The sequence below is a fragment of the Urtica dioica genome, chromosome 9 (genome assembly GCF_054948205.1).
Source record: "Urtica dioica subsp. dioica isolate 48M chromosome 9, U.dioica_male_clone48M_v1_H2, whole genome shotgun sequence".
NCBI classification, from domain to species: domain Eukaryota; kingdom Viridiplantae; phylum Streptophyta; class Magnoliopsida; order Rosales; family Urticaceae; genus Urtica; species Urtica dioica.
The window spans coordinates 22,189,341-22,477,698 of record NC_142764.1 but is presented as its reverse complement, the minus strand read 5'-3'; the positions used below and the strand labels follow the sequence as shown (position 1 = coordinate 22,477,698).

At 37.5% G+C, this 288,358-nt stretch overlaps 18 protein-coding genes, 2 long non-coding RNA genes and 1 pseudogene across 22 annotated transcripts; 16 read left to right on the top strand and 5 right to left on the bottom strand.

The window, feature by feature from the left end:
- Positions 1-41,624: 41,624 nt before the first annotated feature.
- LOC149385860 (putative LRR receptor-like serine/threonine-protein kinase At1g05700) lies at positions 41,625-45,250 on the top strand. Its single transcript, XM_089626429.1, has 9 exons — positions 41,625-41,724; positions 41,823-42,363; positions 43,018-43,490; positions 43,589-43,727; positions 43,821-43,892; positions 43,995-44,066; positions 44,181-44,261; positions 44,685-44,778; positions 45,041-45,250. Exons 1-9 carry the CDS (start codon positions 41,625-41,627, stop codon positions 45,248-45,250), a joined length of 1,782 nt encoding a protein of 593 aa, XP_089482555.1.
- A 1,356-nt stretch (positions 45,251-46,606) lies between these two features.
- Positions 46,607-48,406, bottom strand: LOC149385859 (homoserine dehydrogenase-like; annotated as a pseudogene). The gene is made up of 4 exons (XR_016301348.1): positions 48,332-48,406; positions 48,067-48,231; positions 47,786-47,855; positions 46,607-46,732 (listed from the first exon to the last, which is right to left on the bottom strand). The product of XR_016301348.1 is annotated as a homoserine dehydrogenase-like (transcript).
- A 2,979-nt stretch (positions 48,407-51,385) lies between these two features.
- Positions 51,386-56,704, top strand: LOC149385858 (uncharacterized). Its single transcript, XM_089626428.1, has 3 exons — positions 51,386-53,108; positions 54,012-55,592; positions 56,097-56,704. Exons 1-3 carry the CDS (start codon positions 51,386-51,388, stop codon positions 56,702-56,704), a joined length of 3,912 nt encoding a protein of 1,303 aa, XP_089482554.1.
- Positions 56,705-68,090: 11,386 nt separating this feature from the next.
- Positions 68,091-69,050, bottom strand: LOC149385857 (uncharacterized). The gene is made up of 3 exons (XM_089626427.1): positions 68,844-69,050; positions 68,448-68,770; positions 68,091-68,100 (listed from the first exon to the last, which is right to left on the bottom strand). Exons 1-3 carry the CDS (start codon positions 69,048-69,050, stop codon positions 68,091-68,093), a joined length of 540 nt encoding a protein of 179 aa, XP_089482553.1.
- A 7,494-nt stretch (positions 69,051-76,544) lies between these two features.
- Positions 76,545-82,841, top strand: LOC149385856 (LRR receptor-like serine/threonine-protein kinase IOS1). Its single transcript, XM_089626426.1, has 13 exons — positions 76,545-76,647; positions 76,720-77,266; positions 79,574-80,043; positions 80,126-80,264; positions 80,343-80,414; positions 80,510-80,581; positions 80,668-80,748; positions 80,885-81,069; positions 81,146-81,399; positions 81,486-81,612; positions 81,716-81,781; positions 81,851-82,043; positions 82,327-82,841. Exons 1-13 carry the CDS (start codon positions 76,545-76,547, stop codon positions 82,748-82,750), a joined length of 2,733 nt encoding a protein of 910 aa, XP_089482552.1. The 3' UTR covers positions 82,751-82,841.
- Positions 82,842-88,457: 5,616 nt separating this feature from the next.
- Positions 88,458-88,774, bottom strand: LOC149385855 (uncharacterized). The gene is made up of 3 exons (XR_016301138.1): positions 88,711-88,774; positions 88,562-88,613; positions 88,458-88,493 (listed from the first exon to the last, which is right to left on the bottom strand). It is a non-coding gene; the product is annotated as an uncharacterized LOC149385855 (long non-coding RNA).
- A 1-nt stretch (position 88,775) lies between these two features.
- On the bottom strand, positions 88,776-89,226 carry LOC149385854 (uncharacterized). Its single transcript, XR_016301137.1, has 3 exons — positions 89,161-89,226; positions 88,895-89,074; positions 88,776-88,818 (listed from the first exon to the last, which is right to left on the bottom strand). It is a non-coding gene; the product is annotated as an uncharacterized LOC149385854 (long non-coding RNA).
- Positions 89,227-93,182: 3,956 nt separating this feature from the next.
- On the top strand, positions 93,183-98,938 carry LOC149385853 (putative LRR receptor-like serine/threonine-protein kinase At1g05700). The gene is made up of 13 exons (XM_089626425.1): positions 93,183-93,279; positions 93,374-93,914; positions 94,158-94,660; positions 94,743-94,881; positions 95,026-95,097; positions 96,011-96,082; positions 96,217-96,297; positions 96,630-96,811; positions 96,916-97,166; positions 97,578-97,704; positions 97,790-97,855; positions 97,945-98,134; positions 98,407-98,938. Exons 1-13 carry the CDS (start codon positions 93,183-93,185, stop codon positions 98,822-98,824), a joined length of 2,739 nt encoding a protein of 912 aa, XP_089482551.1. The 3' UTR covers positions 98,825-98,938.
- A 13,104-nt stretch (positions 98,939-112,042) lies between these two features.
- LOC149385852 (LRR receptor-like serine/threonine-protein kinase IOS1) lies at positions 112,043-123,381 on the top strand. The gene is made up of 13 exons (XM_089625928.1): positions 112,043-112,198; positions 112,271-112,817; positions 119,772-120,241; positions 120,322-120,460; positions 120,539-120,610; positions 120,700-120,771; positions 121,104-121,184; positions 121,318-121,496; positions 121,580-121,833; positions 121,920-122,046; positions 122,152-122,217; positions 122,287-122,479; positions 122,760-123,381. The coding sequence occupies exons 1-13, from the start codon at positions 112,096-112,098 to the stop codon at positions 123,181-123,183; spliced, it is 2,727 nt and encodes a 908-aa protein (XP_089482054.1). The 5' UTR covers positions 112,043-112,095; the 3' UTR covers positions 123,184-123,381.
- Positions 123,382-125,281: 1,900 nt separating this feature from the next.
- LOC149385851 (putative LRR receptor-like serine/threonine-protein kinase PAM74) lies at positions 125,282-127,601 on the top strand. The gene is made up of 7 exons (XM_089626424.1): positions 125,282-125,378; positions 125,474-126,020; positions 126,308-126,810; positions 126,901-127,045; positions 127,145-127,216; positions 127,334-127,405; positions 127,517-127,601. The coding sequence occupies exons 1-7, from the start codon at positions 125,282-125,284 to the stop codon at positions 127,599-127,601; spliced, it is 1,521 nt and encodes a 506-aa protein (XP_089482550.1).
- Positions 127,602-127,784: 183 nt separating this feature from the next.
- Positions 127,785-130,007, top strand: LOC149385850 (putative leucine-rich repeat receptor-like serine/threonine-protein kinase At2g04300). The gene is made up of 7 exons (XM_089626423.1): positions 127,785-127,842; positions 127,920-128,179; positions 128,266-128,392; positions 128,493-128,558; positions 128,629-128,821; positions 129,471-129,890; positions 129,992-130,007. Exons 1-7 carry the CDS (start codon positions 127,785-127,787, stop codon positions 130,005-130,007), a joined length of 1,140 nt encoding a protein of 379 aa, XP_089482549.1.
- A 26,744-nt stretch (positions 130,008-156,751) lies between these two features.
- Positions 156,752-164,819, top strand: LOC149385849 (LRR receptor-like serine/threonine-protein kinase IOS1). Its single transcript, XM_089626422.1, has 13 exons — positions 156,752-156,845; positions 156,938-157,475; positions 157,573-158,069; positions 158,181-158,319; positions 158,449-158,520; positions 158,604-158,675; positions 158,769-158,849; positions 161,123-161,310; positions 161,786-162,009; positions 162,088-162,214; positions 163,496-163,561; positions 163,644-163,833; positions 164,216-164,819. The coding sequence occupies exons 1-13, from the start codon at positions 156,752-156,754 to the stop codon at positions 164,631-164,633; spliced, it is 2,706 nt and encodes a 901-aa protein (XP_089482548.1). The 3' UTR covers positions 164,634-164,819.
- Positions 164,820-168,389: 3,570 nt separating this feature from the next.
- Positions 168,390-175,297, top strand: LOC149385848 (putative LRR receptor-like serine/threonine-protein kinase At1g51880). Its single transcript, XM_089626421.1, has 13 exons — positions 168,390-168,474; positions 169,019-169,556; positions 169,892-170,373; positions 170,697-170,835; positions 170,956-171,027; positions 171,128-171,196; positions 171,291-171,359; positions 171,452-171,639; positions 173,411-173,673; positions 173,766-173,892; positions 173,979-174,041; positions 174,431-174,638; positions 174,716-175,297. The coding sequence occupies exons 1-13, from the start codon at positions 168,390-168,392 to the stop codon at positions 175,131-175,133; spliced, it is 2,721 nt and encodes a 906-aa protein (XP_089482547.1). The 3' UTR covers positions 175,134-175,297.
- Positions 175,298-176,216: 919 nt separating this feature from the next.
- LOC149385847 (uncharacterized) lies at positions 176,217-177,267 on the top strand. The gene is made up of 2 exons (XM_089626420.1): positions 176,217-176,552; positions 177,127-177,267. The coding sequence occupies exons 1-2, from the start codon at positions 176,217-176,219 to the stop codon at positions 177,265-177,267; spliced, it is 477 nt and encodes a 158-aa protein (XP_089482546.1).
- An 8,036-nt stretch (positions 177,268-185,303) lies between these two features.
- LOC149385846 (putative leucine-rich repeat receptor-like protein kinase At2g19210) lies at positions 185,304-189,531 on the top strand. The gene is made up of 9 exons (XM_089626418.1): positions 185,304-185,415; positions 185,522-186,080; positions 186,546-186,566; positions 186,670-187,154; positions 187,858-188,063; positions 188,176-188,302; positions 188,420-188,482; positions 188,622-188,838; positions 189,135-189,531. The coding sequence occupies exons 1-9, from the start codon at positions 185,304-185,306 to the stop codon at positions 189,529-189,531; spliced, it is 2,187 nt and encodes a 728-aa protein (XP_089482544.1).
- A 40,329-nt stretch (positions 189,532-229,860) lies between these two features.
- Positions 229,861-232,649, top strand: LOC149385845 (putative leucine-rich repeat receptor-like protein kinase At2g19210). Its single transcript, XM_089626417.1, has 8 exons — positions 229,861-229,936; positions 230,223-230,772; positions 231,057-231,544; positions 231,734-231,875; positions 231,963-232,034; positions 232,155-232,226; positions 232,319-232,399; positions 232,517-232,649. Exons 1-8 carry the CDS (start codon positions 229,861-229,863, stop codon positions 232,647-232,649), a joined length of 1,614 nt encoding a protein of 537 aa, XP_089482543.1.
- A 6,646-nt stretch (positions 232,650-239,295) lies between these two features.
- LOC149385844 (putative LRR receptor-like serine/threonine-protein kinase At1g07550) lies at positions 239,296-243,220 on the top strand. Its single transcript, XM_089626416.1, has 9 exons — positions 239,296-239,386; positions 239,485-240,031; positions 241,249-241,595; positions 242,123-242,260; positions 242,350-242,491; positions 242,573-242,644; positions 242,749-242,820; positions 242,907-242,984; positions 243,073-243,220. Exons 1-9 carry the CDS (start codon positions 239,296-239,298, stop codon positions 243,218-243,220), a joined length of 1,635 nt encoding a protein of 544 aa, XP_089482542.1.
- A 2,776-nt stretch (positions 243,221-245,996) lies between these two features.
- LOC149385843 (putative leucine-rich repeat receptor-like serine/threonine-protein kinase At2g19230) lies at positions 245,997-248,897 on the top strand. The gene is made up of 8 exons (XM_089627033.1): positions 245,997-246,118; positions 246,191-246,740; positions 246,976-247,460; positions 247,683-247,824; positions 247,925-247,996; positions 248,125-248,196; positions 248,292-248,372; positions 248,625-248,897. The coding sequence occupies exons 1-8, from the start codon at positions 246,043-246,045 to the stop codon at positions 248,755-248,757; spliced, it is 1,611 nt and encodes a 536-aa protein (XP_089483159.1). The 5' UTR covers positions 245,997-246,042; the 3' UTR covers positions 248,758-248,897.
- A 6,722-nt stretch (positions 248,898-255,619) lies between these two features.
- On the top strand, positions 255,620-260,176 carry LOC149385842 (putative LRR receptor-like serine/threonine-protein kinase At1g05700). Its single transcript, XM_089627032.1, has 13 exons — positions 255,620-255,738; positions 255,829-256,375; positions 256,519-257,006; positions 257,097-257,235; positions 257,320-257,391; positions 257,488-257,559; positions 257,643-257,723; positions 257,818-257,990; positions 258,079-258,323; positions 258,407-258,533; positions 258,615-258,677; positions 259,318-259,507; positions 259,602-260,176. The coding sequence occupies exons 1-13, from the start codon at positions 255,654-255,656 to the stop codon at positions 259,999-260,001; spliced, it is 2,682 nt and encodes an 893-aa protein (XP_089483158.1). The 5' UTR covers positions 255,620-255,653; the 3' UTR covers positions 260,002-260,176.
- A 1,046-nt stretch (positions 260,177-261,222) lies between these two features.
- Positions 261,223-267,856, top strand: LOC149385841 (putative LRR receptor-like serine/threonine-protein kinase At1g05700). The gene is made up of 15 exons (XM_089626415.1): positions 261,223-261,304; positions 261,388-261,940; positions 262,227-262,714; positions 262,806-262,968; positions 263,072-263,143; positions 263,232-263,303; positions 263,407-263,487; positions 263,718-263,917; positions 264,009-264,232; positions 264,747-264,873; positions 264,997-265,059; positions 265,124-265,313; positions 266,055-266,471; positions 267,174-267,193; positions 267,783-267,856. The coding sequence occupies exons 1-15, from the start codon at positions 261,223-261,225 to the stop codon at positions 267,854-267,856; spliced, it is 2,826 nt and encodes a 941-aa protein (XP_089482541.1).
- Positions 267,857-271,384: 3,528 nt separating this feature from the next.
- LOC149385840 (basic helix-loop-helix (bHLH) DNA-binding superfamily protein) lies at positions 271,385-273,576 on the bottom strand. Of its 2 annotated transcripts, XM_089626652.1 has the most exons (3): positions 273,531-273,576; positions 272,931-273,189; positions 271,385-272,738 (listed from the first exon to the last, which is right to left on the bottom strand). In XM_089626652.1, the coding sequence occupies exon 3, from the start codon at positions 272,684-272,686 to the stop codon at positions 271,574-271,576; it is 1,113 nt and encodes a 370-aa protein (XP_089482778.1). In that variant the 5' UTR covers positions 272,687-272,738; positions 272,931-273,189; positions 273,531-273,576; the 3' UTR covers positions 271,385-271,573. The 2 variants fall into 2 exon arrangements, with proteins under 2 accessions (XP_089482778.1, XP_089482779.1); XM_089626653.1 differs by lacking the exon at positions 273,531-273,576 and having other exon boundaries at positions 272,931-273,221.
- Between the last annotated feature and the right edge of the window lie 14,782 nt (positions 273,577-288,358).

Genomic DNA, 288,358 nt, shown 5'->3' with positions numbered 1-288,358 from the left:
TATTATGATCTATTGTTAGAGTTGATCGGTCGCGGCTCGTGGGCGAGTTGTTGCTCGCAGGTCGTGACAATTTATTTATCATTATAAGAGATACTATTCTATAAATAGTATAGTATAGAATATCTCCATGATACTCTAAATAAATAACACAATTAATATATTATTTGTTTCTCACAATATGATATACTATTCCATAAAAGGAAAAGATAGAATATCTTCATGATACTCTCATAAATAACTATTACAATAAATACTTAGCAAATCGGATCATATTTTATATATAATATTTATTTCATATTTAAGAAAAACCATATTCATATTTGGCTTTGATTAAACAAATTCAATGCCCATGTACCTCTATGTACACGCCTACCATAAGCCACTTTTTGAGCTGATTTAAATTGCTCTTTTACAAGTCCATTTAAATATAAGTGATATTCCAAACTTACTTAAACAATTAATAACTTATTCATAAAATACTTTATTACGAATGCGAAAGAAATTTGCAACAAAGTTGCAGTAGTGATAGTGTAATCAATTATGTAATTATTACGAGCATCTCTATTCATCTTATCAGAACCACCTTGGGGATTATGGACCTAGTAACTGAAGCTCCTACGAATTCGAACAAAGTAGACGAAATCTATGTTTTCTCTTATTCATTTGATTTGTTAATCTCGGCATCAATAACCAAAGTCTGTCTAGGTCGTACACATACTGAATGTGCAGAATGCTCTCCCCAAGTGATCAACCTTTCATTTGTGTTCCACATATGTGATTTTAGATCCAGCTATCTAGGCATGGATCAATCACCGACCATATTTTAACTCATAGTCCGAACATAGATGCCCAACATGTAATTCAGTTTAATGATAGTTGTCATTGATTTTAACTAGAAAACAACCCACTAATCAATAATGCTAATAAAGTAAAGTTCGTATTATATTTAGTAATCATTCATGTTTATTTTATAATCTTCTAGTGGACAATATTCTTAACAAGACTCGCATTTCGTTGGAGATATTGTTCTCTGTCGTGACCTTGAAATACATTAATCAGACTGCGGATATTGTGCTTACCAAGAGCTTGTCCGTCACTCGCTTCCTGAAACTCAAGTCCAAGCTTGTCGTTGGCATCATCACCGCCTACGTTGAGGGGGTTAATAGAGTAGTTGAAGCCACGTCAGCAGCATCATCATCGAATATAAGAAATGGAAAGACTTATTGTGGAGTTAATGTAATCAAAGAGTGTTAGTTAAGTTAACTATTTTGAGGTTAGATCTTAGTTGTACTAACTGATGTAGCATATATTACAATAGTGTAACCAATATTACGATTAATGAATCTTTTCGGAAGAAAAAGTGACTTTATCTCTCCAAATTTGAATACTTCATTTTAAAAATCTTTCAAAATACTATATTATTTTACTTCGGCGTAGTGAAAATTGTGTTTACCATTTAGGCATTGATCATCCTTCTATTCGAACACACGAAATAGTTTGAGTGCTCTAGTTTAAATAAGAATGGACAGTCGATTCTATTTAGGGGAATTTTGAATACTTAAAATGGCGAATATTTCAGCTCTTTGATTTGGTCTAACAAAAAAAGTCTTCGCAAGCACATAACGTTGGCACTTGGAAGTTGACTTGTAAAGATGATATAAGATCTGAAAGCTATTGCGAAGACTTCTTCAAAGATTATCTAAGCGCCGATAATGCTTTGAAAATAACTACATGCATCGGTTATTCTGCTCCTTTTCTCTAACTTCGTAATTTATGCACGAAAATACGTACCCACTAAGGGGATTCATAAATGTTAAAATTTTAGTTAATATTTTAATTTTCCACTTGTAAATATTAAACCATCTGTCAAGTTGCATGTACACTAAAAAATTGCTCCACGTCACATTTTTGTGTGACTTTTTTTGCTGAGATTTCGCAACATCTTCATTATTTACCTTTGTTTAATCTTTGCGGTTTTCTTTGCCCAAAAGAACAAGCTTTTTGCGCGGTAATTTTCTTCTATTTTTCTCATTATCCCGAATTTTCAAGAGCAAGTTGGCAAGTTGTTGGCGTACAAAATTGTCGTCAATGATAAACCATATATCATCATATGTCAATAAGTACAGCCCGTTCAAAAAGCAACATAACAACAAAGTAAATATACGTAAATACATTAGTAAACTTGGAGAAACCTCTCCTACGATTTCAAAAATTAAAAAATTATACCACCTGATTCAATAAGAGAAAATCCAGACATGTTGTGGATGAGTGATATCCCAGCGTTTGAAATTACATGAGCGGTGAAAAAAAAAAAAAATTAAATATGATAAACGAGTCAAGAAAAATCAAGCAGTAAATACAGAATAATATATATAAGGATACAAATAACTTTACAATGCCACGTACAAAATAGTTCATACATATAAGGAATAATTAAGTACACTTTATCCTGTTCACACTTGAAATCAGGAAATTTAAGTTCAAAAATTCGGGTTAGTTATATAATTCGAATTTCAAAAAAATTCGAAATTCAAAACTCAAATAGGGGCAATTTTTGGAGATGAAAAAATTTATAATTGGGCCACGTCATCCGAGTGGCTATTTACTTAATATTTACAAATCATTGGCTATATAGCAAATCATAACGTTTGAGTTGGCTATTTTGCTAATTTTTTGTTATATTATTAGTTCTTTGGATTAATTTAATTGATTTATTTAATTAGTGGAAGCAATTTCGATGATAAAGTCAACATACAAGGTGAAGAGAAACTGGGATGGAGACCCATGTGCTCCAATATAATATTTATGGACAGCTCTTACTTGTAGCTACGATGGTTATGATCCCCCAAGAATTACAAAGTTGTAAGCTTTGTCATGTTATGAATTTTTTTTTTCTCCATTGTTTCAACTATAGATGATTATTTTTTAATGACTTGATTTAATAATCTTTCTAATTTCTTAATTCCATGAAAAATCTGTTGGAAGGAAGTTTTGGGTAGGTGGTGAAAATGTTTAAATATTTTGGGTGTTTAGAGAAGAGGTTTGAAAATTTAAAGGCTTGGATAAAAAACTAGAGAGATAGAGAATTTCTTTGTAGAAATGAGAACTTTTTATTTGGCTTGATTCAAAAGTGTAGGATTACATCTCTATTCATACTAATCTATGGAAATCTCTAGATACAACATTTTCTAAAGAATTCTCCTAATTAATTACTATCTTAGAAATTACAATATTATTCTAGAACTTATTCTCTCTAAGCATCCTAGACATATCATGAATATTCTAGATAATATGACAACTAAAATAATCCCAAAATACTAAAGGCCCTAACTACAATTAGAAATATCTAGGCCCAAAATACCATAACCCAAATCAAGTTTAATTATTCAACACTCCCCTTAAACTTGATTTTGTTACTCCAAGTAAAGTTCTTAACTTGACAAAGTCTTCTCGCTTGTGGGGCTTGGTGAATATATCAGCTACTTGGTCATTTGTCTTCACGTGCTCCAATTGCACCTCCTTGTTGGTAACACACTATCTAATGTAGTGATAGCGTGTGATATGATCCTTACCAAAAAATGTGATAAGACCCAATAACAATGATTGGAAAAAAAAATCTCAAGATCTGCAAAGGACTAGAATGTTGAGACTTGACCCAATATCTAGAGAGATAAGAACCAAGCCTACAATATATATGACGCCACACCAAGATACTGAAGATGAACACTTAAGAATCAAGATGATAAGTCAAGTTGCTGAACGTCACAAGAAAACTTGATAAGTTCAAAAAGTCTTTTCAAGAACAAGAAAGACACAAACTCAAATATATTTCATTCAAAGGGGGTTGTATATCCTGATTACATTCACCTAAACACTTATTTATAGCCTTGGAGAGGCTTTACAATCAGTCAAAAACGTTTTGCTCCAACAGCTCTAAAAACAACATTTAAGACACTAGTAATAAAAGTTGAAATCTGAATGCAAATAACTCTCAACCCTTATAACTTTGAAACTGAAAGTTTTTGACATAAAAACACATAAAACAACACACTAAATGGGTATAAACACCCCAAATTCGTCCAACTATTCTGAGTGGTTACAAAAGTAACTCCCAAAAGAGTGAACAACCTTATTTATTGTTAAAAATGTGGATCCAATGCCTAAAAACGACCTAGGCATTATGATTACTCTTGTAGAACCTTAATAATTGTAATTAGGCTCTCTTGCTTTAGAGTTGCTTCAACTTTGGGCCCAAATGAGCTAACTTGTTGAATCAGCTCATTTAGAGCCTCTTTGAATTGTTTGGCCTTAAACCTTGTGAGAGGCCCACTATTAGGCAAACTTAATGGACCACTTAAAAGTTTTCTTCTAGTCATATCAGGTTCACTTGCATCCATTTGAGCTCCTTGATCACTTGCATCCACTTTAACTATTCGATTCTCATATTCTCCCACTCTTGAAAGTGATTTGTCCTCAAATCATCACCTACATCAAAATATGATAGATCAGAAACATTAAAGCTTGCACTAACACCATACTCACCAGGTAAGTCTTTCTCACTCCTTTTCACTCTCTCTCACTCCCTCACTCTCTGGTTCTCTAGGCTTCTCTCTGAGGCCACCGTTATTAGTATCTGGTCCGCTGTCGGGTCTGCCACCGGAGTCTCTCGCTCTGTCTCCTAAGGTATGCTCTCTATTTTGCTCCTACATTTTATTATATGATTCTCTCTCTCTCTCTCTCTCTCTCTCTCTCTCTATGAATCTCAGTCTCTCCCGCTATCTCACTCTCTAAGCTTTCTCGAGGTTAGCTCTCTCTCTCTCTCTCTCTCTCTCTCTCTCTTAGGTATGTGTTTTTTCTTTGATAGGCTTGTTGAATTAGTTATTGGTTGGCGTTGAGGTTTCTAGTTTTTTTTTTTTTTTTTTTCCTGATATGCGGTTATTTCTCTGACCCGCTTGTTGAATGGATTTCCAGTTTTTTTTTTCGATATTTGTGAATAAATTCTTAAAAAACAATATGCTTGATTTAATATGATATATTTATATAAATGACTTAATCTGATATATTCATATTTAAAATGAAGGATCAATTTATACTTGAATAGTTATAAAGGACAATAGCTATCCAAATGACTTAATGTGCAAGCATTATATGATTAAAAAACACAAGTAAATTAGTATTATTTAAGTAAAAACACAAGTAATTATTGTATAATAATTTTGTTTTTGTTTTTGTTTTTGTATTATTAGGTTTCCATTGCCACATATAGTTGTCACGAGACACTTGTCATTGTCATTGACTCGAGATACTCGATAACGTTTCGAGATACTCGATCTTCCTATTTGTTAGGAAGTTACAAGTTGATATCAAACACGAACAATCACTCTAATACTAATTGATGGGAAGACAATATGGTATCAGACACGAACTATCGCTCTGATACCAATTGTTGAGAAATAAGGTGGTATCAGACACGAACAATCGCTCTGACACAAATTGTTTGGAAGTCACAAAGGTTGTTAGTATCGGACACGAACGATCGCTCTGTTGCCATTTGATGGGTAAATTACTTCCCTAGGGTTAATTATGGTTCTCATTTATTGAACACAAACAATCATTTCAATACTTCTTATTGGATAACCAATCTCTTAACCCTTACAATATGTTTACTATTGCGGAATAAAAGAATACACGAACAATCCCTAATCTTTAACGTAAACAATAATTATAAGGATACTCAAAATTATTCAATAACAACATATTTAATATTGGGCAAACATTATCAACATAATACCATAAGATTATTTATGTTTACATACCTTTCGGCTCAGATACAGATCATCTACGCTCCTAGCTTTTGGATCTCCTTGCTTCTTGCGTCATGGCTCCAGGAACCTTCAGATGCCGGCTGCTCCTTGCTCCTTTGATATTCGGATCTCCAAGCTCTCGGACTCCTCGGCGGCTCCTTACTTCTTGGATCTTCGGATCTTGAAGCCTTCAGATTCTTCGAGGACTCCTTTGCTCCTTGGATCTTCGGGTCTTCAAGATCGGGTTGATAGATACCGTAGTCTTCCAAGATGCAATCTCCGGAAGGAAAGAGACCGAGGTGTGGGCCAACTCTTTTCTCACTAATTACTCCAATAAGGTGTTGAAATAATTATTTCTTTGTTTGAGAGTTGGCATGAACAAATTTTTCAACTCCGGGAGAGAGGAAAAACGTCCAAGACCAGGGGAAGGGCTGCCAAAAATTCCAAGGTGGAATTGTGATGTGTTGGCCGATTGTTGCCTTATCCTAAACCTCATATTTATAGCATTCTAACTTACCCAAATTATAATATGCATAGGACATTTCATTTGATCTTATTCCAATTAATGTGAGATATTTATTTTATGAATAGAACAAATCTGATATCTTCAAGATACTTTAATAAATAAAATATTCTATTCAATATGATATATATTTACTTCTTACTTTAGAATATATTAATCAGGTAACTGATTAATATAGAATATCTCAATGATATTCTCAATAAATAACATCATTAATATATTATTTATTTATCACAATAAGAGATACTATTCTATAAATAGTATAGTATAGAATATCTCCATGATACTCTAAATAAATAACACAATTAATATATTATTTGTTTCTCACAATATGATATACTATTCCATAAAAGGAAAAGATAGAATATCTCCATGATACTCTCATAAATAACTATTACAATAAATACTTAGCAAATCGGATCATATTTTATATATAATATTTATTTCATATTTAAGAAAAACCATATTCATATTTGGCTTTGATTAAACAAATTCAATGCCCATGTACCTCTATGTACACGCCTACCATAAGCCACTTTTTGAGCTGATTTAAATTGCTCTTTTACAAGTCCATTTAAATATAAGTGATATTCCAAACTTACTTAAACAATTAATAACTTATTCATAAAATACTTTATTACGAATGCGAAAGAAATTTGCAACAAAGTTGCAGTAGTGATAGTGTAATCAATTATGTAATTATTACGAGCATCTCTATTCATCTTATCAGAACCACCTTGGGGATTATGGACCTAGTAACTGAAGCTCCTACGAATTCGAACAAAGTAGACGAAATCTATGTTTTCTCTTATTCATTTGATTTGTTAATCTCGGCATCAATAACCAAAGTCTGTCTAGGTCGTACACATACTGAATGTGCAGAATGCTCTCCCCAAGTGATCAACCTTTCATTTGTGTTCCACATATGTGATTTTAGATCCAGCTATCTAGGCATGGATCAATCACCGACCATATTTTAACTCATAGTCCGAACATAGATGCCCAACATGTAATTCAGTTTAATGATAGTTGTCATTGATTTTAACTAGAAAACAACCCACTAATCAATAATGCTAATAAAGTAAAGTTCGTATTATATTTAGTAATCATTCATGTTTATTTTATAATCTTCTAGTGGACAATATTCTTAACAAGACTCGCATTTCGTTGGAGATATTGTTCTCTGTCGTGACCTTGAAATACATTAATCAGACTGCGGATATTGTGCTTACCAAGAGCTTGTCCGTCACTCGCTTCCTGAAACTCAAGTCCAAGCTTGTCGTTGGCATCATCACCGCCTACGTTGAGGGGGTTAATAGAGTAGTTGAAGCCACGTCAGCAGCATCATCATCGAATATAAGAAATGGAAAGACTTATTGTGGAGTTAATGTAATCAAAGAGTGTTAGTTAAGTTAACTATTTTGAGGTTAGATCTTAGTTGTACTAACTGATGTAGCATATATTACAATAGTGTAACCAATATTACGATTAATGAATCTTTTCGGAATAAAAAGTGACTTTATCCACTACTACAAAACAAGGATTCTACAACGCTTAAAAACCGTTGTGGAATGATTCTACAACGCTTGTCAAGCGTTGTAGAATCCTGCGTTGTAGAAGCTTCTACAACGCTTAAATATCCGTTGTAGAATCCAAGGGGCTTCTACAACGCTTTAACATCCGTTGTAGAATCCAAGAGGTTTCTACAACGCTTAAATATCCGTTGTAGAATCCAACTTTCTACAACGGATATCTAAGCGTTGTGGAACCTCCTACAACGGTATACATCCATTGTGAAATTTATAAATAATTAAAAAATCCCCGCCGCGGCGACATAAAATTTTCGCCGCGGCGAGATTTTTATACAACGGATATTATATCCGTTGTTGAATCAACTCGCCGCGGCGAATATTACACGTCGCCGCGGCGGGAATTTCGCCGCGGCGACGTCAAATCTTAGCCGCGGCGACATGATTCTACAACGGATAATTATGCGTTGTAGGAAGGTGGTGAATTTTTTTTAAAAAACTCGCCGCGGCGAAGAAAAAATCTCGCTGCGGCGAGACTAAGATTTCTAATTTGCGTGCTCTCGGTATCTTTTCTCGCCGCGGCTCGAATTACTTGCCGCGGCGAGAAGTATAGTTCGCCGCGGCGAGAGTATTTTTTTTTCAATCCAAAATCTGTTTTTACACGATATACCAGCACCTAAAAATAATCTTCAATACCAAAAATAATATCCTCATCTTCAAAACATTCAAAATCTAATATATACATCTACAACCAATCCATAATTCAATAAAAAAAAACTAGCTAATCATCACAGTTAATAAATGTTTGTACATAACTTACCCATTCTTTCCTAACTCTCTCTAAATCCTCCTTTGTATAGGATTTCTTATTTTCTAATTTTCCTACACCTCCTACGACTATATCACGCATATAAGAAATCACAAAATACCCGCATTCCGTGTTTCCCGTTTGTCTCGGAGCGTCCCAAGCCTTGATGTACGTTGATTGCCCGTTACTATGGGCGTTTTGATGCTCGAGCTTGAAATCAACAAGAACCCTATATAACACGGAGATTATAAGAGAAAAAACATCTAGAACGATTTATAATAAAAATTATTTAAAAAATCAAAATATTACCTTTTTATCAATCGATTTAAATCGATTGGGATTTTATTTCTCAACGGGTCAAAGAACATAGCGCTATTTCTCCAAAGGTCGAGGACAACGAGCATCCAATGCGCACCTTTGTTATACGGCATCAAAACTAGTTCACCAAATTTGCAATGTCGTACCACGTTTCCAACGTCCTTGACTCGTTTTGACAAATAAGCCTCCTCGTCGTCATTTTCGATGTACGTACTTAAGCTCGGATTTATAAAACAATAATTTCGAGTCTTCTTCGCCTTTTCTAGCCTCGAGCGTAGATAGCTATGACAAACAAATATTTAGTTGATCAAAACACTAAATATTGAATATTGATATTAAAAAACGCATATAAAGAAAACTCTTACTCCATATAAACCGTTATGCTCCCCGCGCCAATTTCCAAGCACTACTACAAACAGTGGATTCCACAACGGTACAGTACCGTTGTGGAATGATTCCACAACGGTTCTGTACCGTTGTGGAATCCTCCGCTGTGTAATGATTCCACAACGGTACTCGTACCGTTGTGGAAACCTCCACGTTTCCACAACGGGACGGTCCCGTTGTGAAAAATGAATCAATTTTTTTTAAAACTCGCCGCGGCCACGTATTGATTTCGCCGCGGCGTGATCTTCCACAACGGTACACCGTACCGTTGTGCAATAGTTCGCCACGGCCAATGACATACATGGCCGCGGCGAACAAGAATTATGTTGATTTCCGAAACGCGCCGCGGCAACGTTACGTACTCGCCGCGGCGTGATCTTCCACAACGGTACAGACGTACCGTTGTGGAATAGTTCGCCGTGGCCAATGACATACATGGCCGCGGCGAACAAGAATTATGTTGATTTCCGTTTCTCGCCGCGGCAACGTTACGTACTCGCCGCGGCGTGATCTTCCACAACGGTACAGACATACCGTTGTGGAATAGTTCGCCGCGGCCAATGACATACATGGCCGCGGCAAACAAGAATTATGTTTTTTTAAAAATTCTCGCCGCGGCAAGGAATACCTTTGGCTGCGGCGAGATGAATTCCCAGGAAACTTTGCCGCGGCGTAATGATTACACGCCGCGGCCAAATTGTACCTGAGAGCTATTTTTTTGTTTTCCAATTAAAAACCTGAAAATTAAATATATCCAAAACCAAATATATATCCAAAAAATCCAAATACATCCATAACATCCAAAATATATACATAACATCCAAAACCAAATATATATCCAAAAAATCCAAAAATAAATATCTATATCCAAAATCAAACTAATATTCACATTCTATAAAAGTTTGTACGTATAACACCCACTCTTCTCGAACTCTCTCTAAGTTATCCGGTGTATATGACTTCTTCATTTGTAATTTATCTATACCAACTCCAACAATATCACGCATATAACTTAAAACATTATACCCGCATTCCGTGTTTCCGATTTGTTTGGGAGCCGAGGCATTTGTGATTAAGGTTGATTGACCGTTACTTCGGGCTTCTTGATTGTGAAGCTTGAAATCCGAAAAAATCCTTATACGCCAAAAAAAAAAAATTAGAAAAGAAGCATTAGTGGAAATGAAATATTTCAAATAACATGTAATTAATTTACCTTTTTATCAACATCCTTAAATCCAATGAGATTTTATTTTTCAACGGATCGAAGAACATCGCTTGATCTTTCCAAAGATCGAAGACAACAAGCATCCAATGTTCATTTAAATTGTGCGGCATCAAAACTAGTTGTTTTGGTTTGCAATTTCGTACTATTTTCCCGATTTGCTTGACGCGTTCGGATAAATGGGCCTCATCGTTGTTGGTTTGGAGGTAGCAACTCAAACCCGCTTCAACAAAACACATTACTTCACTCCGCTTATTTTTGTCTAATATGGATTGTAGATAACTACGAAAAACAATTATTGGATTAGTTAATAAAATGAAATATTGTATATTGATATAAGAAAAAGAATATAAAAGAAATATTTACCCCATGTAAACCGTTATGCATGACGCGCCTATTTCCTCGTATGTAAGGAATTCTTTAACATCGTCAAACATCACCGGAATACGCTCTACGGCGATACTTGCACAAACTTTGACATTGATTGCATCCCCTTTCGGTAACATTACTCGGTTGGCATGTTGGGCGAGCAATCGAAACTTTGGATTAATCAACGTATATGAAATCTTCTTATCGTCATCGGCGCTAGGTTCACTACCACCACCGACCTTCAACACTTGTGTGACCACCGGGCCGCGACTCTCTTTTGCAATTTCAGTTTCTATTAATCTCTTTGGCCACTTAACGAAGCCCCCTACGGCTTCTTCAATAGTCTTGGCTTCATCGGTGGGAATCGGCAAAAAAGCTTTCTTAATCAAAGCCGTCGCAATGCTCACTCGAACGTTTACATCCTTCAAAGATGAAAAATGAACGTGTTCGGCTTTCATGTACGCTCGCCCGTTTGCTACATGAATCGTGCCTCCATTCATGAAATCATCAAGGAGGAGAATGCATTCTATGCTTTCATCCGAACACGGTGTCACCGGCGTGGTTGGATTCATTGAGCAACTTGCTCGAACACTATCGGGTTTGTCGGCAACTTCATGTTGAGATTGTTTATCTAATAAATTCACTAATGTTATTAAAAAATATATATAAAAATATTTGACTTTTTTACTTGTATTAAAAAATTAAAAATTACCTAAAGACGTTACTTCATTAGCCTTGTCTTCATCACCATCTTTAGCCATGTCTTCATCACCGCCCTTAGCCATCTCTACATCATCACCCTTAGGCATCTCTTCATCAACACCAATATTTTCCTCTTCATTTGTGGGACGTAGGACACTAGGCAACTCGTCATTAGCATCTTTGAGACTCAAACCATTTTGAGTTAAGGCTTTCATAATGAAAGATTTTAACTCACACATTTCTCGACGTAACTTAGTTACCTCGTCACTCGAGTTTGACCGACGAGATACGGAATTGCAACTTGACGAGTATTTAGATTGCCCACGAACACGACCGGGATGTTCCTTAGATTGCAAGACACTTTCCATAGACTCATCCGTAACTTCTTGAGATGATTTTCCCTTCATTCTCGACTCAACCCATAATACCTCTTTTGTAGGCCATTCACCCGTTTCCTCGTACTATTATCAAGCAATACCACAAATTAATTAATAAATATTATGAAACATGGACAACAAAATAAAACATGTAAATCTAACCTTTTGTTGATCAAGTTTTCGATATCCATTGCGGCCGGTTCTAGATTTGTACACGTTCTTCCTCGCTATTTCTTTCCCATTGTCCGATGATTTTTTGAACATATCGGAACGTCTATACTCAACAAATTTTATCCAATCTTCTTCGGTGATATTTCCATAGCGTTTTAAAACGTATTCCGGCCTCTTCAAGACGCTTGGATCATTGAGGTTGTCTTTGACTAGATCGTTGTATAGCTCGTGACGGAATAACCTCGTCGCTTCTCCAACTCTCATAAGACAATTATTCTTAAGTTCGATAGGGACCGTAAATGCTTCACATATTTCGTTCCAAATCCTTTCTTTTAGCTGTTTATGCTCTTTTAGTCTCCAATTGATCATCGAAATTGGAACGTGTTCTCTAGCTAACACGCCAAAATAACTCGATAACTTATCACCCTCCTCATCCAATGGTTCATCTCTATCATTAAATTTGACGTTTATCTTTTTACCAAGAGTTTTAACCTTATTAATCTTGGGCATAAGAGTATTTCTTCTTTTCCCAGGACCATCGATATTGGTGGATCTCCGTTTACCGCTAACGGTACTAGTGGAAGTATTAGACATAATCTATGAAAAAACAAAATTCAACATAAACTCAATTCAAACCAATTCCAACACAAACTCAAACTTAAATTCAATTTCAATTCAAACCAATTTCAATATAAACTCAAATCGAAATTCGATTCCACACTAATTTTCTACATAAATATCAAATTCCATATTCAATTTCTATATAACTTAAACACAAATACACAATTCTAACCTAATTTCAACATAAAAATACAAATTACATAAAAAAAAACACTTACCCATAACCTAATTTCAACATAAATATACAAATTACATAGAAAAAACACTTACCCGGAGTGAAGATGACGAGCACGGAGGCGTGGTGGAGAGATAAAACGTCAATGACGTTGTCGGGACTTGTGGTCGGAGGGTTGTGGTCGGAGGCAAGGTTTTGTGGACTTAGAAATTTGTGGAGAGTGAGTTTGGTGAGCTTGTGGAGAGGGGTTTGTGAAGAAGAAGAAGAAGAAGCGGGGAAGAAGGAGATGAGGGGCGGAGGAAGAAGAGAGGAGAGAGAAGGACGGCGGCCGAGGAAGAAGAGAGGAGAGAGAGGGACGGCGGCCGAGGAAGAAGAGAGGAGAGAGAGGGACGGCGGACGAGGAAGAAGAGGAGAGAGAGAGACGACGGCGACGGAGTGGGTGTGGGTCGGAGAGAAAGAGAGAAGAAGAGGGTGGGTCGGAGAGAAAGAGAGAAGAAGAAGAAAAATGAAATTTCTGAAAATTTTGAAAAAAATCGAGTGGGAAAACTGTTTTAGGGTCTGACCGCGATATTTCGCCGCGGCCAAAGTCCAACGTCGCCGCGGCGAGTTCATTCCACAACGGTATGACCGTCCCGTTGTGGATGTTTCGCCGCGGCCACGTATCTAATTGGCCGCGGCGAAACATTCTGGCCGCGGCGATCTTCATACGTGGCCGCGGCGAAATAGTTCACAGATTTACATAGCCCCTGGAACTCATTTCGCCGCGGCCATGTAGCTACTTCGCCGCGGCGAAACATTCTGGCCGCGGCGATCTTCATACGTGGCCGCGGCGAAATAGTTCACAGATTTACATAGCCCCTGGAACTCATTTCGCCGCGGCCACGTATTGATTTCGCCGCGGCGTGATATACCTGGCCGCAGCCAAAGTATAGTATAGCCGCGGCGAAACAGTTCTCAGATTTTTGCCGCGGCAATGTATATCTTTCGCCGCGGCGAGTGTATTCCACAACGGGACGCTTGTCCCGTTGTGGAATCTATTCGCCGCGGCTAGGTATAGTGTTAGCCGCGGCGAAACATCGCGCACTGGATCTATAAATTAAAATTTCTCGTCATTTTCACTTTCTAATCTCAAAACCTCATTCGGAAACCCACTCCAAACCTAATTCCGACCTGTTCTGCGCCATTCTCGGTTATCACTCTCAACTATACGTCAAAATCTTGTAAGTTATTCTCCTACTTGCTTTGAATATACTTGTTTTTTATAACTTGGTAATTAGAATGGGTATTTGTTGTAAAATCTAGGATTTTCTATCATTGAAGATGAAAAAATGGATGTGGGAGAATAGATTAACTGAGATATATCAAGAAGGTGTAGATGAGTTTTGTAAATTCGCTAGAGATAATATGGACGACGTGAAATCTATTTGTTGCCCTTGTGTTCGATGTGGAAATCATAGGCATTTTTCGCTTGATGTTGTTCGAACCCATTTGTTTGCTTATGGAATAATGACCTCCTATCAAAGATGGTACTATCATGGTGAGGTTTTTCGTTCGACGATAAACAATAGCGTTGATGATATTGAAAATGATGTTGATGATATGCCCGGAATGATGAATGATTTGGAGGACGATTTTGTTGACCGGCCGGAGTTGTTTGAGTCGATGATGATTGATGCGGAGACACCATTATACGAAGGGTGTACAAGCTTTTCGAAGTTGTCATTTTTAGTTACGTTGTTTCATTTGAAGGCGTCGGGTGGTTGGACAAACACTAGCTTTACAAAATTGTTGGAAACACTTAAAGAAGCCTTTCCGAAAGACAATAAAGTTCCTTTAAGTATGTATGAGGCGAAGAAGACTTTGGGCACATTAGGTATGAAGTACGAGAAGTTCCATGCGTGCCCGCATGATTGTATTTTATACAGACACGAGCATGAAAATCTAGATGAATGTCCGATCTGCAAAGAGTCGAGGTGGAAGAAGGGTAAAATGCCACGTGACGGAGTCAAAGGAGTTCCAGTTAAGGTATGTTTTCACTACTCGATTATCAAATACATGTATAGCCTATAATGGTATGCTTCTTATTGTTTTTTTATGATTACAGTCGTTATGGTACATTCCTCCAATGCCACGCTTCCGACGAATGTTTAATAGTGCCAAACACGCGAAGAACATAGTTTGGCACTCCGAAAAACGTGTCAATGATGGTGTTCTCAGACATCCTGCCGATGCTGCCCAATGGAAATCCTTTGATTTTGAGTATAAGGATTTCAGTGCTGATCCCCGAAATCTTCATCTTGGTTTAGCAACTGATGGTATGAACCCGTTTAGCATGATGAGCAGTAAATACAGTGTTTGGCCGGTTATATTGGTGAACTACAATCTCCCTCCAAAACTCTGTATGAAGAGAAAGTTCTTGATGTTAACGCTTCTGATATCAGGACCGAGTCAACCAGGTAATGATATCGATGTTTATTTGGCACCGCTTGTTGATGATTTGAAGGTGTTATGGGATAAGGGCTATGAGGTTAAAGACGCTTATCGTGGAGATTCTTTCAACTTACGGGTAATGTTATTGTGGACTATTAACGACTTTCCGGCCTATGGAAATTTGTCAGGATATTCTGTGAAATGCTCGATTGGTTGTCCTATTTGTATGAAAGACACATCTTCCATTCGGTTGAAGCATAGTAAGAAGACTGTTTTTCTCGGGCATAGAAGATTTTTACCAAGAGACCATCCATTTAGAAGGTTAAAACAAGCATTTGATGGCAACACAGAAGAACGGCTCCCTCCTCGAATTTTGTCTGGTGAAGATGTCTACGAGATGGTAAAAAACGTCAATGAAGTCCTTGGAAAAAGAAAGCGTCGTGCTAGTACTAAAGAGTCGTTTCAAGAGAATCCTTGGAAGAAGAAATCGATATTTTATGACCTTCCGTATTGGAAGACGCACTACGTTCGGAATTGTCTGGATGTTATGCATATCGAGAAAAATGTTTGCGAATCCGTTATCGGTACTCTTCTTGATGATCCACATAAATCGAAAGACGGAATAAAATCTAGAAGGGATCTCAAGGAGCTGAATATAAGAAGTATTTTGCATGCCGATGAGGAGGTCGGACAAAAAACAAAATTTCCAGCGGCTAAGTATACTCTAGATCGGAAGGAGAAGAAGAAGTTGTGTAAATGGTTTGCGTCTATCAAAGTTCCCGATGGTCATTCTTCAAACTATACGAGATTTGTATCTATGAAAGATTTGAGACTTATTGTAATGAAGACTCACGATTGTCATGTGCTTCTACAACAAATGTTACCTCTCGCCTTGCGTGGAATTTTGTCACCCGATGTGAGATTTGCAATATCCAAGATATGTGTATTCTTCAACTCGATTTGCTCGAAGGTTATTGATCCTACTCGGTTGGATTTCATGCAATCGAAGTTGGTAAAAACTCTATGCATGCTAGAGAAGTTTTTCCCACCTTCGTTTTTTGACATCATGATTCACTTAACTGTTCACTTGGTACGTGAAGTGAAATTATGTGGGCCCGTATTTTTACGTTGGATGTATCCAATCGAACGTTACATGAAAGTGTTGAAGAGTTATGTGAAGAACTACAATAGACCGGAAGGGATCATAGTAGAAAACTATATAGCTGAGGAGTCCGTTGAATTTTGTTCGGAGTATTTAACTAATGCAGACGCGATTGGGTTGCCAAAGAACACAAGTCATGAATCAAAAGCTTTATCTACAGGTATGTTTTCTGACACTTTCTTTTGTGTATTTAACTTATTCATGAGAGGACCACTACTTATATGAGTGGTTATGTATAGGTACTTATTCTATCGTCAACCGGAAAGAGTGGGAGCAAGCCAGTCTCCATGTCTTGCATAACGTTTCCGAGGTCACGCCGTTTTTGGATATTCATTTGAAAGAATTGAGGGCAAATGATCCAAAAAGAGCTAAAAATGAAAAATGGTTACAAGAAGAGCACAATCGTTTGTTTCAGAAGTGGCTTGGAAAACGATTATTTCAAGAATCAGGACATTCAGAAACGTTGAGCAAAATATCTGGCGGTCCTTCGTCAATGGTTACAAGGTACACTGCTTGGTCTGTTAATGGTTTTACTTTTTACACCAAAGAAAGAGACAACAAGCATCCCGTTCAAAATAGTGGTGTTACATTACTTGCTGAAGCATTACACGTTTCTTCGACAAAGGATAAAAATCCAAAAAAGCTTTTATGAACTATTATGGGTACATTGAAGACATTTGGGAACTTGATTATTGTGGGCTACGAATAGCTTTGTTTAAGTGCAAATGGGCAGACAACAATCATGTTAAAGTTGATAAAGACGGAGTTACGATTGTCGACTTTCGACGTACAAGTTACGAGAATGATTCATTTATTTTGGCCTCACAAACAACTCAAGTGTTTTACGTACCAGAACCCGTCAATCCAGATTTGTCATTAGTGGTTCACATGAAAGCGAGAAATATTGAAGAAGATGAAGACGACAACATGTCTAATATCCCCCCATTCACATCCGGCTTGCCACTTGTTGATGAAGAGATCGAAGATTTTGATGATGATGATGTTCTCATTTACATCGTTCGGATATCAATGTCACGACCCGCGTGCTTCAGCTCGCCCACGAGCCGCGACCGATCAACTCCAATATCATACATATTAAACAATAGATCATAATACTTTTATATATATTAAAATAGTTTGCGAAAATCCGGGGAAATTTTTCGCTTTTATAACTTAAGAGTCTTATAGCGACTCCTATACAAATACATTCCGGAATGTTTTAACAAAAGATACTAACCCCCGGTTAAGAAACCCCATAGCCCATAGGTCAAGGCAATACGCGCTCGGTCTCGGTCTTCGATCTCGTTTTCCGCTTACAAGCTTTTCCCTTATCTACATTACCAAGGGTCATAAAGCTATGAGTCGATTGACTCAGTAAGCGGGAGTCTAACCTATGAAAGAAAACATCTAATGCAGAGCCATGTGACGTGCAAATAATCACATAAGAATGCAGGATGCCATTTCCGCTAATTCTCTAGCATGCATAATGTGTGATCACATCCTAGCTAACACTTGTCACTCCGCAAGGTCATACATTTCTATGTTCTAACCTCCGGAATGGCAAGAGACCAACTTCAGACTTCGAGCAGCCGTCTTCCGCTGGCCTAGAGTTTTCGTTTTGTCTGGGATCCACTAGTGGTACCATTTCCATCTCATTAGGACGTCCGCGCCTACTGGGCTCTTGACGGCAATGAGCTCGCGAATCGCGACCTTCACCCATTCCGCCGTACGGTGCCTGCATCAGCTACCGTCGAGTCTCCAGTCCCACAATGAGCTTGCGAATCGCGACCTTCACCCATTGCGTAAAGAGTACTCAGCGCACGGATTTCTAAATCCGCTTCATACAAGTCAGTGACTTGTAGGTACCACTGACAACGTTTTTAATCTTTGGGTACTCTAGCGTATAGAGTACACAACTAAGCATATACAGGAGAGCGTCTCGGGTTAAATCCCGAAAGAATTATTGTTTCCCTTTCATGCTCGTTAAGTGTTTTAGGTTGAAGACTCAGGACGTGACTCCTGGTACTTCTACCCTCGGCTCGAATCCGAGAGTCCAACTTGCTCTCCTGTCACCTCAGATCTAGCCAAAGCCTATGGTTAGCAGAGGGATCTAACTACAACAAAGTAGCAACGTGGTTGGTTCAAGTTAGCGTTTGAACCTATGGGTAAAAACCCGACTAAAATTTTCCATAAAGAGTGGCCGAAGCCTTAATCTTCAATGTTTGTGTCTTTTAAGGCTTTTCCTACTCTTTATTATTATTAACACGAAAATGCACGTAAACAGGATTATTCCCTTGGTAAGTAGTTGACTTATGTCTCAACGCTTACCTGGAACAGCTCGACAGAAAGTTCGACAACTTCCAGCGATGTCTTGCTTTTCACATTCTCCGGAATTCTTGACACTTGTCGAAACGTCAAAGGAAGAGTTAATCGAGTTTTAACATCGATAACACTTTCCTCGAAACTGCAAATTCCTGCTTCGTTGCCTTTGACTCTGTCGGTTCCCGCTCGTTCGTCTAATTCTGTAATCCCTTTCGCGGAATCCGATAACTAGTCAAATTCATGATTCCAAGCTCACATAAATTTCCGAAATCAAAACTAAATTCCTCGAGACAATTCAACGAGCCCGGAAACATACTCTATTCAAAATCCGGACCTAAGTAAGTCACACAACCAAACAAATTCCGGAGACACAACGAGCAATCCTACAACCAAACGAGCACAAACACTCGTATCCATATTCAAACACAAGGCACATCATATCCTCATCGATACCAAACATACACAACCAATTGCACAATCTCACTCAAGTCCCCGATTCAAACCCATAATCAAAATTTGCACATAATCGGACTGGTTTGAACAGCGACTAAAAAATGCATCATAACTCGATCTATACAACTCGAAATCCAACGATTCCAGTTTCAGAACGTAACTAACTTCCGTACCTTTCTAACGATATATTATAAGCCTATATATGACCAGAATAGCTATCTCAAAAACAGCCCGCAATATTGGGTCGCTGTTCTGGAATTCAGCAGTTCACAGCTTTGAATACCAGATTTCAAAAATTCATAACTCTTTCAATACTCCACGGATTATTACGTTCTTGGTCATTTTAGAAAGCTCATAACGTCTACTATCCAGAAAAAATATCAACAAAAATAAACTCATAATACATCGGACTGCCCACGTCCGTTTTATCACCTTATCTGAAACATATTCATTTTCGTCCAAAATCAAACCCAATCCAAGAATTTCATGCTCAATCATCAAATTCATCTCATAATCAACAACAACCAAGCTCTTTTGAACAAACAAAACTAACCAAAATCTCAGATTCAACTCGGATTCAAAAACCCCCAAAAATGGATCTATGAACCCTAATCATGAATCAAACCAAGGAGAAGAAATTCCTTACTTTCAATCACGAAATAAGCTTCTCCGGTCCTTAATCAACCCTTCTCCGGTGGTCACGCTCGCTCCGGTGTCCCACAACTCACGGCGACCTCGTTCTTCCTCAGCTGGAGCGCGCGGCGATGGAGAGCTCGGCCGACAGCGCACGAAGAGGAGAAAGGAAGGAGAAGAGAGTGAGAAGATGGCGGTGAAGGTAAGGCTTGGTGAAGCTTGAAGATGGCCGAAGCTTGTGTTGCTTGAAATTTTTTTTTTCTTCTTTGTTATCCTTTGCAGGTGATCGCGCGGGTGAAGAAGAAGGAGAAGAGAAGATATAGTGCACGTGAAGAAGAAAAGAGAAGGAGGGGATAAGAACGCCACGTGGCAGCTCAAACTTATCCTATTATTCACAAACCAATCTATTTTTCTTGTTTTCTTTCAAATGGGTCCCTTAAAAATCATTCCAACCAAGTCCTCTTCATATAATTATTTAATTAAACCCATAACCGAAGGGATTATAATTATATGATTCGAACCGAGAATTTCCTTGTTCGTTCTAAATTAATTAAAATATAATTAAGGTTTCTCGGAATTAATTCTCGTTCTTGAGAATTTATTTCTTAAATTAATTTCCGGAATATTTCCTCGGAAATAATTTATTAGTCGAGATATACTCGATAATTCCTTTATTTATTCCGAGATTTTTCCTTACCTTAATATATTTTAAATTAATTCAACATGTTCGAAACACAATTTCGTTCACAATTCTAATTGTAACAAAGGAAGCTCTTTTATTTCATCCGAATCTACAAAGAGACCGATGTAAAAGTCCATACTTTACAATCAATCATATTTTAGTGTGAAAACAAAAAAAATATGTATTTTAGTTTATTTTATGATATATACTTTATATAATTATTGTTAATATCCTGTTGATAAATACTAATATGGCCGCTTCCAAGACTATAAAACGTCAAGGCTTAATATTCCGCCGCGGCCATGATAACTCGCCGCGGCCATGATGAAAACACGCTGCGGCCATGTATAAAACACGCCGCGGCCATGATGATATCTCGCCGCGGCCAAAAGACCACCTGGCCGCGGCGAAATAAGTTCCAGATACTTTGTTTTTTTAGGAAGCCACTTCGCCGCGGTCATGTACAAAACACGCTGCGGCCAAGATGTCTCGCCGCGGCCAATAGAACACTTGGCCGCGGCGAAATAAGTTCCAGAGTCTATGTTTTTTTAGGAACCCAATTCGCCGCGGCCATGTACACAACACGCCGCGGCGAAGATGTCTCGCCGCGGCCAAGAGACGACCTGGCCGCGGCGAAATAAGTTCCAGATACTTTGTTTTTTAGGAACCCACTTCGCCGCGGCCATGTACAAAACACGCCGCGGCCAATAGAACACCTGGCCGCGGCGAAATAAGTTCCAGAGTCTTTGTTTTTTTAGGAACCCACTTCGCCGCGGCCATGTACAAAACACGCCGCGGCCAAGATGTCTCGCCGCGGCCAATAGAACACCTGGCCGCGGCGAAATAAGTTCCAGAGTCTATGTTTTTTTAGGAACCCAATTCGCCGCGGCCATTTATAAACACGCCGCGGCGAAGATGACTCGCCGCAGCCAAAACAACATGTGGCCGCGGCTAATGTCTTCTTCATCGGGGAGAATCTATAGTTATTACTTTTTAATCTGAAGTAATATCAAACACAATCAATACATAAATTTTAAATACTCAAATCATCCATTCAATACCATAACAATAACATAACAAGTCTCAAACAGAAATTCATACAATACCATAACGAATCTCAAACACAAATTAAAATCTGAAACAAGTATCAAACACACATAAAGACATAAATATTTAAGTCTCACACACATTAAGAAAAGATGAAAACAATTATTAAACTTAGAAGGTTTCAAAAAACACATAAAAAAATTTACTCGTTGTCGTCGTTGTCATTCGTAGGTGGTTGTGGTTGTGGTGGTGGTGGTGGTGGCCCCGGGTACTGAGGAGGTGCCATATGCGGTGGCCATTGCGGTGCTTGCGCCTGATAGTATGTGTATTGAGGATATGGAGGAAACCAGTATTGATTCTCCTGATTGATGTCCCATCGACCAATCAGCTCGTTCAATCCTTCGAAAGCCGCGGCGCCATATTGTCCTTGTTGGTACATGTAATCTTGGGTGTGTTGATACCCGCCAACGAGATAGTGGCTACACCGAGCAATGTACTCTTGGGTGGCGGGATCATACCCCGGAGGTGGTTGTAAACACAACAGTGGCTCGTTGAGTGACGGTTCATCCTCATCTTCTTCATCCTCTTCCTCCTCTTCCGGCTCTTTGACAATGTATCTCTCGATCGTCTTGTCATTAATAGGCGCCCCACACTTCTTGGTTGTGTCGTGTTTTGCGCCTCCAACACCGGCATTCAGACACAAGCCGTAGATGATTGACGGATACGGCAACCCATTTTTGATATTCTTGTAGTCGATTCTCTTCATCCAATTGTAGATGAATCGACCGACGTTGATGGTGTTACCACGAATGATACAAAACAAAAGATGGACATGTTCCTCATCGAGACGGGTGAAGTGCTTTATCGGAAAGAGACGGGAGCAAATGAAATAAATCCACGTTTTTGCGAGCCTGTAAATTAAACACCGTTATATTTAAAACATGCAATTAATAGAAAAAATAAACACCGTTCTATTTAAAACATACAATAGATAAAATAATACACGCAAAAAAGAAGAAAAGTCTAACCTCGTCAGTGATTTACGGAAAAGCTTTCTAACTCCTTTGTCCATGACCCAATTCTCTCATGGAGTAGTCAACAAACTCAACATTTCATCGAGATTAGGATTTCTCAACCATTGTCGATAACCCTCATTCTCGAATTCGATGTCCGGGGTTCCTAGCAATGCGTTGATGGCTCCGACACTACAATCAACGTCTACACCACGAACCTTCACCACATCATCCTCGTGATCTGGTAAGTTCGCGTAGAATTCGTACATGAGCGTAACGTTTGCTTTGTGCTCGGGTGTGGCACAAAATTTTCTCCAAGAGAAACCTTCGATGGTATTGTTGATTTGAGACCCTATAGGCGTGGTTGAGCTCACCTTCAACCCTCGTTCAAAGATCGGAGTTCGTTGAACGAGGATGTCGTAGCGTTCTTCTGCGGCCTTGCTAGTGAATACCCGACTATTATAATCCACTACGGGTTCGGGTTCGGCTTGACGAGACCTCTTATTTTTTTTTGTGGAGGGCCTAGAAGAGCTAGGGGCGGCTTCTTTGTGACCGGCGGTTGTCTTTGAACGGCCCGTTTTCACCTAATTGAACAAATCATTTCAAACTCAAATTCAACAACATTTTCAAACAATAAATCATCTTCAACACAAAATTAAACTCAATTCAACAATAAATACATATAAAAACACATTATATTCAAATAAATAAAACATAAAACTCATCACAAACACAAATTCAAACTCAAATCCGACCTCAATTTAACTACAATATCAAAATACAACTCATTTTAAATCTAAAATAACATTATACCCAAAATCATAAATTAGAACAAAAAACCCAAAATAAAAAACCCTAATTTCGGCCAAATCTACACCCCCAATATCATAAATTACAACCAAAATCAACCAAAATCATAAATTAGTTTATAAATCACACAAAGTATTCATAAAAATTAGGATTTTGATATGAAATTGAGATAAAAACATACCTTGATAAAAGAATTTGGTGGGAGAGAGAGCAAGGGAGGCGACACCGAGAGAAAGAAAGAAGAGCACGGCGAGATTTTGCTTCGGCGAGGAGGGCGGCGAGATTTGGCGGCGGCGAAATGGCGGCGAAGTTTCAAGGTTGGTTTGGGAGGAGAAATGGCACAGAATCGGCCGAAATGAAGGTCTGAGGCGAGAGAAAGTGTAAAAAATGAAAAAAGAAATCGAAATGAGGCTTTTATAGTGAAGCCCTAAAATTTTTTACGACATTTCGCCGCGGCGAGTTTAAGCCTTCGCCGCGGCGAAATATCGTAAAAAATTTCCACAACGGGTTATTGTCCCGTTGTGGAATCGATTCGCCGCGGCGACGCATAAGTTTCGCCGCGGCGAGATGTCTGACTTCATACCTTTCCCACAACGGTACACTGTACCGTTGTGGAAAAGTTTGGCCGCGGCGAGTTTGAGCCTTGGCCGCGGCGAGATCCAACAACGGGTCACTGTACCGTTGTGGAATGTCCAGAATTCCACAACGGTACTACAGTACCGTTGTGGAATCATAAAGATTCCACAACGGTACTGTGGTACCGTTGTGGAATCCTGGATATTCCACAACGGTACGGTGTCCCGTTGTTGAATCTTGGACATTCCACAACGGTACGACTGTACCGTTGTGGAAGCATATAGATTCCACAACGGTACTGTGTTCCGTTGTGGAATTTCCGTTGTGTAATCCAACATTTGTAGTAGTGAAGTATTGCAAAAAATCGGAAACGTCTTCAAATGACACCGGAATCGGGATAGCCGCGAGACTTGGACTAACATTGACCATAATCACATCCCCTTCCGGTAACATTACTTTGTTGGCATGTTGAGCGAGCAATCGATACTTGGGATTAATCACCTTGTACGAAATCTTCTTAGCATCATCGATGCTAGCTTCACTCTCAAAACCGAGCTTTGAGAGTTGTTTGACAACCGGACCGCGACTCTCTATTCCCGTGTCCATTTCTATGAGTCTCTTCGGCCACGAGACAAACCCGCCTATAGCATCTTCAATGGTTTGAGCTTCTTCGGTGGGAATTGGCAATTTTGCTTTTTTAATCAAAACCCCCAAAACAGCCACGCGTAAATTTCCTTCCTCCAAAGGTGAGAAATGAACTACGCCTCCATTCATGTACGCTCGCCCATTTGCAACATGAATTGTGCCTCCTTTCACAACATCATCAATGAAAAGAAGACACTCGACGCTTTCATCCGAACTCGGTGTCACCGGCGTGGTTGGATTCAAAGAGCAACTAGCACGAACACTATTGGGTTTTTCCACAACGACATGATCGATCTTCGGACAATCATCAACGATGTTAGGATCGATCTTCGGACGATCGCCAACATCGTCGTGTTCTAAGCAAATCACGAATATATATCAATATCTTAATACCAAAATATTTAGCTTTATAGATAAAAAAAAATAATGAACATACCTAAAGAGACCGCGTCATTAACTTGTTCTTCAACGTTTGCCATCTCTTCATCATCAACAACCTTGTCCTTGAGATTCTCTTCCACACGCTCGACACTAGGCGACTCGATATTAGCATCTCCGACATTAATGCTACCATTTCTACCGAAGGCTTTCATCACCAAAGATTTCAACTCGCTCATCTCCCGACGCATCCTAATTAATTCTTCGTTCGGCATTGGAGGAACAAAGTACTTGAAACGCGAAGTGTGTTTGGATTGACCGCAAACTCGCGACGTTCCCAAAGCTTCTTGCAAAATGCTCTTTCCCGATTCCGGCACCCATGTCCCTTGCGTTGCTTGTTGTGATAACGTTTTCTACACAAAATTATTTTCAAATAAAATTACAAGATTAATTGTTATAACAAATGTTAAGTACTTACGATTTTTTCTGCCATTAGTTTGTCTTTCTCATCCTTGTAGTTATCTACGTCTTTCATTCGCGAGTCAATCCAAAGTTTCCTCTTTCGTAGGCCATTCCCCCGTTTCTTCGTGCTAGTAAGAAGTAATTATACAATAATTAATAAACAATGGTAAATTTGGAATAACTAAAAAAAATAAATGAACCTAACCTTTTCTTGATCAAGCTTTCGATATCCATTTCGGCCCGTTCGAGATTTGTACACACTTTTTCCGGTATTTGCTTTCCCATGTTCCGATGTTTGTTTGAACACTTCGGATCGTCTATACTCAACAAATGCTATCCAATCTTCTTCGGTGACACTTGTGTAGAATTTCAAAACACAAGCCGGTCTCTTTAAGGCGATTGGATCGTTGATGTTATCTTTGAGTAGATCGTTGTATAGCTCATGACGAAATAACCTTGCCGCTTCTCCGACTCTCATAAGGCAGTCGTGCTTTTGTTCAATAGGAATCGTAAATTCTTCTAACATTTCGTTCCAAATCCGTTCTTTAATTTGATTATTCTCTTTAGATCTCCAATCGCGCATCGAAAGTGGAACGTATTCTCTAGCTAGCATGCCAAAGTAACTCGACAACTCATCACCCTCCTTACCAATTGGTTGTCCCTTTTCATCAAATTGTACCGGAATTTTTTTACCTAGAGTTTTGGCCTTATTAACCCGACTCATAAGAGTGTTTCTTCTTTTTCCTTTTTCATCGGAATTTAGTGCTAGTTGTCTTCTAATTTTTCTTTTACCACTATCGCTAGAAGTAGTAGTAGTGGACGACATTGAATCTAATAAACAAAATTCAAAACATAATTCAATTTTCAACTCAAATGTAATCAAAATTTCAACTAAAATGTAATAAAAATCCAATATAAACTCAACTCCAATCACAATATAAACTCGAATCCAATCCGATTCTAAACAAAAACACAATTTCAATCTCAATTCACTCTCATATCAAATATATTTCTCAAATCAAATCAATATCAAACTTAAATTCAATAAACTCAAATCCAATACAACATCTTCCTAATTTCAAATCAATATCGAATTCACACTAAATAAGTCCATGTAAAAATGTTCAAAAACATTACCCGGAGTTGGACGAGCACAAGGGCGGCGAAGGTGAGGGCGCGCGGCGAGGGTGGGCGCGAGCGAGGTGAGACCGGAGGGCGCGCGGCAATGTGAGTGCCGGAGGGCGGCGTGGGCACGCGGTGAGTTGAGGGAGGGTGCGGGGCAGGGGCGAGGTGGAGGCGGGGCTGGGCGAGGTGGAGGCGGGGGCAGGGGCGAGGTGGAGGCGGGGCTGGGCGAGGTGGAGGCCGGGCTGGGCGATGTGGAGGCGGGGCAGGGGCGAGGTGGAGGCTGGGCGGGGTCAAGGCGGAGGCAATGAGTGAGGGTGAGGACCGGAGAGAGAGGGGCGGGGAAAAGAGAGTATGAGGGCGCGGGCGCGGGGACTCAGCGAGGTGAGGGACGGGGGCGCCGAGAGAGATGAGTGAGGTGAGGGTCGGAGAGAGGGAGAGAGAGAGGGCCTGAGAGAGAGAGAGAGTGGTGGCGAGAGAGGGGCGGGGCGGCAAGAGAGTGGCGGAGAGAGAGAGGGACGAGAGAGATGAGTAGTGGAGAGAGAGATGAGAAGAAATGAAGTAGAATAAGGAATGAGAATGAGGGAAAATTGAAAAAAAAAAACGCTAAGTATAGAATATGAAATGGGCGGGTAGTTAAAACAATTTGAAATTTTCAGATTTTAAAACGCTCCTACAACGCTTATTCTAAGCGTTGTAGGAGCTCGCCGCGGCAATGTATATTTCTCGCCGCGGCGAGCTGCTTCTACAATGCTTATAATAAGCGTTGTAGGAGCCTCGTTGTAGGAGCCTCGCCGTGGCGAAACCAAATTCTCGCTGCAGCGAGAGTTACCCAGAAAATTCTCGCCGCGGCGGTAACCCTAGATGTCCTCGCCATGGCAGTATACAATTTTCTCCGCGGAAACACCTTTCTACAACGCTTAAACAAGCGTTGTAGAATCCTCGCCGCGGCGAAAGAGAATTGTCGCCGCGGCGAGGAATACATTCGCCGCGGCGTAAAATGTATGATGCCGCGGCGAGACTATATTTCTGGAACATGGTGCTCTCGGTATGATTTTCGCCACGGCGACGACGTGTTCCCGCCGCGGCGTAGGACTCCTGCCGCGGCTAGATTTGTACTTCGCCGCGGCAAAGTAAACTCGCCGCGACAGTATACTAATTCTGCCGCGGTGAGAACCTTTCTACAACGCTTAAACAAATGTTGTACAATCCTCGCTGTGGCGAAAGAGAATTGTCGCCGCGGCGAGGAATACATTCGCCGCGGCGTAAAATGTATGATGCCGCGGCGAGACTATATGTCTGAAACATGGTGCTCTCGGTAAGATTTTCGCCGCGGCGAAATTGTACCTCGCCGTGGCGAACGCATATTTTTGCCGCGGCGAGGACATTCTACAACGCTTATGGAAGCGTTGTAGAATGTTCTCGCCGCGGCGAAGTAGAAATGTCGCCGCAGTGAGTAACACGAGACTTTTGATATAAATTCTCATTTCTCGTCTTTTTCACTTTGAACTCTCTCATAACCTCACTCGAAAAAATATTTCCAGTACCTTTCCTACTCATTCTAGAGCGTCCTCGTTTACTAGTTTCATCTACACATTCAAATCTTGTAAGTTCTTCTTTAACTTGTTCTAATTGTTGTTTTCTTGATAGTTTACTAATTAGAATGGGTAATTTTTTTTGTATAATTAGGGTTTTTCTATGAAGATGAGAAAGTGGATGCGGGAGAATAGATTGAATGAGATATATAGGAAAGGTGTAGATGAGTTTTGTGATTTTGCTAGAGAGAACATGGTAGATGTGAAATCTATTCGTTGTCCTTGTATTAAATGTGGAAATCATAGACATTTTTCGATTGATGTCGTTCGGACCCATTTGTTTGCATATGGAATAATGACCTCGTATCAAAGATGGTTCTACCATGGTGAGGTTTTTCGTTCTACGGTAAATGAGGATGATGTTGAAGATGATATGTGCGGAATGATGAATGATTTGGAGGACGATTTTGTTGAGCGACCGGAATTGTTTGAGTCCATGATGAATGATGCGGAGACACCATTATATGAAGGGTGTACAAGCTATTCGAAGTTGTCATTTTTACTTACATTATTTCATTTGAAGGCGTCGGGGGGTTGGACAAACACTAGTTTTACTCTATTGTTGGAAACACTGAAAGAAGCATTTCCGAAAGACAATAAAGTACCTTTAAGTATGTATGAAGCAAAGAAGACTTTGGGTACATTAGGCATGAAGTACGAGAAATTCCATGCGTGCCCAAATGGTTGTGTTTTATATAGACACGAGTATGAAGATCTAGATGAATGTCCGACGTGCAAAGAGTCACGGTGGAAGAAGGGTAAAATTCCATGTAACGGGGTTAAAGGAGTTCCAGTTAAGGTACGTACATTTTCATCACTTGATTAGGAAATACATGTAGCTCATATTCATTATTTAATACTGATTTTCGTTAAATATATTTCAGTCGTTATGGTACATTCCTCCAATGCCGCGCTTTCGTCGAATGTTTAATAGTGTCAAACACGCGACCTTCAATTCCGGCATTGTCTGGATGTTATGCACATCGAGAAAAATGTTTGCGAATCGCTTATTGGTACACTTCTTGATGATCCAAATAAATCGAAAGACGGAATAAAATCTCGATTGGATCTCAAAGAGATGAATATAAGAAGCATTTTGCATCCCGAGGAGGGGGGTGGGAAAAAAACAAAATTACCACCGACAAAGTACACTATAGATCGAAAGGAGAAAAAGAAATTGTGTAACAGGTTTGCTTCTATTAAAGTCCCCGAAGGTCATTCGTCAAACTAAAAGAGGTTCGTGTCTTTGAAAGATTTGAGACTTATTGGAATGAAGACGCACGACTGTCATGTGCTGCTACAACAAATGTTGCCTCTTGCTTTGCGAGGAATTGTGCCAAAAGATGTGAGGTTTGCAATATCAAAGATATGTGTATTCTTTAACTCGATTTGCTCGAAGGTCATCGATCCAACTCGATTGGATTTAATGCAGTCAGAATTGGTGAAAACTCTGTGCTTGCTCGAAAAGATCTTTCCACCTTCGTTTTTCGACATAATGATCCACTTAACCGTCCACTTGGTACGTGAAGTGAAATTAGGAGGGCCCGTGTTTTTACGGTGGATGTATCCAATCGAACGTTATATGAAAGTGTTGAAAAGCTACGTGAAGAACTACAATAGTCCGGAAGGAAGCATAGTTGAAAATTACATAGCAGAAGAGTCGGTTGAGTTTTGTTCTGAGTATTTAGCTAAAACAGATGAAATTGGGTTACCCAAGAATACCAATTTTGATTCAAAAGCTCTATCTACAGGTATTTTTTTTAACACTTTATTTGTTTATTTAAATTATATATGAACATTATTTTTAAGTATTTGTTTCATTATAGGTACTTATTCGATCGTCAACCGAAAAGAATGGGAGCAAGCAAGTCTCCATGTGCTACACAACGTTTCCGAGGTCACGCCATTTGTGGATATTCATTTGAATGAGTTGAGAGTGAATAATCCAAAGAAGGGTAGAAATGAAAAATGGTTGCAAGAAGAGCACAACCGTTTGTTTCAAAACTGGCTTGGAAAACGCTTATTTAAAGAGGCAGGACATTCATCTACGTTGAGTAAACTATCTGGCGGGCCTTCCTCAATGGTTACAAGGTACACTGCTTAGTCTGTTAATGGTTTTACATTTTACACAAGAGAACGAGACAACAAGCATCCCGTACAAAATAGTGGTGTTACATTGTTTGCCGAAGCTTTACATGTTTCGTCGGCAAAAGATAAGAATCCAAAACATGCTTTTATGAAGTATTACGGATACATTGAAGATATTTGGGAACTTGATTATTGCGGGTTGCGAGTCGCATTATTCAAGTGCAAATGGGCAGACAATAATCACGTTAAAGTTGATAATGAAGGAGTTACAATTGTCGACTTTAGACGGATTGGCTACGAGAATGATTCATTTATTTTGGCTTCGCAAGCAAGTCAAGTCTTTTATGTTTCGGATCCAGCAAATCCTGAGTTATCGTTAGTGGTTCATATGAAAGCGAGAAACGGTAACGAAGAAGAAGACGAAGACATGTCTAGCATTCCTCCGTTCACATCAGGATTACCGCCAATTGATCAAGAGATGGATGATTTTGATTATGACGATGTTTCACATCTACTTCGTAAGGATATAGATCCTATTTTTGTTTGATATTGAACATTTAGATAATGTATTTTCATTTTGGATTTTATGTTATTCTCCTGTGGACAACGTTATTTTTCATTCAAATTTCTCTATATAATGTCATTTACATTAAAATTACATTTCTCCGACTTCTCCGCGGCTGAGTACAACTCTCGCCGCGGCAGGATAATCTCGCCGCGGCAGTATACAAATCCTGCCGCGGCGAGACCTTTCTACAACGCTTAAACAAGCGTTGTAGAAACCTCGCCGCGGCAAAGTATATTCCATGCCGTGGCGAGGGTAGTTCGCCACGGCGGGAATATCACATCGCCACGGCGAGACAAGTTCTTAAAAAACACAGACTCTCGGTATTAAAAAAATCAAAATCTCGCCGCGGTAGTATACAAATCCTGCCGCAGCGAGAACCTTTCTACAACGCTTAAACAAGCGTTGTAGAAACCTCGCCGCGGCAACGTATATTCCTTGCCGTGGCGAGGGTAGTTCGCCGCGGCGGGAATATCACCTCGCCGCGGCGAGACAAGTTCTTAAAAATCACAGACTCTCGGTATTAAAAAATTCAAAATCTCGCCGTGGCAGTATATAAATCTTGCCGCGGCGAGAACCTTTCTACAACGCTTAAACAAGCATTGTAGAAACCTCGCCGCGGCAAAGTATATTCCATGCCGCGGCGAGGGTAGTTCGCCGTGGCGGGAATATCACCTCGCCGCGGCGAGACAAGTTCTTAAAAAACACAGACTCTCGGTATTAAAAAATCAAAATCTCGCCGCGGCGAAGTAATATTTTAGCCGCGGCGTAGAGCACTCGCCGCGGCGGGGACTATACGGTGCCGCGGCGAGAATAGTCACGCCGCGGCGAGAAAGGTACCTAGCCGTGGCGAAGAAGCACTCTACCACCTAATCATTCACTTTTTTTTTCCAATATTTAACCTGTTCTCCAACTAAAAATGATCATTCAATTAAAATTTCTACAATCAATAAAACAAACCAAACTAGTCTTAAACATATAACATCAAGTTTCAAACATATATGAAATAAAACACACCAAACGAGTCTCAAACAAAGACTAAAGTCTCAAACACACAAATAAAACACAGTAATCTAGTCATAAACATAAACAAACCAAGCGAGTCTTAAACTGAAACTTAAATTTAAAAAGAGTTTGAAATTTTTATGGAAGAGTTGGTGTTGTTGGTTCTTGAAATTTACTTGTCATTCGGTGGTGGTGGTGGTGGGTTCGCCGGATATTGAGGAGGTGCCATACGCGGTGGCCACTGTGGTGGTGCGTACGGATAGTCGAAGTACTGAGGATATGGAGGAAATAACACCTGATTCTCTTGGTTGATGTCCCACCGAGAGTAGAGATCGTTCAATTGATTGATGTGAGAGGCGCCATACTCCGCTTGTTGGTGCATGTACTGTTGCGTGTGTTGGAACCCCCCGACGAGATAGTTGGAGCAATGAGCAATGTAGTCGATGGTGGCGGGGTCGATTACCGGAGGTGCTGGTAAGCGTAATAGGGGCTCCGCTTCCCCCTCTTCCTCCGCTTCCTCCGCTTGTGGATCCTCCCTAATCTTGTACCGCTCGATAATGGAATCCGTAATAGGCCCCAATTGGACTGTTGATCGTATCCCTTTTCGAGCGTGGTACCCCCGCATTTGTACAAAGGCCGGTAATGATCGACGGATATGGCAAACCGTGTCGTTCATTAGTATAGTCGAGTTTCTTCATCCAAGTATAGATGAATCGACCGACGTTAATGGAAAGGCCTTTAACAATGCAGGACAACACCTGGATACGATCCTCGTCGAGAGTGGTGAAGTGCTTGATCGGATAGAGACGAGCGCAAACAAAGTAAATCCACGCTTTAGCGATCCTGGTGAGTTGGTCACGCTTGAGTACCCTTTTTCCTTTTTCAGTGACCCAATCCTCTCCCGGAATGCACAACACCTGCGACATCTCCTGATGGCTGCAACTTCTTAGCCATTCTCGATAGCCCTCGTTCTCGAAAGGCACATCTGGGGTCCCAAGAAGATCGTTGATAGCTTCGACACTCATATCAACCGGTTTCCCACGGACCGTCACAACATCACCTTGGGAGTCCGGCAAGTTTGCGTAGAATTCGTACACGAAGTTGACGTTCGAATCGAACTCGGGTACAGCACAGTACCTCCCCCAATCATGACCAACTATGCTGTTGCGGATTTGCTTTCCTATATCCGACGTATTGCTTACATTGAATCCTCTGTCATGGATAATGTAACACGGCAAGATTTTGTCGTAGCGTTCCTCCGCGACCTTGCTAGTAAAGATACTCGAGTTGTATTCCTCTTCGGGAGACTGTTGACGAGGTCGCTTGCTTTTTCCTTTACTCTGACCTCTGGAAGAGCTCGGAGCCTTGGAGCCCGCCGTGTTTTTAGTTCGACGCATTTTCAAGCTCCTACAAAACATAATCATAAACAATTCTACAATTAACATATAACAAATTATATATCAATTCCAAGAATATATATTTAAACATGACAAATTAAAACAATTCCAACAATCACAAATAATTCATAAACAATTCGACCAATCACAAATTCATGAACAATTCGATCAATCACAAATTCATAAACAATTCAATCTCAACATTAATATACATAACAATTTTAACCACTAACCTATGTAACAATATGTCAAACACAATCCGGATATTTCAATTTAACTCAAATTCTCATTCAAATTCATTCATATCAACAAAACCCTAATTTCACTAAATTCACTCATTTAAATTCCACTAACCTAAACCCTAATTTCTTGTTCTAAAAAGAGAAAATCAAACAAAACCCTAAATTTGTGAATTAAAAAATCAAACTATATGCAATTCGGGTAAACAACAAGAAATCCATATCAACAACACGAAATTAAATCAATAACTACCATAAAAAACTTTTAAATCATACCTTACAATGAGGCGGCAAGAGAGAGAGAGAGAGAGAGAGAGAGAGAGAGAGAGAGAGAGAGAGAGAAAGGCGCGAGAGGAAGCACGGCGAGGACTCGGCGAGAGAAAAATGGCGGCGAGGACAAGGCGAGAGAGAGTTGGCGGCGAGGACAAGGTGGCGGCGAGATTTTGGGGCGGCGAGGACGTGGCGAGGGATTTTGGAAGAAAAAAACTGGAGAGATGCGGCCGAAAATGGTTGTCTCATGTGTGGGTATTGGAAAAAATGAGAAAAAAAACTGAAAACGGCCTTTTATAGTGAAAACCTAAAAAGCCTCGCCGCGGCGAGACGTTCCTACAACGGTTATACTATCCGTTGTAGGAACACCTCGCCGCGGCGAGATTCCTCACTCGCCGCGGCGAGACAGGGCTGGGCTGGGCTGGGCGAGGTGGAGGCGGGGCTGGGCGATGTGGAGGCGGGGCTGGGCGAGGACGTGGCGAGCGAGAGGCGAGGTGGAGGCGAGGACGTGGCGACCGAGAGGCGAGGTGGAGGCGGGGCAGGGGCGAGGTGGAGGCGGGGCTGGGCGAGGTAGAGGCCGGGCTGGGCGATGTGGAGGCGGGACAGGGTTGCGAGGTGGAGGCGGGGCTGGGCGACGTGGAGGCGGGGCTGGGCGATGTGGAGGCGGGGCTGGGCGAGGACGTGGCGAGCGAGAGGCGAGGTGGAGGCGGGGCTGGGGCGAGGTGGAGGCGGGGCTGGGCGAGGTGGAGGCCGGGCTGGGAGATGTGGAGGCGGGGCAGGGGGGCGAGGTGGAGGCGGGGCTGGGCGACGTGGAGGCGGGGCTGGGCGAGGTGGAGGCGGGGCTGGGCGAGGTGGAGGCGGGGCTGGGCGACGTGGAGGCCGGGCTGGACGAGGTGGAGGCGGGGCTGGGCGAGGTGGAGGCGGGGCAGGGGCGAGATGTTCCTACAACGGATATTATAACCGTTGTAGGAACAACTCGCCGCGGCGAGATAGTTTCTTAAAAAACTGCTTGGCCACGGTATTCACCTCGCCGCGGCGGAGAATATTTCTAGCCGCGGCGAGATATATACCTCGCCGCGGTGACGAGTTTCTACGACGCTTTTGTTTTGTGTTGTAGAAACCACCCGCCGCGGCGAGGTATGAATTTCGCCGCGGCGGATTACATTTTTCTACAACGCTTTCACTGTGCGTTGTAGTAAGTTCTCGCCGCGGCATAAAACACATGACGCCGCGGCGTGGATTCTACAACGGATTTTTAAAGCGTTGTGGGAAATCTGAAACACCAGGTTTCTACAACGTTTAACTATATGCGTTGTAGAATCTCCAAGTTTCTACAACGCTTAACCATATGCGTTGTAGAAACACCAAGTTTCTACAACGCTTATCCATAAGCGTTGTAGAAACACCAAGTTTCTACAACGCTTGTCATAAGCGTTGTAGAATCACTAGTTTCTACAACGCTTGTCATAAGCATTGTAGAAAGTGAGTTGTATAATCCAACATTTGTAGTAGTGATCTCTCCAAATTTGAATACTTCATTTTAAAAATCTTTCAAAATACTATATTATTTTACTTCGGCGTAGTGAAAATTGTGTTTACCATTTAGGCATTGATCATCCTTCTATTCGAACACACGAAATAGTTTGAGTGCTCTAGTTTAAATAAGAATGGACAGTCGATTCTATTTAGGGGAATTTTGAATACTTAAAATGGCGAATATTTCAGCTCTTTGATTTGGTCTAACTAAAAAAGTCTTCGCAAGCACATAACGTTGGCACTTGGAAGTTGACTTGTAAAGAGGATATAAGATCTGAAAGCTATTGCGAAGACTTCTTCAAAGATTATCTAAGCGCCGATAATGCTTTGAAAATAACTACATGCATCGGCTATTCTGCTCCTTTTCTCTAACTTCGTAATTTATGCACGAAAATACGTACCCACTAAGGGGATTCATAAATGTTAAAATTTTAGTTAATATTTTAATTTTCCACTTGTAAATATTAAACCATCTGTCAAGTTGCATGTACACTAAAAAATTGCTCCACGTCACATTTTTGTGTGACTTTTTTTTGCTGAGATTTCGCAACATCTTCATTATTTACCTTTGTTTAATCTTTGCGGTTTTCTTTGCCCAAAAGAACAAGCTTTGCGCGGTAATTTTCTTCTATTTTTCTCATTATCCCGAATTTTCAAGAGCAAGTTGGCAAGTTGTTGGCGTACAAAATTGTCGGTCAATGATAAACCATATATCATCATATGTCAATAAGTACAGCCCGTTCAAAAAGCAACATAACAACAAAATAAATATACGTAAATACATTAGTAAACCTGGAGGAACCTCTCCTACGATTTCAAAAAATAAAAAATTACACCACCTGATTCAATAAGAGAAAATCCAGACATGGTGTGGATGAGTGATATCCCAGCGTTTGAAATTACATGAGCGGTGAAAAATAAAAAAATTTAAATATGATAAACGAGTCAAGAAAAATCAAGCAATAAATACAGAATAATATATATAAGGATACAAATAACTTTACAATGCCACGTACAAAACAGTTCATACATATAAGGAATAATTATGTACACTTTATCATGTTCACACTTGAAATCAGGAAATTTAAATTCAAAAATTCGGGTTAGTTATATAATTCGAAATTCAAAACTCAAATAGGGGCAATTTTTGGAGATGAAAAAATTTATAATTGGGCCACGTCATCCGAGTGGCTATTTACTTAATATTTACAAATCCTTGGCTATATAGCAAATCATAACGTTTGAGTTGACTATTTTGCTAATTTTTTGTTATATTATTAGCTCTTTGGATTAATTTAATTGATTTATTTAATTAGTGGAAGCAATTTCGATGATAAAGTCAACATACAAGGTGAAGAGAAACTGGGATGGAGACCCATGTGCTCCAATAAAATATTTATGGACAGCTCTTACTTGTAGCTACGATGGTTATGATCCCCCAATAATTACAAAGTTGTAAGCTTTGTCATGTTATGAATTTTTTTTTTCTCCATTGTTTCAACTATAGATGATTATTTTTTAATGACTTGATTTAATAATCTTTCTAATTTCTTAATTCCATGAAAAATCTGTTGGAAGGAAGTTTTGGGTAGGTGGTGAAAATGTTTAAATATTTTGGGTGTTTAGAGAAGAGGTTTGGAAATTTAAAGGCTTGGATAAAAAACTAGAGAGATAGAGAATTTCTTTGTAGAAATGAGAACTTTTTATTTGGCTTGATTCAAAAGTGTAGGATTACATCTCTATTCATACTAATCTATGGAAATCTCTAGATACAACATTTTCTAAAGAATTCTCCTAATTAATTACTATCTTAGAAATTACAATATTATTCTAGAACTTATTCTCTCTAAGCATCCTAGACATATCATGAATATTCTAGATAATATGACAACTAAAATAATCCCAAAATACTAAAGGCCCTAACTACAATTAGAAATATCTAGGCCCAAAATACCATAACCCAAATCAAGTTTAATTATTCAACACTCCCCTTAAACTTGATTTTGTTACTCCAAGTAAAGTTCTTAACTTGACAAAGTCTTCTCGCTTGAGGGGCTTGGTGAATATATCAGCTACTTGGTCATTTGTCTTCACGTGCTCCAATTGCACCTCCTTTTTGGTAACACACTATCTAATGTAGTGATAGCGTGTGATATGATCCTTACCAAAAAATGTGATAAGACCCAATAACAATGATTGGAAAAAAAATCTCAAGATCTGCAAAGGACTAGAATGTTGAGACTTGACCCAATATCTAGAGAGATAAGAACCAAGCCTACAATATATATGACGCCACACCAAGATACTGAAGATGAACACTTAAGAATCAAGATGATAAGTCAAGTTGCTGAACGCCACAAGAAAACTTGATAAGTTCAAAAAGTCTTTTCAAGAACAAGAAAGACACAAACTCACATATATTTCATTCAAAGGGGATTGTATATCCTGATTACATTCACCTAAACACTTATTTATAGCCTTGGAGAGGCTTTATAATCAGTCAAAAACGTTTTGCTCCAATAGCTCTAAAAACAACATTTAAGACACTAGTAATAAAAGTTGAAATCTGAATGCAAATAACTCTCAACCCTTATAACTTTGAAACTGAAAGTTTTTGACATAAAAACACATAAAACAACACACTAAATGGGTATAAACACCCCAAATTCGTCCAACTATTCTGAGTGGTTACAAAAGTAACTCCCAAAAGAGTGAACAACCTTATTTATTGTTAAAAATGTGGATCCAATGCCTAAAAACGACCTAGGCATTATGATTACTCTTGTAGAACCTTAATAATCGTAATTAGGCTCTCTTGCTTTAGAGTTGCTTCAATTTTGGGCCCAAATGAGCTAACTTGTTGAATCAGCTCACTTAGAGCCTCTTTGAATTGTTTGGCCTTAAACCTTGTGAGAGGCCCACTAGGCAAACTTAATGGACCACTTAAAAGTTTTCTTCTAGTCATATCAGGTTCACTTGCATCCATTTGAGCTCCTTGATCACTTGCATCCACTTTAGCTCCTCGATTCTCATCATTCTCCCACTCTTGAAAGCGATTTGTCCTCAAATCATCACCTACATCAAAAGATGATAGATCAGAAACATTAAAGCTTGCACTAACACCATACTCACCAGGTAAGTCAAGCTTGTAGTCATTGTCATTGATGCGCTCCAGAACTTGGAATGGTCCGTCACCACTTGGAAGTAATTTGGAACACCTTTGTTCAGGGAATCGCTCCTTCCTCATGTGCAACCAAACCCAATCCCCTGGCTCAAAAATCTCTTTCTTGTGGCTCTTGTTGGCATTCTTTGGGTATTGCTCAGTTCGTCGCTCTATGTTTTGCCTTGTCTTCTCATGAATCTGTTTCACAAAATCTGCTTTCTTTTTCGCATCCAGGTTAACTTGATCACCAATAGGTAAAAGAATCAAATCCAAAGGTGTTATTGGATTAAAACCATAAACGATTTCAAAAGGAAAGAACTTAGTTGCAGAGTGAACAATACGATTATATGCAAATTCAACATGTGGCAAACAATCTTCCCAAGATTTCAAGTTCTTTTGAATGATAGCATGCAACAAAGTAGACAATGATCTATTTACCACTTCAGTTTGCCCATCGGTTTGTGGATGACAAGTAGTAGAAAACAATAGTTTTGTTCTAAACTTTCCTCACAACGTTTTCCAAAAATAGCTCAAGAATTTCGCATCTCTATCTGAAACAATTGTGCGAGGCATGTCATGCAACCTAACAATCTCTTTGAAAAGCAAGTCAGCCATGTTGGATGCGTTATCAGTTTTGTGACTATGAAATATTGAATATACCCTTGTGTGATTTAAATGAGTGAAAATAAAATAGTAGCCAACGTTTAAGTCCTACTAATAAAAAAGTCAACCCCATCAGGTTTAGTACACGCTTGAATTCAAATTTGAATATTTAAAAGGAAAATCATTAATGAATATAATATAATAAATAAATTAAATATTGATTAAAATAAGTAACTTGTGAATCGTCAATAAATTTTCGTTAATTTTTATTTATGCACGTAATAAATAAACGAAAATAAATAGGTGAGATATTCAGTCGACTTTTAAACAAAGGATAAACATGTAAATTGTTAAATGACTAATAAAAGTCACGTCATCAATTGTGGCTATGTTTGAAACTTAGCTGAAACGTTGACTAGATTGCAATTTTCACGTTTCAAGTGGCTTAGTCTATATAATTTTTCTTAATTTATTCAACACCAAGTACAAACCAATGATTCAAGTATCTTTTGTGCTACCAGCCTGACATATCTACTACCAAAGAGATAAATCACAAAATAAGAAATAAATTAGTTTGAGCCGGTATTCACGAAAATATACAAAATCTAAGTATTAAATATAAAATTAAATTGAATAATTTTTGTTATATTATATTATAATTTTATTACTAATAAAAATAAATATTCGAATAATTATATTATATTTAAAAATTATTTTAAATTAGAGTTGTGATGAATATAAAATATTGGTAAGTTAAAAATAATTATGATGAATTATATTATATTTAAAAATTATTCTAAATTAGAATTATGTGAGTGTAAAATATTGGTAAGTTGAAAAAACGATAACTAAATTTTTATAAAGGGTTGTATACGAAAATCGAAATGAAAAAAAGACTATAAAATAATTAAACAGTTACCATCAATCAAAATTATAGTCTAATTATTATAAGATTAAATATAAATCAATTAGGTATATAGCCTTATTTACATATCTGATTTGCTATTAAACCAGCATTTAGTAAGTTTTTGTAAATAGCTATAAACCATTATTATACGTTCAAAAAGCTTAACAGCAACAATAAAAGGAAAAATAAACATTTGTAAATACGTCTACATACATCAAGTTTGTGGCTATTTACCTAATATCTATCAAGACTTGGCTAGCAATTTCAAAGTGTAAGTGGATTAGTTTCCTATTTTTTGTATATTATATATAGCCTTACTCGTACATGTGTTCACCTTGTACGACATATGCACCTGATCTTTTGAGATATTTTGTTAAGTATTAGATTATTAAATTCAAATTTTAACGAAAGAGATCGAAAATAGTCATATGCCTCCCTATAAATTATGTTACAAAAAGTTAAGGACGGATTAGGTATCTAACCCAAACAGCCCATTTATTTTAAAATGATAGTCAAACTATTAACCTTATTTAGTAAAATAATCAATTTGTTATAATAACATTCCAATATTCCAATAATACCCTTAAAAGTTGTTATTATTAACTGTGAGAGTAAATAATATTAACCGCCATCTCCACCGTCTCCGGCGCCGGAATCGGAGTTTTCATCAAAGTTTCAAACGGCGAAATCTCAACCCTAGCTTCATACCGAACGCCGCCGTTAACTAGATTGCCTCCAATGTTGCTCCATTTTCCGGAGAAATCTCGTTCGTCTATGTCGAAAATGAGGTCTTGACATTCGGCGACGAAGCTCTCAAATCTTAGCTTTTCCCTGCGATTTCAAGAGTGGACTTGCGACCTTCAAACGGTCGGATCGGTGCAGCCGCATGACTCACTGATGTTCGAGATCGTTTCCGGAGGAGGATCATCACGGTTAATCGAATTAACCTTCACAATTAATCCGATTAACTATCACAGTTAATATGCAGACTGGACTTGCGTCTTTCGAACGGCCGGATCGGTGTAACAGCGAGACACGCTGATGTTCGAAATCTTTTTCGGAAGAGGTCTGTCACAGTTAATAAGATTAATCGTGACAGTTAATCGGGATTAACAATCAAACGAAAATTATTTTACATTTTTTTACCTATTTTTAAGAAAATTTACATTTTTTTACCCTAAAAATTTACACTTTTGGCTCATTTTCTAAAAAATTTATATTTTTTACCTTGAAAATTTAAATTTTTATTAGTATTATAGGGCACCAAAATATTGAATCGCCTAGAGTCCCCGGTGAGTTTGGGCCGGCCCTGAATACGAAGACATCTATTAATATCGTATCATGATCATTACTTCAGAATCATGCCTCTCTGCACTGACGTAGTTTTGACCTCTTCCAAGCACTGACACTTTCAACAATTGATTGAAATAAAAAATTTGGTAAACCTCTGCCGAGTTATATATGTTCGTCATTAACAAAAAAATTTATGCTTAACGTCTGCTCCTGGGAATGTAAATGAGGATTATGGAGATGCCAAGACGTCATTTCATCTTCAAGTCACTCGTAGCTCTTGCTCTTCTCTGTCTCGTAAATGCACAGAATCCAGACCAATCAGGCAAAAATTAACTATCCGATCTATAGTCAATTGATAGTTTTACTTTTTTTTTTTTTTTTTTTTTTTTTAAATAAGATTTCATATTTTCCGTGCCACAGGCTTCATAAGCTTGGACTGCGGTCTCCCTGAAGGCACTAGCTACACCGAGGAATCGACGCTACTGAATTACATATCGGACGCTTCGTTCATCAGCACTGGGGTGAGCAAAAGCATATCGCCGCAATACAGAATCAATTATCAGCGACAGATCACATTTCTCAGAAGCTTCCCCGAAGGAATCCGAAACTGTTACAAAATAAGCGTAGAGAAGGGCACAAAGTATTTGATCGCCACTTCCTTCTTTTATGGAGACTATGACAGCCTGAACAAGACGCCGAAGTTTGACTTACACATGGGAGGCAATTTCTGGGCAACGATTGAATTCGCGTTGGCCACAAAATCGATGAGCAGCGAGATCATTTACACCCCTCTGCGGGACTATTTCAGTCTATGCCTCGTCAACACCGGAAACGGGACACCTTTTATTAATGCAATAGAGATGAGGCCGCTATTGAACACGACGTACCAGATCGCCAACTCTAGTGCATTGGTCAACGCTGAGCGTTGGGACATGGGTTCAACCAACAATGTAACATACAGGTCCGTTCATTAATTCACTATAATACTACTTGACCCTCCTTTATTTTTGGAAACCTTTGATTGATCTTTAATTAGTTTTCGGCACAAGTAGTCCATGAACTAGTGTAAAAATAAACTTTTGCTCCTTGCAAATATATATGAGTAGAATATATCGAGTAAGAAACATAAATAATATATGCATCACAATTGTTAGCTTTATAAAATGCAAATTACTTACAACTTAGCCTTCAAAATTCTAGGTGTGAACAATTTCGGATTGCTTAGGTGTTACGTTTTAATAGTTTTTTTTTTTAAATTATAGATTAATTTTAACACGCTATAACTTGTTTAGGTGTCGGATTTTAATAAAGAAAGTTTAATATTTACGAGAATAAACCAAAAGGCTTGGACACAATTTTACACGTAGAATCAGTATACTGATTTTCAAAATTCTATATCAAGAGTTTATTAAGGTTATGAGTTACGCTTCTCAATGTCAATTGGTTCTGAAATAGAACCTCTTGATCCATACCGACGGGCAAAGTGGCACACGCTGATAGTTCACATATTATTTGCACAAAAACGCTTTCAAATTTCTTTTGAGATTGGCCGGTGAACTTAACGATTGACAGACCATTAACTTGCACGGGAACTTATTTTCATTTTGTGTATTAGGTATCCATATGACGTTTATGATCGAGCATGGTACCCTTTTAATAGCGATGAGTTGACGGCATTAAGCACAAAGCTGACAGTGGACAAAAATACTTACGACCAGCCAGATATGGTGATTCAGACCGCAGCGGTCCCCAGGAACAATCTCACCGGAGCGATAGAGTTTTATATGGAAGCACCTGATGAAATAACGAGATATTACATGTACGCCCATTTTATGGAGGTTCAAGTGCTCCAACCAGATGAGTTTAGGGCTATGAACATCAAATTGAACGGAGAACTTCGTTATGGCCCGGTGGTGCCGGATTACTTGTTCTCAACCACCATCTACAGCGTTTCTGGCATGACTGGAAAAACTAACTACAACTTTTCCATTGAAAGATATGAAAATTCAACTCTCCCGCCTATCCTCAACGCCTTCGAAATCTACTCGGAGCTTGATTTTTCGCAGTCGGAAACTGATGATGGAGATGGTAAACTTCTTATTTCCAACTAGTTCATTTAAGGTTTTATAATTTTTATATATATTATCTAAGCTTAATGTACTTTTATTGGCATCCTATTACTCTAGTTGACGCCATCAACAACATAAAGTCAACTTACGGGGTAAAGAGAAATTGGGACGGAGATCCATGTGTTCCTTCAAAATACTTGTGGACTGGCCTTAATTGCTCCTCCAATGTGTTTGAGTCTCCTAAAATTATATCCTTGTATGTCAAGTCTACCTTGATTTTTTTTTTTTTTTTTTAATTATCATCCGAGAATAATTACTAATAGGTGATTTGATTGACAATCCTGATCAGGGATTTGTCATCCAGCGAACTGACCGGCAATATAACTGAAAGTTTCTCAAACCTCACTATGATTGAATCACTGTAAGATAGTTTCATTTCAATCGACCGGTTTTAACTTAATTATTACAGTTGATATCATACAAATAGTTCGGTAACCTTCGTCTATTTACGACACATTTATAGGGACTTGTCCAACAATAGCTTGAGTGGTCCAGTACCCCAGTTCTTGGCTTCGTTACCAAAGCTAAAAGTCCTGTAAGTCCTGAGTCATTGAAGAAGTCTTATAATCTCTTTTCTTTGTTTAATTTCGCATAATCCACTGTATATAATTGGAATAATAATTTTGTTATATTTTTTTTACATTGGCAGGAACCTAAGTGGAAACAATTTTTCTGGGCCTCTTCCAGATAAGCTTATTGAAAGATCCAATAATGGCACACTTTTACTAAGGTACACTTGTATTTTTAGTCAATTAAAAATTATTTGTAGTTATTTTAGGGTTCTCAAGATATTTATCTAGTAATATGAAAACTCAAATTTTGCTGCATAATCAACTTTTGATAAATTTTAAATAAATAATTACGAGATTTTATTAACAAAATAAAAAAGACATTAATAGTTGTTAATAATTGTAAAAAATCATCAGAGTCCAAGGGAAGAAATGGAGTGCTGAAAACGTCCAAACATTAACACATTAACATCATGACTATTTACTTAAAATATACAGAAAGTTGATTATTTAGCAAATTTCTAAATGTTGATGGTTTAATTACTCAATTAATTGATTATTTTATAGTGCGCTGCATTCAAACCATAATATAAGTTTTTTAATCTAAAAAGTATTCATCCTCAATTTTCTGATTTGTCAATTAGTTTTGGAGAAAACAAAAATAGTTCGGATGGTCGTAAAAAGAAGAGCAACATTGCGATCCCAATAGCAGCATCAATAGGTGGATTGGTCGTCCTGGTAATAATAGTAGCAACGATTTTCTTATTTCGTAGAAAGAAGATGAATCAAGGTACTTTACTTAAACTATTAAACTTCTCTTATTTTCGTTTCTTACATTTACCTTGAGAGATATTAGCTCTCTACATTATTACTAATTCCAAAAACTAAAAAAATATTTGGTTCACCAGGTGTAACTGCAGCGAACGGAGGCTTCGCCACGTGGCGGATGAGCGACTCGACGGAGGCGACGTAGGCAGATCTGACGGAGGCGTTGAAGTAGAATCAATATGTATTGGTGTTCACGGACGTCGGGGTCAACGTGCTGGTGGTGATCGGTGTTTGCTTGGTCGGATTTCACGCGGCGTTTAGGGAGACGGAGGATCTGATCCTCGACGAGGAGAGCGCCGGCGCCGGAGGATTGATGTCTGTGGTCGGAGGGAGGTCAGCCGGTGAGATCGGGTTACGCTCCGATCTGATAAGATTTTGTTGATTGGGGATTTGATTGTTTTTTTGCTGTTGTGGGGTTTGTTGTAAAACGGTATTCTCGAGTCTTGTTTTGTGGAGACCAATATATGAGTCCAGTTTTGAAAGCAAAAAGTAATACAGAGCTATTTCTATTCAAGATACCAAAATAAACCCAAATACACAAAATACAATGATTTTGATTAACTATATGAAATATTTACTCAATGATTAATATGATTTACCGTTAATATGAAATAATTAGTAAATCGTATTTACTGTTAGATTAACTAGTCATCGTCTCTGATACTTTTCTTGTTAGATTAACTAAAAAATTTTATGGTTAATATGCAAATGTACTTAATAAGATTTACTTTCGTTCTAGTTATAGTTAATAAGATTTACTGTTCTTGTTACGATAAATTAGATTTACTATTGTTCTTGTTACGGTAAATAAGATTTACTGTTGTTCTTGTTAGGGTAAATAAGATTTACTGTTGTTCTTGTTAGGGTAAATAAGATTTACTGTTGTTCTTGTTAGGGTAAATAAGATTTACTGTTGTTCTTGTTAAGGTAAATAAGATTTACTTTTGCTATTGTTAGGGTAAATAAGATTTACTGTTGTTCTTGTTAGGGTAAATAAGATTTACTGTTGTTCTTGTTAGGGTAAATAAGATTTACTGTTGTTCTTGTTAGGGTAAATAAGATTTATTTTTGATATTGTTACGGTAAATAAGATTTATTGTTGTTCTTGTTACGGTAAATAAAATTTAATGTTGTTATTGTTACGGTAAATAAGATTTATTGTTTTCATGTTACGGTAAATAAAATTTACTGTTGTTATTGTTACGGTAAATAAGATTTACTATTGTTCTTGTTACGGTAAATAATATTTACTGTTATTCTTGTTACGACAAATAAGATTTACTGTAGTTTTTGTTATTGTTAATTAGATTTACTAATTTTTTTGTTATGGATGATATTATTTACTATTATAGTTAATAATATTAACCTAAGGGTATTATTGGAATATTGGAATGTTGACATGATAAATTGGCTATTTTTCTAAATATGTTAATAGTTGGGCTATAATTTTAAAGTAGGGGTGTTATTTTGGCTAGTTGTTTAACCGGCCCTAATTTTAATTTCATTAACTAATTACAATTCCTAATTGATAAATTACAATATATAAAAACTAATTAAAACAAAAACAAATTTAAACTAAACACTAACCTGCAGACTCGGGACGAGGCGAGCGCACGGCGGAGAGTGAGCAGGGGCTGAGCGCACAGCGAGAAAAATCAAAATCGGACCACGCGAATCAACGCACGGCGAGAAAAATCAAAATATGAACCGAACAAGCGAGTCCAGTTTCGTTCACGTTCTAGGGAAACAAGTCCTGAAGATCAAGGATATCGGCAAGGACGCCACAAGCCGTGGTATCGTTGTCGGCCCCGGCACCTTGAATAACCAGCGGTTGTTCATTATAGCATCGGCTGTAGATCTCCAACTGTTTCAAAAAGTTACACGCTCGCGTCATTAATCATTGAGATGATCTGACAGGTTGAATCATAAATCACTAAGGCTCCGTTTGGAACCCGGAAAATAAGAGAGAAAGTGAAAATAATAGAGAAAATGAAAATGTGAGAGAAAATAATAGAAAAAGTCAAAATTCTAATTGTGTTTGGAAGTCATGGAAAATATGAGAGATAATTGACGGGAAAGCAACGAAGAGACTAGTTTATTTACATTTTTTGCCCATTTTAGAAAATTACATTTTTAACCTAAAAAATTTACACTTTTAACCATTTTTAAAAAAAAAATTCATTTTTACCCTGAATTTTTTTCATTTAGACCCCCTAAACTTTTTTTATTTACATTTTTTGCCCATTTTTAAAAAGTTTTACATTATTACCCTAAAAAATTTTCACTTTTGACCCATCTTTTTAAAAAAAAATTCATTTTTACCCCTGAATTTTTTTTAATTAGACCCCCTAATTTTTTTTTTTTTTTACATTTTTTTCCCATTTTAAAAAAGTTTTACATTTTTACCCTAGACAAATGTGATCCTCTCATAGACAAATGTGGAGAGATTCTCATTTTCCATTTGATTTTCGAAGGAAAATGAAATCCTCATTTTAGTTATACATTTTCCCTCGCATTTTTCATCATATTTTTTTTCTACCATATTTTCATCAATCCAAACAACCTAAGTAAAATAGGAGGGATTTTCATTTTCCTTTCCCTCCTATTTTCCGGGTTCCAAACGGAGCCTAAAACTAAAGACCTGTGTTTTGATAATTGTGAACGTTTTATTCTAGATAGCAAAGAATGAAAAGAAACGGAAATATATATATTTGAGCAAGCCTCCTCAATCGTCCCTTGATTCGTTTAATTAACTTGGTCAATATTTTTAAGCTGTCTTGGGGAAGAAACTCAAATGCCCGTGTACCTTTTTTAACTTTCAGAAACTAATTAATTATTTTGTTTTGGAGAGGTATTATTTGAATCTACTTATTAGTTGTGTAGATAAAAGTTATAAAAAAAAAATAGAAAGGTTTACCACATTGTCACTTCCTTTAAGTCTTCCTAAAGCAGAAGTCTTGGGAAGCTCTTGAATGCCAACTTCACACCTAGTAAGAGAAAACATATATTATCAAATATAAAAAAATGGTTTACAATGATTTGGTAAAGGAGTGTTACAAAGCCTACATCGTGGAAAAATGTTATCTTGGAAAACTTGTACTTAAAAGTACACAAACAGTGATAGGAAAGGAAAGGCCTTCATTTCAAGTTGTACGCAGAATAAAAATAAATAAAAAAAACCATAATGAATGATTTTACCTTGAGCCCTCGATAACACAGACATAGCGCAGAACCTTTCCGTTCAAGGCAGCCATGCGAACTCTTTCTTGAATATCCGAGTCGAGCAATGGAACTCCACTGTGCAGAAACTCTTGAACAGACATCACACCGGGGCCCCATTTCTTCAGGATACAAGCTCTCAATCTAGATCATAAAGAAAACAATTACTAAAACATCTGTAGGCTTAGCTAAGATTTACATACAGACAAAAAAAGGAACAGGAAATAGGAAAAACAATGTCAACCTTAATGCTATCCATGTTAATGCGCTGGCCAAGAAGTCGAGCTAGTATCAATGCCTGCTTAGAAACAATCCAGAAATGTTGTTAGAAACAAGTGTGTGAGCTCTTTGTATGGAAACATGAAGCACAACAAGTTCACTAAATCTATGGAAAGCCTCAACTACCCCTTCTTTCCATGTACGGGTAAAATACGAATCAGTATGTTTAAAGAATACAATAAGACAAGGATTAAAAAGTAAACAGATTAAAAAAAGTAAAAAAAAAAAGTTGATTTATCGTAATTGATCTAAGAGAGCTTGAGAAAAAGAAGAAAACATATTAAAAAAAGTAAAAGAATATATAACCTTATGAGTCTTTTTCCGGGGATCACCTTTGCAGGCAAACACACAATCTTGCTATAGTGAAGATTCTGGATACTGAGAGAGAGAGAGAGAGAGAGAGAGAGAGAGAGAGAGAGAGAGAGAGAGAGAGAGAGAGAGAGAGAGAGAGAGATTCCCGACAGCCTGACCCACTAGCGCTTAAGCCATCATAATTCGAGCTACAAAACTTGAAATCGATTGATTCTAGCGGCAAATGAAATTAGACTCATGTAGCTTTCTAACGAGATATTACAAGCATATATACGACAAGAATAGCTATCTAAAAACCAGCCCGTAATTCACTGTTACAATTCTGGAAATCTCGTTTTACTGCTGCGAAACACAAACTTTGGAAATTCATAACTCATTCAATACTCAATGGATTTACATGTTCTTGGTCATTTTAGAAAGCTCATACAGTCTACTATCCATGAAAAATATCCAAAAATAAGAACTCAGATCATATCGGTCTGTCCACGTCGATTTACAGAGACAGTTCAAACACTAATCCGGATCCAAATCACACGGCCAAGATCCAAATCAAAGGCAAACTCAGTTTAAATCAAGAACAAACATCATTGAATCGATTCCTAAACTATTAAATCCGGAACAAATACTAATCCACGCCCAAAATCACCCTAAGACAATCAGAGAGAAAAACCCCAATCCAAACCCTAGAATCGAATCTCAAAATTGGGGAAAAGAAATTCGCACTTGAATATCTCCGATTGGCTCTCCTCTCCTCTGATTCCGGCGTCCTCGACGTGCTCGCGGCGGCGCTGGTTCCTTCTCGGCCGCGCGCTGATAAGTGAGATTCATTCACACTTATCTATGACTCTTAGATAAGAATCGAAGCTTGTTCTTAATGTTTTTGATATTATTTTGTAGTTTTCATTGCATTTTCAGGTTTGAGAGAGTATGAGAAGGTGGTGGTACGAAAACGGGCTGAATCGGAGTTAAATCGAGCAAGTTATGGTCATTTGAAGTCAAGTCAACAAAAGTCAACGGAGGTCAACAAGAAGTCAGCTTCTCAAGGCTGGCGCGCCGCGCCTATTGAATGGCGCGCCGCGCCCCTGGTGACCAAATTTACACCCGAGAGCTCGAGCGGCCAACGCGCAAGAGAGGCGCGGCGCGCCTTCAGAAATTCAAGAGTGGCGCGGCGCGCCTGTTATGTGGCGCGCCGCGCCATGTGCTTTTTCAGAATTCTTGGAGCTCGTCTTTTAAATCATTTTTGGCCCTTGGATCTCATCCAAGGGTCCATATTTGCTCCGAAAACCTCTTCTAAACCCTCATATACACTTATTCAAAGAAGAAAAAAAAAGGCTTTGACATAGAACACTTTTACTTTTGTTTTGAAACCTTGAGAGAGAAAGTGAGAGAGAGAAAGCTAGGGTTGACACTCATTTTTGTTCTTGAGCTTGGAAGTGAAGAAGAAGAGGGAGAAGTGACAACCTCCATCATCCTCATCATCTCCATTTGTTCATCCTTAACTCTATCTCTTTTATTTATTGTTATTTACTTATTTACTCCACTTAATGCTTTGTTGAACATATTTTAAGCTTTCAAGAATTCTATTAAGTTTTGTTGATTATTTTTATCTATTGAGCATCGAGTATTGTGATTACTTTATTGTTTTATCTTAGTGGAATATTGAAGTAGTGCTTGAGTTAATGAAAGCTTTGTTTGGTTGTTGAGATTAGCATTCAATGTCTTGTTTCTTTATTGTTTTGTTTCTTTTACTTATTTCAATTTTACTTTGTTTATTCTTAATTATGAGTAGCTAAATAGATTTGGGGTGCGATGTAGTTGAGTAGTTGAGTTGGTTGGTCAAACCTTTGGATTAGATTGGTGCTTCATGGTTGGGTTGAGAGTGAAATTCTATGGGTATGGGGCGTGTGTTAGCGCTAATTAGAGTAGCTACCTAGTTAGTGAATCTTAGACGAGTTTAGACACCGAGAGGTAATAAACGAGTGAGCTCTACCCATCCCATCGTTAACCTTCCTAGAGCTATAGAAAGACTAGGGGGTAGATGTAGTTGATTGAAATCCCGGGCTAAATGCGGTTTTGTGTTTTAGTAGGATCCAAACCGAGAGGTGTAAGTTCGACACATAGCTAGGTTCCTAAAGACTTGAGAGAGATTAGTGAATGTTTTAAGAGGGATTGAGACTAAGTTTTACAACTCTAAACCCGAGCTTAGAATCGTACCAAGACCGACCGACTCGATGAAATAACAAAATCGCGCCCCTTCCTTTTAACTTGTGTTTAAATAGTGTTTTCACTTTTGTTTACATTTCATCTTGTTCTCAAAACAATCAAAAAACCCCCCATTTTTCATTTTCCATAACTCGAAAAAGAAAGCTAGTGAGTTCGCTTCGAAAATAGTCTAGAGTCCTTGTGGGATCGATATCCGTGCTTTTGCACTCTATTACTTGACGACACGTTCGCTTGCGTCGTGTAGAATTTTTCTTTAGTTAAGAAAATTCCCATCAAGTTTTTGGCGCCGTTGCCGGGGACTTCGGTTCTATTTTCGATTGAATTATCTAGTTTAATTTTTGAGTTTGTTTGTTATTATTGTGCTTATTGTGGGCCTCTTATGTTTTAAAGGTGCATGCGACGACGTAACCCTCCGCTCATTCCTATCAATCACGAGATCGAACGGACTTGCCGACGAAACCGAGCGGAGGCAAGGCGAGCCGCCATGGAAGGAGGCAATGAAGCACAACATCATGCTCGTCGAAACGCGGAACATGGAGAAGAACGAAGGACCATACTCGACTATGGTCAACCTACTTTCGACGAGCACCAATCGGCAATACGAATTCCGGAGATGGAAGGGAACCCAAACTTCGAGATTAAAACCTCGATCATCCACATGGTGCAAAACAACCAATTTGCCGGTTCCCCCTCCGAAGATCCGCAAGACCACATCAACAACTTCTTGCGGATTTGCAACACGTTCAATCTCCCTCACTTATCCAAGGAGGCCGTGTGTCTACGACTCTTCCCGTTCTCCATCCGAGACCGCGCACATGGGTGGTTATCCTCTCTTGCTCCGGGTTCGATCACCACATGGGATGACTTATGCTCGAAGTTCATCTCACGATTCTTCACTTTTGAGAAGATGACCCGGAGGAGAAACGAAATCCATAACTTTGGACAATACGACGGAGAGTCCCTTTACGAAGCGTGGGCTCGTTTCAAGGATATGATTCGGAAGTGTCCGGGCCACGGTATTGCGGAGTGGGTGCAACTCCAAATCTTCTATAGCGGGCTTATGGCCTCGACGCAAGACCGAGTCAACACCGCATCGGGAGGCTCACTTCTCGACAACACCACCACCGATGCATTTGCACTACTCGAGAAGATGGCCCAAGTGAACGATCAATGCCCGGTCGAGAGGAGAATTGCCGCGAGAGAGCCGATAACTCCGGAGATGGAGCTCCTCAAATCGTTGACAATTGAGGTAGCCAAACTCGCGAAGACCGTCCACGGAAAAGAAGCGGTGAAGGCGGTGGGGACATCTCACCACAAGTGTGGTTTGTGTGCGGGTCCTCATCCGACGGACGAATGTGGCGAGATAGAGGAGTCCAAGTTTGTGGGAAACCACAACAATCGTCCCACGTACCAAAACTCGGGGAATTATTACACGGGAGCGAGGAACAATCATCCAAACTTCTCATGGAGAAATCCTCAAGACCAAGTGGCAATGCAACCGGCTCCACCTCAACACCAACAACCATACCTTCCACCACATCATCAACAACATCAACACCCACCGCCTCAACAACACCATGGGAGCTCACAATACCGGAATAATCCTCCTCCTCAAGACAAGAGACCAAATCTTGAAGATTTAATTGCCCAAATGGCAATTGAAAACACCAAGTTCATGACGAACACCACGGCCGCACTCGAACGCCAAGAAGCGGTCCTCAAAAGCAACTCGGCCCAAATAAGAACTCTTGAAGTTCAAATGGGTCACTTCGCTAAAGCCATGAGCGAGAGACCGCAAGGGTCCCTTCCAAGCAATACCGATGTCAACCCCCGATCACAATGTAACGCCATCACTTTGAGAAGTGGTAATGTGGTTGACAACTCGACCGAGAGCCAAGAGAAAAAGAAAGGAAAGGCGCATGTAGACGAGTCTTCACCGACGGATCAAGCTTCACCGACGCGACTTCCGATTGCTCCACCAACCACCAAGGTTCCCGTTCAAGTCCCGTTCCCTCAACGCCTCAAGAAAAACAACATCGACAAGCAATTTGGTAAGTTTCTTGACATCTTCAAGAAACTAGAGATCAATATACCATTTGCCGATGCGATAGAGCAAATGCCGAAATACGCGAAATTCCTAAAGGAGATCATTTCCCACAAGAGACGGATAAGCGAAGAGTGCGATACTATCGCTCTCACCGAGGAGTGTAGTGCGATTATCCAACGGAGGCTACCCACGAAGTTGAAAGATCCGGGGAGCTTCACCGTTCCTTGTGATATTGGAGGCTCGAATCTTGGGAGGGCGTTATGTGACTTGGGAGCTAGCATCAACTTGATGCCGTACTCAATCTTCCTCAAGCTTGGAATCGGAGAAATCAAACCGACTCGCATCACGCTTCAAATGGCGGACCGGTCAATCAAGTATCCTCGTGGAGTGATTGAAGATGTACTCGTCAAGGTTGATAAGTTCATCCTCCCCGCGGATTTTGTTGTGCTCGACATGGAGGAAGATCGGAACATTCCGATCATTTTGGGGAGACCTTTCTTAGCGACCGCCGGTGCGCTCATCGATGTGCAAAAAGGAGAATTGAAGTTGCGGGTCAATGGCGAAGAAGCTCATTTCAACGTCTTCGACTCGGTGAAGTATTCGAGAGCTAGCGATGACGTGTTCCGAGTCGATATGTGCAACGCCATCATCAACGATTATGCTCACCAATCCACCGACTCACTCGAGGTATGTCTTCTAAACTCAATGGATTTTGCTAATGAGTTGTTGAGATGTGAAGCTTTAGGTGAAGCAAATTACATGGATAGCTTTGAGCCAAACCGAAAGAAGTATTTTGAAAGTTTGGGAGAGAGACCACCACGAGTCCTTCCAACCATCGAGAAGCCACCCGAGCTAGAGCTCAAGGAGTTGCCATCGCACCTCCGATATTCCTACTTAGGAGATGAGTCTACACTCCCGGTGATCATTTCCGCGCACTTGAGCAAGACGGAGGAAAATAAACTTTTGGAGGTGTTGCGAAGCCACAAGACCGCTATAGGATGGACTTTGTCCGACATCAAGGGCATTAGTTCATCCTATTGCACGCACCGAATCCACATGGAAGACGGCCACCGCCCCTCGATCGAGCATCAAAGACGACTCAACCCGGCGATGAAGGAAGTGGTGAGAAAGGAGATTTTGAAGTGGCTCGACGCCGGAGTCATTTACGCCATCTCCGATAGCCCTTGGGTGAGCCCGGTTCAATGTGTGCCGAAGAAAGGAGGCATAACGGTGGTGAAGAACGCCAACAACGAGCTCATTCCGACTCGAACGGTGACCGGTCACCGCATTTGCATGGATTATCGAAAGCTCAACAATGCTACCCGGAAAGACCATTTTCCGTTGCCATTCATTGATCAAATGCTCGATCGTCTCGCCGGCCACAACTACTATTGCTTCCTCGACGGCTACTCCGGATACAATCAAATCGCCATCGACCCCGAAGATCAAGAGAAGACCACTTTCACGTGTCCCTATGGCACATTTGCTTTCCGGAGAATGCCATTTGGACTATGCAATGCACCGGCGACTTTCCAACGGTGCATGATGGCGATCTTCTCCGACATGGTGGAGCGTACCATCGAGGTATTCATGGACGATTTCTCGGTGTTTGGTTCCGACTTTGACCAATGCCTTGAACATTTGTCCATGGTGCTTGCGAGGTGCGTTGAGACTAATCTTGTGCTAAATTGGGAGAAGTGTCACTTTATGGTGAAAGAAGACATTGTGTTGGGTCATCGAATCTCGGCGCAAGGATTGGAGGTTGACCGAGCCAAGATAGAGACGATTTCTAAGTTACCTCCTCCAATATCGGTGAAGGGAGTTCGAAGCTTTCTCGGCCATGCGGGTTTCTATAGGCGCTTCATCAAAGATTTTTCAAAGATCACTAAGCCTCTTTGTGGCTTGCTCGAGAAGGACGCGAAGTTTGTCTTCACTTTGGAGTGTTTAGAAGCTTTCAACACTCTAAAGAAGATGTTAAGTACGGCCCCGATCATCACCGCCCCGGATTGGGACTTGCCCTTTGAGTTGATGTGTGACGCGAGTGATTTCGCGGTTGGAGCGGTTCTCGGTCAAAGGAAGGACAAGGTCTTCCACACCATCTACTACGCAAGCCGAACTCTCAACGAAGCTCAACTCAACTACACCACCACCGAAAAGGAGCTCTTAGCCGTGGTGTTTGCCTTCGACAAGTTCCGGCCGTACGTCATCGGAAACAAGGTGGTAGTCTTCACCGACCACGCCGCGATACGATATTTAATTACGAAGAAAGATGCCAAACCTCGGCTTATTCGGTGGGTTCTCTTGCTTCAAGAATTTGATGTGGAGATCAAGGACAAGAAAGGAACGGAGAATTTGGTAGCCGACCATCTCTCTCGTCTCGAGACCTTTGAGCACGTCCACGATCGTGCCAAGCCCATTGATGACTTATTCCCCGACGAGAAACTCATGGCGGTTCAAGGAGTCACACTACCATGGTATGCCGATTATGTCAACTATTTAGTCGGCGAGGTAATTCCGGAAGACCTCAAGTCGTACCAAAAGAAGAAGTTTCTCTCGGATGTACGAAGATACTATTGGGAAGAGCCGATTCTCTATCGGCAATGTGCGGACCAAATCATTCGGCGGTGTGTCCCGGAAGACGAAATGGACTCGGTTATGAGGCATTGCCACAAGTTGGAGTGTGGAGGGCACTTCGGCCCGACACGTACCGCGGCTAAGATTCTCCAAAGCGGCTTTTATTGGCCATCGATCTTCAAGGATTGCCGAGAATTCATAATGTCATGCGATCGTTGTCAACGGACGGGAAACATCTCTAACCGGAACGAGATGCCGTTGACGAATGTCCAAGAGATTGAGCCATTTGACGTGTGGGGGATCGACTTCATGGGCCCATTTCCATCGTCCTACAACAACAAGTATATCCTCCTCGCGGTGGATTATGTAACGAAGTGGGTCGAAGCTAAAGCGACACCGATGAGTGACGGGAAAGCGGTCCTAAACTTCCTCAAGAAGAACATCTTCTCTCGATTCGGTACCCCTCGAGCCATCATAAGCGACGGTGGGTCTCACTTTTGCAACCGCCAATTTGAAGCGCTTCTCACCAAGTATAGCGTTACCCATCGGAAAGCGTTGGCTTATCATCCTCAAGCCAATGGCCAAGCGGAAGTGTCGAATCGAGAAATCAAGCAAATTCTCGAAAAGACGGTGGGTAGTTCGTTGAAAGATTGGTCTAACAAGCTCGACGACGCTCTTTGGGCTTACCGAACCGCATTCAAAACGCCCTTAGGTATGTCTCCGTATCGACTTGTTTATGGAAAAGCTTGTCACTTACCGGTTGAGCTTGAGCACAAGGCCTTGTGGGCGATGAAAAAGCTAAACTTCGACTACCAAGCGGCGGGACAACAACGACTCCTTCACCTCAACGCCCTTGACGAGCTAAGAACCGATGCGTATGAGAACGCAAAGATCTACAAAGAAAAGACCAAGGCGTGGCATGACAAACATATCGTGCGCAAGGAGTTCGTAGTGGGTCAACGAGTTCTTCTCTTCAACTCTAGGTTGAAACTCTTTCCCGGGAAGCTGAAATCTCGATGGTCCGGACCGTTCGAAGTCACTCAAGTGTTCCCGTACGGCTCGGTGGAACTCAAGGCCGAAAATGGATCGGTATTCAAAGTGAACGGACAACGTGTGAAGCATTACTACGGTGGAGTATTCGAGAGTGAGCGGGTAGTCACTCTCCTCGATCCCGAACAATGAACGTCAAAACGGTACCCCGTCGAGCTCTAGACGTTAAATTAAGCGCTTATGGGAGGCAACCCACAAATTTCTTTCATTGAATTTCCATTTGATTTTCTTCAATTTTATTTTTTTTGTGTTTTTTTTTTTCTTTAAATATTCTGTTTGAAGTTTTTCTTTCTTAGTTCTTATTTTGTTCTGTTTATATATATATTAAAAAAAAAAAAAAAAAAAAACTGCTACAGGGCGCGACGCGCTTGACAAGTGGCGCGCCGCGCCTAAAGGGAAAAAAAACTTACCGAGAGCAGGCGCGTTGAGGCGCGCTCAAGGGCGCGGTGCGCCTTTGTTTTTCTGGACATTGGCGCGGCGCGCCTGCGCGTTTTAATAACCCCGAATTGGCTCAAAACACCTCATTTTCAAATTTTCACAAACTCCCTCCTCTTCTCTCCGACCCATACTCATTTTTACTCGAAAATTTCTCATTCCAAACACAAAATTTCTTCAAAATCTTGCATCCAACATCATCATTTGTGCGTTTACTCCGGATTTCATCGTCGATTTTGAATCCTTTTGGCATTTTTTTACCTGAATTTCAACTTTTGAAGTGAGTTTGATTTCGAATTTTTATGAGTTGTTTGCGCATTTTGAGCTTGGATAGTGATATAATAATGTGTTTAGGATGTTTTTAGATGTGTTTGGGTGATCAAAAGTCTAGTTTAGTTTGGTGTTCTTAGGAAAATCTCATGCACGCTAGGTGTTCGTAAAAATGCCCGAGAGAGAGTTTGTTGACGTTTTTGTGTGTTTTAGGCCGAATTTGAACTTGTTGTTGACTTTATATAAGGTGGTAGTGTGGTGCGTAAGTGTTGATTTGACAATTTTGAGCATAGGGTCGATTTTTAAATTTTTCCATATTGTGACCCGTTTTCCCGGACGCCGTGGTCCGTTGTGAAACTAATGTCGTGCCGAGTTGTGATTTTCAGGAATGGCACCAAAGCGAGCGAGAGCGGCGTCATCCCGTGGAACTCCGTTGTCGAGGCTCATCGTCGGAGCCGACGCAAAATGGGCAAAAATCGTAGACAAGAACTTCATCCCGGAGAGGAAATTCGTGCCGAGCCCCGACAACGGGAACCTAAAAGCTCAAATCGAGGAGCGCGGTTGGGAAAACTTAGCGACCATCGAGACCCGTGCTATCATGGACCTTGTTCGCGAATTCTACGCGAACCTTGGGGCCACCGAAGAAACAAGCCCTTCGGTAACGGTTCGGGGGGTTTTCGTGAGCATAACGTCGAGGGCAATCAACGAGCATCTCGGCCTCCCTAGCATACCCGACGACGACTACCACAACTTAGCCCTCAACCCTCAATTCGACGATATTTTGACCACGTTGTGCGGCCTCGGAGCGTCGTGGAAGCGCAATCAAGCGGGAGAACCGCTCGAGCTCAAGACGACGCACATGAGCAAGTACGCAAAGACTTGGGCTCATTTCATAAGCTCGAACATCATGCCGAGCACGCACGCCCACGGCCTCCCGATCTCCAAAGCGGTGCTCTTGTATTGCATCGTCACCGGGCGTAGTGTCAACGTCGGGAAAATAATTCGAGCAAAGATGTTCGATGCGGCAAAGTGTTCTACAACCGGCGGTCTCGGTTTTGGCGGGCTTATCACGGAGATGTGTGAGACGGCCAATGTGAAGACGTATGACGACGAAGAGAGGGCGCCGAAAGGGAAGAAGATCGACTCCGCCTTCATCAACGGTCTTCCTCAAATGGCCGGGCTAGCGGAGGCGAATGGAAGAGGCTTCCTCAACATGGCTCCCGACCTCGAGGAACCCACCCGCTACCGACACGCGGCTCCGGAAGCGCCTATGCCCGAGCCCGACATCAATGAGCCACAATACGCTCAAGTGCTCGCAATGATGGGGAACCTCGGTGTCGCCTCTCAAGAGCGGTACCAAGTCGAGGACCGAAGGTGGGATGACTTCATGCGTCAAGAAGCCGAGCGGCGCCAACAAGACGATCAAAGATGAGAGTACACCTCTCAGTTCATGCGCGAGGAGACGGAACGACGCCGTGTAGAAGACCAAAGGTGGGAGCAATCGGAGGCTCGACTTGGGCAACTCGAGCGGAGCATCGATCAACTCGGTGCGGCGCACAACTCGCTCGCTTCCTATGTCGAGAATCAACACTCGTGGTTCTTGACCACGGCGGAGTTCGGCTACAACGCCTACACCCAATGGACTCCCGGAGGCGCCTCGGCAAGCTACCCCGACGCAAGTGGATCCGGTGCATCGTCAAGCCTCCCCGACGGCTTCTTCGACCCATTCCCGCCATGTTACCGATACCAAAGCTACTACGACGCACCTCCACCACCGCCGGACAATGATGGCGACACCGCCATGTGATCTCCTAGCTCCGCCCCCCTCCAATGCGCGCCATCGAGGACAATGTCGAGTTCAAGTTTGGGGGGGTGTTTCCACAAATTGCGGGGGCTTGTCGGTACTCCATTTTCTCTCTTTTCTCATTTTTCATGGATAATTTAAGTTTTATTGCTTTATTTTCGTTTTCGTAGCATATTTTGTTTTGGATAATTTAAGTTTGTTGGTTGTGTTATGTGTGTCTTTGGTTTAATCTAGTTTTTTTTTTTCTTTTTAGGTTTTCCATAATTTGTGTGACTTGATCTTAAGTAGCTTAATTTCATAATTTATTTTCTTTCCTTTTTTTTGTCGTGTTTGGATGTGTGAAATGCCTTGGTTTTGCTTGTGGAATATGAATGTTGATGACCCGTAGAGTCTTGAGACTTAGGAGTAATAGCAATGCATCTTTCTTGCGCTACAAGTCTTGTGCTTGGCCGAAACTCTATGGTGGCTTTGCTTAGCTTTTAGTGACCCGATGAATCTTCATCCCACGTTGCACGTTTCGAGTCCATAGAGAGTATTTAGGAGTTTTGAAAATCTAATCTTAGCAAGAATGCATCTCGGAACACTAGAACCGTTTGATCCTTCCTCGAGGCTCAATGGTAATAGGAGAGAAGCGTTAGGATGAAAAAGGCATAGGAATAGCCAATCGAGCCAAAAGCCAACCCGTTCTACTTCCATTTAGAACCCTATTCACATAAAGCCGAACGTAAATCAACTCGTGCTACATAGTCACAAAGAAGCCTAGCCAATGAATTGAAATTCCCACAAAGAACCCCGTGATCTAGCGACTCTTGAGTGACTCTTTGAGCGTGTGTGCGATATCTTGTAGATTGTGTGCTCTCTTTACTTGTCGAAATTTGTGCCGCGCCGGCTTTTGTTTATATCCATGTAAATTATTATTTTCCTTTATTTCTTCTAGTTAAAAAAAAAAAAATGAAACAAAAAAAAAGAAAAAAGAAAAAAAAAGGAGCACAATCTTGCTTAGTAAAGAGATGTACATATTCATATATCCTTTTACATTTTATTTTATGTTGTTTGTATTTGGCGTGGTGCAACATTTCTTGTTAGACAAGCAATCACATAATCTAGACTAGAGTTTGAAAAGTCTAAGTTTGGGGGTATTGGTGAAGCTTAGTGTTAACGAAGAAAAGAATGTAAAAGAAAGTTGTGAATATTGCTCTTTTGGTGAGTATGAGTCGCTAGGGTAGCGTGTTTAGTCACTTAAAAACTCCATATCCTACCCTTGACCCAAGCCTAACGTTACAAGCCTTGAAAGACCTTTGGACTAGCGCTTACTCTCCTAAACCGAGTGGAGAGTGTTTGGTGAAAGCCTAATGGTGTTCCTAATTCATCATTGAATATCCATTTTGAGTTTGCATGCTAGGAAAAGGTAGAAAGAACTCCGAAGATACTTGACTTGGACTCGATGAAAACTTTTACACGGGAAGCCTCAAGCTAGGTAAAGCCACACGAGAATTGGTTGAACACTTGTATTAATTGAGCTTTACATGTGATTGTTCTTACTCTTGAGTCGTTTTTGTCTAGGAGAGATGTTCATGCGAAACCAAGGCCATAGCACTTTCAACACTCATTTTTTTTAGTTTAGCGTAGCATAACTTCTTTCATTCTTCGGTATAGCTTTGTGACTTTGTTAAGTTTTGAGTGGTTGTGTTGTATATATTTTTGTTTTGTTACTTGAGGACAAGTAACGGTTCAAGTTTGGGGGTTTGATAAGTGAGATTCATTCACACTTATCTATGACTCTTAGATAAGAATCGAAGCTTGTTCTTAATGTTTTTGATATTATTTTGTAGTTTTCATTGCATTTTCAGGTTTGAGAGAATGAGAAGGTGGTGGTGAGAAAACGGGCTGAATCGGAGTTAAATCGAGCAAGTTATGGTCATTTGAAGTCAAGTCAACAAAAGTCAACGGAGGTCAACAAGAAGTCAGCTTCTCAAGGCTGGCGCGCCGCGCCTATTGAATGGCGCGCCGCGCCCCTGGTGACCAAATTTACACCCGAGAGCTCGAGCGGCCAACGCGCAAGAGAGGCGCGGCGCGCCTTCAGAAATTCAAGAGTGGCGCGGCGCGCCTGTTATGTGGCGCGCCGCGCCATGTGCTTTTTCAGAATTCTTGGAGCTCGTCTTTTAAATCATTTTTGGCCCTTGGATCTCATCCAAGGGTCCATATTTGCTCCGAAAACCTCTTCTAAACCCTCATATACACTTATTCAAAGAAGAAAAAAAAAGGCTTTGACATAGAACACTTTTACTTTTGTTTTGAAACCTTGAGAGAGAAAGTGAGAGAGAGAAAGCTAGGGTTGACACTCATTTTTGTTCTTGAGCTTGGAAGTGAAGAAGAAGAGGGAGAAGTGACAACCTCCATCATCCTCATCATCTCCATTTGTTCATCCTTAACTCTATCTCTTTTATTTATTGTTATTTACTTATTTACTCCACTTAATGCTTTGTTGAACATATTTTAAGCTTTCAAGAATTCTATTGAGTTTTGTTGATTATTTTTATCTATTGAGCATTGAGTATTGTGATTACTTTATTGTTTTATCTTAGTGGAATATTGAAGTAGTGCTTGAGTTAATGAAAGCTTTGTTTGGTTGTTGAGATTAGCATTCAATGTCTTGTTTCTTTATTGTTTTGTTTCTTTTACTTATTTCAATTTTACTTTGTTTATTCTTAATTATGAGTAGCTAAATAGATTTGGGGTGCGATGTAGTTGAGTTGGTTGGTCAAACCTTTGGATTAGATTGGTGCTTCATGGTTGGGTTGAGAGTGAAATTCTATGGGTATGGGGCGTGTGTTAGCGCTAATTAGAGTAGCTACCTAGTTAGTGAATCTTAGACGAGTTTAGACACCGAGAGGTAATAAACGAGTGAGCTCTACCCATCCCATCGTTAACCTTCCTAGAGCTATAGAAAGACTAGGGGGTAGATGTAGTTGATTGAAATCCCGGGCTAAATGCGGTTTTATGTTTTAGTAGGACCCAAACCGAGAGGTGTAAGTTCGACACATAGCTAGGTTCCTAAAGACTCGAGAGAGATTAGTGAATGTTTTAAGAGGGATTGAGACTAAGTTTTACAACTCTAAACCCGAGCTTAGAATCGTACCAAGACCGACCGACTCGATGAAATAACGAAATCGCGCCCCTTCCTTTTAACTTGTGTTTAAATAGTGTTTTCACTTTTGTTTACATTTCATCTTGTTCTCAAAACAATCAAAAAACCCCCCATTTTTCATTTTCCATAACTCGAAAAAGAAAGCTAGTGAGTTCGCTTCGAAAATAGTCTAGAGTCCTTGTGGGATCGATATCCGTGCTTTTGCACTCTATTACTTGACGACACGTTCGCTTGCGTCGTGTAGAATTTTTCTTTAGTTAAGAAAATTCCCATCACGTGCGGGTGGCGCTCGGGCTCGGTGGCTGGCTGGATGGCGCGCGCACATGGCTGGGGTCTCGGGCGGGTGCTGGTGGTCGTGCGTCCTCTCCCTCGGTCTCTCCCCTTCTCAGTCTCGCTCTCTCACTCTCTTATCATCTCTCTCTCGCTCGATCTCTCTTTCCCTCCCTCTCGGTTTTTTCATTCAGTTTTTAAAACTGAATGAAAAAATGAGGGGGATAATTGGCCCGGTTAAAATTTTAAACAATCAGGTGCGACTTAGTCGCACCTGATACTCAAAAGCAAAAAAACAATTTAGCGAATTTTTTTATACTTCGGGTTGACAATCTGGTGCGACTAGTCGCACCTGAAAGTCATTTAGATGCGACTAGTCGCACCTGATAGTTATGCGCATCAGAAAATCAAATTTGTAGTAGTGGATGGTCAACGAACTGAAAGAATGCTTGGCTGTCGAACAAAATCGAAGGACCGCTAGTCGTGTCACGGATTCGACCACTTCTATTGAAGTATTATCTATGACTATGCATACGTACCTTAATCCACTGGCAAGGTAGATAATTGATGTCAACTAGACTTCTTGAACCTACCGAGTATGTTAATATACCCTTCTTGGAGTCATGTTATTTGTTTTTTTTTTTTTAATTACTTTTCACCTCTTGTAACTTTTTTATTTGTTTATTAAGAAACATCTGTAAATTATAATGTGAGAAAATATGGTTTTTACGTGATAAATGTATCGTTGTTGATGATAATTTTAAGTTTGTTATGTTTGCTAATTATTTGTTTGAATAATCTTCTAACTGACTATATGTTATAAAACCTGATTTTCGCTAATTAGTCAAAGTTCAAAAGGGAGACCAAACTACGTAACTTACCAATACTAAAACTGTAAATATTGATAATTAATATTACTACTATGTGAATGTTGTAAATAATGATCAATTTACTTTTTGGACATAAGGTTTGCCTAATACAAATTATATATAAATATCATGTCTCTGCTATTTATATTATTATTTAGGGGTGTGCAAAAATAAAAACCCGTAAAAATATAAACCTGACCAGGTGATTGGTTTTGTAAACCGATGATCTGGTTTAAAATTTAATTCAATTCGGTCCGGTCTAATTTTTTAACTGGTTTAAAATGGTCAAGTCCGATTTTAAAAAGGGTAATTTAGCAAAATAGCCAAATCAAACCTTTAAAATTGCTAATTGGCCAAGGTTTTGTAAATACTAAGTAAATAGCCAGATAGCATTTAAGACATATCAGAATTTACTAAAAAACCCAACCTTTCCCGCCCATGCACACGAATTACTTAAAAAAAAAATTAAATGAGGTAGCGTGTAACGAAAAACGAGGAACATTAACCGCAATTGATTTCCGAATATCTCTCCACCATTTTCATACGCCATTAAGAAAAAAAATCTCCCAAAAATATTTCAAATCCTCTCCTCTCTGCGACGAACAGGGTTCTCCATTTGGGCGACCGACGAACAAGAAAAAATTTCCAGACCACCTCCTCTAGACGGCTCCAACGGGTATGCATGTGTGATTATTCTGCAATTGAAACTCTTATTTACCAATATTCATCCTCGATTTACTTATTAAACTATGAAAATTTTTATTTACAGCCTCGATTTACTTCCTAAACAAAGAAAAAATTTTCTTTTTTGGATTCGATTATGAAATATACGGTATAGAACATTCATCTCCCTATATATTGTGAGTCCGTGTATTAATTGGCTATAATCCCAACATTTACACATAACCCTGTTCATGACCTCGAAATTTTGGGGAACCGACTATTGTGAACGAGTTTGACGAATTAATCTTGATTTGTTTGTCAATATATTGATGCGTGGTTAAATGAAATCAGGTTTCGGTGTAAAATGTATGGGATAAAATATTGTGAATGCGTTTAAAATGGTTGTGTGTTTACTGTTAGAATGGAAGAGGTTTTGAACTTTTTTGCAGTAAATCTGAGTAAATCCGAGGTTGTAAACCTTGGTTTTGACAACAGTACCGGTTGTTAATATGTGTAGTAAATGTATGTAAATATTAAGAACTTTTATTTTTGGATTCGTGTAAGTGTTTATTTACGCATATTTACTGCATAATTTGTCGTATCCTGAACTTATTTTCATAGACAGATTGAAATATGATTAAACAAGATTGAATTTATTTCAGGCCAGAACCACTTAACTCACCATGGCAAGAACAAAAACTCCAGTTGTCAAAAACAAAGAGCTAACAATTACACCCTCTTCTGAAGTAGAGGTAAATTTAACGTTTTATGATATGTTTCAATAAATATTTTGGCCTGAGAATATTTACAACAAACCTATTTACAATGATGTTGCGTAATGATATTGTAGGTCCCGGCAAAACCTCCAAGAAAAATAGTTAGATCCCGTAGAGAGAAAACAGGGAAAGGATCACAAACTACCCACACTGACCACAAGGTAAATTTCAAGATAAACGTTGACATCATATGTATTTATGAGTAGTTTGAAACTAACTTGAATTTACAGTTTGGCGATCTCATAATCCCAAAAACATTCTGGGATACACAGCAGCGAATAATAGCTCACTCTCAGTTTGATATAATGTATTTACTCAAAAGAAGCCTAACAACTGATTTCCAGAAGAATTTATTCAACCAAGGACCATTTGGAAAGTTCCGACACTTACAGGGGACCACATACCCTAAAAAGTTAATACATCTACTGGTCTTATCACAAGTACATTCCGAGGACCCTACTGAACTCCTTTTCAACATAGGGGGTAATGTTTTGGCATTCAATGTCTATGATTTCGAGCTCTTTTCAGGTACCCACAATTTTCACCTTTTATTTACATAACTTTATAGATTATGATAACTGAGAACATGAGAATTTTTCAGGATTGAAATGCGGGCCAATTCCTGACATTGACAACGACTTGCGCCCTGACAACCCTCTCAAAGATGAGTACTTTATGGTGAGTGGTACTCAAAAAGCAAGGTATTTACTTGGAATGTTGTCCGGAAGCTTTGGCGGGAGTGATGAAGATAGGATTGCCCTGATGAATGTGTGCATCCTAGAGCTTATGGTGTTACCAAGGGAACTAAAGGTCGAAATCAATGATAAACACCTTCGTATGGCGGCTGGCCCTCAACTGTTTTCTTCATATCCATGGGGCCAAGTCAGCTACAATGCACTATGTGCATCAATGAGGAAATTGCAAACTGGCTGTGTTGGTACCAAAGGATTCAACATTGAGGGTTTTCTTCAACCCTTAGTTGCATGGGCATTCGAAGTAATTCCAGAGTTTGCAGCTCAAACCTTCACAACCCGCCAACCATAACATAACATTCCAGGAATGTTAAAGTGGGCGTTTGATTGCACCCCAACCTACGATGAGCTTAAGGTGGCCGTATTCGAAAATACCAAGGTATTTACTATAACATAACATTTATGTAAATATTTTAGTGTAAATACTAACAAAAATTTGATTTGTAATACTACAAACAGATTAGGATAATCCCCGTGATACCTACGGAAGAAGAGTTTGCATTGGGATTCGAACCACGTGATGAATCAAAACCCACTCTACGACATCCTCCTAGGGACAATGACATAAGTCCGGCATCCAAAAAAGGGAAATCAAAGGTCACCAACAACGCGACCTCCTCAAACAATTCAGCTCCAAAAGATGTGAACGAGGAAATCCAATTTCTCAAAGACGACTTAGATTTTACACATCGCAGAATGTATAAAATGCAAAAAGAAATAGAGGACGTTAACGAAAAGTACAACAAGTTGGTGGAAATCGTAAACAAGTTTATTCATAGAGATGATAATTCCCCTCATGCACCTCACAATATAGTAATCTCCTAAACATTTACTAATTACTGTATTTATTGTATTTACACTAATTAATGTATTTCTAGTATTTACAACAAACTTTTAAACAGGTTGAAGGGACACCCAACAATAAAACCGAAGACGTTATCGCGCACGATAGTGATGAAGAAGACATGAACGAGGTAAATAATAGTACCTGAATACGTTAATATACTTAATATTAACATTGATTAACGTTGTGAATTTTCAGGTTGAAGTAAACCTTGACAAGAATACCGAACCTACTGCTCAGATTGAAAAAGAAATTACACAAGTAAATTCGGCCCAATCAACTATATTAATATATATTAACATTGTATATCTAAATTCATTTGTATTTTCATATGCACACAGTCTGAAGACGCCACCGTTGTACAAACCAAAGTGACAACAAACATCGCGGCACAACCTAATGCACAGCTTGAACAAGAAGTATTGGAAGAGGCAATCAATTCATATCAATTGACATTGACAAAATTGGTATGGAAAATGCTACCTTTTCAATAACATCAACCAATGGTTTACTTATTTCTGCATGAAACACCTATAAGAATTATATTCTATAATATTTACAACTTTACAGATGAAAATGAGGTCAAAGAATGATAAAAATGACAATCAAAGAGAGGAAGGACAATCTTCAATTCAGCCGGTTGAGTACGTAGACGTAAACATCCAAAAAGAGGGCACGGTAATGTTTGTAAATAATAAAACTTCAATAAAATTAAATCTTCACATATGACTAGTAATTCCAATATTTATATGAACCAGGACAATGTGGAGCATGACATATCGCCTCTGTTGGGACCAGACAAACTAGTGAATTACAACCCAGTATGTTAAATAGTTTATATTTACAACTAAAAGATTTTTGTAAATAAATGATTAAAATATTTCCAGGACTCTCTGAAGAGATTACAAGATGATTGGCGATATATGCTAGATAACGTTGACATCGTTGCTGCGACACAGGTCCCCCAGGTTAGTGACAATAAAGCTCCAACCGAGAAGGACGAAACAAGAGTGAAAAAGCGTCTCAAGAAGAACGGCGAACCAGTTGCAATGAAGCTTGCAGTCAATGAGAGACCTAAACACGTTATAAAGAAACCAGCAACGCTACATTCCCCATATGTCACGAAGAAGAAAGGAACCAAGCAAGTTGATGAGAATCCAAGCAGCCAGCCTAGTTTCTCACTCAACATCGACGATGTCTAACCATTTATCTTGCTTTTTAATTCAACATCGGGATTTTCAAGTTAATTCTAGTACTAATTACGTGTATTTTGGGTTTTATGTTTAGAAACTCTTTTGGTATTTTGGATTGTATGTTAATCCAAAGAAACATACATATCACTAAACTTTGTCATTTCTAAGACCTATATATTATGATGTTAAACTCTTTTTTTGCAATCATGACGTATGTAAATATAGGTAAATAATTTGTATACGCATTGTAAATGAACATTCAACCATCATTATTTACATAAGTTTGCATATCCCTACATAAATCAACCAAACTTTACAAGAGTTATTTACAACTTATATATATTAACAAATCACTAAACTTTGTCATTTCTAAACAAAACTTTGTCATTTCTAAGACCTATATATTAAGATGTTAAACTCTTTTTTTGCAATCAAGACGAATGTAAATCTAAACTCTTGTAAATGCACATTCAAACATCATTAATTACATACGTTTACTGAACCCTACATAAAACAACCAAACTTTACAAGAGTTATTTACAACGTATATATATTAACAAACCAGCTGTTTGATCATATTTACAAAGGTGTACTTAACCCTATAGATATCTATTTACTGTTGTTATATGTACAGAGTAATTTATTATTTTAAAATTGTAAATAAATTTCAAACAAAAGACTTCAACAGCTTTATTAGTAAAAAACAATAGTTCAACAATAAATAGCATCTTAAAAAAACAGCAGCTAAAAAACAACATGATTACACACATCCTCTTTTATTGTGACCTAGTTGTCCACATTTGCTACATCTTTGACGATATGGCTGAACTCTTTCCGACTTGGAACGAAACCTTTTCTCTCTAGGTCTCCCAGCTAAACGTTTCTGAACTGGTGGTGGTATTGTCACAGCATCTGCTGGCAGATCCCAAACTCCATCATGGCAAACAGGAACTACATCTATGGCATACGTTGCACAATAATTTTGTTGAGAATAATATGCAGGTACATAATCAATGGGCCTCAAATTCCTACGATATAAAGCAGCTACAACATGAGCACAAGGAAAGTCTTCTAGTTGCCAATAATTGCAACTGCAATATCTAGTATTGGTCTCAACAATCAAACGTCTAGCACCGTCAACAACTTCAAACTGACACTCATTAATAGCATAAACCTGTAAAAAGTTGAACGTTAGTAAATATCACCTATATTTACAATGATTTACACAACATTCATTATAAACTTACGTTCATAGTCCTTGCAGCTTCTTGAGACTCAAATAGCATCTTGAGACCAGTATTTGTAAGGCCGGATTGCATTTTAGGAATGAGAAGTCTTTTCTTATTGAACCAATCTTGAATAAGGCTACGATAACACAAAACCAACATGGCCACAGGCCAACCCCTTGCTTCTCTCAAAACTGCATTCAAGCACTCCGAAATATTGGTAGTCATCACATTAAACCTCTTTCCTGGAAAATGACTTCTGTGACCACAGTTCTGGATTGGCCCGCGGCAAATATTTTTTGATCTTTTTATTAGAGCACGAGATAATGTTAAAAAAAATCAAACTCTTTCGGCGTGTAAGCCTTAGCACACCTATAAAACAGAGGCTGAATGAAAGACTTCCCAAATTTTGTTTTCACGTTAGCCCATAAGTGTTGCATGCATATAGCAAATTTGGCCTCAGGAAATACATCATGAATTGCCTTAGGGATTGACAAATTTCTATCCGATACAAATACCAAGTCCTCCTTGACCCCATAAACATGCCTCAATTGCACCATGAACCAATTCCAAGATTTGTCATTTTCAGAATCAACAATACTAAAAGCCAGTGGGAACAAATGATTATCCCCATCCTGAGCAGTCGCCAAAAGTAACGTACCATGTGATTTCCCTTTCAAAAATGTGCCATCCACCGAAATAACTGGCCTACAATACTGGAATCCATGCACCGACGCCCCAAGAGCCAAGAAAAAATATTTGAATGACTTATCAGGATTAACTTCTGTAACACAATATGAACCTGTGTAAATATAAAACAGTAAATCGGTTATGATATATTAACTGCCAATGTTGTAAATAAATGTAAATACAAATGCAACTCAACATATATTTCCATAAAAAATCAATGCAGAGAGTGATACTTAAAACGTTATTCGAAAATACCTGGATTCTTTTCAACAATCAAATCACCAATTATAGGTAAATGACTGTATGATTTTTCGTAGTCACCACGCAACTCTTTTAGCACCTCTGCACGTCCCTTCCACGCCTTGAAATAACTAGTATCAACTTTATATCGAGACTTCATTATTTCAACAACACCAACTGCTGAAATTTTGTCAGCCATTGAGCCCCTAAAATCATCTTTAATACACTTGCTTATCAACGACGACGACGCCTGCTTATGCTTATGAACAATAGAAGATCCGTAACAATTATGTTCTTTTACAAACGTCCTAATAACCCACATATTTGATGAAGAACATACAAACGCTCTCATAATCCAGCAACATCCAACATTCAAACATACAATAGTATATCGGGTTTTGCTAGATCTCTGAACCCGGAATTCAAAGTTACCACGAAGTGCAATCATGCTCATAGCAGCCACAAGAACATCCTTTCGCGTAAATACGTTATTGACATTAACGTCAAAATTCATTGGGAAGTTTTTCAAATCAAGATCATCGTAAATAACAGTTTGTAAATCATTTAAATTACATCCTGTATTTACATCACCTGAATTGTGAATCCCCCTCCATTGGCGTTCAAAAAGCTTAACTGCATTATAACACCAACGTAAATATTCGTAAATAAACTGTGATAAACCTCAAGAATTAAATCAAAATTAAAAAACTTTCATCACCTGACTCAAGCAGCGAAAAACCAGACATGGCGAGAAGAAACTGTAACAACGTTTGAAAAATTCTGGGCTTTATGAACAAGAATTTAAATAATAAACGAGGGAATACATATCTAGCCGATAATATCAAAAAAAATATATAAAGAGAAACAAATAAAATAAAACTTCCACGCAAATTTATTCCCTAAAATAAAGGAAACGTAATTGACCAGATCACGTTCTATTATATTGGGAAACAATTCAAATAAATTCGGGAAAACATTTATACCGAAAATTCAAAAATTGTAATTCAAAATTCAAACACACATGGGCAATTTTCGGAAATAAAAAAACCTATTATTGGGCCACGTCATCAGCCTGGCTATTTACTTAGTATTTACAAAACCTTGGCTAAATAGCAAATCATAAGGTTTGATTTGGCTATTTTGCTAATTTTTTGTTTTAAAAATTCAAACCACACCAGACTGATCTTAAGTTTTTAAGGATTTTTAGTAATTAAGTCCAAGACAATAAAACCTACTAATTTGGTAATTTTCTAATTTTTTTTACGTTCCAAAAAAAAAGACATCTTCTCTCCAAGCTCATCCACAAACCGCGTCCTCTACTTATTGCCGACACCCACTAAAATCTTCTAATAAACCTTTTAAATTTCCCAACTACATCTCTCTCAAACACTACGACAAACTGTAACTTCAGACACGGAATGATTTAGATGCGATTAGTCGCGTCTATATGAACACAACTTTTAGTATTACAGTCGCATCTGAAACAAAAATTCATCAAAATTTTGACCGTAACTTTTGTCCCGCTTTTTATTAATTTCGTTTGGTAATAGACACGACTTATCATGTCTGATAGAAAAAGTCGCTTATGTAAGAATTTGGCCAAAAAAAGAGAAATTTGCCTCCATATTTTTTTGCGTAAAGATTATAGATGTGAGTAGTTGCATAAAAAAAGTGTAGTCGCGTCTGAAGGTTAAACAAGAAATAGACTAACACTTAATCAATTTCTCGCTATATCAATTAAAATTCAATTAACCCCAATTTCAACCTCTCTCTCCACTTTCGCCACTTTGTGCGACTTATCATGTCTGGTAATTCATCCTCTTCTCCACCTCCGCTCCGTCCTGGTTTGTGGTGAGTGTCTCCCTCGTTCATTCTCTCTACATATGTCACTCTCATTCCCTCGTTCTGAACCCAAGTTTCACTCTAAACCAAGGTCCGATGATTCCCTAAATTGTCTTCTCTGCACGATTCCGGCTGCCGCTCCGCCGCTAGTCGAGGTGAATTGATCTCTCTCTTTCTATCTGTTTTGCTATCTATTAACTCTCTCTCTCACTCATTCTTACTCGCTCTCTCGTTTGGGGTTTGTCTCAACCAGGTATCAACCGTCGTGCGATTCCCAAAAGTTGGTCGCCGCTCCGCCGGTCGTTCAGGTTTTTCCACTAGCTGATTCCCTCAGACTCGCTCTCTCTCATAATCTATATTTTACTCTCTCTGAATTTCTCACTCTCTCGTTCTTTGTCATTCTCTCTCAGTCTCGAATTATGGGAAGTTCGCTTAAATCTTTTAAGTGATAGGTTAGATTCTTCAGATTATGTACCCTTAATTCATTGATTATTATAGTATTTTATGAGCAAAATAGTTTAGCTTAATATGCTTTGTCTTCTCATTACAAAATAGTATGACTTTCATACATTTTTTAGCAGCTTCAAACTCGCCATTCTCTGTCGTTCGTTCTCTATAATTTCTACCACCGGCTCAGGCGTCGTTATAAGATCTTCTCGCATTCAGAACGTTCTTGGTATAATTCAATTACGCTTTACAAACATGCCCTCCACAAACCTAACATGTTTGCATTGTTGCTTTTTTCTTTTTTTGGTTACATTGTAGTGTTTATGCTGATATTGGTTTGTTTAATATTTTTTATTAAAAAAAAAATTAAATTTTGAAGCTGGAATAAATTTATTTGAGAACTGTGGATCTTTATAGTGGTTTGGATTGATTTAAATAGGTGAGAATGGAAGAAGAATCAGAGAGCTAATTTCAGTTGTTCAGAAGCGTTTCTATTTCTCGCATGTCCCCGCCTCAGGTATCGCTCTCTATCTCTGGTAATCTCTCATTCCATCTCTCTCTCTCTCTCAATTTATCTACCTCAGGTCTCTCTCCGAGCGAGTTGGAGAAATCCTCCGCCGTTCCGAGCGCATCGCCGCTCCAATGCTCTTCCGGTAAGTCTCTCTCACTCCTTCGGACTCGCTCTCTCTGATTTTGTCTATTTTACTCTCTCTCACTCCCTCGTTCTCTAACCATTACAATATGTTTATTAGTGCAGAACAGAAGAATTCACGAAAAATCATTAATATTTAACGTACATAATAATTACCAGGATACTCAACATTATTCAATAGCAACAAATTTAATATTGGGCAAACATTATCAACACAGTACCATAAGATGATTTATGTTTGCATACCTTTCGACTCAGCTAAAGATCCTCCATGCTCATAGTTTTTGGATCTCCTTGCTTCTTGCGTCAGGGCTCCAGGAATCTTCAGATCTCGGCTGATCCTTGCTCCTTTGATATTCGGATCTCCAAGCTCTCAGATTCCTCGTGGCTCCTTGCTTCTTGGATCCTTGGAACTTCAAGCCTTTCGATTCTTCGGAGACTCCTTTGCTCTTGGATCTTCGGGTCTTCAAGCTCGGGTTGATCGATACCGTAGTCTTTCAAGGTGTAATCTCCGGAAGGAAAGAGACCAAGGTGTGTGCCAACTTTTTTTCTTATTAATTACTCCAACAAGATGTCGAAATAATTCTTTATTTCTTTGGGAGATGGTATGAACGAATTGTCCAACTCCAGGAGAGAGGAAAAATGTCCAACTCCAAGGGGAGGGGCTGCCGAAAATTCCAAGGTGGAATTGTGATGTGTTGGCCGACTTTTCCCTTAGCCTAAGCTCCTTATTTAAAGCATTCTAGCTTACTCAAAATAGAATATACACATACTTGATTTCCTTTGATCTTATTCTAATTAATGTGAGATATTTATTCTAGGAATAGAACAAATCAAACATCTTCAAGATACTTTAATAAATAAAATATCATATTCATATATGATATTTATTTACTTCTCACTTTAGAATATATTAATAAGGTAACTAATTAATATGGAATATCTCAATGATATTCTCAATAAATAACATAATTAATATATTATTTGTTTCTCACAAAATAGTATACTATTCCATAAAAGGAAAAAACATAGAGTATCTCCAGGATACTCTCATTAATAATTACTACATTAAATATTCACAAAATCGGATCATATTAATATATAATATTTATTTCATATTTAAGAAAATCACCATTCCTATTGGGCTTTGTTCAAACAAATCCAAGACCCATGTACCTCTATGTAGATGCCTACTACAAGTTTTTTTTGGGCTGATTTAAATTGCTCTTTCACAAGCCCATTTAAATCTAAGTGCTATTCCAAAGTTACTTAAACAATTAATAACTTCTTCGTAAAATACTTTATTACGAATGCGAAAAAAATTGCAACCAAGCTGCAGTAGTAAAAGTATAATCAATTATCTAATTATTACGAGAATCTCTATCCATCTTATCATAACCACCTTGGGGACAATGGACTTAGTAACAGAAGCTCCTACGAATCCGAAAAAATAGACAAAATCTACGTTTTCTCTTATTCATTTGTTTCGTCAATCTCGGCATCACCCCACAAGATGAGCCGAGACTGCACTCTTCTTATTACTAGAATTATATTGTACACAATGTATATGAGCATTCATTGATATAATCAGTACATGAGCTCAATCATCCAAGTTCAACTCATATCGAGAAATGTCAATTATTATGTAATACCTTTCTTGATACATATGAGCCCTAAGCATCCTTGCTTCCCTAGCAAAAGATTCTTTCGTACGTACTTACTTCAAAAGTTTGCGCAATTAATCGGTTTTGGAATAAACCCTTAAGTGAATGAATATTGACCTTCTTTCAAGGTTAGATTCCGTATCTTTGAATCATTTTCCGCTCAGATCTTATCCCAAATTCTCGAGGCATAAGTATTTAGACATCTATCTGTGAACATTGACCTAGAAGTCCGTGACCACTTCAGGATTTATATTAAGTCTCACCGTGACCATCTTAGCGACCCCGATTAGTGTGTTGTAACGGTGCTTAATCGATACATCAACAACCAAAGTCTGTCCGGGTCGTACACATACCAAATGTGCAGAATGCTCCCCCTAAGTGATCAACATTTCACTTGTGTTCCACATATGTGATTTTAGATCCAGCTATCCAGGCATGGTTCAATCACTGACCATGTTTTAGCTCACCGCCCGAATTTAGAAGCCCAACATGTAATTCAGTTTAATACGGAGGCCATGGATTCTAACTAGAAAATAATTCACTATTCAATAATGCTAATAAAGTAAAGTTCTTATTGTATCCGATAATCATTCATGTTTATTTTATTATCTTCAGTGAGGAATATTCCTAACAAGACCCACATTTCGTTGGAAATATTGTTCTCTGTTGTGACCTTAATATGCAGATGTGCTCACCAAGAGCTTGTCCGTGACTCGCTTCCTGAAACTCAAGTCCAAGCCTCTCGTTGGCATCATCACCGCCGAGGTTGAGGGGGTTAATAGAGAACTTGAAGCCACATCAGCAGCAACATCGAAGACTAGCTTTGGAGAGACTTATTGTGGGGTTAATGTAATCAAAGAGTGTTAGTTAAGTTAACTATTTCGAGATTAGATGTTAGTTGTACTAACTGATGTAACAAATAATACAACAGTGTAACCAATATTACGGGGAAGAAAAAGAGACTTTATCTCTCCAAATTTGAACACTTCATTTTAAGAATATTTCAAAATGCAATATATATATACAAAAAATTAAAAAAATAGTCAATTTAAATACTTGATATTGCTAAATAACCAACGTTTGGTAAATCTTAGATAAATAGTCGTAAATAATGACGTGACTTAATATATGGAGATGATTATTTATCTAAGATTTACATCTGTAAATACATGAATATGATTATTTATCTAAGATTTACCAAACGTTGGTTATTTAGCAATGTCAAATGTTTAAATTGATTATTTTCTCAATGAATACATATATATATATATATATATATATATATATATATATATATTATTTTACTTCGGCGTAGTGAAAATTGTGCTTACCATTTAGGCATTGAGCATCCTTCTTTTCGATCACAAGATAAAGTTCGAGTGCTCTAGTTTAAATAAGAATGGACAGTAGATTCTATATAAGGGAATTTTGAATACTTAAAATAGCGAATTTCAGCTCTTTGATTTGGTCTAACTAAAAAAGTCTTCGCAAGCACATAACGTTGGCACTTAGGAAGTTGACTTTTAAAGATGATATCAGATCTGAAAGCTATTGCGAAGAATTCTTCAAAGATTATCTAAGCGCCAATAATGCTTTGAAAATGACTAGATGCATTGGTTATTCTGCTCCTTTTCTCTAACTTCGTAATATATGTACGAAAATACGTAGCAGTAAGGGGATTCATAAATATCAAAATTTTAGTTAATATTTTAAATTTCGACTTGTAAATATTAAACCATCTAAGTTGCATGTACACTAAAAAAATTGCTCCATTTTTGCTGCGATTTCACAACATCTTCATTATTTACCTTTGTTTAATCTTTGCGGTTTTCTTTGCCCAAAAGAACAAGCTTTGCGCGGTGGATTTCTTACTATTTTTTTCATTATCCCGAATTTTCAAGAGCAAGTTGGCAAGTTGTTGGCGTACAAAATTGTCGTCAATGATAAAATATATATCATCATATGTCAATACGTACAGCCCGTATATACATAGAATTGACTACGTACTACAATATTTTATATAATCCCTACATTGAAAAATGTAGCCATGTAAAAGTTTTTTAATTAGAAAGATCTTTCATAATATAATTAGCTAATATAGATATTAAATCTAATTTTACGTTTTTCTTCAATCTTCAGTCTTCACAGCGCACACAAGCAATGCTAATCTAAACTAACAAAACAAAAATGAAGCAAAACGAGACTGAGTACAAACTTCACCTGATTTTCTTCCAACTTCTGATCATAGTTCTTTTTCTTCTCTTTCCCGTTGACGCACAGAACCAAACAGGTACATGAACACATATTCAATTTCCATAATCAATAGCAAACCTAATACTAAAGGTATATGGACACGTGTCAGGATTCATCAGCCTAGACTGTGGTCGGTTACCGATAAACCACTCCTACGCAGAGCCGTCCACGGGCATAATCTACGTCTCCGATGCCGCCTACGTGGCAAGCGGAGAGAGCAAGAGCATCGAGCCGCGGTACAGCGAGGTGTCCCAAGAACAAGCCGCGTTCGTCCGAACCTTCCCGGATGGCGGGCCCCGCCACTGCTACTCCATCGGAGTAGCGCGGGACGCGCGGTACCTGATCCGCGCCAGCTTCCTCTACGGAAACTACGACGGCCTCAACAGCCTCCCTCAGTTCGACATCCACGTCGGAGTCTCTCTGTGGGAGACTATTACGATCGAGGCCGTCGGGCTCAACGTCATAAAAGATGTTGTACACGTGGCAACACGTGAGGTGCTCAGCGTTTGCCTAGTGGACACTGGATCTGGAACGCCGTTCATTTCTGCGTTGGAGCTGAGGCCTCTGAAGAACGATACTTACGTAACTCCATCTGGATCTTTGTCGCTCCACCTCCGGGGTGATGTTGGGTCTACCCTCAATGGCTCCATTTACAGGTATGAACTTAATTATGTTTAAAATGATTTGTTTTTCTTAGTTCCATTTTTATTTTCCCTTGTATTATGTACAACACATCTGCGCGCGTTAATATTTTACTATAGAGATGATATAATTATTATTAGAGGTACTAATTTATTAAAATAAAAATTCCCTTATCCTAGTTAAATAGCTAATTTATGTTTTTACTGTAATATTTCAAACTTCACAGTCAGTAGAGTGGAGGAGCAAGGATTTGCATGCTTGCAGATTTGATTAAAAATATTATTCTAAATTTTGTAAGGAGTGTGTAGGAAAATAAATCACTGAGAATATATTAAAAAATTATATAATTATTATAAGTTATTTACCAACAAATACACATATACCCTAACTAGGAGTATAACTTCGGCTAGTGCTACCGATCTGGCCGTCTTTGGAAAAGGGTCGGGCCGAACGGGATTTCATGAAGGATCTGGGATGGGCTTATGGTATAGGCCATCAAGCCTGGTCCGACCCGGGCCCTCAATAACGTCCAACCCGAGCTCGATCTGGACTCTAATTAGGCTCAGTTCAGGCTAACCATTTTTAAATAAAATAATATTATATTTTTATGTTTAAAAAAGTACTTATGACATATAATTTAGTTTCTATTAATGAAATTAATGTTTTTTTAATAATATGTTTGTTGTTTTAATTAAAACTGTATTTATATAAATTTTATAAATATATTTTATTTTTTATTTTTTTATGATTATAATTTGAGCTTTTTGAAGCCCAATTTAAGGCCCTTTCAAGATCGGATCCGGACCCAGTCCTCGGCTCCGAGGGTTGAGAGCTTAATCCTGATTTGAGCCTAACATCTTATTCATTAGGTCTGACCTGGACCTCCAATAAATATGTTTGGTTCGGACCTGGACCCAGGTTTGGTTTGGACATAAAGAAGAAGGGCCGGCCTGGCCCGACCCGACCCGACCCTTTTGACACGTTTATCTCAGGCGCCTGAAAGATAAAATTGGCAGAAACTATATTACATTACTAATAAGGTCATTTACTATTATATCAAAGTTGTGACTCCTATATAAGGATAAAAATGGGAAATCTATCAAACCATCTCACATGGTTTAAAATATTAATTTATTAGCTGGTTTAAATACCTTATTATTATCATTTTATATCTAAGGTGTGACTTTTATATAAGGACAGAATAGGAAATCTGTTAAACCATCTCACATGTCTCAAAAATAATATTTTATATGCTGATTTGGATACTATCATTGTTATTAGCACCTTCTTGAACAAGGCTCGGAGTTATTAACGTGGTAGATTCAAAGTATTTACTGCTGGCTATAAAATCCATTCTTACGCCGTAAGATGACCTACGTGACGTAAAATATCATAAATATGACAAAAATAATTACAAATGCTACGACTTTTGAAATCTACATATATGCTGCATATGGATCTTCAAAGAACAGTTAAGTCATATGCTGCACACGGTAATGATTCAACCCCTTAATATAATACGCAGTCATTACTTCGGTCTTTAATTCCGTTTATACTTTTATTTCTTATTTTTTTAAATTATAAAAGAAATAGAGGTACGTTCAACATATTTGATTTAAGAATATATATCTCAATTTTACTATGTTACAAAAAAAAAAAAAAAACCTTTTGATTGTGGCTCTTAAATAGTTAAACTTTCAAGTAAGAAGTGTTTTTTTTTAGATATCGATGTAGTTCATTATTTCAATTCATATCATATAAACACTTTGCATGTCTCGAGCACTTGACTAAGTTCTAATGTCTTTCTAAATAAAATCATTTATAATATTTTTCTGATATATGAACTAAAATTACTCACACGCGATTAAGAAAAAGATGTTAAAAATGTAATTAAAACAGACATAATATATGTCAAAATATGATTAAAGTGATTAGGCTCAAAATAAGTTGACTTTAAATTATTCAATATAACAGCGTAAATAAATAAATTAACATATAAAACTTTAAAAATAATATATAAAAAAATGAAATAGTATATTTTTGGATCAAATGAAATTATTGTTATTTGTTTGGATAATTATGTAATTTAGAAGCTTTTAAAGGACCAAACTGAAAATACACAAAATAAATGTAGTAATGAACGGTAACGGGCTACAAGCAAAACTGTGCATCAATCCCTGAAAACGCTAATTTAGGGTGTGTTTGAGAGTTTGGGTGAGACTAAAAGTTTTATTGTAGAATGTGTTTTAGAATTTGATCGGCCATATGGTACCAAAACCTGAATTACTTAAAAAAAAACCTCTATACATAAAAAATTTCAGGTACCCTTTTGACGTGCACGACCGGCTTTGGTTCCCGTACGTCTTCAACAAGTGGACCCAATTGGCGACAAATGAGACGTTTGAAACCGGCTCGAAGTATGAGCCGGCACGGCTGGTCGTGGCCACAGCTGGCACTCCCATAGACGACGACGCACCAATGCAATTCGCATGGAGCGACCCCGACCCGGCTGCCATGTACTTTGTCTACCTATACTTTGTTGAGGTCATAGACACCAAAGGCAACGACTCAAGGGTCTTCAACGTCATGCTCAACGACGAGCTTTTCTACGGTCCCATCAGCTTAGAATACTTGAACCTCTTCACGGTAAGCACTCCCTCGGGACTCAACGGAGGCAACTTTACCTTCTCCATCGAAAGGGTTCAGAACTCGACTCGTCCGCCGGTTCTCAACGGCATCGAGATATACAAGTGGTTGGATTTGACGCGGCCTGAAACCGATCTGAAAGACGGTAAGATAATACAAATTTGCGCGTGTTATAATGAAGTTATTTTCTAGTATTTTGTAGTAAAGTTATTTTTTTTTATTATTAGTGGACGCAATTTCGATGATAAAATCTGGGTATGGAGTAAAGAAGAATTGGGAAGGGGATCCTTGCCTTCCTATGGAATATGCATGGACGGGTTTGAATTGTAGCTTTGAGGGTTCTGGTCCTCCTAGAGTAACATCATTGTAAGTAAAAAGAAAAATATTAATCGGATTTTGTTTTGCATATATGTTAGTTAATTTTCAGTTTTTGTTGATGTTCAGGAATTTATCATCTAGTGGACTGACTGGGGAGATATCGTCTTATATTTCAAACCTAACTTTGATAGAATCTTTGTAAGCGGTGATGCATGGTCTCATATATTATAATATATTGTTTAATCCATTGATTTTTTGTTTTATATTTTTCTTTATTTTTGTAATTTTATTAGGGACTTGTCAAATAATAGCTTGACTGGATCAGTGCCGAGTTTTCTATCCCAGCTGCCGAAATTGAAATTCCTGTAAGTGACATGAAGATATATGACCTAAAAATTTTAGTTATTCCCTCTAATTGTAATTTCAAAATTTTTACTTTGTTTATTTTCAGAAACTTAGAAAGAAACAACCTCACAGGCTCTGTTCCGGCTGAACTCATTCAAAAATCAGAAAGTGGTTTTCTATTACTAAGGTAAAAATTATATGTTAAAAACAGAATGCAAAAAATTTGTTCCAATATTTTCGTTGAATTTCTTCCTAATTAACCATGTAAAATATTATTCTTGGCTTTTAAAAGCTGGCTTATATTTATGACTTTATGAATGCAGCGTGGGAGAGAATCCTGATCTTGATCAATGCACATCACTTTCGTGCGAAAAAACAGCGGAGACACAGAAGAAGAGCAATGTTCTAATTCCAATTGTAGCTTCGGTTTCTGGATCGATTGTGCTCATGATAATAGTAGCTGTAATCGTATTCAGCGTTCTTAAGAGGAAGAAGAGATTAGGTAAGAGTTTTTTATAATGGAAATTAGTTATATAATACAATAACACTTACACCTGATTAACCCTGCGTTTATATCAAACTAGCACAATCAAAGGAAACAGATCTTATAGGCTTCAAGAAACGAAGTTTCACCTACTCTGAGATTGTGAAGATGACAAACAACTTTGAGAAGACTCTTGGAAAAGGTGGATTTGGAACTGTTTTCTTCGGAACCGCTGCAGAAAATATTCAAGTGGCGGTTAAATTGCTTTCTCCTCCGAAATCTGCACGGGGAAATCGACATGAACAAACTGAGGATAGTATGCAGAGCTTTCACCATCAACAGTTTCAAGCAGAGGTAAGATATTTTGGTGTATACAATATTGAAGATCATATAATTTTTAGCTAGATTATAAGAAAGACTATGCCACTCTTGACTTGCAGGTTAAGCTTCTTATGAGAGTTCATCACGGAAATTTGACGAGCCTTATTGGATACTGCGACGAAGGAGACAAAAAGGGTCTCGTCTACGAGTTCATGTCTAACGGAGATTTATCGTCGCATATTTTAGGTATGGTTATTTTTAAAATATACATTAATACGCTACATTAGGACTTGCAATTTGATTTACTCTTTCTTCTGTGACACTGTTTTATGATTTTTTTCCTGTGTAGGTGGTAGTAACACGATTTTTTTGAGTTGGAAAACGAGAGTTCAAATTGCGATTGATTCAGCTCAAGGTTAGTGCATTTTGAAATTATACACAGTTTCATTCTCTCTATCTAAAAATATATGAAAAATTTATGTAGGATTGGAGTACTTGCACTCGGGGTGTAAGCCACCGATAGTCCATAGAGACGTAAAAACCACAAACATTTTATTAAACGATCGCTTACAAGCAAAGATTGCCGATTTTGGACTCTCCAAAGCCTTCCCGACTGAGGACAATGCCACACACGTCTCAACTAGAGTCGCCGGAACACGCGGATACCTTGATCCTGAGTAAGTTTACTCTGATTAAAGCACTAGAAACAGAGCATAATCGGTAAAGAGGGCGTCAAATGTAATTATATTAATAATTAAAAAAAAAACAGCTGATCACAGAATATAACCCTTAGTATTTAGCTTGTACACCATCACCTCTCAATATGATTTTTAAGGAATTGTTACTTCGTACGGCTTTCTATCAAATCGATCATTATACTATTAAGGATGCCATCATTAAATGTTGATTCAAAGCACGAGTATTTCAAATCAACTACGATTAGTGACACCGTATTTTCAGGTATTTTCAAACGGGGTGGCTAAACGAGAAAAGCGACGTTTACAGCTTTGGAGTCGTTCTCTTGGAGATAATCACAGGACGCCCTGCTCTATTTAGGATCCCGGAAGAGACTACCGTCATTCAGTGGGTCAATTCGGTGCTTTCCACAGGTGACATCAACACCATCGTCGAGCCAAGCCTAGATGGAGATTTTGAGACAAACTCAGTTTGGAAAGCAGTTGAATTGGCGATGACTTGTGTCTCTCGATCTCCGAATAAAAGGCCGACCATGAGTCAAGTTGTTGCCGAATTAAAGGAAAGTTTGGCAGCAGAATTAGCTCGAATAGACAATAATGGTGTTGGGTTTGAAACAGCAAGGGTCTCGGTTGATAATGTAGTAGCTTCCAATGTGAGTCCTAGTGAAATAAGTCCCTTGGCAAGGTAGGTTTTGAAAAGTGCACCAAATTGCTGATCATGTAAAACAGAGCTGGATACAAACTGGAGTACGAATAATTCTGTAGAACATACTCGTTATATACAGGTTCTCGTTTCCTTGAAACTATATATGAGTAATAGTCAAAATATACATAATGTGTGGCAGCCGAATTACTCAAAAAAAAAAAAAAAAAAAAAACTTAAGTGGTTTGGGTCAACAAACATTTTCTGTACTTCTAGTATATTCATCGTAAGAAATGAGTTTAAGATGTTTGGAGATTGTTTGAAACTAGGAGAGACTGATATAAAACTAGAGGGATAGCAGAGCTTTTTATAGAAAAAGAGAACTAGGTGTGTTCTTTACTTGATAAAAAGCGCCAAGCTTATACCTATTATTATAGATTATTTCTCAACTACGAACCGCCTAATTAGAACACTCTGGCAAATAAAATAGTAGTTCAAAATTTCTAACTCTTCAAATTTTCGAACACATCAAAATATCAATGTTACAAATCTTATGTGGAAAAGCGCATCTCAACACAAATAAGAGTGTAAAATTAGATCAAACGTTATCTTTGTACATAACTAGCGCATGAAGTAATTTTATGGTTTGAGCACCAAGAAATAAAATCCAAAGAAGATCAGTGAATAGACGCATACAATCAATATATCATCGTTTTGAATTTTGATATGGAGTACATGCCCATATGGACACTTGATGAAGCCTCTTCCTTTGAAGTACTTATCGGTTCGAGCATTCCAAGCTCTTGGGGCTTGCTTTAGCCCATAGAACGCCTTCTTCAGCCTCAAGATTTTGTCTTCTTCTCCTTTAACTTCATAGCCTCGTGGTTTCTCGATGTAGACTTCTTCTTCAAGATATCCATTTAAGAATGCCGACTTGACATCCATCTGATGTATCCTATTAAATCACCGCATTAATTTAAATTGCGTTAAAGAAATCTCGGAATAAATAAAAGACTTGTCGAGTCCATCTCGATTAAGAAATATTTTCTCGAAGTCTGAGGTTGGCTTCTTGTCATTCCAAGCGTTATAGCAGGGGATGTTATATAAACTTGTGGAATGACAAGTGATATTGTAGAGCGAGGCCCCACGATAGGCAGGCTCTAAAATCATATGCATCTGTATTTTGCATCACTATGTGTTTGTTTTCACGTCACATGGCATTAGTTGTTTTTCTTTTCCTAAGTTAGGCTCCCACTCACTGAGTCAATCGACTCATAGCTTTATGACCCTCGGTAATGTAGATAGTGGAAAGGCTCGTAAGCGGGAAACGAGATTGAAGACCGAGACCAAGCGTGTATTGCCTTGACCTATGGACTATAGAATTTCTTAACCGGGGGTTAGTGTCTTTTGTTAAAACGTTCTGGAACGTATTTGTATAGGAGTCGCTATAAGACTCTAAGTTATAAAAGCGAAAAATTTCCCTGGAATTTCGCAAACTATTTTTATTATATAATCTTATGTGATATTTTGTTTAATTTATGTGTTTATTTTATGAGTTATGTACAGTTGGGTTGATCGGTCACGGTTTGTGGGCGAGCTGTTGCTCGCGGGTCGTGACATTAGAGATATGAGTAGTCTAACAGTCTCTAATCGATCAAAGGAGCAAATACATCGTCGTAGTCGATGCCAGCTCTTTGGTTATAGCCTTTTGCCACCAATCTTGCCTTGTATATTTCAACTTCTCCTTTCGAGTTTTTCTTTGCCTGGTACACCCACTTCACACCAATCGCCTTGTGTCCTTTTGGAAGTGAAGCTAACTCCCAGGTATCATTCTACTTTGTCACCTTGATCTCTTCATCCATGGCGTTTCTCCAAGTTTTCTCTTCTAAAGCTTCTTGAAAGTTCATAGGCTCGCAGTCCGCAAATGGACAAAAGAGAGTAAGGTTGTCTTGATTTTCTGTTACCTCTATAACTCTTGCAAACTTCTAAAGTGGGGAGTCATTTCACTTGAACTTTCGCCTTCTTGAGAACTCGGAATTGGCGAAGTCGGTGGGGTAGCCACATCTTCTTTTAGTTGCTCTGGCTGCTCCACATTATTTTCTTCAAATTGTGGAAAGAAGTTAAAATTTTCATTGCTCGGTCTCCAATCCAATTATCCTTCTTCGTCGAATATGAAATTTCGACTAATGTTTGTTTTTCCCGTATCTGGACTGTAGAGCTTGTAACCTTTGGAATTGGTGTCGTAGCCGATGAAGATGTACTTCTCGCTCTTGTCATCTAGTTTGCTTCGCTTCTCGTCTGGTATATAAACGTGAGATATGCTTCCAAAAACTCTTAGATGAGAAATTCCAGGCTTTCTTCCATTCCCTTGTATGAAGTTCGAAGTTTCTCCCAAGCTTCTTTGACCGACTTTTCTCCCGAGATCTTCTCAAACGTGTCTTCGTCTAACCGTTGATAGATGAGACAGAGAGCCTTCTTGTCTCTCTTCCTTGAGTCTCTCAAACTATTCGTTTAAGTTTGAGATAGACTACCTTCATTCTCCGGGTCGGCATGGCCTTTCTCAACTATCTCTCACACGTCATGTGAACCAAGGAGAGCCATCATTCTAAGACACAAGTTGTCATAGTTTCTATTTGTGAGCATAGGGACTTGGAAGGGAACACCGGTATTTGCCATCTTTAGGAGGATTTTATAGCTCTGATACAACTTTGTTGGAAGAAAGTTTTTGGTAGGTAGAGAAAGTGTTTAAATATTTTGGGTGTTTAGGGAAGAGGTTTAGAAATTTGGAGGTTGGGGTAAAAAACTAGAGAAATAGAGAATTTCTTTGTAGAAAAGAGAACTTTTTATTTGGCTTGATTTAAAAGTGTAGGATGACATCTCTATTTATACTAGTCTATGGAAATCTCTAGATACAACTTTCTAAAAAATTCTCCTAACTAATTACTATCTTAGAAATTACAAGATTATTCTAAAATTTATTCTATCTAAGCACCCTAGACATATTATGAATATTCTACTTAATATGACAACTAAAATAAGCCCAAAATACTAAAGGCCCAAATTACAATTAGAAATATCTAAGCCCAAATATTATAGCTCAAATCAATTTTAATTATTCAACAAAATCAACTATATGAATTTGTCCTCAAGTGGTCTAACCGGCGAGTTAACTTCGTACATATCGAAGCTACTATGCTAGAGTTTTTGTAAGCACACTTGATCTCACTGTAAAGTACGAAATTAATGTATCTCGAACTTCTGAATAATTATTGTTAATGGTACTTGTCAAACAATGTGTTAACATGATCAGTACCCTGAATTTCTAGCTGAATTGCAATACCTAACAGTCATGTTAGTTATTTATTGGCTTAAAATTCTTTATGTACACTGAAATTACGTGATCTGTGCGTATGTCACAGAATATCTTGTGACGGAATCTGTGACAAACACTAAAATTCGAGTGATCAAAACAAAAAAAGCTGTAAGTGCGAAAATATAAAGAACACAGAGATTGGTAACCCAGTTCGGCAATCCGTGCCTACGTCTGGAGGGTCTTTGCCCGGTGGAAAGCAATCTATTATGATAATGTGGTACAATAAGGTTTTACACTAAACGACTCCCTCGCTAGCTACCCAACCCATGTCTATCCTCTTCAACAGCAACTTAGGCCCCCCCTAAGCACGAGATCCCCTCGATTCCCACAGAAGATCTCTCCCGAGACTTCTAAACGTGTTTCCCAACAAGAACAATGAAAAAACCTAACCTCTAGCTTCTAATACAATCACCCGTATATAGGCAACAAAGCAGAGGTAACAGACACCTTAAGAGCTTGAACAAGGTCGTTCTAAGCTCAGCTAAAACACTCAAAAAATGAATCTCTCAAACAAGTGTTTCCAAAAAGGTCTTGCATGAACTATGAAAGGAGGACGTCACTTATAGTCTTCGAGGCGAATTAGGGCGCACCAATTCAGTTGCTGGCATCAGGGATATCATATCTTCTGATCCCTAGGAAATCTCGCGGATATTTGATGACTCCGAGAATATCGCAGAATACGTCGCAACAAAATCTGCTACAAATTAAATATTCTCTGCCGCGTGAATACTCCACATCAGCAATAGATATCCTCATTTTATGAGCAATTTTGCCAATTAAACATCGCCAATAAATGCACAATATTTGCATCAACATACACTGTTCAAAGTTGTGATTTTATTTTGATATCTGTTTTATCTCATTGCAGAAGTTGGATAACAACAGCTCTACAGGTCCAATTCCGGCTACACCTTTTGAAAGATCGAAGAATGGCTCCCTAGATTTAAGGTCAGAAATCTTACTTCGGCCACTTTTGTTTTGATTTGTGCGTGTATGCATGAAGTATTTTTCCAGTGATATTTTGCTTCCATAGTAGTCTTTAGCACGTACATTATTGTCACATATTCTAAATAATCTTTCTAATGACATCTACTCGGGATTACCGTAAGGCATGAAATTTATAATACAATTGATCTTCCCTGATTTTAGTTATTGAGAAAATTGTCTAAGATATCTTGAAAAATGGAGGGCAACATGTTGGGACATCTTGGTGGTCGTTGGCCCAGAACAGTTTTTGCAAAATTCCACCAATTGTTTTGAAAGTTTTTTATTCACTCGAAGATATATTTTTGGGTGCTTCTACATAGAATATTATTTTTGCGTTTTTCTAGAAAACCTATAGAAGGTATCCAACTCTTTGGCCACTAAAAATGGTATATTTCAACTCTTAGTCGTCTATGCGTTATGAGCTTTCGAGCTTTAATGATTGCGTGAGTGTAAAAAAATGTTCTATGTCTAGCATTAGAGAGAGAGAGAGAGAGAGAGAGAGAGAGAGAGAGAGAGAGAGAGAGAGAGAGAGAGAGAGAGAGAGAGAGAGACTACTACAAAAACATTGATTAACAGCGTTTTTTAAACGCTGTGAAATATGATTGAAGGCGTTTTTTGCACGCTGTTGTATCGCATGAGGTTAAAAGTATTCCATGGCGCCTAAAATAAACGCTGTCTATAGTGGTGCCACGTAGGAGCCACGTAAGAATTTGGGCGAAAAAGTTTTCACGGCGTTTGTATATAAGCGCTGTCTAATGTTTTTCACAGCGTTTGTATATAAGCGCTGTCTATTCTTTTCCAACGTGGCATCCACGTGTCTTCATGGCAGGTAAGAAGTTTTCACAGCGCTTATATACAAACGCTGCCTATTCTTTTCGAATTTTTTTTTAAATACATAAAAATTTGAATATTACGAAAAATTCATGGACACAATTTCAATATATATTCCAAAATCCGAACCTAAACATACCAATACGAATTTTTAATAATCCATTCAATAATTTCAAAATCAAATTCTATTATTCGTACTTTGTACCATATATTTAAACCGAAACATATCAAACCATGTAAACGAATGTTCATGCACCGAAAACACACTCACTTTACATTCACATTTGACGATTTGACTTCCGTGTCCATAAAGTTTAACACCATTTTGTACCATTCTTCTCGATACGCATCTATTGCCTCATCCGTATAACTCTTCAACTTTTCAAACTAATAATATATAAAAACGAGTTGTTTGTGAGTGAAACAATATATATATATATATATATATATATATATATATATATACGTATTGACTATGTGTATTTAAATGTGTACATACCTCTTGCAAACATTTATGAAAATCTCGAGTTTCAACAATGTTTTTCATCATCATTGAAACAATATAGCCACATTCAATTGTCGAAGGTTGTTTCGGTACCTGTAAAAAATATGTTAGATTGAAATATATAGTAATGGATATACTAGTTTAATTGTGCATATATATACCTTTGGAATTTTCCATGAAAACTTCTTGTTACCGACAAAGCTATCGAATGCTCTACACATGTATATAAAAGTTATAACAAAATAATCATAACTATTAATTTTAAATATATATATATATATTTTTTATATTTATGTTTTAATATACTCACAAGTCCACTATCGAATTCAAATGAGGCGGAACTCTTTTAGAATTCATGGGATCAAGAAAGTATGACGTGCGCTTGCTAACATCCACCACCAGAAGAACCCAATGAAAACTATAAAAAAAATAATGTAAGTTAACATAAATTTAACCCGGTTAAATAAAAAGATATTTCTAGTGTAATTACTTACTCGTAATTATAAGGCGTGAGTAACAATTGACCAGGGAACAACTCTTTCATTCCCTTAAAAAGGTGTTCTGATCGCCCTATAGGCTCGTCTAATTGAGTTACAGACGGAGAAACGTCAATGGGATTGCTAAAGGCGAATTTTCGCAATTCTCCGCCAACCCGCATATGGTAACGTAAGTGTCTACAAAAGGAAAAGAAAAACACAGAAGCTATAATAAAATCAATGTTATTATACTTAAAAAAGTTTTAAAGTTAGTATAAGAATACCGTATATGAACTAGAATACAGTTTACTCCGATCTCCTTCATGTACATGAATTGCTCGACATCTTCCTTCATTAACTTTAATGTGACTTCGCCGTTGAACACACACTCGGAAAACTTATAATCGATCACAATATCATCATTTATTATTGAAATTCGATCTACCAATGTCGGTAATAATGATTCTTGATCGTGGAATGCTTGAGGAGGAGTTGCTTGACTTGAACCTTTTTTATGCACGCGATGAGTTGTAGATTTAGATTTTTTGTTTTTTAGCGATTTGGCAACCTTTTTACTCTTCTTTTGTGGTGGCTGTAACTCCTCCTGTGAATAGTAATTAAGATTATTAAAATACAAATCAACTAATAGTAAAATACATTTAAAAAAAAATTACTTACATCATCTTCGTAGATGACTAGAGATTTTGGCCATGCAACCATCGACTTAACAGCGTGAGTGACTAAATACATTTCATCATTGACCGGTATCGGTAATTCGTCTTCTAGATGATCAGGTTCAATGTCGCTCACATGCACGCACACATTCTCGCTCCCAAGTAGAATTCCATGAATGCGATCACTTCCCGTATCTATCACATAACCATTTGCAACAATGTTCTCCAAATTTCCGATGGCAAGGAGACACTTTCTAGCGGGTATCTGAGGTATCGTCGTCGATATCACCGACAATTCGTTCTCTTTCGGAGGTATCGTCGTTGATGTCATCGGCACTTCGTTCTCTTTCGGAGGTATCGTCGTCGATGCCAAGGGAAAAGAGAGTGAGAATTAGAGACAAACTGTTGAGTTTACAGGCACAGAAGATACAAATGTTGTATCTTCTTGTATACTAACTGACATAATATAGAACAACGTTTATCACTTGGGTAATCTAAAATTTTTTGGATAATACTAAAATAACAATTCACAAACATATTACTATTATTGCAATAAACTACTTTATATAATAAGAACAAATAAACATATACCATATCTGTAGTACATATATACTTGCTACAAAATTATCAAAACGCACGATAACAATACTACAAGTAATAGTGATCAAGTTCTGAAGCACGACAAGAATAGTTGCACCAAATGTTACAAGCCCAACATATAGATCTCTGTACTCTCAGCTTCAATTCATGATGCACTAAAGCAAAAGCACTCACACAGCCTTTTTTTTTTTTCTTCTTCTTCTTATTCAGGAACGGCAAGTTGAAATAGCAATATATCAGGATGACTATACACAAATTACCTCAAGTACATCTCAGGACTCGCATATTAAGTAAAACATGAAATCCATATACAAAGCACTTGCATAAAGAACATTTTCATAGGCTTAAATCATATGGATATGTAACATGAAGCAAGAGCTAGCCTTTCCTAAATTTAAAAAGAAATTAGGGACATTAAACTTTAATTCGTGTCTAAATCTATAACACTTTCAGCAAGTATTTGGACGTGGTGCAAGACTCTGGCTATGATGATGCATCAGTGGTAGAAGTTGAGGTAATAATTTATTTATTTTTTGATAAAAGTAATCATACTTTTTCATGACTAATGCAAGTATGGTGACCTGTTATCTTTGATGGTCTGCCCCTTTGTGATTTATTTTGATGTTGAAATGTCTACTTATGCAGAACAAGTGATTTATTTTGTGAAGACACTCGATTGTTTTTGGAGAGACCATCTGATAAACATGAACAGGCTGAATTCAGCGGTAATCGCACATTATTAATATTACTATTACTATTATCATAGAATTAACTGTGCAAGTGAATGTAAGAAGTTTTGGGCACCGAAATCCCCTGGAGGAATATAAAATTGATGGATGCCGATTCTTCATATCAATGCTTAGCACAACTCGGCGCTTGACCGTCGAATCACTTCTACAGTATTGGTCATCCCCAATGGAGTCCCAAGATTTATTTGTATATTAAGACTTGTAAGTTAGTGCTTCAATAGTTGAATTACCATTACCATTTTCAACTGCGTTGCGAGAGAGAGAGAGAGAGAGAGAGAGAGAGAGAGAGAGAGAGAGAGAGAGAGAGACCTGAGAGAGAGGCGGTTGAGATAGGTCTCGCAGAGGCCGTAGGCGTCGGTGACCTTTCTCGTACCTGTGGAAGCAGAGGCAGACGATGACGACACGGAGGAGGATGACCTTTCTCCTACCTGTGGAAGTAGCAGAGTCAGATGGAAGGGAAGGGGAAAGAGAGAGAGAGAGATACAGACCGGAGCCGGAGGGGAGGCGGCAGCGGCCGGCGGCGGCGGAGGAGCTGGAGAGGACGCGGCAGAAGCCGGCGGCGGCGGAGAGGAGGCCTTAGCCTTGGCCTTGGCCTTGGCTTGAGCGACCTCTTCTTGGGTCTCGGCGAGGAGGCCGATGGGGGCGCCGACGGGGGCGGTGTGGCCGATGGGGGCGCCGACGGGGGCGGTGTGGCCGATGGGTCTCGCGGACGATGGGGCTTTGGTCGTAGGTTGTCAGGGTGGAGGATTCGGTTGTCAATGGCTTGACATTACTCGGAGTGAGCAAAGAGGCTAGGGTGCGTCCGTGGAAAACGTGGAGAACGTGAGTATTTGGAGATTGGAGAAGAAGTTATTATATTCAGAGAATTAGGGGTTTTTTATTCTGCCATATTTTTTTGGAAAAACGCTGTGAAACAATAACAAATAAATTAAATTCTGAAACTTACACGTGTCAAGTTATAATTGTACATTAACTTTTGACAGCGTTTGTATATAAACGCTGTCAAAACTTTTTTTTTCAAACCGCTTCTTCTCCACATGGCTTCTTGTAATTCGAGGGAATAAAATGAAAGCGTTTATATATAAGCGTTGTCTTATGTTTTCCACAGCGTTTCTCTTCACAGGCCACGTGTCTTCTGTCTATTCGACAATAAAAAAAATGATGTTTTGACAGCGTTTTTTTGCCAAACGCCGTGAAAACATGTGCTGTGAAAAGCATGATTTCTAGTAGTGAGAGAGGTTTTGGAAATTTTCATTCAAATAATCTCAAAGTTTATAACACCTGAGTTCAAGCTTTATACACAGAAGGTTAGTTGCAAATCTAACTAACTCTATGCCAATTCAATAGTCTATTAGTGCACATACACGTAAATAATACACGTCAGCATATCTAACAAGTGCTATTTCACTTATTTGTGACAGAGATTTGGTTTTTGTAATTTCTTTTTCATGATTCATGGATCTTCGCTATAGGTCAAACATTTAAAGCTAGAATGTGAAATAAGGGATCTCAGATTCAGAAAGAGCTTGATTTGAAATAAATAGTGACACAACATACGCTTGTCCATTTTTTTTTATTTGTTAAGACATTCATTCTTATTTGGAGAGTAATGATATAATAATATATAGTTTATGAATGACAATAAATTTGCTAGTCGTTACTTTTGTATTTTTGTATTGGTAGGGTGTACTAAGTAAATCGAATCAACACTATGTTGGCGCTCGAAAAAAAGAGAGTTAAATATATAAGAACTATATATATATATAAAGAAATACACGATAAAGCCTAAATTATAAAAATTAATCGGCTTGTTTGAAATCAAAAGGAATATGTAGGAACAAATAAAAGAGGAGTTACATTTAGAAATTAGCATCTTGCACCGTGAGAGATCAAAGGACAACTCATTCTTGACGACATTTTATGACATATAAAATAATCTCATGTAGTTGCATGCGGAGACATTCTAAAAAAATATATAAATTTAATTTTCGAGTACATAGTGGGATGCATTAATTATTATAAAACTCTTTGCAAATGAATTTTTTAGAATTTGAATGTTAAAATTCTTAATGGTTCTAAATTATATTTATATCGTAACTTTGATTAGACTTATTGGAACAATGGTAATGGAACAAGACTAATTCGATAAAGGATAACCTGGATGTAAACAAACAAATATATTTAGGACATATTCAATTGTTGACATGAATTTGTTTCTGTATGATCACCACGTCTAAAAGTTGAGATATTAAGCAGTTGTTCTCAGCTGAAATGCAAACGACAATGAGGGAGGGATCAGAGATTTGGAGACCTTCCCTCTTTTCCTTTTTTATTAGTTTCTCTTCGATACTTATCGTTCATGCTCAAAATGATCAATCAGGTAATACAAAACTAAAATCAAATACTAAAAAACGTTAAAATGGGTTTTCATTTTCTGCAGTAATCTTAAATATCTATTTGTTCTTGTGTCTCAGGATTCATCAGTATAGATTGTGGTCTACCTGAAAGTATAGGTGGATATACGGAAGCAACGACAGGCATAAACTATGTCCCCGACAAGCCATTCGTTAAAACCGGTGTGAGTCAAACCTTGCCTTTGAAATCAAGCGACCCGTATCAGAGACAATTAGCCCGTCTCCGAGCCTTCCCAGAAGGAACTAGGAATTGCTACACAATAGATGGGACGAAAGGCACTAGATACTTGATCAAAGCCTGGTTCTACTATGGCAATTATGACGGAAAAAATAAGCTCCCAGAATTCGACATTCACGTCGGGGCTAACTTTTGGGATTCGATCAAGTTCCAGTTCGATTCGCCCACCAGGAGAGAGATCATACATGTTCCGCGGCAGAACTATCTCAGAATTTGTATAGTGGATGTTGGTAAGGGAACACCTATCATTTCGTCTCTGGAATTGAGGCCGTTGTTGAACACAACCTATGTTACTGAAGATCGGACGTCTTTGAAATATAACACGCGAGTTGATCTTGGTTCAGTCACCAACGTGAGCCACAGGTTTGCTATCTCTTTTTCTTTGAGATTTTACATCTATTCTTGCCAACAACAAAAAAATTATACGTAAATTTAAGCAACGAAAGAATAATTGATTTATGTTTCTTTTTTACTATTATCATGAACTGGGTAGGCATTCTTCTGGACTGAAATAGTCTCACTGAGAATGATGATTGAAGGCCATATTTGATTGGTTAGATTTCAATTCAGGAAAAATTATGAAGATATTAACTATGTTTATGGTAGGTGGCCAGAAGATGCTTTGGATCGCATTTGGTCCTATTCTGACGTCAATGACTTATTTTTTAAACAAAAGTGGGCTACAGTGAACACATCAAGCATTGTAAACCCTGACGTGAACTACAAGGTACCTCCACAGATAATGAACACAGCGATCACCCCAACAAATCCCAGCGATCCCTTGACTTACATCTGGTACAGCTTCGGTGAAACCAACGCGTATTATATCTATCTGCACTTTGCCGAAATCGAAAATCTCAAACCCAACGAGTCGAGATCGTTTGATATGTTTGTAAATGGAGAGTTTTTTTATGGACCAATTGTCCCCAAATATTTGAATGTCGGCACAGTGTACAGCAAACGGAATTTGTTTATTGTAACTGAGATCATGGGAAACTATACTATTTCTCTTGTGAAGAGCCCTAATTCGACTCTACCTCCAATCCTCAATGCTATTGAGATCTACACTGCGCTGGATTTATCACAGTGGGAGACAGATCAAGTCGATGGTATATATTCTTAATTACTTTTTATTTATATTTGTTGTTTATCTTCAGAGTGTTTATCAAATTTAGTTTGCCCCAAAACTAGTGGAAGCGATCGAAAAAATCAAATCAACTTACGGAATAAAGAGAAACTGGGATGGAGATCCATGTGCTCCCACAAATTACAAATGGATTGGTCTAAGCTGTAGCTTTGAAGTTTCTGATCAACCAAGAATAACCGCTCTGTAAGATTCTAATATAAGAATTACCGCTTTATTATATTATAGTAAAAGTCTTGACATATTATTTGTTGTTATTAGTTTTTATATTTAATTTAGTCAACGAAAGTTAAGACATTTTTTTTTTTGGTGAAAAAAAACTACTTACAGGAACTTGTCATCTAGTATGTTGACTGGAGAGATATCTTCTCATATTTTCAACCTATCCAAGTTGGAATCTTTGTAAGTTAATCGTGGTCACCATGTTTCTTATTGCATACAGGGGCGGACCTACGTTATGTACGGGGTGGCCCAATTTTGAGAAATTAGCAATTTTTCGACGATTTTGGAAATTTTCCGGCGTAAACAAAACCCTATAAAAGTCGCTGGAGATATTTAAGTTGAGTTTTTTAGTCTGTTAAAGTTTGAACTAACCGAGAGACTAAAGAGAAAAGAGAAAAGAGAGGAGAGAAGAAACCGTACAAAAAAAGCATCTGACAACATACCTTTTTATATTAATTTTCAATTTATTTTTATATCTTCATATATATATATATATATATATATAAATAAAACTCAATATATTTGTATATATATATTTTATATTTTCATAATATATTCGTCGCAATTTCATTAACTACCGAAATTACGGATTTTTTGAAGGATGGATATAAAATTAGCAACTACCATTTCAGTCAGTTGATGTCACTACAAGAAATAAGATTGACAGTCTTTTTTTTCAGTAATTGATTATTCCTTGGTTAATCTAAGGATAGATTTGATATTTACTTATGAATTTGCTTCAATTTTTTTTTATAAGAAATCAAGGTATTTTATATATAGATTTGATAAAGCACTCACATAATCTTCAATATTGGAGACATATTAAAAAAATAATTTCTTGATGAATTTAATTTATATTTTTATTATGATATTTTATATAATATTTTTATTGATTATTTCGCAAAAAAAAAAAAAAAAAAAAGTATTGTCGGCCTCTCTCATCTCTAATTTTTGGGTTCACTCCTGAGTACGTATTACATAATGTACATATATGGAATCACTAACATGACTCAATCATAAGGAAAAATTAACGAATTTCCATATCTAACTTCTTGTATATTTATAAACTGTATTGAAATATTAATGCATGCAGGGACATATCAAATAATGGTTTAAGTGGACCAGTTCCAAATTTTCTATCTCAGATGCCAAATTTGAAAGTCCTGTGAGTTCTTTCACATACATTTAAACATAGAAAAATAAGTTTAGAGATAGAGTTTCCATTTAAACATAGATAAAGAAAATACATTAATAAGTTTTATTTTATATGATAATTTGAATAACTTTGTTTTACTGCAGAAAATTAGAGCGAAACAACTTTATCGGCTCACTTCCTGTAGAACTCGTTGCGAAATCGAAGAATGGTTCTCTCACATTAAGGTTATTCGCTTCAATTATTTTACATATATGAAATCAAAGTGAAAACATGAAAATGGTATATATTATGCGAATAATAAGAAAACTTTGGAAAGTTGAGAACAATTTGGAACATTAGAAATTGGTGCTTTATTCAATTTGGAGTATCAGTTCGAAGTTAAAGTCTAAACAGGTAAATTCTTACTTTTAGTTGGTATAGAAATCAGTATAACTACCAAAAAAAAAAAAATTGTCTTGAGACTAGATTAAAACATACATTTCCACATTCTCTAAAATAAAAAAGAAACATACATTTCCACACACTATAACTTTCTTTTAAATATCTTTAAATGTAGTGCTGACAACCTATCTGGAGGAGAAACTACAAATAAATGTACGTTGAGTCCGTGCAATAATAACAGAGGAACAAAGAAGAACGTCGTAATTCCGATATTAGCCTCGGTTGGTGGGCTGGTTGCTATATTGGCCGTGGCCGCAATTGTGATAGTTGTTAAAAAAAGATCAAATAAAACTAGCAGTAAGTATATTCTTAATGGCTAATATTAGAATTTAAATAATTTGTTCGTTATGAATAATAGAATTGGAACAGTTTAGCTTATGACAAATGATTGTCATTTGTAGATGACCGACATTCAGAGACATTCAGAGAACCGCCATCGGCATTCAGAGCACCAGAAGAGCCCATTCTCCAAGATGGCTCTAAAAGGCAATTTACATACAATGAGGTTGAAAGTATGACAAACGATTTTGAAAAAGTTCTGGGAAAAGGTGGATTCGGAACCGTTTATCATGGATTCATCGGAGACATTCAAGTGGCTGTAAAGAAGCTCTCTGCTTCATCTACTCAAGGCTACCGCCACTTTCATGCAGAGGTACACATTCTTCATTCTTGCAAAAAAAAAAAAAAAAAAAAGCAATGAAGAATTATTTCGTATAGGACTAAAGTTTCAAAATTTTGTTTCAGAAAATTAGGAAAATAGTCAATTTAGACGTTTAACATTGTTAAATAGTCAACGTTTGATAAATCTTAGGTAAATAGTCGTAAATAATGACGTGGTCTAATATATGGAGGTAGCTATTTATCTAAGATTTATGTCTGTAAATACATTAAAATGTTTATTTAGCTAAGATTTACCAAACGTTATCTATTTAGCAATATCAAACGTTTAAATTGATTATTTTCCTAATGCACTCATTTTGTTTGCCTAAATAAAAATGCAAAGACCAATATGTTTTATAGAAACCAGCAGCTTTGTTTTTTATTACTACTACCATTTTTTCAGGTTAAGCTTCTCATGACGGTTCACCATAGAAACTTGACCAACCTTGTTGGATACTGCATTGAAGGAACCAACATGGCTCTTATTTACGAGTACATGACCAATGGAGATTTACACTCCCATCTTTTAGGTTTTTTTTAATTCACTTTTTTTTTTTTTCTTTTCTTTTTCTTTCTAAAAAACAGGAAATAAATTTACCTTTAATTATCTATTAGGTGACTCCAACACAGATGTCATTAGTTGGGAACAGAGGCTTAAAATATCACTTGATTCAGCACAAGGTTGAAAATATATTTATTCCCGAGTGTCTCCTTTGCCTTATTTATTTATTTATTTTGTAATGAGAGAAATTTTGGATCTTGACATGTAGGACTGGAGTACTTGCACAGTGGCTGTAAGCCACCCATAGTTCACAGAGATATCAAAACCACAAATATTTTGTTGACCGAAAAATTCCAAGCGAAGCTTGCCGATTTTGGCTTATCCAGAAACTTCCCTGTTGAGGATTCTTCATATGTGTCTACAGTCATATCTGGTACCCCCGGTTACATTGATCCCGAGTAAGCCTTTACGATTTCTAATACTCTTCTTTCGTACGAAAAAATTGTGAATAGGGTAGACTTGAGACATAAATAATTATCTGTTTATTTAGGGTATGAAATTGAAAGATATCTCCTATTTAACTCTTCTGCACGCTCCCTTCCTTCGGAAATTTACAGTGAAAAAGTTTGCGACAAGATTGTACAGACGTGAGAGGATTTCATGCCTCTACTGAATACCTGCATATCTTATATTTCTAATACAATTTTATCTATGGATATGTGTCTTATAGATACTCAACAACAAACAGACTAACTGAGAAGAGCGATGTCTTTAGCTTCGGCGTGGTTCTCCTTCAAATAATCACAGGGCGATCTGCCATCTTAACCAGAGGCCCGGAGAGGATTCACATAAGCCAGTTGGTGAGTTCGATGCTTTCCAATGGAGACATAAGGACTTTCGTCGATAGTAGGTTGAGAGGAGATTTCGAAGAAAATTCGGTTTGGAAAGTGGTTGAATTAGCGATGGCTTGTGTATCTCCACATTCTAAGAAAAGGCCGCTTATGAGCCGTGTCGTATCAGAACTTAAGGAATGCCTGGAAGTAGAGGTATCGGCTCAGAGAAACCATAGCCGTTTCACCGATTCAACGGTTTCTAGTGAAATTTCATCTTTGCATATGACATCCGAATTCTATCCAGTAGCAAGGTAGTTTATTTGTGCCGACCATCATCAATCTGAGTAATGATTTTGTCATCTACCTGGTCACCATTTTTTTACCAATGTATATCTATTTAGTTTCTTCTTGTAATGAAGCTCGTTCATCCACTGTGTTGTTCGTTTGGATAAGAATCCATCTACTTTTGATTTTTCTATGATATCACATGCTAAAAAGATTGTTTTCCTCTGTATGACCTGACTCGAATATTTAAGTATATTTTTCACCTTTGGACGAGTTTACGGATACTCTTTGTATATCAAACTAGGTTACTTATTCCTCTGTAAAATTAATCCAATTTGTCGCGAAACATGTTGCAGAATCTTGGTTCACTGATCAGCTCATGATCGTGAAGTTTTCCTTTTTTTTTTGAAGATTTATTTCTAAAATGATATTTGTGCCTAATATCTTAGCGACCGTTGTCTTCTAAGCGCATAATACTTCTCCAAATAAGAACCAAAGCATGGGAACATAAACACATAAATTTAGGAAATGAGAATAATGACACTAAGAAAGAATAAAAAAATGCCGAAAAATGGATTAACACTTGAAACAGACCATAGTTCGATCAAAGGCCGGACCCTATGATCGCGTGGTGGTCGAATGATGAAGTCTTTAAACTCGCCGCTTCCGACGTCTTGGAGAGAGGTTTCCGTCGACTCGCTACCTGAAAGGAGAGAGAGAGAGAGAGAGAGGTGAGCTAGAAGGGGTACGGAGAATTTTCCTCAGCATATTCTCCGACGCTCAACATTAGTCCAATGCTAAGTCAGATGCCGGGAGAGGGGGTTGATCTCCCTTGAGAATTCTTGAGATAGAATGTGTGAGGTGAGAGAGAGGCAGAGTTATATTAAGTTGAAAGAAACTTCACTTTAAATGGTGACATGAAATGTATTTATAATGAAGTGAAGAGGGTCGGGATAGGCCCATCATTTCACTGTCATTGGGGGGGAGCCCTGTCACTGGGAGGTCCTGTCAAGGAGATACCGTGTCAAAAATGTTGGGGTAGCAACTCAAGTCCCACATCAGAAGAGTAGGCAAGAGTTTTTTTTTTTTTTTTTTTGAGCAAAGATAGGCAAGAGTTATCTTGGATATAAGAGTCTCATCAACTCAATTAGTATGTGGCCTTTTGGAAAAGTGTCCAAAAACAAAATCGTGCGGGGGCGGACCCACAGCGGAAAATATCATACTAATGTGGAGTTATGGTGAGTTGGAAGCTCAACGAGGTGGAACAATGGGGGTCGTACAAATGATACTAGATCCAAGGATTATGGAGCACTTGGAGAGCTGCGTTTGCGATGTGGAAGGAGAAGTCCTAAATGTGATGGACGACGTCGCGATGGGAGTGCCTTGTGTCAAAAGTCTTTTTGCCAATGATGATGGTCAGACGGCGTGTCCCGTTGACGGATACAACGATACAAGATGATTTCGCTGGAGGGGAGGACACCTATGTGATCCTTGATTTGAGGAGAGGATTGTTGGAGTAGCAACCCAAGTCCCACATATGAAAAGTATGAAAGAATTATCTTGGAAATAAGAGTCCCACCAACTCAAGTAGTATGAGATCTTTTGGGAAGGTGCCCAAAAAAATCGTACGGGCTTGGGCACAAAGCGAACAATGTCATATTAATGTGGAATTATGGTAAGGTGGCAGCCCAACGAAGTAGAACAATGGGGACCTGCAAAAAAGAGGTCATGTCATGAGGATCGAGGTTTTATCAAGGGGAAGCGTTATCACGAGGAGACCCTATTGCTTGACTTTGGACGGCCCTGCCGACTTAGGATGACCATGTTACAAGGACTAAAGACAGCCTTGTCACATGTATTTAGAATGGATATGTTAGGACGACCCTGTCACAATATCAAACATTATCTATTCTTCTAGTATATTCATCGAAGGAAATGAATTTAAGATGTTTGGAGATTGTTTGAAACTAGGAGAGACTATGATATAAAACTAGAGGGATAGCAGAGGTTTTTATAGAAAAAGAGAACTAGGTATGTTCTTTACTTGATAGAAAGCGCCAAGTTTATACTTATATTGTAGATTATTTCTCAACTACGAACTGCCTGATTAGGACTCTCTGTCAAACAAAATAGTAATTCAATATTTATAAACTCTTTAACTTTCGAACACACCGAATTATCAATGTTAGATTTTTTTTTTTGTGGAAAAGCGCATCTCAACACAAATAAGAATGTAAAATTAGGTCAAACGTTATTTTTGTACATAACTAGCGCATGAAGTAATTTTATGGTTTGAGCCCAAAAAAATAAAATCCGAAGAAGATCCGCGAATAGACGCGTTATCCAGGCTCAAGTTAATGTAAATTCTAATCCAATTAGGGCTCAATAGAGTCCTATTTATCAATCTACTATATTCAAGCACTATACAAACACTCTTTAGGATTAATTATTCTCCATCAGCAATTTTCCACATTCTTGTTGCTTGTTGTTGTAAAGGCAGTCAAGTGATCTGTCAGTCATGTGGAAAGAGCATCATGAATCCATGCTCAATTGATCTTTAAGGTCTTCACTTGACACAGCCAGGACTTTTTCTTCATTAAGGCAACTTGAGAGATTAGCCGAGTCTCTTGAGTGTTGTCTTTGATTCCTCCTCTCTAAATTCATCTCCAATGCTCAATTCTATGTTGGAGTGCCAACAAAATGCGGGTTTCTTTTGAATCTCTAGTCGTTGACTTTGACCCAGACTCTTCTTTCCCTTTTCCCTTTTTGTGGCCTTCATCTCATGTTTATGCCTTCATACATTGAAGTCTTTCATGTTCTCATAATAAGCTACGTATATAACTTTGTTACAAACTATCTGCATATTTCAATGTGTCAAACAATTGTTCACAAGGTTAGGGAGAGATTATTGAAGGAAGATGACATTATCCTCCACTTCAATTTCCATCAAGACTGTCTAGATCATATATGAGTTACAAAACTCATCAATACTCTTATGATCGTTTTGCTTATGATCACGTGAATTGATTAGGATGGCCATATGGCATGGACTTAGGACGGCCCTACCGCTTGTACTTAAGACATCTCTGTCGCTTAGACTTAGGAAGACCATGTCGCTTGGACTTAGAACGGTCATGGCACTTCGACTTATAATGGCCTGTTGCATAGACTTAGGACGGCCATGTCACAAGAGCTTAGAACGGCCATCTCGCTCTCCGTCTCACCTTCCCCAGTATCTAATCATGTCCAGCCTCTAGGTTCTACGTATCATTGCTGTCTCTTCATGTCAAACATCTATTCACGTCCCACGCCCGACATATCATCTTGCCCGACCCCTCTTATTTTGGTCACTGACCATCCTCCATGTCTCCCAACCTCTTATTGGATCAGGCTAGTTGAGTCTTTTCTCATTTGTTTTGGGCTTGCCCGTAATATTTTATCAAGAAAAATGACCTAATAAGGGTTTTCACAAAATTTATGAGTTTTAGAGATAAATTAGAGCCAACAATGAAGCCACTCGTGACGACTCCACACAACAAGCTAATGAGCTCAAGTGAGCCAAACCGTGTAAAGTAGTTAGAAGGTGGTATGATTAGTTCAGAACTCACGCAATGCAACAATATATTTATATTGTATGATGATATGATTAAACAATATGAGAAATCCAAATAGAGTGTTTCTCAATGGCGTTTGAAAAATTTACTTCCTTGCATCTGAAGTCAGATCAATCAACATGATCAAGTATGAACTCTCAGTTCACACCAATGCTAAACGTTGCATCCTCTTTCAAACTAGACAGAGACAACTATTCAGATTATAGATCTCAGGTACTTCAGGCGATCAGTATCCACAATCTCAAGGCATATCAATAGAGTCAATACGTCCATCAAAGTTAACTAAAGTGATAACCACTAACGGAGTCAATACAATGCGTTATAAATGTGAGCTATATCGTTGGATCAAAGAGAATCAACTGCAGCTCAACAAGCTTTCACGGGAATAATTATATCCATCACTTAAATCACCACCCTTACGGAATCATAGTTCACTGGAGAGTAATTTTGTCGTCCAATTCGAGAGCTGGAGCCATATTGCTCAATAATTAACTTGCAAGATAGAGAAAATTGCAGATTTTCTATTTTTGGCAGCGTGTGAACTAGATTTCTGAAAATGATATCATCATGTCAATTCTCATGAGACTACCACCGAAGACTACCATCGGAGCAATGTCATAGTGACGATTATCAGCAATTGACTTAATAATTGCAATGAAAATTCTACTATTTAACAGTACAAGAAGATTTTTTCTATATGGCTCTTTCTAAAAAAATCAAGTTTTAGCAGCACACTGATTGAAATCAGTGTTCAAGGCTCATATGTCAACTACTCAAAGGCTTATGAAAGAGGATAATGACGAAGAGTAAGAACCAGCATAAGACATGGCTATAGTGCTCGAGGGAATTCTAGGTCTGTGTCTGATCTGCAACAAATAAGCCCACAATACCTCTACTTGTTGGCACAAACTTGACGAGACATACCAAATCTCTTCCATGCACGAAATCTTATTCTCAGACCTCAACTCAATCTAAGGCTTCCTTCTTTGTGGAAGTGAGACAGTCATTGATCAATCATGGTATATGGACTCGAGTGCAACGAGATCATGTCAATGCAGGGTTTGATAATCTTCATATCAACTGAACTTACAACGGAAAGGAAAAACTATTAAACTTAGTGATGTTAACTTGCCATACCCATCCCATCTGTGAAGTCCAAACTCACATGGGGTTGTGAGTATATAGTCTTTAAACCTTTTTTTTCAATAACTGGAATTAATTTTCGTTACCCTTCTCCTCACGTACATGCTCAGAATAGAAGTGTTGAAAGAAAGGATATGCATGTATTTGAACTTTGTCCTACTATGTTTGCTCAAGCAAATTTGCCTTCAGGTTTCTGGTATAATGTCCATTCTCTTCTGCTTGTTTTGTAATAATCACTTTGCCAATGTCATTGGAAACAAGTCGACGTCTGCAATGAATGATGATCTTAAAGAATTTCAAGCCAATGATACATGGACACTTGACCACTATACAACATTTCATTAGGAACAAGTTGTGTCTAAACTAAAATATAACCAAATGGGTCAGCATTATAAGGCATATATTAGTATATTTCAAAACAACAATTTCCCCAATGGCGAAAGGTGATAGTAATGGTTGGGTGATGTAGTATAATGACTTTTAATTATAAAATTATCTTCTTACTTGTAGGTCATATTATTCGACGAAGATGAAGTTTGATATTGAAGAGATTGAGATTGAGAGAAAAACTCTTCTTTGATATTTTCTCATTGTATATATATACTGTTACATTTCCTAACAAACTCTCTAATAAGATTTTGTACGCTTGGGACATGCCTAACAGATTGGCACACGCTGGTGTGCTAACATCACATTACAGGTGTATGGTTGACCGATGACGCCTTTGTTGAGTTGTCAATCTCCATAGCTGTCGTGGTTGTGCATTCTGTAGTCACTCCTTCAAACTTGATGGAGATTCACTGATGTGGAGTTTGTCGCGAAGCTTCACGAACCTGGAAATTGAGATGTTATTTGTGAGAACATCGGCTATCTGGTCAGCAGTGGGCACATACCGAATCTCCAAGTCACGGCAGAGGACCATGTCACAAACAAAGTAGAGATCGATTTCATAATGCTTAGTGCGAGCATGGAAAACTGGGTTAGCCGCCATTGCTGCCGCATCGATACTGTCACACCACACAATCGGGGTTTGAGGAAGAGAGATGAATAGTTCTCTAAGGAGAGGGCGAACCCACGCAATCTCAGCTGCAACGTGAGTGAGGGCTCTATATTCCGCCTTCGTACTCGAGTGTGCTACAACGCCCTGTTTGCGTGAGCTCATATTAGAGTCAATACGTTAGTTATCAGTCAAGTTGGTTAAACCTTGACTACAGCTCAACCGTAGGATGAGAATCAGTTGAAGTTGTTAGTAACCAACGGTTGAGATGTAGTCAAGTCTGATTGTATTTATATCAAACAGTTGAGAGGCGTTATTCAGTTAATGAGAATCAGAGCTCATTTCAGCCAAACACACACTCTCTCTCTCATCTCTCTCAGTCTCTCTCTACTCCAGTTTATTGCTTCGTTCATGGTATCAGAGCGAGTTTGATCCAAACTCGATTCCGCTCAACAATGGCGTCCTCAGGAAACACACAGGCATCTCCGACGGCGTTTCAGTCTTCTCTGAATAGTCAATTGCAAACTTATCAAAGTTTTGCATCTCACATCAATCCGCTGAGTCTCAAACTGGATCGCAACAATTTTCAGTTTTGGAGCACGCAAGTCCTCTCAACTACACGAGCACACGGACTGGAAGGATTTCTTCAAGGCACAATTCCAGTTCCATCTCAATCGCTCAACACAGTCAACACCGATGGATCGACGATCCAATCGCCAAATCCAGAGTATATGCTCTATGTGAATGTTGTAAATAATAATCAATTTACTTTTTCGACATAAGGTTTGCCTAATTCAAATTATATGTAAATATCATGTCTCTGCTGTTTATATTATTATTTAAAAAAATTAGAAAAATAGCTAACTTAAACGTTTGATATTGTTAAATAATCAATGTTTGGTAAATATTAGGTAAATAGCCATAAATAATGATGTGGCTTAATATGGCAGTGACTATTTACTTAATATTTACGTTTGTAAATATATAAAATTGGCTATTTACCTAATATTTACCAAACCTTGGCTATTTAGCAATTCTCAACGTTTAAGTTGACTATTTTGCTAAACTACCCTTATTATTTTGGGTTGTGCAAAAATAAAAACCCGTAAAAATATAAATGTCACGACCCGCGAGCTTCAGCTCGCCCACGAGCCGCGACCGATCATCTCCAATATCATACATATTAAACAATAGATCATAATACTTTTATATATATTAAAATAGTTTGCGAAAATCCGGGGAAATTTTTCGCTTTTATAACTTAGAGTCTTATAGCGACTCCTATACAAATACATTCCGGAATGTTTTAACAAAAGATACTAACCCCCAGTTAAGAAACCCCATAGCCCATAGGTCAAGGCAATAGGCTCGGTCTCGGTCTTCGATCTCGTTTTCCGCTTACAAGCTTTTCCCTTATCTACATTACCAAGGGTCATAAAGCTATGAGTCGATTGACTCAGTAAGCGGGAGTCTAACCTATGAAAGAAAACATCTAATGCAGAGCCATGTGACGTGCAAATAATCACATAAGAATGCAGGATGCCATTTCCGCTAATTCTCTAGCATGCATAATGTGTGATCACATCCTAGCTAATACTTGTCACTCCGCAAGGTCATACATTTCTATGTTCTAACCTCCGGAATGGCAAGAGACCAACTTCAGACTTCGAGCAGCCATCTTCCGCTGGCCTAGAGTTTTCGTTTTGTCTGGGATCCACTAGTGGTACCATTTCCTTTTCATTATGACGTCAGCGCACTGGGCTCTTGACGGCAATGAGCTCGCGAATCGCGACCTTCACCCAGTCCGCCGTACGATGCCTGCATCAGCTACCGTCGAGTCTCCAGTCCCGCAATGAGCTCGCGAATCGCGACCTTCACCCATTGCGTAAAGAGTACTCCGCACACAGATTTCTAAATCCGCTTCATACAAGTCAGTGACTTGTAGGTACCACCGACAACGTTTTTTTTTTTTTAATCTTTGGGTACTCTAGCGTATAGAGTACACAACTAAGCATATACAGGAGAGCGTCTCGGGTTAAATCCCGAAAGAGTTATTGTTTCCCTTTCATGCTCGTTAAGTGTTTTAGGTTGAAGACTCAAGACGTGACTCCTGGTACTTCTACCCTCGGCTCGAATCCGAGAGTCCAACCTGCTCTCCTGTCACCTCAGATCTAGCCAAAGCCTATGGTTAGCAGAGGGATCTAACTACAACAAAGTAGCAACGTGGCTGGTTCAAGTTAGCGTTTGAACCTATGGGTAAAAACCCGACTAAAATTTTCCATAAAGAGTGGCCGAAGCCTTAATCTTCATTGTTTGTGTCTTTTAAGGCTTTTCCTACTCTTCATTATTATTAACACGTAAATGCACGTAAACAGGATTATTCCCTTGGTAAGTAGTTGACTTATGTCTCCACGCTTACCTGGAACAGCTCGACAGAAAGTTCGACAACTTCCAGCGATGTCTTGCTTTTCACGTTCTCCGGAATACTTGACACTTGTCGAAACGTCAAAGGAAGAGTTAATCAAGTTTTAACATCGATAACACTTTCCTCGAAACTTCAAATTCTTGCTTCGTTGCCTGACTCTGTCGGTTCCCGCTCGTCCGTCTAATTCTGTAATCTCTTTCGTGGAATCCGATAACTAGTCAAATTCATGATTCCAAGCTCCCATAAATTTCCGAAATCAAAACTAAATTCCTCGAGACAATTCAACGAGCCCGGAAACATACTCTATTCAAAATCCGGACCCAAGCAAGTCACACAACCAAACAATTCCGGAGACACAACGAGCAATCCTACAACCAAACGAGCGCAAACACTCGTATCCATATTCAAACACAAGGCACATCATATTCTCATCGATACCAAACATACACAAACAATTGCACAATCTCGACTCAAGTCCCCGATTCAAACCCATAATCAAAATTTGCACATAATCGGACTGGTTTGAACAGCGACTAAAAACTGCATCATAACTCGAGCTATACAACTCGAAATCCAACGATTCCAGTTTCAGGACGTAACTAACTTCCGTACCTTTCTAACGATATATTATAAGCCTACATATGACCAGAATAGCTATCTCAAAAACAGCCCGCAAAATCGGGTCGCTGATCTGGAAATTTTAAGTTCACAGCTTAAAACCAACAACTTCAAAAATTCATAACTAGATCAATACTCAATGGATTTTAACGTTCTTGGTCATTTTAGAAATCCCATAACGTCTACTATCCAGGAAAAATATCAACAAATCTAAATTAAATCGGTACCAAACTGTCCACGTCAATTTACAGAGGATGTTCACAGCGAACTCAAAAATTCTCAAATCATTCGAAATCGACTCAAAAACACCAAATCCGAGCTAGGAACATCATTAAACAAGTCCAACAACCAAATAAAACCCATCAATTCCACTGATTTTAGCTCGGATCAAAAACCCCCAAATTGAGCTATGAACCCTAGATTTCGAAATCTTCACTTTAGCCCAAGAAATCCATACCTCACTTGAAGAGTCGGACCATTTGGACCGTCCTCACCCTCTTTTCCCCAGCCGGAGGTGCTCGCCGGAGCTCCTAGGACGCACGGCGACCTTCTCCTCTCGGCTGGTGGTGTGCGCGCGACTCGGAGATGGGCGGCTGGTCTAGCGCAAGCACGGAGGATAAGAGATGAGGAGAGGGTGGTGATGTGGTTGGTCGGCCGGAGAGAGAGACTCGGTGGTGGTTGTTGTCAATCAATTTTTTTTTTCTTTGTTACTCTTTGCAGGTGGAGCTCGCGCGAGACTTGGAGAAGAAGAAGAGAAGAACGCAGAAGAAAAAGGAAAGAAGAAAGAGAAAAAAGGGGGTACGTGGCCGAATGGGAGAGGAGAAAAGAAGAGGATAAGATCGTCACGTGGCAGCACTCCATTGGGCCACCTATCTCCTGAAATAACCCCTCTTAAATCTTTTTCTTTCACTCTCGTCCTTCACTTTGTTGCACTTAAGTCCTTTGCAATTAAATCCTCTCAAACTCGTCCTTAAAAATAAATCTTGAAAAATAACCGAGAATTTCTTATTAATTCTCGTCATCTTAAATATATTTAAGGGACTTCGGAATTTATTTTCACTCTTGAGATTTCAAATCTCCGACTGTGTTCCGAATAATTTTATTCGGAAAATAATATCGAGTTTACTCGAATATCCTTATTCCGAAATTCCATCATCCTTAAATATATTTATTATTATTATTTTTCTTTCAAGATATTTAAAAATTAAGGACGCCTCATGTGCAACAAGAATTTGATTCAAAATAAACTCGTTTATTTTATTCAAATTCTTAACTCGAGCGTTACAAAAGTTCGTATATTACAATAAACCTGGCCAGGTGATTGGTTTTGTAAACCTGATCTTGTTTAAAATTTTATCCAATTCGGTCCGATCTGATTTTTTTAACTGTTTTAAAATGGTCAAGTCCGATTTTAAAAATTCAGACTGCATTTAGACCACACCAGACTGATCTTAAGGTTTAAGAATTTTGAGTAAGTCTAAGACAATAAAACCTACTAATTTGGTAATTTTCTATTTTTTTTAAGTTCCAAAAAAAGACATATGTTGTTACGTTATGTATTGTCTTATTTTTTTATTGCAAGTTGTTAAGGAAAGATGCCGGTCAACGTGCTTCAGGATTAGTAGAGACATCTTTCTCTTTATGCGCAAATTGTATTTCTGGCAAGTTTCTTGTTTTGCCAGATCGTATAGCTAAAGACTTTCCTTGATGTTCACACATTTATGAGTAAGAAAACCCTAGTTCGACTTCCAGACTTGTATGGCTGCTATAAAAGTCGAGTGCTTCCCCTTAACAGCTCTTGACGCTTTATCAAATATTTTAGGGTTCCGGGAGAGAGGAAAAACGTCCAAGACCAAGGGAAGGGTTGCCAAAAATTCCAAGGTGGAATTGTGATGTGTTGGCCGATTTTTGCCTTAGCCTAAACCCCCTATTTATAGCATTCTAACTTACCCAAAATATAATATGCATAAGACATTTCATTTGATCTTATTCTAATTAATGTGAGATATTTATTTTATAAATAGAACAAATAATCTGATATCTTCAAGATACTTTAATAAATAAAATATTCTATTCAATATGATATATATTTTCTTACTTTAGAATGTATTAATCAGGTAATTGATTAATATAGAATATCTCCATGATATTCTCAATAAATAACATCATTAATATATTATTTATTTATCACAATAAGAGATACTATTTTATAAATAGTATAGTATAGAATATCTCAATGATACTCTCAATAAATAACACAATTATTATATTATTTGTTTCTCACAATATGTTATACTATTCCATAAAAGGAAAAGATAGAATATCTCCATGATACTCTCAATAAATAACACAATTAATATATTATTTGTTTCTCATAATATGTTATACTATTCCATAAAATGAAAAGATAGAATATCTCCATGATACTCTCATAAATAACTACTACATTAAATACATACCAAATCAGATCATATTTTAAATATAATATTTATTTCATATTTAAGAAAAACCATATTCATATTTGGCTTTGATTAGACAAATTCAAGGCCCATGTACCTCTATGCACATACCTACCATAAGCCATTTTTGAGCTGATTTAAATTGCTCTTTTACAAGCCCATTTAAATCTAAGTGATATTCTAAACTTACTTAAACAATTAATAATTTATTCATAAAATACTTTATTACGAATGCGAAAGAAATTTGCAACAAAGTTGCAGTAGTGGTAGTGTAATCAATTATGTAATTATTACGAGCATCTCTATTCATCTTACCAGAACCACCTTGGGGATTATGGACCTAGTAACTGAAGCTCCTACGAATTCGAACAAAGTAGACGAAATCTATGTTTTCTCTTATTCATTCGTTAATCTCGGCATCAACAACCAAAGTTTGTCTAGATCGTACACATGCTGAATGTGCAGAATGTTTTCCCCAAGTGATCAACCTTTCATTTGTGTTCCACATATGTGATTTTAGATCCAGCTATCTAGGCATGGATCAATCACCGACCATGTTTTAACTCATAGTCCGAACATAGATGCCCAATATGTAATTCAGTTTAATGATAGTTGTCATTGATTTTAACTAGAAAACAACTCACTAATCAATAATGCTAATAAAGTGAAGTTAGTATTATATTCAGTAATCATTCATGTTTATTTTATAATCTTCAGTGGACAATATTCTTAACAAGACTCGCATTTTGTTGGAGATATTGTTCTCTGTCGTGACCTTGAAATACATTAATCAGATTGCGGATGTGCTCACCAAGAGCTTGTCCGTCACTCGCATCCTGAAGCTCAAGTCCAAGCTTGTCGTTGGCATCATCACCGCCTAGGTTGAGGGGGTTAATAGAGTAGTTGAAGCCACGTCAGCACGTCATCGAAGATAAGAAATGGAAAGACTTATTGTGGAGTTAATGTAATCAAAGAGTGTTAGTTAAGTTAACTATTTTGAGGTTAGATCTTAGTTGTACTAACTGATGTAGGATATATTACAATAGTGTAACCAATATTACGATTAATGAATCTTTTCGGAAGAAAAAGTGACTTTATCTCTCCAAATTTGAATACTTCATTTTAAAAATCTTTCAAAATGCTATATTATTTTACTTCGGCGTAGTGAAAATTGTGTTTACCATTTAGGCATTGATCATCCTTCTTTTCGAACACACGAAATAGTTTGAGTGCTCTAGTTTAAATAAGAATGGACAGTCGATTCTATTTAGGGGAATTTCGACTACTTAAAATAGCGAATATTTCAGCTCTTTGATTTCGTCTAACTAAAAAAGTCTTCGCAAGCACATATAACGTTGGCACTTGGAAGTTATCTTGTAAAGATGATATAAGATCTGAAAGCTATTGCGAAGACTTCTTCAAAGATTATCTAAGCGCCGATAATGCTTTGAAAATGACTACATGCATTGGTTATTCTGCTCCTTTTCTCTAACATCGTAATTTATGCACGAAAATACGTACCCAGTAAGGGGATTCATAAATGTCAAAATTTTAGTTAATATTTAATTTTCCACTTGTAAATATTAAACCATCTGTCAAGTTGCATGTACATTTTTGTGTGTGACTTTTTTTTGCTGAGATTTCGCAACATCTTCATTATCTACCTTTGTTTAATCTTTGCGGTTTTCTTTGCCCAAAAGAACAAGCTTTGCGCGGTAATTTTCTTACTATTTTTCTCTTTATCCCGAATTTTCAAGAGCAAGTTGGCAAGTTGTTGGCGTACAAAATTGTCGTCAATGATAAACTATATATCATCATATGTCAATACGTACAGCCCGTATATACATAGAATTGACTACGTACTACAATATTTTATATAATCCCTACATTGAAAAATGTAGCCATGTAAAAGTTTTTTTTAATTAGAAAGATCTTTCATAAAATAATTAGCTAATATAGATATTAAATCTAATTTTAAGTTTTTCTTCAATCTTCAGTCTTCACAGCGCACACAAGCAATGCTAATCTAAAATAACAAAACAAAAATGAAGCAAAACGAGACTGAGTACAAACTTCACCGGATTTTCTTCCAACTTCTGATCATAGATCTTTTACTTCTCTTTCCCGTTGACGCACAGAACCAAACAGGTACATGAACATATATTCTATTTCCATAATCAATAGTAAACCTAACACTAAAGGTATGGGGACACGTGTCAGGATTCATCAGCCTAGACTGTGGTCGGTTGCCGATAAACCACTCCTACGCAGAGCCGTCCACGGGCATAATCTACGTCTCCGACGCCGCCTACGTGGCAAGCGGAGAGAGCAAGAGCGTTGAGCCGCGGTACAGCGAAGTCTCCCAAGAACAAGCCGCGTTCGTCAGAACCTTCCCAGACGGTGGGCCCCGCCACTGCTACTCCATCGGAGTAGCGCGGGACGCGCGGTACCTGATCCGCGCCAGCTTCCTCTACGGAAACTACGACGGCCTCAACAGCCTCCCTCAGTTCGACATCCACGTCGGAGTCTCTCTGTGGCAGACTATTACGATCGAGGCCGTCGGGCTCAACGTCATAAAAGATGTTGTACACGTGGCAACACGTGAGGTGCTCAGCGTTTGCCTAGTGGACACTGGATCTGGAACGCCGTTCATTTCGGCGTTGGAGCTGAGGCCTCTGAAGAACGATACTTACGTAACTCCGTCTGGATCTTTGTCGCTCCACCTCCGGGGTGATGTTGGGTCTACCCTCAATGGCTCTATTTACAGGTATGGACTTAATTATGTTTAAAATGATCTTTGTCGCGTACTAATTTATTGAAATAAAAATTCCCTTATCCTAGTTTAATAGCTAATTTATGTTTTTACTGTAATATTTCAAACTTCACAGTCAGTAGAGTGGAGGAGCCAGGATTTGCATGCTTGCAGATTTGATTAAAAATATTATTCTAAATTTTGTAAGGAGTGTGTAAGAAAATAAATAACTGAGGATATATTTAAAAATTATATAATTATAACTTAAAAATTTTCAAATCGATCAAATTCATATGACTATATTTTTTTTAAGGAGTTTCAGATATATAGCTCCTATATAAGATAAAAATGGAAAATCTATCAAATCATCTCTCAGGAATCCCACGTTTAAAGTAAATAAAAATTAACAAAAGCTTATAAAGGTCATGAGTTACTCTTCTCGTTACTAATTAGTAATTTTGATATGGAACCTCATGATACTTTCACATGGTATCAGAACTCATTAAGCCAAAACGAATATCTGATCCAATCGTTGGGATTCGGTCAGAGATAAACGAACGCAAAGAGCCGTAATTTTAAGAGGACGTGTTAGGAATCTCACATTGAAAATAAATGAAAACTAACAAGAACTTATAAATGTCATAAGTTACTACTCTCATTACCAATAGATTTTGAGATGGAACCCATGATACTTTCACACAATCTCACATAATTTAAAATGTTAATTTATTTTCTGGTTTAAATACCTTATTATTATTATCATTTTATATCTAAGGTGTGACTTCTATACAAGGACAGAATAGGAAAGCTGTTAAACTATCTCACGCGTCTCAAAAATAATATTTTATATGCTGATTTGGATACTATCATTGTTATTAGCACTCTTCTTGAACAAGGCTCGGAGTTATTAACGTGGTAGATTCAAAGTATTTACTGATGGCCATATATCCATTCTTACACCATAAGATGACCTACGTTACGTAAAAGATCATAAATATGACAAAAATAATTACAAATGCTACGACTTTTGACATCTACATATATACTGCATAGGGATCTTCAAAGAACAGTTAAGTCATATGCTGCACATGGTAATGATTCCACGCCTTAATATAATACGCAGTCATTACTTCGGTCTTTAATTCCGGTAATACTTTTTATTTCTTATTTTTTTTTTTAAGTAATAAAAGAAATATATAGAGGTACGTTCAACATATTTGATTTAAGATTATATATCTCAATTTTATTATGTTAAAAAAAAACTTTTGGTTGTGTCTCTTTACAATAGTTAAACTTTCAACTTAGACATTAGAGAATACTGTTTTTTTTTTTTTTTTTTTTTTTTTTTTTTTTTTTTTTTTTTTTTTTTTTTATCGATATAGCTCATTATTTCAATTCATATTATATAGCCACTTTGCATGTCTCGAGCACTTGACTAAGTTCTAATGTCTTTCTATATAAAATTATTTATAATATTTTTCTGATATATGAACTAAAATCACTCACACGCGATTAAGAAAAAGATGTAAAAATGTAATTAAAACAGACATAATATATGTCAAAATATGATTAAAGTGATTAGGCTCAAAATAAGTTGACTTTAAATTATTCAAAATAACAGCGTAAATAAATCAAACACATAAAATAAATTAACATATAAAACTTTAAAAAATAATATAAAAAATAGTTAAATAGTGTATTTTTGGATCAAATGAAATTATTGTTATTTGTTTGGATAATTATGTAATTTAGAAGCTTTTAAAGGACCAAACTGAAAATACACAAAATAAATGTAGTAATGAACGGTAACGTGCTACATGCAAACTGTGCATCAATCCCTCAAAACGCTAATTTAGGGTGTGTTTTAGAGTTTGGGCGTGAAAGAAAAGAATATGTGGTGTTTGTCGAATTGTGACAGAGAATGAAGATGATAGTAAACGATTACCTTCATTAGATTGCAATGAACAATTACAATGTGCATTTATAGAGATCCAACAATCCTAACTAACTCTAACTAACTTTAGCTTCCTTAGCTTGATTTGTACGCAAGGCTAAGCTGCCTGAGTTGTCTTGATTTTGCTGAGCTGACAGTGTAGCTCCAATACCCCCCTTCAAACTCAACGTGCTTGCATCAAGAACTTTGAGTTTGGATCGCATGAACTCGAATGCATTGCTTGAGATGGCCTTTGTTAGGATGTCAGCTGTTTGATCAACAAATGGAATGTGTTGAACCTTTATCTGCTTGGCTTGAACTTTTTCCCGCACGAACTACGGGTCAAGTTCAAGGTGCTTTGTTCTTGCGTGAAGGACTGGATTTGCTACCAACTAGTGTGCACTGAGATTGTCGCACCATATAATTGGCTCTCTTGAAGACTTGACTTGAAGTTCAGACATGAGATGTTGAGTCAAATGATGTACATCAAACTTTTGTAACAAGTGATGTACGTCAAACTTTTGTATTCAGCTTCAGCAGATGAACAAGAGACGGTGCTTTGTTTCTTGGACTGCCAAGAGATTGGAGAGTCCCCAAGAAATAAACAGAATCCTGATGTTGATCGTCTATCTATGACATCAGAGGCCCAGTCTGCATCACATAATCCAGTGAAATTTAGTGGTCCTTTGATGAGATGGCGAGATAGATGAATGCCACATATGACTGTACCATTTAGATACCTCATAATCCTCTTCACTGCTTTCCAATGATCTTCAAGCGGCTCATGCATGAATTGACAGACTTTGTTGACACTAAAAGCTAGTTCTGGCCTTGTTATTGTCAGATATTATAGTGCACCAACTATGCTCATGTACTGTTGAGGATCTTCAAAGGGCTGGCTTCCATAGTTGAGAAACTTCTGACCGGTTGTAAGTGGAGCTCGTGTTGATTTGTCATTTTGCATATGTGCTTTACAGAGCAAATCTTTGATGTACTTAGACTGGCTGAGGAATAGACCTGTTTCAGTCTTTTTGACTTCAACCCTAAGGAAGTAGTTGACTTATCCCAAGTCCTTGAGAGAGAATTTTGCATCAAGCTGCTCTATTAGTCGCTGGACTTCTTTTTCATCACTACCTGTTATCAGAATATCATCTACATATACTAAGACCAGAATAGTCAGTGAAGTTGTATTCAAGATAAACATGGAAGTATCTGACTTTGAAGGACTAAAACCGAGTGATTGGAGAGTTGTTTGTAGTTTTCAAACCAGGCTCTTGGAGCTTGTTTTAGTCCATACACTGACTTGATTAGTCTGCACACTGCCTTTGGTTTTGTGTTGTCTTCAAACCCATACGGCGGTGCCATGTAGACTTCTTCATGTAGGTCTCCATCAAGGAAGGCATTGTTTACATCAACTTGATGTACTAGCCACTTCATGTTGACTGCAAGAGTAAGAATGATCCTTATTGTAGAAGGCTTTGTTACATTATTGAAAGTCTCACTGTAATCAAATCCAGCAACTTGATTGAAGCCTTTTGCTACAAGTCTGGCTTTGTGTTTGAGTATAGAGCCATCAGGATTCTCTTTTAGTATGAAAACCCACTTGCAGCCAATTAGTTTTTTGTTGGTAGGGAGTTCCACTAGTTTCCAGGTATTGTTTTGTATTAGTGCTTTGTATTCCTGGACTATAGCAGCTTTCCACTCTGACTGTTGTAGAGCATCTTTTGCAGTGTCTGGCTCTCTTGTGCTGATGAAGGCTCTGGGTTTGAATACTCCATTCTTTGATCTTGTGACCATCCCATGTCTGTTTGTTTGTTGTTGGTGGAGCTGGACTGGAAGGTAAGGCTTGATCACTGTCATTGATGTTGAAATTTTCAAAGGGCAGCGTGATCTTTATCCTCCCAGACTGTATTGAGTTGCTATCTTCTGAAGGTTGTGCATCAGGTTCATTGTTGTTTGATGATGCCTGAGGTGGAATGACTGCTTGAACCTATACTTCAGCAACTTCAGGAAATGGATTAGCTTCACATTGGTTACTAGATTCAGTCTCATTTTGTCCTGTATTTTGAATCAGATTCAGGCTGGGTTGGATGACTTTGAGAGCTTGGCTAGACTGGACAAAGTGAGGTGATTGGGTGGATTTTGGTTTGTGTTTGGAAAAGGGAAATTGAGATTCATCATAGATGACATTTCTGCTTATGTAAACTCTTCCACACTTACTTAGACACTTGTAACCTTTGTGGCTTAGACTGTAACCAATGAAAGTACATGGTTTAGATTTGAAATCAAATTTGTGGGTGTTATAGGGTCTCATATCAGGATAGCACAAATAACCAAAGGTTTTGAGATTAAAGTATTGAGGATTTCTTTTGAACAGAACAATTAAAGGGACTTGAAATTGAATTGTGGAATAAGGTAATCTGTTTGTTATGAACACTACAGTTCTAATTGCCTCATTCCATAATTTAAAGGGCATGGATGCACTAGCTAATAGAGCAAGATCGTTTCAACTATCTTTCTGTGTTTTCTTTCAGCCAATCCATTTTGCTCATGGACATGAAGACAATAAATTCTATGAATGATTCCTAGGGAGCTGAGTGTTTTGGTAAAGGCTTTGAATTCTCCCCCTCCATCACTCTGAATGGCCTTGATTTTGTGTCCTAGCTGTAGTTCTACTTGTGTTTTGAGATGATTGAAGGACTGTAGTGCTTCTGATTTGGCTCTTAGAAGATATACCTAGGTATATTTAGAGTATGCATCTGTTAAATGAATATAGTATTTATACACATTTGTTGAGACTGTGGGAGAGGGGCCCCAAATATCTGTATAGATGAGTTCTAGTGGTTCAGTGAAAACAGTTGTGGAATTTTGAAAAAGGGCTTTGTGCAGTTTACCAAGACAACAAGAGGAACATATAGAATTTGTAGCTTTATTGCAGACATTTGAATTACAAGATCTTAGTACAAAGTTTGATGACCTGCTCTGAGGCATGGCCAAGTCTGTTGTGCCATGTACTAAAATCTGGTTTAGTTGAAGCTACATTACAACTAGGAAATAAATTGTGTGTAGTACTTTGACACTTTGCTGATTTGAGAGGCTCTTTGTGGTTGCCAGGCTTGACTTGGCTCTGACTTTGTGTGTTGATTGAGACTTGGCTTTTGTCGAAGACATATAACCCTCCCTTGAGTTGACCTCTCATCAGAACAGTGTTATTGATTATATCTTTCACATAACAAGTGTATGGCATGAACTCAAAAAAGACATTATTGTCACCAACAAATTTTGACACACTACGCAGATTTTTGGTTATTTTAGGCACATGAAGCAGATCATTCAGGGACAAAGATCTATCAGGACAAAATTGAGACTGCAATGTAGAATTACCAATATGAGCTATAGAGAGTCCCTTACCATCTCCCATATGGACCTGATCTGTGCCATAGAATTCTGACCATATCGTTAGATTCCCCATCTTTGACGTGATGTGATTTGTTTCTCCTGAGTCTGGAAACCATTATGTGTCGTTAGAGGATTGAAACCATGCAGGATCGTTGATGTTGTCTGTTGTGGCTATCATGGAGTAGAGGCCTTGGCTTGATGAGTTGGTGTCTATTGTCTGATCTGGTGCGGCTTGGAGATGAGCCACGTTGCCCTGGATTTGAGCCCCAGATTGCAGTTGACTTGGGCCTGTGAATGTCTAATCAAATCTGTAGTAGCATTGAGTGACTATGTGTCCAAGTTTTCCATAGAGTTGACACTAGACCTTGTTGTTTCTGTGCCAAGAACCTCGGCCATTGATGACTCCATGTCCACGTCCTCGTGCTTGTGGGTGACCTCTTCCACTGCCTTGCCCTAGACTGAAGGAATTAGTGGTATGATTGTTGGAGTAGCCTTGACGTTGATGTTGCTGTGAGAATTATTGAGGCCCGTAATTGTTGTTGAAAGGACGATTAAAGCTTGATCTTGCGTAGTTGGCCATGATCTGATTTGAACTTTGATCAAACTCATTAGTCTTTTTCTCCAGCAATACTTCACGGGACAGCAGCAAGGCTTCAAGATCTGTGACTGTCTATGGCTCTACTCTCGGATTAATCGAAGTTACAAACATCTCATAATCTGAGGGCAAACAATTCAAGATTGCATCAATGTGTTCTCTTTCCTCGACTTTGTGACCAACCAGAGTGAGCAGATCTACACAATTACGAATCTTTAGCAGAAATTCGTTAATTGATAGATCGCCTTTCTTTGTGTGTTGCAGAGCCGTTTTGTATTGTGAGATCTTGGCTCTGACTTAAGATCCAAAATAGGACTCAAGAGTCGACCATAATTGCGATGTGGACTCACAGTTGATCGTTTGAGAAACTAGATTATCAGTCATTGAAGAGAAAATCTAGGACAAAATGAGACTATCCTATTGATCAAAAATCAAGGAATTCTGGATTGAACCTGGAGGCAAGTTCATCTTGACGGCTGAGAAATTTCGGCGGTGGTTCGCGATTCGCTTGGATGAACTCCTAGAGACGATGACCTTTGATCGCGACGAGGACTTGTTTTCGCCAGGAAATGAAGTTGTTCTAATCTAATTTCGACGCAATTAGATGAGTGAATGAGATCGGTGAAGCACGATTGATCGTTGGAGTAGAGGTCTGACTGTGAGACGCCATTTGAGAATTATTCCGATACCAGGTTGTGAAGCTCTGGTACCATGAAAGAAAAGAATATGTGGTGTTTGTTGAATTGTGACAGAGAATGAAGATGATAGTAAACGATTTCCTTCATTATATTGCAATGAACAATTACATTATGTATTTATAGAGATCTTACAGTCCTAACTAACTCTAACCAACTTTAGCTTCCTTAGCTTGATTTGTACGCAAGGCTGAGCTAGCTGAGTTGTCTTGATTTTGCTGAGCTGGCAGTGTAGCTCAATAGGGTGAGACTAAAAGTTTATTGTAGAATATGTTTTAGAATTTGATCCGCGATATGGTACCAAAACCTGAATTATTGAAAAAAAAATCTATACATTAAATTTTCAGGTACCCTTTTGACGTGCACGACCGGCTTTGGTTCCCGTACGTCTACAACAAGTGGACCCAATTGGCGACAAATGAGACGTTTGAAACCGGCTCTATGTATGAGCCGGCACGACTGGTCGTGGCAACAGCTGGCACTCCCATAGACGATGACGCACCAATGCAATTCGCATGGAGCGACCCCGATCCGGCTGCCAAGTACTTTGTCTACCTATACTTTGTTGAGGTCATAGACACCAAAGGCAACGACTCAAGAGCCTTCAACGTCATGCTCAACGACGAGCTTTTCTATGGTCCCATCACCTTAGAATACTTGAACCTCTTCACGGTAAGCACTCCCTCAGGACACAACGGAGGCAACTTTACCTTCTCCATTGAAAGGGTTCAGAACTCGACTCGTCCGCCGGTTCTCAACGGCATTGAGATATACAAGTGGTTGGATTTGACGCGGCCTGAAACCGATCTGAAAGACGGTAAGATAATACGAATTTGCGCATGTTATAATGAAGTTATTTTCTAGTATTTTGTAGTAAAGTTATTTTTTAATTATTAGTGGACGCAATTTCGATGATAAAATCTGGGTATGGAGTAAAGAAGAATTGGGAAGGGGATCCTTGCCTTCCCCTGGAATATGCATGGACGGGTTTGAATTGTAGCTTTGAGGGTTCTGGTCCTCCTAGAGTAACATCATTGTAAGTAAAAAGAAAAATATTAATCGGATTTTGTTTTGCATATATGTTAGTTAATTTTCAGTTTTTGTTGATGTTCAGGAATTTATCATCTAGTGGACTGACTGGGGAGATATCGTCTTATATTTCAAACCTAACTTTGATAGAATCTTTGTAAGTGGTGATACATGGTCTCATATCTTATAATATATTGTTTAATCCATTGATTTTTTGTTTTATATTTTTTTTTGTTATTTTATCAGGGACTTGTCGAATAATAGCTTGACTGGATCAGTGCCGAGTTTTCTATCCCAGTTGCCGAAATTAAAATTCCTGTAAGTGACTTGAAGATATATGAGCTAATAATTTTAGTTATTTCACTCTAATTGTAATTTCAAAAATTTTACTATTAAGTTATATAGGCACACGGATATAGTAGATTGAGATATAGCCCACCTTTGGTTAATTTCTTGTAAATAGCCAAGTAAACTTATTAACAGATTAATAAAAACATTATTTAACACAACCAAACATATATTTTAGGTAGTTAATAGGCTGCCACGTATGCAAGTTGGCTATTTACAAAGTATTTACCAAATGTTGGCTAATTTACAATTCCTATAGTTTAGGTGGCTTACGTAGCCAATGTTTTGTTGTTTATTTTCAGAAACTTAGAAAGAAACAACCTCACAGGCTCTGTTCCGGCTGAACTCATTCAAAAATCAGAAAGTGGTTTTCTATTACTAAGGTAAAAATTATATGTTAAAAACAGAATGCAAAAACTTTGTCCAATATTTTCGTTGAATTTCTTCCTATAGCCATGTAAAATATTATTCTTGACTTCTAAAAGCTGGCTTATATTCATCACTTCATGAATGCAGCGTGGGAGAGAATCCTGATCTTGATCAATGCACATCACTTTCGTGCAAAAAAACAGAGGAGACACAGAAGAAGAGCAATGTTCTAATTCCAATTGTAGCTTCGGTTTTTGGATCGATTGTGCTCATGATAATAGTAGCTGTAATCGTGTTCAGCGTTCTTAAGAGGAAGAAGAGATTAGGTAAGTTTTTTTTATAATGGAAATTAGTTAGATAATACAATAAAACGTAACACCTGATTAACCCTGTGTTTATATCAAACTAGCACAATCAAAGGAAACAGATCTTATAGGCTTCAAGAAACGAAGTTTCACCTACTCTGAGATTGTGAAGATGACAAACAACTTAAAGAGGACTCTTGGAAAAGGTGGATTTGGTACTGTTTTCTTCGGAACCGCTGCAGAAAATATTCAAGTGGCGGTTAAATTGCTTTCTCCTCCGAAATCTGCACGGGGAAATCGACACGAACAAACTGAGGATAGTATGCAGAGCTTTTACCATCAACAGTTTCAAGCAGAGGTAAGATATTTTGGTGTATACAATATTGAAGATCATATATTTTTTAGCTAGATTATAAGAAAGACTACGTCACTCTTTACTTGCAGGTTAAGCTTCTTATGAGAGTTCATCACGGAAATTTGACGAGCCTTATTGGATACTGCGACGAAGGAGACAAAAAGGCTCTCGTCTACGAGTTCATGTCTAACGGAGATTTATCGTCGCATATTTTAGGTATGGTTATTTTTAAAATGTACATTAATACGCTAGGTTAGGACTTGCGATTTGATTTACTTTTTCTTCTGTGACACTGTTTTATGATCTTTTTCCTCTGTGTAGGTGGTAGTAACACGATTTTTTTGAGTTGGAAAACGAGAGTTCAAATTGCGATAGATTCAGCTCAAGGTTAGTGCATTTTGAAATTATACACAGTTTCATTCTCTCTATAAAAAAATATATGAAAAATTGATGTAGGATTGGAGTACTTGCACACGGGGTGTAAGCCACCGATAGTCCATAGAGACGTAAAAACCACAAACATTTTATTAAACGATCGCTTACAAGCAAAGATTGCCGATTTTGGACTCTCCAAAGCCTTCCCGACTGAGGATAATGCCACACACGTCTCTACTAGAGTCGCCGGAACACGCGGATACCTCGATCCCGAGTAAGTTTACTCTGATTAAAGCAATAGAAACAGAGCATAATCGGTAAAGAGGGCGTCAAATGTAATTACATTAATAATTATAAAAAAAGCTGATCACAGAATATAACCCCTAGTATTTAGCTTGTACACTATCACCTCGCAATATGATTTTTAAGGAATTGTTACTTCGTACGGCTTTCTATCAAATCGATCATTATATTTTTAGGGATGCCATCATTAAATGTTGATTCAAAGCACGAGTAATTAAAATCAATTATGATTAGTGACACCGTATTTTCAGGTATTTTCAAACGGGGTGGCTAAACGAGAAAAGCGACGTTTACAGCTTTGGAGTCGTTCTCTTGGAGATAATCACAGGACGCCCTGCCCTAATTAGGATCCCAGAAGAGACTACCGTCATTGAGTGGGTCAATTCGGTGCTTTCCACAGGCGACATCAACACCATCGTCGAGTCAAGCCTAGATGGAGATTTTGAGACAAACTCAGTTTGGAAAGCAGTTGAATTGGCGATGACTTGTGTCTCTCGATCTCCGAATAAAAGGCCGACCATGAGTCAAGTTGTTGCCGAATTAAAGGAAAGTTTGGCAGCAGAAACAGCTCGAATAGACAATAATGGTGTTGGGTTTGAAACAGCAAGGGTTTCGGTTGATAATATAGTATCTTCCAATGTGAGTCCTAGTGAAATAAGTCCCTTGGCAAGGTAGTTTTTTATTTTCTTCGTTTCCGTTTTTTACGTCTTCAATGAAGCTTGTAATATTTGCTGATCATGAAAAACAGTGCTTGGTACAAACACGCGCACGAATAATTCTGTAGAACGCACATGCCCTCTTGCCCTTGAAATTGTATATAGGGAATATGTAAAATTAATATCTTATGTGGCAGCACAACTAGATCAAAGAACAAAATACTATCTCTATCTAAAATCAAGTAATAAATTCAGATCTGTTTGCAAGATATTTTTCCCGATATTATATGGACCCTTACAAATTCAATCAATATACCCACTTTTTTTTTAGTATATATATTTATTATATGAAATAAGTTCGGGGTTTTTTTTTGGAGATTGTTTGAAAATCAGAGACTATGATATAATAATAAAAGTACTGAAGAAGTTTTTATTTATTTATTTATTTTTATTTTTTTAAGCAAGGGAAGTTTGTGTTATTTACTTCCATAGAAATGTCTTTAATTAGTTTATCTCTATTTATAGTTCTCAATCGACATTCTAGATATGATTTTAAAAGTGAGGCTTTGTCCTTTGTGTCCTTTTTTCTCTCGAGGCGGTGTGGCTGTGGGTCTTTTGCCTTGTCCATATGAGGGTTTTAGGTGGGTTTGATGATACATTTTTTTGCTTTCGCTTCTTCTAACCTCAGCCGCAAGATCTCTAACGACTTCTAATAATCTGATCTGAAGGCGCAAGGTGTATATATGGCTAATATCATGGATCTTATTAAACAAAATCCCTAGAACTCTTCAAAATAAGGTAGTTCGAGTCCCTTTTTTTATCTCTTCAATAAGTTCTTCATAGTTGCTCCACACACAAGCCACGTCTTGAATTGTATCTTTGATCCTAATTACAAATTATACCGCTGATATCAACCCCTAGAAGTTGCCTCTCAACTCAGAGATACAAACTGATTTGTAAATAGTACTTACAAATACGTAAAGTCTAAGTTAAATAGTACTCTTACCAACTTACTTTAAGTAACTCCTGGTTACACTTTACTTCACTTTGTACCGTTGAAGTCCATGCTACCACTAGATGCTTATCATGTAAGTCAATAAAACTTTTAGCCGCTTTGAAGCTGACACTCTTCACACTCATTGCTATATTTAATTCTTATATGGAAATTCAAGGCATATCTTATATATACGTTTATGCACATAAGATATATTAGTAGTGAATATTCTTTTAGTTAGAATAGACTACGTAAATTGAATCTTAATTATATTGGCACTCGAAAGAAAGCCAAATACGTAGAACACCATATTTATTTATTTTTTCCATCCTAAAAAAAATATGAATTCCTTTTTAAGCATAGATGTATTCAAAATTGGTTTAACGGATCTAATGATTCGATTTGTGTTAGATCAAAAGAAATATATAAGAACCAGTTATTTATTTAGAGTTACAGCGAGAAATAATCATTGTACTCCTTGAAAGATTAAAGGAGAGAAGTCATTCTTGACTTGACATTTCAACAAAAATAAAACAAACTCTGTAGTTGCATTCCCTCGGAGATATAATCATTACTATAGAATCTTTATATTCATGTACATACAGATGACGTGCGCTATTAAAATGGGCTAAGCCTTAAAAAATAATTTTTTTCTACACAGATGTGCATTATCATGGGTTCGAAAAATATATTTATATCGGAACGTAGAAGAAGTCAACAATGACTACTACCAAAATTCGGGATCTCTCCGCTATTAAAATAGTCAAAATTAGCAGACACAAACACAGCGATACGGCAAACACTGACTAGGAAATCACGAATGATTTTATGGTCCCACCAAAGATGATTTTAATAATATCATACAGAATTAGTACTTGGTCAACTTGATAACATAATACTATCAAATCATTGGTAAATAATTCCAATTATATTCGAATCCTGATCAACTTGGCAATGAAAAACTAGTAGGCATTGACCAAGACTAATTTATCAAATAATTAGCTGGAATAAGAAGAATAAGCATATACATATACAATGACATCATAAAATTATCTCTGCATGATTGCCATCTTGAAAAGCTGACATAGTAAGCAGAGCTACTCCCAGGTAGTGCAACACGACAATGAGGGAACGATCGGAGATTCGGAGACACTCTATCATCTCCTTGTTTATCCTTTTTTCCTTTGTACTCCTAGTTCATGCCCAAAATGATCAATCAGGTAACTAACTAAGAAACTAAATAAACTTATAAATGGAATCTAAAAAAATGATAATCGGTTTTCCGGTTTTGCACTAACCCTTTTTTTTGTCGCAGGGTTCATTAGCATTGATTGTGGTCTTCCCGAAAGTCTAGGCGGCTATACGGACCAAAGTACAGGCATAAATTTCGTGCCAGACGAACCCTTTGTTAAAAACGGCGTGAGTCAAACCTTGCCTCTAAAATCACAAGGCCAGTATCTGAAACAGCTCATACGTCTCCGATTCTTTCCAGAAGGAATCTGGAATTGTTATACAATAGGTGTGTCGAAAGGCACTAGATACTTAATAAAAGCGAGGTTCTACTATGGGAATTATGATGGTAAAAACAGCACCCCGGTGTTTCATCTCCACCTCGGTTCTAATTTTTGGGATACGATCACATTCATCAACAACATGGATTTTCCCACCCAGACCGAGATCATACATGTTGCGCAGCAGAACTATGTGCGTGTTTGTGTTGCGGATATTGGTAAAGGAACACCATTTATTTCAGCTCTGGAATTAAGGCCGTTGACAAACATCACCTACGTTACCAAAGTTGGAATGTCTTTGAAATTTGTCAAACGTGTTGATCTTGGATCGATGACCAACAAGACCTACAGGTTTGCCACTCCCTTTTTATTTGATATATTTACATCGATAGAGCAGCTAAATTATGTTATAATGTATGAATTAGCTAAAGAAAGAATATTCAGATTTGATTTGTGTGCTTTTTAAAAAAATTAATTAAATGAACTGTCTAGATGCAGACCTCTGAACTGGCGCAATGTTACTAAGAATGATAATAAGTAGCAGGCCATAACCCATAGTTAATAAGATTTAGGAACATTTAGTACTTTTATTAAATGGAACATTTTAAGAATACATATCAACTCCTTGTTTTGGATAGGTGGCCACAAGATGCTTTGGATCGAAGTTGGTCTGTTAATGATATCAATGAGATTCTGTTTAAGAAAAACTGGACCACAGTGTACACATCTAGCGTTGTGAATTCTGATGTGAACTACAAGTTACCTCCACAAATAATGAACACAGCCATCACCCCAAAAAATTATAGTGATCCCTTGACATACAGTTGGTACACCTTTGACCCGTCCAATGCGTATTATATGTATCTTCACTTTGGTGAAATAAAAAAGCTCAAACAGAACGAGTCAAGATCATTTGACATCTTTGTTAACGGCAAGTTTCAGGATGGACCTATAGTCCCCAAATATTTGAATGTCAGCACTGTATATAGTGTAACACATTTACCTATTGTAACCGAGATCATGGGAAACTATACCATTTCTTTTGTGAAGAGCCCAAATTCGACTCAACCACCGATCCTCAATGCTATTGAGATCTACACTGCGCTGGATTTATCGCAGTCAGAGACAGAGCAAGGCGATGGTATGATCAGTCGTAATTATTGCTTGTTATCGATTGATTAATTTCATTGTATGATTTTTTGTAATAATTGTATTTTTTTGCTAACACTAGTTGAAGCTATCACTCAAATTAAATCAACCTATAGTGTGAAGAGAAACTGGGATGGAGATCCATGTGCTCCGATAGAATACAAATGGAATGGTCTAAACTGTAGTTTTGCAGGTTCTAAATCTGATCCTCCGAGAATTATCGCTTTGTAAGATATACTATATCAGCCTTGACATATTTTTGTTTTAATTTCAAAATCTTTGTATGTTAAGCTCTTGCTTGATTTAACCGATGAAAATTAATTCAGGAACTTGTCATCTAGTATGATGACCGGAGAGATATCTTCTCATATTTTTAACGTATCCAGGCTGGAGTCGCTGTAAGCACTTGATGACCACAATGTTTTCTTTTATAATTCAATTATATGGAATGAATTAATATGAAATTTTGGCATCAAACGAATTTGCAAACAATGTATTGATATCTTATAATGCAGGGACTTATCGTATAATCGCCTAAGCGGACCAATTCCAGAATTTCTAGCTCAGTTGCCACACCTGAAATTCCTGTAAGATATTTAACTACAAGTTTTAATTTATGTATATGGAAACAGAAAATATATAAAATTATCTTTATTGCTTTGCGGATCAAATAATGTGTAACCCTTGTTTTATTTCAGAAACTTAGATGCAAATAACTTTACTGGCTCAATACCTGTTGAACTCTTTGCGAAATCATCAAATGGTTCCCTGACATTGAGGTGATTTACTTTATATTTATTATTTTATTCCCACGACGAAGCTGACTTGAATTTATAACTTTATGCAAGCGTGCGAGAGAATCCTAATCTCTGCACAGCACTTTCGTGTGAAAAAGTAGAGGAGGCACATAAGAGAGGCAATGTTCTAGTTCCAATACTTGCCTCAGTTTCTGGATCCATTGTCCTTATGATTTTAATAGGCGTTGTATTATTTGGTATCCTTAACAAGAGGAAGAAGAGATTCGGTAAGTTTGATTTTGAGCGAGTAAATTCTCTATAAGAACACTTCCACATGCTTAATATTGTGCTTATTGTAAACCAGCGCAATCGAGGGAATCAGATCTTGTCGGCTTCAGAAAACGAAGCTTCACCAACTCTGAGATTGCTAAGATGACAAACAACTTTGAGAAGACTCTGGGGAAAGGTGGCTTTGGAACTGTTTTCTTTGGGACTGTGAGTGAAAATATTCAAGTGGCAGTAAAAATGATTTCTCCCCCTGAAGCTACCCAGGGAAATCGAAACACTCAAACAGAGGATCAGGATAGTATGCAGCGCTTTTACGAGCAACAGTTTCAAGCAGAGGTAATATATTTAGATATATGTAATATAGCGGATCTTATTTTTTTCTGCTACACTACACGAAAGACTATGTTACTCTTAATTTGCAGGTTAAACTTCTAATGAGAGTTCATCACGGAAATTTGACAAGCCTTATTGGATACTGTGACGAAGGAGATAAGAAGGCACTCGTCTACGAGTTCATGTCGAATGGAGATCTATCGTCGCATATTTTAGGTATGACTATGTTTGAGTTTTCTTTTTAGTTTTCCACAATAGCCCTTATCAATTTGAATTTTTTTGTTCCATTATTTTCTAACGTTTTCCCTCTGTACAGGTGGTAGCAACACAAATTTTCTGAGTTGGAAAACAAGAGTTCAAATTTCGATAGATTCAGCAAGAGGTCGGTGAATTTTAAAATTCTTCCAGATCAATTTAGTAGTATGCTAAAAAAGTATGAAACATTATGGTAGGATTGGAATACTTGCACACGGGGTGTAAGCCACCGATAGTCCACAGAGATGTAAAAACTACGAACATTTTATTAAACGATCGCTTCCAAGCAAAGATTGCCGATTTTGGTCTCTCTAAAGCCTTCCCGACCGATGAAAATGCCACACATGTGTCCACTAAAGTTGCCGGAACACGTGGATATCTTGATCCCGAGTAAGTTTATAGTTATTATAGCAACAGAAACAGGGGATAATCCATAAATTGAACTTATTGGCGTGAAGAGTAGGAATCAAAACAGGGGAATAAATATTATAAAGGGATTAATTTAGCAAATTTAAATAATGAAACGTAAAAAAAAGTCTTCATAAAATCATTTCCCGAAGCTTATTGATAGCGATATTTAAGAGGACAATGGAATTTATAATAGATAATATAGCTTATCCGCACTAGAGACCTCTGGTTTTTACCTGTTTCATAAATCGGCCTCTATTATTATATTTTTTTCTTGCGTACAAAGTCTGAAATTTTCAGCTTTATTTATCACATATCCGTTTTAACTAACTTAAGACAGTTTTCAAGTGTATGACCCCCTGATCAACCTAATATATTATAGTAAAATTTCCATTTCGTGATGTTTTATATCAAATCAAACTATTTTTTCATCGTGTATCCACATCCAAATAATCAGACAGAAATGGTCAATTCTTAATTTATAGATAGCTTAAAACAGGCAACTTAAAACAACATTTACTTTAATGTATATAAAGGATTGTATGGAAAAATAACCGCTGGGGGATAAACAACAACGTTGATTCCGAGGACTAATTCAAAACCATTGCGAACAATGACACACTATTTTTAGGTATCATCAAACGGGATGGCTAAACGAGAAAAGCGACGTTTACAGCTTTGGAGTCGTTCTCTTGGAGATAATCACAGGACGCCCTGCTCTAATTAGGATCCCGGAAGAGACTACAGTCATTCAGTGGGTCAATTCGGTGCTTTCCACAGGTGACATCAACACCATCGTCGAGCCAAGGCTAGGTGGGGATTTTGAGACAAACTCAGTGTGGAAAGCCGTTGAATTAGCGATGGCTTGTGTCTCTCGGGCTCCGAATCAAAGGCCAACCATGAGTCAAGTTGTTGCAGAATTAAAGGAATGTTTGGCAGCAGAATTAAGTCGAATAGACAATAACGGTGTTGGGGTTGAGTCAACAAGGGACTCGGTGAATAATATTTTAGCTGCCAACGTGACTCCTAGTGAAATAAGTCCCTTGGCAAGGTAGGTTTTGAAAAGTGCACCAAATTGCTGATCATGTGAAACAGAGCTGGATACAAACTGGAGTACGAATAATTCTGTTGAAACATACTCGTTATATACAGGTTCTCGTTTCCTTGAAACTATATGGGTAATAGTTAAAATATACATAATGTGTGGCAGCGGAATTACCCAAAAAAAAAAAAAAAAAAAAAACTTGAGAGGTTTGGGTCACCAAACATTTTCTGTTCTTCTAGTATATTCATCGTAAGAAATGAGTTTAAGATGTTTGGAGATTGTTTGAAACTAGGAGAGACTGATATAAAACTAGAGGGATAGCAGAGCTTTTTATAGAAAAAGAGAACTAGGTGTGTTCTTTACTTGATAAAAAGCGCCAAGCTTATACCTATATTATAGATTATTTCTCAACTACGAACCGCCTAATTAGAACACTCTGGCAAATAAAATAGTAGTTCAAAATTTCAAACTCTTCAAATTTTCGAACACATCAAAATATCAATGTTAGAAATCTTATGTGGAAAAGCGCATCTCAACACAAATAAGAATGTAAAATTAGATCAAACGTTATCTTTGTACATAACTAGCGCATGAAGTAATTTTATGGTTTGAGCCCCAAGAAATAAAATCCGAAGAAGATCAGTGAATAGACGCGTTATCCTTGTTAAAGTTAATGTGAATTCTAATCTAGTTAGGGCTCGAGAGAGTCATATTTATCAATCTACTATATTCAAGCACTATACAAACACTCTTTAGGATTAATTATTCCGCATCAGCAATTTTCCACATTCTTGTTGCTTGTAGTTGTAATGCCAGTCAAGTGATCTGTCAGTCATGCGGAAAGAGCATCATGAATTCATGATCAATTGATCTTTAGGGTCTTCATTTGACAAAGCCAAGAATTTTGCTTCATCTAGGCAACTTGAGAGATTAGCCGAGTCTCTTGAGTGTTGTCCTTGATTCATCCTCTCTAATTCCATCTCCAATGTTCAATCCTATGTTGGAGTGCCAACAAAAATGTGGGATTCTTTTGAATCTCTAGTCGTTGGCTTTGACACGGACTCTTCTTTCCCTTTTTTCTTTTCCTGGCCTTCCCCTCATGTTTTGGCCTTCAGACCATGTTCTCAGAATAAGCTACATAGATAACTTCATTACAAACTCTCTGCCATATTTCAATGTGTCAAACAGTTCTTCACAAGGTTAGGAAGAGATTATTGAAGGAAGATGGCATTATCCTCCTCTTCAATTTCCATCAAGACTGTCTAGATCATATATGAGTTTTGTAAATTCATCAATACTCTTATGATCGCTTTTCTTATAGTTTTAGAACTTTTGCTTAAAGTAGACTCTTATAGATATAGACTTTGTCATCATATAGACTCGAGCTTTAGCCACATTCTAGATGGTGAGTCTTCCTTCACCTCATTTGTCATGATTTGATCCCCGACACTTGAGGTAATTGAATTAGTGTCCTTCTTCAAGATTTCTGTTGAAAGAAAGAGAGAATCGGAGAAGAGAGAGAGTGTTCCGAGACTTTGAATATTTCTTATATTTGATATGAACTTGTATCACCTATTTATACATATGGTGGATACAAGAGAGAGTGTAATAAATACATGTAATAATTCTATCTATGAAATAGAACGTAATAAATATTACACAGAAAATAAGACATAGGAAATAGATGACAAATAAATTAACACAATTTCCCATGTGATGAGTTCTGAGGAGAGAGGACTTCCGAGGCACGCTTGTCAGGAGGAAGGGCGAACTGACGAGCTAGCGAGCTGACGAAGTGGCGAGCTGGTGAACTGACGAAGTGACGAGCTGGCGAAGTGACGAGCTCGATTTCAACACTCCCCCTCAACCTTGACTGTATATGTTGAGGAGGTCAAGCTTGCTACATAGCTCGGAGAAGGTTGCTCGAGGAAGGGCTTTAGTGAGAATGTCGGCGAGCTGACGACCTGATGGAACGTATTCCATATCGATTATTTTTTCTTCAATCTTTTCACTGATGAAGTATCGGTCGATCTCGATATGTTTTGTTCTGTCATGATGGACTGGATTTTTGGCTATGCTGAGAGCAGCTTGATTATCGCAAAAGAGCTTGATTGGACCTTCGATGATGATCTTGAAGTCGTCGAGAACTCTCTTCAGCCAGATGCCCTCACATACTCCGCTTGCTAAAGACCTGAGCTTGGCTTCAGAACTACTTCTTGAGACAACGGACTGCTTCTTGCTTCGCCAGGTAACAAGATTTCCCCAGACGTATGTGCACATGCCTGATGTTGATCGTCTGTCTGGAACATATCCGGCCCAGTTCGCATCTGTGAACACTTCGACACCTCGACTTCGCCTTTTCTTGAAGGAGAGACCAGTCCCTGGGGCAGCTTTGAGGTATTGGAGAATCCTCATGACTGCGTCCATGTGAGTTTCCGAGGGATTACTCATGAATCGACTTAACATACTCACTGCGAATCCAATATCTGGTCTCGTGTGAGTTAGGTAGATGAGTTTTCCTACGAGCTGCTGAAATCTTTCTTTGTCGGTGGTGGCCTCGGTGGTGCGAGCTAGAAGTTTCACATTGGAATCCATCGGAGTGTCAACTGGTTTACAGCCAAGCATGCCAGTTTCTTTGAGGAGATCCAACGTGTACTTGCGCTGGGAAACAGAGATGCCCTTTTCTGATCGAGCTACCTCCATGCCGAGGAAGTATCGTAGGCTGCCGAGGTCCTTGACTTCGAACTCAGATGACAAAGTTTGCTTCAGTCTCCTGATCTCTTCTAGGTCGTTTCCGGTGATGACTATGTCGTCCACATACACACTCAGGATGGTGTGCTTGCCTTGTGTTGAGATCTTTGAGAAGAGTGTTGGATCGGCTTGACTCTGCTCGTAGTCGCAACGCTTGAGCACATTGGTGAATTTTCCGAACCATGCTCGAGGGGACTGTTTTAGACCGTATAGAGACTTCTTGAGTTTGCAGACTTTGTTGGCTCCTTGATCATTGTCAAATCTCGGTGGGAGTTGCATGTAGACTTCCTCTTCCAGTTCGCCATTTAGAAACGCATTCTTCACATCGAGCTGAATGAGAGGCCAATCTAAGTTGGCTGCTAGTGAAAGGAGGATTCTGATGGTATTGAACTTCGCAACTGGAGCGAACGTCTCTTGATAATCAATGCCATATGCTTGAGTGTACCCTTTCGCGACAAGGCGGGCTTTATATCTCTCCACTGTCCCATCTGGATTGTGTTTGATGGTAAAGAGCCATCTACATCCAACAGTTCGCTTGCCTGGTGGTAGCTCGACTATATCCCACGTATCATTCTGTTCGAGGGCTTGGAGCTCGGCATGACTCGCATCTCGCCACTCAGGACTTCGAAGGGCTTCCTCGATGGATTATGGCACTTTACCTTCATCTAACTTTGCCACATAGGCTTGGTAGCCCGTAGATAGGTTCCCATAATACACGTAATCCTCTATTCTGTATTGACCACACGACCGAGTAGGTTTTTTCAATGCAATTGGTAAGTCTGGAGATGAGATGTTACCTTGTTCAATAGTGTCGTGGTTCAGGTTCGGAGAGACATTTTGTTCGCGATCTTGTACCGGACTCTGGGTGATGTTCTGTTCGCATGGAGAGGGTTCAGAGGCTTGCGAGCTGGGGATCAGAGTCGGACTGGGCGAGCTGGGAATTTCTTGAACAGGTGAGGTCGGACTGTGGGGCGAGCTGGGAATTTCTTGAACAGGTGAGGTCGGATTTGGGAGTGAACTAGGTGGACTAAGTGGCGAGGTGAATTCTGGGTTTATGATGAGCCAATTTGGGAAGTCATCTCCATTATTCTCCCCCTGACGAGCTGAATTGGCGAAGTAAGGACTTAACTCATGAAATGATACATCCATGGAGACTATGAATTTACGGGACCGGGGTTCATAGCATTTGTAGCCTTTCTGAGTTGCTGAATAGCCAAGGAAGATGCACTTGAGAGATTTTGGATCAAGTTTACCTTGGTCATAAGAATGGGTGAAGACTGAACAGCCGAATACTTTCGCAGGTAGAGTTGAGATGAGTCGAGAGTAAGGGTATGACTCTAGAAGGACTTGGGATGGGATTTTATAGCCAAGGACATTAGACGACATTCTGTTTATGAGGTAGGTGGCTGTGAGGACTGCTTCTCCCAAAAAATGAGATGGGACGTTTGAGGAGAACATGATGGCTCGGGCAACCTCGAGTATATGTCGATTTTTCCTTTCGGCTACCCCATTTTGTTGCGGGGTGTAGACGCATGAGCTGTAGTGAATTATGCCATGTGTTTTGAAGAAATCGCCGAGCTCGGAATTAAAGTAATCTCGAGCGTTGTCTGTGTGGACAATTTGGATGGATGTGTCGAACTGTGTTTGGATCATTTTGTGAAAGATTTTGAAGAGGTTGGATGTTTCGGATTTTTGTTTCATCATGTATATCCAACTGAGTCTAGTGTGGTCGTCAACAAAGTGAAGAAACCATCGCACCCCAGTGATATTGGGAACTTTTGAGGGTCCCCATATATCACTGTGAATTGTGGCAAATGGGCGAGATGGTTTATACGAGGTGGGGTGATATGAACTTCGAGAATGTTTGGCGAACTCACACATGTCACACTGAATGGAATTGATATTTTTATTGATAAACAAAGAAGGAAACATTCGTTTGAGATACATGAAATTTAGATGCCCTAGTCATGTGATCAGTGGCACCGGAGTCGACAATCCATGCTGTGGGATTCTCTGAGCTTACATTGAGGGCACTAGGAGAGTTACCTAGAGGACCAATGCTGGAGGTTTCTCCACTGAGTTGGACTTGTTGGACAAGCTTTTGGAGAATAGCGATCTGGTCGTTGCTGAAGGGAGAGTCCGAGGTCGAGGTCGAGGTCGAGGCAGCGGACGAAGTGGATATTAAGTTTCCGACTGAGTTCGGATCCTTAGTGTCTCGGGTTGACTTCGAGCTCGGTGGTTTCCCATGCAGCTTCCAGCAGGTTTCTCGGAGGTGTCCAAGTCGTCTGCAATGATCGCAGTAGGGGCGAGGTTTGCGAGGTCTCTCTGTTGAGACGCGGGCTGCAAGAACTTCGTCTCCATGCGTGGTGAGGGTGGACGAGTCTGAGGATGAGCCCTGAATTGAGCTCGATTGGATAACTCCCAGCACGAGTTTCCTCCTGCTTTCCTCGTGTCTGACCGCGGAGAAGGCTTCACGGAGAGATGGTAGTGGTTTTGTACTAAGTATTCGACCTCTGACCTCATCAAGGTCTTGGTTGAGACCGGATAGTAGTTTAAACACACGTTTGGTCTCCACTATCCTGCGGTAGAGTTTTGAGTCTTCGGGGCAGGTCCACTGGTGCTGTTCGTAGAGGTCGATCTTCTGCCACAGGTGTGTGAGCGAGCTGAAGAACTGAGTAACAGACATCTCTCCTTGACGTAGGTCGTGGAGAGTGTTCTCATTCTCAAACAGCTCGGACACATCTTCGGAGTTGGAGAAGATTTCTCTAGCTGCTTGCCAGATTTCTGCTGCCGTTGGGTAAAGGAGGAAGGTTTCCCCGATTTCGGACTGCATAGAGTTTATGAGCCAGGACATCACCATGTTGTTATCTGCCTTCTAACTCTTGAAAACCGGATCTTCGATCTTTGGAGATTTCGCCGCGCCTGTGAGGTAGTCATTTTTACCTCGTCCCGATATGAACATGAGCATGGATTGTGACCACTGTAGGAAGTTGTGACCATTGAGTTTGTGGCTCGTGATATGTTGGGAGAAGGATTCAGATTGAGACTGAGTAGTGTTCATGGTGATTGATTTTCCCTGCTCTGATACCGTGTTGAAAGAAAGAGAGAATAGGAGAAGAGAGAGAGTGTTCCGAGACTTTGAATATTTCTTATATTTGATATGAACTTGTATCACCTATTTATACATATGGTGGATACAAGAGAGAGTGTAATAAATACATTTAATAATTCTATCTAGGAAATAGAACGTAATAAATGTTACACAGAAAATAAGACATAGGAAATAGATGACAAATAAATTAACACAATTTCCCATGTGATGAGTTCCAAGGAGAGAGGACTTCCGAGGCACGCTTGTCAGGAGGAAGGGCGAACTGACGAGCTAGCGAGGTGACGAGCTAGCGAACTGACGAGCTAGCGAGCTGACGAAGTGGCGAGCTGGCGAACTAACGAAGTGACGAGCTGGCGAACTGACGAGCTCGATTTCAACAATTTCTTATTTTCTTTTTGTAGATAGAGACTCGAACATCGTGGATTCTCTCTTCAGTGCTTCATCAAACCCTAGGCTTCTGAGATGATCATCGATCTTGATTTTCCATAGTCCAAAGTAATTCTTTCCATCAAACTTCTCAAAATGTAATATTTGAAATGTTCAATTTTAGATTCTGTTAAGCCATTTTTTGGTGTTAACATTTGAGGACACGTGGTGTGCCTGAAATAGTCACGTGCCTAGTATTGGATCGGCCCAAATTACTTTCCGAGAGTCCAAAGGGCTCAAGGAAGTACGGGACGAAGCCCAAAGCATCCAAGAGCTTCAGAGGATCTTAGGATCGCAAAGAGGGAAATAATGCTTTGCCTTCTTCTTCGTCGGGAATGCGTTCTTCGTCTTTGATTTCTGGGCGGGAGGTTGAGCCTGCCTGGAGGTCGAATCCTGCCTGGAGGTCGAGCCTGGCTGGAGATCGAGCCTGCCTGGAGGTTGAGCTCGCCTGGGGGGGGGGGTCGAGCTCGCCTGGAGGTCGAGCCTGGCCTAGAGGTCGACCCTGGCTGGAGGTCGATTTCGCCTGGAGGTCGAGCTCGCCTGGAGGTCGAGCTCACATGGAGGTCGACCCTGGCTGGAGGTCGAGCTCGCTTGGAGGTCGAGCCTGGCCGGGAGGTCGACCCTGGCTGGAGGTCGAGCTCGCCTGGAGGTCGAGCTCGCCTAGAGGTCGAGCCTGGCCTGGAGGTCGACCATGGCTGGAGGTCGAGCTCGCCTGGGGGGTCGAACTCGCCTGGAGGTCGAGCTCGCCTGGAGGTCGAGCCTGCCTGGAGGTTGAGCTCGCCTGGGGTGTTGAGCTCGCCTGGAGGTCGAGCCTGGCTGGAGGTCGACCCTGCCTGGGGGTTGAGCTCGCCTGGGGGGTCGAGCTCGCCTGGAGGTCGGGCCTGCCTGGAGGTTGAGCTCGCCTGGGGGGTCGAGCTCGCCTGCAGGTCAAACCTGGATGGAGGTCGATCATGGGGGGTGTGACCGTGCTCTTCGAGAGCTGCCTACGTACCCGTTTTGCGGGATCAGGTCATGACGTTGTTCAGGGCGAGTGTGTTTGCTATGTGAATGGATTCTTGGATTTTTGTTTTTCTTCCTCCCGCCGAGAGGTGGCTCTCGGTTTTTGTTTATGATCCGGGATAATTTTGAAGTTTGGAGAGTATTTGGCTGAGAAAATTCTGGGGTTGAGAGTCTCTAGGGTTGAGAGAATTTTGAGTTAAAAGGATTCTCTGTTCGGAGTGAATTCTGAGTTCAGAGGATTCTGAGTTGTCCATTGAATTTTGATTTGTGTGAGTGAGCTATTTATAGGGAAAACATGCCGCTTGTTGAAAATTCGCTTGTCGCTTGTCGTTTGTTGAAAATTCGCTTATCGCTTGTTGAAAATTCGCTTGTCGCTTGTTGAAAATTCGCTTGTCGCTTGTTGAAAATTCGCTTGTCACTTGTCGCTTGTTGAAAATTCGCTTGTCGCTTGTCGCTTGTTGAAAATTCGCTTGTCGCCTGTCGCTTGTTGAAAATTCGCTTGCCGCTTGTTGAAAATTCGTTTGTCGCTTGTTTTTAGTCATGCGTATTTTTAGCATTTGACTAAATTGTCCTTCTATATTGTAACGTCGTTTATGCAATTGAGGCGTCGTTTTTCCCATAAGAAAAAGACGGCATAACATTAACCTCTCAGTTTCGCGTGCGACTTGTCGTGTGGGAAACTTCGTAGTCCTGTAGCCTTTTTTTTTTCCTTTTTTTTTGTTGAGGTCTCGACTCCGCGAGCTCTCCATATTTTTGTGAGAGGTCTCGACTCCGCGAGTTCTCCATATTTCTTTGTGAGATTTCTCGACTCCGCGAGCTCTCCATATTTTTTGTCGAGCTCTTTTTTTTTTCTTTTTTTTTTGTAAGGAAATGCTCTGAGCTTGTGCGGGGCTCTTGCTGCCTTTTCCCTTCTTGCGCCTTGAGCAGGCTTCGAGGTGGGTTGGGTTCTCGATGGCGCGAGTTCCATTACCTTGGGCTTCACAGGAATCTTTGAATTGTGTTTCTGGTCTCGGAGCAATGAGTCCATTTTCTCCTCGGATCCTGTAAAGGCTTTAAGATTGGTCGGGTACTCGATGGCGCGAGTCCCCTCATCTCGGGTCGCACAGAACTCTTTGAGATACGTTCGGGGTTCCATGGGCGCTTTGAGGTTGGTCGGGGACTTGATGGCGCAAGTCCCCTCATCTCGGGTCGCACGGAGTTCTTCGTGATACGTTCGGGGTTTCAACGTTGCGAAACCCCATTTCTCGGATTCCGTGGACACTTTGAGGTCGGTCGGGGACTTGATGGCGCAAGCCCCCTCATCTCGGGTCGCACAGAGTTCTTCGCGATATGTTCGGGGTTTCAACGTTGCGAAACTCCATTTCTCGGACTCCGTGGACGCTTTGAGGTCGGTCGGGGACTTGGTGGTGCAAGCCCCCTCATCTCGGGTCGCACGGAGTTCTTTGCGATACGTTCGGGGTTTCAACGTTACGAAACCCCATTTCTCGGACTCCGTGGACGTTTTGAGGTCGGTCGGGGACTTGGTGGCGCAAACCCCTTCATCTCGGGTCGCACGGAGTTCTTTGCGATACGTTCGGGGTTTCAACGTTGCGAAACCACATTTCTCGGACTCCGTGGACGCTTTGAGGTCGGTCGGGGACTTGGTGGCGCAAGCCCCCTCATCTCGAGTCGCACGGAGTTCTTTGCGATACGTTCGGGGTTTCAACGTTGCGAAATCCCATTTCTCGGACTCCGTGGACGCTTTGAGGTCGGTCGGGGACTTGGTGGCGCAAGCCCCCTCATCTCGGGTCGCACGGAGTTCTTCGCGATACGTTCGGGGTTTCAACGTTGCGAAACCCCATTTCTCGGACTCCGTGGACGCTTTGAGGTCGGTCGGGGACTTGGTGGCGCAAGCCCCCTCATCTCGGGTCGCACGGAGTTCTTTGCGATACGTTCGGGGTTTCAACGTTGCGAAACCCCATTTCTCTGACTCCGTCGACGATTTGAGGTCGGTCGGGGACTTGGTGGCGCAAGCCCCCTTATCTCGGGTCGCACAGAGTTCTTTGCGATACGTTCGGGGTTTCAACGCTGCGAAACCCCATTTCTCGGACTCCGTGGACGCTTTGAGGTCGGTCAGGGAATTGGTGGCGCAAGCCCCCTCACCTCGGTTCGCACAGAGTTCTTCGCGATACGTTCTTGGTTTCAATGTTGCGAAACCCCATTTCTCAGACTCCGTGGATGCTTTGAGGTCGGTCGGGGACTTAGTGGCGCAAGCCCCCTCATCTCGGGTCGCACAGAGTTCTTCGCGATACGTTCGGGGTTTCAACGTTGCGAAACCCCATTTCTCGGACTCCGTGGACGCTTTGAGGTCGGTCGGGGACTTGGTGGTGAAAGCCCCCTCATCACGGGTTGCACGGAGTTCTTTGCAATACGTTCGGGGTTTCAACATTGCGAAACCCCATTTCTCGAACTCCGTGGACGCTTTGAGGTCGGTCGGGGACTTCATGGCGCAAGCCCCCTCATCTCGGGTCGCACAGAGTTCTTCGCGATACGTTCGGGGTTTCAACGTTGCGAAACCCCATTTCTCGGACTCCGTGGACGCTTTGAGGTCGGTCGGGGACTTGGTGGCGCAAGCCCCCGTGCAAGGCCAGAATTCGATCCGGCGTAGCTTTGAGTGGCGTGAAGTCGGCGTTCCTCTGGAACTTCTCGACTGTAGGGGTCTCTGTCTTGGCGGGGGTCAGACGTTCGAAGCCGCGGCGTTGGCGCCCCGGCTCTTCTTTCTTCGTTGGTCGTCGTCGACCTCGTCCTCGTCCCTACGCCGGTTTCCCCTCTCGCGGATCCTCTGACTCTCGTAGTACTCCTCGACGGAGATGTGCTGGGTAGCTTGGGAGATGAGCTCCGTTATCGTAGCGGGTCGCTGCTTCACCAGCGACGTCAGAAGGTCGCCAGCCCGTAGGCCATCGATGAAGGCGTAGACAGCGTCGCCGTCCTCGTAATTGTCCACCTTGTTGGACTCCTCGATGAACCGGTTGAGGTAGTGTTGGAGCGTCTCGGAGCCACCCTGTTTGATCGTCAGGAGGTATGATTTTTCCTTTCTCTGGACCCGTGAGGCGGAGAAGCGAGTAAGGAACCTCTCCTGGAGGTCTTCGAACGATTGCACGGACCCTCGCCCGAGCCTTTGGAACCACTCGAACGCAGTACTGGTGAGGGTGAGACAGAATGTCTGGCACATCGTTGACGGGGATTGTCCCGCCATCCTCATGTTGGTCTGGTACTGGTGGATGTGGTAAAAAGGGTATGTGCTTCCGTCATAGAGCGGCATGGTGGGCGGACGGAAGCTCCCCCCGGTGTCGTTAGCGAGCACGTGTGCCGCGAATGGCGAAGCCACGCCCTCGATCATGCTTCTCACCAAGGGGGTTCTTGTCTGTGCTGCCTGCAACTCTCGGATTTCCTCTCTCAACACGCGGAACATGTTAGTTACTTCATCATTTCCGGCATGTATGGTGGTAGGCGCAAATCTGGTGGTACGTTCTCTTTCGTTCGATGCTTGATCGATCAGAGTGATATATATGTGCTGCAGGCGGCGTTGCCGTAATTGGAGGGGCGACTTCTTGTGGTTCGCCTGTTTCGGGGACGGCTTGGCGCCCCGGGATCTCCCACCGAGCGTTGAGGTGACGTCGTAGATCCACGTTGGGCCCTAAGCGTCCTGGCGACCTCGTACGCCGCGGCGGAGAAGATCTTCTAACATCTCCGCTATCTGCTACCTCTTCTCCTTGGCCCAATCTATCGAGAGCAGACCTTCGTGATTCGGCTCCGGTTCCTGCGACGGAGCGGGCAGCCTGAGGGATACTGACGCGTTGTGGGTCGGTGCCTAAGTTCTGCGGTCCATGTTGATCTAGCCCCCGAGCGGTTCTTCGTTCTGCCTGGTGGTGGCGGTCGATGTCTCGAATACTTGGGTCAGGGTCGTCGTCTTGTCTGCCTTTGATGTTCGCATTTAGTGTTTGCCCTTGTTCGCGCCTTTGACCCCCGGAGTTAGCGTTTTGCGGGCGTCCTTCTCTTGCATGGGTGTGTAAAGTCATGACCCTCTCCTCTCGATCTCTAGCGAACTCGCTTGCTAGCAGGAAAAGACTGTTCTCGAGGCGCTCCATGCGACTGTCTCGTTCGACGAAGACATTGTCGAGGGCGGGATTTCTAACGTCGGTCGTATTTGGGTGTGGCAGAGGCGCGGTGCCTGCTGCCGGGACGACGCTTGGTGGCGAGGTTTCTTGACCGTGCCTAGCCTGAGTTCGGGCCCGAGTGTGAAGTGCTACGCTCTCCGCCTGTTGAGGGGCGTTGCTCCCAGAAGCGGCGACGCGGTTGGACATCTTGCAGGAGATTTTTGCCGGAGGAATCTTCTGGTTATGATGATTTGGCGGATTAGTCCTCCGGTCTTGAGACTTTCGGTGGAGGATTCTTCTGGTTTTGAAAAGAGAAGGTCTACCAGGGAGGCTTGTGATGGTCCCGTAGAGGGAGGTGGATTTGCCGGTGGAGAACTCGTGGTTGTTTTAGAATCCCCATCCTTCTAGCACCAAAATGTTAAGCCATTTTTTGGTTTTAACATTTGAGGACACGTGGTGTGCCTGGAATAGTCACGTGCCTAGTCTTGAATCGGCCCAAATTACTTTTCGAGAGTCCAAAGGGCTCAAGGAAGTTCGGGACGAAGCCCAAAACGTCCAAGAGCTTCAGAGGATCTTAGGATCGCAAAGAGGGAAATAATGCTTTGCCTTCTTCTTCGTCGGGAATGCGTTCTTCGTCTTTGATTCCTGGCCGGGAGGTTGAGCCTGCCTGGAGGTCGAATCCTGCCTGGAGGTCGAGCCTGGCCTGGAGGTCGACCCTGGCTGGAGGTCGAGCCTGCCTGGAGGTTGAGCTCGCCTGGGGGGGTCGAGCTCGCCTGGAGGTCGAGCCTGGCCTGGAGGTCGACCCTGGCTGGTGGTCGAGCTCGCCTGGAGGTCGAGCTCGCCTGGAGGTCGAGTCTGGCCTGGAGGTCGACCCTGGCTGGAGGTCGACCCTGGCTGGGGGTCGAGCTCGCCTGGAGGTCGAGCTCGCCTGGAGGTCGAGCCTGGCCTGGAGGTCGACCTTGGCTGGAGGTCGAGCTCGCCTGGTGCAGAGGCGCGGTGCCTGCTGCCGGGACGACGCTTGGTGGCGAGGTTTCTTGACCGTGCCTAGCCTGAGTTCGGGCCCGAGTGTGAAGTGCTACGCTCTCCGCCTGTTGAGGGGCGTTGCTCCCAGAAGCGGCGACGCGGTTGGACATCTTGCAGGAGATTTTTGCCGGAGGAATCTTCTGGTTATGATGATTTGGCGGATTAGTCCTCCGGTCTTGAGACTTTCGGTGGAGGATTCTTCTGGTTTTGAAAAGAGAAGGTCTACCAGGGAGGCTTGTGATGGTCCCGTAGAGGGAGGTGGATTTGCCGGTGGAGAACTCGTGGTTGTTTTAGAATCCCCATCCTTCTAGCACCAAAATGTTAAGCCATTTTTTGGTTTTAACATTTGAGGACACGTGGTGTGCCTGGAATAGTCACGTGCCTAGTCTTGAATCGGCCCAAATTACTTTTCGAGAGTCCAAAGGGCTCAAGGAAGTTCGGGACGAAGCCCAAAACGTCCAAGAGCTTCAGAGGATCTTAGGATCGCAAAGAGGGAAATAATGCTTTGCCTTCTTCTTCGTCGGGAATGCGTTCTTCGTCTTTGATTCCTGGCCGGGAGGTTGAGCCTGCCTGGAGGTCGAATCCTGCCTGGAGGTCGAGCCTGGCCTGGAGGTCGACCCTGGCTGGAGGTCGAGCCTGCCTGGAGGTTGAGCTCGCCTGGGGGGGTCGAGCTCGCCTGGAGGTCGAGCCTGGCCTGGAGGTCGACCCTGGCTGGTGGTCGAGCTCGCCTGGAGGTCGAGCTCGCCTGGAGGTCGAGTCTGGCCTGGAGGTCGACCCTGGCTGGAGGTCGACCCTGGCTGGGGGTCGAGCTCGCCTGGAGGTCGAGCTCGCCTGGAGGTCGAGCCTGGCCTGGAGGTCGACCTTGGCTGGAGGTCGAGCTCGCCTGGGGGGTCGAACTCGCCTGGAGGTCGAGCTCGCCTGGAGGTCGACCCTGGCTGGAGGTCGAGCCTGCCTGGAGGTTGAGCTCGCCTGAGGGGTCGAGCTCGCCTGGAGGTCGAGCCTGGCCTAGAGGTCAACCCTGGCTGGAGGTCGAGCCTGCCTGGAGGTTGAGCTCGCCTGGAGGTCGACCCTGGCTGGAGGTCGGGCCTGCCTGGAGGTTGAGCTCGCCTGGAGGTCGAACCTGGCTGGAGGTCGATCCTGGGGGGTGTGACCGTGCTCTTCGTGAGCTGCCTACGTACCCGCTTTGCGGGATCAGGTCATGACGTAGTTCAGGGCGAGTGTGTTTGCTATGTGAATGGATTCTTGGATTTTTGTTTTTCTTCCTCCCGCCGAGAGGTGGCTCTCGATTTTTGTTTATGATCCGGGATAATTTTGAAGTTGGGAGAGTATTTGGCTGAGAGAATTCTGGGGTTGAGAGTCTCTAGGGTTGAGAGAATTTTGAGTTAAAAGGATTCTCTGTTCGGAGTGAATTCTGAGTTCAGAGGATTCTGAGTTGTCCATTGAATTTTGATTTGTGTGAGTGAGCTATTTATAGGGAAAACATGCCGCTTGTTGAAAATTCGCTTGTCGCTTGTCGTTTGTTGAAAATTCGCTTATCGCTTGTTGAAAATTCGCTTGTCGCTTGTTGAAAATTGGCTTGTCGCTTGTTGAAAATTCGCTTGTCGCTTGTTGAAAATTCGCTTGTCGCTTGTTTTTAGTCATGCGTATTTTTAGCATTTGACTAAATTGTTCTTCTATATTGTAACGTCGTTTTTGCAATTGAGGCGTCGTTTTTACCATAAGAAAAAGACGGCATAACAGATTCTTGATGTGACGACCCGGCTTTTCGGACCGTCATACTAAGCTTAGTTCTATTACTTAGAAAAAATAAAGTGGATAATTTTTTTTTAAAACATCATTTCATTTATTTATAAAGTATAGATTTTAAAATAAAACAACTTTGAAAATAACCAACATTTGAAATCTTACAAAACATTTGATGAAAATAAGAGAAATACTTAATTCTGAATTCCAAACTGAAGTAAATGGTTGGAATATTCAACGAAAATAAAACCATAAAAATTCAACTTCAGTTTTGTAAAACTAATTAAACTTGGGAAATATTTTAAGCATAAAAATCTCAAACCGAGTGTTAGAAAATTGTGTAGCGGAAATCTTTTGAATAAACGAGCGGAACCACAATCCAACCCCTTCGCCATCGAACGCCGCTGATCCACCCTCCTCACTATTTAATTTGTTGCTTATCTACAACACAGACGAAAACACATAATATGAGCTAACGCTTAGTGAGAATAACTATGACTCACAAAACGATGAGTAGTGCAATGCAGGACCGATTAATTAGTGTTTTATTTTTAACGCTGTCGTGGTCTTTCATATCATGAATCTTATCATATTTTATTCGGGGTGCCCCTAAAGTAGTCGTACCAATTTCAGTGTACACGTTGAAAACGAACTACGGGGCTGCGAACTTCCATAGTTCGCACCATCTAATTAACATATCATATGAGGAAACTCCCTTTTTTAGCCCGTACGTCGGCTCGAGAGAATTTCTTAATACCTCCGTAGCTCGAGGTGGTACGACTCTCTTATTTATCTTATCACTTGATTATTAGCGTTGCATACAAAGATGACATATGACATAAACATAAATAAAACATGCTAATAATTAGAACACGTTATACCAAAGTTGTACTAAACTCATACACAATAAGCTCATCATAACAAGACATAACATAATAATCAAAATTCACTCAATAACACATAGAAGCATATAAAAATATCACACAATCAATCATATAACACATATAAACCAATTCAGATCACACACTCATCATAATTAATTTTAAACTAATCAGTATCGTAGTGAGATTATTCTCATTGTTTCGGAAACGTGCGACTTTAAACTATCGAACGATCGGAAAAAGTATTTGGCTCAGGACCTAAATGAAAGAAAGAAAATCAGATTCTAATAAATAATTTTTGGCGTAGTACGATTTTTGGAAAAACGCAGAGACGAAACTCGGAAGTAAAAGACAAGAAAGCCCTTCGCCTGAAGATTTCGGCAAGAAAAGTAATTTCTGAGAAAAATTCTGGAAAAAATTCTACAGAATAGAAAATAAAATTTTAAACATTTTATTCTTAAGTGAAAGTTCCAAAATCGGATTCCAACATAACGAAATCTAATTTAAACGTATATTGTCTAAAAAATGAGTTTTAGAGAAAATGGGACAGATCAGCGCATATGTCGGAAAAGCACTCAAACACATAATTTATTTCATCTACAAGCCACCAAATTTTTATCATATAACAATAGCGCATGAAATAATCGTTTATAAAAATTTCATTCGAAAATACCTTTTTTAGCTATTTTTAAAAAATAAATTACTACGCTGTTTCAAAACTAGATACAATGTTTGCGCACTGATCGTAAAATAGTTTTAGAATAAAACTCGTTCATCTAAAATCATAAAATTTTAAGCACGTCTCAAAAACACATTAAATATTCTTTTAGAAAAATATTAGATTAAAATAATATTGGTAGCTAATTCAAACGAGACGTTTTCTTACTGCCCATAAGTTTATAGAATCAAAACATGTTCAAATCAATATTTTTCATAAATAAAATATATATAACATTAATATGAACATCAAAAGAGTGATAAATGAAATTATTCTTGGAAATAAAGTACCTTAGGGATGCTGAAATTTTTTTTGGAAAAATAATCTTAAAGCCTTCAAAGAATATTCAAGATGAAAATTATTTTTGGTGGCTAAAGAGTTTGTCTCGGTGATGAACAAAAGAGAAGAAAACTTATAAAAAAAAAAGATTAAAGTGATAGAGAGGTTGTGTGGGTGAGGAGAGATTTAAAGAGACGTGAGAAAAATAAACTCGTGTAACAAGAAAATAGGTTTTCATAAAGTGCAATACAGGCTCTCTAACATTAATGCACATAAATTCTATACATAAATTTCATACATTCAAAGAAGTAAAGTATCTATTACTTTCCTTCTTTCTAAATGTCTAAACGTATTACTGTTAAAAAAAAGCTGTATTCATATATATTTACAGATATATATATATATATATATATATATATATATATATATACATATTTACGTTTTTACTTCTACGTGTAATAATATTTGCACATATATATATATATATATATATATATATATATATATATATACACATGTAGTACACGTGATAAGATTTACTAATTTTCTTATATATATATATATATACATATATATTTCCTTATATATATGTGTATATATATTTTCAGGCAAAACCGAATGGGAGGGTTAAGTTTTTAAAATTTCAACCCCATTTAAAAATTGAGAAAATTAAGCAATTGCAATTATGCATATATCTATATACGTATATATACAACTTACTATGATAAGAAGAGTTAAAACAAACATATTTTATTTTCTCTCTGAAAATATTCATTTAAATGACTGAAAAAAAACTACAAGAATACAACACACAACTATTAAAAAAATTAATTGACAAAAAAATTATTTTAGAATTATCTTATCTAGTATTGAAGGAAAGTAATTGTCATAACTTGAAAATAGACGATACATGCGTAGCACATAACAAATAATTAAAATTTGTAAAATTACATCATGAAATTTCTAATTCTTTGATGATTAAGTTTCGGGGTTTCACACTTGATTAGGGAATCCGAGATTTGGTGTTCTTCAACATCGATAAATTAAGGTTGTTTGGCTCCTTCAATTTATATATATATATATATATATATATATATATATATATGTATAAATATATATATATATATATGCATGTCACAACAAGCAAGTTGGCTTTGATTCTAATTTGTTAGAGATATTAAGCGAAAAAACACGTTCCACACAAAACAAAACATGAAATTAGATCAAATGTGAATTTCAGACAAATCTTGGGACAAAGAGTAATCTTCTTACTTGAGCGCCAAGAAGAAAAGAGAATAGACAGACAATTTAATCATGGGTCACATTCAATGTTAATACTAATCCAGTCGAGACTCGAGAGATCCATATTTATCGATACACTTATCTTCAATTAATGTGCAAACACTGCGATTACAACATCAATACAATTGTACAAACTATTGCTTCTTCTACACATCTGATCTTGTTCTTTAGGCTTTTGTCGTGCATTCTTGATATATCCTCTTGATCTCTTACACTCTCAGAGCCATTAATCTTTCTCTAATGGAGTTGAGAAGTCTCATAATGAATGAACGAATGGTACTAGCTATGAACTAATCCTTTGTCGATACCGTGTTTATATGCACACAGGACTCGGTTTAAAAGCTTTAACCAACATAAGTAACTCATCCTACGTGGCATATGACGATGAAGATATTCCACAACCATTGAAGACAATTTGAATATCGTGAAGCACTTAAGGCGCAAATACTAATTAGACATATAGATGACAAACCTAAACTAAAACTTAGAAATTGTATGTTATTTATATATACTATTGAGGATGGAGCCACATCACCAACGTCCACGTCAGCAGCATTGGATACCATTGAGGTTGATGAGTCAGCAAGCTACTAGGCCTTGGCCGTTAGAGTTAGTTAGGCAGATACATTGAACATAGCCGTCATGTTGTACACATATTTATACACAACTACATTGTACTGAATTATTATCAATGAAGAATCATCAGATCAATCAGATCTGAATCTCCAAATTCTCTCTCGTTTTGTGAGTATGATTGGGAATATCTCAAATCTCAACTTGGTATCAGAGCGTTCCAATGGCGTTCGAACACACAGCTGAGATCTCATCTCCTTCATCTGGATCGCAAGGAAGTCTTCTCTCTCACCGCAACACGTCTCCTTTCTCACCGTCGCTGAGCACGGCGATTTCCGTGAAGCTAGATCGAGAAAACTACTATTTTTGGCGTTCACAAGTTCTGCCGGCGATCAAAGGACACAATCTGCAAGGTTTCATCACTGGAGCCAAGGCATGTCCACCGGAAAGAATAGAGAAGGTCGATGATACAGGAAAAGTCACAACGGAGCTCAATCCAAAGCGAGAGCTGTGGAATCGAGAAGATCAGCTACTCCTGAGTTGACTTCTGTCATCTCTCTCCACAACAATTCTCAGGTCCGTAACTCATGTTCAAACTTCGTTTGGATTGTGGAACGGATTGGAAAAGCTGTTTGCTGTGAGATCGAGAGCATGTATCTTGCCGCTGAAGACACAACTACAGATGACAAAGAAAGGAGCCATGACGATCTCAGATTACTTTTCTAAAATGGAAGGAATTGCAGATGCGTTGTTTCTTGCAGGCCACAAAGTCTCAGAAGAAGAGCTTGTGATGGCAATCTTGGCTGGGCTACCAGTTGAGTACGATGTGATTGTTGCTCTTGTTAGCAACAAATTGCAAGATGCAGGGACTAACTTCACTGATCAGGAGCTAGTTGGACCTGTGATCTCAGTCCAAGAAGTGCAAGCAATGGCACTGTCACAAGAAACAAGAATTGAACAACAGAACTCTTCATCAGTGATTGAAGCACATAATGCCATGGAAAACTTCACTGAAGGCTATGGTGGACGTGGTCGATCAAGAGGAAGAGGAGGTCACCGTGGACGAAGTGGCGGCCGTTCAAATGGACGTGGTTCGAACTCCAAGCCGGTCTGTCAGATCTGTGGAAAGCAAGGCCATATTGCCTTAGCTTGTTGGCATATGATGGATGAATCCTTCCAGGCAGACAATCATCGCCAAAATTCCACACCAACTGCAGAGAAGCCAGCCTCTGCATTCTTTGCCGGCCTTGAAACGGTCAGTGACCCAAGTTGGTATGCTGATTCTGGAGCTACAAATCATGTAACTGCAGAAATTCAGGGACTTCAAGTAAGCTCAGACTACAAAGGCAAAGGGAAGCTGATGATTGGTAATGGTAAGACTCTTGAGATTACACACGTTGGATCCACTAGGTTGTACAATAACAGGAAAAACAAACGACCTTTAACTCTGAAAAATGTACTCAGAGTACCAGACATTAAAAAGAGCCTAGTTAGCATATCAAAATTGACCAAAGATAATAATGTTTTTGTGGAATTTTATCCTACTTTTTGTGCTGTGAAGGACTTGAGAACAGGGAAGGAAATTCTTCGAGGTGAGCTTGAACAAGGACTCTATCTCATGTCACCAGTGTCAAGACAAATCAGCACAACTTCTCTCCAAAACTCAAGTCCTCCCTCAAACGTGTACATTGTTGAGAGTCAGTCACAAAATAAGGTCAAGTGTAGTTCCTGTTTCAACACCACAGTAGAGTCTAGAGTCAGTCTAAATAGAGATGTTTGCAACAATGTCAACACAGTAGAAGGAACATGGCATTTATGGCATAGAAGACTAAGACATGCATCAACAAAAACTGTCACTAGTGTTCTTAAGCATTGTAATATCCATTGTTCCATGAATAAAATGTCTGATTTTTGTGATTCTTGTCAACTTGGAAAAAGTCTTGTTTTACCTTTTACAAATGTTGAAACAAAAACAACTCATCCTTTGCAATTAATTCATACTAATTTATGGGGTCCTGCACCAGTTGCATCATCTCATGGTTATAGGTATTACATTCATTTCGTTGATGACTTTACAAGATTCACCTGGATTTATCCTCTTAGACTAAAATCTGGAGCTTTTACAACCTTTAAACAGTTCAAAATCTTTGTAGAAAAAGCAATTAAACATCAAATTTGCACTGTCCAAAGTGACTGGGGTGGTGAGTATAGATCTTTTGTCCCCTTCTTAAGGGAACATGGGATTCATATGCAACACCCCTGTCCCCATGTCCATGGTCAAAATGGCAGGGCAGAGAGGAAACACAGACATATAGTAGAACTAGGAATTACAATGCTTGCACAGGCTAAAATGCCACTTTCATTCTGGTGGGATGCTTTTAGTACTGCCACATATGTCATAAATACCTTGCCTACTGGTGTGTTGCAAAATCAGAGTCCTTATCAAAAACTGTTCTTCAGACAACCAAATTACAGTTTCTTAAGAGTCTTTGGTAGTTCAGTGTTTCCAAATCTCAGGCCTTACAACAAGAACAAATTGATGTTTAGATCAGAAAAGTGTGCATTCTTAGGGTACAGTCCCAGTCACAAAGGGTACAAGTGTCTGAGTGTCTCAGGAAGAGTGTACATCACCAGAAATGTTGTCTTCAATGAGTCTGAATTTCCTTATATAGGTTTGTTTGGGTAAAAAATGTGTCCAGCTGTAGAGTCTAGGCTACAGTTCTACCAAGTGTGAGTTTTACTCCTCAGTAAGTTCCAAATGTGACAATACTAGAGTTCAAGTTCAAGCAGCTCTGAAGGAGGTACAACACCAAACTCTAGTCCTTTACAGCCTCTCATTCCCATGACTTCATGTGACTCAGCCACATCCCCAATGAGCCAAGACCAGCAGCATGAACCTGAACACACTCAAATTGACCAGCAGCCTAAACCTGAACACACTCAAATTTCTCCAAACCAAACAACCAGCCCAGGAAACAGTCTTGTCTCAAACACTCAAATCACTTCATCCCCTAGGGACATCTCTAGACACCTCACTGTTGTCCTACCTTTTGACAAACCAAGTACCTCTCAACCACCAAATAACCACACCATGATCACTAGAGCCAAATCCGGAATATACAAACCTAAGGTCCTACTAGCCACAAAACACCCATTTCTTGTTGAGTTTGACCCAGTGGAACCAGCTAGTGTAACTCAAGCTCTTGTAAATCCAAATTGGAAAAATGCCATGATAGAAGAAATTCAAGCCCTGAACCACAATGACACTTGGGATCTGGTGCCATATCATCCGAAGCAGAACATAGTTGTCAACAAATGGGTGTTCAAACTCAAGTTCAAGCCAGATGGGTCTATTCCCAGGTACAAAGCCCGTTTAGTAGCCAAGGATATGCTCAAACTCCAGGTGTGGACTTCACAGAGACCTTTAGTCCAGTGGTTAAGGCAGGCACAGTCAGAGTGGTGCTTACACTAGCTGTTCACAAAGGCTGGGATGTTCAGCAGCTGGATGTGAGCAATGCATTCCTCAATGGTGTGCTTGAGGAGGATGTCTACATGGCTCAGCCAGAAGGGTTTGTGTGTAAGGATAAGCCACATCACATCTGCAAGCTAAAGAAGGCCTTGTATGGGCTTAAACAAGCTCCAAGGGCTTGGTTTGAGAGGCTCAGACAGGATCTTATTGGTTGGGGGTTCAGGAATGCAGTCTCAGAAATTTCACTGTTTGTGTTTGAAAAAGGGTCAGTGTTCATCATACTTTTAGTCTACGTGGACGATATTCTGGTCACTGGGAACACTCCTACAGTGGTGTCCAATCTCATAGCTGATCTCAACACTCAGTTTGAACTCAAAAGACTTGGATCAGTCCATTACTTTCTTAGGATAGAAGCAATGAGAGATGAGACTGGGTTACATATGTCTCAGGCCAAGTACATTTCAGATCTTCTAGTCAAGACTAAGATGACTGGTGTCAAGCCTTGTTCTACTCCTTGTGCCCCTGGCTTAACTCTGTCCAAAGACTCTGGTGTGCCTTTGTCAGACATCACTGCATACAGAAGTGTGATAGGGGCTCTCCAATATCTTGTGCTCACAAGGCCAGAGATCACATATATTGTGAATAAGCTGAGTCAGTTTTTACAAGCCCCAACTGAAGATCATTGGTTTGCATGCAAACGAGTCCTCAGGTACCTCAAGGGCACTGCAACTCATGGTATCACCTTTGATCCAGGCCAGAGTCTTTCACTTGTGGCCTTTGCCGATGCTGACTGGGCGAGTTGTCCAGACAATCGCAGGTCAACAAGTTCCTGCTGTGTGTATCTAGGTGGCTGCTTGGTGTCGTGGAGCTCACGCAAGCAGCACGTGGTGGCGCGGTTGAGCACTGAAGCCGAGTATCGTACTTTGGCTCATGCCAGCTGTGAAATTCTATGGCTGAAATCACTTCTACATGAGCTCAGAGTAACCTTGCCGTGCACGCCAGTCATCTGGTGTGACAACATTGGTGCTGCAGCGATGGCGGCAAACCCAGTTCATCACGCACGCACAAAACACATTGAGATCGACACTCATTTCGTACGTGACATGGTCATACGCAAGGAACTGGAGATCAGGTATGTGCCTACTGAAGATCAGACGGCTATTCTGCTCACCAAAAGCCTTTCAGTGGCTCGCTTTCTCAAGCTCAAGTCCAAGCTCAACATGAAGCCTTCCCCGTTCAGCTTGAGGGGGGATATTGAGGATGGAGCCACATCACCAACGTCCACGTCAGCATCATTGGATACCATTGAGGCTGATGAGTCAGCAAGCCACTAGGCCTTGGCCGCTAGAGTTAGTTAGGCAGATACATTGAACATAGCCGTCATGTTGTACACATATTTATACACAACTACATTGTACTGAATTATTATCAATGAAGAATCATCAGATCTGAATCTCCAAATTCTCTCTCGTTTTGTGAGTGTGATTGGGAATATCTCAAATCTCAACTTAAACTAATAGCAATAATAACGTTTACAAAGTTTTTATCATAAAAATAGTTGTTTCAAATTGAAAATAATATTTTCTTAATGTTTACGTTTTCATTTATAACGAAAATAATTGTTTATAATTAAAATAAAAATACTATTCTTCAAACGATTTAAAACACCAACTAGTTTGAAAATTCTGCACTTTAAAAAGAAAAAATTTATATCTGAATTTTTCCTTTTTTAAGAAAGAAAAATTTATAACAGCTATGACCCTATAATATTTTAAAAATCAAGTTTATGTGTGAACTATCCCTTAGACTGTTTGCGCCTATTGTTTTGCTGTGCTGTGTTTATCTATTACTTTTAGAGAAATGTCACATAACGTTATCTCCATCACCATGCGATGAGCTTGAAAATTAAGTAAAAAGAAAACTCAAGATTGTCATACTAACCTTTGTGACCGCTAACAAATAATATAATAATTGAAAAAACATATAATAAAAAACAGAAGGATTAAGAATAAATCACGAAAAATGGTTGTCCTTTAGTCGATGCACGTTCTGTTCTTCTTCTCATATTAAAATATTCTGAAATAACTATTATGATATACTTTAAACAGACTTTGGCAGTCGTGCTTGAAACTCTTACATATAGTCTTTGACTCGTACAACTTAGCAACTTAAGACTTATAACTATGATAAGAAGCCTTTCACGATGTATATATAAATGAATATTTGTACATTACTATCCTGTTTGCATAGCGTTACTTATGTCCCACACTTTTTTTTTTTTTTTTTTTTTATTTAAATCAGAAATTGTTTCCTTCAGGAGTATTATCAACCTTAAACTACGGCTACATACACGCGGGACTCGAAACCAGTATGAAAGACCGCATAAAATATTTGAAGTATTGAAAAGACAAAGAAAAAAAGAAAAAAAAAAAAAAAAGGTCCTGCCAACCGAATTATTGGCTAACCTTTCTTAATAAACTGTCAAACTAATTATTGGAATCTTAAAATACGGCTCTATACACGCCGGAACTAAATCCGCATATAATAATTCAAATATTTCAAAAGACAGAAAAAACATTTGCCAACCAATTCTACGCCAACCTTTCTTAAAAACCTTCCAAGCTAATTAGAATTTTGTAACTAACTAGGTCACCTTAAATTCAAGGTTTGAGATTTAACCAACGTTTAAAAAGTTATGGGAAAATAGTCAAATGTATGAGGTGGCAGTTGGGTTAATGAGTTAAAATTCCAAAAGTATCCTTAAATCAATTTAGATGTTTTTTTCTTCTAAATTCGTCACTTTCTCTCTTGTTTTTTAATTCATCACTTTCGCTCTCATACTTTTAATCAAACAGTTTTTTCATCCAAATTTCAAAAATCCGTATATATCTCATATGAACTCGAAAATTGAGTGATTTCGAATCTTACGGATTCATAGTGCCGAGATCTTCAAAAATAGACCTATTGTGTTGATGAAAAATAATTTTTGATGCCATAAATGTAGAAAAATCACGTTATTGTCTTAGATATATAAATAACTGAAAATTTTTAGAAATCATCTGGAAATAAATGGAAATTTATTGAATATTTCTGGAAAAGTCATTAATACACACATAAACATGACGCATTAAATATGATTTTTCATCAAACACAATAGATCTATTTTTGAAGATCTCGGTACCACGAATCCGTAAGATTTGGAATCAATTAATTTTGAGTTCATATGAGATAGATGTGGATTTCTGAAGTTTTTATGAAAAAAAAATGTAGGAAAGAAAGTAGGAGAGAGAAAGTGACGAATTCAAAACTATGAGAGAGAAAGTGACGAATTTAAAAAGTTAATGTCATAAAAGTAATTTTTATTAGCTATTACTTATGCCACTTAGACTGTTTGACTATTTTTCCAAAAGTTTGCAAACGTTGGCTATTTCCAAAACATAAATATATTTGTTGGCTATTAAACTAAAGTTTGTAACTAACTAGGTCACCTTAAACTCAAGGTTTGTGATTTAGCCCACGTTTGGAGAGTTTTAGAAAAAATAGTCAATTATAATAAGTGGCACTTGAGGTAATGAGTTAAAATTTCATATTTTTCCTTAAATAAATATATGGATTTTTTTCTAGATTCATCAATTTCTCTCTCTTATTTTTTTAATTCGTCACTTTCTCTCTCCTACTTTTTTTTTCAAACAGTTTTTTTTTGCATCAAAACTTCAAAAATCCATATCTATCTCATACGAACTCAAAATTGAGTGATTCCAAATCCTTCAGATTCGTGGCGCCGAGATCTTCAAAAATTGACCCATTATGTTTGATGAAAAATCATGTTTAATGCATCATGTTTACGTTTCCATTTATTCAGATGATTTCCGAAAATATTCAGTTATTTTCATGTCTAAGGCAGTAACGTGATTTTTCTACATCTATGACATTAAACATTTTCATCAAACACAATAGATCTATTTTTGAAGATCTCAGTGTCATTAATCCGTAGGATTTGATATCACTCAATTTCGAGTTCATATGAGATAGATATGGTTTTTTGAAGTTTTTATGGAAAAAAAAGTGTAGGAAAAAAGTAGGAGAAAGAAATGGACGAATTTGGTAATAAATAAGGGTAAATCAGATTTTTTTTTTTTTTTTTTGTTTATCAATCCGTTTTACTATATTTCTAAAGTTTGACAAACATGGGCTAAAACTAAAAAAATAGGTTTGCTTTTAACCATATTTCTAGAACGTACGCCCAGCTAATTATTGGAGTATTTTAAGATCTACCAAAGAATAAATTATGTTGGATAACTAAGCAATGTAAATAATTTAAAAAAAAATTATAGCATCATTACTAGGAAAGAGAAGCGGCCCCCGACATTTAGTACTTTAGTCACCGTTTTTTTTTTTATTTTTTTTTATTTTTATTTTATGTTTTGTATTAATGAAGGAAATCACTACACGTAGGGGCAGTCAACAAATTAAAGATGGTTAAGCATGTTATCTCAATTAATTCATTAATATATTATATATCACTATAAATTAAATTAATTAATTCCTATAAAACTTACAATTACTTATTGTCCTTTGTATTTAATCAACATTTCTTACATCGGTAGAAAACGGCAGGGTAATGTAAAAAAAAACAAAATCTTATAAGAAATATAACTATTTTTCAAGTTCTTAAGACATTTGCTATTCTACAATTTTGAAGTTTCAAATGGCATAGTTTATCTAATTTTTAAAATAAATAACAGAAAAATAACGTAAATGTTATATAGATTTAATAATAAGGGTATTTTTGTTATAACATGAATCTGCTGATTACAATTCAAGACTATGTGTGGTAAAATCTCTTGAACCAATATTCATTTCACTAAAACATGGAGAGGTTGGTATGGAAATTTTAGCTCCAAACTTAAATTTATTTGAACCTCCCATCTTCAATCGGAGGTATTGGATTAAATCTAAAAAAAATGTCATCTTGTTTTCTTCAAAAATATAAATATTTAGTTTTATCGCCCGTTTTCGGGATCATGCAGTGCCAAGACCCTTGGTTCGGCCAATGCTGAGACCCATGGCTGATGGCCGAAACTCAGGGGTCAGATCTGTTGGGGGCGCCACCGAGGTCCAGTTAGTGTTTTTTTTTTTTTTTTTTTTTGGTGTGTTTTAGGTGTTTTTTAGTGTGGTCCCATTTTCTCTTGTTAAAAATGGACACGTATAATCTAGTACTTAGTATATTATCCGCTTATCCTGTTTCACACGTCTGATTTTTTAACTCAAATTTAATCTAAAGACATACTTTAAAATTTTATCAAACTTCATGTCAACATGTTGTACCTTTTTGAGTTTCAGGGATCCAATAATAATATACACAAAAGCTCGTAATGAGATTTCAGTTTCCTCCCTATTTATTGCTTAAAGAGATCGTGGTAAATGCTGGCATTTCTAGAAGCATAGTAGCACAATGAGTACTTTGGAGATTGTCAAACATTTTCTATTTGCCTTTTTTGTAATTTTGGCATCTATAAATATTGTTCATGCACAAGATGATCAATCAGGTTTGTAGCTATTGCAATCTCAAATCTTCTTCGTTTATTTTTATTCTTATACTTCTCATCTAATTAAGATTTTTTTTTATACATGTGGATAGGATACATTAGCATTGACTGTGGGCTCACCGAAAGCTCAGGAAACTACACTGAACCAACAACCGGAATAAAGTACATCCCCGATGAGCCATTTGTCAACGGCGGTGAAAGTAGGCTCGTACCTCTGGAATATCGATTTCGGTATCAAAAACAGTGCGAAACTCTGAGAGTCTTTCCCGAAGGAATCAGAAATTGCTACACGGTGAATGTCACACGGGAAACCCCTTACATCATCAGAACCGGGTTCTTCTATGGCAACTATGACAACAAAAGTTACCCGCCGAGTTTCTTCATCCATATTGGGGTTAATTACTGGGACACAATCGAATTCTTTATTGACGTACCTATCACAAGGGAGATCATCCATGTTCCCTTGGATGATCATGTCAGCGTTTGCTTAGTCAATAACGGAACTGGGTCGCCGATTATTTATGCTCTGGAATTGCGACCTTTGATCAACAAAACATATCCCACTCAGTCCGGATCGTTGCGTCTCAACACAAGGACTGATCTTGGCACAATCACCAACCGCTCATATGCGTAATATTTTCTAAATTTATTATTATAGTTATCTTTCAAGTTACTTATTCAGTTTTACTTGTTTCCGTGGCTAAGAGATTAAAAGTTTTATTTTCAGTTACCCGTACGATGCTTTTGATCGCGATTGGTATTATCAAGATCTAAACAACTACAAACCAAACTGGACCGCGGTAAGCACTCCACTTGATGTTAATCCCGGTTCATCTTATAAACCACCGTCAGTGGTCATGAAAACAGCTGTCACGCCGACGAATCCGAAAGAGCCTCTGATTTATTCTTGGATAGACTACGAGGTCACCGATGTACAATATGTCTATCTTCATTTTTCCGAGATTAAGAAACTTAAAGCAAACGAGTCAAGATCGTTTGACATCTATGTCGATGGAGAGCTTTATCCTGAGCCGGTCGTACCTAATTACTTGAATGTTACCACGGTTGCGTTTACCATGTCACGTTCTCCGAGTGAAAATATAGTGGCAAACTATAACATAACGCTAGTGCAGCGCAAAACATCGACACTGCCACCGATCCTCAACGCTATTGAGATCTACAATCTGTTGGATTTATCGCAATCGGAAACAAAAAAAGACGACGGTATGTTATAAATCATATTATTATCTCTAACATTAAAAAAACTTCAAAAAGAAAATATATATATATATGTTATTAGCTCTTTGGCTTAATTTGATTGTTTTATTTAATTAGTGGACGCAATGTCGATGATAAAGTCAACATACAAAGTGAAGAGAAACTGGGATGGGGACCCTTGTGCTCCAATTAAATATGTATGGATAGGTCTTAGGTGTAGCTACGACGGTTCTGATCCCCCAAGGATTACAGAGTTGTAAGCTTTACCATGTTATAAATAAATTAATTTTTTTCTCCATCGTTTCAACTTATTATTTATTATATTTTTAATGACTCGATTTGACAATATCTATAACTTCTTAATGTCATGAAAAATCAACTACAGGAATCTGTCTTCAACTGGTCTAACTGGCGAGTTAACTTCGTATATTTCGAAGCTACCTATGCTAGAGATTTTGTAAGCACACTTCATCTCTCTGTAAAGTACAAAATTAATGTGTCTCGAACTTCTGAATAGTTATGGTTAAATCTTCGTCTCAGGGACTTGTCAAACAATGAATTAACAGGATCAGTGCCCGAATTTCTAGCTGAATTGCAATACCTAACAGTCATGTGAGTTGTATATTGGCTTAAAATTTTACTAGATTTTCCTTTTATACTGTTCATAGTTGTGATTTTATTTTGATATTCTGTATCTCGTTGCAGAAAGTTGGATAACAATAGCTTTACAGGTCCGATTCCGGCTACACTTACTGAAAGATCGAAGAATGACTCCCTAGATTTAAGGTCAGAAATCTTGCTTCAACCACTTTTCTCTTGATATGATGGACTATGGAGTATTTTCTTAGTGGTATATACATTGCTTCCATAGTAGTTTCGAGCAGGTACAATTGTCAAGTATTCTAAGCAATCTTTCTAATGACATGCTCTCAGGGACGTTACATAATAAGCATGATATATAATTGATAATGGCTGATGTAAGTTGGCAAGAAAATTGTACAAGATATCTTGAACAATGTCTAGCAACATGTTGGGACATCTTGGTTGGCCTAGATAGATTTCACTACCACCGATCTTTTTGAAAATTTTCGAATCTGTTTAAGATATATTTTTGTTGACTCTACGTACATAGAATATAATCTTTGCATTCTGCAAGAAATACTAGAGAGGACATCCAACTATTTGACTACTAAAAATGGTATAGTTCAACTCTTTGACTACTCAAAATGGTATAGTTAAACTCTTAAAGGTCTCTATACGCATTGTGAGTGTTTGATCTTTAGAGATTGTTTGAGAATAAAAATTGGTCTCTGTCTAGAACTATAAAGGCAGAGAGAGAGAGAGAGAGAGAGAGAGAGAGAGAGAGAGAGAGAGAGAGAGAGAGAGAGAGAGGTTTTGGAGAATTATATTCAAATAATCTCAAAGTTGATGACCCACGAGTTCAAGCTTTATACACAAAAGGTTAGCTACAAATCTAACTACCTCTATGCCAATCAAGCAGTCTATAGATACACTCATATACGAGTAAGTAAAACACGTTAGCAGCAATAACAAGCAACATTTTACTGATTTGTGAGTGGCAGAGATTTGGATTGCCTTATCGATGATTCATGCATCGTCATCTCAAACATTTATAAGTATGTGAAAGTGAGGGATCTTAGATTTAGGAGAAGCCTTGTTGTTACATTAATTGACGATTTAATGTTGGAAAAATACTTAAAGAATCGTGGAATAGAATTGAGCCTCGTTACAATTATTTTTTTTAGAAGCATTACAGCTTCTGTTGTAACAGATTGTACAACAGTTACGGTCCATTCACTTTTGGGTTTTTTTATTCCGAATTGAAGTAAGATTCCAATGTGGATTGATGATGTAATGGGTGGTGCTGCTAATCCGACTTCAAGATATGTTTTGACCTAGCTTTCTCCATAAATAGGTCAAAACCATACCGTCTACACTTATACTTTTTGAGAGATTTATTCGAGTGATTAATTGAGCTTAGAACGACATGTGTTGAAGCTTGGTGTCTTTAATCTCTGCTTTATTGCCTATATTCGGGTGATTATATTAGAAGCACAAGGTTAGATTTTTCCCATGTTTAGAATTCTCGAAAGAGATATTTTGTGAGAATTGAGGGAATCTTGAGCTTAAAGGGAGTCTAAGTTGCAGTTGAACAGGATAGACGTAGTTTGGGTAGCTAGCGAGGGAGTCGTTGAGTACAAATCCTTATTGTACCACGTTATCATAATAAATTGCTTTCCACTAGGCATAAACCCTCCACATGTAGGCACGACTTGCCGAACTGAATTACCAATTCGTATGTTAGATTATTATTCCATACTTATTCCGTTTTTGTTTCTATCTCGTAATATTTATAACTGACTTACTAACTGTTGCGTTGCTGAGACCATTGCACAAATTCAGTAATTTCATGTCTGATTTGAGATTCATGAGCAATAGAAAATAGAAAAATTGTCTCATTTGCCACCAATTTCATAACATTTTCTCATTTTCCACCAAAACACTAATTTTTTCCAATATGCCACCATCTATGTCAACAATGTTGACATTTATTTTTTCCCTTTACTATGAGATGTCAACATTGTTGACATAGATGTCAACAATGTTGACATCTCGGTGGTATTTTGGGAAAAATTAGTCTTTTAGTGGAAAGTTGGAAAATGTTATGAAATTAGTGACAAATGGGGTAATTTCTCTAGAAAATATAGTTATGTGTTTTGAATAACATTTGATTTTTGAATTTTCTTTCTACGTATTGCCATAATACAAATATAGGTCATTTGCTCTTACCTCTGGATTAAAAATTCCTTTAAAATATTTTTGAGGCTTTGTTTGTATGTCATCTAAGTATTATCTAGTGCATCTCATCACATATCTTATTACAACCTCAAGTGTGTCATCTTTCGTCAAACTACCCACTTATATACAGGATAACTGACAGATAGTTGTAGCACTATGTAGAATAACCCATGTACAGAGCTTAGTGATTAACTCATGCTTCACCATTTTTACACAATTTGCGATTTTTTTCTCCACAGCTTTATTAATTTCGACAATCGTTCTACTCCATCGGAGAATAATACAAATCAATGCGGTTCACCTCCATGTAAAGAAAAGAAGAAAAATATACTTGTTAAAATCGTAGCCCCAGCTGCTGTCTTGGTCATACTGATTTGTGCAGCAGTCCCTCTTCTGATAGCTTATAAAAGGCAAAAGATTCAATCCGGTAACCATATATTTTATTTTTCATTTTTACAATAGTGTAGAATGTAGGTCACTTTTGGCATCATGACTAAAAAATTGTTTATTATTTTTCTTTTAAGATAAAGGACTTCAACAAATATTATGCATTTTTGCCTATTAATAGCATAAAAAATGGTGTATAAATTTTTTTTTTTATTATTTTATAAAAATGAACATTATGATGTCTACACTTGTTCTCTAACAACTGGATAAAGAAAGTTACTAAACAGTTTCAATAAACAATCAAGATTATAAGTTTTTTAAATTTATATTCAAGGATGCTTGCTGATTATTTGGAACGATTTGAAGATGTTTTGAAATGTGAAAACTATTTTAAGAAGACACTGGCTGCTAAACTCACATTGTTCTGAAAGCAATTTAATCGAATTTTTTTTTTTTTTCCATTTTGAAAACATCCTCTTTAAAATAATGAATTGTTTATTAATAACGTTCTGCAGGCATAAAAAAATCAAAGGATCCCGTGTTTCATAATGGTTTATTTGAGGCCAAAAACCGGCAATTCACCAATTTAGAGGTCGTAAATATGACAAATGATTTCAAGACAGTGCTCGGGCATGGTGGGTTTGGAACAGTTTACCATGGCTTTATCGGTGAAACTCAAGTGGCTGTCAAGAAGCTTTCTGCTTCGTCGACTCAAGGGTACCAGCAGTTTCAAGCAGAGGTATATAATTATGCATACTCGGTTACTAACGGAGATTGTATACATATAAACCAAAGGAATATTTTTTTTCTTGCACAGGTTAAACTTCTTCTTACAGTTCATCATAGAAATTTAACAAGCCTGGTTGGTTATTGTATCGAAGGAAACGACATGGCTTTGATATACGAATACATGGCGAATGGAGACTTACACTCTCATCTTTTCGGTATGGTCATTTGCGTGAAAACATTATCTCTTTCATTCAGATATTTGTACCATATACATTTTAAATTCTACTTCAAATTTACCAAATTTTTATCTATTTTTTCAAGCTGATTTTTTCTTCCCTTTTTTTCTTAGAAAGATCACAAACCCGGTCATTTAATACATGGGTGATATAGTTAAATAGCAATTTAAAGTTATGAATTTGCAAAATAGCTAAGGTTTGTCTTAATACAGTGAAATAGCAAAAATGTACGGTAATTTGATTTCAATTTTTTTTTTACCCCAAAATTAATTTTTTTTTAAAGTGATAAATTACTTATAATAATCGTAAAAAATTTTAATATTGACTGTCAAAAACAATTTGAAAACGTAGATTTAGCTACTTTACTGAAAAGTTGAAATTTTGGCTATTTTGTTAATCAATAAATTTCAAATGGCTATTTTGTATAATTTTTTCTTAAAACATATTAGGAGTGCAAAATAACAAATATTTCAGGATTTTCAATGTAATAGACAAATTTCTATACGTGGCTGAGAATTCAAAATGTGTGTTTTCATAATTTCTCTCTCTCTCTCTCTCTCTCTCTCTCTCTCTCTCTCTCTCTCTCTCATTACTCATTACGTACAACATTTCCATTTTTTATTGAAATGGAAAAAATCATTGTTTTCTGTCCATAGATAAAATTGGGGAGGAGACTGAAAAAAAATATTTTTGATTAGTCATAAATAATCTATTGATTTCCTCACTGATTAACCTTAACCCGTTATGCTACGATATTTTTATTTTGAATATCGTATTTTGAATATTTTGAAGTATTGCAAAGTAACCATAACCAATACGTCAGAACCATTGGTTATTTACGTTACACAACCCCAACTAAAACAACGCATGCATCTTGTTTGAGTTTCGACTATCTTCTTAATTTTTAGAAACTTCGGATAGAATTTTCACGGAAGCAGTTTAAATGGACTAAATGCGATACTCTCCGTTTATTTTCACTCCTAATACGACTCCTTGTTGATATGCTACTGGCTACACTTAGCCATGACTTTGTCAATATTTGACGACGCATGTATTTGCTATTGTCTTGCACTTAGCCATGAGTTTGCCAATATTTGCTACGCATGTATTTGCTATTTTCTTGCTCGTGTCTTTTTAATGAAATAAAAATACAAGTATAGTTAGAAAACTCACTCTTAAAATTAGTACAAAGGCCTACAGAACGGCTTTCAATTTGTTTACTTTTGAAGTCAGGTTGATATATTTGAATTTTCTCTGCAGATGAGAGCAATACTAATGCCTTGAGTTGGGAGAGACGACTTCGAATTCTAGTCGAATCAGCGCAAGGTTAGTAATAAAAGGTTACTCATTTATTTTCTATCTTGAAAGGTTTAATTAAGCATACTTTTTTTTCCCCTTATATGTATAGGTTTGGAGTACCTGCACAGTGGTTGTAAACCACCGATAGTACACAGAGATATCAAGGCCACAAATATCTTACTGACCGAGAATTTCCAAGCGAAGCTCGCTGATTTTGGCCTCTCCAAAAGCTTCTCTGCCGATGGCGATTCTCACGTCTCCACAATTGTCGCTGGGACCCCTGGCTACCTTGACCCCGAGTAAGGATACAAAAACCTGATAAGTAACCCTTTTTTTTCTTCTTTTATTCTCTGCTTATTCCAATGTATTGTGTTAGAGTTTTGGTCACCTGTATGTGCTAGGTTGGGCTTACAATGCCCCAAAATGTGTCAAAACCTATCTTTTAGGGAGACAAAGTTTTGGGTCAATTATGGGATGAGTCCCAAAATGTGGGGCTTTTCCAACTGTTTCCAACCCATAGAACTTGTACCCTTAATTTTAATTAACATAGCAAATTTTTCTCATCTACTCGTATTTTTCCTCTGTCTTCAGTTTTCCATGTATATAGAACTCTAGGTTCTTGTTAATTCGTACATTACTATTATAAATTTGTAACAGTTAACATCATAAAACCCATTTCAGGTACTCTTCGACGAACTGGCTGACAGAAAAAAGTGACGTTTATAGCTTCGGTGTGGTTGTTCTGGAGATGATCACAGGCCGGTCTGCCATTTTGACGCGAGGCAACGAGAGGAGTCACATAAGCCAGTGGGTTAGCTCGATGCTGTCCAACGGCGACATCAAAACAATAATTGATCAGCGTTTAAAGGGCTGTTTCGAGACTAGCTCTGCATGGAAAGCTGTCGAAATAGCAATGGTTTGCCTGTGTCCGAGTTCGGGTGCGAGGCCAAACATGGGTCAGGTTGTGACCGAGCTCAAGGAGTGTTTGGCCGCAGAATTGGCTGGAAGAACACTGATCAAGTCTCCGGATTCAACCAATATAACTGAATTACAGTCGCCAATAAACATGAATTTCGAAACCGGCCCCTTGTTGAGGTAGTTATCTGTGCTGAGAATCGTCCATTTTATTTTGACCCTCTTCCGCTGTTCTACTTTTTTTTCTCATTAAATGTATTGGACATTTTTTTTCTTTTCTTTTCATGTATTGCTTCTGGGCTTCTTGTTTTAAAATATTAATTGTGCTTCCAAATTTCATCATATCTCTGGTATCCTGGAGGTTAAGAAATTACGCTCTTACCTATACTTATAGATAAATATTCTTCACTTTCTGTTATGAAATATTTTATCAGTTTCCCGTACGTTAAACAAAATTACAGCTCTTTCACTGTGCATCACATGACGTTAAATCCTTACGAGCTGTACGTTATTTTTAAGGGTACGTGATTTACTTCATATTGATGTATCATATTATAGTCTTATAGTTATAGTCTTAAGTTAGGGTGCATTAGGTAAATAGCTAATATTTACAGTTTGATATTGCTAAATAGCTAATTTTTCATAAATATCTTAGGTAAATTGACACTTTCGTATATTTACAGACGTAAATTTTAAGTAAATAGCCACTATCATTTATTAGCCCAACGTTATCTGTATGACTATTTACTTAAAATTTACGACACGTTAGCTATATAGCAATTTCAAACGTTTTAATTAATTAATTATTTACCTCGGTGGACGAGTTTTATAATCATTTTTGTTGTTATAATAGGACAAACATATGGTGAAATAATATAATTTACAAACTCAATTTTTTTTATTAGAGAAATATAGCTCATCTAACATTTCATATTATTAAAAAATCAAGCCCAATAAATATATTATTTATTTTTTGTCTCTTCAATTTTATGTGCAATTTTACGTTTCCTATTTAAAAAAAATATAATATTCCATACAAATTTTTAGGGGAGTTCTTGACCTTACATAAATTTTGTTCATAATAGCTTATTTCATACTTTTTTATATTTTGCTCAATACTTTAGATAATATAGGAGAAGATGATCAAATCAGGATACTTAATAGTGGACGTACCTAGTATTTCCTCCTTCATTTCATTTAGGGCACCAATGATGGCCGTGGTCTGTAGGATGTAGGAATGGCAATGGATACGGGTCCAACCGGATCCACTTGTTTTGTTATCCATATCCGATTTAAAATAAACTCGTTATCCGGACCCGTTTATCCGATTTTTAGATCGGGTAACGTTTTACATGGCTAGATAACCATTAGATCATGATAATAATAATAATAAGCATGAAATTTCAATACTAAGTTTATTAATTTTTGTAGTGACATTTCAATACCAAGTTTATCAATTTTTTTTGTGGTGACTTTCTGATATAGTTTAGTGATGCAATGTTTATCAAATATTTTTGTGGTGCCTTTCTGATATAGTGCGGTGATGCAAATTTCCGTTGTAACTTGGGAAAGCATCTTCAACAAAGAAGAAGTCAAATACAAAAATGTAGAATGGTCTACTGTTTAGCTCATACAAACAAGAGGCCCATTAATTAACTAAAGTCCACGCTATGAAACATAAAAACTTTTCTTTGATGATATTATCTATATATATATATATATATATATATATATATATATATATATATATATATATATATATATACACGATCAATTTGTTTTATTTTTCTCTTGTTTCCTTTTTGGAAAGGTGAGACTGAAACAACTTGCGGCACAAAAAAAATTCCCAGTGAAGACTGAAATTTGGTACATACTATAGGAATTAATATAATAATTCCATTGACTAGACATATTCTGTCTTAATTGATCATCGATATTTTTCCTTTTCTATCTCTAGTTTGTCGTGTTACATTATGTAACTATATACACTTGGATTAGTTATTTAAACTTAACACAAATAGAAATAACAAAAAATTAGCCAATTAAGCCATCAAAACTAGAGAATTTTCTAATTAGCACACTTTTTGTAAATTTTAGGTAAATATACAATTCGATGACATGGTATCTTATAGATGATTTGGGCCTTCTAGAAATGTTCTTTTTAATTTTTACATTTTAATTTATATAATTTAAGCAATTTTAATTTGAATTTTGAATTTGAGCAGTTTGCGTTATTAATTATCAATTATTCACAAATCTTTATACTCTCTCTCTCTCTCTCTCTCCAAATAAAAAGAAGTTTTTTTTTTAGTTTCTTGGTCCGATCATCTTGGGTAAAAATTCACTCATCTCTGCTAATCAGGAACCACAACAGGAAGAACGACCATCTCCAATGATCTCGATGCTCTTCGGAGGATTTTTGACCCAGTCAGTTCTCATTTTTTTCGATCACCTCGTCTAGACTGGTAAGATAAGTTATGTGATAATCTATCTCGTTTTTTCTTTAATATGAATAAGTAATGAGTGTGGTTAGGGTTCTTGCATTTCGTAATTAATTGGTCTAAAAATGTAAATTTGACTACAAATCATGTAAATGTGTTTGATTCCTCTTTCGACTTTATTAAATTAATTTAAAATGAATTTTTTTATTTATTTCTATGGCCTGGAGCAAATCGCAGCGCGGAAGGTCATCTTCGTTGAACCTGATTGTCTGCGACGGAGAATCGGAGTCGGGACATGTCTCTTAAACCAGATTCAATATTAACGTTCAAAAATACGTACGTTGTAATTAGTAGTAAATAGTTTGCAAATAATAGATAATAAAGTTAATACATGTATCAAATATGGTGTACTTTTTTGTCCATTAATACTAAAAAAAATAATTTTTTTATAAGCTGACAATTCTTGAATTGTTGTATAAACATCTTATATATTAGCAAGTTGAGGTTTTTAATATGTGAGAAAAATTACGTTTAAAAATGTTCACTGCAAAAATATTTATTAAATACACGTTTATTAATATACAAGAAAAATAAATAAATAACCGAAAAAATGGTTAAAATGCAATATATAATAATTATCAAATTGATTCAGAATGTTACAAATATTGTTTAAAAAGTATTTGAAATATTAAATAACCCGTAATAAACGGAATAACTGAATAATCAACTTATTATTTTAATTATGAAAAAAAATAATCAACAAAAATGTAAATAATGAAATAATTAATTAACGTGTTTGGTGGATTTTATTTTCTCTTTATAAGAATTACTAATGAATACCCATTTAATTACAAAAAATTATAATGACGTTGGACGGGAATTTTGATAGGGTATTTTAGTCAATTTACACGTGTAAATAATAGGTCATGGTAGTTTATCAAAAACTTACTAAAAATTGACTAAAGTGTAAAACATAAATATAAATATGGTTATACATACCCTAAAAATAAAGAAGTTTGGATTTCTGATTTCAGTTAAGAACGTATTGGTAAAGCGTGTTTATTCTGTCACTTGGATCAATCAAGAAAATAAATTTGAGTCATTGACTTCAATTGTATGGCAGTAATTACTGATGTTAAAAAATTAATTTTCTTTTTCGAATTCTCCGGTACTCATCTTGACGCTATTTATTTATGAGCTAATATTGCATACAAGAAACTAGGAGGAATAATGCCGTGGTTCCTTACATAATCAGAATTTTTTTTATACAAAATTTATATAACTATCATTCCATGCCCATGCTTACGTATTTAGGAATTTAAAAGTTGAAGTCATATATTATCATCACAAACTATAATATATAGAGATTAGCGCATGTTAGGATGGCACACAATATTGGTAATCAGGATTACTTAATTAATGACACATATTATAAGTGTTATCTATAATAAGCCAAGACTAGCCAGGCCTAAGATTGTAAACAAAAGAGAGATTCAAAGATGAACTTCTCTAAGCATGCCTACCTTCTGATAGTGCAAGTTATCTTTATCCTTGCATTTTGGACTCGGGCTCAGTATCAATCAGGTTTGGTTATCTGTATATTATTTTTCAAGTACTTCTACATCATGATTCCTCTGTGAAATCAGCTTAACTACACAAATCAGTGTAATCGGGTTTTGTGAAATTAGCTTAACTACACAAATCAGTGTAATTGGGTTTTAGTCACCGATAATTTTTTAGACCCAAAATCTGTTGGTAATTTGATGCGTAATAAATAACCTCATAAACCTTATTAAGTACATCTATCTTCTAACTGGTAATTTTTACAACGGTGTTTTGTCCGTCGTAAAATCTCCGTCGTAGGATCTACAGTTTTAGTAGTGATCTTTTAAACCGCCATTATTTTTGTAGCTGTGCTCGTTTGACATTCGTGTACTTAATATTATAAAGTTTCATCTCAGAACAAATTAACAATGAGATTAGTTGCACGGGACATTCTAAATCTTATCAAGTCTTATATTGACGTGGAAATGATTATTTATTATATCATCCTATAATTTAACAATTATTTTTTATAATTCAAAACTTATTTAGGACAAATATATTTATTTTTTTAAATGAACAACAGGTTTCATTAGTATAGACTGCGGGAGCGAGGATGCGTATACGGACAAAGCAACGGGCATTAGTTACTCTTCAGACGTGGGCTTTATCGAAACCGGCGAAAACAGAGACATAGTGGATTACAAGTACATCGCTGATTCGCAACAGTTGAATCTTCGGAGCTTCCCTGAAGGAACCAGAAACTGCTATACTCTCAAACCAGAACAAGGCAAGGGTCACAAGTACTTGATCAGGGCAAAGTTCATGTACGGAAACTACGATGGAAATCTCAAAGCCCCGACTTTCGAACTGCACATTGGACCTAACCTATGGGACACCGTGATGGCATGGAATTCGTGGAGTCAACCTTATACGGAAATCATATATATTCCGTTATCTGATTCGATTGATGTGTGTCTAGTGAACATTGGGAAAGGAATTCCATTCATCTCGGCGTTAGAACTTCGGCCCATCAACGGTGAAATATATTTAACTGAGGCTGGAACGGCCCTATTTCTCTATAACCGATATGATTTATCTGCAGCCACAAATCAAACAATAAGGTTACAAGTTTACCCTAAATTTATATATGCATCCTATTCAACACTGTGTATTATGGTTAGACTAAATATTTAGAATGAATTTAAGTCCTTACATAGTTTTTCTTTCCAAAATTGAAAGACTAATTCTAGCACTTCTAGAGAAAATGATAATTAATAACATAGGACACAGTATGAATGGTTTCATACTAATATTAGTGGTTTGAAAGAAGTTTTCATACAGGCTAAAAAAGTGTTACAAGATTGGTAGTGATTTGTATAGAGCTTAACATATAAGAATTGCCTTTAGGTTTCAATAAATATAAATCTGATAATTTTCTCTTGATTTGTATCGTTAGGTACAAGGACGATCCCTATGACCGTTTGTGGTATCCCCTCAACTGGAAACCATCTATCAACATCTCTACAAATGAGGATTCCCTAACCAAGTCCGACTTCAAAGTACCATTTACAGTAATGAGCACTGCTTATACAGGAAACAAAACTACTGATTATGTCGAAATAGATTTCTCAAAATTAAATACCACCTCAAGGTATTTTTTCTACATGCACTTTGCGGAGCTTGAGAAGCTTACAACGGTACAAGCTAGAGAGTTCAACATATATGTCAATGACGATTTATGGTACGGCCCAGTTGGTCCTTCGTACTTGTACACGACCACCATTCGCAGCGGATCAGTTGGCGTAAAATCGGACAGCGAAGGAAAGTTAACAGTCTCGCTAAAAAACACCTACAGTGCAACTCTCGCACCGATAATAAATGCCATAGAGGTCTATGTGCTCATGGAGCTCCCACAACACGAAACTAACCATACAGACGGTATAAATTTCATCACAATGTCTTTTTCTTGTAGAAATTTTCAAACTTCTGATAGTACGTCCTTGGAACCAATATCGCATAAATTTAATAAATATTTCTTACTTTCTTTTACTATTGTTATCTTTATAAATTATTATAATTAAAAATATTTTATACAATGGTAAAAGAAAAAAAAAATATATTATGAGTAATTTATAAGAACAAAGCTGTACAATATATGTAAAATATATGTAAATGACAAAATCCTTCCTTATTCCTTTTTCTATTTCATTATTATAGTATTCATGTTACTTACTCTTATTGCTTTGATGATGACTCATTAGTGGAAGCTATCTCCAATGTCAAGTTGGTATACGGGTTGAAGATAATCGACTGGCAAGGTGATCCTTGTATCCCAAAAACTTATCGGTGGAGTGGTCTCAATTGCAGCTACAGCAATGACCAGCCAAGAATTGTTTCCTTGTATGTTTCCTCTCGTACTTTTAGACCAAATATTACATTTTGTCATTCTGTCTCACTCTCTCTCTTATAACTTTTTTTTTTTTTTTTGCTGCAAACTCTCTTATAACATTTAATCATAAGGAAATTGTCGTCAACTAATCTAACGGGAGAGATCGCACCGTCCATCGCCAATCTGTCCACGCTTGAGTATTTGTGAGGACATGTCAATCATTATCATCACAAAGTCAAACGTTAAGAAAGCCTTCGTGCTTTTTAGTGGACACAAACCTATAACATATGGTATTTATTTCAGGGATTTGTCAAACAACAAACTTGAAGGAAAAATACCCGAAGCTTTGGCTCATTTGCCATTAAAAGTTCTGTAAGTTCAGAGATGTTTCTTTTCTAAAAAAGTACATCGATTAACTAGTTAGAGAAGCAACAATTTCTCACAAGTTTTATCCGAGAATCTGCAGGAACTTGGAAGGAAACAACTTCACGGAAATCCCACAAGCACTATTATCAAAGAAAGATCTTGACCTAAGGTCAGCCTTGTTCAAAACATCCAATGCATGAGCTTGGCTAATAGTATTTATATTTTCTCGGGATGAATACTAATTAAGTGTATGTACATCAGAATTGATGAATACCTATGCATCATGAATAGTACTAAATGTTCATCAGTCCAATCCCATCCAAAGAAGAACAATGTTGTTATCCCAGTCGTCGCGTCACTCGCTGGGGGGATTCTAGTATTGCTTATTATATTGGTAGTAGTCTGGAACCTCAAGATTAGGAGAAAGCGAAATGTTACAAACATTAGAGGTAATCATTCTTTTCATGAATATATTGCAACTTATATTAATATTGTATTCTATATATATAACTTACCACACCGATATACCGGATATTTATACTAATGAATCATAATCGATTATAGCAAAATATAATTTGAAACTAGTTCCACAAAAATAGAAAAAATAGTCGAGCACTCAATCCTTTTAACATTATCGACATCATTTAAAACAGAAAAATGGTACAAAATAGTCATTTCAAATTTTCGGCATAGTCAAAGTTACGTTATCAAATATTTTTCGACACCAAGATTAAATTTGTTAACAATTATTTTAAACAATGTATCATTTCAAAAATATTATTCCTAAGATTAATTTTGTTTTAAAAATAGAGTAATTATATAGACTAAACCACTTGAAACGTGAAAATTGCAATCTATCCAACGTTTCAGCTAAGTTTCAAACATAGCCACAATTGATGACGTGACTTTTATTAGTCATTTAACAATTTACATGTTTATCCTTTGTTTAAAAGTCGGCTGAATATCTCGCCTATTTATTTTGGTTTATTTTCGTTTATTTATTACACGTATAAATAAAAAAATAATGAAAATTTATTGACGATTCACAAGTTACTTATTTTAATCAATATTTAATTTGTTTCTTATATTATATTCATTAATGATTTTCCTTTTAAATATTCAAATTTGAATTCAAGCGTGTACTAAGCCTGATGATGTTGTTGACTTTCTTATTAGTAGGACTCAAACGTTGGCTACTGTTTTATTTTCACTCATTTAAACCACACAAGGGTATATTCGATATTTCATAGTCGTAAATTTCAGTAAATGGCTAGATTAAAAAATTTACCAAACGTGGGCTAGATCTTAAATACCATGTTTCAAAAAGGCTACGTTGCTAGTTTGCCCTTAAAAATATGATAACTACACATTTTGGGTATTCTGCAAATTATTAACTTTAAATCTGCTATTTAGTCAAATCACCATTTAAAAACAAATGTTTCATAAAAACCGCCATCATTTAAATTCTATGGTTAAAGATAAAAATTATTATATACCAAACAAGGTATAATTTCAATAAAGAAAAATTATCCATTAAAATATGAATTAAAGACGTAATTTGTGTACTAAATATGGTTGATAAAATATAACTCAGTTACAGTGTAAAGTTGATTCGATTTATAAAGTATAAAGAAATTACAAATATTATATGTGGTTTATAAAATATAGTCAGAGATAAGATGTCGCACAATTTAGAGTCAATTTATGCGAGAATCTGTTTCGATAAACCACACTTAACAAAACAATGTTCCGTGTGAAGATAAACTACATGAATATTGATTTTATAAAAAAAAAATTAGGTAACTAGCCAACTAAAACGTCTGAGATTGCTATATAACCAACGTTTCATAAATTTTAAGCACAAACATGATGTGACATTCCTGGTTTGTCATTTCATTGAAATAAAATGGTGGGTTATTTACGTCAATTTATGCGTGTGAATACATGAACGTGGCTATTTACCAAAGATTTACGAAACGTTGACTATTTAGTGTGAAACTGTAAATATTATTATATACCTAATAGACCTTCTTTTATCAACCAAAAGATATAATCATATATTATTGTGTTTATCGTAATAATGATAAGGTAGAGCCGGAAAAACTTCTTGTATGTAGATATCCTTTCAGATTTGTCGGTCACAAGCCGTTAGTCTCTTTGATCTTTAAGGTTTTTTGTTTATAATAACCACTGGCTAATTCAAGATATGGTCCATTGTAGTTGAATGCGCGAACAGAAGAACTTCAGGTAGTGCAGTCCAGAATATTTTAAGGGAGGAGAGAAAAGACGACAATGGGGCATTTGAATCTAAAAACAAACAGTTTACATACTTGGAAATCACAGACATAACGAATAACTTTCAGAGAGTTTTAGGCGAAGGTGGTTTTGGAAAGGTTTACCATGGTTTCTTGAATGGCAAGGATGTAGCCGTGAAGATGCTTTCATCTCCATCTATTCAAGGCCACAGACAGTTTAACACAGAGGCATGTTAATTATATATATACATATATTCTCAGATAATATACAAATTCATTGAATGAAACTGAGAAATATACGGCGATGTCTCACATTGCAGATAAAGCTTCTCCTGAGAGTTCATCACAAAAACTTGACTACGCTAGTCGGCTATTGCAATGAAGAAGCAAACGTTGGACTAATCTACGAGTACATGGCCATGGGAAATTTGCGGTCACATATTGCAGGTAAGCCAAGTAGATTGAACTCATCAACTTCTTTAATATGTCGTGATCGGTGTTGGACTTATGCTCACTTTATGTCTTATTTACAGGCAATAGCAAAAGCTTCTTGAATTGGGAAGACAGACTTCGAATAGCAATAGATACCGCACAAGGTTTACAATTTTCGCACCATTTAAAAGTTCCTAACATAGGGGTTTCAAAAACGAATTTTTTAAAAGTTTCCTGCCAGTTTTTTATTTTTTATTTTGAGTTTTGTTCTATATTTTGAGATACCTAATTCCATCTTAATTTCCTTTCGTATATTTTGTTTTTGAAGATGCAATTTCAGCAGAATGACTGTCTGTAATCCTTGCATCCTTATTTGATCAATTCAATTTTTTAAAGAATAAGTAAATAATCTTTTCATTTTCTATCTTTCCTATAACCTAACCTACATAACCGAACAAGATTTAAACGATCAATGATCGATATACTCATCGTTGATAATAGGTTTTGAAATGGAATCGATGAATCTTTACACATAAATTTTATAAAATTGCAGGAATAGACTACCTTCATAATGGCTGTAAGCCACCAATAATTCACCGAGACGTCAAGTCCACGAACATATTGTTGAATGAGGTGTACCAAGCAAAGCTAGGTGATTTTGGACTTTCAAAGATTTTTCCATTGGATGGTGGAAATCGTAATACTGGAACTCTTGGAATAACCACAAGCGTTGCTGGTACTCCGGGATATCTCGACCCCGAGTAAGTACTATTGACTAAAAAATACAATACTTAAAGCTGGTAATTAATTGGAAATTGAGAACATATTGCTTTGGCAGGTACTACATTACAAACTGGTTGAATGAGAAAAGTGATGTGTATAGCTTCGGGGTAGTTCTATTGGAGATAATTACAGCCCGACCTGTGCTGGCAACAACCCCAGAAAATAACCACATTATTCAACGTGTAAGCTCTATGCTTGCAATGGGAGACATTACGAATATTCTCGATCCGAGGCTCGAGGGATTTTGTGATATAAACACTGTTTGGAAAGCACTTGAAATAGCCATGGCTTGCGTATCGCGAACTTCAAAAGATAGGCCAATAATGAGCCGTGTGAGCACCGATTTGAAGGAATGTTTGACGGTGGAATTGGCTCGAAAGGATCAACGCGGTGTGCGAGACCTGTCAAAAGATTCGTCGGTTGAGATGTTTTCACGGATTATGGTTTCTGAATATAGCCCAAGCGCTAGGTAAAGATAATCAAAACACCGAAGGGGATGAATGCTTACAGAAACTTTTGTGTTGAAGTTTGTTTGAATAAATAATCGTGACATCGCTTCAGCTGTGCAATGTTGTAAAGGATAAGTTTTTGAGTGCTCTAAACTTGTTTTGAATAAGCGTTTTACAACAAGATTTCATTTTCATGCGTTAATCAAATTCTTGTGCTTATTATTATGTAATCAATGATCATACAGAAAACATTCATAATTGCAATATAGATTAATGTTTAGACTACCAAAGCTATTAATTCATTCTCTGTTCATGGATAAAAATAAGGGTAATTTAGCAAAATAGCCAACTAAAATGTTGAGAATTGCTAAATAGCCAATGTTTGGTAAATATTATGTAAATAACCAATTTTATATATTTACAAACGTAAATATTAAGTAAATAATCACTGACATATCAAGTCACGTCATCATTTATGACTATTTACCTAATATTTACCAAACCTTGGCTATTTAGCAATATCAAACGTTTAAGTTGACTATTTTTCTAATTTTTTTGTAAAAAAAAACTATTAGCAGTTATCGTTAGAAAAAAAGTGTCTTGAAATAATTGTTAGAAACATTAGTACTTTATTAAAAATCAAGAGATGATGGTTATGGTGAATAATTAAACTTGATTTTGGGTTATAATATTTGGGCCTAATTATTTCTAGTTGTAGTTTGGGCTTTTAGTATTTTGGGCTTAGTTAAGTGGTCATATTATCTAGAATATTCTTGATATGCCTATAGAGCTTAGAGAAAATAAATTCTAGAATAATCTTGTAATATCTAGGATAGGTATTAATAAGGAGAATTCTCTAGAAAAAGTTGTATCTAGAGATTTTCATAGACTAGTATAAGTAAGGATGTAATCCTACACTTTTGTATCAAGCCAAAAAATAAAAAGTTCTATTTTCTACAAAGAAATTCTCCACCTCTCTACTTTATACCCAAGCCTCCAAATTTCTAAACATTTTCCCTAAACACCCAAAATATCTAAACACTTTCTCCACCAACCCAAAACTTCCTTCCAACAAAGTGGTATCAGAGCTACAAGATCTTCCTAAAGATGGCGAATAGCGGTGTTCCCTTCCAAGTCCCTATGCTCACGAAGAGCAACTATGATAACTGGAGTCTTAGAATGATGGCTCTCCTTGGTGCACACGACGTGCGGGAGATAGTCGAGAAAGGCCACGCTGATCCGGAGAACGAAGGTAGTCTATCTCAAACTCAAAAGGATAGTTTGAGAGACTCAAGGAAGAGAGACAAGAAGGCTCTCTGTATAATCTACAAAGGGTTAGATGAAGACACGTTTGAGAAGATCTCGGGAGCAAAGTCGGCCAAAGAAGCTTGGGAGAAGCTTCGAACGTTGCTTTCGGAGATGAATCAAAGGTGGCGATGCAAGGTAAAGGAAACATTCTCATTCGATTTAGGAATGGCGATCATCAATTCATTTCCAATGTCTACTACGTGCCAAGCATGAAGAGCAACATCTTGAGCCTAGGACAACTCTTAGAGAAAAGTTATGATATTCGATTGAAAGATAGTAACATTTCAATAAGAGACGATGCGAACATATTCATTGCTAAGGCGCCGATGACAAGAAGTAGGATGTTCATCCTCAACATTCAAAATGACGTCGCATAATGTCTCAAGATGTGCTACAAGGAGGATTCGTGGCTTTGGCATCTTCGATTTGGTAATCTCAACTTTTGAGGATTGGAGCTGCTCTCCAAGAAGGAAATGGTCAAAGGATGGCCCTCCATCAGCCACCCAAATCAAGTCTGTGAAGGATGTCTACTCGGAAAGCAATTCAAAATGAGCTTTCCAAAGGAGTCAAGCTCAAGAGCTCAGAAGCCGTTGGCACTCATACACACAGATGTGTGCGGTCCGATCAAGCTAAGATCACTTGGTAAGAGTAACTACTTCCTCTCTTTATTGATGATTATTCAAGAAAAACATGGGTATACTTCTTGAAGGAGAAATCCGAAGTGTTTGAGAACTTCAAAAACTTCAAAGCCCATGTTGAGAAGGAAAGTGGTCTTGTGATCAAAGTCATGAGATCCGACCGAAGAGGAGAGTTCACTACAAACGAGTTCCAGAAGTTCATATGGAATTGATGGATCCTACGTACGTGGTGAGTATTGGAGTAAAAAAGTTATGTTTTAGTTTGTGTTGTTGACTACTCAAGATTTCCATTGGTGGACATTCTCAGCTTGAAATAGATTTTACTTGCAAGGTTAGTTTCTAAGGTACTTTTTGTGTGTCGATGTGATATGTGTCCTGAGAAGAAGATCGGGCGTGAAAGTGGTGACATTTCGTGCCCAAGATCATCTTAGGATGTAGCCGAAGTTTACTATTTTGATTAATATTGTGAATTATTTCAGCCGCTGAGCAAAGTGCCTTGGATGTAGGGGCTTAATCATAGAACCGAATTACTAAATCTTGTTGATCCAGTTTTACGCACTTGTTACCTTCTGAATTTCAATACTATAACTGGTAATCATGAGTTTTTCAACTATAGCTCAATATGTACTTCGTACAATCACCTATGAACAAATTGGCGGGAAAGTATCGGGTGCGACAAAGTCGCACCCAATGCTCTTTTACCCGCCTTTTCCACGGATTTTGGTGATATTTTAGGTGCGACTTTAGGTGCGGAAAGTCGCACCGAAATGTCGCACCCGAAAGTCAAGACTTTTGGGTGCGACTTTTCGCACCCAAGACTTTTAGGTGCGGACTTTCGGGTGCGGAAATGTCGCACCCAAAGTCGCACCTAAAGATATCTTTGGGTGCGAAAATTGACTTTTGGGTGCGAAACAAGTCGCACTCAAAGGTCTTTTTTGTACTAGTGTAGTTAAATAGCCAATTATAAGTAATGAATTTATAAAATAGCAAAGGCTCGTATAAAATTAGTAAAATATACAAAACCATTTGAATACTAGGTGTTATATATATATATATATATATATATATATATATATATATATATAATATATATATATATATAAATTATTTGATCTGTTAATAAATTCAGAGGTCAGAATTGTAAAGACGATAAAAATGGAACTAAAATCCACTGTTTTTTTTGTGTCTCTCTTGGTGTCCCTCAAATCAAAATAAATTATTCCAATCATATTAATTTATTTTTAAATAAATATAAATTTATAATTAAATAAAATGATGATGTGACTTATTTTGATTGGAAGGACACAAAGGGAGACAACAAAAAAAGTCAGATGATCCGGATTCGTAAAAATGTTGAAAAACCTAGTTTTTTTAGGATTGCTTAAAACTTATAGCTCTGAATATTTTTTTTTATCGAATCATTTTAAATGGCTATTTTCAAATGTATAATTAGACATATGCATATATATATATATATATATATATATATATATATATATATATATATATATATATATATATATACAACCATGGATTAAAATGTCGCCGAAAATCGAGGAAAGTCGCCGGGAAAGTCGTTGCCGGAGTGACAGCGACCGACGACAGGGAGAAAGCTCGTTTCGTCGTTTGTTGTCATTGGATTTTCGGCGAAAACGAAAAGCCGTTTCCATGGATTTTCGGCCGTCCACGAGCAGCGTGTTTTCCACACTTTTCCGGTGACAGTCGGTGAAAATCGGGGCGAAAGTTCGGTGTTTTTTTTTTTTTTTTCCGAAAACTCAGAATTTGTTTTCCTTGATTTGGTTTGTAAAATGATTTTTTTTAACATAATTTCCTTCATTAAAGTTGTTTTAAATGTTGTGATCTATGATATATATTTTTTCCAGATTTTTCTGACACTTCTGGCGAACCAGCATTTTTCCGGCGAACCACCATTTTTTCCGGCGACATTTTTTTTGTGTCTTTTTCTGTTTTCAACTTATGACTGAAATAAAATTTTTTGAATTATTGATATGAAATTGTTGGAATATTTATTAATTGAAATGTAATTGTGATCGTGTGAAATGAATTGAAATGTTGATAAAGAAATGTTGGAATGTGATTGTGTGATATTAATTGAAATGAGTTATGAGCTTAATTTAGAAAAAATAAAATGAAATAAAATAAGAGGCTTAGCTATAAATGGAACATTTTAGTCTTAAACTATTTTTTAGAATAAGATGATCATTAACAATGAATTTTGCAAATATATATGTTTTAAATTTGAACTACATTTATATATATATATATATATATATATATATATATGTGTGTGTGTGTGTGTGTGTGTGTGTGTGTGTGTGTGTGTGTGTGTGTGTGTGTGTGTGTGTGTGTGTGTGTGTGTGTGTGTCTGTTTGTTTCGCCTTTTCCACAATTTTTCCGTTCTGTTTTCTATCGGCATGACGATTTTCCGTAAATCAGGAAGCTCGAAAAGGCAACGAAAACGGCATTTTTTTTCCTTGTATATAACTATCATTTGTGGCTTTCAATTTTTTTTATTATTTTACGGAAAATTTAAAGGCTAAGACAATAATGCATTTAGGTACAGACTAGATTAATATCTATAAAAGGAGCGTCTGAGTTGAGAAAGGTAGGCAAACACTATAACCTGTGATGTTGATGGGATTGCTGGTGTGTCAATGTGGTTTCAGGTAAAGGCTCAGTAATAACCTCAGGGATAGGGACATGTATAGGTGAGGTAATTTGGTGAGCTGGTGAAATTCCTGGATCAAGTGGAGTACCTGCATCAGAAGAACCACATGTGGATGGACACAACAATTCGTGCCTACATTGCTGCTGATCAATCAAAGGTATAAAATTGAAAGATGGAAGGACAACAGTTTCAGGTTGAGACACTAAATTTTCAGAATTGGGAAAGAGTGTGAGATAAGGAAACTGTTGTTCATTGAAGACTGCATTCCTGGTTATATACAGTCTCCCTGAAGGATGGAGACATTTATATCCTTTGTGAAGAGGGCTATAACCAAGAAAAAGACATTTTGCTGACCTGAATTGAAGTTTATTTGTGTTGTATGGTCTTAAATGTGGGAAGACAGAACAACCAAAGACTTTTAAGAACGAATAGTCAGGTGACTTGTTGAACAAGGTTTTAAAAGGACTTGAACCACCTAAGACATCTGTTGGCAAGGTATTTATAACAAAACAAGCAGAAGAGAAAGCATCAAACCAAAACATAACAGGCATGTGAGCTTGAGCAAGCATTGTAAGTCCAAGCTCAACAATGTGTCTATGTTTTCTTTCTACTCGACCATTTTGACCGTGCACATGAGGACAAGAATGTCTAAATTGGATACCATGATCTTTCAGAAAAGACTCAAAGACACGAAATTCACCACCTCAATCACTTTGAACAGCACAGATAGATGTGTTTAGACATTTTTCTACAAATTTCTTAAAATATTTGAAAACATTTAGAGCTTCTGATTTGAGGGCCAGAGGATATATCCAGGTGAATCTAGAGAAATCATCAATGAAACTAATTTAGTATTTGTGACCCTGTGAAGACACATGAGGTGATGGTCCCCATAAATCAGTATGTACGAGTTGTAGGGGCTTTGTAGCTCTAGAATTTGACAGTTTGAAAGGCAAAGAATGACTTTTTCCATACTGACAAGCATCACAAAACAATTCATTTTCATTTATTGAACTGTGAAGATTACATTCCTTCAAGACACTTGTTACAACTTTATTTGATGCATGACACAAACGTCTGAAACTGATCAGCAATACTGCTGAGAAAACACTGAGAAACATGAAAAACAGATTTGACACTTTTTGGACTCTGACTGACAGACACTGGAGCAGTTTGACATGAGGAATTTTTTGACATTTGATCATTATCAGCAGCTTCAGGCCTTGTCAAGAGGTAAAGTCCATTTTCAAGTGTTCCCTGAAGAAGTTCCACACCTGTTCTCAGATCCTTCACAAGACAAGAGTCAGGATAAAATTCAATTGAGACATCATTTTCTGAGGTGAATTTTGAAACACTAATCAGGTTTTTCTTTATGTCATGGACTCTTAGCACATTTTTCAATCTAATGGTTTTGTTTCTAGTCTTTCCTAAGACAGTTGAACCAATATGAGTAATACTCAAACGTTTACCATTACCAACCATGAGCTTTTCCTTTCCTTTGTAGGATGAGTTGATGTTCAGGCTGTCTAACTCAGAGGTAACATGGTTTGTAGCACCGGAATCCATGTACCATGTCGGATCCATCACTGTCTCTGATCCAGCAAAGAAGGCACTTTTGTCTTGAGCTTGACATTGTGGAGTCTGAGCACTTGATTGAGTTGACACTGGCTGATGTGGAGCTCTCATTTCCACATGGCTTTGCTGACTCAGACGCTCCTCTAATAACCCCTCTCAAGTGAAACGGGGACTCTTTCACGTGCAACTTGTTCTTCAATTTCTGGAACCTCTTGACAGACAAACCTTTTGTCAACACATCAGTTGTTTGTTCTAGTGTAGGAACATATCTGATCTCTAGCTGTTTCTGTGTAACCATATCTCGTATGAAGTGAAGATCAATCTCTACGTGTTTAGTTATTGCGTGGAAAACTGGATTAGCCGCCATAGCTGCTGCTCCTAAATTATCACACCAAATTACTGGTTGTTGATACAGCTCAGTAGAGAGTTCTTTCAGTAGAGATTTTATCCATAGTATTTCTGCGGCAACATGGACTAAAGCTCGATACTCTGCTTCAGTGCTTGACCTGGCTACCACTCCCTGCTTTCTTGAGCTCTAAGATACCAAACAACCGGCAAAGAACACACAGTATGCACTAGTTGATCGTCTGTCATCAGGGCAGCTTGCCCAATCTGCATCAGCAAATGATATGAGAGACAATTGCTTGGTTGGCCTCAGCGTTATACCATGTGTAATGGTTGCCTTCAGATACTTCAGCACTCGTTTGCAGGCTTGCCAATGTATCTCAGTAGGACTTTGTACAAACTGACTCAGTTTGTTCACTATGTATGCAACATCAGGCCTCGTGATAGTGACATATTGTAAGGCTCCAATGACACTCATGTACTGGTAAGGTTGTTCCATTGGCTCCCACTCTTCCTTGGACAGAGTGGAGTTTGGAGCCGCTGGGGAAGAGCATGGCTTGACATCAGTCATGTTGAGACGCTTCAGTAAATCACCAATGTACTTCGACTGAGTTAAGTAAAATCCTGAGGAGTCTCTATACACTTCCACCCCAAGAAAGTGGTGTAAGGCACCAAGTCTTTTTAGAGCAAACTCACAGTTCAGATCACATATGAGTTTCTCAATGGCTTGATCACTATTTCCAGTCAAGAGGATATCATCCACATACACCAACAGAAGGAGATAGACTTGACCTTTGTTGAAGATGAATAATGAAGTATCTGATCTTGAGTTGGTGAACCCCCTCTGCAGCAATGCAACTCGAAGTCTATCAAACCACGCACGTGGTGCTTGTTTGAGGCCATACAAGGCTTTCTTGAGTTTGCACACGTGATCAGGGAACTGTGGATTGACAAATCCGAGTGGTTGGTGCATGTAAACGTCTTCAGTCAGTACACCATTCAAGAATGCGTTGTTGACATCAAGCTGTTGAACTGGCCATCCATGATACACTGCTAAGGTGAGCAGAACACGCACTGTACATGGCTTGATCACTGGACTGAAGGTGTCTGAAAAGTCTACGCATGGAGTCTGAGAGAAGCCTTGTGCAACTAGCCGGGCTTTATGTCGCTGAAGAGAGCCATCAGAGTTATATTTGAGTTTGAACACCCACTTATTCCCAACTACATGTTGTGATGATGTAGATGGAACAAGTGACCAAGTGTCATTCTCATACAGGGCTTGCAGTTCTGCATTCATGGCCTGTGTCCATTGTGGATCTGAAAGAGCCTGAGATACTGATTCTGGTTCAACTGGGCCTAGGTTAAGGCCTAGAGGATGCTTGGCAACATGAAGGACCTTAGGTTTGTAGATACCTGCCTTTGATCTAGTGGTCATGTTATGGTTATTTATGGTCACTGGTACAATTTGTGCAGTTTCAGGTGAGTTAGGATTGGTCTGTTCTGAGTTGACTGGGAGATGGCTGAGTTGATGTTCAGGCTGTCGAACTCAGAGGTAACATGGTTTGTAGCACCGGAATCCATGTACCATGCCGGATCCATCACTGTCTCTGATCCAGCAAAGAAGGCACTTTTGTCTTGAGCTTGACGTTGTGGAGTCTGAGCACTTGATTGAGTTGACACTGGCTGATAGGACTCATCAAGTCTGTGCCAACATGCTGAGGCAATGTGGCCTTGTTTGTTGCAAATTTGGCATGTAGGTCTACCATTTCCTCGAGCACCAGATCCGCGTCCTCTACCAGATCTGCCTCTTCCAGATCGTCCTCTTCCACGTCCATCAACATAGTTAGCACTCGCTCCTTGAACACTCACCTCAAGAATGGCATTTTGTTGCTCAATTCTTGTCTCATGAGACAATGCCATTGCAAGAACTTCTTGCACGGTGAGTTCTGATCCACAGCTTTGATCTCCTTGGAAACGGTTGCTGATCATCGCCACAATCACGTCATACTCCGTCGGTAATCCCATGAGGATCGACATGATCAGATCATCCTCAGGTACATCGCTACCAGCTAGGTAGAGTGAATCAGCGATACTCTCCATTTTGGCAAAGTAGTCCGAGATCGACATGTTACCTTTCTTCGTTGACTGAAGTTGGAGCTTAAGCGGCATAACGCGCGCCTTTGAATGAACTGCGAATCGGCTTTCAAGCGCACACCACATTCCTCGAGCGGTGTTGATTCGCGTCACCGATCTGAGGATCGTCGTGGACAACGATGAGAGTAGCCAGCTGAGAAGTAGCTGATCTTCTCTGTTCCAGCGATCAAACTCAGAGTTTCGATGAAGCTCCTTTGTTCCTTCTGCGTTGATGACTTCGTTGAACTCTGGTGGACACACCTTCGTTCCATTGATGAAGCCTTGCAGATTATGGCCATTGATTGCTGGCAACACCTGTGATCTCCAGACAGAGTAATTGTCTCTATCGAGCTTGACAGAGATCGCTGTGTTGAGAGTCGGAGTGAATTGCGAGCTTAGGCCTGATCTTTGCGACAGATCGTTGATTTGCGATGGCGACGAAGACGAAGATTCGAACGCCATTTTTGAATGCTCTGATACCAAGATAGAGAATGAAGAAGTTGTGTTTTGATCTAGAGAGAAAATCTTCTCTGATGAGTTTGTATTTTATTGCATATCATAGTCTTGATTCATTGTATAAATACAGAGTACGAGGGTTACAATTGCATAACTGAATTCAGTTATCAATCTCAACTAACTCTACACTTGTCCTTAGCTGATTGGCTGATGTGGAGCTCTCATTTCCACATGGCTTTGCTGACTCGGACGCTCCTCTAATAATATCATACATCCTTCATAGAACATGGTTCCACTTACAAAACTATTTTAATAAAAAATAACATCTGAAGCTGTCAACTTTCTCCATTCTTTATTATTATTTGATTTTTTCTCTTTGAGATATTCTTTATATCGTTTTCATATTATATTTCTTTTTCTCCTCTGTTCAACAGTCCTTTCTTTTTCAATACAAAGTCAATGAATTTTAGTACCAGAAATAAAGACAACAAACACAAAAGTAGGTCTCACTCACGTGTAAGCCACACGTATCCATTGATACTTGATATAATTGGATATAGCATTTGCCAACTCTGATTCCGAACTAATTTATTTTCATTTTGTGTCGATATTCGCTTCTTTGGCTGTTTCTACTAAAGGTCCACTAGAGTTTAAAAAAACAGTTTTGTCGAGTTTCAAAGCGATTTTTCTTGAATACTTCTTTTTAGCTAGGTCAAGCCTTGACTTAGTAAAGCTCCATGTAATAAAACAGGCTATCGTTACCATTAGCAAGTTGGTACCTTTTTTTTTTTTTTTGCTATTTTCTATATAAAAAAGTAAATCTTAGCATGCTTCTTTAAATAATCTATACATTTCATGATGAGAAGAAACAAATAAAGGAAGAAAAAACAGATAAAATAAAAAGAGTGTCTAGACATAAGACTATCTAGTTATGTACTGCGTCTAAATTTTATAATCACAAAGGAATCCAAAACTTTCAACAGCAGGCTGCTTCGTTAGAAAATTATTTGTCGATAAATAATTGACTGCTACAGGAGAGTTCTTGCAGACATGGCGATTTTATCTGCAGGCTATCTTTTTTCGTTAACGATTACTTCTTCAACAATTCTTGTATTGTTCCTAGTTCAATCAGCTTTCAGCCAAGCAAATCGGAACCTATTAGGTTAATTATGATACTCATGAGCATACTACTTACTTATCATGCGTTTGATGAAAATTATATATGCTCTCATGTATTTATTGCTTATAAACTTGGCCAATTTTTTCAGGTTATATAAGTATTGACTGTGGAATACCAGCTGGCTCAAACTACACGGACAAAACAACGGGCATATACATATCCGATGCAAATTTCACAAAATCCGGCGAAAACAGAGACATATCATCGGAAAACGAACAACGGACCAAAGTAAAGCAGCTCTGGAACGTTCGGAGCTTCCCGGGAGGAAAAGGAAACAGAAGCTGTTACACCCTCAAACCCGAGTCAGGGAAGAACGCTCAGTACTTGATTCGGGCAAGGTTTATGTATGGAAACTACGACAACACAGCCAGTAAACCACAGTTCGACCTTTATCTTGGAGAAGACTTTTGGGATTCAGTAGTCATTGAGTATGCGGATACTCTGGTGGACAAGGAAATAATATTCCATCTATTGTCGGACACCATAGACGTTTGTTTGGTCAACACGGGTAACGGCGAACCGTTCATATCCGCGTTAGAGCTCAGGCCTTTAGATACCAACATTTACAAGAGTCGTAATGGGACAGGACTGCAACTTTTCCAGCGATACAATTTCGGTCCGCCAAGCGAAGAACGATACGGGATAAGGTCAGAAACTAATCTCTCTCTCTCTCTCTCTCTCTCTCTCTCTCTCTCTCTCTCTCTCTCTCTCTCTCTCAGCCCCTTAACATATTAGAGTCAAATTGATAATCTGAAGAAAAACAAAAATATTAAAAGTTAACTGTAAATCAGAATTAGATGTTGTGTTGTGAAGTAAAAAAAATAAAAAATAAAAAATCATGGAAAAAAGTGGAAACTTGTTTCGATATGGTTGAAAACATTCAGGAAAGATTTCATGGAAAATTGAAAGTTAAGGAGACAAAGAAATTATACCCCTGAAAGGTAGGTAAATGATATCTTGCACATGTACAATCTTCCTAGGCATTTTTATTTTTCACAAAATATTATTAAGGGAAAATAACAATATGTATGTATATATATATATATATATATATATATATATATACATATATGTTGTCTCTTAAATTTTCATTTCAATAATCTTTACTGCAGCTTTCTTCACCAAAAGAAAGGGTAAAAAAATTACTAACTTATTTTTAATAATTATCTGCTGTATTTTCTAGGCTTCAAACATAACCAAGCAATTTTTTCAATCAATGCATGTGTATATTAATAGATATGAAGACGATTATTACGATCGGATATGGTCGACCTTGAACACATCACCATTGGAACCACTGAAGACAGACAAGAACCCGAACACGAGGAATGAGTACAAACTACCTAAAGAAGTAATAAACACTGCATTCACAAACACAAGCGCTGATGGTGACAGTTTGGTATTCAATTGGAGGCCTCCAAATAGAACTTGCCCGTATTATTTCATCATGCACTTTGCCGAACTTGAAGATCTCAGAGGAGACGAGTCTAGAAATTTCGACGTCTATATTAACGGCACTCTGTGGTCCTCGGGATCCAACCTTCTGAAACGTAACTCTGACCCAGTTTCCGTGTCCACACAAACATCTAAGCCAGAAATCGCTCTGGATGGCGACGGAATGCTTCGGGTTTCGATCAACAAAACCAGGAACTCAACACGGCCACCACTTATTAACGCCATGGAGATTTTCATGGTCAAGGAAATACCTCATCAGTCATATCGTGAGCATGATATATAAATTATATCTATATGTATAGATATAAATTATATCATTATTATAAATTTCTAACCTTTTTTTTTGTCTTCCTTTTTAATGACAAATCCAACCGACAGAAATCTCTAACGTCCCTGAAACTCCTCTGAATCCAAATCCAACTCCAACTCCAACTCCTTCCACTCCCAAAAATAAGAAGAATGTACTTTGGGTACTTGTTGTGCCGTTTGTTGCTGTCATTTCATTAGCTGATGTGGCATTAGTCACCTGGTGCAGAAGAAGAAGAAGAAGAAGTAAAGTCAATACATTAGGTACGGATAGCCCATATAAACAAATAATTATATTAATTTTTATGCCATTTTAATTGATTTTAGAAAGGAATAAATGCGACTTTTAGTGTATAGTACGTTGTGAAGATATTCTATTTATTTAAGTCCTCTAATCAGTCGCCTATAAGTTATTGGTCGCTTGAATAATAATGACAAGATAGAAAAAAAAAAAAAAGAGCTCGAGAAATATCTACTGATTATTAAATCAATTTAGCCGGTAGAGTGTAATTTTATTTCTTAAAAAACCCCAATAACAGAGACTACAAAGGTTATTTCTTCATTAAAAATAAATCCTACATTACCATTTCATGTCCTTGTTTCGTACATACTTTTCCCTGACAAAGTCAACATCGACGTTGTTTGCATTTTAATATATTGCAGAAACTAACATCGAGAGAGGGTCAAATTATTTGAGAAGACAAGAATTCGGGTATTCAGATATTAAGAGAATGACTAACGACTTTGAAAGACTGTTAGGAGAAGGTGGATTTGGAAAGGTTCACCACGGCTACTTTAATGGCACTGAAGTTGCGGTTAAGACCCTTTCTTCATCATCCATTCAAGGGCATAGAGAATTTATCGCCGAGGTATAGATCATTGTTTCTTTAGTGCACACACGAAATATCAATTAAGTATGTTCTTATAACCGTAACTTTTGTTCAACGACATTTGATTAATGAATTTAAACTATATTTACAGCTGAAACTATTGCTTACAGTCCACCATAAGAACATTACAGTGTTTGTTGGATATTGCAATGATGGAGCCAATATTGCTCTCGTCTATGAATATATGGCAATGGGAAACTTGCGTTCGCTTCTTTCAGGTTATTTTTTCCCGTGATCTCATAAGGAAAAATATGTATCAGTATGCCTTTACATAAAATTATTATGTATATGAGAAAAAAATGGATTCTCATCATTTTATGATCATGAACGTGTAGGTAAAACAAATACAGTGCTCAGCTGGGAAGACAGGCTTCGAATAGCAATAGACTCAGCTCAAGGTCAGATATAGTGATCTCAAATATGGATGGACAATTATACCTATTTATTTCAAGTTTGCTAATTGCATATGGATGGATCTAAATTAATTAGCATACTTATGGATCAAAATTACATATTTATTTACCACTTTGATTGTAGGCTTGGAGTATTTGCATAGTGGCTGCAAGCCGCCAATAGTTCACCGCGATATCAAGCCCTCAAACATCTTGTTGACACAAGGGCTCCGAGCCAAGTTAGCCGATTTTGGCTTGTCCAAAATTTTCCCAAATGAGGTTCATACCGATCTAGATTTGAGCGGGGATGTACTTGGTATATCAACTGCTGTCGTTGGAACTCCCGGATATCTTGACCCAGAGTAACTACTAATCTCCATATATTAGACTTCCACATAAAAATATTAAGGTCTTGTTTGGTAAAAAAAATATATTTAAAGAATAAAATTAGCTGAGGGTTATAATGCTCTATGAATGACATTTTAAGTCATTTATGTGATGAGAGGAATAAGCCATGACTTTTCGAAAAAGTTGATAGATCTCATTCACTTTCAACATGTTCACAACACTCTATAAAAACAAAAGTCACAATGCTCTTTTGATCTAAACATTGCGTTTGATTGTGTTAAATTTAACTCCTTTATATTATGTGATTTAGGTACTATGGGTCAAACTGGCTGAATGAGAAGAGTGATGTTTACAGCTTCGGAGTTGTATTGTTGGAGATTATCTCGGGGCAACCCGTTCTAACACGAACTCGAGATAATGTACATATAGTTAAATGGGCTGTTTCATTGGTTGCAAAAGGAGACATCGAAAGTATTATGGACCCAATGATGCAAGTATGTTATGATGCTGACATGGCATGGAAAGTTGTTAACATTGCGGTGTCTTGTGTGGCACGAAGTTCCAGTGATCGACCAACCATGAACCGTGTAGTCCTGGAACTTAAGGATTGTTTGTCAACAGAGTTAAGTATTCCAAAGGACGTCTCAGAAGAGGTTGAATCAAAAGATACTTCTTCTTCTGATATTATCTCAGAGCTTAATCCATAGGCAAGGTAGTTTTACGAACTAATTATGTACATGAAAGATATTTGGCCGGTATTGAATTAAGTTTGTTATAACTAGGTTTCCTGTTTTTTACATTAAATTTTGACATGCACACGAAAAACGTGTGCATCTAATTACATTTTGTTAGTATGCCATTAATACTAATTGGTTTGATGTCGCGCATTTGGTTTAATTCTTGTTTTAATGAAATCTTGAACTAAAGACCGGTTTGTGTTACTAGAGACCAAATGCCACGCGCGCGTGGAGTTTTATCAACGATGATTGGGATATAAGATTTAGGATGGGGTTAAAACAGACGAAACATGTGAGATTAGAATCATCGCTGGCAATAATGGGGCTAGAAAAGCTCACTGGGAGGAAAAATTTTGAAAAAAAAAAATCAGGAGGGGCCAAGTATGAAGAAAAAAAAAAATCAGGTGAAGCTAGTTTGTAAACTTTTAGAGTAATTTTTTTAAAAAATTAAAAATTGGCAAAAAAAAAAAAGATATATATAAAAATTTGAGAGGGGTAACGTGACCCCCTCTGGACCTCATGTAAATCCGTGCTTGATCGCTGGTGGTGGAAGTCATTTAAAAAGCTCATAGAGGTAAATTATGTAAATAGTTAGCTAAAACATTTGAAATTGCTATATAACCAACGTTTCATAAATTTTAGGTAAATAGCCATAAATATGACGTGACCTAATAAATGGAAGTGGTTATTTAACTATGATTTAAGTCTGTAAATATATGAAAGTGACTATTTACCTAAGATTTACGAAACGTTAACTATTTATCAATGTCAAACTGTAAATGTGACTATTTACCTAATGGACCCTTATTTATTTTAGTGTATTTTTCCGTTCTAGAGATTGTGATTCCGTTGCTCATTTATTGACCAAGAAGGCTTTTTGAGGATAAAATCGTTTTAGAGGAAGATATCCCTCCTGAATGTTTAAACTTGATTTTGGATGATATAGCCGAATGGTGAAACATGTAGCACTACACAAAGTACTAAGACGCTAAGTGATGTTATATTTGTTGTTGGCTTATTTTTATTAAAAAAAAATTGTTCTTGGTAAGATATATCGTAATATGATCCGCAATATGTTAAGAAACTTAGGCTGGTATGATCAAATCTCGTGATATCCTGTCTAGTTCGATATTCTGGAAAGTTTTCGTTTTTCCTAAATTGGTATGCGAAAGATCTGCATCAAATATTCTCTACGCGTTTATGGTTAGGAAAATCCTAGTTCTACTTTCAGCCGTGTTGACCACTATAAAAGAGATAATCAACCATTGACGGCCTTTACTAAGCATTGTTCATATAAACTAGGTTCTCGGGCATGTACGATTAGCGAGTCGAGAAAGTGTGTGTGTGTGTGTGTGTGTGTGTGTGTTTCTACTTATCTATGACGGATAGATATTGTGTCTGTAATTCGTGTATTATTCACGTTTATTATAATTGAGAGAAACAAACAGATGAGTGTTTGGTTAGAAGTGAAGGAATATTAGATCCAAGGGGTTCTGGGTTGGAATTCACGATAGTAATAGATAAAAGGCTATGAAGAAGTGATCATTCAAATATGACTATTATATACTATTGATTATTTATTTATTAGTTAATTTTCTTTCTATTGGACAACAGCCGACATAAGTGATTGTTAGGCCTCCAATACATGTCACGTATTCTAGAGTGGGTTAATGAAGGGGTGGGACCCAGGCTGGCCGACGTGGCAAGAAAGGAGCAAAACTTATGTATTTACTTTGTCATTTGCGTAGCTTTTTTTTTTTTATCTGGATTTTGAGAATTAATTGAGCTGCCCTCATTGGAGAAAACCGTGCCTCTTGAACGCCCGAGTAACTATCTTTGCTTCAAATGAATTTCTGGGGTTGAAAAATTCCATTAAAGCTTTGTTATCATTTCCATTCTGTTATTACAAACACATAGAGATACCAGTATTAGATATATATATATATATATATATATATATATATATATATATATATATATATATAAACACAATATTAGAGACAGGAGAGTACTTAAATGAGTTTGAGAAAACTGTTGCAGGTGGGTTGTTGTAGATCCGGCGATGGCATGGTTCATTCCCGCGAATCGGAGTCGGGGTGTAACAAAGTGGTATCAGAGCCGTTAGATCTATGATGGTGACAGTTGAGATTCGAACAAGAAGATTCCAAGCTCACAATCACAAAACGAGAGAGAGAATTTGAGAATCAATGATTTGTTATTGATTCTTGTTAATTCGTTACATAGATGTGACTTACATTAAATACTCTGTATTTACAGTCTGTTAACTCTAACTAACTCTGCCTAGTGGCATACTGACTCAGCATCATTGACTCGCTGGGAATCCAATGATGTTGACGTGGTATTCTCCTCAACATGCCCCCTCAAGCAAAACGGGGAAGCCTTCACGTTTAGCTTGGCCTTGAGTTTTAGAAACCACGCCACTGATAGTCCTTTAGTTAGGATGTATGCTGTTTGATCGTAAGTAGGAACATATGTGATCTCTATTTCCTTTCGAATGACCATGTCTCGAACAAAATGAGTGTCTCAATCTCGATGTGTTTCGTCCTAGCGTGATGAACTGGATTTGCTGCCATGGCCGCTGCACCTAGATTATCACACCACACCACTGGCGTGTATGGTACGTTAGCGCGGAGTTCTTTGAGTAGGGACTTCAACCACGTGATCTCAGCACTTACATGAGCTAGTGCCCGATACTCCGCTTCAGTGCTTGATCTTGCCACAACATTCTTTTTGCGTGAGCTCCACAACACTAGGCAACCACCGAGGAATACACAGTAAGCACTGGTAGACCTTCTATCATCCGGACAGCTCGCCCAGTCTGCATCAGCGAAGGCTACTAGTGATAGGGACGAGCTGGCTTTGAAACTGATGCCATGTGACACTGAGCCTTTGAGATATCGCAGCACCCTTTTGCAGGCGAGCCAGTGAACTTCAGTGGGACATTGCAGGAACTGACTCAACTTGTTCACAATGTAGGCTATCTCAAGTCTTGTGATGACTAGGTATTGCAATGCTCCCACAACACTTCTGTACTCAGAGGCATTCTCCATGGGTTCTCCAGACTCCTTTGAGAGTGTAACTCCAGGTGCACATGGGGAAGAGTAAGGCTTAGCACCTGTTAGCTTGGTCTTCGCAAGGAGGTCAGAGATATACTTTGCTTGGGACAAGTATAAGCCTGATTGATCCCGGTACACTTCAATTCCAAGAAAATAGTGTAGGGATCCAAGCCGCTTCAATGCAAACTGACTATTTAGATCATCAATTAGCCTAGAGATCACTGAGTTGTTGTTGCATGTGACAAGGATGTCATCTACATATACTAAGAGAACAATGAAGACCTTATCTCTTTCAAATACAAACAGTGACACGTCTGACTTGGCATTCTAAAATCTCCAGCCTACTAGTGCTTGGCGAAGACGCTCAAACCATGCTCTTGGAGCTTGTTTGAATCCATATAGAGCCTTTTTCATCTTGCACACATAATCCGGATTATCTTTGTTGATAAACCCTTCTCGCTGAGATATATACACCTCTTCTTAGAGCACCCCATTCAAGAACGCATTGTTGACGTCCAACTGTTGAATGTCTCATCCTCTGTGAACAGCAAGAGTTAGTACCACATGTACAGTGCCTGCTTTGATCACTGGACTGAAGGTTTCAGTGAAGTCTACACCCGGATTTTGAGCATACCCCTTAGCAACTAGCCGTGCCTTATACCTGTGAATGGTGCCATCTGGTTTGAACTTGAGCTTAAATACCCACTTGTTTCCTACAACATTGTGTTGTGGCTTATAAGGTACTAGATCCCAAGTATCGTTGTGATCAAGGGCTCTAATCTCCTCAAGCATTGCACCCTTCCAGTTTGGATTAACAAGTGCTTGACTCACAAAGGCTAGTTCTACTGGACCATAGTCAATAGGGAAAGGATGTTTTGTGGCTAGTAGAACTTTTGGCATGTGGATACCTGATTTGGATCTAGTGGTCGTAGTGTGGGTGTTGACTGTTGTAGGCACTGCTTTTTCAAAAGGTAGATTGATGGTTATGTCTTGAAATATCTGGTATAGTAGAGGTTGATGACTGAGAGATTGGGGTTGAGGGACCTGGTTGGTGACATGTGGTTGGGGGATCTATGGGGATGGCATTTCTGGTTTCAATAGGAATTTGTGGCTGAGTGTTTGTGTTATTTCTGGTTTCTTGAGTGGATGGTGCTGATGACCTTGTGTGTAGACATTGTTAGAGAGTTAGAGTTCAGATTTGTACCTTCTTCAAGTGGTCCTTGACTTTGGTTTCTTCCACTGTCACAGTCTGACTTTGAGTTTATATATGGAGTGAAGATTACATTTGGTAAGACTATGGGATCAGACTCTATACATGGATTGGTTTTGACTCCATAAAGACTCTCATATGGGAATTCTGACTCATGAAACACATCATTTCTTGTGATGTACACACGCCCTGAGGAACTGATACATTTGTAACCTTTGTGGCTGGGACTATACCCTAGGAAGAGACACTTTTCTGACATGAACATCAACTTGTTTTTGTTATATGGTCTTAGGTGAGGAAACACAGAACAACCAAAAACTTTCAGGAATTTGTAATTGGGTGTTTTAAGAAAGAGCTTTTGATATGGACTTTGATTTTGTAAAACAGCGGTTGGTAATGTGTTTATGACATAGGTGGTTGTACTAAACGCTTCCCACCAGAAAGAGAGAGGCATTTTGGCTTGTGCAAGCATTGTAAGTCCCAATTCTACAATATGTCTATGTTTTCTTTCAGCACGTCCATTTTGTCCATGAACGTGTGGACAAGGATGTTGCATATGACTGCCATGTTCTTTTTAAAAAAGATGCAAAAGACCTGTACTCCCCGCCCCAATCACTTTGAATAGTGCAAATCTGAGTTTTGAAAGCTCTTTCAACAAATATTTTGAAGTTTTTGAAAGTTGTAAAAGCCTATGATTTCAACCGTAGAGGGTAAATCCAAGTAAACCGAGTGAAATCATCTATGAAATGAATGTAATATCTAAAACCATGTAAGGAAAGTGATTGGTGCCGGGCCCCACAAATCAGTGTGTATGAGTTATAGATCGGTCTTTTTGCATTTGTTTCAGAAATGTTAAAAGGTAGTGCATGGCTTTTACCAAGTTGACATGAATCACAGAAATTGGACATTTTATTTGTAGAATTGTGTTCATTACAATGCTTTAGAACAATATCAACAACTTTAGTTGATGCATGTCCTAGTCTCCTATGCCACAAATGCCATTTTTCTACTGCTAATTGGACTCTGTTACAGACAGGTACACTGTTTTTGACAGCTGACTCTAGTTTACAACTACTGACGTGACGACAGATATTATTGACCTTGTGATTTTGATTGTTGGTGACACTGTAGGCTTGTGATGTGGAGTTGACTTGGCTTTGGGGAGAGCTTTGACTGAGATGACTTTTAGATTGTGACATGAGATAGAGGCCATTTTCAAACACACCTCAAAGAAGCACCATCCCTGTTCTCAAGTCCTTCACAACACAAAATTTTGGATGAAACTCCACACACACATTGTTATCAGCGGTTAGTTTTGAGATGCTGACTAAACTTTTCTTGATTTTTGGTACTCTAAGAACATTTCTCAAGGTTAATGGTTTAGTGTTTGTTGTGTTATTGCTGACTAGTTTTGTAGAACCAACATGAGTAATGTCAAGAACCTTACCATTACCAACCATCAGTTTTCCTTTGCCTTTGTAATCTGCACTGACTTGTAGTCCTTCAACCTCTGCAGTGACATGATTTGTGGCTCCTGAATCAGCATACCAGCTTGGATCGCATACTATTTCAGGACCAGCAAAGAATGCTGAGGCTCCTTTGACATCTGTTTGCGCAGGGCTTTGTCGTTGGTTCTCCACTTGGAATGACTCGTCCATTCTGTGCCAGCAAGCCAAAGCAGTGTGCCCTTGCTTTCCACAGATTTGACAGGTCGGTTTGGAGTTCGAACCACGTCCGTACGAGCGACCTCATCCTCGATTACTTCCTCGTCCTCTTGAGTGACCTCGATTTCGGTAGTTCTCAGTGACGTTGGCCATGGCATTGTGAACTTCGATTGTTGCAGAGGAGTTCTGCTATTCATTTGCGTCTCTTGAGATAAATCCATTGCCTGAACTTCTTGGACGGAGATTATCGGTCCAACCAGTTCCTGATCAGGAAGGCCAGTGCTTGCATTCTGCAGCTTGTTGCTCACGAGCGCGACAATCACATCATACTCGACCGGTAATCCAGTCAGAATAACCATTACTAGTTCCTCTTCTGAGACCTCGTGACCTGCGAGAAATAGTGTGTCCTCTATTCCTTCCATCTTCACAAAGTAGTCTGAGATAGTCATCGATCATTTCTTCGTCGTTTGCAGCTGTGTCTTCAGCGGCAAAATTCGTGCCCTAGATCTTACTGCAAACAGTTTCTCCAGACAATTCCACAATCCGAAGGAGGTTTGAACACGAGTTACGGACCTAAGGATCGTCGTGGATAGAGACGAGAGAAGCCTACTGAGAAGAAGCTGGTCATCTCTGATCCATTGTTCGTGATCCGGATTGAATTCAGTGACAACTTTTCCTTCGGCATCGGTTCTCTCAATCATTTCTGGTGGACATGCTTTGGCTCCATTGATGAATCCTTGTAGGTTGTGGCCTTTGATAGCCGGAAGGACTTGAGATCGCCAAACAGAATAGTTCTCACGATCGAGCTTCACGGAGATTGCAGTGCTCAACGACGGAGAGAAAGGAGAAGAATTCTGATGCAGAATCGAGTGTGATCCAGAGGATGAAGACGAGTTCTCGTTCGTGTGTTCGAACGCCATTGATGTGGCTCTGATACCAAGTTGAGATTCGAACAAGAAGATTCCAAGCTCACAATCACAAAACGAGAGAGAGAATTTGGGAATCAATGATTTGTTATTGATTCTTGTTAATTTGTTACATAGATGTGACTTACATTAAATACTCTGTATTTACAGCCTGTTAACTCTAACTAACTCTGCCTAGTGGCATACTGACTCAACATCATTGACTCGCTGGGAATCCAATGATGTTGACGTGGTATTCTCCTCAACAGTGACGAATCAGAAGACGAACATAGATTGGACACGATAGAAGTACAGCTTGCTTCCATGGGCGAGAACGTCGAAGGTTTTTTAAGATACATGTATGCATAGTGTACTTGGCTAGGGTTTCCCGATGCACATGAAGAACGCTCATTGGACGATTGAAAAAACGTGGAAGTGAATCAGACAAAAGGACGGTCAGCAAATATCCACATCAGCTCTGAAGTATAAAGCAGACAAAAAATTTTCTACAAGATGTTTCCAACATTAGAGAGAACAACAGAGTTTTGCCATAACAAAAACAGCTAGCACTAAAGTAACAACATGAGTGTTGTTCAAACGAAAAATAAAATGAAGATTGGACCATATAGTTACAGCCAAACTGAAAAAGAACAAACCAAATACGCCCTTTTTGTGACAAAAAGGACTAGTCGTCAAGGTTGTCCGGGTAACTGCTGAAACAAAAGAGGCAGAAACACAGACGTAAAAGTAATACAAAAAAATTAAAAATTAGAGAGTTTCTAATTCTTGTTGCTCTATAAAGCTTTAGAGAGAAACTAATAGGTGTCATGCAGGGCCGGCCTAATAACTATTGTGGCCTTAGGCAAAAATTGAAAATGAGGTCTTTTTTATACAAAAGAAAAAACTTATAATAATAATAAACACAAGCACACGAACACAAAAAAAAAAAAAAAAAAAAAAAAAAAAAAAAAAAAAAAAAAAAACTAACAATAATAATCTTAAAGACTAAAACAAAACAATTTATGAGGCCAATATTTAAGTCTTTAAGTTTATTGAGCAAAAAAACTACAATTTATGAGGCCTTTATTTTTCTTCAAATAGGAGAGGCCTTAGGCAATTGCCTAAATTGGCTAAGGGAATGATCGGGCCTGGTGCCATGAGTATTCCGTTTTTCAGAATTCTTCAGTCGTTGGCTTAAAAATAATGACCTTGTTCAAGTTTTACAATATGGACAATGAGCTTTACAATAAGCTGGTAAAAAAACGTATCGATCCCTCGCACCAAAGTTTGATAATGCAAGTGGCAAAGAAAATGACCATAATAGTACTATACAAAATATTGGTGGATATATCTATACAATATATATACAAAATCATATATATTAGCAAAACGAAAACGGATACTAACTTTAGCTAATTCTGACATGCCAGACGATCTAGCTATTCAGGGCCGGCCCTGGGCTAAGGCGGGCTAGGCCCAAGCCTAGGGCCCCGGATTTGGAAGGGCCCCCAAATTTTTTTTTTAATGAACGAGGCAACAAGCCTCTCTTCCGCCTAACCTAGCGACGCGAGTCACGCGACCCAAACGAAGAGCCACCTGCGAAGAGTTTCTCCTCCGCCTCGGCGACCCAAACGAACGACTTCTTCGCATCCGCGCGACCCAAACGTCCTCTGCGCCATCTCCTCCGCGCGCACGTCAAGTGAAGGGAGCTGGTCAGCACCGAGCGTCCGAGTCCGACCTAGCCGGCACCCAGCACCGAGCCAAAATTTCTAAGAACGGATTTGATTCGAATCAAGGTGAGGAATTAGAAAAGGGATTCGATTCGAATCAAGGTGAGGAATTAGAAATTTTTACTTGAGATTGAGATTTGAGAATTAGGGATTTCCTTCTCTCTGGTTTGAATTTACCCTGCGTGTCTATAAACTATCCAATTTTTGTCGATATTATTTTCTTACAGTGTAAATATTGATAGATTTTTTGTTATATTTTATTTTATATGCACAGATGCAGCTTTTATCTACAGCCATGCGAAGGTTCAACAGTTCAGATCCTAACGCAAGGAAAGTTGAGCGCACCTCGTATATTGAGAATTCATAAAGTAAGTTTCCATTCATAGAGTTGACCGCACATAGAAAAGAGAAAAGATTTTTAGTGTGTATATCCTAGTATAGGTTTTAGTTAGTGCATGTGAGTATGCAAATTTCTCTATATAAAAATACTGGAGCAGATTTCTCTGCAATCTGAATGACTCTTAACTAAATTGAGTTGAAACTCTATAATTTCGTAAATATGCTGTTGGATTGGAAGGCATTCTTATTCCTGGCTTTCCATCAGAAACTTGTTAAATTGCTTGGATGTTGAACAGTTAAGTTGAGCCTCTCTTTTGCATATCTACGATTATTTATTCGTCTTTCTTTTATCAGGTTTTGGGCCCGGACATGAGCTTAGCCACGGTGCGAGCTTACATATGGAAGAAATCTGATGATCTAGTTTTGAATTATAGACCCATTCAAGGGAGATGACTTTAGGGGTCGTTGGACTGGTTAGTTCTCTTCTTTGTAGCTTTTCATTGGAAGAGTAATTTTTTTTTTAAATAGAATAAAGTGACGAGAGGTTTTGAGACTACGAAGGTTCTCCTTTTATGGTGCATCCACATGAACTAATTAAATAAGTCTTTGATAGCATGACTTTGCCATAGGGTAATACCAGTAAATAAATTGACTAGGAATCCGAATAAGTAAATTTTTTGCCGGTGGAAAGACTTTAATGTATTGTGGATTTATATTAACCTAATTCCTCGAGCTTCATGGCTAATTACTTGCAGGTGATATTGTGCATTGTAAAGGTCTGGGAACTATGGATTCTTCCAAGGATGTCTCTGGGGGTCAGAATACTTTCGGGAATTTATTGTAAATTTATAAAAGTAATCAGTCACAGTCAAGAGCATCCTCCAATATCTCCTAAGAAGTTCAGAGTTAAGAAATTTTCCTAATTATGGGTGGTAGTTATAAATTTTGAAAATTTATGGAATAGCGTTTGACTGCTTACAACAATTAATTTGGCTGTAAAATGTTATATTTATTTTTTATTGTTATCAAAAGGCCCCAAAATATTTATTCGCCTAGGGCCCCGGATGAGATCGGGCCGGCCCTGTAGCTATTGCACTGACTTGTTTAAAAGCCAACAGCACAATGTCGTTGAGTATATAATTTTGGTTAATGATATACCTCACTAGAAGTAGTTAAGATAGAATTTAATATGGTGGAATATTTACAACATATACTGACTTAATCTAACATTTGGAATTTGGATGGAAGTTGATGGTATATAACTAAATATAATAATCAGTAGACTTTTGAAGAATTCAGAATATTTTAAAACATGCAATTTGATGATTAATTTCAACTAGTTGACCGGAATTAGGAATATTCCGTTGATATATAATTAACAAGGCGTAAGGAGTTGGTAGGCACGCTCACCTATGCTACGACTTTACAATATGCCTCTTCCTTTCTTTATCCTACGAGGACAATCCCTCCTTGTTTTTTAGCTAGTTGTGGAACAAAATGAAATACCTTATATGAATCGAATCACAACAATAACAAAATTTAGAAGTTGGTACCCAGGCAATGTTTATTGGAATATAGTTTATTATAATTTGTGTGGATAATGATATGTGAGTGTTTTATTTAAATTAATCGAAGATTCAAATATTTAAGTCTAAAATGTTTATCGTTAAAATAGTATTTTTCAAGTTATAATTTTCTTGATGTTTATAGATTTTAATATATATATATATATATATATATATATATATATATATATTGTTTAAGGGTTTATTAAATATATGTATATATATATATATATATATATATATTGTTTAGGGGTTTATTAAAAAATATGATTATTTATAGTTTCATTCATAAGAAAATAATCTCAAATCAGAAATTATAGCTTTAAAACACTCATTTTATTGAATTATAAAAACCCACTATTTAATAATATTACACTCTAAAATTACTATTTTTGTAATTTTAACACGGAGAAGTATTTGGGCTATTTAAGCATCGCTTATCTATATTTTATATTCACAATAGGGCTTTTCATGCATCAAGTCTCACCCTCATAGCATTTTACTTTTCTTTAGACATGTTTTTATTTTATTTTTTGAAAGACAACTTTGATGCCAGTGGAGATTGAATCCAAACTTGTGTAATTACCAACTACACTATGTTATATTGGGTACATATGTTTTATTAATAAAATTCACAATTAAAAGTTAAATTAGAAATTGAAAAATAATTTTCTTCCATCTCCAACTCTTCTTCTTCCGTTATATTGTTCTGTCCATATATCTCGCTGTCATAAGAAGGACAAAACGCGTCAAAAACTAGTTCCAATAAAGAAAACCCTCGTCTTCTTTCTACAAAAGAGAAAGTCACTCTATAAACGGAAAACCACCAAGCCTTGGTCTTCAAAGTGATAACCTTTTGGTAGACATGGCTAGGCCTAAGTACTTATTCTATGCAATATTACTGAATTTAAGTGCTTTGCTTCTCTCAATTCTTGTGCGAGCTCAGAATCAAGCAGGTTAAATGATTAAATTAAACAACGAAGCTAGTGTTTACATTTCAACAACAAAAGAAATCAACTTTGAATATTTATCTTAACTTTTCTTTCAGGTTTCATCAGTATAGACTGTGGATCATCAGAAGCGATATACACTGACGAAAAAACCGGCATCGATTACCTCTCCGACACAAAATACACGGACAGCAGAGAGAGCCATGATGTTTCAGATACATACAAGTCAAAAACCGACGAAAAACAGCTTTGGAATGTCCGAAGCTTCCCTGAGGGAACCAGAAACTGTTATACACTCGAACCCACCGGCAAGATAGGCTCTCGGTATATAATCCGAGCCCGATTTATGTACGGAAACTACGATGGCATAGAGTGAAATTCTGATTAGTCACAAAGACAAGATGTCGCACACAATGTGTTAACAATGTGTCCGTCAACTTGCTTGAGCACAGATTATGGATAAACAACAAACAGTGCAATAAACAAAGTACACACGATATAGTTACCCAGTTCGGTGAAATACACCTACGTCTGGGGGCACTCTGCCAGTGGAAACGATTTCACTATCTTGTAGTCAATAGTACACACAAGGTTTATATATGATTACAATCTTCAAATCAATAAAACCTAGAGACTATTACCACCAGTGAATACCTAGTCAGGGACTCCCCCTGAGTTTGAGCTCCATCTCAATTCCACCCTTCGAGCAACCGTCTGTGCTCGGATGACTTTCAGTCTTCAGCTGTTCGTGAACCTTCAATCACGCGAACACAAAAACCCAACTCTCACAGACACTCAATCTTTGTGGAATAGTGTTTGAGAGAATACACCGTGATCAACAAAACACAAAGCCTCCCAGTCCGCCGGTCTTGCACGTCTAAGAGCTCTAAGTGTTTTATCAAAAACATCCAGGCTGCTAAGGGGAAGCGCATGGCTTTTATAGCAGCTGCACAGGCCTGTAAGTGAATTTAGGGTTTCCTTACCCAGCCTCATACGAATATCTCATAATCAAGTCACCAGCGAGTTAATATCTCACAATAAAGTCACCATCGAGGCAATATCTCACAATGAAGTCACCAACGAGGCAATCTGTCAATACTGGAAACTTGCCTGAAATAAAGTCTTTACACATGAGAAAAGATGTCTCACCAGAAGTAGAAGCATAATGATCGACATCTTTCCACACATCTTGCACTAAAAAATAAAGCCAACATATAAAGTAACAACAATCTCCCCCTTTGGCTATTTTTTAGGCAAGCACTTCCAGGAGCAGTTCTCATACAAGCGTCATGGCCAGAGAAGAGAGTCAAAATAAATGACCTCATGACGCCTCTCCCCTTGATTGCCTCAAAAAAATACCAAAGGCAAGGAATCGACCAACACAGAGGGAGGAAAAAACAACAGCCTGAAAAGGATGAGAACTCGAACAAACAGCAGTACATTAACCATCAAGAGTAAGAGAACAGAGGTCTTTACACACCATCCAGAAAACAGTCTGAAACACAAAATAAACTGTAGCGAAAAACCAACAGAAAGATGTCTAAAAAGGAGTTAGATGTTACAGACCAGATCAACTAAAACATCAACTAGAGGGATTAGAAACATCATTGGCTTGTCCTTCAGAGCCCATGGATTCGCTGATGACATCATCCTTTGTATCTTCATCATCTGTGTTGTCATCAGGACTTACAGTGTGACACGGCTGAGAGGAAGTAGCACCATCAGTGGTAGAAGAAGAAGTCATAACAGAGATAAGACGTTCACAAGCAGTCTTCCTTCGAGAAGAGATGTCAATAATTTCCTTGAGCGCAGCAACTTCTTCAAACATGCCTTTGAGAATATCACTCCTAGCATTTTCCGAAAGGGGAGCAACCTTGATGGTACGACCAAGGGCAACAGAAGTTGCGACAGAAGGCATAGCAAGATCTCTGGCATGTTTTCCCTCAAATAACTTAGGACTGAAGGAAAGTTCACTGGGAGGTTTACCAGCAATGTCATCAGCCCTTAGTAAATCTCTCTTCTGCGCCACCAACATACTAGATATGAGAGAAGGGAAGCCAATAGGAAGCTTCATAGCATAGGACTTAGCGTGCTTGGCCAGGTGGTTGAACACGAACTCCCCAAAGTCGAAAGACGCCCGAGTACCAATCTGATAAATGAGGCATGCCAGGTCGGACTTGATGCTCGAGCCATGAGAGGAATGAGCCCAATTAGCAATCCCAATTTTGTACAGAACATAATATTTTGCAGAAAGATCTGAGAAGGGCAGGGAACCCTTAGAGGGCCAAGTCTTCTTCTCGTCGTTTGTGAGCTCTTTGGCAATCACATCCAGGGAGGGAAGCCGATCAGCAGTGAACATTTTCCCTCGACCCAAAAAATCATTGATTGCAGTGGAGGAGACATCAAAGCAGTGGCCACGAACGTACATGAGTTTTGAAGAGTTGGGCATCGTACATGAGTTCCATAATCACGTCAATTTTCAAGGCTTCCTTAGACAGTTCCTTTTCGGGAAAAACAGTTCTGTGATAAACATACCTCCACTTTCTGACTCGATCTTCCTCATGAAATGAGATATTATCCAGAGGAGCGGCGGGAACATCTTTAGGAAGCTTTTGACCCCCAACAGATTTCCTGGAGGCAAGGGACACGATCTCCGGATGAGAAGCTTCCTCTTCCTCCTCCATATCCTTCAGAACATCAGGAACATTCTCCTCAGCAGATTTTGCCTTCAACTTCTTCTTGTTCAATCCCATCTTTACCGGTTTCTTTTTCTTCTTCTTTTTCTCTTGTTCATGAACTGTAGACATACTTTCTTCCACCATCTTCCTCTTCTTCTTTCTCTTCTCTGACAGAAGAGTGGCAATACAGACGTCGTCATCTTTCTGGACCTTCTCTTTCAGAGAGGCAAGAATATCCTCCCCATCATCCTGAACTTGATCAGTCTTGCTCTCTTGCCTCAGAGAAGAAGATGTTGGAACATCTTTCGCGACATCTCCACTCAAACCCATAATGCCACCAATGACATCAACTGGAGGAGGCTCTTGTTCATGGAGGAGAGAGTTCAACATTTCACTGTCCCTAGGGTTTTCATCAGGGGGAAAAGAGATTTCAGGGTTACCTTGTACAACCTCGTGAGGGCTCTCAATGGGAGACCCACCAGTGGGAATTTCTTCTTCGGGAGCAACGTCATCTTTTCTTCCTTCTTCAGAAGAACTGCTGGAGCTTACTTCTCCAGTAATGTCAATGATCGAGAGAGAGGCTTTCTTGAGCATTGCACTTCTTGCGGTGGAGAGTGGGGGATTCTCAGGAGGAATTGACCCAGTAATCGCACCTCCGGCCTGACCATTAGCGCGTCTATTAGATCGCAAACCTGGAACCCGGACACCGTGTCTATTACTCTCCAGCTCAGGCCCCTTTGATTTAACATCTTTCGCCTTCATCGCGGTCTTCTCTTTCTTGGGAGGAATGGTAGTGCTGATCCCACTTCTAGTGCCAACCATTTTGAAAGGAATTTGAACAAAACTGTCACATAAATAACCGTCGAGAGGGATGAAATCGCAAATAAGGGAGATAGTGTGAAAGAGGGGCGAAGAAAAATGCGAGAAATTAAGAAAAATGCAATAGGTAACTTCCCAGTTTTTCTCGAAAACGCAACCGTCTGCATGTAGGAGAGCATGGCAAGGAGTAATACGAAATCTTAGCAAGGAATGGGCCATGGTCCGCCACAGGCCCAAGAAAAGAACAAGTGGCATTTTAGTCGAATGGGTCAACCAGAAAAATGGGCCCATGAACAATCTTTCTCAACACAAAACAGAGAATTATCGGTCTTGACAACATGAGTGAAGGAACCAAAAATCCTTCCACAAGGTAGTAATTGCTATTGATCAATCACACACAATCCTAGAGAGGATCTGAGATTTTCAAACCGGTTAGCATCCAAGGCCTTTGTGAAAATGTATGCGAGCTATTTTTCGGTGTGAATATATTCGAGTTTGATCTTTTTATCTTCCACAAGATCTTGAATGAAATGATGTCTGATCTCAATATGCTTGGTCTTACTGTGTTGAACAGGATTCTTTGAGATGTTGATGGCACTGATATTGTCGCAGAATAATGTCATGACATCTTGTCCAACATCATATTCAGCAAGCATCTGTTTCATCCAGAGGAGCTGAGTGCAACTGCTCCCTCCAGCGATGTATTCAGCCTCAACTGTGAACAAGGAAACGCAGTTCTGCTTCTTGCTGAACCAGGAGATGAGATTGTTTCCATGGTAGAAACATCCACCAGAGGTACTTCTTCTATCAACCGTGCTACCTGCCCAGTCTGCATCACAGTATCCTACTAGCGTAGATGAGGTATCGTAAGTATACAAAAGGCCAAAATCAGCAGTTCCTGAGATGTACCTTATAATTCGCTTGGATTGGGCCATATGGCTGGCTTTGGGATTAGCTTGATATCATGCACACACCCCTACAGAGTAAGCTATATCTGGTCGGCTGGCAGTAAGGTAGAGGAGGCTACCAATAATACTCCTGTAGAGGCTTTGATCAACAGATTCACCATGCTCATCCTTAGTAAGTTTGACATGAGTAGCAGCGGAGGTCCGCTTGTGAGAGGCTTTTTCCAAGCCAAATTTCTTCACTAAGTTTTTAGCATACTTACTTTGGGAGATAAAGATACCATCAATCATTTGTCTGATCTGAAAGCCCAGAAAATAATTAAGCTCACCAACCATACTCATCTCAAATTCAAACTGCATTTGTCGAACAAAAAGATCCACCATCTTGTTCGACATTCCTCCAAAGACGATATCATCAACATAGATTTGGGCTATCATGAGGTTGCCTCCTCCTTCTTTATGAACAAGGTTTTATCTATTCCACCTCTTGTATAACCATTCCGCACAAGGAACTGAGTTAGTCTTTCATACCATGCCCGAGGAGCCTGCTTAAGGTCATAGAGAGCTTTTCTGAGTTTGTAGACATGTTGAGGTGAGCTGGGATCTACAAAGCCTTTAGGTTGAGCCACATAGACTTCCTCATTCAAGTACCCATTGAGGAAAACACTTTTAACATCCATCTGGAAAAGTTTGAAGTGCAGATGACAAGAGATGCCGAGCAAGAGTCTGATGGCTTCAAGTCTCGCAACAGGGGCAAAGGTTTCATCAAAGTCTACGCCTTCCACCTGTGTATAACCCTACGCCACAAGTCTATCTTTGTTTCGAGTTATATTGCCATGCTCATCAGATTTATTTTTAAATATCCACTTAGTTCCAATGACATTCACATTGTCTGGTTTAGGAACTAGCTCACAGACTTCATTTCTTTCAAACTGAGCAAGTTCCTCTTGCGTAGCATTAACCCAGTAGTCATCATCAATAGCTTCATTCACATTTTTAGGTTCAATCTTAGAGACAAAGCAAAGATTACCAATCATCTCCCGATAGTTTACAGGGGGTTTTGGGCGAGTCCTTATTCCTTCACTAATCTCGCCAATCACCTCATGAGCAGGATGATTTTTCTGAATTCTTCTGGAAGGGATTCTTCGTTCAGTCACAGGAGGAGACCCCTCATCCGGAACAATGTCACTCACTTTGTCATCAGCATCCGTCCTGACATTAGGGCTTCTAGAAGGGATGTCATCCAAAGAGTTCTCAGCATCTGTCCTGACATCTCTGTTACTAGGAAAAACTTCATCTTCATCATTAGTACTGTTAGAAACATCATGATCATCGTTTATCACCACATTTATGGATTCCATCATAGACTTAGTGCGTTTTTTAAAGACACGATAGGCCCGGCTATTCCTAGAGTACCCAAGAAATATGTCTTCATCACTTTTAGGATCAAATTTACGTCGAGGATCCCTGTCAGCAAGGATATAACAAACAGAACCAAAGACATGGAAGTATTTCACATTTGGCTTTCTCCCCCTCCATATTTCATAGTGAGTGATAGAAGTACCTGGACGAATAGTAACTCTATTATGAATATGGCAAGCAGTATTGAGAGCTTCAGCCCAAAAGTGTGCTGGAATGTCTTTGGCCAACATCATCACCCTGGCCATTTCTTGAAGGGTTCGATTTTTCCTTTCTACAATTCTATTTTATTGTGGTGTGATGGGAGCTAAGAATTCATGGGCTATCCCTTATGCAGTACAAAACTTAGCAAAGCTCATATTCTCAAATTCCTTCCCATGATCACTCCGTATTCTGACCACTTTGCCGATGCTTTCTCTTTTTTCTCTCTGAACCTTCTTGCATAAAGCTTCAAAAACAACAAAAGTGTCAGATTTCTCACGGATAAAATCAACCCAAGTATACCTGGAGTAGTCATCCACACACACAAACACGTATCTCTTCCCTCTAAGACTCTCGACCTGCATCGGTCCCATCAGATCCATGTGAAGAAGTTCCAGAACACGAGATGTGGTAAAATGTTGCACCATCTTGTGAGACTTCTTGGCTTGTTTCCCAATCTGGCATTCACCACAGATTCTTCCTGCAACAATCTTTAGATTGGGAACACCGATAATGGCCTTCTCAAAAACAATTTTCTGCATGCTTCTGAGATTCAAGTGACCAAGTTTTTGATGCAACAGCTTGGTTTCGTCAATCTTGGTCATGAGACAGTTGTTGGACTGAGTGTTTGGAATGGGGGACCACATGTAGCAGTTGTCACGAGATATGGTTCCTCGCATAAGTTCATCATGTTTCTCATTTATCACCACACACTTATCACGAGTAAAATTGACACGCAAATTCAAATCACAGAGCTGACTAATACTGATAAGATTAGCAGTAAGACCTTCTACCAATAAAGCATCAGTCAAGCAAGACATACCAGGGTAATTAAGCTGACATTTACCAACAATCTTGGCTTTCACTCCATCTCCGAAGGTAACATGACAGTTAGAGTAAGGTTTTTACGTTGGTCAGAAAGGTATGGTCACCTGTCATATGACGAGAACATCCACTATCGAAGTACCAGTCGCTGCCGGTGGATGCACTCAGAGATGTGTATGCGATATTGGCACGGTAGGATGTGTCTTTTACTCTCTATTCCAACCGAGTAGAGGGTTGTTGACGAGGAGAAGCATTTATGTGAAAGGATTTTTGCTGATGGACATTTCTCCCATATAACTGATAGCAAAAAGGTCGAATATGGCCCCTTCTTCCACAATAATGGCAGACCCAACGAGGTCTGTTGACAAGAGACCCGGTTGGTCCAAAAGGATATTGCTGATGTTGATGTTGAAGATTGTCATCACCAGATGTTTGAGGCAAGTTTCGTGATATCTGGTTAGTAAGCCGTTGAGGAACAAAAGTTGTGTGGGATGATGAAGCACCATGAGTATACCCAAGCCCCTTCATGTTCTTTGCAGGTTTACTAATGGTGAGGATTTTGTCAAGGCTGTCGGTGCCGGAGTTCAGCATCCTGACAGATTTAGTCATCTGATCCAGCTCACCATTTAGCCGACTGACTTCCTTTTTCAGATCCACAATGATTTCCAGGAGTCTTGCATTGTCTTCAGTCAGGGTGAGAATAAGAGCACTCTGTTTGTCGAGAATCTGGGACTCCTCAACCCATTTGGTGTGCAAAGTATTGTATGCATCATTCATGGCATCGTCAGATAGTTCTTCATCTAGACTAAATTTCTGAGAGCATTCACCAATTTCATTAGTAGATTCATGAGTATGGATAGAGGCAGTAAAGGCCACAAAGTTACTTATCTAGTCGGTGTCGCTATCTTCATCTTCTTCATCCGATAGAGTGGCGTTGTACCCCTTTTTTCTGTTTCTTGAGGAAGTTGTGACACTCCTTCTGAATATGTCCGAAACCTTCACATTCATGACATTGAATATCTTTCCCTTTTCCGGAGCGTTCACCACTTTTACCATTCCTGTGAGGGTTAATATTCTTTTTGAATCTTTGTTGGAAATTGTCTTTAACATCTTGCGAGACATTTTTCCCATTCATCTGATTGAGTCTCTTCATAACCCTCCTATAATTTTTTGTCAGCTATAGTATCGTCAATATCATTGTCATAATCTGAGTATACCTGTTCCTTTTGTTCATGAACAGAGCTTTTGAGGACCATTCCTTTGTGTTTCTTCTCCATTTTGGGCAGAGAAAGCTCAAATGTCATGAGGGATCCCATGAGTTCATCAAACTTCAGAGTTTTAAGGTCATGGACTTCTTCAATAGTCGTGATCTTCATTTTGAATCTTGGGCTCAAAGCCCTCAGAGTTTTCCGAACAAGATCTTCATCGGTCATGGGTTTCCCGAGAGAGTAGGATTCGTTGGCAAGGTCTCGGATGCGAACATTGAATTCAGCGACTGATTCATCTTCAAGCATAGTGAGGGCTTCAAAGTTAGTTGTGAGATACTGCAGCTTCTGCTCACGGACTTTCGTGGTTCCCTCATAGGCAACAGCAAGAATTTCTCAGGCTTCTTTGGCACTTGTGCAGGTGCTTATAAGCCTGAAAACATTTGTATCAACTCCTTTAAAAATGACATTGAGTGCACGAGAGTTACCCAGAGCCGCCTCATCTTCAACAGGGGCCCAGTCCTTTTCGAGTTTTGGACTAGTAGAGGCTCATTTTATCATCAACATTAACTGGAGCTTCCCACCCGTGTATCACAGCTTTCCAAGTTCTGCTATCAAGGGATTTCATGAAGGCGCTCATGCGGGCTTTTCAGAAACCATAGTTGGTTTCATCGAGTACTGGAGAGCGATTGACCGAACCTCCCTCTCTGAAACTATCCATATCGGGTAATCAGAAAAAAAAAAAAAAAAATTCCAGGAAACCACCAAACGAGATCTAGGTGCCTGCTCTGATACCAATTGAAATTCTGATTAGTCACAAAGACAAGATGTCGCACACAATGTGTTAACAATGTGTCTGTCAACTTGCTTGAGCACAGATTATGGATAAACAACAAACAGTGCAATAAACAAAGTACACACGATATAGTTACCCAGTTCGGTGAAATACACATACGTCTGGGGGCACTATGCCAGTGGAAAGGATTTCACTATCTTGTAGTCAATAGTACACACAAGCTTTATATATGATTACAATCTTCAAATCAATAAAACCTATAGACTATTACCACCAGTGAATACCTAGTCAGGGACTCCCCCTGAGTTTGAGCTCCGTCTCAATTCCACCCTTCGAGCAACCGCCTGTGCTCGGATGACTTTCAGTCTTCAACTGTTCGTGAACCTTCAATCACGCGAACACAAAAACCCAACTCTCACAGACACTCAATCTTTGTGGAATAGTGTTTGAGAGAATACACCGTGATCAACAAAACACAAAGCCTCCCAGTCCGCCGGTCTTGCATGTCTAAGAGCTCTAAGTGTTTTATCAAAAACGTCCAGGCTGCTAAGGAGGAGCGCATGACTTTTATAGCAGCTGCACAGGCCTGTAAGTGAATCTAGGGTTTTCTTACCCAGCCTCATACGAATATCTCATAATCAAGTCACCGGCGAGTCAATATCTCACAATAAAGTCACCATCGAGGCAATATCTCACAATGAAGTCACCAGCGAGGCAATCTGTCAATACTGGAAACTTGCCTGAAATAAAGTCTGTACACAGGAAGAAAGATGTCTCACCAGAAGTAGAAGCATAACGACCGACATCTTTCCACACATCTTGCACTAAAAAATAAAACCAACATATAAAGTAACAACATAGAGGAATTTCCGACGTTTGACTTGCACATTGGAGTAAACTTTTGGGACACCATGGAGATCGCGAGCGCTGATGATATTATGAACAAAGAAATCGTACACGTGCCATCATCAGAACATGTTCACGTGTGTCTAGTGAACACGGGCTCAGGCACTCCGTTCATATCGGCGTTGGAGCTTAGGCCCGTTGATAGTTTGACCTACATGAGTCAAAATGGAACATCGTTGCTGCTCTATGATCGCTTCGATTTGGGTGTGAAGTCAAATCGATAAGTGAGGTTAGTTCACTCTTTCCCTACTTAGCGTTTCGAGAAAAGAATTAATGGGATTGTAAAACAGATACCCGTAGTTTAAACTCTTCAGAAAAACATTCTCAACTTTAAGTGTATTTGTTTTATTCTTTGAAAGACAAAGGTTTATGGAATAGAGAATCTTTTTTATTGCAGCTGGATCACCACATCCGCAGATGTTTGTGAATATGTCAATACTTTATTGCACGGATATTTCTCATTTTTCATTGGATTGGGTCTTGCTATAATTTACTAAAAGGATGAATAAAATTCTTAGATATACTATGAACTCTGTTGACCTGCAAAATTAGTACAACAATATCTCACGAAAATACACAGACTCCGAGTACAGAGATGATTTAGGTAAGACTTTCTCTTTATACAGACGAATCTAATACAAGAGAGCAATGTTTTCTAGAGGTTCTAAGTGAAAGAAAGTAAGTAAACCCCCCCCCCCCCCCCCCCCCCCCTTAGTTCTGTGCCGCAGCCTCTATTTATACTCGTCTGGTGTAGCCTCGTGGTCGTGTCTCTGACGGTTATTCTGGGGAACGTGGGGTGATCAATCCCACGTTCTGGACGGTTTTGGGTAACTACCTCTTCCCTCTCGCGGAGATGGACGGTTATTACTCTTCGTATGGTTCCTGAACCGTCAAGGTGTGCGTTTTAGGGTTTGAAACATGTTTTCTTTTGGTTTTGACTAGTCTTTGACCCACGTTCTTCTCTTCTCTCCGAAGTTCTGATCGGTGGGTTTCGTTCTTGACTTATGAACGGTTCGTTCCTTTTCAATGGATGGCCCTTGGGTTTACTTAACCTGAGCTCGGTGCTGGATTCTTCTCGCTGCTCGGGAGTCCGACTATATATCCTGCTCGGTGTCTGACTAATTTATCCCATAACAAACTCGAAAACAAAACAAAGAGAAACAGCGTTTTCCATCATGATAAACACGGTCAATATTTAGTTCAGCTGCAAAATTTACTGTTTACATTGTTCATCCCATAAGGATATGTTTATCACACTAGTAAAATCCGAGAGAAAAAATAAGAATTTTAATATATTTTTTTTTTAGTGAAAAAAAATAAAATGAGAGAATTGTATGAGTCTAAAACTTCAGATTTCAATGAAAAAAATAATTAAAGAAACGATAAATGGCATGAACTAGTCAATTCAAACTATGACTTTTGCAAAATAGCCATAATTTCATTAGGTTAGGCAAAATAGTCATAGTCTCCCAGATCAGGCACTACACACTCAGCCAAAGTCACGAACTTGGAAACAAGCATGTTCACATCCATGGCCACCACCTGAAGATACCGATCAACGAGCCTCCCGACCTTCCTCACCGCCGCCTGCCTCCGGCACGTCGTCACCGACCTTCCTCACCAGATCCTCCACCGCCGCGTCGGCCAGCTGTACTGCGCACTTCCGCAGCAGCTCCGACCTGGTGGCCCTCCTCATCGATCTCCTCGCCTTCGCCGCCGTGACGGAGAGTCCGACGGGAGGTAAGATCTGTGCGATTGCGGTGACTGGAAGGAGGTTGCAGAAGAAGGAGGTCGAATAAGGTCGAGGATTAAATTTTAGGGCTGAATAAAATCCCTGAATTAAATTAATCTTGTCTGGATTAAATTTAATCCAGAAATCCTGTCTGGATTAAATTTAATCCTGCCTGGATTAATCGCAGCTTGGCTATTTTGCTTATACTTGATAAACTTTGGCTATTTTGCAAATCCTTAAGTTCTATTTGGCCATTTAGCCGCTTGAAATGTATGACTAAAATTGAGATTTCAATTTTTTTTTTTTTGGAAAATTGTGTAAAAATACAAGTCCAAGGTAAACATTAAGGATTTCATTTGATTCACTTCTAACCAGAAAAAGAATTTTAATTTGCCTTCACATTTTCCTAATAATTTGTATTGTTTTATAAATTAAATTGCTACCATTCCAAAAAAAAAAAATGTAGAAAAACCGCGGAAACCATCAAAAAATTAGAAAAAGTATGAAATTTTTAATTTGACTGATTTTAATTAATATATTATATATATGCGGAATCCAGCAAATAATAAAATCACAATTGTGGTTGGGTAGCGGTATCTCAGTCCTTGTGTAGAAGTAGTTTGTTTCTTAAAAATAAGTGAATGTATATAGTTTATATGGCTAAGGATAAAATAAAAAAAATTAGGAGTAATATTTTGAAATAGCCCAATGGCTAACTAGAATTGTAGATCGACTATAAAAGTAGTAGAATACGTCTCAACTCTTTCTTTTTCTAATGGAATGCCTGTGTAAATCAAATAAACCATAATGAATCAAATTAACCAGAGTTCATCAAAATTATAATCTCAGAAGAATTTATTTTTATATATGAACTTCATGTTCAATTTTTTTTTTAATCAAATAAATTAGTTAATCATTGTAAAACATTAAATCAACTACTCTGCAGTACTTTAAATTAACTAAAATATGGCTATGTTCTCTATTTTTCTATAATTAGGCTAAAAAATTAATATACTAGCTCCAAATAAGTCATATGGACAATTAGACCAATAGCTTAATAGTCCACCATCATTTTAAAAATAATCAAAAATTTCATTTTATTGAGAAAATAGTTCATCGGATCGAAATAAATTAAATTAATTTTTGTAGTTAATCCCAGAACAGACCTGTGCGGCGCACAGGAAGGGGTGTGCGGCTCACAGGACCCGACTCCAACTTATTTGTCGCGCGTTTTAATTGTAATCCAAACCGTTGGACATGATCCGACGGCTCATATGAGCTCCGAAAAACCTAAGAAACCTACAAAAACACTTTAGTTTATTTAGAATCATATCTTTGCTTTTGTTTTGAGTTTTGTTTCTCTTATTCGGCCGCAAAAATCCCGGGAGAGAAGAAGCATTCAGAGAGGATCATCGTCGCCACAATCTCGTTTTCATCATTCACAGTTTTCATCTATATTCTCTGAATCTTTGGAACTCCCATTTTTATTAATATAATTCAGTTTTATTCATGAATCCTTTATATTCATCTCCGTTTATTCTCCGTTCAATCATGCACTAAATTCGTTAAGGGTTATGGTGTAGCAAGTTGGGAATATGGTTATGGATTCAATCATGTCAAATTAATATTCATATGCTCTATCATGTTTTTTTATTTTAATTCCGTGTGTAATGCTTGAATTCGATTAGCTACCGTGTTCATGATATTAGGATTGCTTGATGCTCGGAAGATATTAGGTTAGTCGTGCACAAGGATTAATTTACCGGGATACATTCCTAGGCTAGACATAGCTAGGCTGTTTCGGAGTCGTGTGAACGTTCTTGTTTTTAATGCTAGCCGTTGTTTTTAGGGGTTGAGATCGAGAGAAGATATCCCGGCATAGATTTAGATTCTTAGATGTTCGAGAGAAATCTTAGATTACCATTATCGTGAGCGTGATTAGCAAACATAAGAGTGTGTGTTTAGTGCTTAATTCCCGAATCCAAACCATATGAATAACTTGTGAAGCCATAGTTCTTGCTTTCTCATTATCGTGATCTACCGTATTTTAATTGCTTTTAATTTTCGTTCGTCTTGATAACCATCACAATCATCGGGTTCAATTCGTGCTAGTAATCTTGTCAATTTAATTAAACATTTTCCTCGTGGGATCGACTCGTACTTACGAACTCTACTACTTGAGCGACTACGTGCACTTGCGCGCGTACGGAAAAATCGCAACAGTACTTACATTTATTTCTAACATTTTTATGATTGTATCAGTTGATGCAATCTTCAATATCAAGGCAGAGTATGGAATAACAATACAGAACTGGCAAGGAGATCCATGTGCTCCTAAAGATTACTTGTGGGATGGTCTTAATTGCAGTTACACAGGCTTTGATCCACCAGGAATTACATCTTTGTACTGCTGTTTGCCTTATTTATTAGTTACCGAAAAAAAATCATTTTTTATTTATTTATAACTTTTCCATCAATTTTTTGTAGGAATTTGTCCTCAAAAGGATTAGTTGGGGAAATATCTTCACACATAGCCAATTTGACCATGCTAGAATATTTGTAAGTTTCTATGTGTTGCGAATTTTCTCGCACACGCAAGTGCACGTGGTCGCAATAGTAATAAATCGTAAGAACGAGTCGATCTCTCGAGGATTAGCTAAATAAGGAATCCGATAATCACAAGCTAATATAAAACTAAATATAGTTGATTGGATTGTTGTCACAAAATTTAACTAACATGTCACAAAATTAAATAATGATGCACAAAAATTCTATTGGATAAAGGGAAGGACTATGGTTCACGGGTTCACAAAACAACTTGGATTCGCTGAATTAAGAAAAGAAACAAGCTATTGAGATTCACACTTTTCACTACTCATGTCACGCCCCGGGAAAGGTGGGGTGTGATTAGAATATAATTAAGCAGTAATAAACTTTACAAAACTAACCCACGGTGCATACTCAGTTGATTACTTTACAAGTCCAAAGATAAAAGAAAGAAAACGAAAAATAAAACCAACCTTCGACACTTGATAGACTATCCAGCGAAAACCTTCCAACTCTCGATCACACTTAACTCCGAGGTCTTCCTAACCCTTCTCCTTCTCACATCCTGATTATAAGAAAAATTTGAGGGAAATAGGGGTGAGCCTGAGGCTCAGTAGGTACTATAGTAATGGTTTGATTTTTTAAAAAAAGATTTTCGAAAATAATACTTACTTTATAATAATAATATTCTTGTCCCGCGTAAATCACCATACACGTACAAGTATAATAATAGTCTTATACGTGTAAATCACCATACACGCACAAGTATAACTTGCAGGAATGTAAATTGCATGAATGTTGACAGAAATGTAAATGACGGAATGCTGATGCTAGAAATGTAAATGCAAGAAATGCAATTGAATTTAAATGTGCATCTACGCCCATTTAAACGTCTACTATTTCCTGAGCCCCTGTCAACATAACCCGTGACAGTCCTCTGATCAGAATGGTGCACTCTCCACACCCTTATATATATACGACTGCACTATCCGCTTCATATATATACGTTCCCGGCTCTATCAGGATATACAAAACCTTTTATTTCGCAAATACGGGATACATGTATAATATCGAAAATATTCTCAACTTCATGATCAGATATCCTGAGATGAAGTTCCGCCACATTTTCTAAGAACGGTTTAGGTTTCGTGGCACGTTCACAACCATTTTCATTTCGAAAATAATATATACTTGAGGCCAAACCATAAAATCAGGAGAGAAGGGTTATAATAACCTACCTCGAGAGTAAGCGTCTATGTCGCTCTTCAACGAGACGTTCGCTCGTCCTGTGAACCTGAATGTTCACTAAAACCGAGACTCCAGACGTTCACTTACTCCGTGAACCCTCTAAACGACTTTCAGTCTTGAGTCCTATCACAGTAAATCAAATCGATCCTGAATCAGAATCCTATGAGTAATCCACAATACTCAAACTCAAACGTACGATTTAAATGAATCGTAGAACCCAAAGACATATCCTCGGAACAAAACTTCAAACGATTCGAACACGTGTAAACTTGAACGAAAAACCACGATCAATCTCAAAACCGAGAAATAATTCTAATAAGCAAGCTCATTCTCCTTTGAACGAATCTAATCTCATTTCTATAACGAAATCTGAGAATAACTCTAGGAAAACATGTATCGTTTCTTCCTTTCCGAATTCCAAAGAACGTAATCAAACTTTATTATTACTAAGCTCGAGTAACCGAGAAATCCAACCTTAACTCACAATCGAGTCTTAACTCTTAAAACCCTTAAACGAGCTTAATAATAATAACGAGATAATCCATTTTTTTTCTCTTTACAACTTACATCGAAACCGACTTTAAAACAACTTAAACGTGCTAACGTACTAGCTCGGAACAATTCTTACAAAAACCTTAAACTTTATAATTACAAGGTAATAATAATTAGATGACTCTGTTAAATTTTTAAAATGGGCGTTCCGCGAGTCTCCGAGCCTAAACCGAAACGCCGTCATTCACCCTGTCTCGGTCTCGTCTCGTCGACACTCGCGCGATAGCTCCGTCATTTCTTGGGCCGCGTCCTCGCCGTCCCGAACTCGCTGTTTTGGGCTCTACGTAGCCCACCTATACCGTACCTAGACCCTTGATAATAAACTCGTAAACGAAGACTTACCACGTTAGCTTGTCATACAAATCTCCAAAACGTCATAATCCGATATTTCCGACCCCAAATTCCACAATTATACTCTTAACATCACTAGCTCAAAGTCAGAATTTCTAAACTTAACATCACACGGCCAAGATAACAAAACACACTGCCAAGTTCAAATCCAACACAGATACGTCCAAGATCCATAATAATCACAAATTCGGGTATAAACTTATCTAAGAATCATCAAATCGCGCTCAATAATCAAAACCCCCAAATTGATTTCCAATCCTAGAACTCAAAATTCACTTTGGGTTTGAGTAATTCTCACCTAATCTCCCTGAAATCCAATCTTCTCGGTGGTTTCTCCTTCTTCCCCGGCGCTTCTTTCCTCGGCGGCGGTCCTTGGTGGCTCGCGGCGATCTCTCTCCCTCGGTCACGGCGCGCGCGGTGCTGGAGCTGGGTCGCGCGAGCTCAAAAGAAGAAGAAGAAGATGAGAAGATGAGGAAGTGGTGGCGATGACGGTCGGTGATGATGAGGATGCATTGTGGTTTTGTTTTTTTTTTTTTTTTCTCTTTCTCTGCTTTCCTTTGCAGATCGAGCGGCAATGAGGAGAAGAAGAAGAAGAAAAAGAAAAGGAGAAGAAGAGTGTAGAAGAATTCTTTAAATTTTTGCAAATAATACCCTCGTAACTCCACCGCTTGTAAACCAACCCCAACTCAAGCTTTTTATTTCAATTGAGTCCAGAAAACCTTACAATCACGTCCTTGTCACAAAATTTTGTGACTTCAACCATAACCGATCGAACTTTTAATTAAATGATTCAAACCGAGAATTTTCTCGTTCATTCTAGATTAATTTAAATATATTCAAGGTTTCTCGGAATTAATTCTCGTCCTTGAGAATTATTTTCTTAAATTAATTTCCGGAATATCTCCTCGGAAAATAATTTATTATACGAAACGAACTCGATAAATCCTTTATTTTATTCCGAGATTTCTCCTTACCTTAATATGTTTCAAATCCAAAAATACTGAAAATACTTCTTAGAAAATTAATTTACATAATTTTCTCGTCCTTTGATTAACTTAATTTACGACATTAAGCTTAAATTTTGAGTCGCTACAGCTCTTCCCTCCTTAGAGAAATTTCGTCCCGAAATTTAAGATCTAACTGGTCCATGGAAGAAGTACGGATATTTTCCATCATATCGCTTTCCAGTTCCCAAGTCGCTTCTTCGCTTCCATGATGAGTCTACAAAACCGTTACCAACAGAATCTCACGGTTCCGAAGACTTTTCATCTTTCTATCGACAACCTGGGTTGACACTTCATCATAAGTGACATTCTCTTAGATTGGTACATCTTCGGGTTGAACGATAGCTGTAGGATCAGGTTCACTCTTCCGAAGCATTGACACGTGAAAAACATTGTGCACAAACGATAACTATGACGGTAGAGCAAGTCGATAAGCTACAAGACCTACTCGTGCAGTAATCTGAAAAGGTCCTACGTATCGAGGAGACAATTTCCCTTTCCTTCCAAAACGGGAAATACCTTTACGTGGAGATACCTTTAAGAGCACGTAGTCTCCTACTTCAAATTCGAGTGGTCTTCGTCTTTTATCAGCATAGCTCTTTTGTCGACTTTGAGCTGTCTTCAGTCGCTGCTGAATGATCGCGATCTTCTCATTAGTTTCTTCAATAATCGTAGCTCCTGTCTGAACACGATCTTCTGGTTCAATCCAACACACAGGAGATCTACACGGTCTTCCATACAGAGCTTCAAATGGGGCCATGCCTATGCTGGACTGAAAACTATTGTTGTATGCAAACTCAGCAAACGGGAGATTCTCTCTCCATTTGTTACCAAAATCCAAAGCACACGCTCTCAACATGTCTTCCAGGATTTGAATCACTCTCTCAGATTGCCCATCTGTCTGAGGATGAAAAGCAGTACTGAAGTTCAGTATCGTTCCCATGGCTTCCTGGAAACTTCTCCAGTAATGAGCAGTGAATCGTGTATCACGATCTGAAGTAATGCTCAGAGGAACACCGTGATATTTCACCACGTTTTCTAGATACACTTCAGCTAGTTTCCTCTTGGAGTACGTTACCTTGATGGGAATGAAATGTGCAGACTTTGTGAGTCGATCCACGATTACCCAAATTGTATCAAAGCCTTCCTGTGACTTCGGTAGGTTTGTGAGAAAATCCATGGTTATCTCTTCCCATTTCCATTCTGGTATGGGCAACGGTTGCAACATTCCTCCTGGCTTCTGTCGCTCAGCTTTTACTTTGAGACAATTCTGACAACTCCTGACATAGTCAAGGACGTCTCTTTTCATGTTGCGCCACCAGAACTGTTTCTTCAGATTCTGGTACATCTTATTGGCTCCAGGATGAATGGCGTAACGAGACTTATGAGTTTCTTCCATAATCGCTTTCTTGATCTCGCCTACTTGTGGAACAGCTAAACGATTCTTGAAATACAAGCGCTTCCATCCCCTCGAACATTCCAATGCTCTAGCGTCTCACCATTCTGCAATCTTGTCAGAACACCTAGAAGATGTTTATCTTGCTGCTGATTCTCTTTAACTTGCTGGACTAGGTACGGTGGATCTACCAGATTATAAATCACCGCTGAATCACGACTCTCGAAGAGCTTAAGATCGTAATCCCCAATTACCATTTCTCTTTTCCAATCCAGCAATGCTAGCGCTGCTAGAACACCTGCACCTTTCCTACTCAATGCATCGGCTACCACGTTAGCCTTGCCCGGATGATACTCGAGAGTGAAATCGTAATCCTCCATGTACTCAATCCATCGACGTTGTCTCAAGTTCAGATCTCGCTGAGTGAAGAGATATTTCAAACTTTTATGATCAGAAAAGATTTGAAATCTTACACCGTAAAGGTAGCATCTCCATATCTTCAACGCAAAGATGATGGCTGATAACTCCAGATCATGAGTTGGGTAGTTCTTCTCATGAGGCTTCAGTTGACGAGAACCATAAGCAACTACGCGTCCATTTTGCATCCAAACACACCCCAGACCTTCTTTAGAAGCATCTGAGTATACCTCATACGGCTCGCCCATCTTCGGGATAGTGAGGATTTGTGCACTGGTTAGACAAACCTTCAACCTTTGGAAAGCATTCTCACACTGATGATCCCACTCAAACCGAACATTCTTCTTTGTGAGTCGGGTCATTGGTGCGGCTATCCGTGAGAAGTCTTTCACAAACTTTCTGTAGTATCCAGCCAAACCCAGAAAACTTCGAATCTCTCCAACGTTCTTTGATGGCTCCCATCTTAAGACTGTCTCTATCTTAGAAGGATTTACTGATACACTATCCTTGGTTATTACATGCCCAAGAAACTTAACTTCTTAACCAAAAATCACACTTCTCTTTCTTGGCATACAACTGATGCTCCCAAAGAGTCTGTAAAACGATTCTAAGATGTTGCTCATGCTCTTGCGCATCCTTCAAATAAATCAAAATGTCGTCAATAAAAACAATAACGAACTGATCCAAGAATGGTCGAAATACTCGATTCATCATGTCCATAAAAGCTGCAGGAGCGCTCGTTAATCCAAAAGGCATTTCCAGGAACTCAAAATGTCCATAACGAGTCCTGAAAGCCGTCTTGAGAATATCTTCTTCACGAACCTTCAGCTGATGATACCCAGATCTCAGATCTATGTTGGAAAAGAATCGAGATCCTCCCAGTTGGTCAAACAACTCGTCAACTCTTGAAAAGGTATCGAGGATAAGATCAATACATAACTCTATCTCCCGATCAAGCAGTAGACTAGTTAACTCTTCCGCAAAACGTTAGGAAATTCATCCACAACAGAAATAACTAATCATATATCAACGTCTTGTACGTCGACTTCTGATACCGAAAGAAGTGCATAACATGAAAAGTTTCTTCGTCCTCCAACGCAGGACTTCATGATACAATTTTGCATCCCCTGACCTTGGCCTTCTTGATAAGGAACTATCTCCCCAGATTCCATACGTAGCTTAACTCTTTGCCAAAGGAGATCTAGTTGAACTCTATACGTTGACAACCAATCTATGTCAGAACATTACCTTTCACGTACATAGGTTGTCCATGTATTCTCCCTATTCAACCATCATCACTAGGCCATATCTTAGAAGACTTTCCATGTCCAGCTCATCCTTGTTCATACACTTGGCTATCTTTAAACAAAAGCCTCAAAGCCATCCTCAAACCTTATGCACTTCATGTGCTTGGTTTCGATAGTGAGAGTGAAAAACGCACTCAATCGTAGCCTTGTCCCTTATTGAGACGCTATCATCTTCCTTTATCAAGGTCCACCAACTTTCATCCAGAAAGCATTGTACGTAGAACAATCCCTCTATTTGTTCCTATGTCATGAGCATCGTATGTTTTCGTGAACAGTCCTTACGTTAAACTAGCACGAGCTTCGTGCTTAATTACCATGAACTCTACGCAATACTCTAGCGGAGTTCTGACTATATCCAACTGCATTGCGATATTCTGAACCCAAAAACCTGCAACTTGCATAACCATATATCCTTAAATACGTGAATGTAGAAGTCCTAAAACTTTCAAAGACATTGACTTCTAGACGTACTAACACGCGCTTCATCCTAAACACGTGTTGTCACTTCCTGAAAAACGATTCATTACTCGGCCATACCCAAGAGGCTCTAGTGAACATAAGGATCCTTATAACAAAGGAATATTCGAAGGACTCGCATCAGGCGACCTTCTAAAACTACTATCGATGGACTATAAGTGTAAAGTAAACCGAGTATGCATTCCCTAGAGACTCTTAACCTAGAGCTCTGATACCACCCTGTCACGCCCCGGGAAAGGTGGGGTGTGATTAGAATATAATTAAGCAGTAATAAACTTTACAAAACTAACCCACGGTGCATACTCAGTTGATTACTTTACAAGTCCAAAGATAAAAGAAATAAAACGAAAAATAAAACCAACCTTCGACACTTGATAGACTATCCAGCGAAAACCTTCCAACTCTCGATCACACTTAACTCCGAGGTCTTCCTAACCCTTCTCCTTCTCACATCCTGATTATAAGAAAAATTTGAGGGAAATAGGGGTGAGCCTGAGGCTCAGTAGGTACTATAGTAATGGTTTGATTTTTTAAAAAAAGATTTTCGAAAATAATACTTACTTTATAATAATAATATTCTTGTCCCGCGTAAATCACCATACACGTACAAGTATAATAATAGTCTTATACGTGTAAATCACCATACACGCACAAGTATAACTTGCAGGAATGTAAATTGCATGAATGTTGACAGAAATGTAAATGACGGAATGCTGATGCTAGAAATGTAAATGCAAGAAATGCAATTGAATTTAAATGTGCATCTACGCCCATTTAAACGTCTACTATTTCCTGAGCCCCTGTCAACATAACCCGTGACAGTCCTCTGATCAGAATGGTGCACTCTCCACACCCTTATATATATACGACTGCACTATCCGCTTCATATATATACGTTCCCGGCTCTATCAGGATATACAAAACCTTTTATTTCGCAAATACGGGATACATGTATAATATCGAAAATATTCTCAACTTCATGATCAGATATCCTGAGATGAAGTTCCGCCACATTTTCTAAGAACGGTTTAGGTTTCGTGGCACGTTCACAACCATTCTTATTTCGAAAATAATATATACTTGAGGCCAAACCATAAAATCAGGAGAGAAGGGTTATAATAACCTACCTCGAGAGTAAGCGTCTATGTCGCTCTTCAACGAGACGTTCGCTCGTCCTGTGAACCTGAATGTTCACTAAAACCGAGACTCCAGACGTTCACTTACTCCGTGAACCCTCTAAACGACTTTCAGTCTTGAGTCCTATCACAGTAAATCAAATCGATCCTGAATCAGAATCCTATGAGTAATCCACAATACTCAAACTCAAACGTACGATTTAAATGAATCGTAGAACCCAAAGACATATCCTCGGAACAAAACTTCAAACGATTCGAACACGTGTAAACTTGAACGAAAAACCACGATCAATCTCAAAACCGAGAAATAATTCTAATAAGCAAGCTCATTCTCCTTTGAACGAATCTAATCTCATTTCTATAACGAAATCTGAGAATAACTCTAGGAAAACATGTATCGTTTCTTCCTTTCCGAATTCCAAAGAACGTAATCAAACTTTATTATTACTAAGCTCGAGTAACCGAGAAATCCAACCTTAACTCACAATCGAGTCTTAACTCTTAAAACCCTTAAACGAGCTTAATAATAATAACGAGATAATCCATTTTTTTTCTCTTTACAACTTACATCGAAACCGACTTTAAAACAACTTAAACGTGCTAACGTACTAGCTCGGAACAATTCTTACAAAAACCTTAAACTTTATAATTACAAGGTAATAATAATTAGATGACTCTGTTAAATTTTTAAAATGGGCGTTCCGCGAGTCTCCGAGCCTAAACCGAAACGCCGTCATTCACCCTGTCTCGGTCTCGTCTCGTCGACACTCGCGCGATAGCTCCGTCATTTCTTGGGCCGCGTCCTCGCCGTCCCGAACTCGCTGTTTTGGGCTCTACGTAGCCCACCTATACCGTACCTAGACCCTTGATAATAAACTCGTAAACGAAGACTTACCACGTTAGCTTGTCATACAAATCTCCAAAACGTCATAATCCGATATTTCCGACCCCAAATTCCACAATTATACTCTTAACATCACTAGCTCAAAGTCAGAATTTCTAAACTTAACATCACACGGCCAAGATAACAAAACACACTGCCAAGTTCAAATCCAACACAGATACGTCCAAGATCCATAATAATCACAAATTCGGGTATAAACTTATCTAAGAATCATCAAATCGCGCTCAATAATCAAAACCCCCAAATTGATTTCCAATCCTAGAACTCAAAATTCACTTTGGGTTTGAGTAATTCTCACCTAATCTCCCTGAAATCCAATCTTCTCGGTGGTTTCTCCTTCTTCCCCGGCGCTTCTTTCCTCGGCGGCGGTCCTTGGTGGCTCGCGGCGATCTCTCTCCCTCGGTCACGGCGCGCGCGGTGCTGGAGCTGGGTCGCGCGAGCTCAAAAGAAGAAGAAGAAGATGAGAAGATGAGGAAGTGGTGGCGATGACGGTCGGTGATGATGAGGATGCATTGTGGTTTTGTTTTTTTTTTTTTTTTCTCTTTCTCTGCTTTCCTTTGCAGATCGAGCGGCAATGAGGAGAAGAAGAAGAAGAAAAAGAAAAGGAGAAGAAGAGTGTAGAAGAATTCTTTAAATTTTTGCAAATAATACCCTCGTAACTCCACCGCTTGTAAACCAACCCCAACTCAAGCTTTTTATTTCAATTGAGTCCAGAAAACCTTACAATCACGTCCTTGTCACAAAATTTTGTGACTTCAACCATAACCGATCGAACTTTTAATTAAATGATTCAAACCGAGAATTTTCTCGTTCATTCTAGATTAATTTAAATATATTCAAGGTTTCTCGGAATTAATTCTCGTCCTTGAGAATTATTTTCTTAAATTAATTTCCGGAATATCTCCTCGGAAAATAATTTATTATACGAAACGAACTCGATAAATCCTTTATTTTATTCCGAGATTTCTCCTTACCTTAATATGTTTCAAATCCAAAAATACTGAAAATACTTCTTAGAAAATTAATTTACATAATTTTCTCGTCCTTTGATTAACTTAATTTACGACATTAAGCTTAAATTTTGAGTCGCTACAACTCATACTCACTTTAATAGAATTGAAAGATCTCTCTCAAGCATCTAACAACCTAAACGATACCGGAATATCATCTCTCGATCTCAACTCCTAACAAGCACGATTAGCATTAAAAAACAAGAGTATTCTCACGAGTCTAAAACAACCTAGCTATATCTAGCCTAGGAATGAATTCTAGTAATCCACACAAAAACACAACAACCTAATCTTTCTCAAGCATTAGAGTTGAACATAAAACAAGCATGAGTTCATGACATTCATACAAGCATTAAGCATAGTTATGGATTAAGTAAAAGTGATGAGAAAAGCAACAAACTAACAATTCTAATATCATGAATCCTACATCGTAATGAACCCGCTACACCATAGCCCTACATGAGATTAGGTCATATTGATGACTATGACAATAAACATACACAAAGATGCACACAAGAACAATGAAGCAAAAGACATCATACTTGAATTAAAAAAAAATAAGAGATAGAGAATAGAACACTGTTTAAGGTCGTAGCAATGGTAGAACTCAGCAACTCAATCCTTGTCTTCAAATTTGAGCTACAAAGTATGAACAAAATGCTGGAAAAATTTCAAAAAAAGAAGAAAAACTAAAAGATGAAAAAAAGTGTTCTTGGTTGATTCCCTCAAAAATCCTTTCATGCATGCCTTCTTCTGAATAGATTTGTCTTTTTAAGATTGAATGGGCTTGTTTTCGGAGCAATCTAAGCCTTCAAATCTCATCCAATGGCTGAGAATCGCTAAAAAAATTGAAGTTAACGAAGTCTGTCAGGATGACCGCGCGACGCGCGGTCCTTCATTTCGCTTCCGCGCGGTTCGCGCGTACGACTCTGTGGCTTTTGCTGCAGAATTCCCACTCCGCACGGCGCGCGAAATGGACCTCGCGGCGCGCGGAGTTGGAAAATATGTTTTCTTCGCTTCTTTTCTTCGTTTTCGCTCCGTTTTGACTCCGATTAGCTTATTTTTCCATATTGAGACTCTAAACACTAGTAGAACCCATATATACCTGAAAATCCATCAAAAACACTCTAGAGATAATAAAAATCCTTGAGAACTCGTTGGATTTAAGCTCGGGAGATAGGAGTTTACGCGTGATTAACGCACCTATCACTATGTATATGAAAACAATGAAACACCTTCCTTGCTATTTTCATTTGTGCAAAAAATATATGAAAAAATACGTTCTATTTGTTTATTTCAGGGATCTATCAAACAACGGCCTAAGTGGGACCGTGCCTGAATTTTTAGCTGGATTAGAGGTCCTGAAGGTTTTGTAAGTACTTCAGTATTGTATCACGATAGTGTATCTAATTAAATTGATCAACTGATTAGTTAGCAGTTCTCCGATTTTCAACTTCACCAGAAACTTAAAAGGAAACAACCTCGACGGTCCGCTACCACTAACGTTGCTTGAAAGATCGAGAAATGGATTATGGCTAAGGTATTAATTTTTCTCGATATGATTCAAGCCGAGCATATATATGTGTGTGTGTGTCTGTCTAATTTTCCTCCATTTTCGAAATAGAAGCAACAAACATTGTGACATTTAATTTTAATTTTGAAAATCTAGCTTTAAAGATATTTACAGTACTTGTATTGTATATGCCTGAAAACACTTGGTTAATATTTTCTTCAGCATCGATGAAGACATGCTCGAAACTAATAATGTGGCACCGCCGCCCTCAAATCAAAATTCTTCTTCAGCCAAGTTCTGGAAGCCAAAAATTAATTTTTTTGTTCTAATGGTTGTACCACTCTCTAGATTTTTCATTCATTGTCTGTTGTAGTGACTATAACTTATTTTGTTTGACACTGATTCTGATTTTATAATCTCTGTTTATTTATAATAATAATAATAATAATAATAATAATAATAATAATAATAATAATAATAATAATAAGGGTTCATTAGATGTATAGTTATATTTACAGTTTTACATTGCTATATAATCAGCGGTCGTTTTCTTTTTTGAAAACTTCGAGATTATTCTCCCTTTTTTAATTACTAGAACCTAAAAATCCAAGTATCTTGACACCTATTATATATATAAGATGTTGTCATGTTGGTAAAATTTTCATGTTGCTCTTGATTCATACAATTAATTTTAACAAAATTTCATATTATTCTTGTGTTTTTCCTGTGGAATAAAAAGTTTATTCATGGTTTAGTTTATTCGGATTATATAAGATGCTGTCATGTTTTTTTCCTTCATATCATTGAGTAGATGAATCATGATAAATTATTAGACCCAGCTCTACCTCGTTACCAGTGTTGATACGTTGTTTTGTTGGCTTTATTTTTTAGTGCCAGTGGTATGGAAAGATGTCGGGTGTTATGTTTTCACTTCTGGTTTGACATATTTCCTCGTGTGTGCAGACAGTATTTCCGGCAAGTTTCCAGTTTTGACAGATTGCTTTGCTGGTGACTTATTGCTGTGTTATTGTCTCGCTGCTGTCTTCATTACAAGATATCTGCCTCGCTGGAGCCTTCATTGCAAGATATCTTTCGCTGCTGTTTTCATTGCATGATATTCGCTTTGATGGAGTTTTTATTTTGTGATATTCGCTTGAGGCCGGGTAAGGAAACCCGACATATCTTCCAGGATTGTCCAGCTGCTATAAAAGCCATGCGCTCTCCCTTAGCAGCCTCGACACTTTTGATCAAACACTCAGAGCTCTTAGACGTGCAAGACCGGCGGACTGGGAGGCTGTGTGTTTTGTTTTTAAGTGGTGTATTCTCTCAAACACTTTTCCACAGATTGAGTGTATGTGAGAGTTGGGTTCTTGTGCTTTTCGTGATTGAAGATCCACGTATCACTGAAGACTGAAGGTCATCCGAGCCAGGAGGTTGCTCGAAGAGTGGAATTGAGACGGAGCTCAAATTCAGGGGGAGTCCCTGTCTAGGTGATCACTGGTAGTAATAGTCTCTAGGTTTTATTGATTTGTTGATTGTAATCAGATATAACCTTGTGTGTACTATTGACTACAAGATAGTGAAAATCCTTTCCACTGACAGCGTGCCCCCAGATGTAGGTGTGTTTCACCGAACTGGGTAACCATATCGTGTGTACTTTGTTTACTGCACTTTTTGTTGTTTATCCATATCTGTGTTCAAGCAAGTTGTCGAACACATTGTCATCACATTGTGTGCGACATCTTGCCTTTGCAACTAATCAGAATTTCAACCAGTTTGTGTCTCCTTGCCCCTATTATATCCCAAGTATAAGCACATAATATACACCACTCTGGTGTTTTCTTTTCCTTTCCTATTTCCTGTTTTCTTTCAACACTTCTTTTATATTAAGTCATGTCTGTTTTGTATTTGCTTAAATTAACCTTTTCTTGGTACAAATAATCAGTTATGGTTTTGTCCTTTGTTGTACTTTGTGCATAGATCGAGACTTTTTCAAAATATGGAACTCGTCAGCACGTAGCTGGAGAACACGCTATCAAATATGCCTGACAAATTGATGTATAAATTAGTACAAAGAGTTCAATTACAGCTTAGGATAATTTTAGGTCAATACTAATTAATAACATTTGAATCAATCCCGGGGACTAGCTGTTTTGTATTATTTGTTTTATAAAAATATTTTATGTATATAAATAACCCTTGTTATATTTATCAAGCCAACATTTGTACAATATTCATAACACGTCCGTTTCATATTTTTAGAATGTGGAAATGTGGTACTCAAAAGACCCCTTTTTCATAACAATACTCGTAACATTTGTACAATATTTTTTAAACAACGTGCAAATAATCGTATTTTAAGTTCTAATAACTTCCTCTTATAGGTCTCTAGCTCTATTATTTTTCAGTTACAATTTTCAGTAAGCGCATGAAAAACACCTTTTTCTATAGAATTTTGTAACTAATTAGGCCATCTTAGACTCAAGGTTTGAGATTTAGCCCACTTTCGGAGAGTTTTAGAAAAATAGTCAATTATATTTGATGGCACTAGAGGTAATTGGTTAAAATTCCATATTTGTCCTTAAATAAATATAACGTTTTTTCATTTTCTCTCTCTTGTTTTTTAATTCATCATTTTCTCTCTTTTACTTTTTTTCAAACATTTTTTTTTGCACCAAAACTTCAAAAATCCATATCTATCTCATACGAACTCGAAATTAAGTGAATCCAAATCCTACAGATTCGTGGCGCCGAGATCTTCAGATCCATTGTGTGTGATGAAAAATCATGTTTAATGCATCATGTTTACGTTTCCATTTATTTCCAGATGATTTCTGAAAATTTTCAGTTATTTCCATATCTAAAGCAGTAACGTGATTTTTCTACATCTATGGCATTAAACATGATTTTTCATCAAACACAATGGATCTATTTTTTAAGATATCAGTGTCACAAATTCGTAGGATTTGGAATCACTCAATTTTGAGTTCATATGAGATAGATATGGTTTTTTGAAGTTTTTATTAAAAAAAAGTGTAGGAAAAAAAAATAGGAGAGAGAAAGTGACGAATTTGTTAATAGATAAGAGTAAATCAAACTTTTTTTTGCTTACCAGTCCGTTTGGTTATATTTCTAAAGTTTGACAAATATTGACTAAAATAAAAAAAAATAAAAAATAAAAAAGAATAAAAAAGAGGTTGGCTTTTAATCATATGATTCGAAGTCAATCCTGATATCCGGCCATTATGAAAAATATTTAATTTCTATATTACCGCCGCTAGAGAACATGCTGCCCAACATGCCTTGGCAAGTTGCTGATAAATTAGTACCAAGTACAACAATTACAGCTTAGGATGTTTTTGGGTCAAATACTAAATAAATAACATTAAAAAAAATCCCGGTGACTAGCTATTTGTATAACTGTATATAAAGTTCATAAATCATTGTACATAACAACATTTCTTATCTATAATTTCAAATCCCTTATCCAGGTTTTCATTAATAGATAGTCATGTCAAAATATTTCGTCTCCATATGTGCATTCGTGCTAATCTCTTCTCTGCTTGCTCGGGCTCAAGATCAAAGAGGTTCGAAATAAGCTTATGTTTAAATTTTAATATTTTTTTCAATCACGTCACTCTAGCAATCTAGTTATTTTGAAAATAATTTTTTTTTTCTTACTAAATGCCAAGATTTCACAATAGAAACAACTATACTTAAGGGTAAACCAACTTATTACATTCAATTGTGAATATGTACTCAACACACTCAAGTGGCTATTTCACTATAAAATGTGAACTAATGTTGAGAAAATTTATTTCATAAACACTCATACATATCAACTAATAAATTCATCACAATATTTTTTTTCAGGCTTCATTAGTATAGATTGCGGTTCATCTGAGGCCACAAGCTACATCGACGAATCGTCAGGGATCACTTATGTCTCGGATGATACCTTCACGTCGAGTGGAGTAAATTACGAAATTGCCACAGAATACAAAACAAACATCACTGAAAAACAGTTCGAGAGTGTTCGAAGCTTCCCGGACGGGAAGCGAAACTGTTACACCCTAAGACCCTCAATGGGAAAGCAAACAAGGTACTTGATCCGAGCGAGGTTTCTGTACGGAAACTACGACAAAGAAGGTTTGCGTCCATCATTTGCCTTGTATATCGGTGTCGACCTATGGGACACCGTGTCAATCACCGATGTAGATATCATAGAGACAAAAGAGATCATACACGCTCCTTCGTTGGATTACGTGGATGTTTGTCTGGTCAAAACAGGCCTCGGTGTCCCGTTTATATCGGTGTTGGAATTGAGGCCTTTGCTCAACGAAACTTATGTAACTGAGCCCGGATCAGGGCTACAACTCTTTCAGCGACTCAACTTCAATTCAAACGACACTGATTTCATGAGGTATCCTTCTCTTAGCCTGTGTAGTATTTATTTTATTTTTTCTTATCTTCCAATATACCAAATATTAACTTTATTGCTTACTGTTACACTGACTCATCCTCAACTTTTCTATGACATTCGAAGCTTTGTATGAAAAAAAATGTTTCCAAAACAACCTTGATCATTAGAGTAGTTTTAAATTAAGGCCTTAAGGTACTGGTGCGATTACTAGTTTTATATACAAAAGATGGTATAAATCTTAGAAAAATCATTATTTTATTGTGGCCATGAATGCTGCGTTATAGGTACAAAGACGATATATATGATCGGCTGTGGCGCCCAATCAGGATAGATGTGTGGACTCCATTGAAAACCTCTTCAAATGATATGACTATAACGCAGAACACCTATGCCGTACCGGTCTCTGTGCTGAGCACAGCTTACACAAAAAACAGAACTGGCATTACTCTGTCTGGCTCGTGGAGTGATGGCGTACTAAATATCGGTTCTAGATATTTATTCTTCTTTCACTTTTCCGAGCTCGTGAAGCTTGGAAAGAACGATACTAGAGAGTTTGACATACTAATCAACGGGCTGGCTTGGTACGGACCGCTTTCTCCTGCATTCTTGAACTGCGACACAATTTACAGCCGCTTAGGAAGTATGCCCATTGATGGAAAGCTTGGGTTCGCTCTAAATAGAACCGTAAACTCTACCTTAGCACCGCTTATAAATGCCATGGAGATTTACGAGCTCAAGGACCTTCCACAACTTCAAACAAATGAATCAGATGGTAATTATATTTCGGAATGATTCAATTTATGAAAGAAAATTAGAAAATAGCAATTATAAAGCTAAATGCTTAGGGTCTTAGGTTAATTTTCTAGAAAAATAATCACCAAAGCTTGATATGGTAGATAAACTAATTACTAATTTTAGCCAAACTGCAAATATTTTATGTAACGCGTATCTATATATGCAGTGGAGGCTATAACGAACATCAAATCCGTATATGAAGTGAACCGAATCTCATGGCAAGGAGATCCTTGTGCCCCTATTGAATACGTTTGGGATGGCCTCAATTGCTCTTACAACGACAATGACACGCCTAGAATAATATCATTGTAAGCACACGTACTTTCTAATCTATTTTTTGTGTGCCCGTAAGTTCCGCTTTTTTTTCTAATGAAAAAAGTCTATTATGTACGCAGAGACTTGTCTTCAAGTGGACTTGAGGGAGAGATATCGTCGTATTTTTCGGAACTGACTATGTTAGAGTATTTGTAAGTGCTTACATTGATGCGATAGCATGTTATTGCCAACTGATCAGAGGATTGATAAGATTGCGTAAAAGTCAGCGTCTAACCGAGATAAGAAATTAATAACTCTCTTTTTGCTTCCAGAGATTTATCAAATAATAGCCTTAATGGGACAGTGCCGGAGTTTTTAGCTGAGCTTTCATCCTTGAGGGTTTTGTAAGTTTTTAGCTACTCATATTATAAATTATTCTTGGACATTTTACATGCATGCAAGATAATTTGTAAATATTTTGTATTCCAATTCTCAGGAATTTAAAAGGAAACAAGCTCACGGGTTCAGTTCCAGCTGCACTTCTTGAAAGATCGAAAAATAGTGAACTATCACTAAGGTTAGCCTTATACCAATAACAATGTCCTTGATTGAACATCTCAAAATATCTCTTTTCATTTTTAAGAGAAAACAACGTTAAATATATAATATACCAATTGTGTTTTTTGTGTTGCAGTGCTGATGGGAGTTTAATTGGAATTAATGAAACTTCTCCAACATCTTCACCAACGCATTCAACTGCAAATTCTCTTGGAAAGAAACAGCTCTTCACATTCATTGTGTCTATTGCCGGATATTTTTTGCTGTAATTTTTCCCCTTGCATTCAGTAGTCATTACTTATTACTGCCTGATATTTGTTGTGCCATGTAATTTCTTTTACTGAAAAAATCATATTGTTGGTTGTGTTTATTTCCGTCGTGGGAAACTAAACTATTGTTTGACTCATATATAGAGTGATCCTCAGCCTGGTGATCCTCTGTAATGAAACTAAAGTACAAACAATGTCTTTGAACGTGTGATTACTACCTGAAAATTTGATCTCCGATGTAGCCTCTCATTTGTCTTATCGTACATGAATTCTTTTCTCCTGTTTTACACACAAAGAAAAAAAGAATATTAACGCGCACTCAATAGAAGACAGCATATCAAACATACAAAATTATACTTACTTCTTAATGCCTTGATTCATCCAATCTTCCATGGCCGCGACATCGAAATCTGACGGGATCGCCTTAGGGTCCGAGTGGGGATTCTTAGCGGGTTTGGCCACTCTGGTATTGAACTTTGTGTACACCATTGGAACTGTTGGAGTATATATCTCGGAGCTCATCCTAACCCGCTTTTGACCGGTGAGTCTGGAATATTGATAACCCCGTTGAATGTGACCTCAGGCATTCCCTTACCATGACTATGCGTGAAAGTCCGAGACGTCTTCAGTGAGTCACATGCCGCCGACATATAGTGCTCGAACCGAGCTTGCATTTGACTACACACCACTTGAGTACACGATTCTGACTCATCCCCATCTGCCTCCACTCCTGAAGATGAGTCTTGGTGAATTGAAGAATGACATTTTCAGGCTAGTCAATCTCTCTTGAAAGGGATTAAAACACAAAATTTGTCACTAATACAGAAGCTTGTCACTAAATGAGATACAAGTTTGTCACTAATCTTCTCAAAAGGTAGTCTATGATAAGTTAGTAACTATTTTTGTGACAAACTTGTCACTAATCTGAGGCAGATTAAATGAATTAGTGACACACTTGTCACTAAATAAGGTAGTTTAGCGACAAACTTGTAACTAACATGGACCAATTAGTTACCTCATTCTTTGAGGATGTTGTTCCTGATCTTGACTTGGTGGAGGAAGGCCCCATGAGGAAATCTCGACTTGGTTGAGAAGGCTCATCAAGCGTCGGATCACTTCCAAATGCTCTGAAATCCACCTCATGAAGCCGGATTGCTTGGATGGCAGACTCAGACGCTTTGGAATTGGATGACCATTTGAAAATCAATGGTCTCGCAGCTTCTTTGAGTGCAGTACATAAAGCTATCTCGCAAAGTTTTGGGATGCACTGATACGCCCACACCTGGAGCGAGTGTGAAAATCCGAGGAGATGCACCTTCGACTTGGCTCTGGGCTTGCTCTTGGCCTTCATCGCAAATGTCTTTACACCCGCCATAAAGTAATCTCATGCAACATTTTCCCAAGGGAAGGCATTAAATGCCTCAAGGTCATCCACCATCATGATGTACGAGTGAGTCGACATCGCCAGTATAGGTTACCCTGAAAGGAGAACGTTGTACAAGAAGTGGAAAATAAGGAAGCAAAATCGCTTCACATCGTCCCCCAATCCTCAAAGCAGAGATATTGCCTCGTGAGACGAGTGCCCCCTTTCTAAAACGTCTCGAGGTAGAGGTATTTTTCCCGGAAGTGAGTATACTTCATCCCCTTGAAGTCGTACTCGTTGTCCAGCTTCAATCCCTCGGAGTTTTTTCAATCTCGATGAGGAATTTGTCAGATGATTGGGGATTTTCCCTCAAAGTACCTGGTCCTCAACATAAGGTTGCTTATGAGCTTTGAAGGCCGTATGATCGTAGGCATAGACAGATATTGTCCAAAGCACGAATCCTTGAACAACTGCTCGTTCGTCATTCCAACTTGTTCTTTGAAACCTTCCACGTTCCCAAGGAAATTAAAATTAAATTGAGTGATTGACTCATCGGTCACGTACCGCCACAATATCTGAACATAAAAACCACAATCAATCAGTTATATATCTAGTGACATTTTATAATTTAGTGACAACAGTTAACTAAAAGTAAAACACTTGACAATTTAGTGAGACTTGTAACTAAATCTGTGGCATGTAACTAAACCTCAAAAGTTTGGAGATTTAGTTACAGAAGTATCACTAAATCTTGCAAATCTTTAGAGATTAAGTACAAACAGTGTCGCTTAGTCTGTGACACGTAACCGAAGCTTCAAAAATTTGCAAGTTTTAATGACACAACAGTGTCACTTGGTCTGTGACACATAACCGAAACTTCAAAGGTTTGGGGATTTAGTGACACTTTTGTCACTAAAAATTGCAAATCTTTTACCTAAAAACCATTATGAATATGGGTTTAATATCGACAAGTAATAGATTTATAACGAAAAATCTTACCATTCTGGAGTTTCTTTGGATCAGCCTTTGTTTGAACCTTCTTCGTCGCAAATGGTGGCTCGTTTGGCGAAGAGCTTGCAACCCGGTGTGCTGAATATTCTGCCAATTGCGACTTCGTCCGGTTTTTAGCATTTGCATATTTTGGGGGAGGGCAAGTCTTCGTTATTTCGGAGAAATGGAGACACGTACAATGTAAATAAAGATCTCCGCCGGCGAGATTTAGGGAGTGGTGTTCGAGTTAGGAAATGGGTTAGGAAATGAGTTTTACAAAAATGAAAATGGAAATCGTTGGGTGTCTAGAATGTTATGAGAAATAGGAAAAAAGAAATTAATTTTTTTTAGTTGTTCCCCGGCATTTTGTGGTGGTGTCGTGGTAGAAAGAATGCCGAAATGGGTCTGCAGGAATGTGGAGAAGAAGAGAAATGGAGAAGAGAAAAAATGAAGTGGAGAAGTGAAGGAAGTGGCGGTTGAGTGGGGAGGAAAGGGGTGGGAAGAGAAACAATTAGGAAGTGAAGGGCAATTAGGTAATAGTACAGACAGACAAGTGTATGACAAGTAGTTTTAGTTTTATAAATTTTTTAATATAGTAGGAAAATGAAAATGTTGCTCAAAACACTCCTAGTCTAGGCAATTTCTAATCATGTTTTGCAAACTAATATCAAAACCATGGGCTAATTTTTTTTTATATGTAACGACATTTGTTCAATGTGTATGTGTAAAGACTGTCTTGCCATCTTATTAAATTTTAACGCCAATCTCTCATTTCCCCTTAATCTTCACCTCTCTTCAATACTAGTGTGTTATTTTTCTCTCTTCTCTCCCCTTCAGCAAATGTGATAATTTCTCTCCCTCTCTCTTCTTCTATTGATAAACCGTCAAACTCATCTTGCTGCTTTACCATTTATCAACCATCGATCATTAATTTCAACCAATCAAGGTTAGCATTTAAGTTTTCAGCGATAAATTTGAATTTTAGGCTTAGTGATATTGGAATTTATCGTGATTGGCGGAGTGGTGGTCATCGTCTCTTGGAAGAGTGGTGGTCGCGGTGATTTAAGAGAGAGATGACGAGAGAGAGAGAGAGAGAGAGAGAGAGAGAGAGAGAGAAAGAGTCGAGATTTTATGAACTGTGAATAAGAAAGGAAACGAGAAAGAAGGGTGTTTATAGTGATGTTATCCTCGTCTCTAGTCACGGCTATGTTAGCGGTTGTAGGCCGTTATACAATATGTAAAAATCTCCAAATTATAAGCGCGAAGATTGGACTACCTAAATGAATAACTGAAACCAGTCACGGCTTTAACGTATAATGTCGTGGCTATAAAAGTTTGAGGTTGTTCCCGACTTTTGTTGTAGTGTGTATGCTTTTTAAAATTGCTTAAGTTGGTTTTTAAATTTAATAACCTTGTACCGGATTTATAATCAACAGTGAGGATATGTGTGTGTGTGCGTGTGTGTGTGTGTTGTTATTGAATTGATAACTAAATGTATCACTCAACCCCCTAGGTTTTGGACGCCGTCACAGGGTTAACCAGGGGTGAATATCCTTTACCAGAACATCTCCGGCCAGCAAAGGAAGTGGAGCACCATGAGCTTCCCTGACGGAGTCGTTCTGTATGACAGGCGTGCCAATACGACCATGGGCAGGGTCCACCGGGGGAACTTTCACCAGCCGAGCTTTCCAGGGTTCTCCGAGCGGAGGGCCGGGCCCTACGAGTTGAGGCACGACGTTGAAAAACTGCGTTGAGGGCCCCGTTTTGTGTAACGTCTTCTACAACTCTGAGCAGAGAGGGAAGTGCCAAGATGGCGACGGGGCCCTACTCTTGCATGGCTAATTTGGTGGTTTTCAAGCGATACCTTCGGCTTGTCTAGTCGATTTAATTAATTTGATATTTTATTTCGCTGTATTTTTCTCATTAGTAGCATTTTATTTTCAATGAAATGTCTTTGATGCATAAATAAAAAATAAAAATAAGAAAACCCTAAACGTATTCCTCGTATCTCAATTTTGATAAGAGTAATCTAACAATGTAGCCAATTTCAAACATGGTTTTAAGGATGTAATCAGCGATTGGTAAATTTTATAATCTAGCATTTACAAAAATAATTAGAAAATATCGAAAATACCCTTATGTGACATAAATCATAGAAAGCAACTACTAACCAACGTTTCAGCCAGCCAAAACTTATCGCGTGTAAAATAAATGGAAATTAACTGAAATTAGCCCAAGAAAAACAACCAACTACTAGTCAACATTTCAGCCAACCAAAATTTATCACGTGTAAAATAAACGGAAATTAACTAAAATTAACCCAAGAATTCTTACCTTACATAGATTACGCAGATTTGAATGTCCTTTTCAAATCAACTAATTAAACTATTAAAAAATGACGTGTATTATTTAAAAAAAAAAAAAAAAGAAAAGGTTTACGTGCATTAATTGTATTATTTGACCGATCAAAATGTTAGCTACATGTTGGTGTTAGCTTATTTTAATTGAGGATAATCTAGTAATTTGTTAAATGAATAAAGTCACGTCATCATTCGTAGCTAAACTTGAAACTTAGGTGAAACGTTGGCTAGATTGTTATACTGATGTTTAAGTGGTTTAGTCCGACTAGTTTTTCTTTTGATAATGCAAGTGGCAAAGCAAATGACCATAATAGATACTATACAAGAAATTGGTGGACATACGTAATATATAATTTTGGCTAATTCTTACATGCCTAACGATCGATATCTTGTATTGACTTCTTTAAACCAAAAATGTCGTTTATATATGTATGTGGTTAGTGATGTTCGTCATTAGAAGTAGTTCATCTGATAGAGTATAATAAGGTGGAATATTCACAACATATACCGACGTATAGTCTAACATTTGGATGGAAAGTCGATGGATGTATAATAATCAATAGACTTTGAAGTATTCAGAATGTTTTATGAAAGATTCTTAGAGAGAGACTTCAGTTGGGAGAGGGAAAGCCTCGTCTTCCAACTGCTTGACCAAATCGTTCAATTCTGTTACACATGTGATTAAGTATATCGGTTAACCTAACTAAGTACTCCTAACCACATATCGCTAACTTAATCACTATACAAGGTTACATTAACTCTAATAAGAGTCTGCTGACGTGTCTTCATTAGCTCTATTATTTTAAAATATGCAATTTGATTAATTTTAACTAGTTGACCGAAATTAGGAATATTTCGTTTATAATTATCAATGCGTAATTAGTTGGTAGACATTCTCACCAATATCTAAAACTTAACCCAAATCTTCCTTTCTTTATCCTATTAAAAAAGCCCTCCATTTTTTCTGAGTTACTATAGGAACAAAGTTAAGTAGCTTATGAATCGAATCACAAGTGTAACAAAAGTTAGAAGTTGACACCCAGACAATGTTTATATTTTTAACAGTTGATCTCAATAGTTATCATTTTAGTGTGGAAATTATATTTAATAGTGTTTTCTTTACAATAATCGCCAAAAAAAAAAAAAAAATTAGTTAAATAGTCAATTAAAACGTTTGGAATTGTTATATAGTCAACGTTTCGTAAATCTTAGGTAAATAGTCATAAAGATAACTTGATTTAATAAATGGAAGTGACTATTTACGTAAAATTTACGCCTGTAAATATATGGAAGTAGTTGTTTACCTAATATTTACGAAACATTGACTATTTAGCAATTATTTACCTAATGGACCCAAAAAGATATTGTGTTTAATAACTTTTATCCTAAATAGTGTTTTTAAGTTATGGTTATATTATTACCCTAAAAAAAATTAAAAAAAAAAAAAACAACCTGTTTAGGCCTCTATTCAACTTTTACACTACAATTTCAAGGAAAATAATCTCAAATCAGAATTTACAATTCTAAAAAAAATTATAAATATAAAACAAACATTATTTAATAATATTATACTTCAATAACACAATTTTTTTTAATTTTAACTTGGACAAGTTAATTGGCGAATCAACGAGTTTCTTATTTATTTTTATATTCACAATAGGACTTTTCATTCATTAAGCCCCTTTTTCTTATATAGCATTTTAAAATTCACAATTAAAATAAAGATAGCAGTTGAAAAATAGTTTTCTTCCATCTCCAATTCTTCTTATCCTGTTTTATTGCTCTGTCCATATATGATATGAGAAGGAAAAACCGAGTCAAAAACTAGTTCCAATAAAGAAAAATCTCTTCTTCTTTCTACAACAGATAAAATCACTCTATAAACGGAAAACTACCAAGCCTTGGTCTTCACAGTGATAACCTTTCGCTAGACATGACTATGCCTAAGTACTTGTTCTATGCAATATTACTGAATTTAAGTGTTTTGCTTCTCTCAATTCCTGTGCAAGCTCAGAATCAAGCAGGTTTAACTAATTAAATTAAACGACGAACCTAGTGTTTACATCTCAACAACAACATCAAACAATCAATTTTTAAATATCTATCTTACCTTTTCTTTCAGGTTTCGTCAGTATAGACTGTGGATCATCAGAATCAATTTACACGGACGAAAAAACCGGCATCGATTACCTCTCCGACACAAAATTCACGGACAGCGGAGAGAGCCAAGAAGTTTCAGATACGTACAAGTCAAAAACCGACGAACAACAGCTTTGGAACGTTCGAAGCTTCCCTGAAGGAACCAGAAACTGTTACACACTCGAACCCACAGGCAAGATAGGCTCTCGGTATTTGATCCGAGCACGATTTATGTACGGAAACTACGATGGCGTAGAACAATTTCCGATGTTTGACTTGCACATTGGAGTAAACTTTTGGGACACTGTGGAGATCGTGACCGCTGATGCTATCGTCAACAAAGAAATCGCGTACGTGCCATCGTCAGAACGTGTACACGTGTGTCTTGTGAACACTGGCTCGGGTACTCCGTTCATATCTGCGTTGGAGCTCAGGCCCGTCGACAATTCGTCCTACGTGAGTCAAGTTGGAACATCTCTGTTGCTCTATAGTCGCTTCGATTTTGGTATGAAGTCTAATCGATCGGTGAGGTTAGCTTCGCTCTTTTGCTAAGTAATTAGAGTAGGATGTGTTAACTTTCAATTATAGCATAAATATATCTTATGATTTCAAAAACTAATCTAAGAAGAATCACCTCATTTACAGGGTATATCATCGTTTTCTTTTTCATTTAAAAAAGAAAAAGAAAAAAAAAGTACACGCTGAACATTTCATCTTTGTTTAAAATTAAATACTAATATAAATAAGTAGACTAAAAAGTTGCCAAACGACACTTTACTTCATTTAAAAAATTTAATGAATAGTTAAAGACTTACTACATATGGTCAAACATATAGTTTTCACACAATATGAGAAGGAAATAAGCTTTACTACGTTCAAACTCAGCAGCAAAAAGTAAATAAATAAAATAGAGATAGGATGCCAACGGTTGATTAGTACAGCACTAACAAAGAGCTAGACGTATGACCAAGTTAGACATCTTGTTGTTTTTGTTAATTTTTTTATATAATTATCTAATATATATTAAAGAGTTCAAATTAAGATAACACGCATCCTACCAAGTAAGACACAAGTTGTACTAAATTTTTAATACAAATAATTATCTAACTAAGCCATCAAAAATGAAAAAATTGCTAGTTAAGCAACGTTTAGTAGATTTTTGATAAATAGTCATTAGTAATTATTTACACCATAGAAAATACGTACATATCTAATAATTATTCATATTTGAGGCGGGAAGTTCCGGTGGGTATTTACGCATTTTCAGCGGTATAAATAATTGCCGGTGGTTATTTATAAAAAATTTACGAAACGTTAGCTATATGACAATTTCCAACATTTCATATGATTATTTATCTTCTGTACTCTTTTTAATATTTAAATATTTAGAATATAATACTATAATTTTGATTGAAGATAGTTATTAAGTTATTTTAAAAAAAAAAAAAATTAGGGAAATAGCCAGTTAAAACGTTTGAAATTATTATATAAACTAACGTTTCGTAAATCTTAGCTAAATAGTCATAAAGATGATGTAGCCTAATAAATGAAAGTGACTATTTACTTAAAATTTACGTCTATAAATATATAAAAATAGATATTTACCTAAAATTTACAAAATATTAGCTATTTAACAGTGTCAAATTGTAAATGCGGCTATTTATCTAATGGACTCTAAAAAAATTATTTTATCTAATCTAGGGAAATTAGTATAAAATATAAAAATATGACATATTAATATATGCAGGTATAAAGGTGATATTTATGACCGAATCTGGTCAGCCTTCGATACAAAGGACTGGACACCACTGAATACCTCTTTTGAAACGGAGAACTATTCCCAGAACAGCTTCAAATTACCGTTCGATGCCCTGAAAACAGCATATACGCAAAAGAGCCTAGACAACATGGGCATTTTCTGGAACCGCCTAAACATGACCACCCGATATTTATTCTTTATCCACTTTGCAGAGCTGGTAAAGCTCAAGCCCAACCAGACCAGAATGTTCAACATTTCCATCAACGATAAGTTCTGGTTCGGACCCTTCAGTCCCGACTTCGACACAAACACGATACACAGCACAAGCACAGGAGGTAATCATGATCAACTTTTTTTTTTTCATTTCTTATTAATACATGTTTCCTTTTGTTTCTTTCATGACAGTTCGTTTAATTGACGTGCTATTAAATTTCAGTCGTACCCTTCATTTTTAAATCGATGTATATTTCCTTTACTTTTATGCTAGAATCATCCTCAAAAACTTAATAAAGCACAAAATCAATTTTATAATATATTTAAAGCTCATGGAAGGATAGTAATCCACTTTAAACAGCAGGGTATCAATGATTGGTATATTTTTTTTCTTCCTTTTTATTTATGTAATAAAATCTGTAACTGTCCCCTCTAGTTTTTTTTTTTGTGTGTATTTTATTAACCTTTTATTTTTTATTTATCCGATAAATTTCTCTCTTTTAACTGTTTAATAATTATAAATTTTACCCAAATTTTTATATGAAAATATTTCAAACCTCTCAAAAATTCATTTTCTTTTACCATTTTAAAAGTTTAGTTTTTAATATTTCTTCCTAAATTTTCTTTCTGGCTCCATCGTTGGCCACAGGAACATTACCGGATGACGACGGAAAGATCTCTATATGGTTTAACAATACAGGAAACGCGACGCTGCCACCGCTTATCAATGCCTTGGAAATCCATCGACAGCAAGAGACCTCGGGACTCGAGACATTTAAAACAGATGGTATGTATGTTGATCAATATTTTGAGGAATAATAGTGTGATTGCAATAGTCTTTCATTTATTTCTAACATCTTCCAATTATATGATCAGGTGATGCAATTTTGGATATCAAGGCAGAGTACCGAATAACGATACAAAATTGGCAAGGAGATCCATGTGCCCCGGAAAATTACTTGTGGGATGGTCTTAATTGCAGTTACAGAGGCTTTGAGAAACCAATAATTACATCTTTGTATGGTTCATTACTTCATTAATTAATTACGCATACCATCAATTTTTTTTCATATACAAATTTTGTTATCATTGTTTATAGGGACTTGTCCTCAAAAGGACTAGATGGGGAAATATCTCTACACATTGCCAATTTGTCAGCGTTAGAATATTTGTAAGTCTCTCATAGTGCAAATAATAAAGAATTCCTCCCTTGTTAGTTTCATTTTGGTAAAAAAAAAAAAAATGACCCAACTATGATTTTTTTTATTGTTTAAGAGATCTATCAAACAACAACCTAAGCGGGACCGTGCCTGAATTTTTAGCTGGATTGGAATTCTTGAAGGTTTTGTAAGTATTAATGTAGTGTGATCACTAATACTTTCTCATTGAATGATTGATCACTTAACTGTGTTTCAATTTCTCACCTTCACCAGAAATTTAAAAGGAAACAAATTTGATGGTCCGCTACCACCAACATTGCTTGAAAGATCCAAAAACCGTTTAGCGCTAAGGTATCATTCAAACTATTTTTTCAATAATAAAGAATATCTAGTTTTACAAAGCTGTGCATATAAAATACTTGATTATTAATATATGCAGCGTTGATGAAAATTTGCTCGAAACTAGTACTACAGCACTGCCACCAGCTAATCAAAACTCTTCTTCAGCCGGGTTTTGGAAGCCGAATAACAATTTTGTTCTTCCAATGGTTATCTCACTCTCCGGGCTTTTGATTTATTGCGTGTAATCACGTAACCTGTTCAGAGCAACTCAAAAGGAAATTTGTATTCAAGTACGGGTCATGGTAGTTTATGGTGTCTGCAAAAGTACCAAAAGAGTCCCACCAAAGTTTATAGGTAACGTTTGATCGTGACAAAAGAGTTAAGCCCATTTATGTGATGTACAAATATTTTATTTCTGCTTTGGCATGTTGTTGATGTGTGTGAGGACAAAGGTGTCTGAAGATATTGCCAAGTGTTTATACGTAGGTTTGTACTCATCCCCCCAATCTGTTTGAAAGGCTTATATATTTTTTTTTTTCCAACTGTCTTTTAGTATAAGCATTATTGAACCGGATTAAACAGGGGGAATATCCAATTAAAACAAGTGAAGTCATAAAATATATATATATATATATATAACCATCAACAAAAATCCAAGGGACAGATCCCCAAAGATCTGAATGATTGGGATCAAAGCAGCAGTTATATGAGTTTGCACATAAGTAAAGTTGAATTGATGTTGTTTATCAATAACAATCAGTACATAAATTTAACTTTGACACATAGTTTGGACTATTTACTTACTTTAATACATGACTCATAACATCATTTGAAGAATTTCCTAAGCGTCTGTGCAAGACATTGACATTAATTGTCTGGGAGTTATTAGACTTGGTGTCACATGTTGACTACAAAACATTTTCAGATACACAAGAGTTAGTTACATTTTTAATAGAAATTGGAGACTTAGGAGTAACACTACAATCTGAAAACAAAATTCTACGCAAAAAGGACACAAGAGCCTACAAATTTGGTTTCAGTGACAATGGCTTGGGTAAAAAAAACCCATTGTTATATTTTTTTCCCTGATCAAGTAAAATGAAATATAGTGTCAAGACGACGAAGAATATGAATTGAGAGAGAGAGAGAGAGAGAGAGAGAGAGTTTACGTTATAATAGCTAATTATAAGTGGCTTGGGTAAAAGCCACATTGTTATAAAAAAAAATCCCTGATCAAGTAAATTGAAATATATAGTAGTTGTTTTACTAAATGAATCAGATGAATAAATATTGAATGACCCGGAGTAAAAACTTTATAAATAAGATATATATATATATATATATATATATATATATATATATCTTATCATTTTAATGTTTACTAGCTAAGAAAAGATTGGAAGCTCCCTATGCTTATTTTTTAAATAACGTCTGGTAATTAAATTTTAGTGGTCTAATAAGTTAAGCAAACGACTAATCGAAGTATATATACACATATACATATATATATATATGCATATACTGAAAAATTAAGATAGCAATAGAGACCATTGCCCCTTGTAGTTTCTACTACAATTTACCAGGTAAGAAGCTCCATCTCACTCTGATCCGGATATAATATATTTTTAAGGGTAAACTAGCAACGTAGCCATTTTGAAACATGGTTTTTGGAATCTAGCCAACGTTTGGTAAATTTTGCTATCTAGCCATTTACTGAAATTTACGGATATAAAATATCTAATTTACCATTTTTCTTATACTTACTTGATCAAAACACTAGTCCACGTTTGACCGGTTTGAATTGTATACAGCCAATTAATTTCATATTTTTTCGCAATTTAATTGAATATTTAGCTAATTTAATAGGAGATTCGGTGATGTAATTAAAAGAGAAAATTTAATGCAATAAATGCACAAAAAATTTACCATAATTAACAGAAATTAAGAAATCAGCGGAGATTAACAAAAATTTACAAACATTTACACTGTATTTGCTTACACGACTATAATTTCAGCAATTTAATTTCAGCTTTTTGAATTCATAATATGAGATTCGGTGATGTAATTAAAAGGGAAAAGAAATATTTATTTGATTGAATAAGTCAAACAAGATAATGAATACACGTAATTATAAACAAAATCCCGTTCAAAATTAGAAAATAAATTTGGAAAACAAAAATACCGTATTAAATGCGTATTAAAGGAAAGAAATCGGTTCTACCTGCACATATGTAAATTTACCATAATTAATAGAAATTAACAAAGCAACGGAGATTAACAAAAATTTATGAACATTTACACTGTATTTGCTTACACGGCTATAATGTTCATTAAAGAAAAAAAAAACGCTCAATAACCAACTTTGCCAAGTATAGAATTTTTTTTAAAATTCGAAATATAAACCGAATATAACAAATTCGGCTACAAAACCAAGTTTCAAAATGTGGGCTAGTATTTTTGAAACCAAACCAAGGCTAATATAGTAAATACCATCTTACATAAATATGACACGTCATCAAATTTGGCTAGATACGAAAATTAAACGAAACGTTGGCTAGATTACAATTGCAACGTTTGATGTGGCTTAGATCGACTAATTTTTCTATTTTTAAACATTTTTAAATTAGCCACCTCAATTGGGGTCTAGTTTATTCTTAAATGAACTTGACTCCAATTTAATAAGTAAACGCTTTTAGTTTGTCAATTTTCCATGACACAAGAAATCACTTCTTTCTTTAGTTTAATATTCCGAAATCAACGCTGCCATATGATCAATATAAATAATATTTATTCATATTTTTTCTTTAGATGAATATTTACATTACTTTTTTAAGATGTGGAATTAGTCAACACGTAGTTGGATATATAACATGCAGTCCAGCGTGCTTTTGGCAAATATTTGTATAAATTAGTAGAGAGTAGAACAATTTTGGGTCAATAACATTTAAAAATATTCCAAGAACTTGTTTGTACTAGTATATAAGCTTAAAACGCTTGTGGATTCAAACAGTACTTCCTCTATAAAATTTCAAACCCCTAGCCTTGCCGGGTTTCCATTAACACAGTCATGTCAAAATATTTTGTCTTCACGTGTGCATTTGTACTCTTCTCTTCTTTGCTGGTCCAAGCTCAAAATCACTCAGGTTTAAAACCCTAAGGTTTTTATTTTAATTTTTTGTAATTCCTATCTTTTCATTAATTATTCCATTTTTCAGGCTTCATTAGTATTGATTGCGGAACATCCGAGGCCACAAGCTACATCGACGAATTATCCGGGATCGCTTATGTCTCGGATGAAAACTTCACATCGAGCGGAGAAAATTATGACATTGCCACGGCATACAAATCAAACATCACTGAAAAACAGTTCGAGAGCGTTCGAAGCTTCCCGGACGGGAAGCGAAACTGTTACACCTTAAGACCCTCAATGGGAAAGCAAACAAGGTACTTGATCCGAGCGAGGTTTCTGTACGGAAACTACGACAAAGAAGCTTCGCTTCCATCGTTTGCCTTGTATATCGGTGTCGACCTATGGGACACCGTGTCATTCACCGATGTAGATATCATAGAGACAAAAGAGATCATACACGCTCCTTCATTGGATTACGTGGACGTTTGTCTGGTCGAAACAGGCCTTGGTGTCCCGTTTATATCGGTGCTGGAATTGAGGCCTTTGCTCAACGAAACCTATGCTACTGAGCCCGGATCAGGGCTACAACTCTTTCGGCGACTCAACTTCAATTCAAACGACTCTGATTACATGAGGTACCATTTTTTTTTTTTTGCCTTCGTAGTATTTTATTTTATTTTTTCTCATCTCATAAAAACAAAATTTCAACGTCATATTGTTTATCATTACACCTTCTCATCCTTAATATTTGCTAAGGCATCCAAAGCTTTGTATTCAGAATATTTCTAAAAAGAAAACCTTGTTCATTAGATTAGTCTTAAATTTAGGGTTTCGTGTATTGATGATGTGAGTACTTTGTGAAATATGTAGGTACAAAGACGATATCTATGATCGGTTGTGGCGCCCCATAACTACGAATGTGTGGAGTCCATTGAAAGCCTCTTCAAAGGATAAGAAGAATATAACACTGAACGACTATGCCGTACCGGTCTCTGTGCTGAGCACAGCTTACTCGAAAAACAGAACTAGCAATACCATGTTCGTCTCGTGGAGTCAACTAAACATCGATTCCAGATATTTGTTCTTCTTTCACTTTGCCGAGCTTGTTAAGCTCAGAAAAAACGAAACCAGAGAGTTTGACATATTAATCAACGGCGCGGTTTGGTATGAACGGCTTTCTCCAGCATTCTTGGACTGCAGCACGATTTACAGCGTCAAAGGAAAAAAGTTTATTGACGGAAACATTGAGGTTGCGCTAAATAGAACCGGAAACTCTACCTTAGCACCGCTTATAAACGCCATCGAGATCTACGAGCTCAAGGACCTTCCACAACTTCAAACAAATGAATCAGATGGTAAATATATTTTAGAATGATTTTATTCATGAAACAAGACTAATTGTCTAGGTTTTAGGTTAGTTTTCTAGCAAAATCACCAATACTTGATGTTATAGATAAATTAATTACGCGACCATATGAATTATTTATCTCGATTAACTATTTAGCTAGAACACCCTTCTTTTAATTATGTTTTCATTTTGCCTATAAATTTTATTTGACGCGTATCTATATATGCAGTGGAGGTTATAACGAACATCAAATCCGTATATGAAGTGAACCGAATCTCATGGCAAGGAGATCCTTGTGCCCCTATTGAATACGTTTGGGATGGCCTCAATTGCTCTTACAACGGCAATGACACGCGTAGAATAATATCATTGTGAGCACTACGTACTTTCTTAACTGATATAATCTATTTATTTTTATGTGCCCGTAAGTTTCGCTTTTTTTCCTGATGAAAAAATTATCATGTGACACAGAGACTTGTCTTCAAGTGGACTTGAGGGAGAGATATCGTCTTATTTTTGGGAACTTACCATGTTAGAGTATTTGTAAGTGCTTAAATTGATGCGAAAGCATGTTATTGCCAGCTCACAGAATTGATAGCATTACGTATACTTTAGTTCAATAAAGTCAACGTTTGACCAAAACTATAATTTACTCTCTATTTGTGTTTCAGAGATTTATCAAATAATAGCCTTAGTGGGACAGTGCCGGAGTTTTTAGCTGAGCTGCCATCCTTGAAGATTTTGTAAGTTTCTTACTACTCATATTATAAATTAATCTTTGACATTTTCCATGCATGGAAAATCATAATTTATAAATATTTTGTATTTCAATTTTCAGGAACTTAAAAGGAAACAACCTTACAGGTCCGATTCCAGCTGCACTTCTTGAAAGATCGAAGAATAATGAACTATCACTAAGGTTGGTCTTATACCAATATAATAATGTCCTTAATTGATTATCTCATATGCCCCTAATATTTTCCATTTATTTCTAATTTTTTTTAGAGAAAACAACGTTAAATACATTTTATATTATATACCTGTTATTTTTATATAAAAAAAAATATATATATATATATATATATATATCTTGAGCCCAATTATAGCGCTTTTGACTTTTAACGTGATTACACACCACCAATAAATTTGAATATTGTGTTTTGTGATGCAGTGCTGATGGGGGTTTATTTGGAATTAATGAAACTTCTCCAACACCTTCACCGACGCCTTCAACTGCGAATTCGCTTGGAAAGAAACAGCTTTTCTTAATCATTGTGTCTATTACAGGATATTTTTTGCTGTAATTTTTTTTTCTTTACATTCAATTATTACTTATTACTACCTGATATCTGCTGTACCATGTTAATTTTATTTTTATTTAAACAAAAACTGCTTGTTATGTTTACTTCCGTCGTGAGAAACTAAAGTATTGTTTGACTCAAAACCTAAGTGACATTATTATCTTTCAAAGATGTAGCTTAGTAATTAAAAAATAATAATAGTGTAAAAGATTATTATTTAGAATGTGATCTTGCACATGCAATTGCTCTTCTAAGCGTTGAATTTTAACCAAGGATAAAAACTGATCGGTCTAAAAGATCATTTGCACGGAGACGTCATCAAAATTGTTAAATCAGTAAAGAAGAAAACAATATGACTATTAATTCTACTATGAAAACCCAAAGTGATTGCTAAAGTAAAGTACAACTCAGAAAACTTCCAAATATATTACATATATAAGCCTTTTAAAAAAAGAAAAGAAAAAAACTATACATAGGCTTATATTGCTTGCGTACTTTGAAATTATTCAACGAGTAAGCGTTTAGTGTATATGGTTAGTGTGGTATTAGTCAGATATGATAAGATATGGGTCATAATACATTAAGTTGGGTCTCTATCTCAAAGGGATGATAATACACATCAACATGGCTACACTAATTTTTTTATAAAAAAAATTGCATGGAATAGTTTTTTTTTTTTTTAATTCATCACTAAAATAAACGTATTTTAAACTTTTATCACGAAAATCATATTATTTTTAAGTTGTAAATAAGATTTTTCTTATACTTTTATTTTCTTTTAACGTTGTTTATACTTTTTATCTTTATTTTAACTTTGTTTACTTTACATTTTTATTTATAAGGAAAATATGGAAAACAAGGTATTCAAGAATATTTGATACGCAATGTTTGGCTTGTTTGTGGAAAATAAATGAGTGGGTCCATCGAATCTGATATTTTAGAGGTAGCAAGGGATATAAGATCAATTATTTATTTTCCAAAAAGTCGAAGCTAAGTTGAATAAGAAATTATGGTCAAATGTATGTTGAAAAATACTAAAATATCATGAAGGAAAATATATGTATTATGATGGGGAAACTCACTTTAGAGAGTCTATAAGATTACTTTGGATAAGTATTTGAGTTCCCAGAAGTTACCCAATTTTGTAGCTACGGGTTAAGATCGATGCACACAAGTCCATCTACACAAGCGCGTGCCGACGCCGTCCAAGCAGGCTAGGCTTGTGTTTAGTTCTTTTTCTTCATAAACTCTGAAAATAAAATATATATTTATACTATTTTTTAAATGTTTGCATGTCTTCATTGCTGAAACACTTGGTGTTAATGGTACATTTAAAATCCTTAAAACCGTCTTGTAAGCTTTCTTCTCATTCTCTCAAGTCTTTTATTTTCTTTCGCGATGGTTGTAATTCTGGTTCTAGTTAGTTGGATTGGACAGTATGGTGCACAGTTTATCTCAGTCGTCATTGTATCATAGGAGTTTTTCGCTCATAAATTCAGCGCACCTATGAAAAGGCATTAAAAAAACTTCAAGGAAATCGTCAAACAAGCGCTCGACAAACACTTTCGTTCTTTTGATGCTTTGCTTAGGCCAAATATTTATACCACTCCGTGCTGGCTCATTCTCTGTTTTTAAATGTGGATTTTTCTTCCATTGTTCCTATAGGTAAAGGAAAAACTAAACAAACAAAGCAGACATTAAGAAAATCTGTACTAAATTAGCTAACGTTTCTAAATGTGGATTTTTTTTTCTATTTTTAAATGAGGATTTTTCTTCTTTTTTATGAGGTTAAGAATTGAAAATTAGCCAACATTTCTAAATTTTTAGCAAATTAGCCAAAACTATAACGTAACATTCAATTTGTTTTTTGTTTTACTTTAGCCTTACTAGATACTCCTGGTTTTATTTAAAATGATAATTGAATATTGTATCTTCTACTTTTTGTTTGAAAATCAATTCTTTCCTTCCACATTTATAGCAACTAATTGTACAACTAAATGAAGAATCTATAACAATTTCAGTAAATTTTCAAAATTTTAAATTATTCCACCGCTCATTTCCTCATTATTCATGTATTTCTTCTTTTTTCTCTTTTCGAATTTTCTGGTTTAGGAGATACATAAAACTCGACATGTTTGTTTGTTGAATAAGGTTCATGGACAATTTATTTATGTTACCATGATATACATAATTTGTGTGGAATTTGTGTGTTTAAATAGTATTCATGATTTACCACAGTTAACCAAACAATTGACTTACAAAATTAACCATCATGATCTGTTTGCCTATCAGCACAATATTCTTTATTTATCAATGTTCGCTAATGACTACTTTACTACACTGCCGTTAAGTTAATATAATAACTAATTTTATTCATCAGACTTCCTCATTCTAATAGCAATAACATAAACTTCCAGTCCGAAACGAGGTTTGAAATGCCGACGACTGATTTTGTGCCGATGGTCAAAAAAACCGAAAATTACGGTGACCGATAGAAATTGTGACGAAAATAAAATGAAAATTAAAAAAAATTGTATCGATGAAAATTGCGATGATTGACGAAATTGCGATAAAACACGGAAATTACGACGGAAATAATATTACATAATTTAATTTTAAAAAGTATTTTGTTATATATGGTTAAATTTTTAAAAACAATATAATAATTTATAAATGATGTAATAATGAAAATATTAATTATATATGTATGTAATATATGTTGTAAACTAAAACTATTCATATAGTCGATCGGTATAGTCAGTAGAATGGATTTAAAACATATCCTATCGTTAACGTTTAATATATAATATATTATAATAATTGGGCTTTTTGTTTTATGGCTTTTGTTTTGGGGAGATTTGCACCAAAGTCACTTCTTATGAACAAAATTGCATCCATGTCATCACCAAAAAACGTGTTACAAGTAAGTCATTTTTATTTATTGTTAATCGCGTTTTTGGATTAGCATTAAGAACCGTCCGTGGTTCGATCTAGGGCCGGACCCTATGACCGCACGTAGGTTGGGTTGGGTGAAGTTCTTCTCTTCTCGTCATGTTCGTGTTCTTCGGATCTTTGGGTCTCCGGGTCCTTGAGTTTCCGGGTCTTTGGATCTACCGCGCTCTTCGTTGAGTTCTTGAGTCTTTGCTTCTTTGAGTCTTCAACCCTTTGAATCTTCCATGTTCTTCGTGTTTCTCACGTGTTCATGTTCTACGTGTTCATCGTGTTCTTCGGATCTTCTAGTGTCCGGGTCTTCGGATCTTCGAGTCTCCGGGTCTTCGAATCTTCCACGTTCTTCGCGTTCTTCGTCGGGTCTTCGAATCCTTGCAATTTCACCTAACCACAAGAAAACGTGAATCTAGAGGGACGCGGAGGGTTTTCCCTCGGCGCGTTCTCCGACGCTCAACATTAGTCGTGTTGTATTGTGTTCTTGGTGAACGATTTGTACTCGTCTCTATGTTTTCTAGAGAGAGAAAGAGTTGTAGTGTGATTTTTGTAGAGTTTTGACAAGTTGAGAGAAACTTACATTGTGTTGTGAATGAATGAGGTATTTATAGGGACCAAGGAGTTTGGTGAAAAGTACTTGATTAGGTGGTGGAGATGGCCGGGTGATTTTGGCCGAGTGAAGACGACCGGGTGGTCTTGGCCGGGTAAAGATCTTGGCCGGGTGAAGATGACCGGGTGGTCTTGGCCGGGTGAAGATGACCGGGTGGTCTTGGCCGAGTGAAGACGACCGGGTGATTTTGGCCGAGTGAAGACGACCGGGTGGTCTTGGCCGGGTGAAGATCTTGGCCGGGTGAAGATGACCGGGTGGTCTTGGCCGGGTGAAGATGATCGGGTGGTCTTGGCCGGGTGAAGATGACCGGGTGGTCTTGGCCGAGTGAAGACGGCCGGGTGGTCTTTTATTTGGCCGACCGGGTGGTTATTTTTGTGGTTTTGTCTTGAAGATTTGTCAAGAAGTCTAGCTTGAAAACATTCTTTGAGAGTCTTTTGAAAGACATTTCATGAGTGTTGACTCGGAGCTTGGTGCGTGAGTTTTCTTGTGGACTTGCGCCTTGTGTATGGACTTGATGTATTATCTTTTGCTCTTGGGGTGTTATTTATACCATGTGAAAATAACGGCATAACATTTATTATTAGACCAAAATACCCTTAAAGTAGAACCAGAGTTAAATATTTACAAAACAAAAGTAGACTAGAAGAAGAAAGTAGAACCACAGTTAGATATTTATAAAACAAAAGTAGACTAGAAGAAGAAAGTAGAACCACAGTTAGATATTTATAAAACAAAAGTAGACTAGAAGAAGAAATCGATAATCTGAAGCGCCTCGACTCCGACGAAGGTTACGGCGGCGGTGGCCTCGTCGGAGCGACGATCGGCGCGGTGGTCGGAGCTTGAGCTAGAAAGATTAGGGTTTGGGGGAATTTGATGAGAGATTAGGGTTTTGGTGTGGATATAGATTCTTGTTGGATATAAAATAGAAGGGTAATTAAGACATTGTATAGGTGACAAATATGCAAAAAAAAAAAAAAAAAAAAAAAAAAAAAAAAAACACGAATGCAATTTAGACTCATTTGTGATACAAATGAAATAATGTGTTGTTGTTGTGACTTCAACAGCAAATTCCACTTTGTTTTGCTTTTGGCCCATTAAGGCTTAAATCCCTTCTTCTCCAAGATCTTCCTGTATAAGCGGCCGCATATGTTTTGCTATTGCATTGTCGCCTTCAAAAAGTCACTTTGTTCAACGAAATGTAGCTGATGTTGCACGCATCTGGTAAACGTATTTTCACCGAGAATATAATCTTCATTGAACGACGTCTTCGGGCGCGACGACATAGATTTTTCCACGCAAAAAAAAAAAGACGCAATTTCGGCGAAACAAAACGACGAAACGACCATATAGTCATATTTGTGCAGGACTCCTCTGATTCACGCAATTTCGACGCGATTTTGTCGACATTCTCCGAAAATTCAAACCTTGGTTGGAAATGCTCAGCTCATTCCAGGGTAATTAGGTATCATAATAATTGTCAAGAGGAATCAATTTCAGAGGACTTGGTTGGCTAAAAAAAACTAATTAATAATTAACTAATCAAATAAACAAAGTTTTAAGCTTTTAGCGGAAATAATCAAAGTTACATTGTCAGTAAAAATATTAATTCGTGTATATATAAAATTTATCAATGTCAAAATATTTGTTGATATCAAATAGTTATTGACACGTGGTATTTGCCAAAAAAAAATAGATTTTTTACTATTTCACTAATTTTATATAAACTTTGATTATTTAGCTAGAACATATTATATAAAATAGTCCTTTGAAACTAACTAACAAAAAAAAAAACAAAAATTTAAGTTCATTAGAAAAATAGCAAAAGGTTATCAATTTTCAGTAAATAATCAAGAAATTTATAAGCAATTAAGCTACATTAAACTTATTATTTGTTAAATAGCCAACGTTCTATTAATTATAATTAATTAGTCACTGATTTTATTAACTGTAATTAAATTGATAATTTTGTCCAAATAACTTAATGAATAGATAAGAATTATTTGGACAAATTTGTCAGGTTGACATTATTAATAAAATTTTGAGACTGTCAATCAAAAATTTGACACGAAATGGTTATGGTATCATTTATTGACAGTGTCAAAATGATACCTTATACTTGTACATTTTTCAAATTTTAGCTATTTGACTCAATTTTTTATTTTTTATTTTTAAAAACAGTTTTATTATTAGTGAGGATTGAACCATCAATCTCCACTTTGAAAGTGGAGTGGAATGCTATCTCACTCAATTTAGACAAATATTTATTATTGGGATATTAAGTTATATATATAGCCACACGGTTATAGTGAATTAAGATATAACTCACATTTCGTTAATTTCTTGTAAATAGTCAAGTTAACTTATTAACAGATTAGTAAAATACTTATTTAATTCAGTCAAACATGTAAAAAAAAAGTTGTTAATAGGTTGCCATGTATGCAAGTTGGCTATTTACAAAGTATTTATCAAAGATTGGTTAATTTACAATTCTTATAGTTTAAGTGGCTTACGTAGCCAATCTTTTGTTTATTATTTTACAAATTTGTTCTTTTCAATGGGCTATAAGGCCCCGGCACTTATAGAGGTCAAAGTCAAACATTGGCCACCATTCAAGTTTTGGTGATTCCATCCAATTTTTCCCTTATCAGGGAAATATAAACTTCAACTTCCACTGGAATTTCCATTAAACTTCTCTCAATTGTTGACAATTTATCTCGATCGAGTTACAGTCATATATAACATCTTAATTTTTTCCCCTATATTTCTTAAATATTTTTCAGCAGAAAAGCTCCAAACAAATTTAAGGGGTGGGCCTTTTCTTAGTACACAAGTCTCGCGCCTTGAAACGTTCAAAAAAGATCTAAGGTTGCGACAACGACAAGTGCTTAAATATAAGTTTGTTATCGTTACGTAAAGTATATTGTCAATATTAAACGCAGTAAATGAGATTATAAATTAACATGACCTAAGGTGTTGTCCGATAATCACATTTTTGTAAGCATGGAAAATTAGTATTTGATGATTGTAGGAAACGTCTACGAAGCCTTCATTACAATTAAGCGGCTGTATAAATAAACCCAGAACGCGTAATATCCAAAGAAAATGTCTTAAGGCCACATTTGTTTTGACTTCTTATTAGCTCTCTGACTAAGTCGTTGCAAGAAGAGTATACCCTTTCGTGAAATGTAGTAGATGACAATAAAGTAATAAACTAATCAAACATTTAGACTAGTTGTCATTAAATTATTAATTTAATGACATTTAATATTTTCATTTGGTAACACTATATGATTGGTGATCCAATTTCTATCAGCAATTTTTATTTACTTCTCTGTTTGTTCTAAAAATGCCTAAGCTCTTCTTCTTTGAGATATTTCACCTTTCTTTCGTTATCATCACAATTCTTCTTGTCAATGCGCAGAACCAATTAGGTAAATTTTTCCAAAAATTCAATGAAAAAGTGATTAATTATGTTGGCTAATACTGATCCTAACTTCTTCTTTCTCTCTTTCTGCGTTCAGATTTTATAAGCATAGATTGTGGGGCTTTAGAGGGATACAGAGATGAAACGACAGGAATCAATTACACTTCAGATGCTGGCTTTATAGACACCGGAGAGAGCAAGAACATATCACTCCTCACAACACAGACAAACACAATTAGTCAATGGTACCAAAATGTCAGAAGCTTCCCAGAGGGGATAAGGAATTGTTACAAACTCACAGCTCCAAAGGGAAAGAACAAAAACTATCTAATACGGGCGAGTTTTATGTACGGAAATTACGACGGATTGGATACACCGCCGGAGTTTGACCTGTACCTCGGAGTCAACAAATGGAGAACGGTCAAACTCAAAGATTCGACGTCTGCTATAATGGCAGAAATCGTCCATGTTCTTCGGTCCGATTACATCCACATTTGCTTGGTAAGGAAAATAGGCCATTTCACGCCTTTTGTTTCGGCCTTGGAAATGAGGCCTCTGGGAAATAACACCTACGTGGCTCGATCCGGATCGTTGAAGTTGTTTGGGAGGTTCGATTGTGGTTCAGAATCAGACAAAGATCTTAGGTATTACAGCTTTCTCTCTTTGGTACCTTCCTACCCAAGAAAGGATTAAGTATCACGTGGTTCCATCTCAAAATTGATTAACTGGTTCAAGAAGAATTGATGGAATCTTAGCAATAATTATCTTTATTTTTCATGTGATTTAGGTTCAGAGACGATGTTTTTGACCGGGTATGGGAACCCTTTAGCTTTGGAGCCTGGAATGATACAAAAACCTCAGACTTATTTAAGAGCAATGATTACAAGCTGCCCTCACTTGTGATGCAAACCTCGGTGACTCCCAAAAACCAGAACGGTTCCATCGGCTTCGTATTGAACGGTCAAGGAAGAGAATACTACGACGATGAAATGATCCCCGAGTTTTACTTGTATATGCATTTCTTTGAGGTCAAAAATCTGATGCCAGACGAGACTCGAGAGTTCGATATTTACATAAATGGCACACTGTGGTTCGGATCGATCTCTCCTTCGCAACTCAGTACTACGACGATTTTCAGCATAACTGGCATCAGAGGATCGGCTATACACGTCGTGATTAGTCCAACACAGAACTCGACTCTTCCCCCGTTGCTCAACGCCTTTGAGGTTTACACCGTGAAACACTTGCCATTACCCGAAACTCACGAAAATGATGGTATTATCAATTACTTCATATGTGTAGCAGATCAGTTTCAGTTTGCTTCATGGTTTAATGTTTGTCTGTTTTCATGGTTGAATTCATTAGTGGATGCTATTACGGGTATCAAATTGAGGTATGAGATCTCTAGGAACTGGCAAGGAGACCCGTGTGAGCCGCGGGATTACTTGTGGGAAGGTCTGAATTGTAGCTACAATGGTTCTGATCCACCAAGAATCACATTCTTGTGAGTTAATTATTGCTTCCATAATTTTCAACGCATAAGCTTCATTTCCTTAATTGCAGAGTTTCTCTGTTGTTGACCATACAGGGACTTGTCCTCAAGCGGATTGACTGGTGAGATTGATCAACACATACAAAACCTCACATTGTTAGAGAACTTGTAAGTTCTTCAGTCATTGTAACATGATTCAGTTTTTTTTTTCTTATTATAAAAATGACCTGAAATCAAACTTGATCAAATTTTTTCGATTTTCAGGGATTTGTCGCACAACAATTTGAGCGGGAATGTGCCCGATTTTCTTGCTCTAATGCCGTCCCTGAAGAATATGTGAGTCACCTATACATGGTTTGTTGAGTCTGAGTATCAACTTTCCATTACATAAAAAACTATAATCTTTCTTTCGCTCGCAGAAATCTGGATGGAAACAACTTCTCGGGTACACTTCCACAAGTACTTGTAGAAAAAATAAAGAACGGTTCGATTCTCTTCAGGTCGGTTGCGTCTAATGACTTGATTCTCTTCCTACATTTTATTATTTTATTTACATACATAGAAATAATAAATCATTAATTTCTTGTGGTAAAGTGCGGGAGAGAATTCCATTCATTGCTTGATGACCCCATGCAAAAACAAAGAAAAGAACAACAAGAAGATCATAATTATAGCTACAGCTTCAGTTGGAGGATTTTTGTTTCTGCTTGTATTAGCCGCAGCAATAATCTTCTGGTGCCTTGTTAGAAGAAGGAAAAAACAATCCAGTATGAGTCTTGAGCTTTAAATTATCTCCTTAGAAAAAGACTTTTAATAACTTCCTTTTCTAAACCATTATATCATCTTCTATGTCAGACACAACCATGGTGAGCTTGGATTCTCTATCGATTCACAACGTTGCTGAAGAAGTAGCGGAGATTAAGAAGCAACAGTTCTCATACTCTGACATCCTCACTATCACAACCAACTTCGAGCGGATTATCGGAAAAGGAGGGTTCGGAACAGTCTATCACGGCCTCTTAAGCGATCATGAAACTCAAGTCGCTGTCAAGATGCTCTCTCGCTCTACCGCGCAAGGCTTCAAGCAGTTCAATGCGGAGGTTTTTTAATTACTCATTAAATAAGTTTCAACTAGTATGAGTTTAATTTCATCAAGTAACATATATCATGGTTTTTTTCACAGGCCAAAATTCTCACAACAGTTCATCACGTAAATTTGACCTCTATAATCGGCTACTGCGATGAAGGCCCTAACATGGGGCTAGTTTACGAGTATATGCCCAATGGGGACTTAGCTTCACATCTCTCTGGTACGATCATAATTTCATTTTAGTTGTTACCGAAAATTATGGACAATCAATTATTTGATAGTTGATTTGTCATTGATACAGGTGAAACTGAGAAGCCCTTGAGTTGGATAAGGAGACTCAATATAGCAATTGATGCCAGTCAAGGTAATTCTTCAATATAGATTGGTAGCTTTTGATCTTTAGTTAATTTCCGGTTTCTGTTTATTAAATCTGTAGCAATAGGTACCGGAAATTCAAGAACAGATCTATATTTTTACACGCTCTTGATCTCATTTTCTCTAAAAATGTCACTCAAGTGATTGCCGCTAGTTCTCTCAAGAGTTTATTAATAGACGTTACAAACTAATAACGAACTAACTTGATATCCAAGTAAAAGACATGATGATTTAAGCTCAAAATCTGTAATTTTATAATTAACAGATCTAATCTTCTTAATTAGTAGTATTATATTATATTGTTTTATATGATTAGAGAGGAACTAAGTAGCTACCAAATATTCAAGAACATATTTCTTGAGCTCCAAGCAACTCAGATCTAAAAGATAAAAAAAATCACTCAAGTGCATCTCAAGTTTTTTTTTTCTAGATAGATCAATACTGTGCTATTTTGTACCCCCCCATGAACTCTCTTGAGCCTTTATTTATAGGCGTTACAAACTAATAGATAACTAACTTGAGATCCAAGTAACACACATGATTATCCAACAGTCAAAAATCTGCAATTTGCTAATTTGCAGATCTGATCTTCTCATACACAAGAACATTTAAACCTATAAACTTTTCAGGATTGGAGTACTTACACAGTGGTTTCAAGCCAGCAATAATCCACAGAGACGTGAAGTCTTCAAATATCTTAATCAATGAAGAAATGCACGCAAAACTCTCTGATTTTGGTCTCTCCAAAGCTTTTTCACTTGACGAAGACACACATGTCTCGACCATCGTTGCTGGAACTCCAGGCTATGTTGATCCTCTGTAAGTCTAATTAATTTCATAAATTCCACTTGGAATATTGTTCCCTCTTATGTTTTCCTTTTCCATAAGATCTCTGTATTGCCTTTCTTTCCAGGTATTGTGCCACAAACAGGTTGACAGAGAAGAGTGATGTTTTCAGCTTCGGGGTCGTTCTTCTCGAAATAATCACAGGGAGACTCGCGATCTCCAAAAAACATGGAAAAGATCATGTGATCGAATGGGTGAATAGGAGGATCGGCGATGTAAATAATTTAGTGGATCCGAGACTAGAGCGAGACTTCAACGATAATTCTGTTCGGAAAGCCGTGGAAATTGCGATGGCCTGCGTAGATCTAGACTCTACCAAAAGGCCGTTTATGAGCAGAGTCGTCGTGGACTTGAAGCTGTGCTTAGAAATGGAATTGGCTAGGGATACCAACAATCGTGATGTGATCGGATCGGCCGAGTCAGAAATGATGTCGATAAATCCGGACCTGGCTCAGTTAGCGAGATAGTAGATCTTCTTTCACTTTTCTGTAGAGATAATTTCTTTAAAAGAAAGAAATATATGGGAAAGTTGTACAGAGATACCTTGCTTCATAAGTCAATTGTGCAAATCATAAATGAAGAGATACCTTGCTGTATAAGTCAACTGGTATAGAGGCTTTTTTTTTACTTTTTTCTTTTCCCTTATTCAATAAATGTGGGTTACTTGAAATCCAATGCAAATAAAATAAGGCTCAAGAGTTTAATGTTTCTTCAGCCACAATCATAGAATTATCATTGAAAATAAACAAAGGTAGAATCTAGCGTTGCTGTCCTCATCTTGATCTGAAATCTTTATAGATTGGGATTGTTAGTTAAGAGTCAATTGGCTGCTTTTAATTTTAAACTTGGTAAAACGAAATTTAACTGGTTGGCTAGCATCGATTTGATACACCTTTGTATACATATTTAGTTTAACTGCACTAATGAATGACTGGTTTTCTTTATCTCTCGACAAACCAGAGCTCTTTTAGTCATTATCTGAGAAACAACCACATGATATAACACATTTCAGTAACGGTCAGACGTTATATAAGCTACAGAACAAATTAAGGTTGAAAATCACTATTTTCTTATATAATATCATCTAGTCAAATTAAGCTTCGAGATGAATGATTTTGTTAAACATACGATCTAGTCAAATGAAGCTAAATATATTAAAAGGATAAAAAGAACAGTGCTTCCACGTATTCTCTCATTGACTTTTATATGAACAAACATCAACATCAAAACCTGAAGAAACCATTAACCTAATAATTAAACTTTTCTCCTCCCATTAATCAAATTCCAAAAATAGAAAAACACTATATGTGGTCCCACTTATCTCTTATTTATTTTCATTATATTTGTATGTTTTATAAAGTAGGTGTTGTGTTTGGTTACACGAAGCCAAAACAAAGAGTGGATGTGAGAGAAAGACGAGAGGAAAAAAAAAACTAGAGCAAGCTAAAGAGAAAAATCAAAGAGAGAAAAAAAAAAGTGTTGAGTGTTTGTAATCTCGGATGAGTTTTGTTAATCAGTGAAATCACTCTCCAAGCGGAACGTAAGACAATGTTTGACTTAAACCTGGGCAAAATTCCTTTGCTCGATCCTTTTTGTTTACGTCGCCTCTGATGCTACAGAGGCTATATATTTTTGTACAACTCGATCTGATATCTAAATCAACCAACAAACAAGCATTCTCATAGAAAATGGAAATGCGCTTCCTGTCAGCCACGTTTCAGTGTCTTCTTTCTCTCCTGTTCGTTTTCGCTTCGGGACAGAACATACCAGGTTTAGCACATCCATAATCAAACCTTTAGCTTTACTTTTCTCTAAATGGTGGTTTTAATAATATGATATTGTCTGATATATAGGCTTCATAAGCATAGACTGTGGTGCTTCAGAGGAATATTCCGACGAAATCACAGGCATATTCTACACAACCGATCTCAACCATCTCAACACCGACCGAGGCAAAAGCCGGTCAATCTCGCCCCAATATCAAACCGCGGATCTCGCTCGCCAGTACTGGAATCTCAGAAGCTTCCCCGAGGGAACAAAAAACTGTTACACACTCAAGCCCAGCGCGGAAGGAAAAAACCAGACCTATTTGATCCGGGCGGGATTCGTGTACGGAGACTATGACTCCCCGAAAAATGAATTCCCTGAGTTCGACTTGTATCTCGGGGCCGATAAGTGGGCCACCGTGAAAGTGGAAGATTCGGAGAGAGTGATAACCTTTGAGATCCTACAGACGATACAGTCCGATTATACTTACGTTTGCTTAGTGAGAACGGGGTCGAGCGCTCCTTTCATATCAGTCTTGGAGATGAGGCTTCTCAGCAGTGACAACACTGCTTATGTCAATCCCTTGGGGTCTTTGCAGCTCAGTTCAAGGCTAGACCTCGGCTCGGATAACATAGTAAGGTGATTTGTCAAATTCTCTTAGCTAATAAGGTTTATAAGGTCATCTGTTATTACTCTCACTGTGAATTATCAATAATCTGTTTTGAGATTGTATTAGAGTCCGTAGAGCTGAAACGAGCATTGAAAAAAATGAAAATACCTGACAAGAGTTACTAGGTCACGAGTTACTCATCTCACTGCCAAATGATTTTTAGATTGAGCCCTATAGAAAATTTTAACCACTTCGGGGAAAAAACAGCCTGGAATGTCTTGGAGTTACTAAAGTGAATTTTTTTTTTTTCTGAAGGTATAAAGATGATGTTTTCGACCGAATATGGGCACCTTTTAACAACAAAACAGCCTGGAATGTTTTGAGCACGCTGGACCGGGTAAACCCTGGTAATACTTTTAATCCGCCGAGTCTCGTGATGAGAACCGCCGTGACGCCCAAGAATGTGAACGATTCTCTGGAGATAGATTGGACGCCTAAGAAGAACGACAGAGGAAATACTACTGCAGGGTTGTACCTGTGCTTGCATTTATCTGAGATCGAAGAGCTCTCGCAGAATCAAACCAGAGAAGTGACCGTTCATGTGAATGGTAAACTATGGTTCGGACCATTTGTGCCAAGTTATTTGGTGGCGAATTCAATCTACAGTACGGAAATCCTCAACGTGTCTTCTTTGCACATTCGGGTCAGCAAGACCGAGAAGTCAACTCTTCCGGCTATACTTAACGGCTTTGAGATTTTCACAGTGAAACCGATGGTTCAACTCCTCACAGACCAAAAAGATGGTATGCATACAATTTTTTTGTCTTTGACTTGTGCAGCAAGGTTTCTCTCAAAATATTTTTCGTTTTTCAATTTCATATGAAAACTTCATAGTTGGCGCAATCCTGAAGATCAAGTCAGTGTACGAAAAATTTGGATCAAAATTTTTGACAGAGAGAGATTGGCAAGGCGATCCATGTATTCCGAACAATTTTATGTGGGGCGGTCTTAGTTGCAGCCTCTTCAACAATTTTGATCCACCAAGAATATTATCTTTGTGAGTTATTATTGAATTTCTTAACCAGTACATGTATATCTGTTATTCATTTCTTTGAATTGTTTTTCATGCTTGTTCTTTTCGAGTTTTTATTTTTTATCAGGAACTTATCCTCAAGTGAATTGACTGGTGAGATAACATCTAACATTGCAGACCTCACAGTGTTGCGAGTATTGTATGTTTTTCTACTTATATTTCTGTGATTCTCATTACCATCTTTATAAGAAACATTTAAGAGACAAAAATAAAGTTTCTTCATTCAGGGACTTGTCGAACAATAGCCTTAGTGGACCGGTTCCTGATTTTCTCTCTCTGATGCCGGCTTTGAGTGTTCTGTAAGTTAACTCTTAGACCTAACAAGAATTAAAAAAAAAAAATCATCTTCTTCCTCTATAAAGTGGGAACAAAGAGGATAATCATTTTCCTCTGCTTCACCAGAAATCTGGAGAACAACAACTTTTCAGGATCGATTCCAATTGGACTTCAAGAGAAAATAAACAAACGTTCCATTCTTTTTAGGTCAGCCATTTAATTTTGAATTTTGATCCTCTTGTCCCTTTCTTATGTGTCATTTCAGTTCATTTTCGTCCAATTAAATTATGGTATGTCGACACATATATTTTAAATTTTATTTAATTATGGATGAACAGATAAATGACTCGTAAAAAAGAGACAGATGATCCGGATTCTTTAGTTTCATTTTTTTTCTTCCTTGATACGCTTTGATCTATTTGTCTCCTTAACTAAAGAGCGGACGGGAATACGTATCTTTGCTTAATGGATCCATGTAACATAACCGAGGACGCGACAAAGGAGACAGAAAAGAAGAAGAAGAAGAAACCAAAGAATATTTTCATACCAGTCGTGATATCATCGGTCGCCGGAGTCACGGTCATCTTATTATCAAGCGCCGCGCTAATCCTATGGTCCATACAAAGGAAAAAACAAGGTCTGAAAAGTCGATACATCAAAAACGGAACTCTTCTTTGGATAGGGGAAAAAAACAGTTAGTCTCATAGTGATCTTTTTGGCCGATGCAGCGATGATGAATCTTGTGCCGTCCGTTGCACCAAATGAAGAGCCAGAGTTCAGGAAGAACAACTTCACATACTCTCAAATCGCGAGTATGACTAATAATTTCGAGCAAGTCATCGGGGAAGGAGGATTTGGAAAAGTTTACCTCGGCTTCTTCAATGGAAGCCAGGTCGCGGTGAAGATGCTTTCTCGGCTATCGGATCATGGCTCTAAGCAATTCAAGACTGAGGTAATTCATTCAATTTTTCTCAGCATAAAATAGCCAGTGGAGTATATGTGTGGCATGTTAGTTCTTAAACTAATTTTGTGAGCAAAATTGTCATCAAACTAATTTAAACCTTTTAATGAAACCCAATGCCTAAACAATCTTAAACATATTTAAGAACTTGAATAACTTGTTTATGATTTTTATAGAAAAAAAAAATTAAATAAATAAAATCATTAAAACACAATCTTACAACCAAAAAAAAGTTTTTAAGTTTTATTTAGTCTGTTTTCAACAAGATACTTATGCTGTTAAATATGTTTACACTTTTTCTGCGATAGATTTCCTAAGTACAATATTTTACAAAAATATCTAAAATACTAAAAAAAAATAGTTCTAGGCCTATTTTGGTCAAAATAATGGTTTATGGACTAAAACGCCATTACCACATAACAGTTCAATGATTATTTGAGCTAGAAATCCTTAACTACGAGGAATTAGACAAGATCATTAACTTTTTATTACTATATATTTACAGGCCAGAATTCTCACAAGAGTTCATCACAGAAATTTGACTGCTCTTGTTGGTTATTGCGACGAAGCCCCTCACACTGGGCTGGTGTATGAATATATGTCAAATGGAGATTTAGAATGGCATTTATCAGGCAAAAAAAATTATAATTTAAGATATATATATATATATATATATATATATATATATATATATATATACATCTAAAATCCATTAAATAATTACCGTTTTATAATTATTTGGTTTCATGTTGCAGAAAAGAATTCACATCCTTTGAGTTGGGAAGAAAGACTCAAAATAGCGATAGATACAGCACAAGGTACTTAAAAATTTAGGTGAAATGAATTAAGTGAATACAAATTAATATTTGTGAATATGACTAGGGCTGGAATATTTGCATAGTGGGTGTAAGCCACCAATAGTCCATAGAGATGTGAAGATCACAAACATACTTTTAAATGAAAAGTTAGAAGCAAAAGTGGCTGATTTTGGATTATCAAGAGCTTTTTCTTGGGAAGATGGTTCCCATGTCACCACCATAGTTGCTGGCACACCAGGCTATCTTGACCCTCAGTATGTTATTTTTCATACTCACATCTCTCATTTTTTTTTTTTTTGGTTCTATGAAGATTTATGTTTTTTTTTTTGGCACCATGTGTTATTTTCCTTAACTACATCCCTTAATTTTTATTTTTGGCTCTATGAAGATTCACATTGCTGTGTTCTTTTCCAAAAAAAAAAAAAAAAAAAAAAAAAAACTTAATTTGGCCAATTAAATCATAAAATGACCTTTTATGCCGAAATTGCGGAGAATTTCGCTTAATATGTAAAATTATACTCATTTTCCAGTGCTATGGACGGAGCCAGCTAAGAATAAGCGCGACAATTACTCTTTGAAATTTTGAAAATTATAATGTTAACCTAAAATTGTTTATCAATTTAATTTTTATATTTTTAGCTCAAAATTATATGATTTTTTTAAATTTGTCCTCTTAAAATTGTTTCTCATGTTTTAGATATTCACTATAAAAAAAATTAAAAAATTAAAAATTAAAAGCTACAAAAGTCATTTTTGCGGATCAAAAATTGTAGCTTATATATTTTACCTTTACAAGTAACATTAGCTAAGCAGTATTTTTTTTTTTCAAAAATAAATCTCATATACATAGACATATTGCCGAAGAAATCTTATCTTAGTCGTTGGATTTAGAGTTTCTGATACCTAGTTCTCGTTTCTGAAGATCAAAGTCACATGAACAATGAGATTAAATCACAAGAAGCATATATATAACTAAATTAATATTTGCGAAGCAGGTATTACGTCACAAACAGGCTAAACGAGAAAAGCGACGTGTTCAGCTTCGGCGTTGTGCTCTTGGAGATAATCACAGGCCGTACGGTAATAGTCCGCGACGCAAATGGGATTAACAAACACATAACCGACTGGGTCAAAGTATTGATCCCAAGCGGTGATGTGGCAAGCATTGTGGACCCCGCACTAGCACACAAGGACTTCAACGATGATTCGGTGTGGAGAGCTGTAGAGTTAGCACTGGCTTGCGTGTCAAAGACCTCAAGCAAGAGGCCAAACATGAACCACGTGGTGATAGAGTTGAAGCAGTGTTTGTCTTTGGAAATGGCTTGGACCAATAACACCGTTGGTGACACTGCCCAATCAAGCCAGTTTTTCCCTGTTATGCCTCTTAATACTGATCTGAGCCCACTTCCAAGGTAAGTTTTGGGCCTAGTGAAATTGGGCCAAGGCAAAACAATAAGGTATTGAAGGGAAATGACTTGGGAAATGGCCGGATCTACTACTCAATTCAATTATTTGGACCAAAATATAGAGTTTTTTGTTTTGGACACTTTTAGTAGTTGCTTAAGTGAGCAAGTACATATTTGCTCTCGACTTTATGTATTATTTTGAAAATACCCCATTAAAGAAACACGTCAGTTAATATTTCAAAACCCAAATGAAACCCATTTTTCATCTCCTTGGTTCGCGCTCTCTCTCCTCTCTCCTCCGACTCTTGCTCCCTCTAAAACCCTTACCCATGTCGCCGAAATCGCCGGAGAAACCCTCACCCTCATCGCCGAAATCATCGGAAACCCTCACTCACGTCGCTAATCTCTCATAAATATCTCTGGTTCGTTGCTAATCTTCATTATTCTTTCAAATCTCTACGAAGCCCCTATTTTCATACCCTAAAATCGCAGAACATGACGGCCAAAAAACGCGTGCCAGTTCGGAAGAATCCGAGGACGACGAGTTTCCAACATCTTTGGCCTAAGATGTTTATATTTATATGAACTCAAATCTAAAACTATGTTTTATATTTCTTTATGGTTTTGTATGACTTGAATGCCTAAAACTGCTATATATTTTGGTTTATATTTTTGTATGGTTTTGTTTTGATATGGCTGTGTCTATAGTTGTGGACCGATTGTAGACAGTAAATATCTACAATCACCATAATTGTAGTCATCAATATCTACAATCACTAAAATTGTAGACATCAATATCTACAATTTGAACAACTATTGTCATTTATGTTTAGGAATTAAAGACGTAAAAAAGACATAAATTACTGAAATTGTAACATATAATTAGTCATTCATCCATTATTGAAATACACTCAAAGTTCCAAAAAGACATATAATTAGTCATTAAACTATAATAACTGAAATTAGTTCCAAAAACACATACAACTATAATAATTTATCCATTCCTCTCGGACAAAGGAACTGGATTGTTGCATGTAGTCCGGTTGTGACCAACTTCTCCACATCGCGACCACTTCCTAAGAATAGGCTGTTCCCCTTGAGAAGGTATCCGTCTCTTCTTCTGTCTACCGGCGGCACGTGATTTGTATGTCGGAGGCTTGTCTCTCATTTATACAACAAATATGTTCACTCTCATACCTGAATAAGAAAATTCAGAAATCAGAATAACTTTAGATTGGTATGTATAATTGTAATAAAAACTGTCATAAACTGTAGACTTATAAGTCTACCTAAGTCTACAGTTAACAACAATTGTAGATATCGACGTCTACAGCTGTAGTAGCTGTAGACTTATAATATCTACAATTGTTATAACTGACATTCCAGCATAGTAAAAACGCATATCTGATTGTTATTATCGTGTATGAAAAAAATTAAATGTCTACAATGAAACTATTTATATATATGTATATCTACAATTACACCAATTGTAAATAGTCTACTACAACAGAAGTTGTAGACCTATATGTCTACAATTCCAGAGATTGTAGACATGTATGTCTACAATTCTAGAACGCGAAAAAAAACTCAAACGTCCAAAAACACGAAGAACAACACACAAACAAACCCAGCAACAAACAACACAGAGACGGCGGGTAATGGCACCAATAAACCCAGAACGACAAATACCTAAAACCCAGACAACAAGTGCACGAAAACAAAGATGAACGACGAAAAAAGAAGCTTTCTTTTAAGATGCACGATGATGATGTTGAACAAACATGCTCTCCGAAACCCAGAAACTCAGAAACCCGACGAGGATGAACGAAAACCCAGAAACAAAAAGAGAGGAGAGAAGACGACGACGACGATGAACGAAAGAAGCTTACTTTTAGACGACGACGATGTGGCCTAGAGTTGAGCTTCACTTCAGAGACACACACAACTCATGGAGGAAGTTCAAACGTCCTTCACACGTAGAGAAAAAAAAGAGGAGAGAGAGAGAGAGAGAGAGCTGTGAATGAAACAATAAACAAGACGTACTAGAATTCTTATTGAGCAAGTTTTGGTTTAGGGCTTGAATGAACGAAGTTAAATTTTAAAGGGCAAACCGAGTATCAAAATATTATCTCTCCTCAAAACACTACTAAAAGTGTCCAAATTTAAGCTACTCTATATTTTTGGACACTTTTATCAATAATTATAGACTTATATATCTATAATTGTTGTTAATTGTAAACTTGCAAATCTATAATTTATGACAACTATGTACTTTTATATCTACCGCTATTAGTAAAAGTGTCTAAAAATATATGAGCTACTATTTTGGTTCAAATTATCAAAACTGTTACTAGTTGATGTCATTTCCTATAATTGAACTTGGGAAGAAATTCAATGGGAAAAGAGAATTTTTATATTGTTGAAATAGTATATGATATCGTGTTTTTGAAACTTATTCTAAAAATAGCGTGTTCAAAGTTTTTATTGTTAAAATAGTTTTTTTCAATTTATAAACAATTATTTTTGTTGATGCTTACCCATTTTACCAAAAAAAAAATATATATTGCTTATTGTATTGGGCCCTATTTAACTTGTTATTACTGATTAAAATAATTTTATTTTTAAGAAAAATAATCCTAAATACAAAAGAAAAGAATTCACGGGAAAAAAGTAATACTACTTTCAAACTAAGTCTTTGAATATTAATATGTTGTTTTTTTCTGAATTTTTGTACAAATTTATGCCGGTGCAATTTTATGTTGTATGAATTTCTTGAAAAGAAAAAAGATTCATAAAAATATATTTTTTAAAATTTACATTTTTTTTTTCGTAAGGTGTGAATTATGTACATAGCGCTTCAAAGTTTCATTTTATTGAGTTTGTCCGTTTGAAAACTAGACTAACTATTGTTTTCATGTTTTGAAAGCCCCAATAAGAGTGCAGAAAAAACAAGTGAAGTTTGGCTACTTGATCACCATTCACATTATTACACCTGCCTTTTTTGTTAGTTGTCATTTTTTTTTATCATATGGAAGGAAAAACAAAGCTGTCCTTAGCAATCAAACAGCTACGCATAGATGATACTATCACAACCGTATTACAAAGTCAAGTATATATATAACATTCCACTTGTGAAAGCCAACAAAATAAGAGTTTAAAAAATCTTATCTACACACACAGGTCACGCGAATTTGTTATTACTTTGGTCTAGAGCGTTCTAGAACTGCAAATAATTTGACAACTTGATCAATGTGATAATCCAAACGGCCAAATTGCCTACCCCCGGAACCGGGTTCTTTTTTCTTAACAGAATCCCTATATTTAGCAAAAGTAATATTTCATTGAAAGTCCAAATCAATAAGTTTAAAATTCAATTATCAATATATACACTAAATTTTTAAGTCCACAGTACAAATTGGTTTTTTCCCCTTTTTTTCTTTTTCAACAAACCAAAGTAGACTTTGTTTTCTTTTTCCTTTTTCTTTCTCAAGATAGGATTGGTGGGCCAATACCTAAATTATTCTTTAAATCCGATAATATTAGGTATTTATAGTCCTGTATCATTTGGTCTAACAAATCTATATAATAGTAGACTTAGCAAGTTAGCATCATGACTATGGATTTCAAAAATAAAAATAAAAATTAGGTCACTATTTCTAAAATACCTATTAAATTTTGAAAATTAATTTGTATATTTATGTGAATTTTTATGATCAATTCTCTTTAAAGAAAATTGCAACGGTTGGTTTACACTTTACAATGTAACATCTGTACTGTTTACATTTAGAAATAAATATTTTTAATTTGAATTTATTTAATTATTAGTATGTATTTTTTATTGGACTGATTAAAATGGTATTTTTCAAAATCTCTCTCTATTTTATAAATTTAATTTTTTAGTGCGCTGGGTCTGCAGGCATTATAGTTACAAATACTTCGCGTGTATACAGACCACTGGTGCATGTTGTAAGAAATATTTAAGCATTCACGTGCCAATTTATGAATGTTGTAATGTAATACGAAATAAATAACTAGAAGAAAACGACTTTAATTATTTTGTTATAAGCTTAAATACTCACAAAAATATACAGTATTAATTATGGGATGATCACTAGCATCATCATGAAAAATATCATTAAATTGATCATATACTGGTACAATTATTTAGCGGGGATAATTCTTGATATTTAAAAGGCTACGTAAACGACAAATGCATGTCAGGAGATAAAATAGATTAAAAGAACAGAATGAAAAGGAAAAAAGAGCATAAACATGTGCTTAGCAATGAGTTTGGGAGTGATATTCAAAGAGCACGCTTTGGGTTGAATCAAGGAGACAGGACCACTGACTGGGACTCACAAGCTTAAGAGAATGTCTCTAACATTGGGTTAGCAGAAATTAAAATGGCATTATTTTATAAATTTATAATTATATAAACTCTCAAAAAGATCCCCAAGAAAGGTGAGCTTTTAAGTACCTAGATGATCCCACTCAATAATTATTCAAACAAAGTGTTAAAATAAGAGAAGCTCGCTTTTTCTATATACCCAGCTTGATGATAATCATAGGTGGTATAATTACTTGTATCTTTTTCGAAAGATAAAAGGTAGACATAATAATATCTCCTTCATACACACAGATCACTGCTTTACACGCTACTAATAATTCCCACCGGAACATTATTCTAAAACCGTCAAAGACTCGAATTATTATAAGAGAGAAACGGAAGAGAATATATAGTAGCATATAATTATAGTAATCGAAATTATCAAAAGTACGTAACTTATACACACACACACACACACACATATATATATATATATATATATATATATATATATATATATATATGTATTTCGTTCAAATAACAGAATTATATGATTAAGCACTAAAAAAGTTATAACCTTTAATTCAACTCTCAAGACCCACCGGTTATAATTACACATCCGATGATCAAAGCCATGCATGTTTATAATGATGACAAGAATGATTAGAGCAACAATAATAACAAAAATTGCACGGTTAATTAATTAGCTTATAATATGACAATAACAAAAGTAGTTTGCAACAATTGATGATGATAATGATATCAATTAATAATTAACTAATCAACTCTGTCCATAGTAATTGACAATATGATTATTATGATGACGGTGGCTACTATGACTAGGGTTTTGAAGAAACAAGTGCTGTGGCAAAAGCGCGGCGGCGGAATTATTATTCCCAGCGGCGGTGGTGTTGGTTTGCATGGGAAAAGAAGGGTTGAAAGAGAAAGCGAAGCTGGTCGGAGAAGTGGTGGTCATTGCTGAGTCGATCTTTTGGCCGAGAGTCTCGAGGGCTTTGACCTGAGACCGAAGAAACTTCAAATAGCTCGCGGCCTCGTCGAGCATGGAAGCCGTGTCCATCTTGGTCCCGCCGGGGACGAGCCTCTGCAGGACCCGAATCCGCTCGCTGATTCGCTCTCGCCTCTGACGCGCCGCCACAGTCTGAGGGTCCGACGAGATCCGAACGTTCTTCCTCCGAGGCCGCTCCACCGTCTCGAGCCCCAAGTTGACCGGACGAAACGCCGCGGCTCGGTATATCATCTCCTTCATCTGCGCCACCGCCTCCGGATCCGGTTCCTGCCCCGACGACGACGATGCTGGATCGGATCCGCTCGATGTCCGAGAGAAGTTTATGTTCGTCGTCGTCGAGGTCGATGACGTTCTATGCTTCTTAGCCGGGTTGATCGTCGTCGCCGGAGGAGGAAGAAAGGCTCTTTTGTTTGGATTAGGGTTAGGGTTAGGGTTAGGGTTTGTTGAGTGGTCGGACTCGCTGGAGGAGATGGTTTTTTTGTTGCGGAGGTTTCGGTGGTATTCAGAGAAGATCATGGAGATTCCGTCGTCGTCGATGATGTTGTTGTTGTCCTCGCCGGAGGCGGTGTCGGTGTTGCTGTTGGTGCCGGAGATTAGACACTCTAGTGACTCCAGAGAGCACGATCTCGCCGTCGCCGGAGGAGGAGCCACATTTCCGGCGGAGAAGCATGTGAAAGGATTATCGGAGAAGCTCGGGTTCGACGAGAGGATATCGCCGGAGACCGAGTTGTTGTTGTTGAATGAGAGTTTCTTGGAGTTGGACATGACAAGGAAGCTCTCGTCGATGACGTGTTGTTGGTTTTGGTGGTGTTGATTATGGCTCCATAATACTGGTGAACAATCCCAGCCCAGATCATGACCGTCCATTTTGTTGTGATTATGATGATGTTGATTTGGAGAGGAAGAAAATGTTGACTGCCTGTAAAATACACAAACGGACAAAGAAGCGTGTGTGATGATGATGTGTGTGTGTGTGTACAAGCTATTCCATGTGAAAATATATCATATAAATGATTGAAGGATTTAACTGATAAGAAAATGAGAACCACATAATTGATTATTAATAATAATAGTTATAATATTTGAGAGATGTGAGTATTATAGGACTTACCAGTTACAGTACAGATCCAGCTGCCAGTGCCCAAAAATGGAATAATTTCTCTTGATGATATTGATGTGTGTGTATATATAAATGAATATATATATATATATATATATATATATGTATAGCTGTCTCTCTTCGGTTGGTGTATATGTATGTATAATTGTAGCCTCAGCTTCAGTGCTTTTATATCGTGATCATGATTTGTGCGTGCACATTCCGGTACTAGTTCCCACTAGCCGCCATATTTGATGATTCCGGATTAAAACTGTGACAAAAAGATAATAGCAAAAAAACAAACTCATTAATTTCTAATTACGTCAGATTTGGCATAAAGAGAAATCAATTGGCATTTTTTTTTTTTTCTCATCATATCATATAAATATCACCAGCCAAAACATACTCAGTTAAACAAAAACAACAACCACTCCAAGAATTCATCATAAACTGAAAATTTCATCAGCAAAATTGTACTAGCTTAGATTAACAAAACACATATATACAAAACAAAAAGCGGAACAACAAGAAGGAAAAAAAAAAAGACTAATTAATTGAAAGAAAGTGAAAGAAGGGAAAAGGAAAACAGAAAGAGACGCTTTCTCTCTCTACCTTAGAGCTTTTGCATTAGAGAGGATTATTATCAATACAGTACTTGGGTGCATAGAATCTGCTCTTGATAGGCATGCTTTGTATTTATATATATACACAACAAATATAGGTGAGCAAGAAAAGATGAAGCTGCCTAATAAAATAAAACAAATATATATTTAAAAACAGTTGAAAAAATATATATAATTGGGGTTTGTAAAAGATAAGGCTTTTTGGTCAGTTTGGTGGGGCGTGTAAGAGTATATTTTTGCAGATGGGGAGCATGAGATTTCAGAGTTAGCACTCTCTATGTATCTCTTTAATATAACAAATTTGGATATTTTATTATTTTCTAGAAATTAAATTACTTTTTTTATATTATATAGTGGGGATCAAAAGCTCTGACCCCTCCTTTTAGTTGTTTATGCCGTTCCATGCGCGCACTGTAAAGTTTGAAACTTTCAGTTAAAAAAAATTAAAATTTAGTTCTTTTTGAAGTCTCTACTTGGAGTAAAAAGAGCATCTTTCAACAGTACTACTAATACTAACAAGCTTTAGCTCATATTTTGTAACTTTTTATGAGAAAAGATTTTTTTGTTAATCATAGTCTTAATCATGACAAATTACTGTTCTCACTTTCTACTACAGTACTTTCTTCATTATCATAGCCGTATTTGACTCTCAGATTCATGTAAAGACTCAACAAAAGCTAACTTGACATTTTCGCTTTTCTCTCTTTTGAGATGAATCAAGAATCAAGTTTCAAACATACAAGTAAAGAAAAGTATATATATATATATATATATATATATATATATAGTATATGTCAGCGATCGGTCAAGAGACTCAAGCCACAACTTCCAACAGTAACAAATAGTATACATATATTATATATATATAGCATGAAATGACATGTAAGCAGTAAGTATAACTGTATAAGTGAGTGGTCAATAATGGTTTGGGAATATTACCATTTTAGACATATAAAAAGTATAAACAATTGTAGTGGAATGAATGAAGAGAGTTTTAGAATCAGTACATGGAAGTTGTTGGCAGGCAAGTAAGAGAGGTGAGAGCGAGTCAGATAATCACAGAGAAGATATAACAGAATTGCGAAGGCAAAGCTGTGTCCCATCAAAAAAAAAAAGCTTGCTGCTAATACAATTTTGTCTCATCATCATTGCAACCTAGTTTTCTAGCTATATCCATTTTTTAATCTTTTTTTTTTCTTTTTTTTTGGGTTTTATTGTGTAATTAAATTGACCATAAATATAATATAATGTATTTGTTACTAGTGAGAGAAAGAGAAGGATATCAGCTGGGTTCTGAGTCCAACCACATGTATACCCTATCATTACAGCTCAATGAATGGGTTCCCATTGCAATTTTCCTTATACAAATTTTTTATTTTTTATTTTTTTTCCTTTATTTTGTCAACTCTAACATGTTTTTCCTCACCCAATTCTAATATATATATATTTCAAAAATGCAAGTAAAAAGGAAAAAAGATTAATTTGAAAAAGATAAGCTATTAATATACAAGTTAGCCAAAAGGGAAAAAAAATTCTAATATATATAAAAAAAAATGTATATTTTATTAATTACCTACTGAAACACATTATTGAACCATAATTCAATGATAGAACTAACCAGAGATCGAAAGACTTACTTGTTAATGTTATTGCATGCTTTATCGGTCACTTCAGGAGTTGTACTTGACCGTGAGTTGTCACCAAAGTAAATATAACTCTCTCTTTTCTTGTTCTATTTTTGTTTTTATTTTCTATAAAAAAAAAATAAAGATTAATATACAGGAATAAACAAAACTCAGTCAAGCTATATTTTGATGTTTGAGTTCGTGAAATAGCTGCCACACTGTGTTTTTTTTAGCAATGGTCTCTATATATATACTATATGGCCTATAAGACTCCCGTACTTCTCAAAAAAGTTGGTGATGAGGCAGTCTAATCTCTAATTGTAGATAATTATAAATGGAAAGATTGTGATATTTTGTCTTGACTCTGAAGTCGGTCTCACAATCTATAAGTACGTGTCTGAAACTTGTATGTGCATATTAATAAAACTTTGAAAAAAAAATAAGAGAGTGAAAACATATTATTCCAGATAATTATTCCCTCTAATTAGCTTGGCATTCCAATAATTGAGCTCCGTATAATTAATGAAACAGTGAGTTAGATCTTCCCATGTTTAGGAGAACCAATAGTTGAAGAATACGGTCATATAAAGATTGCTGTAGGTGTTGTTTGAGTACATATGGAATCTACAATGATTTTAATCCTATTTAGAGATATCATTTCAAGAATGTGCCAAAAAAACACATGTGGTATATATTTGTTAAGCGCGATTTGTTGCTTAAAAAAATGTATCACATAAAAAATCCAATCAACTCGTCCAAACTTTGACTAATTATATATATATACATATATATATATATATATATATGTTTATACATATATGGTTAGTTGAATGGGTGGGAGAGTATTATTGATGCTACTGAATCATTTACATACCAAACGGATTCCACGAAATTTAATATAGCCGACATCAAAACTCAATTAATAGCAATGTAGAATCAATTTTCATAGACACAATTTTAAAATTATGACACGCCATTTTTTTTGTAATCAGCTTTCAAATTAAAAAATTCAAGAAAATAAATAAATTGTAACAAACAAAACTATTTTCTTCCCTTGTTTATTTTCTAATTTTTGACACGACATTGTTTTTCTAATCAGCTTATAAATTGAAAATTTTATGAAAATAAATAAACTAAAACAATTTCAAATTTCACGTAACAAAACAAATGCCATCAAAAAAACTTGTCGCAAAGTTAAGCCTTCCTTTAGTAACAGTCCAAGTGGGCCCCCAAAATTTTCAGGCCCAAACGGTAAACAAAAAGTGGTCCATCGTCTACGCGTATGCATGTATATTAGGAATGTCAAAATCCCAATAAATGCCTTTTATTTCTTACTCACCCGCGTCATTTTTGGCTTTCTTTTTCTGGGGGAGAGCCTGGACGCGCTGTCGGCTCAGATAACGCGGCTCGAACCCGAGGCTGTACGGTGGTCCCGCGAGCTTAGGGTAGTCGGGCCCCACCAGATCCCTCCTCCGAACGCCCATTATTTACCACGGCTCACACGTGAACACATCGCTCGGGTGCTCACGTGGCGGGGTCCTATTGGTGGAAGTTCTGACGAGATAGGCATAAGACCACATGGGAAATCCAAATAGTGGAGCTGGAGGCCTGTGAAGCGTGGGACCCACCCGGTTCCTTCCTTCCTTGCACTCTATGAGAGCCGAATCTCTTCCCTTAATTTAGCATTATCCTGAAATTAGGGTCTATTTCAACTTTGATGTAGATGTGCTGCACTGGATTTTTTCCTCCTTCGTCCTCTTTCTTATAGTTAATTTTTGGGCAGTGCAGCAAAATAGTCAAAATGAAACTATGAAATTTATTTTTATTTTAGAGAAATAGCCAACAGGTGTATGTGGCAATAATTAAAGTCTGATTTGCCCTTATTTATTAACAAATTTGTCATTTTCTCTCTCCTACTTTTTTCAATACTTTTTTTACATAAAAACTTAAAAAAAAACCATATTTATCTCATATGAACTCGAAATTGAGTGATTCCAAATCCTACGAATTCGTGACGCCGAGATCTTCAAAAATAGATCCATTGTGTTTGATGAAAAATCATGTTTAATACCATAGATGTAGAAAAATCACGTTATTACCTTAAATATAGAAATAATTGAAATTTTTTGAAATTATCGACATAAATATAATTTTTCATCAAACACAATAGGTCTATTTTTGAAGATCTTGACGCCACGAATTTGTAGGATCTGAAATCACTCAATTTCGAGTTCGTATGAGAAAGATACAAATTTTTGAAGTTTTAATGCAAAAAAAATTATTTGAAAAAAATAGAGAGAGAAAGTGACGAATTTGTTAATAAATAGGGGTAAATCAGATCTTAATTATTGCCACATAAGTCATTTGGCTATATCCTTAAAAATTGTCAAACATAGGCTAGATTCAAAATCACATGTTTAAAATTGCTTAGTTAGTTACAAATCTCTTAATTTTTTGTGAACGATTATTATTTCTTGTTTCTTACAATAATTATATAAAAAAAATGTAAAGAATTGGTATCCCACTGAACTTCGGTTGTGTTACTCAATTTGATTACTTAAGTAATTCAACACCGAGTGCAAATTAAATAGGTTCGAATGATAAATAATATAAGGAACGATCCGATCATAAAGCAAAAACGAATCTTATCGAGTATAATTTTGAAAAAAAGAGAAATTGATAAGTCAAAAACTAGTCAAATAAAAAAAAAACACTTGTAAATAAATAAAATTTAAACAAAATGCACACTACGACACATCTTGCATACCAACAACTACCAGAAACTTTCATCTATCATTCAACACTCTCATTTACATCCCCTCTTTTATTAGATTCATCTGTATTTAAAAAAAATCTCGTTTAAATTTTTGAAAATCTCGAGACTGTGTGCTTAAAATCAAGTGTTCTTCGCGAGATAATTGTTGTAATATTTTTGTCTGTCAACAAATTTTAATTATAATTTATTTTTTTCCCTGGACGGACTTACTTTGACTAAGTTGGGCATTATTACCTAATATCAATTTATTCAGTAAATCTAAACGGATGGATAATACTGGTTCGAAATAAGTTAAAGAGTAAAGGGATAACGATCATAAAGATTTAAAGGGTACAGGCACAAAAAGTATTAACTCAACCCATTAAAATTTAAAATCATAATAATAAAAGAAATTACATTTGATGCAATTCTATCTCTTACATCGTTTTGTGTTGTAATTATAAATACTAATTGTTTGAACACTGTTTTAATTTTGTAGTTTTTAATTGATATTTAAATTTGTTGAGAGATTTGTTTTTTTTTAATTAATTTTACACCCTCTTTTCAACCGTTACACTCACCACACGGCTAGTTTAGCAATATAGATTAATGGTTGCGGATTAATAGATATAATCCTAGGTATCGGTTGAAAGTGGATATGTTCCATTTTTAATTATAAAAAATTCCGAAAGAAGGATCATTAAGAATCGAAATTCCGGTTTATCGGAAATGGAAGCTTCCTTCCGATAATTTTCGCCACTATTCACGAAATTAAAAGAAAAAATTAAACCTAAAATATGTCCTATTATAAAAAATAAATAAAAAATAGACTCAAATATATCAAAAATTCTGATTTCGTTAAACATCTCAAAAAAAAAAAAAATTGAAGTTTCTTTCGTTTCGTTTGCCCAGATTTAAATGAGTATGCGTATCTATCGACTATCACCATTTTTATCCTTTTTATTCTTTTTATTTAAAAACAAACCTTTTTTTTATGTTATCTTTTTGTTGAATTATTAGTCAATTTTTTTCCCGAATCAGTCTAACCATATTTGACAATTATTTCCTTAAATGAGTGTTAGGCACGTCAAATTATTGAATACTCTCTCCTATATCCGTAAAATATGTTATTATTTAATTCAAGCTTTCTAGAGTGGTTATTTGACCTTTATATTAAGAACTACTATTATTATTTATTAGCTGTAAATTTAGCCTTTGTTATTTATCGACTATAATTCTAACACGAAGATGAGAGTTTAATGATAATGAGCCCTTTCCCTCGAAACTATAAAATGTAAATGAAAATTTTAAACAAATAAAAAAGTTAAAGGGTACTAGAGCTATATAGTCATATATTTGAAACTGTAATTTTATAAAATAGCTAAAATTTGGTCAATTTATAGTTAATAAGCCACCGATTTATCAACAGTAATTATTTGACAATCTTGTCCAAAATATTCTTCATGTCCATTTGCTTACTACCTTCATTAAAAAAAAAAAAAAAAAAAAAACAGGAATTAAAGAAGATTGCTAGAACTAGGGAAAGAATCTTCTAAACAGGCAATCTAACATCGAGTTCTAAATAAATAAAAACTGAGTTCTTCACCAAACCAAAAAAAAAAAAAAAAAAACCAACAACAACTTTTTTTGTAATTCCGGAGTCCTCCAAAGTGCAATTTCTTCAGTTCTCGTTCATCCACATCGAGGTTCTTTGATTCCCGAACAAATGTTAACATTTGTAAATAATAATTAATATATACTGCAACGTGAACGGAAATTTAATAGTTGTAAATGATGGTTAATTAATATGCATGGCGAACATTATAAAGAATTGTAACCTTGAAAAAATGTTCATTTTTATAGACAATATATTTTTAAAAGAATACACATGCCGCATAATCTACATCAATGAGTTTTTGTGAGTAGGGTATGATTAAATATTAGAAGAAGATGAAGTAAAAAGATCAAGAGGACGAGAGCTTGCGATATTTAATTTGAAGCACACATGTCTTCTTTCTTCAAATATTATTTTATCTGACCCTACTTCCCGGAGTCATGGACGCAGAAAATGCCAGATATGTTTTGGCTATAAATTTTACATTTCAAACAGATCTAATCCATGATGTTAGTTTTGTCATATTAAAAATGTATTTACGAATAAAAGTAAAAAGAATTTCTACTGGTTGGCAATCGTTGTTTAAATAGGTGTTTAAAAATATAGATTTGTAAGTAACTAGACCACTTTAAACATGTGATTTTGGATCTAACCTATGTTTGACAATTTTTAGGGATATAGCCAAATGGCTTATGTGGCAATAATTAAGATCTGATTTGCTCTTATTTATTAACATATTCGTCACTTTCTCTCTCCTATTTTTTTTCAAATAATTTTTTTTTGCATCAAAACTTCAAAAATTCGTATCTTTCTCATACGAACTCGAAATTGAGTGATTTCAGATCCTACAAATTCGTGGCGTCGAGATCTTCAAAAATAGACCCATTGTGTTTGATGAAAAATTATGTTTAATGCATCATAGTTACGTTTCCATTTTTTTTTTTTTATAATTTCAAAAATTTCCAGTTATTTTCATATTTAAAGTAGTAACATGATTTTTCTACATATATGGTATTAAACATGATTTTTCATCAAACACAATGGATCAATTTTTGAAGATCTCGGCGTCACGAATCCGTAGGATTTGAAATCACTCAATTTCGAGTTCATATAAGATAGATATAGTTTTTTGAAGTTTTTATGTAAAAAAAAGTGTAGGAAAAAAGTAGGAGAGAGAAAGTGACGAATTTGTTAATAAATAAGGGTAAATCAGATCTTAATTATTGCCACATAATCTGTTGGCTATTTCCCTAAAAGTTGTGAAACATAGGCTAAAAACAAATTTCATAGTTTCATTTTGGCTATTTCGCTAGAGTGCCCTTAAAAATAACATAAACACGATAATAAGTTTATAAATCACAATTTGAATAAAGCCCCTGATAGAGTGAAATACATGAGGTGTTTTATGTTATCGGTTAAAAATTTAAGATTTTATTTGATACTTCCGGGAAAAAAAAAAAAAATTACATGAGGAGCGTTATGTTATGGGATACTTTACGAGAGAAATACACTATATAACTACATATCTAATTTTATTTTAAATTTGAGTAGATGAATTTGAGTCAAGTCGAATTGAATTCCAGCCGTTCTCTCTTCCGACTCATGTCTCTCGCCCGTTTGCCACTCCGTCCACGTGCATTTCCCAAATTGGATACTCTATGGACCGATAAGTGAACTCGGCGATGAAGTCCGCGACTACTTGACCTTTTATGGTCGGTTGGGACTAAAATGGATATCGTATTGGGTCAACTCTATTGACCACTTCATCAGTCTTCCGGAAACATCTAACTTTTGTAGTATTTGTCGGAGTATGAAATTTGTGAGCACGGTGATCGGATGTGCCAGGAAGTAATGCTTTAACTTCCGGGTGGCTGTTACGAGGGCGAAGGCTAACTTCGAAATCTTTGTTGCACTGCTTGGTCCATTCGAAATCCTTTGACCCTCTCATGGCGTCAAAGAAACAAATGCTCCGAGCAGTTGAGTGTGATATGAAGCGACTCAGCGCAGCTATGCATTATGTTAGTTTCTAGATTTCCTTTATGCTCCGAGGTGGCTTCATGTCCATGAGATATTCGTTTGATCTTGTTTGGCTTCCGGAAATTTGTCCGGAGTAAAATTGGATATTTTCTCTATATGAGCATTTAGCGGGTGATACTTGTCGAACTTACTAGAGAAAAGCTTGGCACTTTTTTTTGGTGGCCGAGTATCCTCGGACTACTTCCCTCCTCGCTCTTCCCATCGTATTTTTGGTGGCTCAACCTTGTGTGCCACCAACCTAGCTTCCTCGACAATGATGTACTTCTGAGGTATCTTCAGAAAGTCATTGTAGTCCCGAGGGTTGATTTTTTGAAGGGACCACCAGAATTCTGATTCTGTCTCGATTCTTGAGGTGATGCTGAAGAGCTTGAAACCTTCGTTAAGATCGTCTACTTGGAGCGCTTGCTTCGAGTATCGATTTATGTAGTCTTTTAATGACTCATCATGGAATTACTTGATTTCCGTAAGCCTCTCTTTGGGAGTCTTCCCGGAGCTAGACCCGGCGAACTGTTCCATGAACTTCTGTGTGAGCTGCTTCCATGATCCCACTGAGTTCGGGCTGAGCTTTTGGTACCACCTTTTTGCAGAGCCTGAAAGAGTGACAGAGAAAACTCGCCACATTACTTCTGGTCCGGCTCCTTGTAGTAGCTTCCACGAGGTGAAAGTATCAAGGTGGTTGTCATGATCAGTCTTTCCATCGTAGGTCGGGATGCTTGGCATTCTAAAATGCTCAGACAAAGGATGTTCTAACACCCGTGCCGTGAACGGAGAGACATCATCTTCGATTTTAGGAGTTGGATCTTTTTGACCTAGTGCTACTTCCTCAATACAACGCTCCAATCTTTTGAAGTTTGTTTCATTGGTATTAGCGTTGACTCCAGTTACTTCTGAGTTTTCCTCGAGACCTCTCATGGTCTGAGACCTCATCCTTTCAGTTGAAGGCTGGTACCGATCAAGAATTTTTTCCTGGCTGGCCTGATAGCCTTCTGAGCCTAAGTCATTTTTTTCCCTCTCATACCAATCTTTGGCATGCATCTTGGATATCTTAATCCTTAGCTCATGCTCTGCAGGCTCTTTGCCTGGTTGGTGTGAGGGTTCTTCATCGGGAATCACCACTGCGCTTCGCAGCGTTATCCTATTCGCTTGCAATTTCTCTTCCAAGTCCTTATTGCTAGCTTCCAAGTCAAAAGATGTTCTTGCATCTCTTTGAACTATTCGGCCAGACAGAGACGAGGCAGATATTCAGCGAGCTCATCCGGAGTGAACGACAAGGGGCGATTGTGGTGTTCGATCTGAGGATCAGCTCCAGTGGTGGTGTTGTCACCGGTTGGTGTTGATGAACTTGCCATTGATCTTCAACGCTATCCCTTCCTTCTAGCGTCAAACTGTTGGCAGACAAAATTAGTACCACAATTGTCTCATGAAGAGCACTTGGTTCCGAGCACGCAATCTCGAGAACTCCGAGTGTCTAAGCAAGATTATCTCTAAATACAAATGAATCTAGTAAAAAAGAGAAAGTAAATCAGGGTGGCGAATAAGATGTGAAGTTTCTGACTAGTGCTTATGTGTGTAAAAATGTGAATCGTTTCGTTTCGGACCCGTTTCCTTCTATTTATAGTCCTTTGGGTCGAGTTCGTGGGTGATCAGTCTCACTTCTCGACAGTAGCTGAATAATCGTTCCAGAACGTGCGTAGTGAGTGGTTACTTGCATGTCTTCTCGGCATAACTGTTGAAGTGAGCATTTTATTTAAGTTTGAATTGGTTTACACGTGTTAATATTTGGTTTGACTAGTCTTTGACCTATCAATTTCTCTTCTCTTCGAAGTTTTGCTCGTTAGGGTTCGTTCTTGCTTTATGAATGGGTCGTTCCTTAACTTTCATGAACTCTCGAGCCTATTTGACTCGGATTCGGTGTTAGATCTCTGATGTTCTCGGTGCATCCGAGCTCAAACCCGGACCGTGCAAATTATATGAGTATCATGTAGTAACTTTGCTGCCCAATGAACTAAAAGTAATAAAAAAAAAAAAAAAAAAAATTAGAAGGGCACGAACCTCCAATACTGAATTGTCAAAAAGAAAATATCTGGATGAACGCACAATTCAAAATTTAAAACTACAGATATATTTAGAAAATGCAATGGTAAAAAAAGGAACATCAATTAATATGGACCGTGAAAAAGATTTGGCATTCAAACAGACGAGCCCAAAAAATATTCAGAGACTTTTAAGTCCTAATCAAACCGGAGGGACCAGAACTTGTACTATTACTTCAACTAGATTGCTAGTGCCACAATTTCAGCCCCGAGAGGACGAACCAGAATTTCACACACAGCAAAAGCATCACATTGAATATTTTGTTTTTGTTTTATTTTTTGTGTACAATGCATGTACTCTAGTTTGTCACGTTCAATGGGTTCGCTCAACAAACCAAAAATAAATAAACGAAAATGAAGGAAATGGCATTAAACCCGTATAAGGTAGCCATGGGGTCCCATTGTCTCTTTTGGTGAGAGAATTAAACATCAAGATCACCAATTTCATTCAAACTCATCATAAAAGACATTTCTAGAAGTTACAGTTATTTGTGCATATAAGTCCTTGATTTTACCTTTGATTTTGACTCCCACGTGCATGGGACACTCTACCCATTATCACATCATCTCTTCTATATTATTCTCTTATGTCTTTTTTTGTTTAATCTTTTTTTTTTCCCTATCTGTTTCTTGTGTAATAGAAATACTCTTCAATGTTTACTAATTGACCACTACATATCAATTACTCTTTTTTAAGTTTACAATTTTAACAACGTCTTTCTTCAAGTTGCGATGTCATGATATTCTACTATTTGGGCTATATGAATAAAAAAGGATTTCAAAAAGTATCCGAAATCTGAATATGTCAACTGGGCATATATGATATGATCTTGGGAAGAGATGAGTTTTCCACAACACTAGCGAGTTGTGAATTAGTCCACGAAAGTCACATCATTTGTTCTAGGCTAGAGAGTTGACAATACAATTAGATTGTGATAATGAAATTTACTACAAACTTTCGTAATACCGACCTTGTCTCGTGGTCCATTTACGTGTCTAATTAGGTATTTAAGCACTGTAACACGGTGGCCAAGCAATAGTCATTATTTCGAAATAAATACGTACACATTGAGAGAACAGGGAATTCCATCGCGTCATTAAATAGAGTTCCATAAAACGTTTTTTGGTACGCCAATGAAATTATAAGGTTTTCCATAAAAAAAAAAAAAAAAAATACAGTTCAATTTATTTATTTTTCTTGATAAGATTCAGACTCCTTAGCGTCCAAAACGGTGAGAATAGACAAGACAAAATAAGATAAAAAAAAAACTAAAAAATAATTAAAAAAGAAAAATCAAAACTAGATAGATTATCATAAATCATACAAATATGCTAATGCTTTATATATTCAACTGAAACTTAGTATATCAAGTGCACTTATAAGTTATTAAAAAAAAAAGGAGAAAATGACCGTTTAAGACTGATTTCAAATTCAGAATGGATTGGATTTAAAAATTAGTTTCAGATCCGACCAGTTTCACAGTTTAAAAAATCGGTGGTCAATCCAATTTTTGGTTTTTCAATTTTTTTTTTTTTTTGCTTACCTAGCTTACCTCTATCATCCTCATATGAGATTGAGAGGCAATGACAGCATAAATATGTAACGTTTTCGTGTTTTCATATTTATATACTCATTTTATTCCGATGCATAAATAGCTTATTTTATCAATTAGTTGCATTGTTACTACCAAGATCGTGAATATGTAACAAACAATAAAAAAAAATGACAACATAAATATTTGATGTTTTCGTATTTATACACTTATTTTTTTCGGCGACATAGAGACATTAGCTTAAGTTTAAACTATGAGTCCATAAGAAAAGTAGCCAATTTAAATGTTTGACACTGCTAAATAGCCAACATTTGGTAAATCTTAGGTAAATAGTTACTTTTAGACGTAAATCTTAGTTAAATAGCCACTTTCAGACACCCAACGTTGGTTATTTATCTAAGATTTACCAAACGTTGGCTATTTAGCAATGTGAAACATTTGAGTTGTCTTTCCTAAAATTTTGTTAAAATATAGAGTATCCCAAGACGGATCCACTTCTACCACAAAGTCGGCGTTGGGGTCTTGTCCAGAAGAAGACTCGTCATCGTTGAGAACATCATCTCGATCGATTTGTCACCGTATCTATCCTCGATAGGAAGCCTCATACAATTAATTTCGATTAATAGAGTGTTGCGAAAAAATTACACACGCAAGCGTGTATGTCACCCAAATAATACAGTTATGGAAGTAATGAATGTCAAATCCACAAGGACTAGAAAAATTAGCGATTTTACTTACACTTGTTGCGAATAGATTCCAAGTAAACGGGAGATGGTTTGGTACGAATAACAAAAATAAATAAAATGAAAACTTTAAACTAGCATGAGTTTTTCAATAGAGAAAGTAGGGGTCACGAATTCACCGGAACTAACTAGGTCGGGGTTTTCGAGCTCGAATAACAAAAATCTACTTCTATGGATTCTACTCTCGCTCTATCAAAATTATTCACAAGCCCATCTCTCGTGTTCTAGCAAACCTATGCAATTGTCGGCTTGTTATCTTCCGACCTCTAATCATATTGAAACAACTACACGCAATACGACAAGAGTTCAAACGATTACATAAATTGCCTAGATTTTCTAGTAACCTAGGATCAACTATGAAGACATGAACAAAAACACGATTATATTCACTATCTCGAGTAACTAAACAAGCCTATATAACAATTCTGATGGTGATCAAGCACTAGAAAGCATTAAACACAATTCATATCAAGTAATATAATATTGAAATAAACAAGCATTATCTAACCCTAACGAATCCCTCAACCATTACTAATCTCGGTTACATCGCAACCCTATAAGAAACCTAACAATAAACAAAGCATAATAATTGAAAGCTAAAGGAAATTCATAATAAATAAAATAGTTGTTCAACAACTAATAATAATAAAAAAAAAAAGGAAGAAGGAAGTAAAACGAATTGATTTGAGTTCAAGAAACTCATTGGAGGCGTCGGTTCCAACGAAGAACACCTTTTCTCTCTTCAAAAGTTTTCAAAAGTAGTCAAACACTATAAGAGAAACTAAAAACAAAGCAAAGTGTGATTTTGAGAGCCTAAAATCGATTATATATGTCAAGAGGTGATTTTCGGAACTATTTGGACCCTTAGATGAGATCCTAGGGTAAAAAACAATTTAAAATCAAGAAATTGACGAAAACAGTGTTTTTGAGCATCTTCGTGTTGTGAAAGACGGTGATTGGTGCGGTCTGTTGCAGGTTTTCACCGCGACGCGGTGAAACTTAATCGGTCGTAACGTTTTGCTCCAATGTCTGATTTTTGCATATAAATATGCGTTGGAAAGCTGAGAAAAATTTATATCCAATGGTTGAAAGAATTCATCCAAAATCATTACTTTAGAATCTCAAATAATGCAGAAGAAGATGCCATATTTTTTTTATTAGCTCTAACTCGTCTGAAAATTCTTCAAATCATCCCAAAGTTGCTCAATTGCCCACAAAATTCTTTTAGCTCATGAAAAAACCTATGATAACAAAGAAAACACAAAAAGATATAAAAAAAACATCTAATGATTCGCTTCGATTTAAGTATGAGAATGAGCGATTTGTACATATAAAACGCACTCAGCTTAGAGGTGTAATATGATGATCGTCTTCTGAGACTCCATCTCCAACAATGTCTCTGTCCCCGCCTTTGTGGCGGCGATGGGGAAGAATATTTTGGAGATAGAAGTATAATATAAGTCTCAAACTCTAATCTCGTTCTGCCACGTGATCGACTCATTGTTCAACACCTTGAAGCTGAACAACCATCTCTTGGTCAAAATATGGTAAAGCGATCAAATAAGATATTTATTTGGCCGGAAAAAATGAGTACATACGTATGAAAATATTAGATACCTATTTATGCCTCCATTATTAAATTGTTTGTCACATCTAAACCTGGCTTGGCGGGACCTCCCGCTCCTCCCGGTCCCGCCAAGCCCCGGACTCCCGTTAGTTGGCCAAACGGGAGTCCCGTCCCGTTACCTACCGGGACGGTAGGGACGGTGCCTAACGGGAATTCGGACCCCGTTAGGCTTAAAAAAAAAAATGAAAAAAGAAGGACTGAACTTAAAAGATTTTTAAGAATTGGGTTGAAATGAAAAAAATGAAAATAGTTAAAGAATTAGATGAAAGGACTTAATTTAAAAGATTTAGAAGTAAATGGGTGGAAAATATGAATATAGAAGAATGTGAAATTAAAAATGGGCCTCCTAAAAAACCTCACCGACCCCTAAAAAGGTGCGACGGCGAGGAAAAAGAGCACCCATTTCCTCGTTAAATGTTTGAAAATGTATCCCGGACAAGGGCCGGGATATCCCTTTGTTATACACGATACTTTAACCATTTATATTTACGTTTGCAAAATCAACTTCAAAATCGTCTAGAATATCGAAGCACATGAATGTTTCTTGTGCTCGATTTCGATGTTGAATCCAATATTTTCCGCTCGTCAATGCTTCGACCATCTCTGGTTTCAGGCTGCATCTTCTATCGTCGATGATCCGGCCCGCGCTGCTAAAAGCCGCCTCAGAGGACACAGTTGAAACTGGGATGGTGAGGATGTCTTGTGCCATAGATGACAAGATCGGAAACCTCCTCGCATTCTGCCTCCACCAAACCAAGAGGTCGATGGC

Coding starts and splice junctions, on each gene's coding strand:
- LOC149385860 (XM_089626429.1), top strand. CDS start 41,625: ATGAGGATTATGGAGATGCCAAGACGTCATTTCATCTTCAAGTCACTC. Junction 41,725..41,822: donor ACAGAATCCAGACCAATCAG/GCAAAAATTAAC, acceptor TCCGTGCCACAG/GCTTCATAAGCTTGGACTGC. Junction 43,893..43,994: donor CTCACTATGATTGAATCACT/GTAAGATAGTTT, acceptor ACACATTTATAG/GGACTTGTCCAACAATAGCT.
- LOC149385858 (XM_089626428.1), top strand. CDS start 51,386: ATGGAAGGAGGCAATGAAGCACAACATCATGCTCGTCGAAACGCGGAA. Junction 53,109..54,011: donor TATCGCTCTCACCGAGGAGT/GTAGTGCGATTA, acceptor TCCACATGGAAG/ACGGCCACCGCCCCTCGATC. Junction 55,593..56,096: donor GTGTGTCCCGGAAGACGAAA/TGGACTCGGTTA, acceptor ATCATCCTCAAG/CCAATGGCCAAGCGGAAGTG.
- LOC149385857 (XM_089626427.1), bottom strand. CDS start 69,050: ATGACTACCAATATTTCGGAGTGCTTGAATGCAGTTTTGAGAGAAGCA. Junction 68,771..68,843: donor AAGCTGCAAGGACTATGAAC/GTAAGTTTATAA, acceptor AACTTTTTACAG/GTTTATGCTATTAATGAGTG.
- LOC149385856 (XM_089626426.1), top strand. CDS start 76,545: ATGAAGCAAAACGAGACTGAGTACAAACTTCACCTGATTTTCTTCCAA. Junction 80,415..80,509: donor CTAACTTTGATAGAATCTTT/GTAAGCGGTGAT, acceptor TAATTTTATTAG/GGACTTGTCAAATAATAGCT. Junction 81,782..81,850: donor TGCGATTGATTCAGCTCAAG/GTTAGTGCATTT, acceptor AAATTTATGTAG/GATTGGAGTACTTGCACTCG.
- LOC149385853 (XM_089626425.1), top strand. CDS start 93,183: ATGAGGGAGGGATCAGAGATTTGGAGACCTTCCCTCTTTTCCTTTTTT. Junction 94,661..94,742: donor GGAGACAGATCAAGTCGATG/GTATATATTCTT, acceptor CCCCAAAACTAG/TGGAAGCGATCGAAAAAATC. Junction 94,882..95,025: donor CAACCAAGAATAACCGCTCT/GTAAGATTCTAA, acceptor AACTACTTACAG/GAACTTGTCATCTAGTATGT.
- LOC149385852 (XM_089625928.1), top strand. CDS start 112,096: ATGAAGCAAAACGAGACTGAGTACAAACTTCACCGGATTTTCTTCCAA. Junction 112,818..119,771: donor CTCAATGGCTCTATTTACAG/GTATGGACTTAA, acceptor TTAAATTTTCAG/GTACCCTTTTGACGTGCACG. Junction 120,611..120,699: donor CTAACTTTGATAGAATCTTT/GTAAGTGGTGAT, acceptor TTATTTTATCAG/GGACTTGTCGAATAATAGCT.
- LOC149385851 (XM_089626424.1), top strand. CDS start 125,282: ATGAGGGAACGATCGGAGATTCGGAGACACTCTATCATCTCCTTGTTT. Junction 125,379..125,473: donor TGCCCAAAATGATCAATCAG/GTAACTAACTAA, acceptor TTTTTGTCGCAG/GGTTCATTAGCATTGATTGT. Junction 127,046..127,144: donor CCTCCGAGAATTATCGCTTT/GTAAGATATACT, acceptor AAATTAATTCAG/GAACTTGTCATCTAGTATGA.
- LOC149385850 (XM_089626423.1), top strand. CDS start 127,785: ATGATTTTAATAGGCGTTGTATTATTTGGTATCCTTAACAAGAGGAAG. Junction 127,843..127,919: donor CAAGAGGAAGAAGAGATTCG/GTAAGTTTGATT, acceptor ATTGTAAACCAG/CGCAATCGAGGGAATCAGAT. Junction 128,822..129,470: donor CGTGGATATCTTGATCCCGA/GTAAGTTTATAG, acceptor CACTATTTTTAG/GTATCATCAAACGGGATGGC.
- LOC149385849 (XM_089626422.1), top strand. CDS start 156,752: ATGAGTACTTTGGAGATTGTCAAACATTTTCTATTTGCCTTTTTTGTA. Junction 158,521..158,603: donor CTACCTATGCTAGAGATTTT/GTAAGCACACTT, acceptor TCTTCGTCTCAG/GGACTTGTCAAACAATGAAT. Junction 163,562..163,643: donor TCTAGTCGAATCAGCGCAAG/GTTAGTAATAAA, acceptor TTATATGTATAG/GTTTGGAGTACCTGCACAGT.
- LOC149385848 (XM_089626421.1), top strand. CDS start 168,390: ATGAACTTCTCTAAGCATGCCTACCTTCTGATAGTGCAAGTTATCTTT. Junction 170,836..170,955: donor CAGCCAAGAATTGTTTCCTT/GTATGTTTCCTC, acceptor TTTAATCATAAG/GAAATTGTCGTCAACTAATC. Junction 171,640..173,410: donor AAATGTTACAAACATTAGAG/GTAATCATTCTT, acceptor GGTCCATTGTAG/TTGAATGCGCGAACAGAAGA.
- LOC149385847 (XM_089626420.1), top strand. CDS start 176,217: ATGGCGAATAGCGGTGTTCCCTTCCAAGTCCCTATGCTCACGAAGAGC. Junction 176,553..177,126: donor ATCAAAGGTGGCGATGCAAG/GTAAAGGAAACA, acceptor TACTTCTTGAAG/GAGAAATCCGAAGTGTTTGA.
- LOC149385846 (XM_089626418.1), top strand. CDS start 185,304: ATGGCGATTTTATCTGCAGGCTATCTTTTTTCGTTAACGATTACTTCT. Junction 185,416..185,521: donor AGCAAATCGGAACCTATTAG/GTTAATTATGAT, acceptor CAATTTTTTCAG/GTTATATAAGTATTGACTGT. Junction 188,064..188,175: donor ATAGAGAATTTATCGCCGAG/GTATAGATCATT, acceptor CTATATTTACAG/CTGAAACTATTGCTTACAGT.
- LOC149385845 (XM_089626417.1), top strand. CDS start 229,861: ATGTCAAAATATTTCGTCTCCATATGTGCATTCGTGCTAATCTCTTCT. Junction 231,876..231,962: donor ACGCCTAGAATAATATCATT/GTAAGCACACGT, acceptor TTATGTACGCAG/AGACTTGTCTTCAAGTGGAC. Junction 232,035..232,154: donor CTGACTATGTTAGAGTATTT/GTAAGTGCTTAC, acceptor TTTTGCTTCCAG/AGATTTATCAAATAATAGCC.
- LOC149385844 (XM_089626416.1), top strand. CDS start 239,296: ATGACTATGCCTAAGTACTTGTTCTATGCAATATTACTGAATTTAAGT. Junction 241,596..242,122: donor ACACAGCACAAGCACAGGAG/GTAATCATGATC, acceptor CGTTGGCCACAG/GAACATTACCGGATGACGAC. Junction 242,985..243,072: donor AAAAACCGTTTAGCGCTAAG/GTATCATTCAAA, acceptor TAATATATGCAG/CGTTGATGAAAATTTGCTCG.
- LOC149385843 (XM_089627033.1), top strand. CDS start 246,043: ATGTCAAAATATTTTGTCTTCACGTGTGCATTTGTACTCTTCTCTTCT. Junction 246,119..246,190: donor CCAAGCTCAAAATCACTCAG/GTTTAAAACCCT, acceptor TCCATTTTTCAG/GCTTCATTAGTATTGATTGC. Junction 247,997..248,124: donor CTTACCATGTTAGAGTATTT/GTAAGTGCTTAA, acceptor TTTGTGTTTCAG/AGATTTATCAAATAATAGCC.
- LOC149385842 (XM_089627032.1), top strand. CDS start 255,654: ATGCCTAAGCTCTTCTTCTTTGAGATATTTCACCTTTCTTTCGTTATC. Junction 255,739..255,828: donor CAATGCGCAGAACCAATTAG/GTAAATTTTTCC, acceptor TTCTGCGTTCAG/ATTTTATAAGCATAGATTGT. Junction 257,560..257,642: donor ATGCCGTCCCTGAAGAATAT/GTGAGTCACCTA, acceptor TTTCGCTCGCAG/AAATCTGGATGGAAACAACT.
- LOC149385841 (XM_089626415.1), top strand. CDS start 261,223: ATGGAAATGCGCTTCCTGTCAGCCACGTTTCAGTGTCTTCTTTCTCTC. Junction 264,874..264,996: donor TTTAGAATGGCATTTATCAG/GCAAAAAAAATT, acceptor TTCATGTTGCAG/AAAAGAATTCACATCCTTTG. Junction 265,060..265,123: donor AGCGATAGATACAGCACAAG/GTACTTAAAAAT, acceptor GAATATGACTAG/GGCTGGAATATTTGCATAGT.
- LOC149385840 (XM_089626652.1), bottom strand. CDS start 272,686: ATGGACGGTCATGATCTGGGCTGGGATTGTTCACCAGTATTATGGAGC.